This window comes from Pituophis catenifer, unplaced genomic scaffold (genome assembly GCF_029215685.1).
Source record: "Pituophis catenifer annectens isolate HBS135680 unplaced genomic scaffold, rPitCat1.0.hap2 SCAF_3, whole genome shotgun sequence".
NCBI lineage: Eukaryota > Metazoa > Chordata > Lepidosauria > Squamata > Colubridae > Pituophis > Pituophis catenifer.
This window is the reverse complement of record NW_027256883.1, coordinates 153,764,391-154,052,748: the sequence shown is the minus strand read 5'-3', so window position 1 is coordinate 154,052,748 and position 288,358 is coordinate 153,764,391. Positions and strand designations below refer to the sequence as shown.

Here is a 288,358-nt window from a genome sequence, read left to right as displayed (position 1 = left end):
CAGGTAAGGTTTGAGAAGTTTCTCTGCTTCTTCAACATTTCCTTTACCTGTCCCTAGATTAATTGGAAGAAAAAGTAAAATAAACTGAAGATAGATTGATAGCCCAAGTCCGGCTGAATTATTAAAATGAAACAGTAAATGATGTACTTCTAATAAAGTAAAACTCCTTTTATTGGATTTGTATAAACAAATGAAAAGGCTTGTTGTTTTCACAGACAAATACTTTGTTTAACAATTTATAGAGATACCTAACTTGTTTCTCACAGCTCTGGATGGCTAACAATACATTTTAAAAAACCCATAAAGAAATCCAGAACAAAAGTGGAAAAACTGTTACAACAAATAATTAAAACAATACTCAATGTGCCATGACCCACAAAAATATTTATTTCAAACCACATGCAGATAGTCCTTGATTTATGACCATTTGTTTAATAACCGAAGTTATGATGGCATTGAAAAAGGTGACTTAAGACTGGTCTTCACATTTACAACTGTTGCAGCATCCCTGTGATCATGTAATTAAAATTTGGATACTTAGCAACCAGTTATGTATTTTTAGGATTGTTGCAGTCCCAGGATTATTTCTGACTTTGCCAGTGCTTTCAACAAATAAAGTCAATGGGGGAAGCTAGATTCACTTAATGATTGCGTGATTTCTTAAAGACTATGTGATTCACTTTTATGACCTCACAAAAATGTCATAAAATCCTGCACAATTCAATGACTGTTTCACTTAGCAACAGTCATAGCAGTTTCAATTACGGTTGTGAATTGAGGACTACCTGTAGGTTAGACTTACTTAATGTCCTCATCCCAGCCAGAGGGAAGAACCAGATTTTAAAGGCTTTCCAAAAGGCCAACAAAGTTCTAGAATGCATATGCCACAACAGAGAAGGCACATCTCCTGGCTCCCATTAAATTACATCGCTTCACAGAAGAGACCTTGAACATGTACACTTAGTCAGAACTGGGAGGTAAGGGATCCGACTAGTAACCTGATCCTGTACCATACAGGACTTTTTAGGTGATAACCAGCAAAAAATGTGAGCTTCATTTTGATGGGAATTCAACAAAACAGAAACTATGAGCAAAAAAATCCCCAACCCCATTCCAACCGATGCCTCGAATCTGCAAGGCCTACTCCCTAAATACTCAGAGGAATGTCTGAGCAGCGAGTCAGGAAATTATGAATCAGTTGCCAAGCATCTGAATTTTGATCAGCTGACCATGGGGATGCTGCAATGGTGGTAAGTGCAAAAAATGATCATAAATCACTTTTTTCCAATGCCATTGTAACTTCAAATGGTCATTAAATGTACTGTTATAAGGACTATTTGTATTTACTGTTCTTTAATTCTAACAGTATTTCACGCTTAAAATAATTTCAATGCAGCTATATAAATGTGATGAATTTGATGAATAAACCATATCCATTTAAAAGTGGCTTTCTGAAGATAAGGACATTGTGAAGGACCAACTAACCACACCTGAAGAATTCAGAATTATTTTCAAATGGTTAATTCATTAAAATAGTTAAAGTTTGCCATGAATCTGAATCTTTCCTATTTTGGATTATTTTAAAAAGTCAGTTTTAGAAAAAAAAGGAAATCCTACCTAGCACAAAGGTCAGGAAGGTATGATAGCACAACAGTAGCAGAGTACACAGCACAGATCTAAAGCCACACATTGATGCTCCTTCTTGAAGTTGCTGCAAGCCATATTTCTGTAATACAGACAGATAGATAAAGGGTTACAAATTAATCACATCTTAGCTTGTCTTGTCTCTTCTACTGCAAGGAAACCAAAAGATTAGTATCTCTCAGTATATCAACCCTGCATCAGGTAATTAGATGACTTACACAGCTAGCCTGAGAGGAAATACCAACCATTGTAAGTTGCCCTAAATGATGATGATGTAATATAGTCCTCTCTTTCGTGAAATACGTACCATATAAACAAAGTACTGTTTGCACACAATCTAAATCATGCTATCTTTCTACTGTAGGCGTGTAGCTGCAAAAAATTGCTAAATCGTGATCCATTACATTTATGCAATTGATGTCCCATAATGTATACACATAAACTGTTGTAGCAAATGCTTATTTTATTGGCTTATTTTTTCTGACAGGAGATTAATAATGAAAAGCTCTAGAATCAAGCTTGATTTCTTTAGAAGGGGGCTTAACGACAAATGTTTTTTTGTTATCAATGTTATTTTAGCATTTTTAAAAAATGATAATTTAAGCAAACTAGAACCAAAAACATAACAACAACAAAACCCTTAAAAATTGTTCTTCAAAGCAGCAAAACTCAACATTAGAACAATCCAGAAGAAATGAAGAGACAATTCATATCAATTTCCCAGGCAAAGTCAATAATAGATTCAGCAGAATAATATGAGCTATATTTAATTATAACTTTAAATAGTGTTTTGTCAATTTTGTCAATGCATATTGATTAGGTTAACATTTTTAAATCTCCCCTACATCCCTCCATGTAAAAATCCACCATGAATAAAATCCGAAGATAGATGGGAAGAAAGCACAGGAAATACTGGAATGCCACAGAATAATTACAGAATTAGGAACTTAGTGTGTCAGAAGAACTGATACTGAGTGGTTTTCTTAAGTAAAAAGCAAAATTAAGCTATTTAAATAATAGATTAGCAAATATTAAAATTGATGAACCTTGAGAATTCACTTGCTCAATATTTATAGAGTTTTTTTTCACTATCATTCCAAAAATTCACCTCCTCCTTTCATCATAAATAGAATTTTCCTCTTCTAAAACAAGGATTTGCAATTCTTATGTTAATTAATTATGTTTTGGGGTAAGTATCCCAGACAGCTAATGCAAACTTGGATTAAGGAGTATAAAATTCAATTTCCTGTTAGGGTTTATTGAATTATTTGGATATATCTCTCTTTTCCTTTCTACAACAGTTTCTCATCTGTAAAATAAGTATAATCTATATCAGGGGTCCCCAATCCCCAGTCCTTGGCCTGGACCGATCCACGGCCTGTTGGGAATCGGACTGCACAAATGGTGGGCAAATATGCTAGTATGTGAAACTTAATTTGCACAAGCAGCAGGTAGGCTCACGAAACCATTTTCTCTCCCCGCCACTACTGCTGCCACTGCCAGTTTGCAGAACTGGAAAGGCTGGGGACTGTTGGTCAATAGCTATTTAGCAAAGCTAAATATTATTACATGTATTCAATTTATGACAGGCTTTTGGAGGGAATAGAACTGGAATTATAACAGCTTTGCGTACAGTACATTATGTATTTATCCCTGAGCTTAAAAAAACCATGGCACTCCCAATGCCTCAAGCATCTTGTGGCCCCATCCTTTGATATCCACATCCACATCCACAGAGCAAGCATTAAAATCCATGGGAAGCTGCATACAAGAGAGACCTACCATTTGCATATGTAAAATGTAAGTGATAACAAGTACAGTTGTGTACCTCTTATAAACAATAATATATGAAGTACAGGTAGTCCTCAACTTACAACCACAATTGAGCCTAACATTTCTGTAGCTAAGAGAGACAGTTGTTAAGTGAGGTTTATCCCATTTTATGACCTTTCATGCCACAGTTGTTAAGTGAATCCTTGTAACTGTTCAGTTAGCAACACAGTTGTTAAGTGAATCTGACTTCCCCATTGACTTTGCTTGTCAGAAGGTTGCAAAAGGTGATCACGTGACATTGGACAGTGCAACCATCATAAATATGAGTCAGTTGTGAAACATTTGAATTTTGATGACATGACCATGGGGATGCTGCAACAGTTGTAAATATAAAAAACGGTCATAAGTCAGGTTTCTTTAGTGCTGTTGTAACTTCAAATGGTCACTGAATGAACCGTTGTAAGTGTAGGACGACCTGTACTCTTTGTCACTGAATTGTTGCAGATTAAACACTTGCCTCATTTCCAGAAAACCCAACAAATTCCAGTAATCGTGCAATCCTTGTTGGTAACATAGATAGAGTCTGGAGCAAGGGCGAGAAAGAAAGAAAAAGAAACAGTTTGCCATCACTAAAGTTCTCCATTAGTAAAAAATACTTACAGTCTTTCCATTACATTGCAGTCCATATCCATTGAAACAGCCTTTCTGAGGGTGTTTCATCTTCTTATTCTTTTCTTATTCTTAAATACAGCACAAGTAGAGCTTGACTTATGATCATAACTGAGGCCCAAATTACAGTTGTACATTGTACATCTGTAAAGCAGGTCGCCCTGTGATTTTATACCTTTTTGTGGTTGTCGTGAAATGAACACTGCAGTTGTTAAGCAATGTTAGTCATTAAGTGAACCAATTTTAACTATGAAGTGGGTTTTGCCAGAAACTGGAGGTAAATGCCAGTTTACGGCAAAAAACGTAAATCGCAGTCATGTGACTACAGGACACTACAAACAGCTATAAATATGGGCTGGTTGCTGAGCCCCAAAGTTTGACATATGACTGTTGGGGGAGGGGAGCTAACATCAAAACTTCAAATTGGGACAGCTTTTGGGGGATCCATTATAACTTCAAAGGTTCCTAAGTGACCAGTGATTAAGTCAACAGCTATTTGTATTAAAATTTCCTGTTACCACTCAGAGCCACCTCAGAGAGACTATTTGGTGGAGAGAAGATTGTACAAAGATGTCAAAGAAATAAGTTATAATATGCTTATTTGGCTTAAAAGCAGTGGTGGATTGCTCCTGGTTCGCAACTGTTCAGGAGAACTGGTAGTAGCGGCAGCGGGAGGCTCCGCCCACCGCCCAGAAGTCATGAAATATGCTCTGCGCATGCGCAGAAGCGCGAGCAAACCGGTAGCAAAGGTAAGTGAAACTCACCACTGCTTCAAAGCAGTTAGAACTGAACAAATCACAAGTAACCTTGAAATAAAAAGATGGGTTATAAATTCAACAGTAAATGAGATAAACTCTTTTAATACAGCATGATTTGTAAGGAAGCCTAGTGTACTCTGCCATACAGGACTGCTCAGTAGAGGAACCCAAAGATTTTAATCACTGCTTTGCTTCAGCATTGCTCGTGAAGCACTGTAGTGAAAGAAATTCACAGATGAAGCATATAGAGAAAATAACAGGATGTGTTACAGAGGCAGCATGAAAAGAACTGTTGCATCTCTGTAACAAACTAAACATTTGACAATTTTGCAGCTGTTAACTGATGAGCTCCAAGATCTTATATGGCCAATATCAATAGGATCATAAGTACTGGTTAATAAAACAGTTCCCTTACTAGGTATATAACAATATAACAAAGTTATCCTGGAAATACCTGTACTGTAAAATACTTCATAAAGAGCTTTAAAATAAAATACCAGGGAAATAATTTCCTCACAGAAGTATTATTTTTCTTCAGGCCTTTTAATAAAAAATATTTATCTAGATCTAAGCTAACTAAGGAGTTCTAGAAGAGAACTTGTTCGGTTGTGTATATTCTTTAATGCACGGAGTATTTACTGTATATCCATCTGATATACATGTGTTACATATCTGTGATGAGACAATTCCAATATAAGGCCTTCATATGAAAGAGCCATTGCCCTAAATTACATCATGAAAGACTATTTGCTCGTGTTCTGCATAATATTAATATCAGAATAATTGGTGCAAAGTTAAAATAATTCAGTTTAAAAAATTATTAGAAATTCAATACGTACCAGATTAAATGCTCCAACTCCCAATTTTACACCGACTTCAAAATGGGGATGATTTTCTCCTTTAACATAACTGCGAGACTGTATTAGATTCTCCAGTACCCTAGCAAAACAAAATATCTCATTATAAACAAAAAAGTATAAAAATAAAAGCAAGCATACAACTTTTTTACATAGAGCAATTATTAAGGGTCACTAGTAAAAATTAATTTTGGGTCTCAAACATGGTGCATGTTCCATCAATAAGCAGACATCCTCCTTGGCACTTTCCTGGTTTCCTGGATCATCTGATTTTTAGAAAGTGAATGGAATATTTCAATTTTAACATGAATTGCAAGCTAGGATGCTGCAAAAATCAAGTGTCAGCCTCTATTATGTTTTTCATTTCCACAGGATCTCCATTCTATGGAAATAACAGTGAGAACAACTATAGGCCAATGCATTACTTAGAAGTGCAGTACTGCAGGCTACTTCAACTGACTGTTAGCTGCAGTTCGGCAGTTCAAGCCTGACTCAGCCTTCCATCCTTCTGAGGTCGGTAAAATGAGGACCTGGATTGTTGGGGGCAATATGCTGACTCTGTAAACCGCTTAGAGAGGGATGTAAAAGCACTATGAAGTGGAATATAAGTCTAAGTGCTATTGCTATAGTGAATAGATGTCATGCTACCATTTTGTGAATGAGAAAACTTCCTGTAGCAATTTGGTGAACTACTAGCCCAGACACAGGAGAAAAACCTGATGTCATTTGTAAACAAGCAAGATACACATTTGAACCTTTTTGGTAGAAGCTCCACAATATGAATAGACCAGACTAGACTAGACTAGACTAGACTAGACTAGACTAGACTAGACTAGACTAGGACAGAACAGAACAGAACAGAACAGAACAGAACAGAACAGAATTCTTTAGAATAGATTAGAAGAAGCAATGGCTTTGTAATAATTTGATTGTGATTTTGACTGCATCAACTTTTTCTACTTTAAAATCGGTTGTTTTATTGCTATATTTTTCAAATTATTTTATGGTATTTATTAAGTGCTGTAAGTCTAGTGAGAATTCTAGTATAACATATTGTACTTAAACACATTAAATAAAAAGAAATTCAAATAAATTAACAGCACAGATAGTCCTCAATGTATGATCATTCATTTAATATCAGCTCAAAGTTAAAACAGTCCCTGTAACCCATCCATAAAGTTATGACTGTCACATGACCCCTGCAGTCACATAATCTCAATTTAGGTGCTTGGCAACCAGCTTGCATTTGTACCAGTTGAAATATCTTAGAGTCATGTGATCATAATTTGCAACCTTTGCAGACACATCCGAAAAACAAAGTAAATTGGGGAAGCCAGGTTCACTTAAACACAGTATGATTCTCTTAACAACCATAGTAAACATGGTTGCAAAATCAGATCCAGTCATGTGATGCTTCACTTAACACCCAAATCAATTAACAACTGAAATTCTGGTTCCAAATGTGGTCATAACTCAAGGACTACCTCTAGTATTAAGAAGAAACTCAGGAGGACCCCTCCCTGACCGACTGGGGAATAAGAGGGAAGGGAGGAGTAACACAATCAAACTTGCAAGAAATATAGTTCTGGTCTTCCTGTGAAGTATGTTTCCTGATCTTCTCTACCTTAAAGGACTAGGTGATGAGTAAAAACATTTGCTTTTTGGAAATATTTAGAGTAATACAGCTTGTCACTGCAAAAATATCAATTATCAAATAATTTCAAAAACTACATACCTGTATATTTGATAACTATTTCTTATTTTGATGCTACCTTTCACAAAGCTAATTATGCTTTCATCCTAAGAAAAATAGAATAGATTGTCTATTTCAGTTTATTAGTCAATTAAATACTCTTGCTTTAGAATTAGACAGTGACTAATTCTGAGACAATTAATTGGCAAATTGCTAAAACTCACTCTAATTGTAATAAAGAAATTCTCCCACTATTTAGCTATTTTGAAAGCACACTATGAGAGTTACCAATCTCATTTTGATAAATCTGATATTAACAGGAAGTTGAATTGTTCCTTGCTAAAACATACTAAGAAAATACTCAATTTATTCAAAAAAGTTATCATCAAAACTACACACATAAACAGACCCTCTAATATGGCTTCAGCAAATTCCCCTACTAAATTTAAACCATAGAGTAAGAACATAACTATCTTATACTCACGTGGGAGGACACACTCTGGACTTGGTTTTTATCTCTGGTCAGTGGCGGAGTGGTCTGGATATAGGGGATATAGTTATTGAACCCCTGTCATGGTCGGACCATTCTCTCCTGAGACTGGACCTTTTGACCGCTGCACCCCACTGCAGGGAGGCGGAACCGACCAGGTGGTTCCGCCCCAGGCGCCTGATGGATCCTGATAGGTTCCAGAGGGAGCTTGGGCCAGTTCCTGAAACTCTGGCTCACGACTCGGCTGAAGATCTGGTGGCTGCCTGGGATAGGACAGCCGCCGGTGCTCTGGACCGAGTCGTGCCTTTGCGGCCTCTGACCCGACGCCGAACCTGCCCGGCCCCTTGGTTCTCCGAGGAGCTGAGGGAGATGAAGCGCCGGAAAAGACGCCTAGAGAGTGGTTGGAGGGCTAGTCGCTCCGAATCCGACCGAACACTAGTTAGGTCTCATATTAAGACCTATCTAGTGGCGATAAAAGCGGCAAAGCGTAACCACTTTTCCGCTCTTATTGCATCGGCAGATAACTGCCCAGCCGCCTTGTTTAGGGTGACCCGCTCCCTCCTATATCAGGGAGCGCGGGAAGACCCCTTGCAAGGGCAGGCTGAGGATTTTGCACAGTATCTGCACGATAAAATCGCTCAGATTCGGGAAGGCTTGGACTCTGACTGGGTAGATCCCGGCGGGGTGACTGAGGCTGGTCTTGAGTATGTTACCTGGGATGAGTTCGACCCTGTGACTCCTGAGGACGTGGACAGGATCCTGGGGAGGTTAAACGCAACCACATGTTTATTGGACCCGTGCCCCTCCTGGCTGGTACTGGCCACCCGGGAGGTAACACGAGGCTGGCTCCAGAGGATTATAAATGCTTCTCTGAGAGAGGGTTTCTTGCCTCCCGCCTTGAAAGAGGCGGTGGTGAGGCCCCTCCTCAAGAAGCCTTCTCTGGACCCGGCCGTTTTGGCAAACTATCGTCCGGTCTCCAACCTTCGCTTTGTTGCGAAGGTTGTGGAGAGTGTGGTTGCGCGACAGCTCCCACAGTTCCTGGATGAAACCGTCTATCTAGATCCGTGCCAGTCCGGCTTCAGGCCTGGGTACAGCACGGAGACGGCATTGGTCGCATTGGTGGATGATCTCTGGAGGGCTCGGGACAGGGGTTGTTCCTCTGTTCTGGTCCTGTTAGACCTCTCAGCGGCTTTTGATACCATCGACCATGGTATCATGCTGCGCCGGCTGGAGGGACTGGGGGTGGGAGGCACCGTGTTGCGGTGGTTCTCCTCCTATCTCTCTGACCGGTCGCAGTCTGTGTTGGCAGGGGGGCAGAGGTCGACCTCGAGGCGCCTTGCTTGCGGGGTGCCGCAAGGGTCTGTCCTCTCGCCGCTCCTGTTCAACATTTATGTGAAGCCGCTGGGTGAGATCATCCGTGGTTTTGGGGTGCGATGCCATCTGTACGCTGATGACACTCAGCTGTACATTTCCACCCCAGACCACCCCAATGATGCCCTCGAAGTGATGTCCCAGTGTCTGGAGGCCGTGCGGGTCTGGATGGGGAGGAACAGGCTTCGGCTTAACCCTTCCAAGACCGAGTGGCTGTGGATGCCGGCGTCCCGGTATAGCCAGCTGGTGCCATCTCTGGCTATTGGGGGCGAGTCACTGACCCCCACAGAGGGGGCTCGCAACTTGGGCGTCCTCCTGGACACACGGCTGTCTTTAGAAGAGCATATGACGGCCGTGGCCAGGGGGGCTTTTTATCAGGTTCGCCTGATACGCCAGTTGCGCCCCTTTCTGGATCGGGACTCCTTGTGCACAGTCACTCATGCCTTGGTTACGTCACGCCTGGACTACTGTAACGCTCTCTACATGGGGCTCCCCCTGAGGAGCACCCGGAGGCTCCAGCTGGTGCAGAATGCGGCCGCGCGGGTGATTATGGGAGCGACGTGGCGCTCCCACATAACACCTCTCCTGCGCGAGCTGCATTGGCTCCCGGTGGTCTTCCGGGTGCGCTTTAAGGTGTTGGTTCTCATCTTTAAAGCGCTCCATGGCTTAGGGCCAGGGTATTTGCGAGACCGCCTGCTGCTACCGATAACCTCCCACCGGCCAATACGCTCTCACAGAGAGGGCCTCCTCGGGGTGCCGTCGGTCAGGCAATGTCGGCTGGCGGCCCCCAGGGGGCGAGCTTTCTCTGTGGGGGCACCCGCCCTGTGGAATGAGCTGCCTCCTGGAATACGATTGATCCCGGACCTCCGGACCTTCCGTAAAGCCCTGAAGACGTTTTTATTTCATCAAGCCGGCCTAGCCTAAATGGTTTTTAATTGGGATTTTAAATTTTATGGATTTGGGGTTTTAAATTTGGGTAGCCAATGATTTAATTCTTTTAATTATCTTAACTTTTGCATTTGTATGTTTTTTTAATTTTGGCTGTTCACCGCCCTGAGTCCCTTCTGGGAGAAGGGCGGTATACAAATTAAATAAATAAATAAATAAATAAATAATACATGTTTACTATAAAATGATACCATTCAATAGGCTTTACTCTTATAATGTGAGATTGACGCTGGTAAATTGAAAAAAAAACCAAGAAATACTTAACTTTGAAAACCAAATATCCTTGGAGCTACAGTTACTATTGTAGACTTTATGGGAGAAATTATGCTGACCTTGTTCATGGGCTTTATATTAAGCTCAGAAATACCATTTATTAATATGAGTTGCTAGTTCACCTGCAAAAATCTAGAACTTTAACTTATTCTTGGGTTTTAAACCTGCAAGATTCTCTCTCTCTCTCTCGCTCCCTCTCTCTCTTTCTCTTTCTCTCTCTCTCTCTCTCTCTCTCTCTCTCTCTCTCTCCCCCCCACACACACACACATATCTTTCTGCATCCCACTTTTTGTGGTCTATTTTTTTTTCAGCTAAAGTTATTATTTAGTTTCCCCCCAAACCTACAAAAAACAATAATGGTCTTCCCTCTTATATAAGAGCCACGGTGGCACAGTGGTTAGAGTGCAATATTGCAAGCTACTTCTGCTGATCACTGGCTGCCAGCAGTTTGGCTGATCAAATCTCACCAGGCTCAAGGTTCACTCAGCCTTCCATCCTTCTGAGGTGGATAAAATGAGGACCCAGATTGCTGGGGGCAATATGCTGACTCTGTAAATCACTTAGAGAGGGCTGTAAAGCACTGTGAAGCGGTATATAAGTCTAAGTGTTATTGCTATTGATATATCTCAAATACACTTCTTTCCTATATACTGCCTCAGCATCATTTCCTTATCTCCTGCAAACAAAAGACAGATGCCAAGAAAGAAGATGTTTGAATAGAGAGGCAAGCCATGCAGCAGCAGAATGGGTAATTGTGCTGTATACCTTGGCAGGGAGGGAGGCATAACAATGAAAAAAAAAACCCACTAGCCCGGACAGTTTTCCTTGAAATGAACAAACGCCAATTTTATTAAACTAATCCACTTATGAAGCTTATAAATTAAAACATGAAATTCACTTAATAATTATGCATTAGTTGCATATAAAATGTCATAAAGAACATAAGCGACGTTTTTAAAATATGTAAAACAAAAACTCATAGATCATTGCATCTCTTGCCATTCTCACATTCCCCTGACTGCCTTCACAATACTGGGTCCTGAAACAACATCCTTACCTGGAGAAATGTAAGAGCTGCTCTATGAAGCAAGCATTCAGCATAACAAATTTCTGCATGGATTTCTTCTAGAAAAATTTAAAAAAAGAGAAATGTTTCAAAGTTTCTCGATATAATGTGATTAGTATCAATGTTGTAAAAAAACATTTTTTTCAAGCAAGAAACTGAAGGATCACCTATTGCCACTTAAAATGCTAAGAGGCCATCTTCAGAATCAAGCAAGTGATAAGAAGATAAAATTGAGCAGTCAGACGCAAACTCATTGGTAGCTTGTTCATGCAATGAATTGTTCATGCATTTAATTTCACAGTTACTAAGATTGTTGGCCAAGCAAATACAAAGGTAGCCAAGGAAATAATTGAAGCCTGGATAATGGAATCCTTTATCAGTCAACAGGAGTGGTAATTTACCACCAGCTTATTAGGTATTTAGGAGCTGAGGATTTGGCAGCACAAGGAAACAACAGCCAATGTATATAACCAGCCATCAACACCCCAATCAACAAATAAAGAGCCACACACAACCAGGCACCACATAAATACTACGCATAGAATAGGTCAAAGCATGTATTCAGTTAGAGAGAAGTTCCCTGAGAATGGGCTCCATCATGAAACTGAAAGCTCGGAAGATTAAACCTTTGGTCCCAGTGACCCACCCAGATTGGATCCTGCAGTCTTAACAGAATAAGAGAGTTGGAAGGGACCTTGGAGGTCTTTTAGTCCAATCCCTTGCTCAGTCTGGAAACCATATACCATTTCAGAGAAATGGTTGTCCAATGTCTTCTTAAAAACCTCCAGTGCTGAAGCACCCACAACTCCAACACTGGAGGTTTTTAAGAAGAATGTATGTATGTAACTGTATTCTCTGACATCCAAATATCTGTCGGGGCTTAATTGACTACAGTATTTTGTTTTCATCAAGGACCATGTGGATTATAATTTAAGCAAATTTTCCCCACAGCAAAGTCTTTATCACCCACATATACAATCATAAGAAATGCAACTGTTTCCCAAACTTAGACATATAATGCAACATCTGAAGCTTACAGTAATTCATCAGTTATATCAACAGAATAGAGATAGTCGACGTACAACCAAAATTGAGCCTAAAATTTAGTGACAAATTTGTTAAGTGAGTATTGCCCCATTTTATGACTTTTCTTGCCACATTTGTTAAGTGAATCGCTGCAGTTGTTAATTAAACGGTTAAGTGAATCTGCTTTCCCCATTGACTTTGCTCATCAGAAGGTCACAAAAGGGAATCACATTATCACATGGGACACTGCAACCGTCATAAATATGATGCAGTTGCCAAGCATTCAAATTTGAATCACATGACTTTGGGGATGCTGTAACGGTCATAAGTGTTGAAAATGGTCATAGGTCACTTTTTTCAGTACCATTGTAACTTTGAACAGTCACTAAATGAACTGTTGTAAGTGGAGGACTACCTGTAATATAACAGAGTGCTGCTTGTTTACCTTCAGTTAATTGTTCAAGATTCTGTTTGTTCACTAAATTGTTGAAAGAGTTTGCTACAGAAGACTTTTTCCGAAACCTAAAGAAAAATTATAAAGGCTGAAGATTTAAAGTATACTTACAATACTGTAGTTAAGCAAATAATTCAGAAATATAATTGACACACATTCTGGAATGCATAATATTGGATGCATGAATTTCTGACTTTTCTCAAAACTGAAATATATTTTCCAAATGGATTGAATTGATAATTCCCGACAACTATAGGACATGATGACTGGTGGTAACAGGAATCCTAGTTTAAAATACTGAGCGTAGCAGTTCTGTAATCTTCTCTCCTGTAGAGAAAATGAATCTCATAGGTTAATACTATATATATGTTTACTTAGAAGGTAAATCCCACTTAATTCGCTGGAATTTAGTATTTAATAAAAGCACATAGAAGTTTATTCTCAAGTCAAAATATCACTTGTCTTTTTCTTCAATACTCTTGCTACTTTTCTTCACTTTGTAAATTTCATACTTGTTATAGGTAGTCCTCAACTTATGACCATAATGAAAGCTGACTATTATGGTCACACATCATGACAGTTGTCAAGCCAGTCTAACTCTTCTTTTTTATTTAAAAAAAGTATAATGTGAAAATATTACAAAGCTATGATGGAGTAGAGCTCAACCTTTATGGATCCACCATATATTTCCTTCTTGTCTTCCTTGCCTGATGTCTTTGATTTTACTTGCTAATCATTTCCTAACTCTTTCCTGTAATTTGCATAATAAGATTTATGTGAAAGAGAATAATATGTATATATACACGCTACTTGCAGGCTCCTTAAAAAAGACTGCTGGGCTTTTTAAATATGTTTCCAATTCACACTATTGTAAAGGACATGGTGGCTAAGTGGCTAAGATGCTGAGCTTGTCCATCAGAAGGTCGGCAGTGCCTAGGGAAGAGTCCCTAGTGCCTTGTAATGGAGTGAGCTCCAGTTACTTGTCCCAGCTTCTGCCAACCTAGCAGTTCAAAAGCACGTAAAAAATGCAAGTAGAAAAATAGGGACCACCTTTGATGGGAAGGTAACAGTGCTCTATGTGCCTTTGATGTTTAGTCATGCTGGCCACATGACCATGGAAACATTTTTGGACAGCGCTGGCTCTTCGGCTTTGAAATGGAGATGAGCACTGCCCCTAGAGCCGGAGATGACTAGCACGCATGTACGGGGGGAACCTTTACCTTTAATAGCATCTTAGAGAGCCAGCTTAATCTCTATAGTGATTAAGGCACTAAGCTAGAAAATGGGAAACCGTGAATCCTATTCCCACCTTGGGCAGAAACTCAGCTGGGTTACTTTGGCCAGTCACTTACTCTTGGCCCTAGGAAGAAGGCAATGGCAACCACTTCTGAAAAACTTTGCCAAGAAAACTTCAGGGACTTGTCCAGGCAGCCTTCAAGCACTGGACATGCCTGAACGGAAGGGGGAAAAATAGCATCTCATGTACTAGTATAATAATTGCATTGTATGTGCTTACTTCTGACATATAACTTGAGCTTCTTCCATTGTATTTCCAGCATTCAATATGTCCCTGGAGTCAAAGGTCATCATGGCCTGAATTTCCAAAATGGTAGCATAAGTCAGAGCATGATACATGCTATCCTTTTTTCTATAGGAAAGAAGTTAGAGAAATATGTACACAAAGCCTAAAGGTAGCACAAGAAGAGAAATAAACTTGTCTTTAAGAATGTACAGGAGCATTAAAGGCAGTGCTATCTCAAACTGTAAAATCTATCCTATTTTATAAATTAAATTTCATACTGAGAAATCATATCTATTTATTTTAGGATACAGTGTTGAGATATCATAGAGGAAAAGAGACTAACAAAATATTACAGATACAGTTTTCCACATGAGCCTGATGCCTAAAGAATGGTTTGTGTCTTTCTTTCATTGTATTCCTAATAATATGCTTGAAAACAAACAGACATTTCTTTTCATTCTACAAAAACATACTGAAAGGCAGACACTTTCACTAAAATCTTAACACAAAATGCCATTTTTATGCTCCCCTTAGAAGCATGAAGGGGATGAGGTTTACATGTTGCTAAAGGTTAGTCTTCCCTCCAGGATTTCCTGTTTATATATTTTTTTTTCAATTTAGCATGCAATGTTTACAAAACATTTTTTAAAATGCTCTTTTTAAAATTTCTGTAGATTTGCGTAATAGATTTGCTTAATTTCTGTCTGTCTGTCTGCCTGTACTGAGTCACAATGGCTGATCTAAAGCATTCTCAAAGAACAGCTGCAGTATTTTTTTGTTTATCATTCTCTTTGATTAGTTTTCTAATATGTTCATTTGCTGATAAATTACTGACAAGAATTACATAATTTACTGCACTGACATATGGACATCTAGATAGTTACATGATAAAATTGGAAACGGCAGGACCAGAAACTGGATTTTACTAGCCACAAAGAATATAACTACAGAGACTAATCTCCAGATTCAATAAAACAGAGGCCTGTCTAAATTTTCTTCTCTGTATTTTAAGTGTTCTCTCTTCTTCTCTATTAATCCTATTTTCCCCTCTATGAATCCTTTAAAGAGTCCAAAAGATGCCGTTCATATAATTTATTCAGTAATTTAATATCCCCAAAGGGTTGCTCCAGTTTCTTTCATGTATCACTCCTTAATTTGAAGTAGCAGTGAGATTAGTGTCCTTACATTCTGCAATGTTCTATTTAACACAGATACCAATAGGGTAAAATGTTAATTAAATGAGCCTCTTTAAGTAAAGGAAAGGAACATCCATTATCTGAAACACTTAATTACGTTAGTTACAGCGCAGTCAGCTATACTTTGGGGAACATCATACACTGGGAAACAAAAGATGGGCTTGTGTGATTCTTAAAGAGGTCTTGAACTGAAGCTAATTACAACAATCCCTAAAGTATATTCCCTATAACACAAGCATTTCCGTATCACACTGATGGCACTATAAATTTAAAGTTGTTATTAGCCCATCAGTTCCTTATAGTACAAAATATTCTTAACACAATATTTATATTTTAAAATAGTGGATGGATAAACAAAAATATATAAATTAGAATAATGCACATTTTAATTTATAATTATAGAATATGCATAATATAGAAAGCCTATTATGTCCCTTGGACTGCAAGGTGATCAAACTGGTCAGTCCTAGAGGAGATCAACCCTCACTGCTCTTTAGAAGGCCAGATCCTGAAGATGAAATTCAAATACCTACTTTGGCCACTTAATGAGAAGGAAGCACTCATTGGAGAAGAGCCTAATTCTGGGAACGATTGAGGGCAAAAGAAGACGGGGATGACAGAGAATGAGGTGGCTGGATGGAGTCACTGAAGCAGTCGGCGTGAGCTTACATGGACTCTGGGGGATGGTAGAAGACAGGAAGGCCTGGAGGAACGTTGTCCATGGGGTCGTGATGGGTGGGACACAACTTCACGACTAACAACATTATGTATCAAATCATGTATCTTGTTTTGTTTTTGAAAGTTTACATTTTACTATTTTATAAATTGTTATGTCTGTGTTGTATGCCTATTACTAGCCTGGTCTTGTATATTTTATTTGAATGAATCAGGCATTTTAATGGGGAGAGCTTGTAAATAATAGACTAAAAGAAACTCTGTTGAAGGTGAAAATAGAGCTTGCAAAAGGCAGTCTGCTACTCAAAACTTTTTTTTTTAAACAAAGATTATGTCAACAATGTCAACACACAATGACAACCCAATGCAAACTGGTGGAGAAGAAATTGAAGAAACAACAAATGTTTTCTTTTTAGGATTAAAAATTCACTAGGATGATAGTGTGATCATGAAATAAAATTATATCTGCTATTTGGGAGAAGGCATGTTAGAAATCTAGACAAAAAATGAAAGTGAGACATCATAGACAATAAAGGAATGTTTTATGAAGGCCAGGATTTTCTCAGTTGCAAGACTGGCAGATTACATATTAAAATTCATGAGCAAATCTTATCAGGATTGATCTTAAGCCTGCTTTCTCCCCATCCAAACCCAAATAGCCTCTAAACACTGGTTACAGGTAATCCTCGACTTACGGCCAAAATTGGGACCAGAATGTTTGTCCCTAAGCAATGAAGATGATTTAAACCCAGTTTGATTTTTTTGCTGCAGTTATTAAGCAAATCATTGTGATCATTAAGCAAATCTGGCTTACCCACAGACTTTGCTTGTTAGAAACCAGCTGGGAAGGTCACAAATGGTGATCATGTGATCCTAGGACAGTGCAACCAATATATACCATTTGCTAAATTTTGATCACATGATGGCAGGGACCCTGTAACTGTCATAAATGAAAGGACTGATTGTAAGTCACTTTTTTTAGCATAATCATAACCTTCAAATGTCATTAAACAAATGGTTGTAAGTCAAGGACTACATGTATTGACAGCATTATGTGGATGACCCAGGTTGGGATGTATAACTGGGTATCATCTGCATACTTACGGTGCCAGACTCTAAACCAATGGATGAACTTATCCAGTGGTTTCATGTAGTTATTAAACAGGAAGAGAGAAAGCATCAAGCTCTGAAGCTCCCTATAGATGAGGCACAACCTCCCTCTTTCAGTTAGCACCTACTGAAACAAACCACATGGGAAGGGAATCAAAGAACATAGTGCCTCTTATCCTGATATTCCCAGTCAGTCCACAAGGGTATCCTAGATTGACAATATTAAATGCTGCTTAGAGATCAAGGAACACAAGGATGGATACACACCTCTATCCAGATTCTGCCAAATATTATCAACGAGTAAAACCAATGCTGTACCTTATTTAGACTGAAATGGGTCTAAATAATCTGCTTCCTTCCAGATCCTCTGCAATTTTTGTCTCACCACCTCCTCAACTAAAGAATGGACAGTAGTTATCCAGAACTGTTGTGTTAATGATTCTAGGGGTGGGGGAATACCAACCCATCCTTCAAGAAATGCTGGAGCATAAAAAAGGCTGAATTAAGATATCCTTGAATGGTGGTGCTGGTTATGGTTCAGAATTATGGCCCTTCAAGATAGATTTGGGAAGTCATAAACTTGGCTTCAATTTGTTTTTAGCAATTATAAATTACTTTGTTCTGAAGGAAAAGATAAGAACCGCCATTGCTTCTATACCTCATATATTTCAGTAGATGTGATTAGATTTTTCCTGCACTAAAGTACACCACTGATATAATGAAGCTAATGTCTATTTAAATTTATCTAGAAAAGAAGACTTCAAAAATACATAATAATACAATATATATCTTGTTCTTGATAAATTTGATGTCCATATTTTCATGCAGACATTCCAATCAATATTTTTACTATCATCAAAAGCTGCATTTTTTTTCTCTCTTTTATATCTCCACAGGCAATCAGCCAAAATCCCCAGTGGCAACAATATCCAACAATCTAATAAATGGGTTTAATGTTTAAGTAATCACAATCTAATAAGCAAGTTTAATGTTTACTGCTGGCTGTTTACTAAAATGAAAGTCTCAATCTACATTTTACATTTGTCTCTCTTTCATGGCATCTAAAGGACATTTCTATGTTTTTATTTGATAACCACCTGCCATATCACAAGATGTTTTAGTTATCAATCAGAATTCCATAAATTCACAAGCATTTGAGCTGTGGTGGAGCAGTGGTTAGAATGTAGTACTGCAGGCTACTTCTGTTGACTGCCAGCTGCCTGCAATTTGGCAGATCGAATCTCATCAGGCTCAAGGTTGACTCAGCCTTCCATCCTTCTGAGGTCAGTAAAATGAGGAGCCAGATTGTTGGGGGCAATATGCTGACTCTGTAAACCGCTTAGAGTGGGCTGTAAAAGCACTGTGAAACATTAGATACATCTAAGTGCTATTGCTATCGCTATTTGACAAAGTGAAAAAGCCCTGCCTCAAGGAAACTATTTTGAAAGGCTGCAAAAAACCTTTCCATTCCATTCTTTCCTATCTTACCTAGTAGATCGAACCTAACAAAATGATAACATCTTCAGGTTAGATGTGCTAGGTAAGATAGGATCACCCTATTTCCTCAATCCATGCTGATGAAGTCAAAGATCCATCAATTTAGAATTTACAGTATTCCGGCACAGAGAAATTCTTGTATCAAATTCTTCTAAATCTGTATGTGCAAGGGAAAATAAGAAGATGGGCAAGTTTGTAGCTATAGAAATAATCTTATTTCTACTCCCTATGACTTGTTTCTATATCAACTGATAAAATATTATGGTACCATATTTAAATTAGCATATATTAATTAGTGTAATTAGTTGGAAATAGTGCAATGACCAGAAAGGTTTTTTGCAGCCTTTCAAAATAGTTTCCTTGAGGCAATTTTCAATCAAAATTAAACCAGTACTTGCTACACAGCTACAAAATAAATATTATTATCCATTTAATTATTATCCATTTAACAATCCTCAATTTCTTCATACCTCTGTGCTGTGTAAAACAAGAGTCTTTGGCTAAAACCCCCCAAATCCAGGATGATGCTATGATCTGATGAATAGTAATTAAAAACACACTGAAAATATACTGAGCACTCCATTGTATCTATTGCAATTGCTGACCCCACTTTACTAATTATTTTTGGAATTAAATAATTAGAAAATATAAACAGAATAATAATTGACTTTCACAGAGGCATCTGTCTACATAATATCTGACCAAGAATTTCTGAAATACTTGTCAGATGTTATTCAGGTTCCTTATAAACATGAGTTTTGCATTGTTTTAAAAGAATGTTAGACTGTTTTTAAACATGGATTTGGTGCTCTGAAAGACTAGTAATCGTGTAATACTATTTTGGACGAACTACACAGAAGTTTGATTTAAAAAAAGAAAGTCAGGTTCTCCTACTTATGTATTGCTGGTTCTATTAATATTGGAGACATTACTGGTTTACTACTTCTTCTCACAGAGAACAGTTTCATGCGGCCTTAAATGCTGTTATTACTATGATGGGGGGAGGGGGGAGGCACTGCTATTTTACCTACTTCATTCTGGCTATTTGGCCACCCATGAGCTGTTTCCACTTGCCGCCAGCACTGTTGTTCTGCTGAAGCATTAAGTCAAGGACATTGCTTTTAGTCACTATCAATAGTTGATTTGCTTCAATTTGTGTTCTTTCTTTGCGCTTGTAAATTGCACTATTTTAGTCATATATTTCTTTCATAATAAGACCCGTGTTAGGAAACAGCCTAATCAGTCATATACATGAAATACTTCCTTGCCTGCAGACTATTGGGCAACTTGACATGCAATTTTAAAAAAGATTTTTTTAAAAAAAGACTAAAGATGCCATTTCAATGATCCACTTGCATTAGCCCTAATGTGCTCCATCCTATGCCAAGGACCGATTGATAATTGTTTTCCTGCTAGTAGGTGAAGCTTGATAGGATGGGAAAGATTGGGGGATCCATTTACTGGTTTCCTTAATTTGTCTCACATTCAAACAGTAAGGACAGTATTAGACAGCAGAAGAAGTCAACATCAATCAGGGAAGTAAATTTTATGCCAACAGACTTTTCTGTCAGTTCAAGGACTTTTGGAAAGCACTTTAATGTGGCCATCTGGTTGGAACTCTTACACAAGGATAGTCCATTCCAGCTGCTCACATCCCTCTCTCTTGTATCTCCACAGGCAATCAGCCAAAATCCCCAGTGGCAACAATATTAGCCATCTGCAGTGTCATACAGAAACAAGTCAGGCTGCAGTAACATCCAACAACAAATTACTTTTCACAGCTTTGTTCTTTCAGGGATCTTGTGTCTCTCTGTAGCACAGCAGGTTGAGCTATGAGCCACGATAATGGTAGAACAAAAACATTCTCCTACTGTTCTGTTCTACATTTTTTTTTAAAAAAAAGATGCATTTCAAACAGTATACATTTTACAACATTCCTCAATATATAGAAACATTATGAGCAAGCATCAACATAAATTTCGTAAATATATTCAACAGACACAGAACAGAGAGTTAGATAACAACAGAACAGAACAGAACAGAATGCAATGCAATGCAATATTTGACCAAGTGTGATTAGACACACAAGGAATTTGTCTCTGGTGCAGAAGCTCTCAGTGTACATACAAAGTGACAGAGTAATAATAATCATAATAATAATGATACCAATAAGAGAGGTAGTAGATAAGATGAGAAGGATAATAATACTACAGCCACACAACATGGGTCAATATATTTAGACATTTTATGTATCATGAGGTACAATAAAACATCTGTTCTTCCTATTTAGTCTTCCTTACCAATCCAATAAATTAATGAAAGCATTTAAAGCTATCTTCTCAATACTTCAGTATAGTTATTGTTATCATTTGCTTTTAACATTCTCCACAATATAACATGATTCATGTTTTTCCCCAGAACACACAATGTCAATATGCGCCTTCGCTCTACACCAATCAGTGACTTTCCACAGGTTCTGTATCAATAGAAACTGATACAGTACCATCCCAGTACGGTAAAGTATACCAAAATTTATATCCAGTTCTCCAGATTTATATATATATATCACTGTTTAAATTCTGGATAAATACTTTTTTAAATTTATTTGTATTTGTTTGCAACCAAATAGGAAATATAAACAGCTTCAAATAAGACACAGAAAATTCTCCCAGACAAAATCATAATCTATATCATAATCTAACTTTACATGTTATCATAATCGTCACCTTTATTGTCTGTTTTTATATCATTCAGTGTGTTTTTAGTGCATTTAACTGTACACTAATTATGTGTTTCAAAATATGTATTTGAACCTGAGGAATATTGAAATATCCCAAAGTTTCCATTATTCAGATTTTTACAACACATCTATAGAAATGATATATCAGAAGAAATACATATAAAATGTACATATCTGAGAAAAAATATATCAAAAATGTTTTTTGCTTATAGAAAAATCAGTTTACAAATAAAGTACAGAAAGTAGGGAGTTGTTTCAGTACATTTGGGATGTACACAAGTTAACAGAGAATTTAACTCTGATGCCAATTTTTTTTTTTTTTAATTTGATTTATATGCCTTCTCCGGAGACTCAGGGCGGCTTACAATGCGTTAAGCAATAGCCTTCATTCTTTTGTATATTTTATACAAAGTCAGCTTATTGCCCCCACAAACTGGGTCCTCATTTCACCTACCTTAGAAAGGATGGAAGGCTGAGTCAACCTTGAGCCTTGGAGAGATTCGAACCAGCAGAAATTGCAGGCAGCTGTGTTAATAACAGGGTGCACTAAACCCCTGTACTATCAAGGCTCTTGTTAAAATTGATTTTAATAGATGTATTGTAAACCCTATGGTTCATATGCAGATTTGCAAACATGATATTCGTAAATTGCAACACAACAATTCTATCTTAGAATATTACTGATATTGGGATACAAACATCTGAACAGTTTTATCACTGTTGAATAATTAAACAATAGGCTACCAAAAATCTTCACCTAGCAGTTCTAATTTCTGGGAGCTCTAGTTTTCTAATTTCAAGAAAGTAAGGTTTAAAATTGTTAATTTTATAAGGGAAAATCAGATTCTCATTTTTCTATAAAAAGAAGATTTAAGATTTAAAAGAGGGGATGGTAAAATATTGAGATTTTCTATTTTTACTAGGATTCGGGAATTTTTTCCTTATTTTTTCTTAACAATACTGTATGTATAACATTATACTACAATGTTCATGTTTCTTAATTTAAAATAGCAGGAGAAACATGTCATCAGTTCAATCAAGTTTTGGAGGAATGGAAATGAAGGGCCACCTATGTGTCCCTGTTGGCTATAGACCAGGGTGTCTTTAGGGTCAGATCAACAACAACAACAGATTATCAGAAGGATAAGCACAATTAGGCAATTTAAATCCATTCTCTTTAAATGTGCATCGCACACATGTAAAATGTTACCGGGCTTTGATCATCTGGTCAAGACCAGCATTCTGAAGTCACTGTCATTCTGCAGATTCCATAGCTCAGATTCCTCAATTCTGACCAAAATCATTAATAAAAGCATGCTAGACCTTGAAGACAGCAATGCAATTTCATATTCAAATATTCTTTCTAGTTTGTCGAGACACTTGGAAGTGCATAGGGAGTATAATATTTGAGAAAACTTCTGCAATTAGGTGTAAATCTACTTAATACTATTATTATATGTTTGTCATATACTAAGTAGTAAAGGACACCTATTCAAATGTTTTGTTATAATCAATATAAACTTCATTTAATATATCCGTGCAATCCAGTAAATTACATTAAACCCAGGAGAGTAATTTACCAGAATTTATTGTTGACAAATCCATGTTAGCTGTTACTAACTGCTGTTACTATCAAAATGTTTGAAATTCTTAAGACATTCCCTGTCTCTAAATCCTATAATTATATATGCTGATCCTAACCAGAAGATAGAAGCAGTGGCTCACTTAGTTTGTAGAGAAGCAAGGGCATCTTGGAACTTGTTATTCAGAAAGAAATTCACAGCTACCATACATTCATTGAGAGCAACATTCAGATCTGTTGTAGAAGATCTGGGGAGGAAAAAAAAGAATGAATACTAAGTTTTCTGGCAGAATCAAGAAACACTTTGTGCATAGGAAAGCAACACGATAACGATCAGAATGTAATCTGCACAGATTAAAAAAACTTAATTCCTTTTGCTTACTTTAATGTCACATTTTATATACTGTATTTGTTTTACTTGTTGTTAATGGCCTGAAATGCTTATATAAGAACACAGGCTATAAACTTAATAATACAATGAAATGAAATATGGTCATTTAAAGCTGATTTACTAACCTAATACAGCAAGAGAGCCTAAAACTGCTGGAATCAATCTACATACCAGCTCTACTCTCACACTTCAAAGCAGACAACTTCCAGCTGCTGAATGGACAGATGTTACTCACCCATTCTCAATAAATTGGCTGTTTAGGAAAAAAAGTGAAAGAATCTCTCAATTTGAATAAATTCTAAATGAATAGTTGGTTCCACAAATGTATCTCACAAGAAGATAAATATTTCTGCTTACTTTAAGAAGACAACAATTATACCCAATTTTCTGCTTCTTGCCTAGCATAACTACCTGTGCATCCTCTTTGTGAGTTTTTGGAATGCAACTTTTAGTATATTTTCCAACTCCTTGAGCATTTCGTAAGACCACATTATTAAAATCTGGCAACAAATAAGATAGCACCAATTTCTATTTTTCATTGAAAAAGATGAAAAAAAAAATCAAGATGATTTAAACTTTTAGCAAGCATCCTCTAAACTCAATAATGTCCCTTTGATGCTAATCCATCTTGTAGTTACCAGGTGCCAAATATAGGCCAAAAATGTAACTTCCAGATGCCTAGGGATTAACAGATTTATTTTCACATAAACTTCCATGGCTCCCAATCCACTTCATCAGATCGATGTCATCAGATCTCCAAATGGAACTTTAAACATGAAAACTAGCATTATGAATTGGTCCCAGAAGGCTATTGCCAATTAGTACGGCTACAACACTGTGATTTAAGATGTAACAGATGTCCTCCCTTAGTATGCTCTGTATCAGTTTTAGTTTCTGATTCATTTTATAAGGCATAGAGTATTTTAAACGTGTGGTGATAAGGATGTAACTGACTACTGCCAGGCTTTCCTGGACCAGGATAAGATACAATGGGAGCTCCAGTCTATACTGCTCTATTAAGGGCTGTAATCCAGGACAACTACCAGTCCTCAATGTGACCTTATATAAGTAGAGCAGTCACTGGAACTGAATCAGAGCCGGACAATTTGAAACTGTTTCTTTGTCTTACTAAGATTCAACTGAGCATGAAGAAAAACAAATCAACAAATAAAAAAAAAAACTGTTTACTTATGACAGTGATGGCTAACCTTTTCTGGACCGCGTGCCCAAAGCACGTGTGTGCATGAGTGAATATGTGCATGCATGCCGAACACCCCAAATGCAATGTGCCTGTGGGGCCCCGCAAGTGCTCCCTGCGCATGCGGGTGCGGCCCCTTCCACATGTACCCCATCCCGCACATGCACGGCAGAGACCCAAAGACCAGCTGGAGGTGTCCGCGCATGCACGGCAGAGCTGAACTGGGGCAACGGCTCATTCCCGAACTGGATGACTATTTTATAATACAATGTGTTGTGAAGATCACTGCTATATAATGAGAAAACAGGATTAAATTCTCTAACAGTTTTAGCTTTAGTTTTAGATGCAAAAGTGTCTTTATAATTTCATTTTTCCAGGATTGCTCTTGGAACAGAGCCCAAAGAAATTGAAATACTGGTTTGGGGCCAGTTAAGTACCGCATGCCCATGGGATGTTTAGATCCATTTATGCTTTTGTGCACCATAAGGGCACTTTAAAAGGAAAAGGTCTACCTTGACGTGAAAGAAATTCCTCACAGCTCCTCCCTTCCCTGTTGCTTTATACGTTCTCCACCCGCTTACACCAATGTTACTGTGGAGAGAAAAGCAGAAATTTCCAGCCTAGGTTTGCATGTGTGTGTGTATGTGAATAAAACAAAAGAACATGAGAGAGAGGAGAGGAATGCAGATTTGGTTTCCAGATTTGGGCTGCTTGGAGACACAATATGAAATAAATATTTTAAGGAGATGAAGAGTATGTTTCCCTTTAAGCTAAATAGCTTAAGCAGTTGAAATCTAATAGAAATAGCAGCTGGCTAGATGTGCCTGAAATTAGAGCAGGTGATATAGGCGCAAAGAAGGCCTTGACAAGGCTAGGAGAGTCAGCAGCACCTGAGGAGTCAAAACCAGGGATTATCCAGCAACAGTCAGGCTTTTGAAGAGGCTTGTCAACAGATTTGGCCTGGGAGGCCAGAAACAGGCCAACAGGAAGGGCCAGGCAGTACAGAGAGTCCTCGGCTTATAACCACAATTGAGCCCCAAATTTCCATTGCTAAGACAGTTAAGTGAGTTTTGCCCCATTTTACGACCTTTCTTGCCAACATTGTCAAGTGAATCACTGCAGTTGTTAAATTAGTAACATGGTTGTTAAGTGAATCTGGCTTCCCCCTTTGACTTTGTCAGAAGGTCGCAAAAGGTGATCACATGACACTGGGACACTGCAACCGTCATAAATATGAATCGGTTACCAAGCATCTGAATTTTTATTACGGGGAGACTATGGGGATGCTACAATGGTTGTAAGACTGAAAAACACTCATAAGTCACATTTTTCTGTGCCATTGTAACTTCAAACAGTCACTAAGCGAATGGTTGTAAACAACACAGCACAGCACAGCAAAAGGCCCTCCTCCTTAGGAGGAGCCTGTGGCCTAATAAGAGGCCCCTTTTGGCAAGGCCGGCTAAAGAGACCTTGTGGGAGCCATTTCCTGAAGAGACTCCCATGGCAGAAAATGGCTGCCAGCTGCTCAAAAAGTGGAGATTGCTTAGACGGAGTTCCTAGGAAAAGATGGTGTGTGGCAGTGGGCTGTGGTGTAGGGAAGGCTAAGGTTAGAGCCAACACTAGGCTCATATGCTTATAGCCTCCATGGGCATTAGCTAGGAAGCTGTAGTTGGTTATAGAATTTGGGGCTTTCTCCACTTTACTCTAAGGTTGCTGAGATAGAGAAAAACTGCCTTAGAAGCTAGTTTGGGGAGAATTATGCATTTTGTATGAAAGGTTTCCTAGGGTAAAACCTTTCATAAGTCATTCAAAAGATGTTTTTGGTGATTGGGAGGTTAATTATTGTCAGCTGAGTTGACCGTCAATGGGCAACTACTGTGTCTTTCCCAGTAGAGTTGCTATGGAAAGATGAGGAGGTCACCTAGTTGCAATATCCTGAGGAAGGAGTGAATTACAGTGGCATATGATCTTGATTTAAAGGAACAGTGGATTATTTGTTCAGCACTCGTTAAAAAAAAGAAATCTTGGAAATACACAAAATGACGTAGAGCAAACTGAAGCATTTTGGCTGAAGTCAACAAGCACAGTATTAGGTTATGAGGGAAAATTTATGGAATCCAGTCTCACACCCCACAGCCCCCCATTTCATTTTGTTCATGCAACGCAATTCCCTGCAGTTCCATTTGCTCCCTCAAAATCTGTAATGAGACCAGAGGCACAAATTCTGTGGGTGAAAACAAACCATTAGATTCAGCTCATCTTTGTGTACAGACCAGCTACTATATAAACAGGTTGACCTTATTAGCTAGTCCCACGAAAAAAAGGGCCTATCAGTTTTGTGATACTGAAATGACTTGATGAGCGTCACTCAGCAAAATATAGTCCACCAGTTAAAAGCTTTAAATCTGGAACCAGCGATGCAGCACCTGTGGGTTATTTCTTAACCATCCTTTTAGCGTCGGCAAAGGATTTCTGCTCCTCCAGATTAGATTTAATATTAAAACTTTGGTTAAGTGGATCTTTTGCCAGCATCTCCCCACTTTTCTAATATAGCAAGTTTTTAAATACAAGGGCCTTATAGGGGAGATGGGAAAATTTAATAAATAGATAAGTCAATGTAAGGCATACCAATTTGAATACAGTTTTTTCACTGAATTTAACAGTAATAATTTCACCTAAAATGGAATAAATATTTAGGACAAAATTTTATGTGCTACTGCTTTACTTTGAAGTAAAAAATGTTAAAAACAGAAGACACAGCTTTTTATAAATTAAATCAAAATGGCTCCATTCTTTAAATGAGAAAAATCTTTGATTACAGTTGAAGCATATTCCCTCCAAGAGCCAAAACAATTTTAGCTTACAGAACAATTCCTCTCACCTGTCTGCTGGCTCAATAAAAGCAGACTATATTTAATAATAACCTTATATCTATATCTGTTTCATGACTAACAAAATTAGAAAGAAAACAAGAACCACGTCTCCCTTTTATGACCTTTTAAAAACTTATGAATAATGCAATATATGAACATGTGAAAATGGGTTCTGGCATATCCTGCCTTTTACCAAGGCCTGTTTAACATTTAATAGCCCCACATCTCCTCTTGTGTGTTGCTGGCAACAAATTCAACCTAGACACACTCACCTCAATTAAGCAATAAATTAGACATGTGTCTTCTGTATCTCTCTCTGTATAGATGAAAGAATATAAGTTTTAATTAGTCAACCACCTCCAGCATGAAGTTTCCCCATTGGGTCCCCAAGACATCTGGCAGAGCCAGGTCTTAAGGCTCTTACGAAACCTCAGGAGGGTGGGACCCAATCTCACCTCAGGGGTAAGATATTCCAGAGGTCAGAAGTCACAGCAAAGGAGGCTCTTCTCCTGGAACCCACCAGCCAGATTTTTTTTTTGACTGATGGGATCTGCAATATGCCACCTCTGCCAGCACTGGTGGGGTGGGCCAGTCCCATTGGGAAAGACAGGAATTACTGTGGGAATTGAATTTGAAAGTAGAATTGGAAGGCTTTGACCAAACCATTGGCATAAGCACTATTGTTTAATTATACATTGTTTATCCCCAAATATCCTGAGGCTTGGCCTAGGGAGCTTTTACTGCCTAGTCTTGTAGCAGTAGTAATGAGGGACATCCCAGGGGTAAGTAAAAAAATAATAATTGGTATCTGTGACTAAGCAACTCATGTAAAAAATGAGTGGAACTTTATGATCATGAATGCTATGTTGACTTATTGATCCCACCTGCAATACCCCCAATAATGTTGTCATGGATTACCAGAATAAGAGGAAGTGAATTTTAAAATATTGGAAGTCAATCACCTTGGTGGTGTTTAAATGATTAAAAGTAAAGGTTTCCCCTGTCCAGTTGTGTCTGGCTCTAGGTGGAGGTGCTTGTTTTGGTTCCTTAGACGAAGGAGCCAACATTAGCCAAAGACATTTCCGTGGTCATGTGGCCAGCATGATTATACACCGAGGTGCATGGAACTTTCCCACTGAAGTGGTACCTATTTATTCACATTTGCATGCTTTTGAACTGCTCAATTGGCAGGAGCTGGGGCAAGTATTGGGAGCTCACTCGATTGCACAGCATTCAGGCCTTTGAACCTGTGCTTTCCAGCTGACAAGCTCATGTCTTTAACTGCTGAGGCATTATGCCCCCCTTATTAATAATTATCAAAACAATTTTCTCTTGAATCATTCCTTCCCTTCTCAACATGCACAGTAGAACTAGAACCCTCTTTGTCTATAGTACTTGCAAACTACTGTAGTAGAGCTTCCCTGTCTCGACTTCACATTAACAGAATTTATATACAGTAGCTGTTTGCACCTAGCAATCTGCCATGTGGAATGAAAAGCAAAGCCCTGTACCTGCAGTTCACTTCACATCTCATAAAAAGCTGGGTTCCATATCTGAGCAGCAAAAAACTGGATAATCACCTGATGGCAGCAAAGAGCTGTTTTCTGTTCCACTTTGCTACCATCTGATGATTATCCAGATTTTTGCAGGCCATATTTGGTGGCTCTAATAAAGGAAATGGGCAGCAAACTTTTGTTCTTCTTGATTCTGGCTAGCACCAAACTGAGGTTATCAAATTATGCAGCCTGCCTTCCCTTAATCTTTCAGATATATACGGTACATATTATATTTTATTATATTATATTAGGCATCTGTATATAGGCTTTTATGCGTCTTTCAGCCCCTTCTCCAGGATAGGGAGCGTGATTTTATAAAAGGCCACAACTAGCAGAGAGGCTTTATGCTATTATTTACTGATATGACTATGCAGTTTAATTTTAATAGTCTGAATCAACTACCAAGTGCTCCTTGAATCCAAATTCCCAGAAAGTTGCTGTGTTCATATGTTACAGTAGAAACAATGACCAATTTAATTACATCTCAATGCCTAGTACATTTATTATGACAACAACATTTATTAACTATAGTCCACATTATAATTGTCATGCCAGGCACATCCCAACAGCCAAGACTGCAAAGAACCCTCCCCAAATTTTATAGTTCAAGGTAATATATTTTTTTCCCAGTAGTCCTACTTGCACAGCTTTGATTCTCTTTCTCTGTCAAATGACTCATCAAGAAGGCAATTCAAGATACCCTGGTCGTATCTATAATCAAGGTATCTCTCTACTTAGCTATGATAATAAAATATAGGATTGTATTTATTTACCATCTAATAGGTAGTAAATGAAAATTTATCCTCTGATAGATTTTGAATCTACTTCTGTATTTTAGGTTTATTTTTTAACACACTTGCTTTTTATTCTATACAATTTGCTTAGCTTCTTTCATCCCTATTTCCATAACTCTAGTTATGGAATAGGACTTAAAAGTGGTCATTAACTGTAAGAAAACCATACTATTACATTCTCCCCAGCCTATCTGACCAAGAAAAATGCTTCAAAACCACAGGCCCATCTACATTCTCTATTAATACTAGCTCTTTAGATCTGCTGATGATTTCAGTTCATTTGTACAGTTGTCACCTTTCTTATGTGCATATGCTCCATACTTACATTATTTATAAGCAATGTACATTTGCCAATCATTAGACAGATCAAACTTTAGTCAATTAACAATTAATAATTTCTTCTCAATTTGCAATAACAGACTGAACAAACTAACCGCACTCTCTCTGGGTTTGAAATAGGTCAAATAGAACTATATGCTATCTGCAAAAATTCAGCAATAGCTAGATAATAACAGAGGTTCTAGAAAACTCATTAAAATATGGTTCATTTTTGTATCAGTATAAGCAAAGCGAACATAGCTACAGTCAGCTTTCTGTAAGACATTTCCCTAAAACATTCCAAGTAGCTTGCAATCAGAAAGAAGGCCAAAGGAAAGAGGAGAAACACCACTCAATAATTCAAAATACAGCAATCTGTCTTCAACCTCAGTAAAGACCAATAATATGAAAGTTCAACTGGTGCTTATTCACAAAACCCATTGCTAACCGAAAACTTCACCGGTTGATTTTTCTGCCTGCCATCGTGCTTATGCTCTTGAAAGCAAAAGGCATGAAAACTCAGGGAAACAAGCCATCCCCGCAAATAAAGGACCAACACCCCACCTTGGTATCTACCTAGGGTCTTTGGCTTCGCTCCTCCTTCTCCGCATGTGCTGCGCATCCATCGCACCCGGCAGGGAAGCGCTTGTCAGATCTGAACTGGCTACGAGAGATTTTCCTCTGAAAAATCCAGAGGGCGCTTGAAGCCGGCCTTCTTCTTTTCTCCCCAGCTTGAAAGCCAGTGGCTTGCAGTCTTTATAATAGAAACGTAGTTCTATTATGCTTCGGAGCAACCCCTCCTGCCGGGTTGGACTCCACCTCTTCTAGCTTCTTCAAAGGGGCCGCTTCTAGAGGGATCAGCTACAAGAGAGTGCCGCTGTGAAGCGGCGTCTTGGCTCTTTTCTGCCCACCAACTTTGGCCAGGAGCCCCTTTGCGTCTGATCAGGGTGTGGCGCGAGTCCAGAGGGAGCTTTTAGGTTTAAACGCAAGCGGAAAAGACCCAAGCCAGGGTCTTAAATCAATTTACTGCGTGTCTGAAACGCCCAAGACTAATACATTCTTTCTTTTCTCTCTGTTTCCTTCTTGCTGGAAGGAAGACTGAACAGTTCCTGACTGGATCCATCAACCAAGAGGAAGAAGAAAGCGTGAGAGGTTTTTTTTTTTTTTTTTAAAGGAAAAATGGGTTCATTTAATTATTAGTGTTCTCCGCATTACATTTACAAGTTCTGCCATTGGGAGGGGAGGATAAATCCATAAGGTTTCAACGGGGCTGGTTGGCAGGTAGCATAAAAATTAAATTCTCAGGAAGAACTTAAAAGTGGTTCAGGGAAAAGAAAACATGCAGCCATCTCTTATGCTGAATAGCAAATACCTAATGTATGAATTAAGCCATAGTTATTGGTTTTTTTTTTTTAAATCATAATTTATCTTGTACGTGAATACATACATTGACATCAAAGACAATTTTAATTGTTCAGTCTAGAAATTATTTTAGTTCTTCCATTTTCAGCAAAAAGTCTAGGTTTAGTATTCCACAAAATATCTGTCATTTTATCGTCCGTCGTGGTAACTTCAATATATAAGCATTTTATACACATCTAATAACCTTGCTGGACAACAAAATAGTATCCTTTTGTATGAATTTATCTATCATAGATATATTATTTTGAAGTGGTTTAACAGTTCCTTTTTTTCCTTTTATAACTGTAAATCACCCCAAGTTGTAAGGTTTTAATGATGAGGGTAGGAAAATTGTACTTTCAGGCTTTCAAAATTCTGTTAATATATCTTTTTCTATTGGGCACAGTGACTCAGCGGTTAAGACACTGGGTTTGTCAGCTGGAAACCCAGCAGCCAGGTTTGAGACCCAAGTGCCATGTGACAGGGTTAGCACCTGGCCTCGCCCCAGTTCCTGCCAACCTAGCAGTTTGAAAGCATACAAATACAAGTAAATAGTACCATTTTGGTGGGAAGATAACAGCGCTCTGTATCCTCATGCTGGCCATGACTGCAGACTTGTCTTTGGACAGGGCTGGCTGAATGGTCTTGAAATGGAGATCAGCACTGCCCCCTAGAGTTGGCAACAATTAGCCGAGGGGCCACAGGGACTCCTTACCTTTTATCTTTTTAATAAGATAGAATTATCTCATCTGATTCTGTTTCCTGTCTGGTCTGCCTATTAAGGCTAACAATCATTTTCGCACTCTTTAGTAATAAACATTGTTATATATATCAAATTTACAATCTGTAAAAGGGGAGTAAAACATAAAAGAGGCTTTCCCACCCCCCCATGTTCTTAACACTGGTGCCATCCAGCACTCTGTACTTCTGTGATCACATCTTTTCAGAACTTCGTTTCTTTTCTATTTATCTCTTTAACAGTCTGTCAATCAGACTGTTAAAGCTTCCTTAATTAATATATTCTTTCTTTCCCACAGAAATATACTGTACATTATCTGTAATTTAAAAAAGCATTTTAAAGAGGCAATATTCCAAATTTAATTGTCCCTTTAGGCTGTTTTTTAAATTTTCTTATTCTAAGCTCCCAGTAAGACTTTTGCATTTAATTCTTTTAAAAAAATGTGTAACTGGCATTTTCATTTTTTAACTTTATTCTTTTGTGGATTGAAGATAAACTCATGCAAACAGCTTTAAGTATTCTCAAGGCTTCTTTACATGCTAAATGTGCTTTAGAAAGTGGATCAGGCCGGCATCCTTTAAACAGAATTTGCACAAAGCTTTAAGCATGATATACAATATTGAAATTGGTGTGATGCCATCTAATAGAAGATGGTAGTTTACATCTGGGTGTATGGGTGATCTTGGGGATTGAGGGGAAATGATGCTGCCTAGGAAATAAACACACAAGAGAAAGGGAGGAGCTTCCAGGGGCTTGATGTTAAAAAACTGAGAGAATCCACACTAACTTCAGTAAAGAGATGGTAGTAGATTTGTACTTTTAAGGCTTGCAAGATTCTACTAATGTATCCTTACACTAAATGTAGTCATCTTCTACAGCCTTTGGAAGGCTGATCCGTAGTTTCTTTTCCTATGGGCTTCCTCGTGTGGACCTCATCCCCACCTCTGGAGCTCATGTAGATGATTTAATGGCTGCTCTTTTGTCTGGAAAAGCTCTGTTACCTCAGGCATATTGTCTGACCATTGGTCTTTGCCTCTGCATTATCCTCAGAGACATACTGTACTAGTCTGCCATGTTTCTATCCAGAAGTCAGACAAGATCAAACCAACTTGATGGTACATAATCAATCAATCTACATGTGTTGATCATGTGTATATTCTATTCACACAGTACCTCAATATTTAAGGTAGATTTTTTAAAAAAGCAAAGTTAACCAGTGTAATACTAGGTATCAACCAGAATTAATAACTAATGTAAAACATCCAAAGTTACAAAAAAGTTTCAGATGGGTAGATAAGTCATTTTAATCTTTATAGTAGTACAAATCTATCACATCTGTTATGATACACACACATTTTGAGGACATTTCACTTAATGAACGGCATAGTTTATGTATTAAAACTGTGCATACTATGAATGTTATCTAGCATGTTCTTCAGACTCCACACAAGTACATTATTTTTCTGTTTAAGATTTATACAGTCAGAAATGCTTCTACATTATTCTCAGCATGGACAGTACTATTAGGCATACTGTTGGAAGCTGGGAACAGTATAAAAGAAGAGGTAAGTGGGAAATAAAAGCTGTAGATTAAGATGTTTTCTTAGTAAAGTGGGTCATTTAAAACTATTACAAATGTAACAGAGACCAACCAGCACTCATATATTGGTCTGCTCAGTAAGGGTAATCCACCATTTGTATCCACTTGAGTGTTCACATGTGCAAATCCTCAAATAGAGACATCAGGCCTCTTGAAATAGATCAAAATACATACAAAGTTCTCCTTTTCCCAAAGTCATAATTTCAAATCTGTTGAGCGCGACTTGTAGCTCATGGCAACATTTTGGGAACTGCAGAATTGATCCATCTGGAGAGTTGCAGGGTAGGTAAGGCTTGGATTAGACCGATATTGACAAAGATAGTTCTTAACTAGATCTTGAAAGAAGGAAATTTTGATAAACTGAAATCCTAATAGATTTCAATAGAAATTATTGATAGATAATAGACTATAAACTATTAATAGATTGGCAATAGAATGATTTCAGTGACTGGATTAGCACATTTGTGCTAACCAATAATTTTGTTTATTTGGGCTCATCTTAGTGCAAGTTATAAATCCAGCCATCAAATTACTGATGTAGAGGTTTTATTGCAGACCTTATTGGAACTGTACAATAATCATGCAACAATCTAAAAGGTGACTTTTCAAAAGAAGATCAATTATAAAGTTACCATGCTTTATAATATTGAAACATAAAGATATTGAAAAGACCAGTATTTATCTTTTTCTTGCTTTCCATTTCAGAATGAGTTTTAAAGATGGTAATCTCATGTACCATACTGGAATTGGTTGGTCTGCAAATCTAATGTCATGCTAATAGGAGATGGCAGTTTAATCTGGAGGTTGGAACATATTTCTGATATTCAGAAGTATTAGTTGAACCATTTTTTTCCACTTATATATTTGTATCAGGTGAAATAATTTTTGAACAGTGATCCAAACAGGTGATGCGTTATGCCTTACACAAAACATTAAAAAAACTCTCTAGGCTCATCATGTATACTTAAACAGTTTAATTCATAATTACAGGCTGTATTTAGAATTTTTAAACAAAGTCTATAAATAGAGGTTAACCCCGCCTGAAAAAGTTCTTACAAGCCTTTTAGAACTTTAGTAGTAATGCCATCAAAGCTGACATAGCAGTGGTTTATCGAGATACTCCGAGTAAAAGTTCTATGATCTATCAGTAACATAAAATGTCACATCAGGTGACTCAGAACTTTTAATCCTATGCCTGAATGAATTAATGTTTGTGTACATATATACACGTACATGTATACATGACTATGGGTGACACAGATAATGTATTGGTCCACCAAGTATACATTTAAAAGTAAGAAATGCAGTTAACCACACAAATTGTATGATTAATACCATGAAAGTCCATGAGAAAATTAAGGTTATTAATACTTGGCAAGAGGTTTTATTTTGTTTATTAGGTGTTTAAATTCTCATTTCTCAGTGCAAAAGAGAAAGTTTATCCAAACTAATATTTAAAAAATGAGGAAACACTACTTTCTTCAAAAGATTCTTGACAGCAGCATCCACAGGTAAATGGAAATACCTTATCCTGACAGTGGCAATTATGGAATCCTTTGCAGCAGAAGAAAAAAAAAAACAATTTAGTTATAAATACCATATCATGCATTGGGGTGGGGTGGCAATGACACAGGACCACCTATTTTGTAAGCCTGCAGCCTAACTAAGCATTTCAGAGTAAAAAGGAAGGTATCTGGAATGAATTCAACACTCTGCACTATGTAACACATTATATAGAATAGGAAATAACTTATTTTTCTTTAACATTCAATCTTATTTTGACTCCGTGTCCACATAAGGGTATTTAATTTAAGGTGCACCATCAGTTGGCATTCAATAAATTATACACAACAGTAACTGACTGTTGTTAGTTATCTTTTGTGCAGTCTACTTCCTACCTTATTTCAAACTCAGCTGTCAAATCACCATTTTTTTTTTGCATATTTCACAAAAGAAACTGGCTCAATTAGCATCAGAATTCTTGACACTGAATTTGGCCAGTCTAATTTTATTATCTCCCTGGAAAACGTCTAAGTTTCTTTAGACTCTTAATGGGCAGGCAAAAAGGCAGTTAATGCAGGGGGAAAAAGAAATTTTCTATTTGATATCCAGTCCAGTATTGGAGCTTCCAGTAAAAAGAAAACAAGAAGCATAAAGCATTTCATGTATTTAAGATCAAATGCTATCTCTGTAAAACATAAAATATAAATTTTAATACTGTAATGCCAGACATGAATATTTCAATACAAAGCAGGATTATCAGAATTTTTAATTACCTGAATATTTGCAAGCTAGAGTTTTCTTTTTAAATAACTATAATTTGATTAACTATATTGACAGTTTTACTTACAGGCCAAATGCAGGCCACCTGGAAGAACTAAAATAATTCAGTATTATAGGAATTGCAAATAGGACCCTTCTGAAAAGTCATAAAACATGCCATCTATTAATATTTTAGAACATAGATCTCTTATATGTGACCTAGCCATTTTTAAAGGACAAATGTGTTCACTTCACAGTTACTCACACTTGCATTTTTAAAGATTTTCACACTGCAAAGAATATATTACACATAGAAAAAAAGTACTTTGCATGAAACATATTTGTCTTTTGAAATCGTCCACAATATATTGTTGTGCATCTGTGTTCAAATTTAAAAATGTAGAGTTGTCAGGGTTTTCCTTTTTTTGCCTGTTAAAATAAGCTACTTTGGTGTAATAGTGTACAGTACAGAAGAATTCCAAGGTAAGTACAAATGGAAAATTGCTATATTAAACAATTGCCAAATGAAAATAATGGCTATGAAAAAGTTAAAAATAAGATAATTGCTCAAAAAATCACATTTGCAGGATTTAAAGCCTTTTTGACTTTCCCATTCATATGTAACTTCTGATTTACTTTACGTATAGCTTAGATATCCAGGGAAAAGGAGAAATATTTGAGGCAACCCTTCATGCTTCTGATATTTCAGATTTACTGAGTGCAATTGCTAGTTCTAAATCTTCTTGCTCTTGTTGCTTCAATCTTGCTAGTCGCTCTTTCTCCTCTCTCTCACTTTCTCTTTTTGCCCATTCAATCATATCTTCTTCAGTGGGATACTAAAACAGAAAAAACATAAGACTTGTTAGTAGAACAGCAAGTAAGAATTTGTGAACACTGTAATATGAAGGAATAAGTCTTTTTTGCTTTTCAGTTTATCTCCCATCATAGTATTAACTAGATCAGACCCCACTTAGCTTCCAACCCAGGCAAACAAAGGCCCAGGTACTATCATTTGCAAAGTATACAGATGAATTATTTTAAAATACATCATACAGTATACTAGTCCTATAATTAATCACAGAAAGTAAATTAAATTTTGTGAATAGTTCTGTATCATGTGGTCAATAGATTCAGAATGTTATTTACTTTTTCTCCACCTCTTTCAAGAAAACGTATCAAATGACTGTCATGCAATATAACAACTAAGGATCATGCAGACATTGCAACCAGCTGCCTTTTCGAATGCCTGGGCAGGAAAGAAGAGGCTTGCTGGATGACTGCTTGCTAAGGAAAGTGTTTGGAGCTAAGACTGTCTTGTTGCAATATCAATTTGTAAGTCCTGCTACAGGTTGATATATGGACATTATATAATACTACATGCAATTATGGCTAGATTAAAACCTCAGAGAACTTTCAGAATTACTGTTATTATTGCATCGTGGTCAATGTGTTACTGGAAGGCTAACAACAAGCTATTTCTCTCCAAATAGATCATGATGATGTATTCTTTAAATAAGAGATTACTAATACAGAGGAACTGATTCCCATCTTCAAGGTTTATAGGAACATTCACTATTCTTGCAAAACAATCATTTAACTGACTATCTCCGTACTTACAGCATTGAAATTAGCAAAATTGCTGGAATCCATCTCTTTGCCTACTCCACTGGGAGCAAATGGATCAGCTTCCTGTCCTTTGCAACTATCAGAACTTGGGAAAGGCTGAAAAGGATCATTCAATTTAAAAGATTCTGAAGATTCCAATTTGTGGATAGGTCTTTTTCCTACACCAAAACAACCAGTTAGCATAATTATGAACATGACAATAATATATTCAGTATATAGTATTAAGTAATGCTACATATCCTAAACTCATGTGATTTTCTAAAATATTCTAAAGTTACAGGATGAGGGTATTGAGTTGGAGAGTAGATAATGTTTGCCACGATTTTCATTACATGAATGCTTTTGGACATATAAAATGGGAGCTAGCCATCTAATTCAAATCACAGTTCATATTAAAAATGATTCAAATCAGCCATCCATATCAAATTAAATTTAGAGTTTTATAGTACTATTAGAACAATACAAAATAACAGCTTCTTTTATAATTTGTTGCACTGGACATTTAAAAAATATACAACTCAAAGTTTTAAAAAATGAAAATTAGTTTGTAATTAAATTGGACATTCTTGTGTTACAGAACGTGGGGAAAAATATAGGATGCTCCTTTTACAGTTTCATTACATCTGAAAAAAGCTCCATATAAACCTTAGCATTTATAGATTTAATACTGTCTCTTACCAGGTGGGGGAGGACAAGGTCTGGTAGGTGTTCCAGTTTTAGGAGGCAAAGCAGGAGGAGTATCTTCATTTTTGACTGGAGCTTCCTCGAACAAATTTTTTGTTATAACTATATTGTTAACGGAACTTGTTGCAGATGAATTAAAAGGATCCTCATTGTTCGTCTTAAAAAAAGACAGGAAATAAACTCCATTATGCACAAGTTGGGGTCTTTTTGTTTTATTTACAGATCATTATAGGCCTCATGCTACTGTTGCTCCCAACTGCTGCTAACTAAGCTCCTATGAATGTCATTACTTGATTCCCACCGGCCACAGTTTTCCACCATAAAGCAATGCTTTAATCACATTTTTCACAGGTAGTGCTCGACTTATAACAGTTTGCTTAGTGACCGTTTGAAGTTACAACCACACTGAAAAAAGTGACTTATGACCATTTTTCACACTTGTGACCATTGCAGTATCCCCATGGTCATGTGATTTACATTTGGATGCTTGACAACTGACACACATTTATGATGGTTTCAGTGTCCTGGGATCATGTGATCACCTTTTGCAACCTTCTGACAAAGCAAAGTCAACGGGGAAGCCAGATTTGCTTAACAATCGTGTTACTAATTTAACAACTGCAGTGATTCACTTAACAAATGGGGCAAGAAAAATCATAAAATGGGGCAAAACTCATTTTATTTCTCACTTAGCAACATCAATTTTGGGGTCAATTGTGGTCGTACGTTGAGGACTACCTGATTGTATATGCCTGCTTTAATATAAAGAACTCCCTAATCAAACATGCATGCTTTAATATTTTCCCTAGAGGTGCTATTTGAAGTTTCCAACTACATAGTATATTTATAGGCCACAGAACAAAGGCCACTCCTCATTTAGTACTATCTTTTTTAGCAACTATTCACAAATATGATGGTAATAATTATTTAAAAATTATTTTCCAACCAATGCAGGTACTTGCAATCAAATTTCTGCACTTGACAATCACATGCACTGGAATGAGAATAATGCTGCACGAAAGAATTTTATCCAAATAGGATGGCGGCAACCAGTGATCTTTGCAGCATATCTCTTTTTCCCCGAATCATTTTGCTTCCAATTTAAGGAATGGATGCAGTCACTAAACATGGAGGTGGTGTACTATTTGATAGGGATTTGGAGTCCTCCAAAAAGTAATGATTTCTATAGCTACTCAGAGCTTTCATCTTTGTTTATTATGAGTTTATTAAATATTAATGATAGATGTTTGCCAATGTTTAAAGTCCTTTTGATTTAAATGAAGGGTACAGGTTTTGATGGCTTTTTGGAAAAACTATTTTTTGTGTAAAATTACTATATGGCATGTGTGTCCATGACTGTGTCACTCTCAAAGTTGTGTTTCTGCTATATCATTTCCTGTAATGATGATACTGAATTGAATGATTGGGACTGTACATTCAGTTTCACTTTTTCAATGTCAATCCTGCTGCAACAAATTGCAGGTCTGGCTTGGCTTAATGAATTATCAAATATTATGGCTTCAGAAATAAGGTGAATCTTGACCAGATTATATTTTGAGAATTGAAGAAGAAAATCAGCTAATCAAAATCAGCTAATGTAGGGGTTCCCAACCCCCAGGCAATGGCCCACTATCGGGCTATGGCCTATTTGGAACCGGGCCGTGCGAGAGGTGGGCCGGCGCATACATAGCTTGACTTGCGTGAGCAACAGGCCAGCACATATGCACATGTGCACACAGCTTAACTTACAGTTGAGCTGTGTGTGCATACATGCCAGCATGCTGCTCAGTTCCCCTCTACCCCCCCGGGCCACCAAGCCGCAAAGGTTGGATTGCTGAGCTAATGAACAAGTGCCTATGATGTAATTTCCCATTACTTTTATAAATGCTTCCCAATGCTTTTATAAAGAAAACAAATAATCCCATAATTAATGAGATATAGTTCAAAATGAGAATCAAGTTACTTAAATTACAATGTTTGCAGAAGTTTTATTTTGTTCCTGAGCAATTTTATACTTTGTCCACAAGCATTAATCATTTCAAATTACCTTTGACAAAGTGCTGAAATCAGCAAAATCACAGCCAAATGATTCATTTCCAAACAAAGATGCGAAGGGATCTGTAGCTGAAGTAAGCAAAGGAAAACATAAAGAAAAGAAGATAAATCCAATGCAAGGATCTAATAAGAGCTAAACTGGTGCAGTGGCAAAGGCATCAGGCTAGAAACTGGGAGACTCGAGTTCTAAATATGCCTTAAGCACAAAGCCAGTAGGGTGGCTTTTGGCTGGTCATTTTTCTCTCAGACTAGGAAGGAAGCAATGACAAACCACTTCTGAAATTTTGCCAAAATAGTACGGACATGTCCAGGCAGGAGTTGACACTAATTTGGAGGCACAAAAACCAAAAACCATGCAGGATGAAAAACAGGAAACAAATTATTTATTAAACTATCTGTATTTTCATCAGATATGAAGAAGGCTTATGTAAAGCTCACTAACACTCAGCTCTCATTCAGTTAATTATATGGAATTAAACTAAAAAAAAAAAAAAACCAACCTCAGGAATGTCATCAAAATAATTAGAAGTTATTCCAAGAGGTGATGGAAATCATTTTGCTTATTGTGGCCCTCAAAATGTACAAAGGAATTCAAACTCAAAATCAAATATGACGAGTCTTAAAATATTTTAGTTTTCTATTTCACTTGTATGCATATTGTTACAATGAAATACAGGATATTTGATACCATTTGGAAGGCACACTACACAAAAAAGACTGTGGACCATTCAGCTCACTTCTAGAAACTGATAGCTAAGTTACACTTTCTTTTGGCACAATTTTGCCATGACTACTACATTTTTCATATAAATAGTAACATTAACTTTTCCCATCACAGTCTGATAAATGATCCAAATAAGTGTGTTAAGAAGGAATACAGTTGCAAAGAGTACATGAAAAAGTCTAGTTGGCAGGCAAACTTGTCACTGGTGGTGTTTAAACTAATTGTGTTGATACAATGTCAAAGCTGACACTCTTGCTGATTATAATCAGTTGGCTTCTCTGGAGCTATATACAATAGATTTTCTAATGGTTTTAAATAAAGGAAGGACAGGATAGCTGATAGATTTGCCTTCAATACACCTGCAAGAGTAACTTAAATATCAAATATTACTATTTTTTTAAAATAAAAGACTGTCTAAACAAGTCAGGCTTGTGTTTGTATAGTAATAAGTATTGCATCGAAAAGTAAAAGATAAATTTTTTTGCAGGAATCTCACATGAACTTGCAAATTTCTTCTTGTTGATTTAGGATGTGCGAAAATATATTACAAATGAATAATTATCTATTTAATAGCTAGTGCTAAACTCAGAAGTTCAGAATGCACAGGAACCATATGGAGCCTATCTTCCCAAGGTATACCCATCAAATTGTAAGCTCATTGATCTGAATAGGGAGATGATGGCTCACTTTGTTAGAACACTGGATTGATAATCAGCAAGCCCACATTTGAGACCCAACATGAGCTCCCATCATTCGCTCCAGCTGCTGCCCACCTAGCAGTTCAAAAGTGTGCAAACAGAACTAGATAAATGGGTACCACTTTGGTGGGCACATTAACAAGGACATGAAAGATGTCCCCATCCAAGTGTCCTCTGGGCAACAATGATGTCACCAGCTAATTCTTTCAACCCGGAAGTGCCTCAGTGCTTCTGACACAAAAGCAGTAGCATCTTGATACAAGCTCCAGGTAGCATGAAAGGACAGTTTTGGATGTTTACATAATAAGACATAGTGACAGGTGCGAAAGACCATGTCCACACATGAAGATCCAATTAAATTGATTTATTGCTAAACAGCCTATGCACAGGAATCTTATTCTCAACTAAGGTTACTACCTGTTTGGAGTTAGATAAAGGTTCAAGGGATTGGACAGCCCGTTGTAGCTAAAGTAGGGATTTGAGACTGATCCCTTTTTTAACTCTGCCCCCAGTACTGCCATTCTTCTCCTACAGATTATTCATCATCAACATATTTGTACTATTGAAGTCCAGCCCTCTAGATTGTCTTTTGTGGTTGAAGCTTCAACAAAAACACTAAATCTAAACTCTGTATTGCACTTAGTCTAATTCTTAAGGAATAGATTCTCTTCAGAATACATTGCACATCTTGACTCAATTTCCTAAACATTTGAGTTTAAATATGGGAACTGCATTAGTAAAATGTTTTGTAATATTATGAATCGCTTGGTCATTTAAAAAAAAAAAAAGATGACATGGCTCAGGTGATATTACTTTACTATCTGAGAAAAGTTGATAAGAAACACTAGCTCAGCCCAGACAGCATCTGAGCTGGAAGAGCAATTTAGAACTTGTCCAAATGTTTATTTAACCCTGAAAACACCAGCATGTAGAAATTCAGCTGTCAAAATTTCAGCTCTCAACTTAGAGCTACTGTATATATGAACAGATTTTCTGATGACACTAAAATGTTATTTCTGATTGGGAAAGAATAGGAACAGGGGAGTATCCAGAAAAGTTTTGACTATAAAAGCTTCTAAATGTGAAAGTGTCAGATACTGGAAACAGTGTCAGAATCTGCTTTTACTTCTGGTGTGTTAAATAATTCCTTAGATATTAAAATGTTTAAATCCTTGTCTGACTTTGCTGTTAGGCATGACAATTACGTCAAATTTGATGCCTTCAAAATATAATAATTAAACATCATAGAATCAAATATTTCTGAAAGCGGGTCCCCCAAATCCATTACATAATCACATTGGATTATGATACTAATCACATTTAACACTAAGGATTTGAAATGAACTATAATTCTTGGGTTGAAACTAATCAAATTTAGCATGTTTACAGAAGTTAGTCTAGTTAAGAGAACACAAAAATGTATTCTGGCAGACAGTCATGCCTAAAATTATGAAACACATCACACAATGGATTAACTGTTTAGTTTTGATTGAAAAATAAAGTAATTAAGCTATTTAAATTACTAATTTGGCTGAGCTTGATGCTTTTTGGAAATCTAAAAAGATGCACATACATGTAACACAATTAAATTGGGGGAGTAACAAAGCTTAGTCTGTATATATATAACTTGACTTGCTCATAACTAGAGGGTTCTAAAATATAGCCCAGGGCTCTTCAAACATGGCAATTTTAAAACTTGTGGACTTCAACTCCCAGAATTCCTCAGCACTATGGCTGGCTGAGAAATTCTGGTATTGAAGTCTACAAGTTTTAATGTTGCCAAAATTTGCAGATCCCTGATATGGCATATGGACAACAAACTCCTATGGACACATTACTTGGTATCTTTCAGATTCCCCTCTAACATTACTTTCTTTTAAGCTAACAGGAATTTAAAAGAAAAATTATTGAATTGCATAATTTCAGTAGCATGCTTAACAGTCAATGGTAGCCATAATTTAGTATTCTGTAAATGAGCAAATTTACCTTGGAAAGAAAACAAAAAGTAAAGTAAGTTGGGCCTGATTATAATGGTTGAGGAGGTATTGTAGGAACTGTCTTCCTTCTGCTATACAGAAAAGGGTCCTTGGTAATCCATGGCCACTGTGGGAGCCACTTTGAGTAAGCAGCTATGATGTACTCTCAAAAATCCAAATATGTCTCACACCTCAAATAGGTTAAGATTGTGATTATAATTTCTTACCTGGATCACTTGATGCAGTCACAGCAGTTCCACCAGGAGCAAAAGGATCATTATGTTTCAGTGTTTCTGTCTAAAATTTAAAATTCATTAAATGCAAATTCTTAAATTCAAACAGGCTATTTTTTGCAAGTATTAAGAGAGAAATCTAAATGAACATTAAACTGTACTTGAGTCATTTAAAATACATTCCTTCCAGTCATTCCACTATTTAGCTTTTCAGAATGTTATTTTCAAAACTTCAATATTAAAATAAATTCTGTTCTGTTTGAAGCATCTATAACCCTTCATAAATGGGTGCTGGTATCCAACTGCTATCCATTGAGAAGTTATTAAAACACCAACACTATAAAGAATGCCAATACTCTACCTCTGGTTGTCTATAAATACCAGTACTCTTAATTCTAGGATTCTGCAAATATAACACATTAAATTACATGGGCCATGAATTAAACAATCTATTGATCCCAAAATAAAAGGAAAATGGAGAAGAGTTGTTTTGAGAACTTCCTAAAACACAACAGTCCTATTTAACTATTGTGAAATATCATATTATCTAATAATTCTAGATTTCATTAAATGCCAAGAGGTTGTCTAAACCAAGCTTTCAGGTGATCTCAAAGATTCATGATGCAGTTGCACAAATAAAAGGTAAAATGTCTGATGTCTGTGAAATATATCTGTCCAGAGGACAAGGAACAAGTAAAGTTTATTTATATCAAACCTAATGGAGACATTTCATACCAAAATCTGCTGTACACACAATACTAATCTTGTCTAAGACTTACTGTGGAATTGTTGTTTGTTGCACTGAAGGGATCAATATTCCCAAAGGGATCTGAGGATGACTGCTTAAAAAAGTTGTCAGCAGCAAAAGGATCTGAGCCTTTAAATGGATCACTACCAAAAGGATCTTAAAGACAGCGAATTGAAGACAATGTTAGTAGAAGGTGTGCTTAGTTGTTTGCTATTGTAAGTATTTATCACAAAAACTATAAAACTATAAAATAAAATATTATACTGCTAGTTCATGTATTTATTAATTAGAACATTAATATTCCATGTTGCATATTGTTCCCCAAAGTATTGTACTTCAACATGCTCAATGTTTAAATGTACATGAGTCTTTTCCAAAATGGTCTCCCACCCCCCAAATGTTTGATCTACAAGTCCCATCATTCTAGCTTGCTGATATATTAACTGAACCCAAAATATCTGGAGGATTTTTACAAAGAAAGAATTCCACCCTGTTATGCATTCTTTAATTATGGATTTACATCTTGAAAATTATGCTTTTAAAAGGTTAAAAGGAAAGAAAACAAATACTCACCGATCTTGCCAAATGGATCATCCTTGAAAGGATCATCTATTTAGAAAGTAAAACACTGTCCATAAAAATATTTTTCAGCTTTATTCAGAATATCAGGCTATAGATAGAGGTTTATATTTATCTTATTCTGTGCCCGAACTTCTTGAGGAATAGGGTCATGGAGCTTTCCAAAGAGCAGAAAAGGCTTCCCTAGATACAGCAACAGCTTTAAAAAAAATCTTCACTAATATCCATTGATAACTATTTGGGCTTTTGCCCACTGGAAGTTTTACCGTCTACAAACAGAAAGAGACAAATGTAGCTCAACTATAGAGGTGAGGAACTAGGTCAACTAAGGAAGATGATCTTGTCAGAGATATGAAACCCTTTTGCCAATGGAACAAGGGGTAAAATGTACCATATTTTTCGGACTATAAGATGCTCCGGACTATAAGACACACCTAGTTTTTGGGGAGGGGAGGAAAACAAGAAAAAAAAATCTGCCTCTGCCTCCCAGCAATTTGCCTCCTTACAGCAAACAGTAAACAGCCTGGTCAGCTTCAGCACAGCCTGATTTAGCACGAGCAGCTGATTGGGGGTTGGATCGGCCTCCTGGAATACCATCAATCAGCTATTCCAGACTGTGGGGATTGTCGCTGCCACCCATCGCTGCCTCCACTTGCCCCATTTTTGGCCTCCGCACATCCCATTTTTGGTTTCCACATGTCCCATTTTCAGCCTCCGCACGTCCCATTTTTAGCCAGTTTCAAGTGGAGGGGATTGCTGCCGCCGCCTATCCCCACTGCCTGGAATTGGCCAAAAACGGGATGTGCAGAGACCGAAAACGGGACAAGCAGAGGCTGAAAATGGGAGTGCGGAGGTGGCGATAGGCAGTGGCGATCCCCTCAGCCTGGAACAGCTGATTGGCGGTATTCCAGGAGGCAGATCCAACCGGCAATCAGCTGCTTGTGCTAAATCAGGCTGTGCTGAAGCTGACCAGACTGTTTGCTGCAAGGAGGCAAATTGCTGGGAGGCAGGGGTTGGTGGGTGGGCGAGGCTTCAGCAACATTTGCTCTATAAGATGCACAGACATTTCCACCCACTTTGTGTGTGTGGTGTGTGGGGGAAACAAGTGCATCTTATAGACCGAAAAATACAGTATTTTAATTCTAAAACAGCCAGATAACATTCAGGATTGGGATCAGAAAGATAAGTTCACAACTATAAGGAGGAGGAGGAGGTATAGCATAATCAGACTTGCAAGTTATCTTATAGCTGATTTCAAAATCTGTTTTAGCTTTCCTGTGGAGTTTTATATGATGTTTATTTCATTATACAAAGTGACTCTGAATAATGATTTCCTATTGGTCTAGGTTATCTAGTAGAGCTGACATCAATTGATCAACAATAGATACATCTTCAGTTATTTAGCCTTTATTTAGTACAGTTCTTTTTAAAGGCAAAGCTTTCAAACAATGAAAATTTAACTGGGGACAATAATATACAGTTAGTTCTTGATTTATGACCACAATTGAGCCCAAAATTTATGTTGTTAAGTGAAAATTTGTTAAGTGAGTTTTGCCCCATTTTACGATATTTCTTGCCACATTTGTTTAGTGAATCACTGCAGTTGATAAATTAGTAACCTGGTTGTTAAGTGAATCTGGCTTCCCCATTGACTTTGCTAGTAGAAGGTTGCAAAAAGTGATCACATGACCCTGGGATGCTGCAATGGTCATAAATATGAATCAGTTGCCAAGCATCTGAATTTTGATCAAATGATCATGGGGATGCTGCAAAGGTTGTAACTGTGAATAAAGGTAATAAGTTGAGGACTACTATACTTAATATCTAACAAAATCTTGCATAAATTGATTTAGTTCAATCGTCTTGAAGAAATCCACTCTCATCAAGTTTGTCTAAAAGCATCTAGTGAAATTAAGCTGACTCACTGGGTATTTGGTTCAAAGGTCAATTGAAGAATCATTATGACTCCTTAGTAAGTTGCTAGGGAAAGAAAACTGAACATACTTACTACCAACGAAGGGATCAGACTCAAAAAAGTCCAAGTTGGCTTCTGTTGTCTGATCAGAGGGTTGATGGGAGTCTTCATTTACTAGAACCTCCTAGAAGAAGAAAAAAGTTCTGTTATTTAAAAGAATATATTGCCATTCATCCTATTATACAAGTTACCTCTTTCTCTTAAGTCTAACTAAAGATAAGAAATTCTTTCCCCTAACTATTTAAATCAGTAAAAAAAGGCTCTTGAGACATTTGTAATTAACCTTAGGGAAATTACATCAAAATGTAATGTTGTAACAAGAGCCTTGGTAGTACAGTGGACTAAAGCACTGTTATTAACATCTGCTGCTTGCGATTACAGCAAGTTCAAATCCCACCAGGCTCAAGGTTGACTCAGCCTTCCATCCTTTCAAAGGTAGGTAAAATGAGCACTCAGATTGTGGAGGCAATAAGCTGACTTTGTATAAATATACAAAAGTATGAAGGCTATTGCTTAACGCATTGTAAGCCGCCCTGAGTCTCCGGAAAAGGGCGGCATATAAATTAAAGCAAAAAAACAAAAACAAAAAAACAAAAACGAACTGTGTAGGGAGTGGGTTTCTGCTTATGAAGTCTCCCAGTTTTAGCACTAGTACACAAATTATTTTAGTCTGACTTATTCATATGGTCTCACATGGAGGATACTTATGGGATAATGTGGAAAAAACCCTACCCCTTGTACAGGTAGTCCGTGTCTTACAATAGTTCGTTTAGTTCCACTTCAAAGTTACAAGGACACTGAAAAAAGTGACCTATGACCGTTTTTCACACTTACGACCGTTGCAGCATCCCCATGGTCACTGGATCATAATTTCGATGTTTTGCAACTGACTCATATTTATGATGCTTACAGTACACCGGGATCATGTGATCACTTTTTGTGACATTTTGACAAGCAAAGACAATGGGAGGAACCCAGATTAATTTAACAATTGTGTTATAACTTGACAGCTAGTGATTCACTTAACAACTATGACAAGAAAGGTTGTAAAATGGGGCAAAATTCACTTAACAACTTAGCATGAGAAATTTTGGCCTCAGTTGTGGTCATAAGTTGAGGACTAGCTGTAAAGGTTCTTGCATATATTTAAGGAGCTTCTCTTACTTGACTTCACAATGATATCACATCAACCTACAAAATGCAGATGCCTCCTAGAAGTTGTATATTAAAACGCTGTTTAAACGCACTTTTTTGGTAACATCCGATGGCAGTTCCTCTTTTTCCTCTTCTGTATCTACATGTGTTGTTTCAGGACTGTTTCTAGCCTTTCAGGGCAAAAAAATAAAATAAAATCAGACATATAAGTTCTCCTAACAACAACTACAGTTTGGGTATACTTTTTTTTTCTAGTGACTATTATTTAAGAAAAAATTGGCTCAACAAATCTCTATCATGTCATTCCCAGATGGAAATAATTGAGATCATTCACATTTTTCTTTTGGAAGAAGAAAATCTATGACCCTTACACTGTTTTTCTCTAATATTATGCTGGACTCTATGTTAAGACAACTCCCCCTCTCCCAAATGTATAACAACACATTCAACCTTCTCTGAAATCTCCAAACTAGGTAGTTAGTAATAAGTTATCTAAAAATACTTTGATTAATTCATCAATTTACATATATACTTTGGACTTGTTCTAGAACAAAACTTGGTACATTTTATTTATTACATTGAAACTCAAGCTTCACCACACAATTTGATCAGATTTTTTTAAAAAATAATCCAGGCACCACTCACAGGAGTTTCATAATTTACTTGTTCAGAATCTGCTGGATTCTCTCTTTCAGCATTCTCATTTAGGTTAACAGTTTCACTGCTGCTGTTGCTGAGGCTAGAGTGATCTGCATTCCCATTAATCAATATGCTATGTGGTTGGACTTCCCAGTTAAACTGGCTGTTTTCCAACTGTTTGAGCTCCAGCAATTTTTCTTGCACCTAATAATAAACAAACAAACAAACAAACATAAATACATACATACATACATACATACATACATACATACATACATATATATTCTACCAAAGAATAAATGGTAATAGAAATTTTGAAAATTGAAGACCAAGCAAAAAAGGAAACAATCCAGTTTTGAAAAGATTATGGGAAACTCAAAAATATTAGAATAAAAATGCTAGATGGATAAAAATATTTGAATATGAATTCAGTAAAAATCAAATGGGAGAACTGACAATAAAAGCAGAAATGGTTAACAATTGAATAAAAAGGATTCAAAACTAGACCTGAAAATGATCAATTGCATGACTTTTGGTTCAAATATCTGACTAGTTTACATCCAATTAGAGCTAAATAGGTTAATGAAATATTGCATAAAGAAGACAACATCTTTGATTGGTTAATAACTGGCAACATTTATCTGATTAAAAAAAAATCCAGCAAAAGGAACAATACTATGAACTTACAGGCCATTAACAAGCTTGCCTACAATGTTTAAATTACTGACATTTAAGATTACTTATCCTTCCAGTAGAACAGAAAGGAAATAAAAGGAAAGCAGAGGTACAAAACATCAACTTCTGATTGATAAAATGGTTTTGGAGAATTGAAAAAAGCAATTGCTCAATACTGATATCATATATACTGTATAGTGCAAAACACAAACCTCTAAAATAATGATGGATGACATATAAAACTTTAAATATGTAAAACAGAAACATAAATACACACATATTTCCCTGTGTCAGGATAATACCTTTCACTCATCTGAATTATAGTACATGAAATTGAGTATTTACACTATAAAAAAATGTTCTATTATGAATGACACACAAAGCCAGAACAGGAGAAATTCAGCTTTAACAACTGAATTCAGGTTTATTTTTAGTTAAACGTTGAATGATAGAATAACATTTGTAACTAAGGAAATCCAACAATGGAAGCATAATGGAAAAGAACAATTTCAGAGGGACTTACTGAAGTTATATCTTGTTGGGAGTCTTGAAGATCCTGCTGGAGAGGTGCTAATTGCAATTTTCCTTCCTCCACATTTTTCTCTAACTCTGAAGCTTCTTGCTGTAGCCTGCTGAGTTCTTCTTGGGCTTTACTCAAATCATCCTTATATCCAGAGATTTTTGATTCTTGCTCTGCTATTTCTTTTTTTAGAGATGTAATCTATAAAATGAAGGGTGAATTTAAAACTAGCTAGCAGTTCTCTCCATCAACATTTTTAACAAGAAAGAGCTAACCAAACCAGAAGCATATTAGAGCCAGTTTGGTCTAGTGGTTAAGGACCAGACTAGAAAGCAAGAGACTATGAATTCTTGGGTCAGTCATTCTCTCTCAGCCCAACTCACTTCACGGAGTGGTTGTTGTGGGGAAAATAGGAGGAGGAAGGTGTGTTGGATATGTTCGCCGCCTTGAGTTATTTGTAAAAATAATAAAGGCGAGATAGAAATAAATTCATAAAAAAATAAAATATCCCACTCTAGTTTAGTTTAGTTTATTTGAATTATGAGATGTGCTTTCATGGCATATTCACAAAAGTCTGTACTGCATAAAGATTATTCTTGCTGTGTCATTTTACCAGATGGCCCAGATAAAATATTCCTGAAATGCAAAATCATGATTTGGGGAACTTAAAGCGTGCCAGAGGCTTCGTCCTTCCTCTTGCATACTTCATGTTTGTTTATTCTCAAATTTAAAATATAAATTAGTGTGGACTTGAGTTTCCTGTTCTTTACATAACCTGGGAAAAATCCCCAGATTTTCCTGTCTCAGCTGTTTCTCTCTGTTTATTTAATAACAATTATGATTTATTTATTTATAAATTGATGCTTAGAAAGAGAAATTATGTATGAAAGTTTTCAATGAAATATAGTAGTCTTTTACTGAAAACGTCACATAAAGGTGATGTAATGCTTAAATTAAGAGAATGCCCTCTGGAATAACTCCATTTTTAGTAGTTTCCTGAAAGCCAGAAGGAAGGAGGCAAAGACCTCTGTAGAAAGCTGTTCCAGAGCATCGGCATTGCCACAGAAGAGCAGTGCTTTCTAGCCTCAGCCCCCTCGTGTCCCAGAAATGTAGAGCTACAATTACTCTTTCCTTACTGAATCTGGTGGTTAAGTTGTTGCTCTTTTCTTCTTTTTCCCTGATTCATTTTTTTCTTCGGTTAATTAATAAAGATCAGAGACATAACAACACAAATACAATTAATTATAGCTTCCACAATGAATAAATTAATTAAAACGCTTAAAACTTTAAACTGTGTAACACAAGAGTATTAACAATAGTCCAACAACTCCCACAGCAATCAAATCAACAATGATGTGGTGAGGTTATTCATTTTTAATACATTTATTTCCATGCCAATCTCTTTAAACAAGGAATATAAGTATATACATCACGTATACAACAGTCCCAGTGAAACAATGAGGAAAATGCAGCTTTCTACAGCTAAGGTAAAAATACTCACTAAATCAACTTCTTCTATACATTTCTGCCGTATCATACTAAGCTGCTCTTCTAACTTGGCTTTCTCCTCATCTAGACCATTCAGGATTTCTTCTGCCTCCTGCTTCTGAGTCAAAAGGTTCTGCAAGTTATTACTCTCCCTCCTTACTTCATCTTGAAGATCCTGAAAAGTGAAAAATACAGGCCTGCATTTCTTCTTAAAACATCCACCATATGATGTTGTAATGATTTTAACTTTCTGATGTAAGATGGAGGGGAGAGGATGTGAACAGGTAGGTGCATATTTGAAAAATTGAAAAAAAGAAGATAGTTTCAGCACGCATGTTTCACAAGAATTATCATGAACAAAGCCATATGAAATTTATAGGATACACACAGAAAAAGACAAAAATAAATCAAAATAGAGTTTGGAAGGGTATGAGAAAGGAAATGAGATGGATGAACTGAAGAAAAGCAATACTTAATCAAAATTACTGAGAAAATTTTTCTCTTGGTAACAAATGTAGTGCGATTCAGTGGGTGGAAATGGCAGATGGGCAACTTAAGGTAGAGAATAAAATGTCCTCCTAACTGATGTCTGTCGGCTATTGCTGGGCATCACTTATAAGGGTGGCCCAGAAACAGGATGACTGCAATTCACCCAGTGCTACCTGCAACCTGTATCCAATGACACATTGCTAAGACACTGCAGGATACAAGCATCTATTGAAGTACAATACATTTCAAGATTTATCAATGACAAAAAGCTTCACACAATTTAGATTGCTTTTTGAGCAAAGCTTTCAATATCACTAATAGAAGTACATTTGATTAAACCTGTGGTTTCAATTTGAATGTGAAATGTTTTTAATTGGAAGCAAGACTTGTTATGAGAATTTGTTTTATTATATTATTATTATTATTAAAATGGTTGGTTTTAATTTCATAGCAGATCAAGGCTTTCTAGTCACAGAAAAAAAATCGGCCATTTCAACTTCAGAGTGGGCTGTTCTGAAATCAGAATAAGAACTTCAGCCATTTTTATTTTAATTCTCTTAAATCACAACTAACTTGATTATTCTGGTAGAATAATTGGGTTCTACTATGTTCCCGTTTTGTAAACATTCCTGCTTTATAGTGATGATACTGAACATCACACTCTTAGCAAAAGCCCTTGGGTACAAAGACATGACATAAAATGTATCTATACTAAATTTTTAAAAATCGTATCTTGTAAAGTGTCAATGTCTTCCTAGAAAAGCATAGCAAGCAAGCTGCTTATGTTGCCTGGATTACAATATATTTCTTGGAAAGACTGCAAGAAATGTAATATTCTTGCAGTCTTAATGTAATATTAATGTAATTACAGAAATAATTGTACAGAAACAAGCTGTTCATCAATCTATATTAGAGACGAACATTCAAAAGAAACTATTCATTTGTTTCATTAGTAACACTCTCCTCTTTTAAAGCCTTTCTCCTAAATTTTAAAATTCATTTTCCATTACAATGGAACACTACTGATAGTGTTGGAGAGAGATGGAGATATAGACAGAGATAAGAGATGATAGATAGATAGATAGATAGATAGATAGATAGATAGATAGATAGATATAGAGATAGATAGAGATAGATATTTCTAGAGTCAAATAAATTCTGGGCTCTGTGGTTTCTTCATTGGTGTCATAGGACAAATATTAATAAAAGTCATACATGGGAATTATTTTGCTAGTATTATATGAAATCTTAAGATATATCAACACCTGTAGCAAAACTGTTAACTAACTAAATAGCTTTATGTAAGTTGCTGCTTCATTTTGCATGACCAGCAAACGGTCATGCAAAAGCAACAAAATACTGGTTAAGAATAAATTAAAAAGGCCCCATCCAAAAGAACTATTATGCAGCCTTTAATAACAGGCTGCATTTTGCTTTTCTTTTATTTATGTTACAATAGGGATTAAATGATTCTGTAAAAGCTTAGGATGCATGATTCATTTTGATTCTCTCACCTGGATTTACATTTAAGCACTGAGAGAGATTTTCAGCTTTAAGGAATCCATCTAGATGCAAATCCTTGCTCATATCAAGTAAAAACTCAATCTGTTATTCATAGCCACAGTGCTTGCATTATAACATCACTGCCAAAACTGGCATCTAACAAAAAATGCTGCATTTCCCCCTCAGCCTATTTCCCAAATAATACAGACATTCATATAATTAACCACGTCAATTTTAATCCCTAAAATAACAAATATATTGATCACAATGAGAACAAATCCTAATAACATATATGCTAAAAGATGAAACCATTCATTAAAAGACATTTTTTAAAATAAGCTCTATTTATATCAACCAAATTTGAAAATTCAAATGACAATTACCTGGACTTCACTTGTCCTCTGCTTGATTGTCTCTCCTTTTTCCTTCAGGTCTTGCTCCACATTGTTCTTTTCCCTAGAAGACCAACAAATAAGGCAGGAATATTTAAGAACATCCGTTACGCCAGGCACAGTAATCCAACCTCCTAAACCAGTCTCTCTTTTTAAATGCATAGCTAAACATGTAATTTTTATAAGACTGATTGTGTTGCTTTAGAAAGAAAAGCCAAAAGGAATGTCCTACGTAGGCCAAATATTAAAATATAAAAGATGTCTACTCTCCCAGTCATGGATAGGTGGAAATGACAGCTTAAAGAGAAAGCAAAGGGGAAAGGGGAAAAAAAAATCAATGAAATACTGTCTTCAGTGATCTCACTGTTGCTATGGAACAACTGTCTGGCAAAAAGAGGGAGGGACTGCATCAGCTCTCATACACTTAACCCTTCTGGAACTAGAATTGCATATATAGTATGCAAGATAGAAACCTGTGTGCTAGCTTTTCTTTTCGCTATAAAAATACTAAGGTTTGTGTTACTTGAAGCATACAATCTTAAAGATAAGCTATATGTCTATATATTTTTTTCCATGCCTTACGACGCTGCAGCTTTCAGTAGGTTTTCAGTCATGGAATGAATGGAAAAAAACCCACAAATGTAACAGTTCAATTTCACAATCCTCTTTGTACATTCATTTATAGAAGCCTTCGTAAAGCTATACTACATTAATTCTAGAGTGGCTTCTTTTTTCATTCATTAACAGTAAATCAAACAGGAGAACATGTCCTTGCTTTAGCTGAATGTATCCTTTTCCAAGAGCTAAAGATGTCTCCCAACTAAAGAGCACCTTTAGATTTAGCTGGATTATTCATGCATCCATTTAGGCATTATATTTTTCATACACACACACGATTTCTAGTATTACCTTATTAATCCCCTGATCACACACTCCAAATGTCTTATCCTACACCTGCTACCATTATTTTCCATGTTGCTGAAAAATTATATTAAAAGCTATACTGTTAAAGCCAAACTCTTCTCTATCAGGAGTTGCAGTTACCTATAACACTAAGCCACAATATGTGTTTGGTGACGTATACATCACTATAAGCTAAAACTAACAAGCCATATTGTGGCTTTGAAAAATATGTGAACTTAGCCTATATCTAGGAAAAAGATAGAAATATCAGAAAATAACATATAAATCCTTATTATTATTAAATTCCACTATAATATGTTTTCATTATGTCTCATTCAATCTGCAAAATCAACAGAAACATTTTTTTTGCTTTGCTTAAAGAAAGGTTAATAAATGAATACTGAACACATTCACAAAATTTAAGTAACACATAGACAAGCATGCTTCAATGTAAAAAATGCCAACTTACTATTAACAACGAAAAAAGGAAAATACTACTTCAAAAATATTTTAATTTTAAATTGGCTTTTGAAGGCAATAAGCATAATTATGCCTGCTTTTTTATTGACATACCACAGTGAATACAGCAACTTGAAAGGCTGGTTTTAACTTACCTTTTAATTATTTACGTTTTAATCATATTAATAAACTGCTAATCAAATTTATTTGCTGGGACTGATATATCACTTTAAAATCAGAGTTAACGTACAACAATAATGCCAGTTTGGCCTAGCAGTTGAGGCAATGGACTAGGAGTAAGAAAACCAGAGTTCTAATCCTGCCTTAGGCACAGAAGCCAAACAGATGACATTGAGCCAATCATTCCCTTTCCCCTAGTCAACTAAGTAATGCAGTCCAAGTAATATGCCCTTGTCACCTCACGGTTAGATTATTGCAACACGTTCTACGTTGGGCTACCCTTGAAAAGTGTTCGGAGACTACAGTTGGTCCAGAACGCAGCCGCGCGAGCTGTCGTGGGTGCACCTAGGTACACCTACATTACACCAATTCTCTGCGAGCTGCACTGGCTCCCTATTGGTCTCCGGTCACAATTCAAGGTGTTGGTTATTGCCTTTAAAGCCCTACATGGCTCAGGGCCAGGGTATCTTCGAGACCGCTTTCTACCGCATAACTCCCAACGACCGGTAAGATCCCAGAGAGTTGGTCTCCTCCGGGTCCCGTCAGCTAAACAATGGCGGGTCTGCGGGGGAGGGCCTTCTCTGTGGCTGCCCCAGCTCTCTGGAACCAGTTACCTCCTGAGGTCCAGACCGTCCCCACCCTATTGGCCTTCCGAAAAGCGGTGAAGACCTGGCTTTTCCGGCAGGCCTGGGGCCGTTGATCTCGCTCTTGCGATCCGGCGAGATCCGGCCATGAATGGTGTGAATGAGTTTTAATGTTTTTAATGTTTTTAATTTTTAAATGTTTTTTATAATGATTTTAAATGCATTGTGAGCCGCCCTGAGTCTTCGGAGAGGGGCGGCATACAAATTGAATTAATAAATAAATAATAAATAAATAAATCCCAGTGTCTGAAGAAGGGAAATGTGTGCTAAGATGTTGCCTAAAAAGCTACATGAATTTGTTTACAAATTTCACAAGTATATATGCCCAAAACAAAAAGTCAATTAAATGAGTGAAATAATAAGCTTCCAACAAGCTTTCTCTTCCCCACTGACTTTCCCAATAGAAAATAATGCACGCAGAATCAAACACTTCATTAAAAAATCCATACTTTAAAAAAAACAACAAGTTACTGTCCCCAAAGTATTTAAGAAAACATCTATGTATCAGAATAAGAAGTGGTGATAAAACACTGCAAAACCAATGAATCATGGTAAAAATACATTTTGATTTAGTACTACAGGGAATCCTCTCCAAAGTCTGTCTTGCTGTCTCATTGTGGTGGTGGTATATTCACTGAAGGGATGAGCAAATAATGCTGGGAGTACACACTAAGAGTATATACTCTAAGGTCACCCAAGGCATGAAGGTCATCTCAGCTGCTTAGCTAAATAGAAGCAACAAAGCATCTATATAGGACACCAACAATACAGACGTATATATGAGGCAAATGATCACTTAAGTGACAAAATAAATCTATTTCTAACAAAATGTTAAATCATATCAGGGAACCTTCCATAGTAGTTTTGCCCCTAAGGGCTGCTGAAAAAAAACATCCGTTTAAATGGATCTTTAAAATCCAGCAGAGTAAACTCTTTTTTCAATTGTTCAAATCCTTATCCTTACCATTTTCTGAAAATTGAGAAAGATTCAAATACACCCACCCACACCCACACACACACCAGTCAATTGTCCAGTGTTGCAAATCAGATAGACTTTTTATGATGCTCTATAATAATTCATTTAGCCAAACCTCATGCCAGAACAATTAACATTACTGGATAGATTCCAAATATGGAGAACATAACTAAGAAGAACATGCATTGTTTTAATATATAAATGATCCAGAGTTATATAAGCAAATGCTGCCAGCCCAAAATGCAACAGTAGGCCCAGATCAGCCTGTATGGATTAATCCTCTAATTCCTAAAATACAGTGCATTCACAGAAAGTATTAAGACCCCCTTCGCTTTTGTCAATTTTGTTTGTTTTGTTTTAGAAAATTCTGTAAATTTATTAAAAAGTAAAAAAAAACTGAAATATCACATTGGCATAAGTTTTCAGACCCTTTGCAACAACACTTGAAATTTAGCTCAAGTGCCTCCCATTTCTCATGATCATTGCTGACATGTTCCTACACCTTGATTGGAGTCCACGTGTGGTAAATTAAATTGATTGGACATGATTTAGAAAGGCATGCAGCTTTTTATAGAAGGCCTCACAATTGACAATGCATACCTTAGCAGAGCAAAAACCATGAGGTCAAAGGAATTGCCTGGATAGCTCAGAGATAGGATTATTGCAAGGAACAGATCTGGGAAAGGCTACAATAAAATTTCTGCTGTACTGAAGGTTCGTTCCTAAGAGCACAGTAGCCTCCATAATTCTCAAATGGAAGAGGTTTGGCAGAACCATGACTCTTCCCAGAGCTGGTTGCCTGGTCAAACTCAGCAATCAGGGAAGAAGGGCCTTAGTAGGAGAGATGCCCAAGAACCACATGGTCACTCTGACTGAGCTTGAGATCCTGTGTGGAGATGGGACAGAGTTCCAGAAGGACAACCTTCACTGCAGCCCTCTACCAATCTGGGCTTTATGACAGCATGGCTAGATGGAAGCCTCTCCTCAGTGCAAAACACATGAAAAGCCAATTGGAGTTTGCAAAAAAAGCACCTGAAGGACTCTCACGACTGTGAGGAGCAAAATTCTTTGGTCTGATGAAATCAAAATTGAACTGTTTGGCCTCAATTCTAAATGTTATGTCTGGAGGAAACCAGGCACTGCTCATCACCTGCCCAATATCATCTCAACAGTGAAGCATGTTGGTGGCAGCATTATGCTGTGGGGGTGGTTTTCAAGAACAGGAACTGGCAGACTGGTCAGGATTGAGGGAAAGCTGAATGAGCAAAGTACGGGGCTATCCTCAATGAAAACCTGTTCCATAGCACTCGGGACCTCAGACTGGGCTGAAGGTTCACATTCCAACATGACAACGATCCTAAGCATACAGCCAAGACAACATAGGATTGGCTTAGGGACAACTCTGTGAATATCCTAGAGTGGCCCAGCCAGAGCCCTGACTTGAACTCTATTGACCATCTTTGGAGGGATCCGAAAATGGCTGTCTACCAACAGCCACCATCCAACCTGACTGAGCTTGAGAGGATTTGCAAAGAAGAATGGCAGAAAATCCCCCAAACCAGGTGTGCAAAGATTGTCTCGTCATACCCAAAAAGACTTGAGGCTGTAATTGCTGCCAAAGGTGCTTCATTAAAGCACTAAGTGAAGGGTCTGGATATGTATGCCAATGTAATATTTCAATTTTTGCTTTTTAATAAATTTACAGACATTTCTAAAAGTCTGTTTTCACTTTATCATTATCATGTACTGAGTATAGATTAATGAAAAAAATTGAATTTCAACAACTCTAGAATCAGGCTGCAGCATAACAAAATTGACAAAAGTGAATGGGGTCTGAATACTTTCTGAATGCACTGTATATCTTCAAGAGCAGGGTAATTTTAACTCTCTCTTTTTTTTTTTTTTAACAATCTGAGGCTTCAAATACACACAAAGCATTTCGTTGTTGTTGTTACCTAAACCTCATTCTAAAGTTGCAGAAACTAATTTCATTTTGTATACTGCAATGTTCCATTTGTTTATCAGGACAAGATATTCCCATTCATTATTTCAAAGGACACATAAATAAGTAGTATCAATTTCATCAGCATTCTTCAAAGCAGGATTACTGGTTTAGGAGCCAAAAGCTGCAGTTAATCCCTCCAGAATGTGTAATGGCATTGGAAGTTCAAGCAGCAATAGCATCTGGATCAAATAATCCACAGAAGAAATGCTTAATTTGAATATGGTGCCAAGAAGTACAAATTGTTCCAGATAATCCAAATACTTTTGGAAAAGAAAGAGCTCAGGAATTTAAACAAAGCTTATGAAACAACACAGTTGCTGTACAAAAGCTTTTGTTGTACATTTCAGAATCAGATACCATAGGAAGACAAACATTTAATGTCTGCATGAAATGTCTAGTCAGTCATCTGCTGACACTGGGTCAGGTACCAACAGTATAGTAATACTCAGCTGTATATTTTGAGCCTTAGTCAATCAAGTAATGCAGTGCCCGAAGACTGTTTGAGTCAGGATAGGGAAGAACAGGCTGAAACTCACCCTTAAAAGAATAAGTGGCTATAGGTACATTGTTTTTCTTGATGATGGTGATTTTCAATTGATGATCTGAATGGTTCTCCCCCATACAAAGCTTGTGTGCAATCTGGGCTTTTTTTTTTTCCTAGGCTCACAACTCCTATCCATAAGCAAGTATCAAGAGGGCCTTTGCAGATTCATCTGGTGTGCCAACTGAGCCATTTCAGGGACTGGTGTCCTCTCACAGTCACACATATCTTGGTTACTTCAGGTGTGACTATTGCAATGTGCTCTACAGGAGGGTCCCCTTGAAGATCACTTGGAAGGTGAAGATGGTCCAAAATACAACCATGTGAACAGTTATGGGCAAAATTCAATACATACATGTAACACCTCTTTGCATGAGCTGCACTGATTACCAATATGCTTCTGGTTGCAATTAAATATGCTAGTTATAACCTGTAAAGGCATTTATGGCATAGAGCCTGGCTATCTGAAGGACCATATCTCTCTCCTTATTTCTGTATATTCTGGAAGATCTGACAGAGCAGGCATATTTCATGTCCCCTCTTTGAAATAACCTACTTTGCCCAGAGTTTAGGACTGCATCAAAATTACACATTTTTAAACAGTCTTTAAAAAAATGGGCTTTTTCCCCAACCTATGCTCCCTGAAGCAGCTCTTATAAAGCTAAATAATAAAACAAATAAACATTAAAGATCACTATAATTGTAGTGTAAATTTCTTTGACTTACCTTTGAAGGTCAATTATTTCATTGCTTAAGGAATCTAACTCTTTGATTGCAGAAAAATCTGCTGCAGAATTTGGCCGTAGTAAATTCTGAAAAATAAACAAGAAAATATGGCTTGATTGTACTTGCTTCCAGAATAGATACTCTAATTGTCTTGGAGGGAAAAATTTAACTGGCTTCCAATTTAAGATTAGAAAAAAAAAGTACAGCCTAATTTTTTAAAAGCTCTAAACAAAGAGCTTACTTTTTGATAAGCTCCAAACAGAAGGTGAGCTTCAAAGGGTAAGTTGAGTTTATTTTATTATTATTATTATTTTTATTATTCATATTTCTATGCCGCCCACTCTCTGAGGACTCTGGGCGGCTTACACCAAAGACAATATACTAAATAGCATATTGCCCCCAACAATCTGGGTCCTCATTTTACCCACCTCGGAAGGATGGAAGGTTGAGTCAACCTTGAGCCGGTGAGATTTGATCCGCTGATCTGCTGAACTAGCAGTCAGCTGAAGTAGCTGCAGTACTGCACCCTAACCACTGCGCCACCTAACCACTGCGCCACTTCCTTTCATTTCATCAGTTTTTGAGATGGTAAAATTATATAACATAGCAATCAAACAGACTAGTGCAGGGGTGGGCAATTAATTTTTCCAAGGAGCCACATGAAAAACTGGGACTGTTCTGGAAGACAGAACCAATAGTTCCCAGCTGTGCCTGCAAGGACGCGCTTTAACCAAGGTGGCAATGGGTGGCCAAGCGTAGGTCCCTTCACACACTGATTACCACTGCCCCCTAAGGCTTCTCCAGAGGAGTGAGTGCTGAATAGTGCAGAAAAGTACTTTCTCTTCTCGCCCTCCTGCAACTGGCCAGCTGACTGAAAGACCACACAGTGATGTGCAGAGCTGGATCTGATTTGACTTCTTCTCCCACCCAGTGGCGTACTTATGAAGCATTTGATTTCTAATTTCCATCTGACTTCATGCAGGCCGGACAGAAACAGCCAAAGGACTGGACGTGGGCTGGGGGTCATAAAAAGCCCAGGTCTGGACTAGTCTATTCTGCTACATAGGTATAAATGTATGTTTCAACAGAGTGTTCCATAATACTTATATTGATTCATTTATTGGCAATGAGTTCTCCTTGATAATTGTTTTTTCTCAGTTGAGAATTTTTGTGAGGCTCATATTTCAAAACTTGCAATAGTAAACCACATAGTTGCACTAGTTAATACATACAGTTCATTATACCAATGACACAAGGATATGTGATATTTATCTCCCTATAAGAATAGTGAAGCAAAGGGACAAAGCCTAATTCTCAATAAGGAAAGACTTCTGTTTGTAGAATCACCTTTTTAAAGATGCAGTCATTCATTTTTATTTTTCGTATTTCAGGTTTAAACCTTTCTGCAATTATCAACAGTACAATTACAGCCTTATTATAAGCTTAAGGTTTAGTGCGTTCATATATACATGCTATTACTCATCTGCGTTAACACTTCACAATACATTTGTTGTTTGATAATAAAAAGTAAATATTCAACTGAGGTATGCATCTTAAATTCAGGGCATATATTTAAGCCCAAACAACTGTGAAAGAAATATAAATATTTATAAAATATGTTGTTATTGTCAGCAGGCATCAAGATCAAGTGCACAGCACGTTATTCTGTCAATTTTGGAAACACATGCAGCATCCTGAAGTGAGAACAGTGATGTGAGAATAGCACAGCTCTTTCGGAAATTTAAGTGACATTCTGCTGTTTGAAAAGAAAATGTGTGATATGAAAAAGATGCTCATTACTACACAATCAATATTGGAAAAGTGAAGAATCTCTAACCTTGCGATGGCAGATTTAAGAAACTGACAGTATAATAAAGATGCAAAGCAGAATGGTGCAGAATGGAAAATATAGTCCAAACTAGGAAAGACATAGGAGGAAAGCAAACATATAAAAAGATTAGTAAAGCAAGAAATAAAAGCAATTTTTTTCAAAATAAAGCAAAAATAAATCTGGTATTGTAGAAGTCAAACAAAATGAAGAATTTTTGAGTGTAATTTCTCACAAGGAGTTCAATTATTTGGGTAATATGACTTAGCACAACCAAGAAGAAGCTCAATTATCAAACCAGAAGAATGTTAACATTTTGTTTTTTTATTGGGTATTTATTATTTGAAATGGAACAATGCCACAAAAGTACACAACATATAAATTTATCCTGCTTATACTGAAATTATTTCAGTATGTCCTTGTTAAAATAAACATCTTAGGAATCATAGAATTTCTTCAATAAGAATATTTCATAAAGGAGACCAGAAATTTATGATTCGATGTGTCTCGCATAATATGTAGCAGAAATAATATCTTATTTGTCTTTTCTATTGATTGCAATGTTGAGAACAAGTCTGCATGCATGCTTTGATGCACATGGAATTGACTCTAGTAATTTATTAGCATTTAATCCACCTGGTCTTTGAACTGAATTGTTATCAGCTCTAAAATATGAACAGGAAGATATAAACAGCACTCAATGAAGCAATTTTAAGCTTGCAAAAGTCAAAAAATATCCATTTTCTAATAATGTGTCTAAGTTTTCATTTTATTTTAAACAAACAACTTGTATCTGCTTGGTTGGCTAGTGAGATGAAAGAAGGTTTATCAATAATATGAGCAGAATTTGTGTGTTCCTGTTAATCAGTTTCTATATCTACTATTATCTGAGATACCAAGTTCAAGCACATAGTACAACTCCCAATCAGACTCCAATCTTTACCACATTTTATGAAATGTCACAAATCTCACATTTTGTGAAGCAGTTCTCTCTGATGGAGGAATCATGTCTGCCGTTAGCACCTGAGGAGGATCGATGCCCTTTGTCAGCTTCTGATTGATTAAATGGAAGGCCAAAGCAAATTGTTCCTTGGAAAGCTTCCCACAATCCTTTGTGTCACAAAGAGCCCTGTAAAATCCATTAGAGAAAGAAAATGACTAATAAAATTTCTCATGCCATGGACATGCTGTCTAGATTAAAAATTACTATTTTAAAGCTATTTAATTTTGAAATCTAGCCATACATGTTGCATTCCATTTGTTCATAATAGCTGAGTTCACACATCATAATAGGTTTCTAATAAATACCATTATATTTTAGAATGACTGTGACTGGGGAATTTTGAGATTCAAAAGAAAAAGAAAAGATAGACCAACCCAATACAACTAAGCTAAGTATTTATAGTGTACATTTTGAAGCAGGTAACATATTTATTATTGCATTTTATGCCACTTGACTAAGTTTATTCTGTACAAGGTCTTTTATCTTTACAATTAAAAAAAAAATGTTCTTTATTTAGAATCTAAAGTGCCAAAATTTTCATATTGGCACCAAGAGTGACATTAAACACGTACCTTATATCATAATTTAGGATGCACTTTAGAAAAAGCATCAAAATTGGTTATTTAAATTCTTTAAAATATAATAACTCGGGTTAGAGTGTACAATTTAATACAAACATGTAGAAAAACAATGATAAATTCCAAATTTAGAATAGCTAGTTATTTTTCATCCATTTTAAAGAAATTAGATTATTTTATTCTTTTCAAGAAATACTGGGAAAACTCTTACCAGATGTGTGCAAGTAGAGCTGAAGGCAAACCAGTTTTCAAGAATAATTCTCTAGCTTCCACACCAGAGACAAAGCCATCCATGTCCTTGTCTGTTTTCAGGAAGATTTCATGATATGTTATCCTGTCTGCAGGTGATACAACCCACTACAAAGTAAAGCAATAGCTACATTTTACATTTCAATTACACTTCATGACCCCAACAGATCAAGACACTACTCTTTGTCAAAGGTACCTGTGTTACTGATGATGTGGATGGTAATAGGCTGACAGGTAACATGGACTGATTACACTCTTTGTTGGGTGTTGAAGGTGGCACTGACTGCCCGACAACTGGAATGCTGATACCTTTTCTTTTAGATGGTGGCACTAACGCTGAAGGTAAGGACATTGGCACAGGTTCCTTCTCAAGAGCACAGTATACCAAGAACATGGCCTGAATAGACATTTTTGGTCAAAGACATGGACCAAACATTAGTTTGTTATTATGCAACCTCATAGTAATTGAGCTAGATAAAGCTGTTAACGTTTTCTACTTCCTTTTGTTTCAGCTACTCTTCTGCTCGTTTACTGTATTTAAAATGATAGTAAAGCTAAAAAGCAAAGACAATAGACTATTTAATTTTATTAAATTTATAAGGCTGTTCAATTATATAACAACTGTGGACTGCATATAAAAACCAACCCTAAAATACATGGGTACTTGCCATTCATTCCAACCCAAAGCTGGGGGAAGAGTCAAATTTTAATTTTAACCAGCACCTTGAATTGCACCCAGAAGCCTAATGATACCAGTGCAGACCATGAAGCAAAAGTATTGTGTGAGCAAGATGAGGCATGCCCATAACTATCCACGCTGCCACATTCTGGACCAGTTGTAGCTTCTGAGTGGTTTTCAAGGGCAGCATCATATAGAATGCATTACACTTGTCTAAGTTTGAGGTGAATAAAGACTGAGTGACTGACTGACATGCCTTACAGTCCAGATAAGGGTGTAAATGGTTGACTGAATAGATTCGTTCAAAGGTCTTCTTAACCATAGCTGCCACCCATTCTCTGAGCAGGAGCTATGAATCCAGGACAACTCCTGGAACAACCAGTTCCAAAGGGTGAAACGTGCAACTCATTCAAGACTGAATATGAAATATCCTTAGCAGGGGAAAAGGAGATGTCAAAAAACCACAACCATAGACTTGTTAGGACTGACTTGAGTTTGGCAGCATTACCTGGTCGGCCTGGGGTTGAGAATGTTTATTTGAGTACATTCCCATATTGAAGATCCCAAACCAATAGACCATCTGCAGCCTCATGGTAAACAGAACGTGTGAGAGCAGAAAACCCTGAAATATGCCCCTCCCCCCCACAAGGAGCCTTGGAAACAATTACATAGAACACAATTTAAAAGCCTTATCTGGTATGGCAAAATATGTAGCATTGTATATAGGCTAAATATGCAATATATCTGTGTAATTTTACATTTATATCCTTCTGTAGCTTAGAACATTATATATGTTGTTAAGAAGGAAATCAGCTTTATAGATAAAATGAATACTGAAAAACATGCCTTAAACAGTAAACAGTAAATCTGACCCTTCTGGGAAAGGAATAATTGACACATTATTGACTAATGTGTCAATAAGCCTTCAATAACTCTTCGGAAATAAAGTAGAAACCAGTTGAATAAAATGTTTAAACCACTTTATGGAGGCATCATGTGATGGGAAAACAATATCACATTAGATAAAAGATAAAATTTGCATTTTTTAAAAGAACCATCACTGTTGGAACTTACATTTTTAAAATCCCTTAATAGCTCTTCCTCAAAATAATTATTATATGCATCAAGAAATACTACATTATGCCTTCTTTAAATATTTTAAACACTGTTTTGAAATTCTGTAATATATAAATTCATACTTACAACAGCAAATTCATCCCGATCCAACATTCCATCGTGATCAATATCGCTTAACTCCCAAACCTAACAAACAAAAAGCCCATCTCAAGAAATATTTTACATTTTCAAATTACTGTCAATTACCAAATGATATTTGCTTTCTTTACATTTTTAAAAGATCATACATATGTGAATGTGACATACTCTCATCACCAGTAATCAAATAGTTTTTAAGAGGTTAAAGGTTAAAATTAAGCTTTAAAGGAAAATGCCTTAACTTTATCATATGCTTATTATTTTATTTAATGACATTAACAAAAATTCAAACTGATGACCTAGTGGCCTTTCAACCATTTATTATTAGAGATAAATTACTCATTTCAAGACAAAATCATACATTTCATATTGTTCCATGAAATTTTTCCCACATCACAACATCCAATTAAAGCTGAAATCAGGAGCAGGTGAAAATTAGCAAGGGAAGAAATGTTTCCATCCATCAAAACACCCTCTCTTTTTTCTCCCTATAAAATATTTTAGAAGAAAATACAAGGTAGAAAATTTATTTTCCTATGTGCTATTCTCCTATTCCTGAACTCATTTTCATTTTAATATAGATGAGCAATTTTCATGCCATTTATGTAACAATGAAGTACTAAAAAAGGTCATCCTTATTGAGAAAGGAATGTTTTATTTTTTTAAAATCACATTTGAATCTCCATATGTTGCTGAAACGTAATTCACGTGACTGGCAGGAGAAATATTTAGCAGCACGGTGGTTCACATTATAATTCTATATTTGGAGAGACAACACCCCGCTACTTGCAACATATGTACAACATATACATGAAAGTGAAACCTTTGGGATTAAGACTATATAGTATGTGAACAAAATCTTTTATTAGATACATCAATAGAAAATTTCATTTTATGGTTGGGGGAGAAACATATAACTTTAAGAAACAAAAATAGTATTTCCTAAAGAATGCATTTGGAGGAGGAATCCTTTGACTCCATCTTGACACCAGGCATCTACCTGGACAAGTCCCTGCAGTTTTCTTGGCAAGAGTTTTTTTAGATGCAGTTTGCCAATTTCTCCTTCCTAGGGCTGTGTGAGTCCAAATGGCCCAAAGACACCCAACAGGTTTTATGGCTAAGGTGAGATTAGAACTCATGGTCTCCTGGTTTCTAGTCTCACGCCTTAACCACTGCACCAAACTAACTCTCCTGTTAATGCACGCCCTTAAAAATTCTTAATGATTTAGAGATCAGCTACCGAAGGGGAAAGCAAGGAATCAACAACTGTCAACAACTTTTTCTTTCTACCAAGTTACACTCAGTTAACAGCTGCCCAGCAATCATTTGATGTTACAATGGCACTGAAAAAGTAATTTTATGAATGGTCTTCACACTTACAACTGTTGCAGTGTTCCAATAGTCATGTGATCAAGATTTCAGCACTTTGCAATTTGCAGGCATTCATAACTGTCACAGCAGCTGACCGCCATGTGATCACCATTTACATGCTTCACAGCCGGCTTTGGACAGTCAATGGAGAAACCAGCAATAAAATCACAAGTCTTGGTCATGTGATGTCTTGCTTAACAACCATGGGTGATTCACTTAATTATTGCGGAGGAAGTGAGGCAGTGGTGAAATTCAAAATTTTTCCTTACTGGTTCTGTGGGCATGGCTTGGTGGGGGTCCTATGACTGGGTGGGCATGACCAACTCGACATCACTCATATTGAGGGACGCCTCACCTGGCCCCTCCCCTCCCAGCCACTCCTTGTCGCGAATGGCAGGAAAATGGGGAGGGGGATTGCCCTGCCTATCATCCTTCCCTCAGTTTGTGCTGAGCCTCAGGAATGGATGACAGGCAGGAAAATCCCCTTTCCCATTTTCCTGCCTTTCACGAAAACGGCTCTATTCCAAGCTTTCGGCGTTGCAATCCTGGGATACACTGAAAGCTCAGAATGCCTCTGCTTCAGCGCAGAATGACTTTTGCCCATCTCTTTCTGGGCGCAGCGCTTCTGCCTGTTGGGCCACTTCCCGAAACTGGCAGCTCTGCAGTAAGCCGCTTTGCTTTTTCTCTCTTTTTCCTCATGGGAGGCTTGTGTGGTGGCACCAGCAGAAGGGGGAGGCAGAGGCGATCCTAATGCACTAGCCCCTTCGTCCCATTGTCTCTTGGTTTGCCTGCAGCTGCACCAAACAAGCACCAGCGTCTGGATTGCCTGCCTCCCCCATGCCGGTGCCACTGTGCAAGCCTCCCGCGAGCCTCCCAAAAAGAGGGAAAAAGCAAAGCAGCTGGCCAGGGAGCTCCCGGCTTCAGGGAAGCGTCCCAACAAGCAGAAGTGCTGTGCCCAGAAAGAGAAGGGCAAAAGCAGTATTTGCGTTATTCTAAGGGGCCAGCGGGCTGCAGAGGCAAAGGCGAGCTCCGGAGTAGCAGCAATGCTTCGGGAGAGAGGGCAGATGTCCTGGGACTGCACATGGCGGGCAGGGGTGAGCGGTAACGGGGCCAACCAGGGCTGGTTTTTACCGGTTTGGCGAACCATTTAAAACAGCCGCTACTGGTACGTGCGAACTGGTCCGAACCGGTCAAATTCCACCCCTGAAGTGAGGTCATAAGTTCATCAACATCATGTGACGTCTTCCTTAAGGATCAAGCTGGTGGTCCCAACTATGGTTGTTAAGCAAGGGTTATCAGTACTCTGTCCAAGATCACTAGAAACCTGCAATCTTGAGCCCAACTTCTAGTATGGTACTAATCTTTCTAACCCAAGCCGTGGTGGCGCAGTGGTTACAATGCAGTACCGCAGGTTACTTCTGCTGACTTCTGGCTGCCAGCAGTTCGATTCTCATTGGCTCAAGGTGACTCGGCCTTCCATCCTTCTGAGGTCTGTAAAATGAGGATCCAGATTTTGGGGGGCAAAATGCTAATTCTGGAAACTGCTTAGCGAGGGCTGTAAAGCACTGTGAAGCGGTATTGCTATTGCTATCCCCCTTTTAATGACTCTCCTTAGGTGGCTGTGAATAATGAAAGTGTGATAGGTGTAAGGAGGGATGATTGTACATTTATTCAACTCTTAAATATAGAATTCAACAGGAGAAATATTACGGTTTGCGAAATTATTTGTTGTTCTTACCCTTCCCAAGACATCAACTGGTAGCTTGGAGTTTAAGAGAACAGGTTTCACTTTATCACCGGACAATAATCCATTCATTGGATTCAGGCTGTCAAAGATGGCATCATACTTGGCCTTATCTTCTATCTGGTTATAAGGGCATTAAGAAGCTATCCTTAATTTATAATGCTGGTATATGCAAAAATTCAGAAAGAACATTTTATTAAAAAATAGTACAGTCACCCTTCTTAGGAAATCTAATTAAGCCTGACAAACAAAAGCAGTTTCAAGAGAATTAGAGGAAATGAAAATAGGACAGCAAGAGAAGAAATCAGAGGAACTGTTCTTAGAAATTTTGCTTGAAATTTGGTATGAATACTTTGAAACAACGTACAAATATGAACATCAAATATTCCAAATACTTTAAGCCCTATTTGTTTATGAGATTTCAGTGTTTCTAAAGCAAACTACAGGTAAAACATAAATATTTTCCCCTAAAATATTCACTTATTGGGTTTACAAGCTAAAAAAAATTGATTAAACAGTGATAATGCAAATGTGCAGATATGTATTTTTCTTCTTTTTTCTTGAAACCGCAGCATAAATTGTATCTATCCAATTATAATGTCTCAACCTGGGATTATGAGTCAGTCATTCTTCTCTCTTTTCCTCAGTGGCCAACATTCTACATCTGAAAGGCAGAGGATGGTCTCAATAAACTATTTTGGATTTTTTAAAATTATAAATGAATACATTACTGCATATCTGAAGAATGTGTAAAATACACAGAAATCACTTGCTCACTCCTAATTATTTCCAGCGTAGTAGGATTGCGCAGATTAAATGCCAGGTTTGGGAAGAAGTAGAATCCATAATGTGGTGCTATAACATACTTCCATCTCCTAAAAGCAGGGTGCCAATTCCAATAGATTATTCCATTTCCTACCTCTTAGCTTTCAATTTTCTCTTTTCCATCCATCAATCAACACACCATCACTACTAGGCTAAATACAAAGAGCTAAATACTTCAGTCTTCTGGAATATAGCAGAGATTTCCTTGTTTTTCTGAATCCCTGCTTTGGTTCCCTCTTTTGTGGCTTTTAACACCAAAGTTTAGTGTCAGCATTTTTAATAAGCGTTATGCATTAGAAATACACTGAAATGAATACTGCTTTTGGGAGATTCAGTTCCATTTGACAGAAGGCAACAGAAGGGAAAAAGAAAAAGAAAAAAGAAAGAAGAAAGGATATTGTATGCAAGAAATCTACTGCAATTCTGCTATCAGGAAGAGATTGTGTCACAGAAAAGACAGAGGCCTGAAGTTGTATTTAAAAAGAAATGACATATTTTGGGGCCTAGAGGTGATTTGGAATGAGTTTGTATCAAAAGGAAAAAAAGGCAGAGTTACTAAAGATATCAATGAATCTTTCAAAAGGTAAGATCTATAGGTAGTCCTCAACATACAACCACAATTGAGCCCAAAATTTCTGTTGGTATGTGAGACATTTATTAAGTGAGTTTTGCTCCATTTTATGATTTTTTTTGCCACAGTTGTTAAGTGAATCATTGCAGGTGTTGAGTTAATAATACAGTTGTTAAGTGAATCTAGCTTCCCCATTGATTTTGCTTGTGAGATGGTAGCAGAGGAGTACATGACTCCAAGACACTGCAACCGTCATAAATATGACTCAGTTGCCAAGTGACTGAATTTTGATCACATGACCATGGGGGATACTGTAATGGTCATGAGTGTGAAAATCAATTATAAGTCACAGTTTTCAGTGCTGTTGTAACTTCAAACGGTCACTAAATGAACTGTTGTAACTTGAGGACTACCTGTACAAAGTTGGGAGAAGAAAATGTCAATGTATTAAGATACTGAGATATGAATGCAGACATCCATAATGACAGGGCCATTAAAGTATTTGGACAATAATTATAAGGACTCTATGATGGAAATAAGCAGGAATTTACGGAGGATGTCTATGAATATAAGGACAAGAAAACGAATTATTTTGGCAATGGAATAGTGGCCAGAAAGTCATAATCAAGGCCAGAAACTAAGAGGTTACACAACTTTGTTTTTATTCAAGAAAGCTATATTTTTAAGATTGAGTTACAAAGCAGTTCATATCTGTTATATGGTTTCATACATGATCAAGAACTAAGCAACACCCTCACATTTCCAGGTATCCAATATATGTGAAATGGTTATGGTTTTATGCTTAGTTGCCAAATCACAACACAGCAAGGCACCATCATAAAAAAAAGAAACCTGTTTGCCGAGTTAGATTGATTTTATTTGGTTTTTATCCCACCTTTATTACTTTATAAGCAACTCAAGGCAGTGAACATATCTAGTTTTCTTTCCTCCTCCTACTTTTGCCACAACAAAAGCAATCCTGTGGGGAAGATGAGCTGAGAGAGAATGACTGGACCGGCTGGCTTTCATGCCTAATGCAGGACTAAAACTCAGTCTTCTGATTTCTAGACCAGCACCTTAGACACTATACCAAACTGGCTTTTGTTCTGAAAAAATGCATAAAACAAGGAAAGTGGAAAACCTTTTCTAGAAAGAATCTGATACCATGAAGCATATTTACTGAGAGCATTTGCTGTAGCACAATTAATTTATTTACCTTAACAGCCCAAGGGATATCAGGTGGAGCTCCGCCACATAATAATGGACTTGTGGAATCATTCTAATAGGAAAGAAAATAAAAAAGATTGTTTTAAATATCTATTTTGTATTATCTAAATTGCTTGTTATAAACCTGTTTTTTCACATTCAGGGCCACCATTTATTTCTACTCACATTCAAATACCTCATTCTATCACAAGAAAATAATTCAAATATTTAACTGAATTATCTTTCTCTCCTAAACTGTATATATACATCTGTATATATACATTGTAAGCCAATCATTCCAGGTTATTACAGGCATGTGTTTGGATCTTTCTTAATAGGCTACTAGGATTATTTATGCCACTTGTCGTTAACCAGGCTATAGCATAAAAAAAACCCATCCTACCAAATGTCTTCTTATTTATTTAATAGGCATGAGAAAGATGGGCCACTATCCTGCAGTTATGAACTTTGAATGGTAAATTGACATAATGAAGGTTTCTCTCAATTGCTACAAACATGCAGCAAAGAGGGGGCTGAGGGGTTTTTTAGCTAAATTTTTAAGGAAAATTTTAAGGGGACCCGGGAGGACGGGTGGGAGTTGTAAAAGTGGACCTGGGGGGGTCCAGATAGCGACTGTGCAGGATGATGGGTTGGTTAGCTGCAGCAGAGGGGTCGTGACAGGAAATTTAACTGGGGGGCAGGGGGACGATAGAAAGGGCTGTGTAATTGAAATCATGAGTGGGAGGGGCAGGTACGACGGGCGCAGGGGGTCATATCAAGTGTTGGGGGTGCGCACGCGCTGTCTCCGAGCGATTGCGCACTCCGGCCCCCAATGCGTGACTCGTGTCCTGGGTTGTGTAGAGCCTCAGGCCCAGGGTCCGCGGCTGATGTTATGTAATGCCAGGTCGGTGGTTAATAAGGCCCCCCTCATCTGTGATCTTATTTCGGAGGGGGGTGCAGACCTGGCAGGTATTACGGAGACCTGGTTGGGCCAAGAGGGGGGGGTCCCCCTCATAGAGATGTGCCCGCCAGGTTTCCGTGCATTTCATCAGCCAAGGGCCCAGGGGAGGGGTGGGGGAGTGGCGGTGATCATTAGGGAGAGTCTTTGTCCGAGGGAGACCACTGTTCCTCAGATAGCCGGATGTGAGTCCCTTTGTGTGAAGTGGGGCCGTGCGGTGCAGATGGGTTTGCTGACTACGTACCTGGCTCCCTGCCACATGGCAGCGACCCTGCCCGAGCTACTCGACGTCATTGCCGGGGTGGCGGTTGATACCCCCAGACTTATTGTCATGGGGGATTTCAACCTCCCATCCGCAGGTGAGGCGTCAGAGGTGGCTCGGGAGTTCATGGCTTCCATGACGGCCTTGGACCTGACCCAGTTAGTTCAAGGCCCCACTCACATAGGGGGACACACTCTGGACCTGATTTTTATCTCTGGTCAGTGGTTGAATGATCTTGGTAGAAGGGACCTAGATATTAAACCCTTGTCATGGACAGATCATTCACTCCTTCAACTAGACTTTCCTACCGCCTGCCCCCACCGCAGGGAGACGGAACCGACCAGATGGTTCCGTCCCAGGCGCCTGATGGATCCCGAAAGGTTCCTGACGGAGCTTGGGCCGTTTCCTGAGACTCTAACACATGACTCGACTGAAGAGCTGGTGGCCGCCTGGGAAAGGGCGGCCGCCGGAGCTTTGGACCGCGTCGTGCCTTTGCGGCCTCTGACCCAATGCCGATCTCAATTAGCTCCTTGGTTCTCTGAGGAGCTGAGAGAGATGAAGCGTCGGAAAAGACGCCTAGAGAGCATTTGGAGGACTAGTAAATCCGATTCCGACCGGACACAGGTGAGGTCTTATATCAAGACCTACCTAGTGGCGATAAAAGCGGCAAAATCTGCTTTTCTGCTTTTTAACAGAAGAACACCCAGAAAAGCAGTTGGCCATAGTTTTTTGGATGCCCAAAAGGCATTTGACAATTTAAATTGGAATTTTATGACCAAGCAAATTAAAACAATGGGATTTGGGCAAAACTTCGAAAAGATGATAAAGAATATTTATGACAATCAGAGGGCTAGCATTTTGGTAAATGGAGATAGGACAAGAACATTCCAAATCAAGAAGGGAGTAAGGCAGGGCTGCCCCCTGTCACCATTATTATTCATCCTGGCCCTAGAAGTGTTGCTACGAAAGATTAGAAATAACGAGGAAATCAAAGGCCTAAAGATTAGAAAAGAGACTTACAAAACGCAAGCCTTTGCGGATGATGTGGCGCTAATACTTGAAGACCCATTAATATCCGGACAAAAAGTATTAGAGGAATTGGGTAAATATGGAGAGGTGGCTGGCTTTAAATTGAATAAATCTAAAACCAAAATACTAATTAAGAATGTAACTGAAACGCAGAAGAAAGAGATAGAAGGAGTTTTGGGCCTACAGGTTGTCCCAAAAATAAAATATTTAGGAATCTGGCTAACCAAAAGGTGTTCATCTCTAAAAGAAGATAATTATACCCCATTAATTAATAAACTAAAACAAGATTTGGATAGATGGAAAAAGATTAAATTGTCACTTATAGGCAAAATTGCGGCAATTAAGATGAACATCCTCCCCAAGATGCTATTCCTATATCAAAACTTACCAGTGACCTTAGAGAAAAATTTTTTTTTAGAATTAAATAAGAACATCAGGGAATTCGTTTGGGAGGGAAAAAAATAAAGGATCTCACTCAAAATCTTACAGGAAAAAAGGAATGTGGGAGGATTTGGACTCCCGAATTGGGAAACGTATTACAGAGCAGCAAAACTGATATGGATAAGGGAATGGATCACTTTGGAGAATAAGAGAATCCTAACGTTAGAAGGCCATGACTTACAGAGAGGGTGGCATGCGTACCTATGGGACAAAGACAAGAAAAAGAAAACCTACTTCCACAGGCATAAAATTAGGGATTCCTTAATACAAACATGGGCGGGGATTAGGCAGAGATACTACTCAAAAGTCCCAAATTGGCTCTCAATGGCAGAGGCATTGATTTACCCCAACAGGTGGGGAATGGAGAAACTGTGCAGATATAAAGACATTGTCGACGGAGGGGGAAACCTCAAATCAAATGATACCCTGAGAGACCAAGGTATAACCCTAGACTGGTGGACTTACCTACAAATAAAATCAAGATACCAGAAAGATAAGGATGAATATGGCTTAGAACTAGGAAACAACGGATTAGACAAAATTTTGATGGGACCAGAAAAAAAAGCATTGGCCAAGTTATATAACTACTTATTAGATGAAGACAGAGATGAGGATACAATCAGAAACCAATTGAGAGCATGGGAGAGCAACATTGGGCACAGTTTGAACTTTAACGAATGGGAAGAAGCCTGGAATAAAAACTATAAATTAACTAGAGCAGCCACATACAAGGAAAACCATTATAAAATGCTCCATAGGTGGCATTTAGCACCTGCGAGATTAGCAAAGATGTTCCCCAATGTACACCCAAATTGTTGGAAATGTGGCCATGGTCAGGGCACCTTCTTTCATATGTGGTGGACATGCCCCGAAGCAAAAAGATACTGGAGCAAAATTCGGAGATGGTTGAAAGACATAATTAAAGAAGAAATCGATTTGAATCCAGAAATATTTCTCCTGGGAATGGCAAAGAAAGGGTATGGAAAGGAAAAGGTCCACCTCCTAATACACATAGCTACAGCTGCCAGACTGGCGTATGCTCAATACTGGAAAAAGAAAGACCCACCACCAGATGATCTTATAATTAGCAAAATATTAGAGTGTGCAGAGATAAGTAAATTAACACATGAGATAAATGATGATGAAAATTCAGACTATGATACTGTGTGGGGAAGATGGTACGAATGGATAAATGATAGAATCAAAGAAGGAGAAAAAGGTGTAGAAATCAATCAGATTAAGGAAGGAGTAAAAGGCACAGAAATTAATTAGAAATTAATTAGAAATGTATAGTATAAATGACACCAGATAATTTTTCATGTATATATGTATAAACACTGCGAATCCGATGTCAAACAGAATTGTTATTATATTTTATTTGTGTAAAAAAAAAAAAATCCAATAAAGTATTATAAAAAAAAAAAAGCGGCAAAATCTAACCATTTTTCCGCTCTTATCGCATCTGCAGAGAACCGCCCAGCCGCCCTGTTTAGGGTGACCCACTCCCTTCTTCGGGGGGGAGTGCGGGAAGATCCCTTGCAGGGTCGTGCTGAGGATTTTGTGCAATTCCTGCACGATAAAGTCGCTCGGATTCGGGATGGCTTGGACTCCGATTGGATGAGTCCACGGGAGGAGACCGGGGCAGGTCTTGAGAATGTTATCTGGGAGGAGTTTGATCCTGTGACTCCCGAGGATGTGGACAGGGTTCTGGGTAAGATTAGTGCCGCCACGTGTTTATTGGACCCGTGTCCCTCCTGGTTGGTACTGGCCTCCTGGGAGGTTACACGAGGCTGGCTCCAGGGGATTATAGGTGCTTCTTTGGGTGAGGGTGCCTTTCCTGCTGCCTTGAAAGAGGCGGTAGTGAGGCCCCTCCTCAAGAAGCCTTCCCTGGACCCGGCTGAATTAGCCAACTATCGTCCAGTCTCCAACCTTCGTTTTGTGGCTAAGGTTGTTGAGAGCGTGGTGGCACGACAACTTCCCCGGCACCTGGATGAAGCTATCTATCTAGACCCGTACCAGTTGGGCTTCAGGCAGGGGTACAGCACAGAAACGGCATTGGTCGCGTTGGTGGATGATCTCTGGAGGGCTCGGGACAGGGGTTGTTCCTCTGTCCTAGTCCTATTAGATCTCTCAGCGGCTTTTGATACCATCAACCATGGTATCATGCTGCAGCGGTTGAGGGGGTTAGGAATAGGGGGCACCGTTTTGCGGTGGTTCTCCTCCTTCCTCTCCGACCGCTCGCAGTTCGTGTTGGCAGGGGGGCAGAGGTCGACCTCGAGGCGTCTCGCATGGAGAGTGCCGCAAGGGTCGGTCCTCTCGCCCCTCCTGTTCAACATTTATGTGAAGCCGCTGGGTGAGATCATCCGTGGTTTTGGGGTGAAGTGTCATCTGTACGCTGATGATACCCAGCTGTACATCTCCACCCCAGACCACCCCAACGATGCCCTTGATGTGATGTCCCGCTGCCTGGAGGCCGTGCGGGCCTGGATGGGGAGGAACAGGCTCAGACTCAACCCCTCCAAGACCGAGTGGCTGTGGCTTCCGGCGCCCCGATATAGTCAGCAGGTGCCATCGCTGACTATTGGGGGTGAATCTTTGCCCCCCACGGAGAGGGCTCGCAATCTGGGTGTCCTCCTGGACGCGCGGCTGTCTTTAGAAGAGCATATGACGGCCGTGGCCAGGGGGGCCTTTTATCAGGTTCGCCTGATTCGCCAGTTGCAGCCCTTTCTGGATCGGGACGCCCTGCGCACGGTCACTCATGCCCTTGTTACTTCCCGGTTGGACTATTGTAATGCTCTCTACATGGGGCTCCCCTTGAAGAGCACCCGGAGGCTCCAACTGGTCCAGAATGCGGCCGTACGGGTGGTTATGGGTGCAACCCGTTATGCCCATGTGACACCCCTCCTGCGCGAGCTGCACTGGCTCCCGATGGTCTTCCGGGTGCGATTCAAGGTGTTGGTTACCACCTTTAAAGCGCTCCATGGCATAGGACCCGGGTACCTCCGAGACCGTCTTCTGCCACCAATAGCCTCCCACCGACCAGTTCGTTCCCACAGAGAAGGTCTCCTCAGGGTGCCATCAGCCAAGTTATGTCGGCTGGCGACGCCCAGGGGGAGGGCCTTCTCTGTGGGAGCCCCAGCCCTGTGGAATGAACTGCCCCCGGAAATTCGTAAGATATCTGACCTCCGGGTGTTTCGCTGCGCATTGAAGACCCTGTTGTTCTGCCAGGCCGGACTATCAATACAATAGTTTTAAATTGGGGTATTTAAATTTATTGGGGTTTTAAATTTGAGCCATTTATTTAATTATTTTAAATTTTATATCATTGTTTTGTCTGTGTTTTTAAATAGGCTGTACACCGCCCTGAGTCCTTCGGGAGAAGGGCGGTATAGAAATAAAATTATTATTATTATTATTATTATTACAAAAACTGGAAAATGCAGAATTATGATAATATTCTGCAGAAGACAGGATCCAAGAATTGCTCTGGTACAGAGAGTAGAGAAAATTGGTGGATAGGTGGTAACTGCCAGAAATTATTTTTACAACTCAGCCATGATTAGCTTAGGGCCGGGGTATTTGCGAGACCGCCTTCTGACGCCAATAGCAACCCACCGACCGGTTCGCTCACACAGAGAGGGCCTCTTCAGGGTGCCGTCGGCCAGACAGTGCCGGCTGGTGACCCCCAGGGGGAGAGCCTTCTCTGTGGCAGCACCTGCCCTCTGGAGTGTCCTGCCCCCTGAGATACGCACGATATCAGACCTCCGGCCTTTTCGTCGGGCCCTGAAAACACACTTATTCCATCTAGCCGAGCTGGCTTGATCCCATCCTCTCAGTTTTTTAATTGAATTCGGTTTTAATTGGGTTGTTTTAAATTTTGGGCCAAAATTATTTAATTGTTTTTTAAATTGTTTTTTAAAATTTTATATGCTATGTTTTATCTTGGCTGTACACCGCCCTGAGTCCCGCAGGAGAAGGGTGGTATAGAAATAAAATAAAATAAAATAAATAAATAAATGATATACAGAGCATTCTAAAGATAAACTGCTGTGAACAAAATCTTCTAATAAGAAAACTAGACATTTTTTTCTGGCATTAGAAAAAATAAAGTTCCTAGAAATGCAAGAGTTCACAGAAAAGAGAAATTGCATAAACTCACTGAATAATGCCAGTTTGCAACTAGAAAAGAATTCTGTGAAAAAACAGTCATGCACATAAGCAATTTTCAAAGTGTAGATTTGGGGACAAGCATAATCACAAATCTTTATACTTCTTGAAATAAAACCTTAGATTTAGGAACTAGATAATTGCTGAAATTTCAAAATTATGTGGAACTTAAGAATCAAACCCTATCTGATGCAGGGTTTAAATCACTCTTTCAGATCAAACAACTTTGGTCATCCTTTTTCCAATCTTGAGTCTGCTTATGTTCTGCATGTATGTATGTATGTATTTATTCATTAATTATTACCGGTTTATGACTGGTCATCTCATGACTCTGGACAGCACAGAGTAAAAAACTATACAATAGTGATATAAAAACAATTAGTAAATCCAGAAAAAAAAAATTGTGATTAAAGGGCAGAGAGGGTAGCAGATATTTATACTAAGGGAATAATGTATGTAGTGATTTGCCTGGACTGAACAGCATTAGTTTCAGCCACAGTAGTTTGATAGGAGATGGAATTAAAAAAACAAATATGGATATTTGATCTAGGATGAATTACCGTTAATTTTTGGGATGATTTGGGATGATAAGATGACAAAATTTTCTACAAGCTGGTTACAATAATAGTTGTTAACAAAAGTTTCTGAAACTTTTACCTTGCCTTTTTTTAATCATTATTGTTCTCCCTGTTAACTGTTTTGTCATTATTATAGTATATAGATGACATGCTATTAATTTGCAAATTGATTTAGTAATTTAAAAATCTTTTGAGCCTATTTTGCAAGGGGTGGTAAATTAATATTGTGGTTATGTATCAATCAATATTCAACTAGGAGGGATATTATGTTTATAGGTGTTAGTTTTTCTTTTTTTCCAATGCATTTTTTAAATGTCTTATTGCTGTGTGTTTGTGTTCGTTTGTTTTTAATCTTTTGGAGTTTTGTAGGTTTACCTTTTTTTTTTTTTTGAATAAACATTTGAAAAAAAAATCTTCCATCATTAAACAATTAAGGCACAATCCAGACATACACAATTACATAACATTTTTAAAGTTGTTGTGAGTGCATGCTATGCAAGTCAGTGAACAGTTTTCTGTTGTAGTGTAATGGATTAACTAATTTTTTAAAAGTGTCTTACAAATCTAGGTGGAGGGACAGGCAGGTTAAGACTACTCAGCGAAACATCCAATCCATTTTGTGCACAGGCTACAAGTCGTAAAGCCACAAAAAATTCCTATAAAGGAAAAAGAAAGTAACATAAAACAGTTTTATAGACATTGCATGATTCATTCAAATCAGAAACATTAAAATTATTTTTATGCACTGCATTGTGCATTGATATGAATTGAAGTTTGTTTTTGTTTTTCAAAATACTTTGTTTGCAAAATAATGGGATTTGTTCCCTAAATAGTTTTTAAAGTATAAATTGGAAGAGGGAGGCATGCAGAGGGCTCATGTAATTAACAGAATTTCTTGTCTGTTTATAAACTTTTCTATGCTATACTATGAGAAACTGCACATTTTCCAAAAGGCTTAATTGTATAATTTATTATTATTTAGCTTGTAGTCTTTCTCTTTTGTTTTAGAGACTTTTAATAATACACAATGCTCAATGTATTTTGTTCCCATCTATTAGGCCAGTGATGGCGAACCTTTTTTTCCTCGGGTGCCAAAAGTACGCGTGCGTACCAACACTTATAATGCAATGCCGCCCCGCAGGCTCTACCCCCGTGCATGCGTGACCTCCCCATGCTCCCCCCGCCCCCATGCATGTGACTCCCATTTTGGTGCTAGCAGGCCTCCTGGAAGCCGCCTTTAACCAAAATCCAAAACCCTCCGTTTTTGTGCTAGCAGGCCTCCCTGAAGCCTCCTGGAACAAAGAACGGGGTGTGGAAAGGCGCCGCACCCTCCCATCCCCACGCATGCGCGCACGTCTCCCGGCAGAAACTCGAAAATCAGCTGGCCAGAGGGAGGCGCGTGGGCATGCGTGGTGGAGCTGACCTGGGCATCGGGTGCATGCCCACAGAGATGGCTCCGTGTGCCACCTGTGCCATAGGTTCGCTATCACGGTATTAGGCTCAACGTAACAAGGAGTGCAGACTTAATGAAACTTAATGAGAAGTTTTATTTGCATCTTTGTCCATCTTCTTTTCTGTAAGAGTTATGCTGAATCAGGTCAAAGGTCTATTAAGGTGAGTGCTCATATAATACAGTGGCCAAGCAGAGGTCAAAATATTCCAGACTCTCTACCCCCAGTGCATTCCTACTGGAGAGGCAGTTAAGTAATTTCTCAGAAGTTTGCTGACTGCTCCAATCTATGCCTGCTCCCTCCTGATTATGTGACTCACTGCAGAGCATAGACAATTCATCTGTGCTTCCAAGCATGCATGCACACATACACACAGAAACAAGATGAGGGGAAAGTGGAAGTGCTACTTTATTACCCAGAAGCAACTACATATACAGCTGGAGGACTCAAATCCAGGAAGTCCCCACTGGCACTTACACAACATCTGCCCAACAACTTTAACACTGAACGCCCAGACATAGACAGACATATAAATGACCCCACAAAAAAAGGTGCCAGGCTTTGAACTACCACGTCAGTAATGGACAATCCTGAATAGGATTTATACCTCAGACAGCATCAGCCGGCACTCTCTGTATAAATGGGGCATAGTATCCTCCCCACATTTTGACTGGGGAGGGGGAAGAGTCCCACCTCAAACTGTACATAACATTGTGACTGGCTCTAAGCTGAAGGCAATATCTGATTTTTTAAATATAAACGATGCTGTGCTTCAATGGTTAGATGGCCTAGAGATATTGGTATTTGAACAGATTTATATTTTATAGCATTTTACTAATCTAAATGATTTGTTACTATATATTGCTAGTCCATGTACAATATGCCATATGCTAAATAAATAAATAAATACATATATTTCCTAAAGTCACTGCTTGTAAAATGATTAGAAAAAAATTCAAGGGTATTTTCTACACATGCTCCCCTACCTTGTTAATAAAACAAAGACAGATGTTCCCACTATAATCAGATATAGGAACCTCTTTAAAATATTGGAGAGATGTTTTTTCTGTTGCTATTTCATAACTGTATTTATATTCAGAAGAAAATATATCTTACCTGTTTGTTTAAGATACCTTTGCCATCTGTATCAGCAAGATCCCAAACCTAAAATATAGTTAGATAAAGGAAGCATGTGAAGTGATGGCAGAAAGTTCTTTTATTCATGTAATCAATCTATTTATTATTGGCAATAGTTTCAATACAATACAATTTAATTGTCTAATCTTAGCTAACAGAGATTACAATATTACAATTATTAGAGCTCAATCAGAATCAGGTTTTATAGTTTTTGAATATCTTTAAACGTTAAATATCTTCTATGCATTTAAAAAGATATTTAGATTACTCTAAATCTTAAGAGAAACTTTCATACCATGTAGTCAAGTAATTTCATTTTCAATATGCAGCTACTGAATACTCCTGGACACCCAATATTGGAAACACTAGTTAAAATTAAAATGATTACTTTTAAGAATAACAGAACTGGAAGGGACCTTGAAGGTCTTCTAGTCCAACCACCTGCTTAAGCAGGAAACTCTATACCATATCAGACAAATGGTTGTCTAATCTCTTCTTTAAAAGATTGGACAAGCATTTGGAGCACCCACAACGTCTGGAAGCCAGTTATTCCACTGATTAATTCCATTTTATAATAATATTATATATATACATTTTCATATATATTTCATATATATTTTCCCCTATCTATCTATCTATCTATCTATCTATCTATCTATCTATCTATCTATCATCTATCCAAAATTAAATTCCACTGATTAAAGAAATGAAGCTATAACTTCTATGTAACATTAAAAAAAAATGTTAACAGAATAGCACTATATGCGGGATCAATCTTTATTTTAGTTGTAGACCAGCATAGGATAATACCAGTAAGAATTATATTAACAACTAAATCTGTAAAATGTAAAAGATTCCGCAAGTCACAATTTTTATTTTTGTAAAGCCAAGATAGATGATTATCCCCTTATCTGAACATATCAATACCTTCCCAAGTATCAAATCTGTTAGTCCTGATTTTTTCAAAAAGACAGCTGCATCAGAAGCCAACACTCTTCCAGAATTACTAGGATCAACCTGCCAAAAGAGCCATACAACTGATTAAACCAAGCAATTCTTTAAAATATATGGTTTAAACAAAACTTTATTAGCTCAGATAATAAAGAATTATGGAATATTTAATCATATTGCATACACAATTCTGTAGGGCCATATACACTATATGCTGAAATCATAGCATTATATATATACAGCTACAAAAAGTTACGTCTACGATAACTTTTAGCAAATAATGTTCAAATACATATATCCACCTCCCAGATGTTATAATTGCTTCTAAAGTTTTACATGCCCTAGAGCAATGATGGTGAACGTTTTCGGCACCAAAAAGGTTGTGCAGAAATGGGACACGCATGTGTGCGCGCACGTCGGGCCGTGCTCTGGAAAAGCCGAACTTCCGGGTTCTAGCGTGCATGCGAGCCCAACGATCAGCTAGCTGGCGCGCATGTGCAAGCCGGTTTTCGGCACTGCCGCACGTGCAATGCTGATCGTCATGTGCGCATGCGCACCAGAAACCCCGAAGACAAACAGGGAAGGCCATGCATGCTGAGCAACATGGCTTCGCATGCCACTTTGGGCATGCGTGCCATAGGGTCGCCATCACAGCCCTAGAGTCAATATACTAAATATATACTGGTTGTTTTCTTGTAGATGTTTCATTCCCAAACCCTGTAACATCATCTGTACTAGAAACAATCAAGCTCAGAGAGCAGCAAGGACCCCTCACTTCCAAGACAGTTTTCTATTTCAAGATGCCTCACATTCTAGTATCTATATAATCTCCATAGATGAAAGTGATATAATTCTTAAGGCTGAGGTCTCAATTTGAACTCATAGGTCTTAAAATAATAAAAAAAATTGAAAGCTGGTATCTTGGAAGCCACTACCTTCTATCAATTTGGTTTTCACTACTGCTTCCAGACTCCAAATGAGCCACACAGAAATTTGCAGAATATCAATTCTGTTGAACTTTGTATTATTCTGAAGCATTATTTGTAACTGTTTTAATTATAATTGTATGTACAGTACCTAGAATCCCTTGGACTAGGGTGGTAAAGAAATCAAATAAAAAAGTCAACGGAAGGGAAGGGAAGGGAAGGGAAGGGAAGGGAAGGGAAGGGAAGGGAAGGGAAGGGAAGGGAAGGGAAGGGAAAAGAGTAACTTTGTGCTTTGCTCTAAAGTCCAGAGAAAGGGCCAATATAATTGAAGCATACAGCAGAGTCTGCAAGCAGAAGGATATGAATAGACTCACTGCACAAACTAGTTTTCAAATTATTATCGACACTCTCTGCGATTTTATAGACCTAAAAATTTCTACACATTATACTCACTGTAATCAAATGTTTACACTGTGTCATTTAAACAGCATAATTCTCAAAGCAATAGATCTTTCTTTTTAAATTCTTGCATATTTAACCTAAAAAATCTCTTTAGGCACAGGGGCATAAAGTACCATTAGTACTGATAAACTTTGTATACAAACAAATCTCTTCAGCAATAATAAAGTTTTAATTGGTGCTAAGATATAAAATTAACTTTTAGCATACTTAAAACACTTACTCTATAAACTACAAAAGTTTATTCTACAGTATTTAAGACATTTAACCATAACAAACAAATGAGAAATTATTTTGTTTTAAAATAAAAGCAAAGAAGACAAATTCACGCTTACCTGACGATAATATTTTTCATATACCGAATTTGCACTTGACAGCTAAGAAGATATAATAATATCATATTATTGATCAATTTTCCAAACTGCTTAATTTTAAAATTATAATAGATTAGTACATTTAGCTAAACATTCATAAACTAAAGATATGAGTATTTGCATAGAATTAACTTAACTACAAAGTCAAAATGGTAATAGATTCCCTTTTAAATGAAACAAGTACTGTAAGATACAACAAAATATTATGAGTAGCCTGAGCCTATGACATAAAACTGCTTATGCTGAAAGAGATTTCTGCTAAATTTTGTCTTTAAGATTTGACAAGTTGTTCTGAAACACAAATCCAGTATTTATTTATTTATTTTATTTATTTATCCAGTAGGGCTTTAATGTAAAATATATGAAGCATTACTTAAGATATTAATTATTTATTCTTTTTGTCCTATTTCATTTCAGTCAGTCTTTTGCAGAATAGTAAGTTTCAGCCCACACATTTTCAAAACCACACTATTAATAGTATTAATTTACATCATGTACTAATCCCAATCGCTTTAAGTGTTCAGTTGATAGAGTTTACAGTAGGAAAACCTTACGAGGCAATATGTCATGTAAAATCATGGTAGTTACATATCATGAGACAAGATTACTTAATTGGCTATGGCACAACAAAATGTTACAACAACTCAACTCTTCTATTTATTAGTGAATTACTGTGATCTCTTGGTTTTCTTTCTCTTACAGGCACTTTTTGTACACGCTTCATTTCATAGTCAGTTTGAACACAAGAAAATCCATTCACAAAAAAGCAGCACTCATGCAAAGGTATGTTCACTGGTACACATGGAGTCATTATTGGCTCCATTATTGTTTGTGCAAGTGCAACAACACTTATTGATGACAATTATAGATATGAAACAATCGTTGTAATGTATTATTTGTTACAATATATTAAATCTGAGCAAAGATCAATTATTAAAGATACCATAATTCCACTGACACAATTGAATACATTTAGGATTATCACTTGTGTGGCAACCTGTGTGTCAAAATCTACATATAGTCCATTAGAAAGGTTTTTGTTATAGAAATGGCTTACATATATTATGTAAAAGTAAAAAGTTGAGGTTGCATGTTATTATTTTATTCTACTGAGCCAAATAAAGTCGGAGGTTCATGCTTTTCTTTCTTTTCCCCTTTCCCCTACACTTTTTTTTCCCTTCCCCTTCCCTATTTTCCCAGAAATGGCATGTACATATATGACAAATCAAGAGAATAACCTGGTTAATTTTTCCTACTGAATTTACAAAAGAGGCTTGTTTTAAAGCCTTGAAGATGTCTGTGTGATGGGACAAAGAATTGATGGAGAGAAATCAAATCCTATGACATCTGAATGAACTAAAGATCAGGACTGTTAGAAGTAAAGGAAAGGAATATAAAGTTGGCTTATTTGATCAAGGTTAAAATAAAACATGTTCTTACTTCTGGCAACTCTTTATGAATTTCCTGCTGACACCAGGACTGAAAAGATGGTGTTTATGAATGTGTTTATACATAAGAGATGGGATATGGATTGAAGAAATAAATATTTGTAATTTCAGAGGGGGTAAAGAGTCACTAAATTTGTTTATACTTGTCATAAAAGTTGGAAGTCGCTTCTTTATACAGGTAATCCTTAATTTACTATCACAATTGGGACTGGAATTTTGGTTGTAAGTCGTTGCTTTCATAAATCAAGGCACCATTTGACTAAACTTGATTTTATGACCGTTTTTTTGATGGATAAGTGAACCACATGGTTGTAACTGCAAACTCATTTTGTTCAACAGGAGTTTTTGCTGGGTTTTGCCAGAAAATGCCAAAATGTCATAAAATGTGACTGCGGGAAGATGCAACCAGTTCTAAATCCAAGCCAATTGCCAAGTGCCCAAAATGTGATCACATTAACTGCAGAGATGGTACAGCAGTCTTAACTTCAAAGATAGGCCCTAAGTAACTTTGAGTCCATCGTAACTTCAGTCAGGCATTAAGTGACAAATCGTAAATCAAGGACTACCTGTATATTTCTTTTCCTTTTCTTTATTGCATTACTTATCTTTTCCTTTTTTCTTGCAGTTTTTACTTTTTTCTATTCTCTTAAATTTAGTTTGTATTAGATTTTGCTATTATAACCAACATTCTTAAAAAATATGCACACAAACACATACACAATTAATAATAATAATTAATGGTCTAATTCCACACAATATTTTAAGGTTTTCCTATATGGCCAATCATAGCACATTACAAAGTTTAATTATACAGTATAATGTGTGAAAAATTGAAGGTTATTATCTCTCTGCATTTAGTCCAGTGGATGACCTTGAATTCTAACACTGTTTGTTGGAGGCAAATTTTCCTCTCTCAAGCTGGTTGTATAAACCCCAATCACTGTCTCCCTGATCCATCTTCATTCCAGTCCAAAACCCACAATTACTGTAGTCTAACCCCATAGAGGAGTTGCTCCAGATATCTAATCATTCTGGTTGCTTCTTCTTTCCATTGTTTTCTAGTGCTATAATAGCCTTTTTAAGATGCAATGGTCAGAGCTATACACAAAAAATATAATCTCATCATAAATTTGTGTAAGGACATTTTTGTATCAGCAGTTCTACTTTCAATTCTTTTCCTAGTGATTTCAAGCATGACATTTGCCTTTTGTTTCTCCTTCTCTACCCTAATACAGCAATTAATATTGTCACATCTTAAAGCCAATTACAGCAATGTCATCATTTTCAAACAAAACATTTATTTAAAGCTGTTGTTACTTTTGCATAGGAAACATATGCTCTTTCACATCCTGTACTTTAACATTCATTTTAACATCCCAAAGTCTCCTTAGTCAGCAGATATACAAAGAATAAGACTTCAGAAAAACTGTAACAAATTCCTGTCTATTTGAATTATATGCCTTAGGCTACACTTCTCTTTTGAAACTTTAGATTAAAAAATGGTTTTTTTTAAATGAAAAATGTTTGCTTAAAGTTTCTCCTAATCGGGACCTAAAGGCTAAAAAATGCTGTAGGTAGCTGTCACTTATAACTGCCTTGTTTAACGTCCAACGTTATGACAGTGCTGAAAAATAACTTTACAACTGGTCCTTGCAGTTACAATTTTCACAGCATCTCTGTGGTCATGTGATCAAGATTCAGGCACCAGCAGGCATTTATAACCATACAAGCATCCCATAGTCACATTATCATAATTTGCTCCCTTCACAGTTGGCTTCTGACAAGCAGAGTCAAGGAGAAGCTGGCAGTAAAATCACAAGTTGTGATCATGTGAGGTCTTGCTTAACAACCATGTCACTTATGCATGGAGTTTCCAGTTCCAAATGGGGTTGTTAAACAAGGACTATTTTCAAACACTAAACAGCTGTTGTTACAGTTACATGTTGATGGACATTTCAGATATTTTGTACCAGATATTTTCAAAACATATTTGAGTTCCAACAATTCAACAGCTACCATTCTTGAACCTTTAGATCAGGGATCTCAAATTCAAATAATCATAAACGCCACATTACAACTAGTTCATTTGTCTAAAGGCTGCAATATCAAAGCTTTTTTATACTTTGATACAAAAGTTGGTTATCTTTAATAATTAAATTTTAATCGGTGATTTGTGGGCCTACAGAAATTACTGAACTGCAATTTACGACAGTCCCGGCCAATCTGACCAAGAATGAGAGATGCTGGGCACTGTGGTTCTGCGCCCTTAAAAGGACTGCAATACACAGCAACTTTTGAAGAGGATCTCTGTAGAGCTTTCCAAGGAAGAAACTTTCCATATACTATATATTCACACATCATCACTCAGCATCTCAGTCAACTCCTAAACCTTTTGCCCTAAAGGCAAAAATAGAACCAATGCTAGACTTCTTTTCCAATGGTCTTCTGACAGGGACTTCAATTGCAGTGCTGCAGCTCACTCCTTCTGTTTTAGTTCCATAAAAACGTGACAACCATGACCTGGATGACTGAGAATCATTACAGACTTCCATAAAAACACTCTGAAAACTGGAGAATACAACCTGGTAGATTTCGAGTTTGCTTCTGGAGGCCCCTATTGTTTCTTCTTAGGAATTACAAGTCTTATGACTTGCAAGTATACTCCTGCTTGATTTACAACCTCCAGCCAGAGTACTGTTTACATTATTGTGTGGAATTAAACCAGGGGTCTGAAACTTAAACACTCAAAGAGTTATTTGGATCCGTTTCCCACAGAAAAACCCAGGAGCCACAAAACCTGGATTGGTGTGGTCAACTCAACATCACTCCCCAGTCCCACTCACCCAGTCACATGATCCCCACAGTCACACTTACCCAGGCTTTGTGGCTCCTGGTGTTTTCTGTGGGGAAACGGGTATCTCTCTCTGTGTCTCTCTTTCTCCCTCTCCTCTCCTCTCTTTCTGTCTCTCTCTCATTTTTCTCATCTCTTTTTCCCTCTCCCTCTCTTCTTTCTCCATCTCTCTCTCATCTTTCTTTCATCTCTCCCTCTCCTTCATTTCTCCGTCTCCCTGATCTGTCTTTCTCATCTTTCTCCCTTTCTCCTTTTCTTTCTCCTCTTTCTCCGTCTCTCTCCTCTCTCTCTTATCTTTCTCTTTCTCTTTCTCTCTCTCTCTCTCTCATGTGCATATGTGTGTGTTCCCTCTTGAACCATTTCCAAAAACAGGTGAGGGTTGGGGTTGTTGTTGTTGTTGTTTTGCTAATATTGTTCTTTCTTTTTTGGGTGCTTTTTACCATATGATTTAAATCAAGAGTCATTTCAGGTTCCCAGATAAATGAAGCTTTTTCATCCCACTGCTGTAGCTCCGTCGGCTGAACCCACCACTGGCTGGACCTGCCCCTCGCCCTCCCCTCCCAGTCACTCCTCTCCTGGCCTGAGAAGCTCTCTGCCACGAGACACTGGCCCGGCCCAGCTGCGGCTGATACTCCACATCGTAACGGGCTCCAGGAGGAATAGGGGATGCTGTCTCCCCCATTGTGAAGCATGCTAAATTTAACTGTGTTGTGAGAGCAGCGGGCAGGCTATGGAGGTGGCGAGAGCAGTGGCGTTGGCTGCAGCCGGGCCAAGCCAGTGTCTCCAGGTAGAGAGCAAGTCGCACGTCTCCCCCAGCAACCGAGGTGCGTGCAGCACCAACAAGGGCCGGAAGAAGCACCCACAAGATGGGGCAAGTACAGGGGCACTTCACACCCATTCTGGAATATGGAGTAAGTCTCCATCCCCCGCCGTCGCCCTTATCTTCTCAGGGCAGGTGAGGAGTGACTGGGAGGGGAGGGCGAGGCCAATGGTGGGTTCAGTCGACAGGGAGCCACAGCAGGAGGACAAAAGAGCAGCATGCAGCTCTGAAGTTGCGGGTTGCCAACACCCGAACTAAACTAACAAAAGCTCTGTGAACCAGCATGCTATTCATTCTTACCTGTTTGTAGCTGTAGCCTTGAATGAACAAGTGTCATTGGCAACCTTGCTCTGGGACAAAGTTTCACCCTAGCAGCTTTGTCACAGCTTCACCTTCTTCTTTTGTCTATGGTGAGTGGAAAACTGCCAACCTTGCTTTGGTCTTTTGCATCAGTTAGGCTACTGGCAGCAGCTGCAGGTCCCCCACACACAGTGAATAGAATTTAATGGCAGGAAGATAGACCTGGATAAAAGGAAGAGGTGCCTATCCGGGTTTGGTTTCTCTGTCTGTCAGCTTTTCTCCAGAAAATTTCCAAGCCTTCTTAGAAGTAATGATTGTGAATGAGGTGCTGGTAGATTGGGTGTTGCTCCAGAACCTTATCAGACCACCAGAAAAATCTTCAGTTCCTTTCATATTGGCTCAAGAACCCCAGCTACACAGAATTGTCCAATTACAATTATCTCTTATTTTGTTTTTCATTGCTATTACTAAGTATTATGCCCCATAGACTTGATGGGCAATCTGGGGACTGAAGAGCAGGAAGCTGTTGTGGCTAGGAGGATTTTTGCACAGATTTCTATTGTGTGCCAGTTGCATCTTTTCCTTAATTCATGAGGCACTATTCAATTATTCACACCCTAGTCACCTCCAAATAGAGTACTGTAATGTGCTAAACATGGGGCAATCCTTGAACAAAATCCAGAAGTTCCTCTTGGTACAAAATGTGGTGGTGTGAGTAGTTATAGGTATCCCTAGAAAAGCACATTATGCCTCTGCTCCACGAGCTAAATAGATTACCAGTTCACTTCTAGGTTCAACTCAAGGTGCTGTTTTTTACCTTTAAAGCCTTACATGGCATAGGACCAAGTTATATGAGGGACTGCCTCTTTCTGCTTCCAGTAAATCATTTGAAGCTAGAATTATATTTTAATTGTATAATGTGTTCTAGCAGTACAAACTGAATATCTTATCAAATTTTATGGAACAACTTGCAATAAAGATTTGCATTATTTTTAGCTTTCCTTCAGACAAGAAGGAATTTTCTTTGCCCACTTTGCATCCACTGATAGCTGTCCAGCAGTCCTGTTTAGGGTGACCCAATCTTTTTTGGGATTATCTAGGCCCATGATGAATCTTTTCTGGACCGAGTACCCAAAGCACGCACAGATGTCCAAACCCCCAAAATGCAATGTGCCCCTCCCCCATCATGCACAGCAGAGACCTGACAACCAGCTGGTTGGCGGGAGGCGTGCATGCGCAAGCGTGACAGAGCTGAACTGGGGCAATAGCTCACGTGCCCAGAGAGAGGGTGCTGTGTGCCATATGCCATAGATTCGCTATCATGAACCTAGGCTATTTGCTGGATAAATTGCTCAGCTCTGTTTTGACATGGACTCAAGTCGGGCTGAGGTTCTTAAGGCACCGTCTGGTAATCTGGGATGAATCAGTCAGAAAAACCTGAGGAAGTTGAGTTCTCTGTGCTGTCAGCTGTGCTTAGCTTATTAACTGGATCTGGACCCTCCTGAATTGTAAAAGCAGCCAGGGAAGTGATCTATGTGTGGATTCATGTTGTGACAACAGTCTCCTTAATGGAAAAAGTGGTACCTCCTGTCCTGAAAGAGGCTGTGGTGTACCCCTCTTCAACACGCCGTTCTTGAACCCATTGGTTTTTAATAGCGATTATCCAATAGCCAACTTTCCCTTTCTAGGAAAGGTGGTTGGTCTACACTTAATGAGTACGCAGACAAAAATGGATTATTTACACCCATTTCAGTTAGTTATTAGACTGGGATGATTTAGTAGTGAGACAGCTTTGGTCATGCTTATAGGTGACCTGTGGCAGAGACAGGATGGAGCTAATGCATTTGTCCTTGTGCTCCTTGATCTCTCAGTGACTTTCAATACCATTAACCACAGTATTCTTCTCAGCTGGCTCCATGGGGATGGGGAACACCATTTTATGGTTGTTCTTTTCCTATTCCCAATGGAACCCCATTGAGAGTTAGCTACTCTAATGTAATAAAATGTTTAGTTTGGATTTGGCATTTTTATCCACCTATCAAGGTCCTTGGGACAGCAACAGAAAACAGAAAGACAGCAACAGAAAACAACATGCAAAAAACCTGAAGAAAAAGTGTCCCACCTAGTTAGCTGCCGCAAGAAAATTGCACAGATTGGCTGCAAACAATGGCATGACAAAGTAGAAGCAATGGTGCATTGGAATATCTGCAAGAAGTACCATTTGCCTTGAAAGCAGTAACTGATGGGACCACAAAGTGGACAAAGTAATAGAAAATGAAGAAGCTGAAGTGCCATGGGACTTTAGAATTCAAACATACAAGCATTTGCCACACACAGTACTCCAGACTTAACAATTGTTGATAAAAAAAAGACAAAAAAGTTTTGCAGTACTTTGAGAAAGCCGAATAGTAGAGGAAGAATTGGAAAAAATCACAAAATACAAAGACCTGTAAACAGAGATACAATAACCGTTACCAAAAAAACCAAAGATATACCATTAGTAATAGGTGCTTTGGGGGCAATTCCAAAACATGCTGAGCACCATTTGAACACCATTGGCATTGACAAAATTATCATCAGTCAATTATAAAAGGCAGTTTTACTTGGAATAGCCTACATCCTACAACAGTACTTTTAATATTATTAAAAAACAGTTGCCTATCTCAGGTCCTTGGGTAGGACTCAATAATTTGGGTAAAAATGCCAAATAGTCTAAAGCACGTGTGTCAACCTCGTTGCATCATGTTGCCATTACATGACGTTTCACATTTTTCATTCACGGAGCTAGGGTGGGCGTGGCCTGCACATGACGCATCTGGCCACAGGCCGCCAGTTTGACACCCCTGGTCTAAAATATCTGGCTGACTGTGCAACCAATAATAATTGTTAATGTTTTCCAAGCCATCTAAGTTTTTCAAAATAAACTATGATGTACCGTATTTTTCGCACTATAAGATGCTCCAGACCATAAGACACACCTAGGTTTTGGGAAGGAAAACAAGAAAAAAAAAATCTGCATCTGCCTCTCATCAATTTGCCTCCTTGCAGCAAACAACAAACAGCCTGGTCAGCTTCAGCACAGCCCGATTTAGCACGAACAGCTGATTGGCGGTTGGATCTGCCTCCTGGAATACTGCTGCTCAGCTGTTTATTTATTTATTTATTTTATTCAATTTGTATACCGCCCTTCTCCTAGTGGACTCAGGGCGGTGCACAGCCAAAACTAAAACACATAACAATACAAAATTTAAAATTATTAAAAGAATTATATACTTTGGCCCAATTTTTAAAAACAATTCGAATTAAAACCCATTGACAGATTAAAAGCTAAACAACTAAAAAACTAAAAAAAAAGGGGGGGGAGTTCACGCCAGCCCTGCTTGATGGCACAGGGCACAGCGAAAGACCCAGAGATCCAATATCCTTCTTATCTCCGGGGGCAAATCGTTCCAGAGGGTGGGAGCTGCCACAGAGAAGGCCCTCCCCCTGGGGGTCGCCAGCCGACATTGCCTGGCTGACGGCACCCTGAGGAGTCCCTCTCTGTGGGAGCGTATTGGTCGATGGGAGGCTATCAGCAGCGTGATAGTGGCGAGCAAGTGGCGAGCGTGAAGGTGTCCCGCAAATACCCAGGTCCTATGCCATGGAGCGCTTTAAAGGTGGTAACCAACACCTTGAAGCGCACCCGGAAGACCACTGGAAGCCAATGCAGCTCACGCAGGAGAGGTGTCACATGGGAGCAACCCCTCGCTCCCATAATCCCCCACGCGGCCGCATTCTGCACCAGTTGGAGCCTCCGGGTACTCCTCAAGGGGAGCCCCATGTAGAGAGCATTACAGTAGTCCAGGCGGGAAGTGATGAACGCCTGAGTGACTGTGCGTAAGGAATCCCGATCCAGAAAGGGACGCAACTGGCAAATCAGGCGGACCTGATAAAAAGCCCCCCTGGCCACGGCCGTCATATGCTCTTCTAAAGACATCCAGGAGGACGCCCAAGTTGCGAGCCCTATCCGTGGGGGCCAATAACTCGCCCCCAATAGCCAGCGATGGCACCAGCTGGCTATATCGGGACGCCGGAAGCCACAGCCACTCGGTCTTGGAAGGGTTGAGTTGAAGCCTGTTACTCCCCATCCAGATACGCACGGCCTCCAGGCACTGGGACATCACTTCCTGTTTTTGGCCTCCACACGGTGAGGATCGCCACCTATCACTGCTGAACAATGGCAGTGGCGGCGTTAGGCAGCGGTTTTTGCAACAGGCCAAAAACGGGACATGCAGAGGCTGAAAATGGGGTGCGCAGAGGTGACGATAGGTGGCGGCGATTCCCCACAGCCTGGAACAGCTGATCGGCGGTATTCTGGGACGCCGATCCAACCACCAATCTGCTGCTCATGCTAAATCAGGCTGTGCTGAAGCTGACCAGGCTGTTTGCTGCAAGGAGGCAAATTGCTGGGAGGCAGAGGCCGAAGGGGTGGGGGCCGGCGGGTAGGCGGAGCTTCGGCAACATTCGCTCTATAACATACACAAATATTTCCACCCACTTTTTGGGGGGGGAGGGAAGTGCGCCTTATAGACTGAAAAATACGGTAGTTTGAATCTAGATCATGCTTCTACCACAGCTTTCCTAATGCCTTTGTGTTGGTTCCTAGGAAGAATATTACCAGCATTTCCCGACTATTACCAGCACTTCTATAAAATTTCTTGAACCGGCTAGTTTTTCATAATTCCGTTGGTTCTACAGATTTACTATACCTTCTCTATGATTGTAGTACATCTATTTCTGATTTAATTATGACTTGCTCTTTTTACAAATTATATTTCCATATTCTTGCTGTCAGCCACTATTATAATCACTTATAACTGGAATTAAATACTGAATATAGCAAAAACAGATATGCAAACTTATAACTGATTATCCTGATTATGACTTAAAATGAAACAATTTTAGAATAGACTGTATTTTTATATATGGTATAGCCACTTTAACTAGGGCTTTTTGCAGATAAGACATTAGGTTAGCCAAAATAGTAACGGTTTTGGCAGTATGTTTTTACATTGAGAGCACTTTCAGGAATTATGAATTAAAGTTGGAACTTGATAAAGATCTGGGTATTAAAATGACTTACAAACCACTGAGGAAGTCTGCTATGAAATTTATTAGAAAAAAATCATCGCCAAAAGGAAGAGAAAATAAGGAGGGAAATTTTAGGCTAGCTAATGCAACTTAAAAAAAGCTGGTTCAGCAAATTAGGATCTCTGTTACCACAAAGCTATCTCAATACTTCTTTCTTTTTAAAACACCAGTGTACAAGATCTAGGTCATTCAGTCCTTATTTTGTTACAATTATTCTAAAATTATATAAAAGAATGTTAGTAGAGTTGATCTTCTTTGCAAGAATTTTCTGCATAAAGTTTTGATATATGATGTACTTCAGAAAACATGCTTGTATCCTTTTGTAAGCCACCAGCTTCAACCAATTCTTAGCGGTTTACCTCATAAATCATACAATCAATAAAATGAAATAAACACTATAATATAATAAAAAACAGGCAACGTAACAGAGACTCAGAGTGCTACACAACCAAGCTATTTAGGCTCCAAATACCTTGCAAAAGAGCAGTTTTCAAGGTTTCTTAAATAAAAGGAATATTAACTATAACTTGAACCTGTTCCATAAGATGGGGGCCAATTAAAGAAAAACATTGCCTTTGAGATCCTATACTTCTCACCTCAGAACCCTGGAGTAGTCTAACCTGACCACCAGAGGACAGGTGAGAAGCCAGTGCAAAGCTTTACAAGTTGAAATTAGCATCTTGGAAGCCTATTGGCAAGTAATTAATGCTTGCAATGGTGGTGTAACTAGGCTCTCCCTTGCAGAATGATTAGGTGCATGTTATTTGTCTGAACAACTGGTTTTGCTACACTAACCCAATTTATGTTTGCGCCAAAATGTCACTGATTCTAAACACAGTTCTTTGCCTCAAACAGATGCTAATTTCTTGTAGGTCAAGGAGCCACACCAGATTTTGAACAGCATATCAAAGGCCAACGTCTCAAAATGGATGCAAGCACCTTCTCTTCTTTTTCCCTAATGTTTCAATTTTTATTTACTCTTCTCAAGCTTTACTTTTTCACATTTTATTTTAGTGGCAGCTTTTTCCTACTAACAATATCCCATCTCTTAAAATGTATCCTTATAAAATTATTGGATGTTACATATTTAACTTGTATTGTTATTAATATTCAATACAACAAACTTATGAAACACTCGATTGCTAATTAAGCTAGGATGTGATCAAATGAAACGAAGTTTTTATCTTTAGAAAGACTGTAGCTGATGGTCATTTCAGTTTCTTCAGAAACCGAAATGATTGCAGAAAATACCGTACATATTAAAATGTTAGAGCCCTTCTTTACCTGCAGTAATAATTCTGCTCTTACATAGTTTATTTATGTAAACCAATTTTTAATAAGACATTACTGAAGAGTGATGACTTATCATGCTCCCAGCAGAACTAAAGGCAAGAATTAAATTAATGACATTTGCAATTTGGGTAACTAAGAGTTTCAGGCGACAGCCCTCTGCAACATTCCTTTCTTGAGACTTCAAGGAAGCCTAAGAGTAGACTGTATTCACTGTAAATCTGAATCATCACTGAATATATTGCTCTGAAAATACAACCACCAGTAATATTGGACTCATAATCAATTTTCTAAAGTTTCTAATTTTGAAACTGATCTCCAAGTCCTTAGGCAATGTATAATGTTGTCATACCTGATTTTTCTCTTGTTCTAATATACATTGCTTCACTTGCTTGATGGGCAATTACAAAATTGCAGTACAAAATTGAGAAGAGTTTTATACGATTAAAAATATTTGCCCGTTTTCTATTATTTTTAGTTTTGTATCATTGCAATATAGTCAATGAACAAATGAAACATATTGTGAAATGCTAAAACATATATCAAGTTTCAGCATTTCACATTAAATATGTCATCAAAATTGGAAAACAAAGTAATCTAATAATTCTTGACATCCTGCAATTTTTACAACTACAATTTTCCCTTCAAGGAAATTTTCCAGTTCAATTAAGAACATTTATATTTTTGCATCTGCCAGGGCTTATTAATGAGAGTAATATAGATCACACATCACAATAATATTGTAAAAAGGATAATGTGGAAAGAAATAATAGACAGAAATCCCATGAGATGTAAAAAAGCTGCTTGAACTTTACATTCTTTGACCTGAAGGATGAACCTCTGACCAATGGATGCAGTGAACTTAAATGACATTAGGCCACAGTAGAAGCAAACTTGTTTTCAGGGTAAAGAGTATACTTCCAAAGAGTTTTATTGCAGTTAGATGTTTATTTTCACCTTAGTGAGTTTCAAAAGTAAATAAAGTTCCTAAATTGTGACATTCATATTCACACGCAATATTCACACATAATAAAATTTTAAGCACATAGCTATTTCAGTTGTATTAAACTATTGGTATACCCTAGCTCAGTTGCACAGCTTTATCAGTCTTTTTTACTGAATACTGTTTCAATTCACATTCTATTTCCTTAAGACTTTCTGCTTTGAAGAGAATAATAGTTTACAGAGTTCTGAGATTTTCCAGTTATAATTAGTGCAAAACATTTTTTCACTTTCAAAGCAGAATTATGTCAAATATATATAATATCTTATGTAAATAGGTACTTGACTAGTTGTGACTCAGTATGCTTAAGTTTCTGGTTCCGCATTTTGTATGAACCTGGGGAGTTAGGTTATTTCTGTAAACCAAAATTCACTTGACCATGAATTTGTGAGTTGCAGTTGCTTTAAATTCAAATTCCTGGGAACTGAAAACTGCGGCTGCTTTAGGTCTTCATATCACATTTAAACTTATATAAGGGGAGGGGGAGAGAGGGAAGGAGAGGGGGGAGAGAAGATGGTAGCCCATATGACAGCACTAGTTTTTTGCAGCTTTATCTTTACACTAGCCTCTTTTCTGTTCATATATCCATTCCCTAATTTCATTCCCACTTTATCAACATGGTAAAAGCTCCTTTGAGTTAAAATCAACTCCTGGTGACAGTATCTGTGCAGTTTTCTTATAAACAAATGTAGAAGTTTTTTTCCTCCTTCCATTCAATTGGACCTGATTCTCCAATACTGCCTGGGCAAATCCCTGCACTTTTCTTGGCAAAATTTTTTCAGAAGTGATTTGCTATTGTTTCCTTCCTAGGGCTAAGAGAAAGTGACAAGCCTCAAATCATCCAACTGGCTTTGTGCCTAAGGCCAGACTAGAATCAGTTTCCCAGTTTTTAGCCTGATGCATCAACCACTATGCCAGGGTTTCGGCAACTTTCACTTATGGACTTCAACTCCCAGAATTCCTCAGCCAGCCATGGGAATTCTGGGAGTTGAAGTACACAAGTCTTAAAATTGCCAAGCTTGGAAACCCCTGTATTACACCTAACTGGCTCTCAAGTTAGAGTAGCAGTTTCAAATTTCATTTGATTGCTCCATGTGCTAGCACCTAATGATAAACACCATGGAGCAGGGTTTCAGATAAACAATTCACCCTAACATCTAACTTATGTGATCTTATATAAACTGCCTTGATTGCTTAAAACCACAGCAAGAGGATGGAGTATAAATCCGATATACACTGAAGACTCCAAGAACTACAGATTCATGTAGTAACTAAGAACTTGCTTTCTAAAAGTTAAATGTTCATATATCAGCCGCTCTGAAATGCATGATTCATTTCTAATGCATATAAAGTAAGAATTCATATACTTGAATTTCAATTAGGAACACAATTTGAAATTTTCCCTCAGAAGTTCTATATTACCCAGTAGCATCTCGAATGATTATAATCAAAAGTAATAATTTTTTTAAAAAGTGTTCTTGCTTGCCATTAAATACAGAATCCTTGAAAAATAAGTTACAGTCCTCAAATTACAATGAGGAAGCCAAGTTTCCTCTTCCATTAATTTATTAAACATACCTCTGTTTATGAGATGCCTTCTGAGCAATATATCTCTTTACTTTTTTTATTTGATTTATATGCCACCCTTCTCCGGAGACTCAGGGCAGCTTTAAGCAAAAGCCTTCATACTTTTGTATATTTATACACAGTCAGCTTATTGCCCCCACAATCTGGGTCCTCATTTTACCTACCTTAGAAAGGATGGAAGGCTGAGTCAACCTTGAGCCTGGTGAGATTTGAACTTGCAGTAACTGCAGGCAGCAGATGTAAGTGGATGTTAATCACAGTGCTTTAGTCTGCTGAGCCACCAGAGCTCCTTAACATTTTCTTATCTTAACATTTCTTATCTTAACATTTTCAACCCCAGAAATCCTACCAAAAGCCCAAGTGGAAAAGAAATGCATGGGCCTAAACACGAATGTGTCTCTCCAAAGAAACTGAAGGACTTGATAAGAACAGATCACAGACTGAAAAGCAACTATGGAGTATGAAGGAAATAACAGCAATATCCAGTTGCCAGAAATGCCAATCCCTGGACTGGGAAAACCCACGAAGACTCCGAAACTGCACACCATTGAAATACCCATTTAAAAAATAATAATAATAATAACCGAGACAGTTATTATACGGTTAACACCCATACAGTATCGACGCCGGAAAAGAAAAAGAAAAGAAAAAGAAATGAACGCCCACTTAGGAATTGCAGAGAGGAATCCCTCTCAGGCCCTTTAAGGAGCCGATGTTTTGAGGCGGCATGAAGCGCTTCCTTGGAAGGTCGGCTTCACTCCTCAAGCAGCCGTGGGGGGGGGGGGGAGGACGGGCCTAAAAGTGGTTGGGGGGGGGGGGGAAAGGCGAGGTGCGTCCACACGGCACCGTCGAAGAGGGCGGCTCGCTCGGCTCTCCGACTATAAGCCGAGTTAGGTGGGGGAAGAGATGAGGAAGGCGAAGGAGGGAAGAAACCACGAGAGCGAGCTACCGGGGGGCGGGGGGGGGGAGAGGAGAACCCAGAGCGGGAAAGGGAAAAAGATGCCGCACGTCTCGCCCAACGATGCAAACAATTAACGCTCCAAGGGGGGGGGGGAGGAGGAGGAGTGGGGGGGGGCAAGAGAGAAACGTGCGAACGGGGAAAAGAGCCGGGCGGAAGCCCTTCTACGAGCAGCCCGGATAGGGAGTGGGAGACGCGAAGGTGGGAAAGAGCTCGGGGAGAAGCAGCGGACGACGACGTTGCGAGGCGGCGATTCTGCGCCAGCGCTTGGGAAGCGAGACCCCCGCTGCTCCTCGCGAGAGGAGGCCAGCTCAGCGCCTGCCTTGCCTTGCCTTGCCTTGCCGCCGCCTTCTTCTGCTTCCCCCACCACCACCCCACCCCACCCCTCGCGCATCACAGCGCCTTTCCCTCACCAGGAAGCCCCTACCTGGGTCAGGGAGAAATGAGTGGCCATGCTGCTTCCATCATGCACCGCCCGAGCCGAAAGGAGAAGCCCACCCGAAGACACCCACGGCGAGGCCCCGGCCGCCCGAGCAAAGCGCTTGCCAGGTTCAGCCCTCGCTCGCTCCAACTTCAGCAACTTCCCCGAGCTAAGCCCGGCCTGGCCCCGCCCTCTCGCTACGCGACAAATCCCGGAGTCGGATTTCCCCGAAAGTCCGTCTGGATCGGAGCCACCTCTCCGTCCCTGAATTCGGCCTTAAGAACGTTATTAACGCGACATGTTTCTCCGGCCCGGATTATTCGGAACGGCTCCAGTTAGAGCGGCAACCGTAAATACATGGCCTGGGTTTCAGAGGACGGGGTGGACTGAAAAAAAAAATTGGTTTTCGTTGGGCGCGTTAGGATGAACTCGAGATGACCCGAGAGAATCTGAATCTAGAAGTATTTATTCAGGGTAAATCCCACAGCATTCGATGGCATTCTCAAACCGAGTAAACATGGAAAGGATAGTCTCTTTAGTGTCCAAACCATTTCCTGACAACTAAAAGAATATTAAACTGGCCTGTGATCCTTAGATCGATTCTTTTCAAACTATTTTAGGGCATTTGTGAATTATGCTTCTGTTGTGGCTGACAGAAAGTCCTTTGTCCATCTTCACTATAATAAGGACAGTGCGGATCTATGCATGTATATTCAAAAGTAAATTCAGTTTCAGGGGGCTGATCTTCACCCTTCTTGAATAGTAAAATCAGTGCATTGTTGTTGTTTTTTAAGTGAAGGCCTGCAGAAGCAATTTAAAATAATGGACTTGAGAAAAAGAGTGCTCAGAGATGTTCAGAAATGGTGTTAGATAGATATGAATTTCCATTGCTAAGCAATATGGTTGTGAAGAGCAATGTCATGTGTCCACTATGGTTAGCAACATCAGTTATGGCAATCCCCAGTTAGTGTCATTAAGCAAATCACTGCAAATTGTTAAGTGAGGACCTCATATGATCATAGATTTTGACTTCTTGCTGGTTTCCTCATTGACTTTGCTTAGGGGAAGCTGGTAGGGAAGGATGGAAATCATGATTATATGACTATAGCATAATGTGATGGTCAGAAATCTGGGTTACTTGTCAATTACCTGAATCATGATCACATGGCCTAAGGACTGATGGAACTTTGAAGACTAGCTGTAAGTACAACTCATTCAGTGCTGTAAGAAATTTGAACAGTTGTTGAACAAGTCATTAAACAAGGACTGCCTATATTATAAAGAAGAACTATATTAAACTATCCATGACTGTGTAAATAAGTTATAGTGTTGCCTTGAATCAGTGGTGAGTTGCTCCCGGTTCGCACCGGTTTGCAAGAACCGGTAGTAAAAAAATTTAATAGTTCGGAGAACCAGTAATAAGATTGGCTGGCCACGCCCCCAAACCGGTTCCCGGCCCAGTCGCCGTTCACTTACCCTGCCCACTCCCAATCTGAGTCCCAGCTGATGGCTAGAGGGAAAAAACTGTTTAAACTCTTGCCGAGGGCTTCAAAGGGCTGCCCTACAGCTGATCAGTGTTAAAACAAATGAGTAGACCACTGCCTGCAAAAATAGAAAAAACAGCCCCTTTCAGCTTCAGCATAGGTTAATTAGTGCAAGTTGATTAGATCGGCCTCCAGGCTCTCTGCTGATTTGCTCTCCGCTGTTTTGCGCAGGGCTCTGTTGCTAGCTGCAAAGAGTGCTGGAGCAGATTTTTTTCCCCCTAGCTATGCTGAAAAAACAAAACTGAAAGTAAAGCAGGTTCTTTGCTGCAATGTGACAAAATGAGGCAGAGAGATTTCTTTTTCTTTTTCCTCACCAAAAAAGGTAGGTGCAAACAATGGGAAATTTAGGGAAAAAGAGGAGAGTTCAAGATTTTAAAACACAAAAGAAAAAAAGCTCTATTTAACTAGGGAATTGTAATAATTGAGATACTATTAATTGTATATTGTGTTGAAAGCAGAAAGGGTTAAGTTGTAGTTTGGAGGAATATATGGGGAAAATTATTTGGTTTATTATTTTTGGTAAATATAATTGATTTGTAAGAAATTGGATTGCATGGAAATAATTGGAATATTCATGTTCATATTGATTAATATACAAAAAGATAGTTATATAACTAATTGATTTATATTAAAATATTGAATTTGTATTAAACAACTGTAATATTACATAATTAACCAATGTGAAGATGGATATAAAAATTGATGACAATGGGAAGAGGTATAATATAGAATAGAAGGGAAAAATTGAATTTGATTAAGATTAGAGATGAGGATGAAGGATAATATTGGTTTTTTTAAAAAAAAATGAGGAATAAATATGGCAAAAAGGAAATATAGAAATTGTAAATTTAATTGAAATGACTAAACACTGTTTAAATTTGTGAACCGGCCAAATACTCTGTTCAAAGAAAATACATTGTATGTTTGTATGTGTGTTTCTAATTATTGCTATTTATTCATATTTGTTTTCTTTTATTCTTTAAAGTTTAACAATTCATTCTTTATCTTAATATCTTTATATTTGTTTGGTGTTGCCTTTCTTCCCTTTCATCTTTTTTATTGTACAGCAATCTTTCTCCTCAAACCTACCACCTCTCTCTTTTCTTTCCTTCTTATTTTCTCTTCCCACCCCTCTTCTTCTCCTCCCTACTTCCTCTTCCTTTCTCCTTCTCCTCCTCTTTTCCTCCATCTCTTACCCTCACTCCTACTCTAATTTCCCTTCCCTTCCTTCCTCCTTCTCTTCCTTCCCTCTCTCTCCTTCCTTCTTCCATCTCTCTTCTCCTTCCTTCATCCCTCTCTATTGCTGTATCCTTTTGTGCATATGGACTCCTCAGAGGGCTGAAAAAATTATTTTTGACTGGTCCTCGCACTTTTGACCAGTCCTCGAATTTACGACTGTCTTCACATTTTACATTTTTTGCCCTATCTTATCACCATGGTGAAGAGAAGCAGTTGTGAAATGAGTGACATGGTTGTTAAGAATGCTGCACGGGCATAAATGTGAGGATGGTCATAAGTGTGAGGACCAGTCAAAAGTGCGAGGACCTGTCAGAAATGACTTTTTTCAGTAGTAGTCCCTATAGACATAGCCATGGCCACCCGGTCACATGACCAGCTAGCCACGTCCACCCAGTCACATGACCTCCAAGCCACGCCCACAAAATAAGCCACGCCCACAGAACCGGTAGTAAAAAATTTTAGAACCCACCCTTGCCTTGAATGCTATAAGTCTCTGATTGGTGTGTATGCAGAAGCTGTGTGTTGAGCAGACTGAGAAGTTAAAAAACATTCTAGAAGACAATGGCATACTACCCTGTAATTTTACTAAGAAAACTGGATAGATGAAAGTTGAACTTCAATTAGAAGTTGAACTCAACTTGAGGGCATCTTTATAATTGTATGATGAAGTTGATTAGAAATGGAACTTCTTGTTGAACTAATGGTCTTTCAGTATGACCCAAAAAAGAGATCCTTTCATCATTGCTCACTGAGAAGCATCAAGGTTGGTTATTTTAATGAAGAACTATAAATAGTATATGCTCTGTTTAGGGATAATGAGAAAGAAGGGATAGAGTACAAGCAATCTGACCAACCATTGAAATTGGATGATTTTTCTAGAAAAAGTAAATGATCACCAAGCTTGCAACAAGTCAAAATCATTCATTCATGCAGTTGTGGGAAATAGCTAGGGTTGAAGAAACTATTATAGCCTGGAAAAATTGTGCTACTAGTTGTGTTTGCTGCCCCCCCCCCCACACACACTATTAACTGTTCATTCACGGCTTATGTGTTTTCTATCAAATTTAAGCGATGCAGCTACAGAGTAGAGCCATCTGAGCTCCAAATGTCTCAACAACTTGATCTTTAGGGAACTAACTGAAGCATATTGAGATCCCAAGGCTTATGCTGCTCAGGGATTTCAATTTGTCACCTGGCAATGTTAAGTCTGGGGTGACTCGGGAGTTCATCTCCTCCTTGGCAACCATGGGTTTGTCTCAAGTCATCACGCGCCTGATGCATATTGGAGGTCTCACATTTCTTCAGGGCAGCTGAGATGTGATCTGATTTTGGAGGACATAGCAATCACTTTCTTGCTTTTCAGCTTATTGGTGTCTTGGTTTTCTGAAGAACTCCAGGAAATGAAGTGTGTGAAGAGATGCCTAGAGTTTGTAGGAGGAAGATGAAGAGTGAATCAGACTGAGGAAGAGTAAGAACCCATATTAGAGAATACATTATCCTGATAATAGGGGCAGCAAAATTTCTGCTTTTATTATGTTTTTCTGTACCATTTTGGGCAACCCTCTACTCCCTGTTGGGGATGTTGTGAGGAATATTTGTGCTATTTGGCAGATAGTTGCTCAGATCGGCTCAAAGTTAGCGTCTTAACTGTTCAGTTCCTGTGGGGTTGCCTCGAAGAAGGCCTTGTAGAGGTAGTCCTTGACTTACAGCCATTCATTTAGCGATTGAATTTATAAAGGGGGTAACAAAAGTGATTTATGACTGGTCCACACAAAGTTGTAAAGTCAGGTGCAACTCATTGCTTAGCAATGAAAATTCTGGTTCCAATTGCAATTCCAAAAGTCAAGGATTAGTTACATACTTATCCGTAAGTTTGATTTTGTGATTTCTGAGGATTCTACAATATGTTATCTTCATCACCTGTTTGTTAGATTTATGTCCTTCCTGGTAATGAAAACTGCATATGATTTTGTCAGTGCCTTTCAGTAAGAAAGTGATTCCATTAGCTTCAAAGGAGGCTGTGGTGCATTTTCTCTTCAAGAACCTATTGCTGGCCTCATCGGTCATGAGTAACTACAGTCTCTAATCTTCTCTTTTTAGGGAAGTTGGTAGGGAGAATAGTTGGACCCATTTAAGTTAGGTTTCAAGCCAGTATGGAGATAGCATTAATCAGATTTCTTAATGATCTGCAGTGGAGCCAAGATGTGGATGATGAATCTATCCCTGTGCTCCTTGGTCTCTCAACAGCTTTTGATATCATCAACCATGGTACACTTTTGGACAGCTTCAAGAATCTTGTGGGTACAAACAAATTTAATAAGTAAGTTAAGTAATTTGGGGTGAAAGGCACTATTTTATGGTAGTTTTCCATTTTTTCTGTACGTGATTTTATATTAGCAACCAGATAGATCTGTCAAAGGCCTTGGATTACAACTGTAATCCACTGTGGTTACAGCTGTGTCCTGCTCTTTGAACAGAAGCTGTGAATCTAGGACTTCCAAACTGTGCACTTCCTTCTGGATAGTGCAGTCCCATCCAGAATCAACAATAGAATATGCAGATCAAAATACCGTACCTCCAAAATCCACTTGGCTTACTAGAGTTCAGCCTATTGAGTATTCTTTTGCATCCAGACTGATAATGTCCAGACATGAAGACAGAACTTTGATGGCATTGCTTGGTTGATCTAAAGTTAAGCTATGCCAACTGATGACTTCACTAAAGGCTTCATTTAGACGTTTTTAAATAGGAGTGAGAAGGCATCTTACAAATCCCTAAGGTTAGGTTTCCCCTCCCCCCCCAAACAACTGGAACTGGCCATAAAGAGAAGAAAACTACTACAATGCTGTGATTCCACTCCAAATGTTTATGGAGATTGTCAATCATCCAGGTCATGGTTGTCCCAAAGATGCTTTTCCAACGGCAACTGGACTTTCTTGTTTTTTTAATGTTTCATTTCTCATCCAAGCAGCTTCTTCATTTCTGACTGGTTAGGTCAAATCCAGCCATTTAACTTGACGTCAGACATTTATTGGTAGGCAGTGCAGCAAATGGAGAATCCTATTCAGCAATGCTGGCATTCTGACTGTCACATTTTGTACAAACTATAGATTCTACCTAGATTATCGTCAGAGACAGCTCAATACAGAGCATACTACAATAGCCTTAAGCATGTGTGATGAATACATGAATCAGTGTAGCAACAGAATTTCAGAGTTCATGGAGGTTACAATTAGTGGATCCACATAAACTGGGGAAAGCTCCTCCAACCAGTTTGCTGTTCTAGTAGGACCCATGAATCCAGAAGGGTCTGTAAATTGCAGATCTGCTTCTTCAGTAGGAATGTAGTCCTGTCAATAAATCAATATGTTCATGGACAAACAATAACTTTTTCTTGTTGGGATTTAACCTGTTTGTACCATACTTGGTAGTGCAAAGCTGCTGAGAAGTCTAATAGCAGTTCTAATAGAAGTGGGGCAAATTCCCATCTTCTAGGCCCTAGTGATCTACCCTAGTGATCAATGAGTATTTCCATGCCTAGGCCAGAATCCATACTGAAAAGGTTTCAGATAACCAATTTAAATTATGAGCTTCTGTACAATACCTGATTCCCAAATAGCTTCTCAATTTTGTTAGAACAGGAACATTGGCTACTGGGTTAAAGTTGCAAGAATGGCTAGATAAAGAGGTGGCTTCCTTAAAAGAAGTTGTACCACTCCCTCTTTCAAAGCCTATGGTTCTTTACTCTCTCAGAGAAACATTACCAACCCTCACTCTGGGATTATGATCTTTACAATAATATTCAGTGTAATGTGAAAAGAGATGGTTATTTCTTCTGTCTCATCTGCTGCTAGACATTTTGTAAATGGAGATAAACGAGCCTTGTCTATAAAAGGCCCCAACCCGTGTTTGGGGCCTTTACTTTATAAGGGATGGAAGGGATTATATGGATAGACTAGTAATTATTAAAAAATCATTGCAAGAAGAAACCAAAAAGCAAATTATAGTCATCCAATATTGGAGAAAGTGTTGGTTAATGACATTAGAAAGCTATTCTTATGTATAAATATAGGAAGAGCTCTTTTATTGTTTAGTCATATGGTTATACATGGTGGCAGCTACCAGTTTTTCCCATAGTTTTTCAGGAAGACTTAAGCATGAAAGAAGTGGTGATGTAAAATATTCTACAGTAAGCTATACATCTGTATCAAAATGTATTCTGTACCTACTATGCTAAACAAAAAAGTAACAAGAATCATACTGTGAAATATTAGCTTCCCATATCACAAAAGATTCATTAATGAGAGACTAGCCTCGGCATCTGAATGGAGGCTATTTTGGGGATTTGAAATCAAATTTAAGAGTTCCAGTTTCTGTAAACCCAAATGGCATGGCCTATCAAGCCTAGATTTTTAGGAAGAATTTTTCATGTGATGAATGGGAGGAAAGCAAAGATTTAAGCCAGAGACTTGGATTCTTCATCTCTGGAGGTTTTTAAGAATAGGCTGGACATTTTTAAACAGGTTTTCTTGCACATTGCATAGGATTGGAATAGATGACCCTTGTGATACTTTCCAATTTGACAATTTATGACTTTACAATTAATCAATTTTTGCTAATAATTATATGTCTTTTTTCTGATTTAATGGGATGGTTGATTCATATGTCTCTCATGACCTATTTCAGTTCCTTTTTAAGCCAAATATAATCACAAGAAAATTCAAAAAAATCCATCAAGCATGAGGATTTTTTTTATACAGCATTTCACCATGCAACCTGGACACAATTAACAAATAACACATAAGGTCTCTTTGTATTTCTGATTATAGTAGTTTCGTTCAGATTTCAGACTATCCACGGGTATTTGAAAATAATTACTTTCCCTTTCAATTCAGGAGTGGTTTAGTGATCAATAAGTGTGAATTATGTGTCTCACATCTCTGCAGTGTGTAAGTTCTTCCATCTATATCATTTCAGGAAATTAATCCTCCTCCTGAACACCAAGAGTGTAATATTACAGAGACAGATATGTATAAAATAAACTATAGAAACTATACATGTTTTCTGGGGTATTCAACTGCCATCTACTCTGTTTCCCCCAAAATAAGATATCCCCTGATAATAAACCCAATTGGGCTTTTGAGCGCATGGCAATAAGGCCAAGCGCTTATTTCAGGGTTCAAAAAAATATAAGACAGGTCTTATTTTCGGGGAAACATGGTAGTAGTACAAAAATTGTCAGAATTTTCATATCACCACTGCATTTTGGGTAACATTTAGAAAATAAGTACAATACTACCCAGCAGTGATGACCAGATTGAATGACAGTAATTATATAATGATTTAATTGATCAGAGTTCATCTTTGACTTTGGTTGCTTTTTTCTTCTTTTCTTTCTTGGTCTCTTTTCCCTTTGGTTCCTGTTCATTAATATTTTTAAATGCTGCATCTTGTCCTTCCCGTCTCCTCCATTCCCTCTCCTGTTTAGAAGAAGAAATATATGATTAATAAACTCAAACTTAAAACATTTTGATGATCAATTTTTATTGTTATAAAATTTTTTATTGTTATTTTTATTGTCTGTCTTTAATTGAATATATTGTAATTTAATTAAAATTAATAAATGAGATCTCATCATTTTAATATTACAGCAACAAAAGTACAAAATAATTATAATAATACATCCTCTTACAGCTATAGTGAGCAAACTTTAAAATTAATAGTCTGCAACTACTCTCTAAATTGTTAATGTCTTGTAAAACATGGTATGTGAAATGAACACCTAACATCAGAACTACCGGTATCATTAAAAAGGCTCAACAAAGGTTATTACTGCATTAAGTCAGAAAGTTCAGACTGCCCTGGACCTGTTGATACAGTTCTACAGAGAAATTATTGAGTCTGTCTTTTGTAATTCTATAACTCTCTGGTTTGATACAGCAACCAAACGGGATAGGTACAGACTTCAATGGATAATTAGGACTGCAGAAAAACAACTGCAATCAGGCTGCCTTCCAGTGAGGACCTGTGTATTGCATGGGTCAGAAAAAGGGTTGAGAAAATATCAACAGACCCCCTCACATCCTGGACATATACTGTTTCAACATTGCTTAGCCTTCCCCTCAGGACACCACACAGGGCATTGCATGCCAAAACAACCAGACACAGAGAGTTTTTTCCCCTCCTGCCATCGCTGCTGAATTCCCACAGCACTGTCTTATGTCTATTTACCCATATAGTATGACTATGACTATTATCCTTCTCATCTTTTCAACTATCTTCTCTTATTGATATCATTATTATGATTGTTATTAATTATTACTCTGTTGTTTTGCATGTAGACTGATAGCTTCTGCACTGGAGACAAATTCCTTGTGTGTTTAATCGCACTTGGCCAAATAAAGTTTTTGTTTTGTTTTGTATTGTCTATTACAGTAATGGCTAACCTTTTCTGGACTGAGTGCCCAAAGTGCGCACGTGTCTGAACCCCCAAAATGCAATGCGTGCGTGGTCCCGTGAATGCACCTCACTCCTGCCGATGCACATGCCCCCCCACGCATGCGCGCACCCCTTGCATCTTTCTATTCTATTCTATTCTATTCTATTCTATTCTATTCTATTCTATTCTATTCTACTGATAGCATGCAAACATAAGCTGTACAAACCCAAATAATGCTACTCAAGTTCAGAATATTTTTCCTAGCTTATTCAATATCAATAAATGTAAGTAAATATCAATAGCTAATTTTAAAAACTGATTCTAAGCATTCATAACATAGTTTGATCATCCTCGCTTTATCATATTTGCCTGCTATTTGATCAGTTTTTCACAAAACATTCTGCTTATGTTGTGATGTTATAAAACAACACTGAGCAGGAATGGTTTTTTTGAAGTACAGCTATATAATTTATAAGAAAAGCATAATAAAAATAGTTTCTTTTCTCTTTTTCTGTTACAACCATATTGCTATCCAAGTAATTTATTTTTTCAAAGTCCTATCTATAATGAATGAGCCTATTTCATAGTAAATTATGATCAGTATAGTGGGAGATGGATAATGCTATTAAAAGGATTTGTGTACATATTGTTTATTCCTTAACAGAATCAAGCTAGTGATTTTATAACATTCAGATTTTTTAATCCTCAACAGTTCCATTCATGAATTTGCCCACATATACAAGCAACTGGAATTATGTTTCAATTATATATTTATTATATATTTATTTTCAATTATATATTTATTAATTATAAATATATAGAAAAATGTAAAGACTGGATTAAATTACTAGTATGTAATTTAATGTAAGGTATGTAATGATATAGCCATGCAGCCTACCTCTTCAAATCCCACTTTCCTTAGTTTTTTTGAACATCTGCAGGAGAGTACTCATGATCTCCTGAGTAGTTTTCTACACAATTTAAATGGGTTCCAGACTATTGGTATGATTATATACAGGTACAAGCTTTACATTAACATTTTTTCCAAGGTTGGAAGAATAAGGGACAAAACAGAATAGGAGAAGGACAATATGGTGGAACTAATCTGTACAAATCTTCCCTCTTCAGGATTTAATGGTAGCACACATTCAGAGAAATATCTAAACGGGCATCTTACCCTATTGTCTGTCACATAGACAATAATAGATTAATTAGCAAAAGAATTCAGCAACAATATGTTGTGATGTGGAGCCCATTCACTATTCCAATTATTTGGAAAACAGGAGTTTCCCTTCAATTTATTGTCTGTTTCTACCTGCAATACTTAGTAGTCACTGAGCTTTTTGGTTATGTAATCAATTGCACCAGGGTATCAACATGGGAAATGTTGGAAATGTTAAATATTGTTTAAAGCTGTTTTTATTCAAAAATCCATACTTTCAAACATAGAGCATAAGGAAATTAAGAATGATTATGCACTATGATTAGACTTAAAACACAAATCAGTGAATACTGCTTCTATTGCATATGTAGCCTTCTATTTTTTTATGACACTATGGTTTTGGCAGTTTATTACATTATGCTTTATTTTAATAATATTTGTATAGTGCCTGATACTCATAAAGGCAGAGTAGAAATTTAAATGTTGCAATAAATATACATTATGAAATTACTTACGAAAGTGACGCCCCACATTTCATTCCCAGCATCTTCAGCATATTGTTCATCATTTGTAATAAGAAAATTATCAAATATTGTACCAGATTTTCCCTGTTGAAATAAAACATGGCAGATCTATTTAGTCATGTAATTACATACAATCTTGTATTGAAGGAACTAGAAATAGCTATGAAAAGACCAAGAAGGGAATTGAAAGCACTCTTCATCTATCTACAAGAATGTGATAATTCAAGAACTGTTCTCTGTCACACCAGAGTACGAAATAAAGGATTTAATTTATAAGAAGATAATACTTCGAAAAGTATTTCCTAACAGTAAGAACAATTAAAGAGTGCAGCCAATGAAGAATGGAAAAATTCGCTTACGTTCATTTGCTTATGTTCAAACAGAAGCAAGATAATCTTCTGTCTAGGATACTTTAATCTGGATTCCTACACTAACTAGTGGACGGATTTGAGGATGAAAATTTCACAACTATGAAATAAAGTATACATATTTCAAAATAAATAAATAAATAAATAAATAAATAAATAAATAAATAAATAAATAAATAAATAAATAAATAAATAGGATTCTTAATATTTTTGTTTTCCTAGGCAAGCAAGCAAAGTATGGCTAGTCCTTGACTTATAATAGTAATTGGGACCAGAATTTACATCACTAAGGGTTGTGGTTGTAAAGCAAAATCGCATTGCTTAGCAACGGCAATCCCTGCAATTCTGGTAACTGATGTTGACTGAATCCATAGTCATTTGATCATCCTGCTGGCTTCTCACAACCAACTCAGTGGCAAAGGCAGTAGGAAGGAGGTCAATAAAAAAGGGGCTACTGCATGGATGGGGGAAGAGTATGTGTGTGTGGGGGGGGGTTGCAAGGATGCGAGGATGTGCTTCAAGGGACAGGAAGGGTGTGATGGTGTGAGTATGGCAGTGTCATGGTGGGCTCATATTTGGAGTCAGAGGAGGGGCAGGATGATGAGCAGCCAGTTCTGAAGCCAGCTCCAGGCATGCCGGGAGTAATATGAGCAGCCAACTTCAGCACCACTGGACAGACTTCTATCTGAGCAGGCAGAGAGATAGTCTGGCCAGCAACCAGTAGACACAGCTGCTGTTGCTCTCCAAAAATGAGGATGTGAAATTACCACCTCCTCCCATCACAAGAGCTCTGCAGGCTGCAAAGAGAGTAGAGCAAAGGTGCTCTGCAAGACTGCTCACACAGAAGCTACACTGGGGCTACTTCTGTTAGAATGGAGCAGCAAACATAAGCTGTCTGTTGATCACAACAGCCTGTTGATTCATAGTCTGTGTGCCTTGTGAACCTTGAATCTTCGCTTTGAACCTGGATCAGCTGACAAATCTTCTACAAGCTCTCACCCTAAGACTCTGCCTGACAACTCTGGTTTGCTGCTTTGAATTGGAACTCTTATAAGGCCAGCTGTCGGAACTTTGGAGGAAACTTGTCTCTATCCTGCAACTAAGTGTGTTTGCAAGTCTCATTTAGTAAAGTGAACAAAATAATCTGTGTACTTGTGTGCGCTTGGTCTGGAACAGGATGAAGATCAGGGAGAAAGTGCAGAGAGATGAAGGAGGCACAGGGAGAGTCAGGAATGTGTGCAGGGATTTGTGAAGCAGGTGTGGCAAGGAGGGTTGGGGAGGGTGAGGCTTAGGAAGGGTGCACAAGGAAGTGAGGGAGTTGCATTAAGGCTCGGAGAGGATGCACAGTAATGTGTGAGATGCAGTAAGGAGGAGGGTGCATGGAATGCATGAGTGACAGGGGAGGCATGGTGAGGCACAGGGAAGATGCACAGTGGGATGGAAGTGGCACATATGGCACAGAAAATGGGTAAGGCAGACTTGTGACTTTTTCTGCTGGCTTCCCAATTTGCTCTCATGGGAAGCTAGCAGGGAGGATTGCAAATGGCAATCAAGTGATTGGGGGTGGGTGGGGGGTGGTGCAACTGGTCATAAATATCAGTCCATTGCCAAGCACCTTGATCACAATCATGTGATCAAGGGAGGTGCTGAACAGCCAGAACTCTAAGGACTAGTCGTAACCACCATTTGCTCAGTGCTGTTGTAACTTTGAACATTCACTAAATTAATGGTCGTAAGTCAAGAACTATCTGAAGAGGGGTTTTTTTCTTACTACGATGGTACAGAATATGTCCAGAATTGCCAATTATCTTCATAATTTGAACAATAAATATATTTTACAAACTTTTTAATATACATACCTGTAAAATTTCTAAGCCAATGACACTAATATTATAATATTTGTAAATATTAGGATCTGGTTTGTATTCAGGGTTGTCAACTTCTGGCTGGACCCAAATGCCATTATAATTGGGGTTTTTAATTATACGAGGTTTCCAAATGCCCTAAAAAATGGAAATAAATTTGAATATCACTTTCCAAAGCCACTTAAACCAAGATATGTAAAACAAGTGGAAATCTATTGAAATAAAAGGAACACACCACTGACTTTTTAGTGAAATATTTTAAAATATGGTTAAACCTTTTAAAAAGTGTATATTATGTTGAATACTATGTACAACTATTAACATGATGGAAATAATAAAAATGACAACAGGAACAAAAGTCATAATAGAAAATCTTGAAAGGTAACGTAGTTACCAAAAACAGAAAGAAAAATGCAACTAGATTTGTTGTCCGTTCTGAGAAGTGAATATTTTAAAATGAAACTTTGAAATATAGTAGGGATCCAATGTAGGTAATTGAGGGTGCAGGTAATACATCGGGATGAGAGAAAATCCCACAGAAGTTTAAATAGTATTTAAATGGTCAACAGCTAATAGTATGCTAGTGATAATATGGTTTATAGTTCGATAGCTATTGTGATTTGCAAAGCATGATTTATAGTTCAACATATAAGCAGATTATGGCTTAGTCATCAAATTATGCTTTAAGAAACATTAATTCGACATGTGAAGCTACACACTGAAAGTCCTTTCCATAAAAAATGAAACACAAATGAGAAATGAGAAAGAAGAATAAGAATACAAAAGCAGTGAAGGTAAAAAAAAATTAAAAATTATCATCATTGAGCTGAGATTATTCTACTGATGAGAAGTTAATATTTGGAAGGGGATGCAAGGTCATGAGGTGCCTCAAGGATTGGACAATTGTTCTTTAAAAAATTAAGAAAGCATGAGTGAATTATCAGTAGAGGTAAGGAGTCAAGAATTATGAAGCCAAGTGTAAATTTATAAATGAAATGGGCAAATGAAAACTAGTGAAATAAAGACTTATATGATTTATATAATAATAACAAACTAGATTCAATATCTTAATTAATTAATGTTTAAATTACATAACCAATTAAATAACCACCAGGTTAGTCTCTATTTTATTACTTTCACTTATAAAACTCTTACTTTATATTCAGGATTTGGAATCAATGGTGGTTCCCATGTCCCATCCATTTCTTCATCCCAGTCATCTGGCTTTATCACAGTAGGATCAGGAATTCTTTGTGGTTGGTCCCAGTCCTAAAATAGTTTCATCAAGATTACTAATTGTAAGTTAGCTTCTATGAGTATTTTCAAAGGAAAAGAAAATTAGTTAGTACTATTTCTCCAAAATATGGTTTATGACTGCTTCCATAATTTTAATATTTTGATTCACTCAAGAATCAAGATACAGTGTTTTGTCATCAAATATCTATTGGAAAGGATTAGTTGCAATATTTTATTATCTCAACATACTCAAAACAAGGAAGCTGATAATGCAATATATTGTAATAGATATTTGCTTCAACCCAACCATTTAATTCTTCACATGATGGAAGATTTATGACTACAGAGTGGCAGCTACTAGAAACCTTTTCTGAATTTGGAATGCAATTAATATAACTCCAAAAACAGTTTTGAATGAATCTGTAATATAACAATGGACAAACTGCTTTTCTTAAAATGTTCTGCGATTCACTGGATAATGTTATTTGAGGCTTATCAGACAACATTTTAAGCAATTTTATAGCTGCACCAAATATAATTTAGCTTTATACTTCTCATATAAACTCTGCAGTTTAGACAGAAAGGGTAATCATTTCACCACTGCCAGTCTAAAGTTAAATACAGCTAATTTAAATAATTAGTATTATAATTGAGATGAGAGACCAGGAAAAAGAAGGCATGAAGGCTTTTAAGTAAGTCTCTTCTACCATTCCATTTTCAATTTTTGTGAGTATTAGAATGTTAAATACTAGTCATATTCTGTTGCCAAGATCTTATACTGATTTAAAGTTTATAGTCTAGTCCCAATTCCTCCACTATGAAGTTAGATCAAAAAAGCACCACTTAAACTATAAATCTTTACCAAAAAAACTATGGATCACATATTGTTATTATAATTAATTAAGAATCAGTAACAGTCCCAACTTTACTGATTTCAATGTACGCAATAAGAGACTATCAGTGAAACACAGCAGGTAAATAGATATAGACTGTGAAACCATGCAGTTCAAAGTGAAACCGTACCTCTGGTTTTTTATCCATGGGATCTGGAATAGTTTCCCTTTCATCCCAATAATCAGGTTTTGGCAGATCATGATCTATTATCTTTTTTGGAGGCAGGAAGTCCCAATCTTCTTCTAGATGGCCAGCCTCAACTACATAATTATCTATCTTCACTTCATAAGTTAAATCAGGACGTAGAATTAGTGTGTAGAGGTGGGTAAAGTCATCCGTCTTGAAAAAAAACCAAAAACAAACATTGTTACAGAAACATGGGAATGTCTTTCCAGTGCTGTATAACTGACAGTTTTGCTAATTAAATTTCATAAGGTCTAAAAAAATAAGTCTGCTACTAGTGGGATCTATCAGTGCAGTGCCAAGAAAACAATAATCCTAGGAAAAAATCAACATTTTTTTTGCTGCATTAGACTACATGCAAATAGTCTACTTATACATTAAAATGAGGGGTATTAACAGTAAATACTATATTTGCTAACTTTTCAAATGACTTGCTGTTAACTTCTGATATTTGAAGTAGTTTACAAAGTTTTATTTAGAATTAGTCAACAACCTCCCAAACAATTCTGCTTCAAATTGCAGCAAGATAGATTAAATATTAGTAATTCACTGAAAGGCGTTGATCGTACCTCACATGTAATGTTCTTTTTAGTAAAATAGTAGTCATCTTTATAGTTCAAAATAACTTGCACTATCTTTTTATATTTTCCACATATATCAGGTCCTAGAAGAAAAGAATACCAAATTAGTCTGGCAGAATTATACACACCCACACCCACCTAAATGGCACAAGAATGATAGTCAAAGAGAACAAAAGTGGGCACAGCATTCCGATCTTGTTTCCGCCAGTCATCCATAATCAATGTTGTTTGAGTCCAAATTCAGGTTTGAAATGCATCTTGAATGAGTTCAGATAATCTACTGTCTCCAAGGATCTCAGAAACTATATTGTCCCCACAATCTACATTTTATTATAATATTTATTTTAGAAACCTATAGCTTCCCTTTTCCCACTAGTTAGTTTGAACTGAGTCATATCATTTTAGAAACATATGCTATTAAATAAAAATAAAAATTCATATGAAGAAAATCTGAATTCCAAAATCTATACATTTTGGTCTTCAAGCAGTAGACAAGTACTCAATGATATTAGCCTGTAAGTTTAAAATATGCCTATAAGAACATTTTTTTTCACATAAGCAATAATAAATTTGTGGCATGGACATGCCAATATACTGATAATTGTGCACAGTATCTGCATATTGCTAAATAATAACTATGATTTTAATTAGAATTTCCAGTATGGAATACTCTTTGACATACAACTAGGGTAAACTGTTGTATGTATCCCTGTATCCCACCCAGTGGGTTCCTGAAATTATTTAGCTGCCATGGTCAAAAACAAGATAGTACACTAAACCATTGCCCTAACATTACCCAGCAAATCTCTTCATATTTTTATATAGATCTTACTATAAAACTGATTTAACTCATTTACAAATATAAGGGAACAGATAAAAATATTGAAAAGCAATGTCTCAGAGGAGCTCATTTCCTGTGAGATTTACACTAACGTATTTCTGCTTCAAATTAATATTATTAGGCATTTAAGAGAACGTACCGAACATAATATAATAAGGTGTTTCTTCATTCAGGGTGTCTTGATTCACATCGACAGAAAAAAGTTTGATATAGGCCCCACCACAATCAACCTGTTGATCGTATTTTACTGTATATTGAACCACTAAGGTCTGATTTTCATTGTTAAAAGGCCGAAACCTTGCTGATACTGCATAGTACCTAATGTCTTGAGTTGTCTGCAGACCTATAAAAAGAAATGATATTCAAATATCCAAATAAAGCTATCAATCAAGTGCTTTGCTACAGGCATGAACTCTATATATGCTTTATTATTCTTCCATATGGGATTACAGTGACTTTTCTGGAAATTATGAGATAATATATACCTCCTTGTTTCTGCTTTAGAGACACGTGAAATAAATTAATAAACATAGCTTAGAAATATATTATAATTTCACTTTCTACTTTTTTCCAAAAGTATTTGTATTAATATATATAGCATGTAATGTTATTACAGCATAATATAGAATATTTCTGATAAAGAAAATTCTAGAAATTAAATTCATTTCTAATGCATTACTGTAGATATCTACTCAGAAGTAAGTTTTATTGAATTTAATTATATATCTTCTTAGGTACCTGAGTTTACCTGCTTCCCAGGTTGTATGTAAGGATTGCAGTTTCATTGTGATTTATATATTATCTATGTATATACTACTAAAACTTTTGTCACTACATTAACTGGGCAAAATTTGCATCATAGAGCACCAATTTTTGAACCAAGGTACCCTGACATACTGAATGCATCCAAAAACCTATCCTATATTTCTTCACAACAATTCTGTGGGGCAGGATGGGATGAAAGTCAACAATGAGCTGCTGTGGCTGCAGATGGAGTAGAAACTGGATCTCTCTGGTGTCAGTCAAATATATTAGCCATTACATCTTAGCCCTTGCCCATCTTGTTTCAGTTTATACTGGTCCCTCTATCGGTTGCCAGTGTCGAGCGTCAAGCAGCACTCGACACCATGACCATGAACGCCATGAATATAGCAGCCGCCTGGGGGTTGGTGCGGGTGTGGGAGGCACGGGGTGCTGGTGATGGGGTTAGGGTTCGCGGCTAGGTGTCTATGGAGCACGGGAATTTATTGGGGTTCGCAAAGGAAACCTGGTAAGGAACGACGAGCGATCAGCGGCGATGCCAATGGGGCCGGCGTTGAGGACGTCACTACTGTGCGCCCGGAAGAGAGCAGCGGGAAGTTCAAACGCACCCAGCTGACCGGAGTTGAGCCTGCTCTATAAAGGGACGCTGCAGGTAGCATACGATAGCCGCGTCTTTGCATTGCCTTGCAATCCGGCTTCATGAATGAGCTGTTGTCACTAATAAACCAGGATACACTGCTGAGCAAACTACGTGTGGTTCCTGTGTCTTAGTGATCGCGGGCTACCGGAGGCCGAGAGACAGGAGATCAGGTAGATTGGTCCTGCCCTAGCCTTCAGGAGATCACATGATCCTATTTTTAATCAGTCTCTAACAGCTTCCTGCAACTCAATGAAGAAGTTGACAGGGATTCAAAACTATTCTGAGTTGAGAACGCCAATGTACAACATTGTGGTAAAAATTAATTAAAGTAAAATTTTAGTTAAAATAAATGTCAGCATAATTATGTCACATGAAAAGAAAAGGGGACATTATGGTCAAGAGATAACACCTAATGTTGTTAGGATATGGCAAGAAAGAGAGATGAAGAAATGGAGAATGAAAGAGCTCCACATTTCCAGTATCACAAAGAAACATACAGAATGAGGAGACATGAAAAGATAGAGAAAAGAAAAGATCAAATCAAGAATATGGTAAACATTAATTACTCAGAGTTCCTCAACAAGACCTCAATAAAGAAAGAGTGAGGCAAAATGCATGACTTTCATAATATTTTTGTTGGTGTTGATGCCACAGCCAAAGTCTGCCTTCATTGTCATTCATTCCTATTCCCTAGAGAAACTTGAATTTCTGCTGTATGAAGGGAAAGGCCAGGATAGGCAATTTGCAACCTCTACCTAATGAATCCTCAATTGATACAGAATGATGATCCTAGTGTAAATAATTCAGGAAGAACATCAGACAATACAACTGCCTTTTCCAAAATGATATCCTTTGATGCCACAGAAATTCTTCTCAAAAGGAATAGATGGAATTCTTTAGTGATTATTCAAGGGCAAATCCATCATTACATCAGATATTTTATGCAAGAGCCAAATATATTCAAATTTACTTAATGGATCCTCAAGACAGCATAAAACTGAGAATAGATACATTCCACATGATGAAATTAATGTGAGATTCTTGAATTACTGGAAGGAACAGTGAGGGAGGGAGGGAGGGAGGGAGGGAGGGAGGAAGGAAGGAAGGAAGGAAGGAAGGAAGGAAGGAAGGAAGGAAGGAAGGAAGGAAGGCCGGCCTGCCTCTCTTTCCTGGCTAATATCACCTCACTGTGTGCTCCCCCTACTTATGCCACCCCATGTGCCTTTCCGACCCTTGCACACTCTCACATACCCTTCCTAACCCGTCAACCCCTGCATGCCTTCCCTACCTCATGTACCCATCCTTAACCATGGTGCTCCCACCACTCCTCTGACCCACTCAATATCTCTTGCATAAACTGTACCTAATCTATGCCCTTCCTGCATTCCTCTCTTGACCCTTGCATTGCCTCTTGAGCAGCCCACACACTCTTTCTGATCCATGCTGTCCCTCCATATGCTTTTTCTCTGACCTGAATTGAAGTATCCCCAGGTGCCCTTTCCAACACGTGTGCTATTCCTGACCAGCACAGCAATTCTCGCCACCCTGCAATCTCCATGCATTGTTTTGAAACCACACTGTTCCCCTCACCCTCTATCCTACTCGCATAGCACCTCTCATAAACACCAGGGCATTTTTCCCAATCTAGGATACCCACTCATGTGCCATACTCAAACCATGTGGCATTTCTGAGGCACTTACCCATCTCCCAACTGATGCAGCACCTCTCATATATCTTTGTGTATCATTACTTACTTGCACCCCCATTCACATCCTCAATCCCTCCCCCACTAGCAGATTAAGGATAAACTGTCAGGAATTAGAGGGAGGAAGGAAGATTTCTGATGATGTCTGCCAGTTTTCCACAAGAAAACTCAATGGAGAAGCCAGCAGGAATCCTGAAGTTGCTCTCATTCTCTGTATTGTCCAGCCATGGTTATTTTGTTATTCTGTTTAGATAATGAAATATTTCTGAAATGATGACCCAACAAAGCAGAGATTGTTCAGTATACAAATAAATTCAGAGCTGGACAGCAATTTTGATTATTTGGCTCCATTTAAATCAGGCTTCCAACTTGATTTTGCAATGGATGCCATACCGATGGATTATATGAAATAGAGTGCAATTCATTTTTAGTTTTCCTGAATCATTTAGTACACCTTGCAATACCAGTGGTATTGGTTTCTGGTCATTTCCTTAGGGACTTGGAGGCATAATTTATAATTGCTCCAATACATCTGAATCTAGAAGGTGATATTAGAGGATTTTCTGGGATATTTCAGAATTCATTCTTCTCTCTTACACAGACCCAACACTGGGAAAAGTCAGGATTAGGCTTGGATTGGATTATCCTTAGTAAACTAGTAACAGATAACTATAATTATTTTTGTATGAATCAATCTTAAGTATATATTAGTAACACTAAAAATATTCTATATAGAATAGGATAAACTAACTAAAGCCCAAGCCACCACTAATGCATGGCAGCATTTTCTGAAGACTTATTTTCAAACTTAGAAACATTTGATATAGTGCATGGTAGAATTAAACGGACACAATTTTTAACTAAAGGAAGGAAATAATCCACCTAGATATGAGACAATCTGTACTGTTAAAGCATATGTATTAACTGAAACATGTAATGGTAGAACAGCAATTGGACAACTAACATGGATCAATTTAAAATATAAAAGCATTTATTTGGAAAATGTACATTGAAATCAACATGTTTAGCACAGACAGTAGAATTAAGATTTATACAAATACAATAGATTTAAACTGAAGATGATTGGAATTAATATTAAATTTTAGAGTAAAAGATTCAGCTAGTTTGAACAGGCCCAATAAGTCTTGAGTCCGAGCAGTAAGATTTTGAATTCTTCTAACTCCAGTATCTGTTGTCAAATTACAGGTAACTTTTTAATTTTCTTAATTTTAAAAATGATGATATGATGTAGCATGCAAATTTCCGTAAAAATCCACAATCTTTTTTGGAACATATTATGCAAAAATTGGTAGAAGATACTTTATGCAGATATTTTAGCATTAGCCAAATGTATGGGAATAACTGCATAAAACTGAATAATAAAATCCAGAAATTCATTAGGAAACATTGCAAAAAAACCTAAAGTTTAATAATTGCCTGAAAAAAATGTATTACTTTACCTATATCTTTTTCTCTGTCACCATAAAATTTTCCTGATCCTATCCGAAATTTACCATAATCACTTCTATGTTTAGATAGAACCCATCGATCCTGCCATCCATCTGAAAAAGAAAAATTCAATTTTACAAAAGATATCAGAGCAGTATTACTTCACTTTCTGTGAAATTTGATTCATGTTATTGGATATAGTATGTAATAAACCTTTGATTACAATGCATATGAACTTATAACAACAAGAAGATTTTTAAGAAATATAGCTCATTTATTATTGTGTAGCCTATTTTGTAGCTTGATATACAAAAATTATTAAAATTGCAGTTGTTTTCTTCCTTATGCATATTATATAACTTCTTTACTGCAATGTAAGAAAAAGACAATAAACTTTTAAAAATAATTCAAGTTTTATCAATAATACGTATAATTAAAAACAACTCCATAAAATGCATTTTACTCTGGAATGTTCAAAAGCCATCTGGAGCTTGTGATAACTGCTCCTAGACCCAAGGGACTATAATGCATGTTGAATCATGTTAGTGAATTGCCTGAGTTGTTCCATGTTTAAATCACTAAATCTACAATTAAATATGCAGAGATAATAAAAAAACTAATGTATTTATATTTTACCTATTGTATAAGAAAATCTCACTAAGGGCAAAGCACAGTTCAAGCTGGAAATAATTTAAGTAACAAAAACTTTTGGGTAGAGCAAATGTCCTAAACAAAGGGATTTACAGTTGTAACAACCTGTATTGATCTTCCTAGATAAAAATAAACTGGAAGGACTGATGAAATGGGGTGTGAGATGACTGAAGGACATACAATATATTTAACCCTATATTTTTATATTTCTTTCCTTAGTAAGCAGATATTCAAGAATTAATCAAGCTAAATCAAGCCAAAAGCCAAAACATGCATTACATAAATTTGAATTTATCATTATTTAAATCGTTGCTATAAATAAAATTTCAATGCATATAGAAGTGGTTAAGAATTGACATAAGGGAAAGAAACTGAAATCGGGACAGTTAATACAAAATGATTTATTTTTGCATAGAGAGAACATATAGTACAGATGACGTACCAATTTTAATATTTTTATTTTAGAAGTTACAGAAAATGCACTGATATCTTTTTAAAAGTTTACTGAAAAAAGTCTATTATTTTTTAAATAGCTGAGAATCATTATTTAAGACACTGCATAAGGGATCCTGGACACATTTCTCCATATCCCTTATCTGTTCTTCTCCCTTCCTAGCATCGTTCAGTAGATTTATAATATCCATCTAAAAATTCTATTCTATCCTCAGAAAAGTGTGGCTCAAGCTAGACTTCTGTCTTTCTTATACATTTCTACAGTACTAATAAATATGCATACAGATCATTGCATGATATGATGCTATACAAAAATTCATTATAGTTTATTAATGTAAAAAGAAAGCAATAATATAAATCTGAGATTGGATGACACTATGAAGAAGATTTAGAAGTTAATAGTTATATTCTAGGACCGAGAAAGGAAAATATCACTTACCCTCATCATCAAACTCTTCCCTAAAATATTCTTTTGTTATAACAGGTTGCTCTTTTTCTAAAACAGCGGAAGAGCTGTCATCGTTATTATTTAGATTTCCCCAAGCCAGACCTATCAGAAAGTAACCTAGGAAAATCAGGTTCATCCCTGATATCATAGTAAATATTTTAATACAAGTGGTAAGACGCTTCTTTAAATTCTACAGAAATACTTGAGTATTTCTGAAATCTCTTCCTATTTCTCTCAGGCACATCACTATAATTGCTACTTACTGGTGAGGAGACAGATCTTTTCCATTGGCTAAAATCCATGAATAATGATGCTATAGGGACCAACCAGAAGGAACCACGCAATTAAACCAACAGAAACTATTTAAAATGTCTCAGAGGAAATTAATTTTTTATGCACAGATGCCTAAACTAATTCAAATCAATTCACGCCCAGGAAATACATTGGCTTCCTCCTATATACAAGTTTGGATGATTCCTCTATATACAAGTCTTAAATACTATGGAGGAGAAGGCTATATTTTCAAAAGCTGTTTAAAAAATTTTAAATAGCAAATGTCAATAAAATACAGTGATTATATTCTTTCAGAATATAGTTTATTCTCTGATTTTGTTCCCAGTAACTTTGCAATTTCATTTATCGTCATATGAATGTTAAGTGCCTTGTATTTTTATTTTCTAAATAAAACAAAACAATTACAGTATAGATGAGAAAATTTTTAAGAATCATTTCTGAGGTTAATCAGTTGCTAAATTAAAACACTGCTGAGATGTTTGGGGAGTTAGAATATGATCACAAGTAAGTGGTTGAGAAATATGGACATGCAAAATGGAAATACAGATTAAGTTAAATATAAGTGAAATTTTGGAATGACTTTTTTCTATCACAGAAATTGAATTATAGGAAAAGAAAACAGATTTTACTGAAAACTAAATTTATCTCAAAATACTTACCCTGTTTCCCCCAAAATAAGACATTCCCTGATAATAAGCCCCATCGGGCTTTTGAGCGCATGGCAATAAGGCTTATTTCAGGGATAGATAGATAGATAGATAGATAGATAGATAGATAGATAGATATAGATATAGATATATTTGTTTTCTGAGGTTTTCGCGGGTGTTTGTATGTATGTCTTTGGTTATTCGGGTTTTTTCCCGCGTAAAATTAGAAGTGTCTTGGTGACGTTTCGACGAAGTCTCATTCGTCATCTTCAGGCAGGTGTTTTCGGCTTCATGCTTCTAGGAGCAATGTGTGATTGCAGCTGTTTCTTCCTTTTAACTGCCAGTGGGGGTGTGAACTGATTGGGTGGGAGCTTGGCTGTGTTCTGATTGGATGGGGGGGTTGGCTGTGCTCTGATTGGATGGGGGGTGTTCTGTTTGGGTGGGGGCTTGGTTGTGCTCGGGTTAGGCTGAGTTGCAGGGGGATTTGAGCTGGTGAGCTGCGTTGCTGTTGTTTGGCTTCGCGTTCGTGGTCGTGCCACATCTTCATGGTGGGTGTCAGTTTGCTTCATGTATGGTTTGGAGGGGTTTAAAGTGGCTAATGATGCAGCTGTGGTCTGGCTTCTGGTTTGTGGTCATGCCTCATCATCGGTGTGGGTTTGAGTTTGCTTTTTGTGTGGATGTGTGGTGGTTACATCCTGTGTGGTTTTTGTGAGTGTGAGTCTGGTGTCTAACACATTCTTTGTGTTAGGGACTCGTTTGTCAATAAGGGCGGGTTTCCAAATGGCTGGTAGGCGAGAGATACCATCTCATTTATTCATGCTGTGTAGGCGTTTTTCTATCTCAATGGCTTCTCTGATTATTCTGTTAAAGTGTTCAGTTTTGGAGATAGTTCTGGTCTTTTTAAAGTCAATTTCATGTCCTGTGGCTTTAAGGTGTTGGACCAGGGAAGACGTTGCATCATTAGCCACTTTAAACCCCTCCAATCCATACATGAAGCAAACTGACACCCACCATGAAGATGTGGCACGACCACGAATGCAAAGCCAAACAACAGCAACGCAGCTCACCAGTTCAAATCCTCCTGCAACTCAGACTAACCCGAGCACAGCCAAGCCCCCAACCAATCAGAACACACCTCCACCCAATGAGAACACAGCCAAGCTCCCACCCAATCAGTTCACACCCCCACTGGCAGTTAAAAGAAAGAAACAGCTACGATCACACATTGCTCCTAGAAGCATGAAGCCGAAAACACCAAAGATGACGAATGAGACTTCATCGAAACGTCACCAAGACACTTCCAATTTTACACGGGAGAAAACCTGAATAACCAAAGACCTACACATATGTGTGTGTGTGTGTGTGTGTGTGTGTGTGTGTGTGTGTGTATGACAGGGTCTTATTTTCGGGGAAACATGGTAGGACAATTTTGACTTTTTAAAAGAGGCAGAAAATCTAATGATATATATATATATAAATCTCTCTTATTTAAATCCTTGCAGATGTTGCAGAGGAAAAAAAGAACCAGTGTTCAAGATAGAAAGGCCTCAAGCATCTATATCAGTTCCCCAACTTTTCCGGCTTTGCGGCCCGGTGGTGGTGGGAGGAGAGGGGATAGTTCCATGTGAGTGGCAGGTGAGCGCACATGTGTGCAGCTCCATTTGCATGAGCGGCAGGCACGCACATCTATTGTTTGTGCAAATGGACCGCATGTGCACATGCTCATACACTGCTTGCACAAATGGGGATGCGTATGTGCTTGCCCACCACTTCTGTGGCCCGGTTCTGAACAATTCAAGGTCCAGTAGTGGCCCAGGGGTTGGAGACCCCAATCTACATTATCCAGTGGAATCTTTTCTCTTTTTGCCGAATTACAGCTGTTGTCCGAGACACAGGGTGTTTTGTTATAACTGTTATTTACTGCTTTCTGAGCTTTCTTTTGACAATTTGTCTTAAGATATTAAGTTTGAACTACATGTCTTGAAACTTGTTAAGATTACATAAATTTTGTATGTTATGTTTTATCTATAATTGTTGAACAAACCATAATGGCTATATTTAGCCATTATCTATATTTTAAGCTAGAGGATGGAATACATTCAGTTTGATTAGTTTATAATTCAATATATCATGCACATTCAGAAAATTGAATTAATTGGACAAGCTAGTTAATAAATGGCTTCAAAATCTAAGGGACTGGAAAACTCAGCAGCACTTTCTTGTGCGGCTGTTGATGAAAATAGGATCACCAACATGATCACCAACGTCCTATGACAGATATGGCACAAGAAGAAAAAGTTAAGTACAGCAATAAAAGTAGCTTCATGGAAATAAAAATTGCCAGACTAAAACTTTGGTTAATAGAAGCAGATATTATGCTTGATCAATTCTAATTTGAAATAATCAGGCATACACATAAGAGAGCTGAATAAAAGCAGCTCTCTGACAATCTTGGCTGATCTTGATAAAGTTAAGCAAGGTTAGATCTATTGAATACATGGATAGGACACTAAGTATAACTGGGCATCATTGGAATATTGATGACATCTCTTCCCTGTACTGTAGATATTAGATATATAAACTTCCTTTAAAAATAAATGTAGGATTGCTCATAGCTTTTGTTTAATTTTAAGTCATATCTCTGTGGAGCTCTAGATGCAAGCCAGTCATTATAATTCAATATATTCAAATAGCTTACCTTATCATTACTGCTGAAAAATTCACTTCCAAACCAAATCCTATTTTGAATTCAGACTCAATTTTTGGCAACATCCTGGAACAAAAGGCAAAAGTGGAAGACCATATAATATGTTCACAATTTTACATTTTTATTAGTATCTTCTTGGGGAACACGAATCAAAAAAAATCTACCAGCTGTCTTTTATCAAGATCATACACAATATTGGGAAAAGGAGTGTTTGTTTTAAAGTATTCTTGGCAAATGCTGTGTGTTCTGAATCTGTTCTGCTGTGTGTTCTGAATACATAGCCTTAGTATGTAGAGTCTTTGAAATGATTTGTGTACATATGCGATGCACATGAATAAACTTGCAAGGCTTTTACTTACTTTTCTGTTCAGTGAAACTTGCAAAACTTCTCATTGCAGAAACTTTATTCCATCTTGGCACATTTCCACCAGATCTGCAATTTCTCCTCAAAGCTCATTTTCAGTTTGCCTGACCACTCCGCTTTCTTTATCAACATCTAAAACAAAACAGCAGCCCAGGTTTATGGGTGGAAAGGACAACTTTGCTACTTTTTGCCTCAAGTGCCATCTCTTCAGGGTAAGAGCTGAACTTCTGCTTTGATTCATCACTCTCACTCCCCCTTCCGTTTTTTTTTTTTTCCTTTCTTTCAGGGGAAGAAAGGAAACCAGATAATATTGCCTAGACCCTAGGAGAAGAGCTACACTTTGTTCTCAAGCAGAATGCTTTATGGCAAACTATTCAGCTTACTGACCCCAAGCATTGGTGGCTCAGCAGACTAAAAGCATTGTGATTAACACCAGCTGTCTGCAATTACTGTAAGTTCGAATCTCACCAGGCCCAAGGTTGACTCAGCCTTCCATCCTTTCTAAGGTAGGTAAAATGAGGACCCAGTTTGTGGGGGCAATAAGCTGACTTTGTATAAATATACAAAAGTATGAAGGCTATTGCTTAACGCATTGTAAGCTGCCCTGAGTCTTCGGAGAAGGGCGGCATATAAATCAAATTTTTAAAAAAAAATTGTAATATATAATATAGTACTACAAATAACAACACTGAACCCTTGGAAAGACCCACCCATCGACTCCTGGGTGTCGATATTAACAACTTTGAGAAAGAGGAATTTCAACTACCTTACTCTTAACTAAAAAAAAAGCTTAGTTCAGGAACAAGCTGAAATAAAGACGATTTCCCACCCCACTTTTTGTCCTCTCTCCCCACATCTGATTTTATCCTGATGAATTTAACATCCAAATTCAATCGGCCTGGATCTCAATCGGAGGAGTGCCATCAAGGTTAATAAACGTTTGTTCCAAGCAGGCACCTTGAAATCCCCAATCCATTTCCGCATCCTCGGTCTCACTGGGACGAAAGGGACCCACACGTGCACCCCCTTACGGGTTTTTTTGGGGGGGGGCTTTCTCACTGCCTCACAGCCACACGACAAAGCCACGCCCCTCTCTTATATTCCCGCCCACTTATTAGTCTACCAGCTTGTTCCTTCCGCGGCGGCCGTTTTGCTCCTCCTCGTCTCGCGCTGCTTCCCTCAGACGTCGCTCATTGACGGTGCTCGCGCTCTTTCCGCTCGCTGTCCCACCCCCTCCCTTTCGCTTTAACCCCCGCTCGCGAGACCGGCGTTTCCCCTTTAGTGGGCTGTTTGGCATCTTACCGGCTCCCAAGATGGCGTCCATCATGGAGGGTCCGCTGAGCAAATGGACCAACCTCATGAAAGGTTGGCAGTACCGCTGGTTCGTACTCGACTACAACGCTGGACTGCTTTCCTATTACACGGTGAATATGGAAGGAGGGGCCCCGCTGGAACATAAACCAAGTGCGCAGCATATATGTGTGTGTGTGTGTATGTGGGGGGGCGCGGGGGGGGGGCGGAAGGAGCCCGTCAAGCTGCGCGCTTGGTAGGGTAAGATAGGTAGGAGATTTGGGGGGTGGGTGGGTGGGTTTTCTGAGAGAGGGCGTGTCGTACCGGAAAGCCAATCGGGATAGGCTGAAATCCTGCTGGTGTCCAATGGGAAGTTAAGTTTGGAAGATTTATATGAAAGGAGCGTGCGGGAGAGTTAACATTTCACTTACCGCGACTGAAGGGAGGAGGAAGTTAAAGTGCCCGGCCTGGTCCTTGGAATGCACTGCTTAGTTTATGAAATGAAGGGAACGACGCTAGTGGGTGTCAGTGGGTGTGGAAAGGGGACTCTCCTTTCTTTTGGCATAGGTAGATTTCCGTATTACAGAATGACAGAATTGGAAGGGACTTTGGTGGTCGTCTAGTCCAACCAAGCAGGAGTCTCTATTCCGTTCCAGACAAATGGCTGTCGAATCTCTTAAAAACCTCCAGCGATGGAGCAACCACAATTTCTGGAGTCAAGCCGTTCCACTGATTTAATTATTTTCACTGTCAGGAAATTTCTCCTCAATTCTACATTGCTTCTCTCTTTGATAAATTTCCATCCTTTGTTGTCCTGCCCCTTCAGGTGCTTTGGAAAACAGGTCAACCACTTCTTAGTAAAGACTTAATAAAGACTCAACTTAGTAATAACTTCCCTTAGTAAAGACTGGAGCTGTTGTTGTGATGATATTTGAGGGTAGAAATACTGCATTTCTAGATAACAAGGTTATTGTATATGTACATAATTTATTTCTACTTTATTTAAGTGTCTAATCTGTGTAAACTTGAAATTAATTCCCAGTGAACTCCCTGAAGCTCTCATCTATTAAGCCTTAAACTGAGGTAGGGTTTGTGTGCTAATATGATACAGTGTTTCCCCGAAAATAAGACCCTGTATTTTTTTGAACCCTGAAATAAGCGTTTGGTCTTATTGCTATGCGCTCAAAAGCCCGATTGGGCTTATTATCAGGGGATGTCTGATAATGAAACAGGGTATCTTTGACAATAATTTTGTATATCACAGGTGAAACTAAGTTTTCTCTGCAGAATGAAAAAACCATTAAATAGTAAGAAAAAAATAGGAAAAATGGTAACAGGCAGGATAAATGTTCTTGAAGTACCACCATTCTTTTCCTGCAGCAATCTGTCTGAAAAAAAAATTCAGCTAGCATAATCCCATTTATACAGACTACATTAAGACAGGCATTTTCTTTGTGTGCTAGTGAAAAATAATCTATAGTAATTCACTTACTAGCCTATATATTTTACGCCTCCTACTTAGCTGCATTTAATGTTAAATTATATCTTAATATAGTTATTTTTTTTCTTTTCAATTATGTTTGATTCTCAGAGACTGCCTAAACATGTCCCTGGGGTTTCTTGGCAAGATTTTTTAGAAGTGATTTGCCGTTGCCTCTTTCTTAGGGCGGAAAGCAAGTGACCCACCCAAGGTCACCCAGCTGATTTTGTGCCTAAGGCAAGACTAGAACTCAGTCTCCCAATTTCTAGACTGATGTTTTAAACTGTACACCAAACTTTTAAAATTAAGTTTTAAACTTTTTAAAAGTATTTTTTAAAAAAATTGAGTAAAATTGACTCTTAGTGTCAGACTTTTTGTGTACCATACTTCATCAGATAATTCCTCTCTTCCCTCCAGTTTATTAGATTTTAATTTGTTCAAACTAACTTAATGTATAGTCTGTCATTTAAATATTATGGAAGTTGTAGAAACTGCTCTTTTTTATGGGACTAGTTTCAGTTGCTACTCTGTATACATTTCCTTTAGAGAGACTTACTTTAAAATTAATTGCTAATTTTTTGCTATCTGTTTTATATCCTGGCCAATTCTATCGGTTATTTCTACAACTCCTCTGGTTTTGTTGTGATATACTATAGAATTGTACACAATGTGCATCAAATTCACCATGGTATAAAGAAACTGTAATCTTTTCTGACTGTTAATCCAATATCCAGTTTCTTTTTTTATGCATATAATTGCTAAACTGCTATCTTCAGGGAACAATTTATGAGTTACTGCAATGTAAAAATATAAAAATAATAAAGAAACCTAGACAAAAATCTCAATAGCCCAAACAACAGGATAAGTAAAACAAGCAAAACTATCAGTCAGAATGTTCCAACTACAGGGAGACATTAATTTTTTAATTTACTATTGTGTAATATTTTCCCTACAAAAGTAGTTGTTTAGTAATCTTAAGTGTTTGATTTATAATAATAAAAATTGTGTAGAATGTAAGTGATTATATTATTACTGGAATAGAAGTTAAAATAGCAAAAGAAGTAAAAGTTGCATAAAATAATACTTGGTGAGTTAGAAGTATACCATCTGATACTTTCGGCAGAATATGATAGGTGCTAGTTCTGATGTTTGGTTTTGAGATTGTCCTATTTAAATCTACACAACTTTTTATCTCGGTATGTAAACTATACATTGTTATTCTTGATTATCAGCCATGCTAGATGAACTATATGGGATTAATAGTCCAAAATACCTGGAAACATTACTTTGTTTACTAGACTTTTTCTAGTTCTTGGGTGCCTTTTTAATCTGTAAAGAACGTAAATCATGTTATTTTAAGAAATAACTTGCTCATCAATATATGTTTACTACATAAAGTAACAACCAGTTTAATAAAGCTTTAATTGAGCGGTCTTAGAATGAGAAAAACTACTATTTCAGTCTCTTCACATACCAACCACCAACCCCCCCCCCCCCAAATAATGCCCCTATACATTGCATTTGCAGTGATATGGATAAGATAAGTCAGTTTACATTTCTATGTCATATATTTGCATGAATTTATGTATTTACATAAATGTTAATGAACTCAGATACATAAAATGCTAGGGAACACTCTGGCAGACTGGTATAGGTACCTCTTCTACCTCCTTTCTTGTTATATAAACTGAGATTCAACAAGCAGTTTACAGGATTAAAAGCAATCAGAAAGCCCAAAAAACTTCCAAGAGCAGAAATGTGAAATAACTGGTTTCTTATTTGGCACATGTTTTCTGCTTTAAGCTAAAGCACTTGATCTGAAGGGACATGTAATATCAGATTATTTCAAATAAAGGGGTCTGCAGTGATCTCATTCAGGAAAATTATGTTAAAATGCTTTAATATGAATACAAAGTATACTACAGCATTTGGAAGTGTTAGATTCCTAAGTACTTTATTACAGTCATAGACTGTATTTTATTAAAAAGAAAAAGTGAGATAACAAGTAAAAACCACAGTAAAATATACTAGAAAAGTGGTGAGGTCATGGTATGATGTGTTTTACAGTAGTAAAACAAAGCTTAACTGCATTAAGAGAAATAAAATTGCACTGATTGGATAGTAGCAGCTTCAATTAAAATGGATCTGGGAGGCTTGGAAATCTGACTTGAGGGTTTTTTTTTTCCTGCAATGAAGCATTTTTGTAATATGAGCAAAGAACTGCTTTGAAAGTTAGAACTAAAAGATTATCTAAGAGTTTATGTAATTGTGTCTAATACAAGGCAAATAAATAGCCTGCCAGATCAGAACCTTTTTCCTGTGTCAGTTTTTTTTTACAGTTGATATTTTGAGAGGACACTGCATTGTTTTAATAAATAGCTTTTTAACTTCTAGTAATTTAACAAGATTGCTTTGTAGACAGAAGAAATTGTTCAATGAATCACTTTTAAATTCTTAAATTATTTGTAACTGCAAATTTTTACTTTTTACTTTTAATTTATTACTTTGTGAAATTTTATCTTTCTGCAGAAAGAAAAGGATAAATTCTATATGGAAATAAAACTAAATTATAGATATATAATGATGGGTATTGATGGATCAATTCTATGTTTGCTGTGAGCTGTATCAAATTCTCTGTTCAGAAAAAAATACTGTAGATATTTATTTGCTGACATTTCTGTGCTGCTTTACTCAAAATGGCCTGAATGGAATAAACAATTGAACAAATATACTAGCATAATCCAGTGAGATAAATTCCAGACTTAACATCTCCCAAAGTTTAATTGAAAGAACAAGGCAAGAGTTGAACTTTCATTGTCTTGTTCATTTAAATAACACAGTTCTGAGAATCAAGCTTCCTATAGGTTCTTCATTCTCGTTTTATGAAAAAATGGAGGAAAAATGGATTGATTTTTTTTCAAACTTTTATTGTTCATCTCCCATATTTTCACCTTACCTGTAGTTTCTCTCCCTAATTCTATTAAAGCCTATTTCTCCACAATAGTAAATGAGCTAGCAAAGTGTTAAGTGAGAGAATGTGGAGAAAAACTAAGCATGCTTGGAAAGAGGTGATTATTTTCATGGAATTGAAAGCATTATACAAAAAAAGCATTCAGTTACATGAATCTTCTTACACTGAAACATAAGATTATCTGATCCGATAAATTGTTCATGTGATCAAATTCCTTTTGACATGAATATGACACTTGTATATAGAATCTAGCATACTTAACTGCCAATAAAATTTGGAATGTGATTCTTAATTATATTTGTAATTAACCTGAACAAGGTAAATATCTAGTATTGAAGAAATAGTATTTTTAAAAACTTTTGCTTTAGTATAAAATGTCAGTGTTATGCCTTTCTTTGGATCTCTTGAAATTTATTTTCATATCTTTTGTTTAGGTAGGAGTAGCTGCATTAGAAAATGATATATACTAGTAGCTGCATTAAAGTGTTGTCAGTAGGCATTATCTGTGCATCTTCATGAGTGTCAAATCCCTTTTTATGGTTTGATTTTGGATTACTGCCCAACTCTATTAGCTTTTTCTATTAATGAACCATGCAAAAAGGACTGGGAAAAGTCGATATTCTGTTCTGTCATAGTGAGATAAATGGGCTTTGAAATATCTTCACCCTTTTTATTTTACAGGTAGTACTTGGGTTGCATTCATTTGTTCAGAGTTATGATGGCACTGAAAAAAATTACTTATGACTGTTCCTTGAAGTTCCAGCCATCACAATACCCCTACAGTTGCATGATAAAATTTCGGGGGTATGGTGAATAGTTCACATTTATGATCCCCATGCTGCGCACCCCTCAGCTAACTTTTGTCATCTTTTTCACCTGTTTCTCTTCTGCCTGGCTCGCCAATCCTGGCTAGCCTCAAGCCACACATTATGGGGGTTTTGTTGGCCATGCTGTGCAGGGTACTCTCACCACTGCCTCTACTTGCAGCTACCTTCTTGTGTGAGAAGCCCTTGGCTAAGCAGTTATGAGGAATTGCCTGGCAGGTTCTGCGAAAACATCGCTGTCATGTGATCCAATGGGAGGTTTGCTTTGTAGCTGGCAGTAGGTACAGTGGGGAAGATTTTTAGCCCCTTCCTGGCAGGGCAGCCGTGCCCACCTCTGTTCCCTAGCACCTGCCCATAGCACCTATCTCTTCCCCTTGCTGCTTAGCCTCACATTTGTTGCTCTCACCCATTGGCCTGATGCTGAGGTTCCTGTCTCTTCCCACATGATGCTCCATGAGGTCCTCAATGACATGTACCGTCCTGGGTTATGAAGCAACTTGGATTGCTGGAATTGCCACCACTACATGATTATACTTTATGATCCCATTGCTTACTGATAGAAATTCCAGTCCCAACTGCCATCATAACACAAGGACTATCTGTGTCACAATATGGTCAGAATGCATATATCGTGTTAATTTTAAATTTAAATTTGATTTATATGCCGCCCTTCTCCGGAGACTCAGGGCGGCTTACAATGCGTTAAGCAATAGCCTTCATACTTTTGTATATTTATACAAAGTCAGCTTATTGCCCCCACAAACTGGGTCCTCATTTAATTGGTATATCTTCTTTTCATTATCTGTACACCATGTTAAGAGCTACATCATTGATGTAACAGTTGAACTATTTTTTATTAAGTTTCATTATAAAATAAAAATAGAACCCCCACCCCAAGTGTTAGAAAACTAAGAGAAAGAAGGAAGGAAGGAAGGAAGGAAGGAAGGAAGGAAGGAAGAAAATGTGAGGAAAAAAAAACTGGTGACTTCTGATATTTTTTTAGTGCAGTAAAAACAAAAAATAGATACATCAACCTCTTGCTTTGCATTTTACAACCATTGATGAACTTTTCTTGAAATGAATATTATTTTTCCATTTCAGTCAAAAGATAAAATGATGCGGGGATCACGCAGAGGCTGTGTTAGACTAAGGGTAAGTATTTCTTAGATTTTTAAATTTTTTTGTGGACTGGAAACTTGAGATGGCTTATGTGCTTATTCCTATGTTTTTTAAAGACATAAATCAATTCTACATTTCCTTTATATACTATTAAAACTCACATTGTGTTTGTCTATTTGTACCCTCAAGTTAGTCCAAACAGTGCATTATACTGCAACAATTTTTGAATCAAGGTATCTAAAATCTGCTAACTTAAAAAATGTATGAAAAATCTGGAACCCATTACTTCTGTGGAATTGAATTGTCCACAATATTTAGTCTAGTTTTATTTCCAAAGTTGTTGGCTGTTACAGAATCCCTTGAGTCATGTGATTTCTTACATTGCCTTCAAACCTCCCACAAAGGAAGTCAGTGGGGAAGTCAACAGGAAGTTAGACATTGCTCTCATTTCCACTGTTTTTTGCTGTGGTTATTCCATTTATCTATTTCAGTAGGAAAATATTGCCTTATTATTAAAGTTCATTTGCTGCTACAATTATTTTTGTATTTATGATGCTTTTCTTAGATGATCATGGAACCACTAGCATTGAGGTGAGAAAAGTATGGTCATCCTAAATTTACTGTTCATTTTGGTCACATCAAACTTAATTACTTTTACCTCAAAAAATAACCCAATGTGTCACTGGGTTGTCACGTTTAATATAAATACATTTAATATAAATACATTTAATGGGTGCTATCTAACAAAATGAAATTCAATAGTGAAAAAAGTAAAGGTCTACATTTCGGCAAGAAAAACAAAATGCACAGGTACAGTATATGTGGTATACTGTGGCTCAATAGTAATTGAAAGAGTGCAGAGAAAAGCAACAAAGATGATTAGGGGACTGGAGGCTAAAACATATGAAGAACAGTTGCAGGAACTAGGTATGTCTAATTTAATGAAAAGAAGGACTAGGGGAGACAAGATAGCAGTGTTCCAATATCTCAGGGGCTGCCACAAAGAAGAGGGAGTCAAGCTAGCCTCCAAAGGTAGGACAAGAAGCAATGGGTGGAAACTAATCAAGGAGAGAAGCAACTTAAAACTAAGCAGAAATATCCTGACAGAACAATTAATCAGTGGATCAACTTGCCTCCAGAAGTTGTGAATGCTCCAACACTGGAAGTTTTTAAGAAGATGTTGGAAAACCATTTGTCTGAAGTGATGTAGGGTTACCTGCCTAAGCAGGGGGTTGGACTAGAAGACCTCCAAGGTCCTTTCCAACTCTGTTATTCTATTTTAATAATTACTAAGTCACAAAGTATTTGGAGTCTGTACAATTATATGGAGCAAGTTTCAAGAGTACCCATGGCCAATCTTAGTTTTCAAATAAAGAACATGTCCAGTTCACCCTTGTCTGCACTTTTTGAATTACTGCTTGATTACTGCTTGTAAATTGTTTTTGTTTCTATGTTCTGAGAAATAGAATATCCATTGTATCTATGATGATACTGTTAATATGATTGCATTACATCCTACAACATCTTGAATCTCCAAAGGGTCCTCTTTATAGACTTCAGCTCAGCATTCAATACCATCATTCCAGATATTCTTCTAACTAAACTAAATCAGCTAGCTGTACCTGACCACAGTTGTAAATGGATCATAAGCTTCCTAACAGACAGGAAGCAACTGGTGAAGCTAGGAAAATCACATCAGATACTGTACAATTAGCACATGAGCTCCCCAGGACTGTGTGCTCTCTCCACTTCTCTCTATACACCAATGACTGCATCTCAAAAGATCCCTCTGTTAAAGAACTGAAGTTTGCAGATGACACAACAGTGATCGACCTCATTCGAGACAACTACGAATCTGCATACAGACGGGAGATTAAACAACTAGCCTTGGGGTGCAATCGGAACAATCTTGAACTAAACACACTCAAAACTGTAGAAATGGTGGTAGATTTTAGGAGAAAACCTCTTATACTACCACCTCTTACAATACTAGACAACACAGTATCAACAGTGAGATCTTCAAGTTTCTAGGTTCTATCATATCTCAAGACTTAAAATGGACATCTAACATCAAAAACATCATCAAAACACAACAAAGAATGTTCTTTCTGCGCCAACTCAGAAAGCTCAAACTGCCCAAAGAGCTGTTGATTCAGTTCTACGGAGGAATTATTGAGTCTGTCATCTGTACCTCTATTACTGTCTGGTTTGGCTCTGCAACCAAACAAGACAGACACAGACTTCAAGGGATAATTAAAACAATTGCTATCAACTTGCCTTCCATTGAAGACCTATATACGGCACAAGTCAAAAAGAGGGCTGTGAACTTCCGGTTTGGTATCGCGGCGAGACAGTCCGGGAAATAGCGGGCTCTGATGAGCGCTGCGAAAACCCTAGCTGCTGAACTGCCGCCGATGAGTCTTGGGACCAGAACTGTCCTGCAGGGACAGGGGAAAAGGAGTGGTATCTCGGAAGACCAAGAGGGACAGGCAAGTTCTTCGGAGATCAGATGGAACCTTCTGTGAGTTGGCGGCAGGGGGCGGCAGCCATGGCAGCTGCCACGAAGCTGGGACAACCGGACTAAGAGATGTGCAGGAGGAAAGTGGATTGAAACAGAGTTCTTTGAAGCTGGGTGAGTGACAGCCGATCCAGGCTTGTAACAACGCTTAGAGCAAGATTTTTAACTATAAGACCCCTAGCCTTAAAACAGCGGCTGAACAACAAAGGGACTGTGGAAAGTTTAAAATGTAACTTTTAAGAGACAAAGACCTGATAAACAACCAACTCTTGAATAGAACTGATGGATTAAATATAGAGACATGGTGAAAAGACTGAATTTTTTAAAATTTGAACTGGATCTTAAAAAAGAAGATTTGATTTGATATTCTTAAAATTGAAGAAGCGTAATTAAATTGGACTGTTATATAATTGCAACAAAATGGATACTTTCATGACTAATGGAAAATGTGGATTATAGAGGGACACCTTCTGGTTCAAAAAGGAACATTGTAACTCGTCTTTGTCTGCAGGCATTTGACTTTGGTAAAAAGAAAAGGAAACTACAATGGAACTCCTATAATTGGAATAATAATAATTTAAAAACTGGCGCAGGAATAAAAGAAGGATTTAGTGCAGGCTCAAGAGAAGGGAACTTGATGCATTTTATCTGGAATAAAAATAAGAAAAAGACTCAATATGACATATGGAGGACAACATTTGAAGATTTTGAAAATGGAAAGAAATATATGCTAGCAGGCGAGAAAGTGAAGAAATGAGGTAGACACGGCTGGAAAAAGAAAAAAGAAGACTAAAACAATGTGATTAAAAATGAAATAATGTATAGGTGGATAGTAATAAAAAGGTTTTTATAAGATAATTATGGAGGAATAAGAATATGAGAAGAATATGACATAGATATATAAAATTGAAATGCTGATGGAAATTAGAATATAAGAGAAATTAAGCATGTTAAAAGAGATTTTTAAATATATACAAAGGTATGTTTCAAGCAAGAACCATGTCTCAATATTAAATTGTCATAAAAAAGGATAATGATAAATATGATTAACTGAAATAAGCAATGTATAGATGGATGGAAACAATAAAAAAGAGGAATATGCTGGGATTACTAGTAAAGCTAACTATGATTATGCTGCGATTAACAGCCAAAAACCAAAAACGATTATGCTGTATTTAACAGCCCCCCAAAAAATGACTATGCTGTGTTTAACAGCCAATAAAGTTAACTATGATTATGCTGTGATTAACAGCCAAAAAACAAAAATGATTATGCTGTATTTAACAGCCAAAAAACTCAAATGTTATGCTGGGTTTAACAGCCAAAAAACAAAAACGATTATGCTGTGTTTAACAGCCAAAAAATAAAAATTATTGTGCTGGGTAGGACAGCAAAAGAAAGGAGGAGTATGTTGAGATTAACAGTAAAAATGAAATGTTTAAGTTGGGCTTAACAACAGAAATAAAGATGATAATGCTGAGTTCAACAGTAATAAAAATGAAATGATTGTATTAGGATTAATATTAAAGTAATGAAGATGATTATATTGGGAGCAATAGTTAAAATATCTTTTAAATGTTTACAATAACTGTATTGTTAAAATATATCCATCTAAGCAAAAAGAAAGAGAAAAATGGAATGATATTTGGTTAGGATTTAAGATTTAAGTAACGGGTTTTTGGGATAATGGCATAGTTAAATTGATAGAATTTAGGGAAATAACTGAGTAAAATATTAAGTTGTGTTAATTGGAAATTAAGGTTTGTTAGCGATTTGTACTAATTTGTGACCGGATCAATGCTTCGTTTTGGAAAAGATGTGTTTTATGTTTATGTTTTTTTTTAAAAAAAAACTTAAAAAAAAAAAGAGGGCTGTGAAAATATTTACAGACCCCTCACATCCTGGACATAAATTGTTTCAACTTCTACCCTCAAAACACTGGGGCACTGCACCCCAGAACAACTAGACACAAGGACAGTTTTTCCTGAATGCCATCACTCTGCTAAACAATTCCTACAACACTGTCAAACTATTTACTAAGACTGTATTACTATTCTTCTCATCCTTCCTCTCTCCTCCCACTTAAGACTATAACCAGGTTGCTTGTATTTTTACGATTTATATTGTTCTGTTCGTTTCCTAGTATGATTTTATTGCTTATTAGTAACCTGTGACTATCACTAAGTGTTGTATCTCATGATTCTTGAATGTATTTTCTTTCTTTTTCTTTTTTTACTTTTATTTACACTGAGCATGTGCGCTAAAGACAAATTTCTTGTGTGTCCAATCACACTTGGCCAATAAAGAATTCTGTTCTGTTCTGTTCTGTTCTGTTCTGTTCTGTTCTGTTCTGTTCTATTAATAGAAAACAGTAATGATGACATTACTGGGAGAAAGTTATTGTAGTGTATGATACTCTTCTAAGGGACGCAGTGGCTCAGTGGCTAAGATGCTGAGCTTGTCCATCAGAAGGTCGGCAGTTCAGCGGTTCGAATCCCTAGTGCCACGTAACGGGGTGAGCTCCTGTTACTTATCCCAGCTTCTGCCAACCTAGCAGTTCGAAATCATGTAAAAAATGCAAGTAGAAAAATAGGGACCACTTTGGTGGGAAATGTTCCGTGCGCCTTTGGTGTTTAGTCATGCCTGCCACATGACCACAAAGACGTCTTCGGAGTGCGCTGGCTCTTTGGCTTTGAAACGGAGATGACCACCACCCCCTAGAGTCGGGAACAACTAGCACATATGTGCGAGGGGAACCTTTACCTTTATCTTTTTATGATACTCCTGTAGTATAATAATCCTGTTGTTCTTGTTTTAGGTAGACTGTGAAGTTAAGGTCTATACAGCAATCAGAAGACAGGTTATGAGGGAGAAAATTGCTACAGTTATTTTCATACTTTGCCTAAATGATATTGAATAGAATTCAATTTTTAAATAAATATGTCAATCAATTGTAAATTGGCAATTATATATTTTCTTACTAGTAGTAAGTTTCCCTTCCCAACACCCATCAGAATTTTAGTCAAGACTTGGAACTAAGATTTATTATGCCTGTTACAAAAGTTTTACTTGTTTCTGTTTCTGTTAAAGATCAGTTGGAAAGTCTGTCTTTAAAATACTGGCATAAATTTTCAGTTCTGCCAATTCTTCTTACTTATCACTAATATCATTGAGAATTGACCATTCTTTCTTATTGGTGTCATCTGTTCATTTGGATTTAATAAGGCATGGGGTAGAAAAAATGGTCAATTTGCAGAAGTGCAAAAGGACACTACTTTAGGAAATAAACCTATGACATGGGAGTTAAACAGTGTATTCGCCAAGAGGCCTGTTTATTGACAATTAATACTGCTGTACTGCACATAAGTGTATTTGCCTCAGAACTAAGTAATTGGTGTTTCTATATGTAGTCCCTTTGCAGGTGTATTTACTAGACACTGCATCTATAGTCATTTATTGAAGGATCCTTGTAAATTCATAAAAACATAAAAATAAAAATGAACAATTTCCTGAGAAGCATTAGTAGGGCAAGAAAACTAAGAGAATTTTACTTATTTTAATGTAACAAAAATATAGTGGTCTGTCAAAAAGCATAGCTTTTCTTGCACTTTTTCTTGTTCTAATATTGATTTGTCGGTTCTTTAAAAGATGCTTGTATCTTTAAGAATCTAAGAATTTAAGAATCTAACTAAGAGCTGTTTAAAATAATTATTATACTATATTTAATAACTGAATAGAATGAGGAGCTTCCAGCCTGCTAAGACAAGCCATGTGACCCATTGTGCAAAAATTTGTAATCATTTACAAATAAATAATCCAAAATTTAATTCACATCATGAAATGCTAACTTCATTTATGAAGATTCCCAAATAATGGCGCTGAATGAGTTATACTTGCAACCAGTCCTCAAAGTTATGGTCATCGTTGTGTCACCACTATGATCATATGATTGCAGTTTGGGCTGCAACCAGCTCATATTTATGATAATTGCAATGTCCTTTAGTCATATGATTGTGATTTGTAACCTTCCCAGCTGACTTCCCACCAGAAAAAAATCAATGGGGAAGCTAGCAGGGAAAGGTCACAAGTCACTGTGGTTAATCTGCCCCAGTCTTCCTGTGCACTGTGTCATACCCTCTTTCCAGTAGTCTCCCTATGCTTGCACACATTGTTGCTATCTTTCCCTTGGACTTCTTGCACTTGCACAGACCTACATGCTCCTTCCCTCAGCCTCCCTGCACTGTGTTATGCTCTCTTTCCTTTTGCCTCCCTAGTCTCACACCATGCTGTGTCACCCCTCTGGTTCTTTAAATTTATACTTATCAAGAATTTAATATAGATAGTCCTCGACTTACAACAATTCACTTAGTGACCGTTCAAAGTTACAATGGCACTGAAAAAAGCGACTTATGACCATTTTTCAATTATGACCTTTGCAGCATCCCCATAATCATGTGATCAAAATTCAGACGCTTGGCAATTGGTTCATATTTATGACCGTTGCTGTATCTCAAGGTCACATGATCCACTTTTATGACCTGACAAGTAAAGTCAATGGGGAAACCAGACTCACTTAACATCCAGGTTACTAATTTATCAACTGCAGTAATTCAGTTAACAACTGTAGCAAGAAAGGTCGCAAAATGGGAACAAAATCACTTAACAAATGTCTCACTTAACAACATAAATTTTGGGCTCCATTGTGGTCGTAAGTCGAAAACTACCTGTAATAACATTTATTACTTACAGAAAGTAAAAGATAAATCTAAAGAAAAAAAGATAGAAGAGAAAAAAAGATGCAAGAAAAGAAAAAAAGCTAGTTGTGAATTTACAATGACTTCTCACTGTCTCTTCAACTGATACTGATAAACCTATTTTCCTTCCTTCCTTTTATCTTTTTCAGAAATCTTTTTAACCCCACATTAAATTCTCATCTTTTTCAATCATTAAATCCAGAAATCATTACTTCACTTTTTTCTCCTTTTATCAAAAAGTCGATAAAAGGTTTTCAGCCCTTTATAAAAGCTTGTCTTTTTTCTCCCTGATCAAACAGGGCAGTTTTGCTACTTCCACTAATTCTAACAGTTTAAAGATCTATTCCTCCTTTGTATGTTATATATTTTGTGCAGAGAATGACCTTGCTATTATTACAATATGTAAAATTAATCTTCCATGAATCTTTCCTAATTCAGTACCCATAAGTCCCAATAAAAATATTAACATTTATACATTTTTGCAATTACACATTCATCATTTGTACATTACTCATTTTTAAATTCCATTTTATTTCTCAGTTCTAATTACCCTTTTTATATTAAATATTTCTTTTAATTTTGTGTATGAAAAGCATTGAAAACTATGACCTTCTGCAGACAATTGTTTGCTTGACTTCATTTTAAGTTCTTCATCTTCCTATATTAATAAATCCGCTGTCCTCTGTTCCTCTTCTATAAAATGTTTCCTGTGCTAAGACCAATAAAGTTATTTTTGGACACAGCTGGGGTTTGTATTTGTTCCATATATTTAATATGGCATCTCACATAGTGATTTTTTAAATCCACATTAACTTTAACTTTATCGTACCATAAAAATCTATGCCAACCACACCTCAAGTTAGTCCTTCCAATTCTAATACATCCCTCAAGTTTCTCTTTTGTTAGCTAAACAGAATCCAGTTTAACCAGTTCTTGACAGGTCACTTTGTCAATGTTTTGTTTTTATTTTTTGAACTGAGTGCCTGAAACATACAGTATAATTTTCAGAGGGACTTTACCCTAAGTAGAATGTGACAGTTTTCTCCTTTGATCTCCACTTTATGATCCTTTTAATGTAACCTAAAGTGTTTGCCTTTTTACCGGCTTGGGTATCATTGGCTTGGATTCAATCTATGATCTAGTAAACACCTAGAATCTTTTCACATACTACTGCCAAGCCAACTCTCCTTCATCCTGTACAGGTAGACCTCAACTTATGGTCACAATCGAGGCCAAAATTTCTGTTGCTAAGTGAGACATTTGTTAAGTGAATTGTATCCCACTTTATGATCTTTCTTGCCACAGTTGTTAAGTGAATCATTGCACTTGTTAAATTAATAACATGGTTGTTAAGTGAATCTGGCTTCTCTATTGACTTTGCTTACCAGAAGGGTGTAAAAGGTGATCACATGACCCCGGGACACTGCAACTGTCATAAATATGAGTTGCCAAGTGTTTGAATTTTAATCACATGACCATGGAGATGCTGTAATGGTCGTGTCATAAGTCACTTTGTTTAGTGCTATTGTCACTTTGAATGGTCACTAAACAAACTGTTGTAAATCAGGACTACCTGTATTTGTGCTATTAATTTTTTCCTATCTAGATCACTGCTATTAAATTTCATTCTGTTCATTTTGATCCACTGGTTATGCCTCTGTAAGCCATTTCTCATGGATTTTTTTATCATCTGCATATTTTATCATCATTTCAGTCCATGTAACGAAGTGCATAACCAAAAAATAGGGTGTTATTTATTGTAGTTTCTGGACTACTATTCTCTAGCCCCGTGATTGCGAACCTATGGCATGTGTGCCACAGGTGGCACGTGGAGCCATATCTGTGGGCATGGGAGGGTTGTCCTAACTCAGGCCTTCCAGTTCCACCGAAAGTCAGGAAATGGACTGTTTCCAGTCTCCGGGGGGAGGAGGAGGAGGAGGAGGCTGTTTATGCCCTCCCCAGGCTCCTAGAAAGCCTCTGGAGCCTGGGGAGGGCGAAAAATGGGCCTACTGGGCCCACCATGTCATCGCTTGCCAAAAGCAGGGGAAGCGCGGGGGAGTTGTGTGCACATGCGTGGGGGGCAGGGCGCATTGAAATATGGATGGGCGCGTGCGTGCGCGACCCCTCCATGCTCCCCCTGCTTTTGGCATGCAACGGCAAAAACTGCTTTAGCATGATGTGAAAAATACCTCATAACCGGAATACAGCAAGTACAATATTTGGTCAACATGCAGTCCATTCGGGATTTAGGTAGCCTACCATAGACCCTCCCCACCCTACATGTCCCAACATTATTTTTCTTGCTGTGTCCACTACATTTTGTTTTCACCTGCTTTAGTAATCCTTTAGTCTCCTTCTGTTTGCCTCTATTCTCCTCTTCCCTTCTTTCTTGACTTCATATACTCCCTCTTATGTATCTCCCTACATATCCATCCTTCTCTTTAGTTCACCTTAATCTTTCCACGCTGTTCATTCTTTTCCATGACCTTCCTTCATTGTTTTTCCCCAACACCTCTCTGATCTTAATCTTTCTGTCCGGTCTACGGGTGCTGCAGTCCCCTTGCCTGAACTTTCCAGCCTAATTGTGTTGCCATTTAGAAAATAAAACAGCATTTCTAACTCAAATTTCTAAAACAGAATTATAATTCAAAGTTATGTAGAATCCAAATAACTATGCAATTAAAGATTCAAACTAATTGCAATAGTAGGCTGAAAACAATAGAACAAGACATATTTTAAGCATACCATTTAACTGATAGTATTGTATAAAATTATAAAGGATCCTATTTCTTTCTTGTTAAAGGATCCTATTTCTCATATATGTATATTATATATACTCACCACATGACTTTATAAGAATACTCAAACCCATGTTTGGATTTGAGGATGCCTAAATTACTTTAGCCTAAGCTTAATGCTGGAAAAGTAATTTATTTTTTTAGTTTTTGATTTCTTACCAAAACATCCCTATCCTTTAGGTTTTGAAATAAAATGCTGCGGTGTCATATTTGAAAAGCTACAATATATAATCTGCATAAAATATAATTAGTCTAACAAACATTGTTTAATTTTTAGAAACTGAATCAGCCTTAGAAAATTTGCCTGAATTTTGCATTCTAGTCTTGTAGAAAGAGACTGCATGCTGCTGTGATGTCACTGCTTTGCTTATCAGGATTTTTGCTCTTTGTTTCACAGGGAGCTGTGATTGGTATAGATGATGAAGACGACAGCACCTTCACAATAACTGTTGATCAGAAAACCTTCCATTTCCAGGGTGAGCTGAAAGAAAAGCTCTTTATTACATTAATTCCAATCACAGAAAACGTTCGGATGTTTAATTAATAGAATAATTTAAAAAACTGTAGAAATTGAAGTGCTTGAAAATGTACAGAGAACATTCTGGAGTCAGGAGCACTATGGGTTAGGCAGGGATTTATATCTGCAGTGTATACATATGTGCTGGAAAAGACCGTAGCATTGGCAGCATGTGCAGATTAAAAATTTAAAGGCTGTATCAGTGAAGGGGGAGAGAATAATGGGTTTTTGTTGATGGATATTCTTGCCAAAAAAAAAAAAAGAAAGAAAGAAAGAAAGAAAGCACCACGGGTCTTTAATATCCAGAATTGCTGTTGTGCTTTCTGCACGGAGAGAGTCACAAAGACCATGTAAGGTTGCAGCTTTTGTTGATATAGAATCTAAATGGGAGATGAGAGGGAACGGTTGATTTAAAGGTGGACTTCTGATTCAGGATTTACATGCTGTCATTTATTTCATCCATATTTCATTGCTGTTGTCAACCAATCACCATTCTGCTGCCATTTACCTTTTTATTCATATTTACTAACTCCAATGCCATCTGTTACTGCTATGTTTCGTCATTGCATGCTATGGTTGACAAGTAGAAAGGGTAAGGTACTGTGTTTTTTATTTGTACTTTATATAATGCAAAATATATGTTTTTAACTATATTGGTTAAAGATATAAATTTTAAATAATGTTATCATTTCCAAGCTTGCTGTTTTACTTTAAATCATAATTGTTTTCTCTGATTGCTAAATTTTTGTTTTTCATTCTCGGTAGCCTGTAAATTATTTCCTTATGAGTAAGCATTTATTTTTTTAAAAAAATAAATTGATTTATTCTGCATTAAAAATCTGTGGAATTTATAATAGAGTATCTTTGTTTTATCTTTGGATAGAAAATTCTAATATTTATCAACATTCATGAAATACCTATAAAGATAAATTCTATGTTCCATATTGTGTACATATGTAATTTGTATTCTCAATGACTTGGCTATCCTATAGATTTTGGAGGGAAGGGGATTACATTAAACATTGCATAATAGAAAAATTTTGCATTACAAGTTTGCAGTATTACTGTATAATGTATATTTATCTCACAGTCTTAGAATTTCTGCATAAAATTACAAAATACAGCAGAATACAAGTTTGTAACCTCATTTTGGGGAGCATAAAAATGGTTAATGCTAATAATCTATACCCTTGGGAAGGTATTAGCTCTGTTGCATAGCTTGATGAATGTCGTTTTCTACTGCAGCTGTTAAAGGAACTGCAGTTCTACAGTTTTTGTTACCTGCAGAAAGGAAATTATCTTGAGAGATAAGGCCATCATAAACAAAATAAAGTAATTTTATCTTTGAAATATTCACTAATATTAATTATATCTGGATTATTTAATTATTTGAAATTTAACATTACTGTGATTTTACTGTTACATTGATATATAGCATGGGATGATGATGCATTTTTAAAACAAGGACTAAATATCTAGGAGTTTCCTCTTATGTGCACTGATTACTTATGTAGTAGCAGTGACACAGATGCTATTATCAGTGGCCTATTATCAACTTAAGAATAATAAAATACAATTGTACTTTTAAAAAGTTCTAGCTATGTTTTAACACACAAACACATGTGGTACATTTGTATTATGAAATGCAAAGTTTTTCCTTACATTTGGTTCACTTTATCATATTCTAGAGAAATGAAATTAAGCGAAGTTTAGAGAAATGAAATCTGCACATTCTAAGAGCTGATCATCTTGTTAATTTTAGAATTTATCTAATTATATCTTAAGAAACATATTGATACACATACTGTATACAAATCAATATGAGCTGATCATCTTTACCTACAGATCAATATGAAGAAATGTTGAATGGCTAACTGGGTATGGGCAATGGGATACGTCTCTGTGGATGAAGAGATTGGACTTCATTCCAGAGAGAATGCTGGGTAGGCCATTGCAGGAAATGGGGAACTTATACTTGTACACTAGTGCAGGTGCCCTCTTCTATCCCAGTAAATGGTTGTCAGATTATTCAGTAATTAAACTCAGGCCAGTGCTAGTAAAATGCCAGGTGTGTACATAATAAAACTGTATCCATCAATGCTTCAATGGTGATGAGTATGTAGATTCTAGTAATATAATTTGGTTAGGCACTAATGAGGAAGTTTTGCTCTTGCAAGTTTCAGGTTCTTCATGAACCATTATACCAAGGGCGGGGAGGATATGTGGCCACAACAATTTAAGAAATCTAGGGAATGATCAGTACTGCCCTGGTGCTAATTAGATGCAAGTCACATTATGTAAGATTGAGGCTGAGGCTCTATACAGGGAATAGGTACAGTATTCTTTATTAAAGGAATGGGTTTGTGGTTTGTGGTTCCTTTTTGACTCACAGCATCTGGTGGAGGAAGCTATGCCCAAGCAGACCTTTGGTTGGTTTTGGTTGGTGCACAAATTATAGCCCTGCTTGGAGCAAGAGGCATTGGCAACAGTGACCTTCATCACACACTTAAATCAATACAGCATACTACATGGAGCTGCTAGATTGTTGGTGGGTAGAATATCTTATTTTTTGATTCCTGCATTTAGTTCCAATTTAAAATAAAGAGTATAACCTATAAAGCTTTATAAAGTATAGTGCCAGGTTACAACAAGGACTGCCTATTAGACTGTCAAGAGGGACCCTGTTGAGGATATACCAACCATATGAAGAGAGGTTTGAACTAGAAGACAAGATGCTTTAGTTGTTATAGTTTAGTTGTGAAACATGTTGACTCTGCAAACTCTCCTGGCCACTTTTCTTCTGGTTTTTAGAAAACCTTTGAAAACCTTCTTTTAAGAGGACCTTTCATGAAATACAACATTTTTTTTATTTTCATTGATGTCATTATATGGTAGGATTGCTCTTGAGATCCTTCTAACTCATCCAAAGTTAGGGGATTGGACAGTATAAAAATTACATAAATTTCACACTTCAGGTGTTATACAAAGTTCTTTCCACATTAGATAAAGCAATCAAATCTACAGAATAAAAAAATTCTGGGATAGCTATGAATTATTTGTAAATAGACATTTTTTAAAACATTTGTTCCATTTGGTTAGAAAGTGAGACAGAAATGTTTACTGAAATCATACGACAAATTACACATTTTGAAATATTTTAATTTAATATATAATATATAAACACTAGGCAGAATTCAACCTCCAGTACTCTGTGTTTTTTTTAATTCTTTGGGAATCAGAGAAAGGGCTACTTCCATTCATATTCTAATAAATCAATCCTGAGAGTAAACTAAGAATACTAGATGCTGCACAGTGTAAAAAAATGCAAGCCATATAATTGAATTGTTTTCAACATTTTATTTAAGAGAAAATGCTTAAGGAATAAAATATAAAAGGAATATGTAGATATTTTAAAAATGTACTATCCAACTGCCAAGACTATTTGGATAGGGAAAAAGCCCTTCCCTCTTTATACACTAATACAAGAGATGATAAAATAACTAAAAGTAGGAAAGGTTCTAAATAAAGATTATTTTCTTTTAAACACTATAAAGCTTTGAAAAAGTAGTCCCAATAATAAACAGATTACAATACTTATAAAATTTATGAGGACAGTATCTACTTAATTTTGAAATCAAGAAAAGATGCCCTTAGGTGCAACAATTATAGCCCTATTTCATTAAATATGACTGTACACTTGAGGCACCTTTGGCTGCTGATTTACTTAACACAGGTGGGTTTTGTTCTCAAGAGACAGAACAGTTCCTTTATACATTCTGGTAAACACTGCAAAAGCATAGGAGTGCCTTCCCTGTGCATGATCCTTTATCTGAGCCTAAAGAGTCTTTGATAAAACTGCACTGAGTATATGTGCACCAGGTTTATATGTGCACCAGGTTCTGGAGAATGTGGGAAAGAGATAGTTCAAGTTCATTCTCAGTGATGAAAATTTACTGTGAGTAAATTATTTTCTCTCAGCGCAACCTATCTCAGAGGGCTGCTGTTATGGTGATAAAAGGGAGCATCCCAGGTAAGCTACCTTCAATTATTGGAAGTGAGCCAGGCTCTTAAATAAATAAATAGCCCTGCCCTCTCATTCTATAAATTGCTTCAAAGTTTTGCATTGAGACTCTGAGACAGAAGAAATAACCAATTGATTCCAGTGTCAGCCATGGTAATCAAGAACTCAAAGTGGCTAATAAGAGTAATGAACAGAGGATCTGTTGGACTTTGTCTTAAAAGAGATAATAAAAAAAATTTCAAACCTTGACCTATGAGTGCATATAAAATGTGTTACTCAGAAAACACTGGCTTTGTGTCTTCCCTTCCCTTGTGCTTTCTCTTTTCATCCCTTTCCATTATCTTTTGTCTCTTGTGTATTTGTGCTGTTTGTTCTTGTACGTGTACCTGTAATATATATTGTAAAATCAGTGCTAGTTGCTGATAACAAGTGCAGTTACTGTTGATGGTGCAGGCGAAATAATTGTAGCTGGATATGGATTGGTAATCTTTTTCCCGTATTCAAAATAAAATGTTTAAACCAATGATTTTAAAGTGACTTTAGCTGCTCAGTTATAAATTCCTATCATTCTATTTAATGGGAGCCTATAACTAAGGGTTTTCAACTTGTTTGTACTTGAAGATGAGTGACTTAGTATTCACTTCTAGAGTATAGGTTGCATTATTAGTGTTTTACCATACTAGTCAGCTGAAAGATGTAATCATTTTTTGTTTTGTTCAGATCTTTTAGTCATTATTCATGTCTGTATATTACCAAATATGTTACAATAGTATTACATAGTGTTTATATTCATATCTATTTGAGTGCTGCTGGGAAAGTGTTATGAAATTTACTAATATATGTAGTTTGCCGTGGAGATTGCTTGGTTTCTAGAAACAAATACTATTGCTGTAGTATCTACACCAGATTTTTTCTGTATATGAGGCATGCTTCAATGTTTATCTTAAATTATATAGTAACTAAAATCTAATATGACACCAAACTGTTCCTGTCTTTTAAACCAGTTCTAGTGATAACTCTTGATAACAGTGGCATAAATACATATGTTGATAACTGTCAGCGAGTTTTGTCTGGTAATATTTGAAAGTGTTAAATGGTTTCATGTAGGGTTTAGTTATTATGAAAAAATGCAAAGGGAAAATGAGGGGCTTCTTTGTTTAATTTTATATAAATTATCATTAAACCTTAAGATAAAATAGTTATGTTTCTAAGAGTATAAATTGATTTAAATAATATATACATTCAGAATGTTTTATTTTTAAACTGGTAAGCAATAGATAAAGCATGTGATAAACTAATTATGTTCAGTAAAAACAAATATGAGGCTATACAGTTATGAACTGTACTGTTTATTAAAATTTGGAAATCCAAACAATAAAATTGATTAAAATACCCTCTGGAAAGAATCATCAATGTTACAATCAGGAATTTTGATACTATTATAAGTAAATACAGTTGTCTTCCACTTTCATTATTAAATTGATGAATTTAATAAGACTTTTTAAAATCAAGATGGATTGTGTAAACTCCACTGGATATAATAATATATAGGGACAAAGTTTTGGTCATGATTTTAAAAATACAGACATAAAGGGATCTAAGCCTGAATAATTCATACCTTCTCCAGAGTTTGTATGCATTGAGGCTTCTGAGTAAACTTTTTAGATTGCATCATTAGAAAGATCAAATATTTTATATAAGTCTTGTTGCTGATAATATAAAGAATGAAGATGAATTTAGAAACTGCAGATAGTCCAGAATGTAGCTGCAGTTTTGGGTACCCCACAGTTCACCCAAGTAACACCATTGCTGCATGAGCAACTCTGGCTTCCAGTTGCTTTTTGGATACAATTGAAGATGCTAGTTACTTCGTTTAAAGCTTTTCTTAACATAGGGCTGGGTTACTTGTGGGATTGCCTATCCCTGAGGGTATCTGTCCATCCTACTAGGTTAGACGGGAGGGATGTTAAATGTTATGATAGGGCCTCAGAGGTGTGCCTTCTCAGTAGCTGCCCCAGCCTTTTAGAACAGCTCCCACCTGAGATCAAACAGATCCATAACCTTTTAGCCTTCCAGAGGATTGTTTAAATTGTTGAAAGATCTGACTCTTTCCCCAAGTGGAAGTGGGGACTAGGATGAGGACTGTGAAGACGATTGATTTGGCATCTGAAGGAGGATACTTTTGTTTTTAACTATGTTATTTATGGATTGTTGTGAGCCGTTTGGATCCATATATGAGCCAGGTGCCCATGTAAGTCCTGTAAATAAATAAATATCGGAACAGGTATTTCTGTACATCTCTTGAATAAGTGCAATGTAAATCTAACATTTGAAATTCGTTTATAGCAGATCTTTTCTATTTAGATGTTATTGAAATCTGATACAATGGTTTAATTTTCCATATAGAGACTTCCTAACAGTCTCTTTTGTCTGCCTTATAAAATGTAATATTTTATTAACACAATCCATACTCTCAATTTGAGAAATAATGGATACATTCAACAAAATACTAATCCAGTATAAGAACATCAACATCTGAAAAACATTGTTCTGCTTCCTTCCTTGGAGTTAGCATAAACAACAGATGAGGGAATATGGGAGGGGTGTTACAAGGAGGCAAGTGTGTTATTGGCAGCACTTCAGTGAAACTGGGCTACTGTAGAGGAGTATGGACATAGCCTTGAAGGAAATGTGCAGCAACTATTAGAAAAATTATTAGTTTAGCCCTGAAAGGAATAACAAAGCAACTTAGGGTAGGCTTACCTTGATTCTCTTAGTATAAGAGGGAGGGAAAGAAAGGCTTTTAAGATTCTGTTATTATATAATAGAATTTTTGATGATTAGAAAATATAAGCTATAAAAAGAAGGGAATTACGATATAATTTTAAAAGTGGTTTGATTAGAATTATATGTATAACTGCCAAAAGGAAGATCAGAAGCCATACATACAGTATATATTTTTTTCTTTTTTTTCTGTCTCATTTTTCTTTTTTTTCTTTTTCACATTAATTTTACTGTATTTTTCTTTGAATGGTTTTTATTATATATGTAAAATCTTTTGATTAAAGACTATTATTTTTTAAAGTAGAATTACATAATTCTTGTGGCTGTTTCTTAATGTAGCCTATTTCAAATGATTAACAGTTATAATCAATCATAACATGCTAAATTCTTATGTGTGGGGATAGCCATGATACAGGAACCTAAAGATAAGCACAAGTTTGTTAGTGTTGCCTTAATAAAGTAGAATTGGCTTATTTTGTCATGTTTCCTGTATGGCCTACCTGGTAAGGTTGACAATATCTTTCAGCTAGGGTAGCTGAGTTGGAATGTAAGCCAAGTACTACATAGCAAACCTTACATTTTTGTTTATTTTGCCGTTATCTTGATTTTAGGAATTAATATTTGTAGAGGACTATTGTAATTATATTACCTATTTGGTTAATTAGAGTGTAAAGAAACTTTGCTGTATGATTTAGAAGGTTACTGTTAATAAGGTTTGTTATATTGTTCTTGACATTTTAAAAACAAACCTATTAAATCAGAAGCACATTTTATTTTGTGTCTCTTTTATGTTATTGTTTCCAGGCCCACAATATTTCTGAAATTCAAAGATTCATGTTCAAACAGAATGAGGCTGGTTCCTACCAATTAGACTTATTGTAAGATATGTATCATCTGTTCTCAGAATTAGAAAACATTCAGTAAAGAAAGAAATAATTCATGATAGACTGACATGTTAGCCTTCTTGCTTTATTTATTAATCAAATATTATTTATTAATAAAATTTGTATAGTAGCCCATCCCATAAACAGCTACTCTGGGTGGTGTTTATTTACTGTTAAATTAAGGCCACAAGTACATTTTTAATATTCTTTCAGCTCGAGATGCTGATGAAAGAGAGAAATGGATTCATGCTTTAGAGGAAACCATCCTTCGTCATACTCTTCAGCTCCAGGTAAGCTCATTTGCACTCTGCTTTAAAATTATAACATTGTTAAGAGTATTTGCTCAAAAAAAAATTCATAAAAATTGATGAATACATTCCATCTTACAATACAGCTTTCTGTTGCAAATACAGTATATACAGTATTAATTATAAAATCAAAGTATTTAAAATGTTTCAAACAGCAAGCATTTCAGCTGAATTAATAAGTTTTGAAATAGCACGGTATTGCCAATATACAGATAGAAGAAACTGTTCTATTAAGATCTGAAAAATTAGGAACATTGATTGAACGTATTTTCAAATACGTCTTATTTAGTATCTTTTCAGCAACAGGCTTGTGGTTATAATTTGTATTTTTGTTGAACTGTTTTATATATTCATCCATAGCTGCATGTCAGGTTTGGAGACGTGATGCAAATTCTCTACACCAGTGGTTCTCAACCTTCTTAATGCCATGACCCATTAATACAGTTCCTCATGTTGTGGTGACCCCCAACCAGGGGTGGGTTCTAAATTTTTTTTACTATTGGTTCTGTGGGCGTGGCTTATTATGTGGGCGTGGCTTGGAGGTCATGTGACTGGGTGGGCATGGCTAGCTGGTCATGTGACCGGGTGGCCATGGCTATGTGTATAAGGACTACTCAGAGGGCTGAAAAAAGTCATTTCTGACAGGTCCTCGCACTTTTGACTGGTCCTCACACTTATGACCATCCTCACATTTATGCCCATGCAGCATTCTTAATAACCATGTCACTCATTTCACAACTGCTTCTCTTCACCATGGTGATAAGATAGGGCAAAAAACGTAAAATGTGAGGACAGTCGTAAATTTGAGGACTGGTCAGAAGTGCGAGGACCAGTCAAAAATAACTTTTTCAGCCTTCTGAGTAGTCCATATGCACAAAAGGATACAGCAATAGAGAGGGATGAAGGAAGGGAAGGGAAATTAGAGTAGGAGTGAGGGTAAGAGAGGGAGGAAGAGAGGAGGAGAAGGAGAAAGGAAGAGGAAGTAGGGAGGAGAAGAAGAGGGGTGGGGAAGAGAAAGTAAGAAGGAAAGAAAAGAGAGAGGTGGTAGGTTTGAGGAGAAAGATTGCTGTACAATAAAAAAGATGAAAGGGAAGAAAACCAACCCCAAACAAATATAAAGATATTAAGATAAAGAATGAATTGTTAAACTTTAAAGAATAAAAGAGAACAAATATGAATAAATAGCAATAATTAGAAACACACATACAAACATACAATGTATTTTTTTTGAACAGAGTATTTGGCCGGTTCACAAATTTAACCAGTGTTTAGTCATTTCAATTAAATTTACAATTTCTATATTTTCTTTTTGCCATATTTATTCCTCATCTATTTTTTTAAAAAAACCAATATTACCCTTCATCCTCATCTCTAATCTTAATCAAATTCAATTTTTCCCTTCTATATTATACCCCTTTCCATTGTCATCTATTTTTATATCCATCCTCACATTGGTTAATTATGTAATTATGTAATACAGTTGTTTAATACAAATTCAACATTTTAATATAAATCAATTAGTTATATAACTATCTTTTTTGTATATCAATCAATATGAACATGAATATTCCAATTATTTCCATGCAATCCAATTTCTTACAAATCAATTAATTATATTTACCAATAATAATAAACCAAATAATTTCCCCCATATATTCCTCCAAACCACAACTTAACCATTTCTGCTTTCAACACAATATACAATTAATAGTATCTCAATTATTACAATTCCCTAGTTAAATAGAGCTTTTTTTCTTTTGTGTTTTAAAATCTTGAACCTCCTCTTTTGCCCTAAATTTCCCATTGTTTGCAGTTTTGCACCTACCTTTTTTGGTGAGGAAAAAGAAAAAGAAATCTCTCTGCCTCATTTTGTCATGTTGCAGCAAAGACCCTGTTTTACTTTCAGTTTCATTTTTCAGCATAGCTAGGGGGAAAAAAATCTGCTCCTCTTTGCAGCTTATGGTAATTAACCTATGCTGAAGCTGAAAGGGGCTGTTTTTTTCTATTTTTGCAAGCACTGGTCTTCTCATTTGTTTTCTTTTAACACTGATCAGCTGTAGGGCGGTCCTTTGAAGCCCCACGGCAAGAATTTAAACGGTTTGTTTCCCTCTAGCCATCAGCTAGGACTCAGGAGGCAGCAATAGATTGGGAGTGGGCGGGGTAAGCGACCGGCGACCGGCGATCCAACAGAGGCAGAGGGTGAGGGTGAGTGAAGGCATGGGGGGGGGCGAGAGATGGCGTTGGTGACCCCTGTGAAATGGCCGTTAGACCCCCAAAGGGGTTGCGACCTCCAGGTTGAGAACCGCTGCTCTACACCAAAATAGAGAACAGCTATATAAATCCATTGACTAAATAATAGTAATACTGTATTGTATTGTAATTTAACTGGGTTTTTTAGGTTTAAAAAAAATTCAAAACAAAACTAAAAAGCCAAATATTTCTTCTTTGTTGTTTGGATACTTGCAAATAGCACTAACTGGAACTTAAATTCTAAACAAGATGTTAAGGAAAAAGCAAGTGTGTGTCTGTTTTTAGTAAAAAGAAGACTATCATGATAACTACACTATGTCTTACACAACTAGGTTTCTTCCTCATATAAATATCTGCAGGCAAAGCTTTTTGCCAAAATTCAGCCTTAGATGTTAAATTGTGTTTATATCAGTCCAGCAAAAAGAAAACAAAAAAGCAAAAATAAAATCAAGCACTGAAATACATTAAAACACAACTAAGATTAAGAAGTTTCTTCTACACTTTATAATTTGAAACAATATATTTTAACTCTGAAATACTCTTTCATATTACAAAGTGGGGAATTCTTTTTAAGATGTTAGTTTTAAATCGTAACATTTTCACTTTGGGTAGTGTGACTGAGTAAAAGAAGTTGGAGTATTTAAATGGCATTTACAATAATTTTGAAACAATAAATCTTCGTAAAAGCAATCCTAGATTTAGATGGACAATTGCAGCCTATTATGCAGTTTTACTTGAAAGTCTAGCCAATTTAAGACTATTCTATTTTTTCCTATCTTTTGCCAACCTTATTGTCTTTCAGTCGCAGAGATTCTATTAATTAATTCTCACCACTGTAAGTCTTCAGACCAATTTTATTGGCTCTAAGATTGCAGCTAGGAGTCTAAGAATGGGAAAAAACTCCGGGGCAGAATAAGGCAGTATCTGTTGATTCCTGTCAATATATATCGGGCAGTTACAACATTGTAAAAAGGTTTAAATCTGCTTCGTAGTAAGGGATTTTGTATCGCTAAACTGAAACTTGCAGAGAAGGGTGGGGAAATCGAACTCGGCGGACGATCACTGCGACCCAAAAATGAAAAAGCGACTTAACGCTGTAGCCAATTGCAAGCGTGTTGACGTATTGGAATAACTAAAATGGGGGCGGGGGAGATCTGAATGGATTTGTGGCATCGTCAGCGCTGCGCGAGAAGTTCTAGGCAGATAAATGGGTTATGAATGGCAGAGCCAGCAGTGCGTTTTGCGCGATAATTTTTCTTCATTGTTCCTTGCCAACGGAGTCTCCTACGCACAGCGATCGCAGTAGCTCCAAAGGAAAGCAAAGGAATGCTTCGATGCGTTTTGACTGTCTCCCCTCCGATTCCTCCGCGGGAAGGAGGACGGGTCAGGCTAAAGGACACCTGACCTGACCCATAGCCAATCGGGTCCCACTTGGCTTTAAGACTGTAACTGCGAACGGCGGGGTTTGCGACGCGGCCACTCTACCGGGAGAGGCGGGGAGGGGAAAGGAGAGGAGGGAGATCTTGTAAGACCCTTGTCGAGAGGCGTGACCGGCCGTGAAAAGAATGGCTAGTGTGAGTAGGAAACAGATATTGGGTAGCAACGTGATGGACAGTAAAGGAATGGAAACCCTCTATTTGCTGGCCTTCTCGAGGAGCCCCCCCACCCCACTTAAGTTCGCAGTTGGCCCTGATCTCCAGCGTATTGACTTAGTAGCACAGTTTTGCGAATGCCCCACTTTGCCTTTTGCGTCAGAGTTGATGCGATCTTGTAAAAATAGGCGAGTGGGCAACCGACCCGGCGGATCATTTCCATGCAGTTCCGCGTTTCAACTAGTTCCGCTCAGTGTCGCTAAAATCGGATGTTGGAAATGAGGGCATCGTATCTTGGAGGTTCAGAGTCAGTTTGGCTTTCAGACTGCACTCTGGATGACTGATTGATTACTCCCGTTGCTGCTTCTGCTATTTAAATGGGTCTTTTGCTGGGTTTTAACATTTGATCCGTGAGACTGAAAGAGAATTAATGATTTCAGGAGAATTTGACTTCCTTATCTATATATTTGTTGTATAGTTGACAGCAACATATTGATTGCTTTCAAATTGCAAATCAACCTGTAAAGTAGGCTTTCCTTAATGAACACATGGTAAAACCTACTAAGGATGAATTCAGCTATCTGAATTCTTTACATAGCCAAATCTATACAGAATGTGGAATTGCAAGAGTTTTTCTGTAAGCAGTGAGCGTGTCTGAAATGTCAAATTGTGATCTCAAACAGTAGAAGCCACAATTGTGTAAGAATGTAATGATAGTGTATTTCTGGGGGAATTGGAAGCATGCTTATGGGTGGGGGGGGAGCAGTAAAGCATCCATAGTGAAATGTAATTTCTTATAAAGACTGCAGGTATTTACTACATAGAAGTACCTTTATTTTTATACAGAATTTTGGGTACTGTTCACATCAAAGGATTCCTTTTTATAGGAGGAAAAACCTTTTAATTACGTATGGATAGTGCCCAACCTTTAACAATTCCATTCACTCTTAATATTTAACTGGTCCAGCTGGTTGGTGATCTTAATTGAAGATTTGGTCAGCTTACAAAGCTAACTGGGTGACCTTGAAAAGCCCTAGGAAGCAGGCAACTTCTGAAAAACCTTGCTAAAAAACCCTACAAGGTTTAATCTAAGCAATCGCCAGGAGCCAACACGGATTTGAAGGCACATAAAAAAAAACCCAATATGAAAATTATGGTGGTAAACTTTTTAAACATAAATTTTAGAATTATCTGAGAACTAGGTGAGTTGAAAGGACTAGGTGAGTCCTTGTTAGTAACAAAAGAGGCCTGCAGAAGATATCCAGTTGCAGACTTATCAACGCTTGCCAGACTGTACAGGATTATAAAAATAAAGTTCTAAAATCATAGAATTATTTAAAATCTCTAGTTTATTGCTAATAATTTGTTCCCTTTTTAAAAGCCTTGGTCATAATTTTACATAAAATTTTTGAATCCTATTAATTTTTAGATGACAAAAGCAGTAAAACAATAGACAGCCAAAAATGTCTAACTTTACATCAGTTTTGAGAAGGATTTTTAAAACAGAGTAGGTTCTAAATGAGATAATACCTTCTAATATTCATTTTTTAAAAATTATGAATTCCAAAGAACTTTATAGCTAGTATTGTGTTGGAAAATTAAAGAATTTGCTTTCCTGCATGTTGGTAAACAAAAACAAATTATTATGCTTAATTTTGATTTTTTTATTATTTATAGGGTGTGGAGCCTGGATTTGTTCCAAGTGTCCAAGATTTTGATAAAAAACTTACAGAAGCTGATGCTTACTTACAAATTTTGATTGACCAATTGAAGGTATGTTAGCTCTGTAATTGACTATAGATATACGGTAGGTAATTTTCTAGCAATTATATACTTTATTTTGTTCCTAAAATTCAGGAGTGCAATTCTCTTGCAGATAATGCCAGAAATGGGAACACTAAACATTTTTAGTTTGAATTTTGAATGTATTTTCTTGAAAAGCAAATAACCTCTGTTTCAAAATACAAAGATAGTATGTTGACAGTTTGTGCTTCAAGAGATTAGATCTAAGGAGCTTAGGTGCAAATTAGAATCTGCAGACTTTCACAATATAGTCAAGTTCTAAGAACAGCAATATAAGCTTTGCTTAAGTAAGGATGTGCAAAGCTTAATTTTATAATGCTTAATCAAAACTGAAAATCAAACAAAAATCTAAAATAATTCTCTACTTAAAGGCTTCAATTTCAGTGAATCTGGATGTTTAAGTGCAAGTAAAAAACTCTGATGTTGGATAATTTATGTAAACAATTTTGTCTATATGCCTTTTTTGCATTGCATTGTGTGCATCACAGTTAATTTGTGATGCTATAGATTTTTTAAAAGACTGTTTATCCTGCCTAATACTCCTTCCTCCTCCTATTTTCCCCACAACAACAATAACATCGACAACAACTCTGTGAGGTGAGTTGGGCTGAGAGTGATCGGTCATAAGTCATCCAGCCACCTTTCATGCCTAGGATAGGATTAGAACTCATGGTCTCCTGGTTTCTAGCTGGATGCCTTAACCCCTCAACCAAAATGGCTCTTTATGTCAAGTCTACGTAGTATTGACTTAGTTTGTTATCAAGTGGCTCAAATATTTGATCTTGGAAATGAAGAAAATATTTGATAATAAAAATAGAAGCAGTAGTATATTTTATTTCTAAAGCAATGATTTTGAAATGTTTTTAGCTTAACTTGAATATATGATTGTGCATCAATTGTAGGCTGGCGATCCATTAAAAAAATGTCAAGATAATGGTCACAGTCAAAGCCCCACTCCTTTATCATAGATGTGACGTTGAAGGGGCAGAATTGTGGGCCCCATCTTGATGTTTTTAACCATTCTGTGGATCCTCCTGTTTGTAATACTATGCTGATTACAACATATGGTTGTACTGTTGTGATCAGAGTATATTCCTATTCCCCACCCCACCTCCTATGATTGCTCTTTACACTTTGCAATGAAAGCAAATGAGTTTATGAACTAATGGGAAGCAACAGTTTGTTTTATATAGAACTATTATTAAAGCCACAAGTAATATGAATATTATTTTTGGTACGACAGATAAAAAATTATACTTACTCTACAGAAACTAATGTACTTTTAAAAGTGATTTGCTATCTTGTTGGAATTATTAAAGTTTTTCTCATGTTTTTAACAATTTTCTTTTTTAGCTTTTTGATGAAAAACTTCAGAACTGCAGAGATGATGATCAGAGAAAAGCAAGTATACTTTTTGTACAGATGACCTTAGAGTATATATTTCTTTCTAAGATACAACTTTATTGGTCTTTTTATTTATTTTATTTTATTTTATTTTATTTTTCAATTTATATATGTGTGGTAATGAATACTATATATGTTTGTTTATATCTATATATCTGTATCTATATCTATAATAGGTGCAGAGAAAATAGTGACAGAATAGTAAGAAAGGATATATTTAATTCAAATAAATAATCACTTCTATGGATTTACATCTGATCTTCAAAGCTCACTGTGGCTACAGCATGGTCCTTCCTCTAGTTTTCTACCACAGTTCTTCAGCAAGGTCATTAAAGAAGGTGATATGTATTACTTTCTGTCCACCCCAGAAGGAACCATGACTATTTGGATAGAGAATTCTCTCTACTTTTCTTACCCAGAACATAGAGATTGCAACAGGAGACGACATTTGCTGTTAACTCAAGCACTGAGTTCAGTGGGGTAGGAAGCATCACATGTAGCATGCTAATAGAGAGCTTGCAACAGGAATGGAAGCTGTCTTTTGTTTTTGCTTTTCCCAGCTTAGAAATTTTGTTTTTTTTCTGTGCTGGAAAACAATCATGTAGAATATTTTTTTTTCCTGCTGCAGGAATGTATGCAGAACCTGGTTGATTCCTCTGAACCTTTCTCTCTGCCTTTTCTTTGCCATCACTGCCTTGGGCTTGTCTGCTTGCTTTTCCATTCTTTTCAGGAGCCTAAAGCTCCAAACTATTTTTTGCACATTGCTACCTGCAGATTCTTGTGCATGCACCTGCACAACTAAATTATGAACATAACCAGCAATTCTCTGCTGCCCAAATGTAGTAGGATGTCATACATAAGGGGATATTGACTCTCTGGAACAGGGGTCCCCAACTTTCTGGACCTCAGGGACCACCAAATTCATAATTTTAAATCCCACTAATACGGACCCAGCGCGCTGCTTGCCAAAGCGCCTGGACCCCGAGTGATGGGATGGGGTCCTTCAGACACTCTCTCTCCTCTCTCTCTCTCTCTCTCTCTCTCTCTCTCTCTCTCTCTCTCCTTCTCTGTCTCTCTCCCCTCTCTCTCCCACTTTCTCATTCTCTCCCTCTCTCATTCTCTCTCTCTCATTCTCTTTCATTCTGTCTCTCTCTGATTCTCTTTCTCTCTGTCCCATCTCTCTTCCCCCTCTTTCTCTCTCATCTCTCTCTCCCTTTCTTTCTCTCTTTCTCTCTCTCCTAATCTCTCTCTCTCTCTCTCTCTCTCTCTCTCTCTCTCTCTCTTTCATTTTCTGTCTCTGTCTCCCTCTCTCTCTCCGTCTCTGTCTCTGTCTGTCTGTCTCTCTGTCTCTGTCATCTCATGGGCCAGCCAGTGTCTTGGGGCTGAGAGGAAGTCAAGCATCTCCCTGAGAGACCGAGGTGTGCGGAGCACCAACAAAGGCTGGAAGAAGCGCAGGATCGAAGCACTACTTGAACTTGTACGGCATCAGCATTCTGCCTCGGTATATTTGCACCAGCTACTGGCGCAAAGCAGCCCTCGTCTCCTGCTGCTTGGGACTCGGAGCGGTAAATGGGGACTGGTCTGGGGAGCAGCCGGATTTTGCTCTCTATTGCAGACACCAGATCGGCCCCCTGCAAGCTCTTGTCTCTCGAGGAGCCTGGCCAAAGTTTCCCGTGCCGCTTCAGTGAGCGCTTCTTGAGAGACAAGAGCTTGCAGGGGGCCATTCCGGTGTCTGCAATGGAGAGCAAAATCTGGCTGCTTCTTGGACCAGTCGCCATTTACCGCTCCGGGTCCCAAGCAGCAGGAGACGAGGGCTGCTTTGCACCACCAGCTGGCGCAAATATACCGAGGCGGAATGCTAATGCCGTGCGAGTGCAAGTAGTGCTTCGCTCCCATAGCTTCCAGCCTTCGCAATCACTGTTTCGGCCCGCTTGCCCCGTCCCCTCCCCGCCGCGGCAACAGCACCATTATTTCATTCCGGAGGGAGAGGGCTGCGCTCCTTTTTGCGTATTGCACCACCTGCAAAGCTGCGCATTGCACATGCCACCCCAGGGCAGAGATTTCCAGCCCGGCCACGGCCGGTCCCATATTTCAGAGCAGTCACACTCACAGGACTGGACCATTGGTCATCCCGGAGCAGCTCTTCCACCAGGGTGCACTGGCAAAAATACGAAGATTTCTCCACAGACCACCAAAATTTTCTCACGGACCACTGGTTGGTGACCACTGCTCTGGAAGATTTGCGTCTATATGGTTGACATTCCTTTTACTGAGGCAAAACAAAACTGAATGAGAGGTAGTTTGCAGTAACCAAATGGAGCCCTGCAGCTACTCAGCCTTATTCAGGATCTTCCTTCAGGCAAAAAAATATTACAGTATTTGCATTGGAGATTTTAGAGTGTTTTCTTTTGGAAAACACAATTTTCTTGCAAGACCACTTTTCTCCCTCAATGAGATGCTGTGAGGATATGTCTCTTATAAAAGGTTAAATGCCATTTTAGAGCTGTTATTATGTGAAATCTGCTAAAATAAGGACCTTTTTGTATTTAGAACAGAGTAATATGCTGATTATAAAATACATTTAAGGCAGTTTTTTTCAATCTTGATTCCCTGTAGATACATTTGAGTGCACTTCAGAATTATTATCCTATATGGACAGAGAGCAGTTGGCTGAGAATTATTTGAATTATGGATCAAATCATTGCCAGAGTGCAGACGGGGAAAGACTGTCTTATATAAGTTGAAAAAAACTCTCTTAACTATTAAATAGGTGTTTCTTCTCATTACATAATTTTGCCAGAGAAATGTAACTTTATAATTACTTAAAATCTAATCTGTGACTGTCTGATGTTACAAAAGATGATAGTTGATTTCTTCTCTGTATGGCAATTTAAAAAACTGTCCGTCTCAGAAGAAAACTGTCAGATTGTTTTTATCCCATAATTTAACACCATGAATTCTGATTCATAGCATGAATTCTGTTTTTTTTTCTTTTGAACAAATCCATTGATCCAATACAAATAACAAAATCTCCATCTATTTCTAGTAGAAATATGTTTCAAATAAAATGTTCTTGAGGTATCATTTAAGCATTTTCTGCCCATAAGGAATTTTCAGAATGACTTACTGATATAGTTGTGCCTGTAGAAAAAATAAGTAGAGGCAAAAATGTGGACATCTGTTGAGCCTAAATCTTGATTCAATATTATAACTTGGAAATGCAAAATAATTATTTTAAAATTTTCAAATATGCTAAACAAAACTTTTCAGCAAAATTGCTTATAATTAAAAGATTCTTAATGTGGCTAAAACTACTATTTTAAAGAGTCATTTTGTTTATAGGTGGAATTGGCTGTATAATTAAAAATAACTTTCAAGCATAAGCACAGAATAAGTTTCTAGAGGAAAGCTATTTGTACAAGATTTTCTGAATGTGGTAACAAGTTGTAGTGTTTGCATTCTAGCTGCTTGTTATCAAAGAAAAATAATATTAGGGACATTGTATAGTGATGAAAGATGTCTGCTGCTCTTCGTAAAGCAATATTTTGTCTGGAATGTGCTTGAGATCCCAGACACTTGTTAAAACTTGCTTGTCTGAGTTTGAACTGTTTAGTTTCGTAGATAATATTCATGTTTGGTTAGAAATAAACAACAAATAGTATTAATCAATTTAAAGTCTACTATTTCTACCTTTAAATATTTTTTTTGGTATGTGTTTGCAGAAGATTGAAAACCTCAGAGAAACAACCAATGTAAGTTTTTGTTTTATATCACTATGCACTTGAAATCATATTTCATCTGATTCCTTTAGAATGCATTGTAATGAAGAGGACCAGATTGAAGGAGGATAATCTAAAATATTTTTAAAGTCTTGTTCATATTTCTGTACATATTCATCTTTAATAATGTGCTTACTAGTAGAATATTTTATTTTATTTATTTTTAGACAAGTTTTATTAAATTTTTCTTTTACATACATAATTTATGAACAGAATATTGACCGGGTCACATCTTTTTCAACTTATGACATAATTATATCTTGATGTTTATGATCTATTCCAATCTTTTTCTTTTTTTCCAAATACATATTTCATTTTCTGCCATGATATTCTTTTTCTCTACTTTTTTATCTTATCTTAATCTCTTCTTAATACATAATACATAAACAGTATCACCATCCGCCCTTCAAATCCTAATTTCTTAGCATTGTGTCAATTAATTATCTTATTTCTCCATTTATAAAGTATATTTCTTATAATCCCCATCACATTTTTTTGTTATAAACAAAAAACTTCATCTTATTCAATTCTTACATTGAAACCCTTTAACTTGATTGATCTTCCACATCTTATCTCTTCTTAATACATAATAAGCAATATCACTATCCGCCTTTAATTCCTGACTTCTATTATAGCATCAGTTAATTATTTTCTTTCATCATTTACAACATACTATTTCAAAATCCCCATCACACTTTTTTTGTATCTTAATTTCAATTATTTTCATAATTAAACCTAATTACCACTTCATATTTCATCTGCTGTTCCATTTTACAATACACAATATACATAATTGTATTTACTTTTTGCATTCACAATTGTTAATATTAATACAGTTCTCTTAGATCTAGTAATATATACCTTATTTCCCTTCCTCCTTTCCACTATTCTTCCCATTTTAACCATTTTCTCCGGGTCTCTCCAAAATTCCACTTAATGATTTTCTCTTTTCATCCCATTTTCTTATCTTCTTCTTTTTATTTTTATACTTATTGTATCTTTTCTCCTAAATCCTTTCTCTAACTTTTGAGTATCACTCGCATAATTCGCCCGTTGCTGTTACCTAATCTTTTCTCATTTCCTTCTCTTCCCTTAGATTGCTTTTTTTAAAGAAAATATTCCCCCATCCATTCATTTTTGGTCACTGTAATTCCCAGTATAATCATCTAACCTTTTGCCTTCAATTCTTTTTCCTTTAATATTATTCTCTTGTTTCTCATTTATATTCTCTTTTTCCTATTTTATGTGCTCTAACAAAGTTTCTGACTTTTTATTGTCCTTTATTGATTCATGCACGTTTTTAAGCATCCAAGACTCCATATTATTAATTTTAAAAATTATTAGTATTTCCATTTATATTTAATTAAGATTTTAATCCATATAGTCTCTTTTTTATTTCCTGATAATATCCAGTACAGATGTTTGTCCAATCCACTCCAATTTAAAGCTTTATTATTGTCCACCTCCTTTAGAAGTCAAGACCAAGCAGCTTAAGACAAAACAAATACTCGTTAAGTTTTCCCACAGCTCTTATGGTGATCAAGGTCACTGTTGTAATTTCCTTGAATTCTCAGGCCAGTCATTGTAGTGCTCTCTTTCCACCAGCAGATATCTCTCTCCAATCCACAATTCTCAGAACAACAAAGTATCCAGTTTACAAAAGTATTTTAAACCCACATAGAAGATACTTTCTCTCAAATTGCTTTTATCCTTTTATTGTTTTTAATTTCTTCAAAGTCAATTTTAAATCCAATTGTAAAATTTCCTTTCTTGGGCTTTAATATTTTAACCTCCTCTTTGTTCTTCCTTCATACTTCAAAACTATAAAAATTCTTTCAAATCTTCATTAAAAAGTACTTTCCTTCGGGTTTCCTTTTCTTATATTAGTTTTAGTTTCTCCAAATCCAATTTTAAATCCAAATATAAAGTTTTCTTTTCTTGGCTTTAGTACTTTCACTTCCTTTCAACAAAATAGTCTTAAATTGGGGTATTTAAATTTTTTGGGGTTTTAAATCTGAGCCAATTTATTTAATTATTTTAAATTTTAAATTGTCGTTTGTCTGTGTTTTTAAATAGGCTGTATACCGCCCTGAGTCCTTTGGGAGAAGGGCGGTATAGAAATAAAATTATTATTATTATTATTATTATTATTATTATTATTATTATTATTATTATTATTATTATTATTATTATTATTATTATTATTATTGTTCTTCTCCTTCTATTAAAATTCCCAAGTGCCAATTAGCCGCTTGTTTCCTCACTGGGATCTTTTAGAGGTTTTTTTTTTTATTTCCTTTTTTACCTGTGAGTTGGCCAATCACTGACCCGGTATCAGTACTCTGTCCAAACACCACTCCTGCACAAAATCTTATTCTGGTTGCCCCAGCTTCAAAGCAGTCATTTTTAATGGCTGCTGCCCTGCCACCAGATTGAAAAGCGGCCTCTGACCTTATGAGGAACTTGCCTGTTCCTCTTGGTTGTCCGAGGCGCCTCTCCTCCTTCACCGTCCCTACAAGACTGTTCTGGTCCGAAGACTTCCCGACAGTGGTTTGTCTGGCTGGATTTTCACCAGGCTCATCAGAGCCCGCTAATTTCCAGCCAGTCTCGCCACGACGCTTCCGGTTTTCACTAGTAGAATATTTTAAATGAAGTGGTATGACTACCCTCCTTGCACAAGTGACTTCTACCATAGTGCTTCTTATGATACATTAATAGAGAAATGTGAAATAAATTATTTATATCAGCAGGAATAATTCTCATATAGTAGCAGATTAATTTTATTCATTTCCTACTATCTTCTAAAGTAGGCAGATTTCATTGTAGGTTTAAAATATATACATATATCTATAAGACAAGGACTATTTTTATTAGGTAGTTATCAGAATAATGTATTTTAAAGTGAAATTACGTATAAATAACCATAACAATAATTATTAATACTTGTTTATCAAAAAGTCTTTTATATACTCGAAATACTTAATGTGATTATTTTGCAAGTGCAAGCAGTACAGAGCTGGTCTATGGGGATTGCATGCCAAGGGAACAAAGCAGGACAGGAATTATTCTTAAGAAATCTGAAGTATATCAGTTGTTCATAATTGTTAAGTTTGTTAAATATAACAATAGCTTTGAAAAATAAATCCAAAAAATAAATGGCAAAGACCTTATTGCAAGTGCTTTGGATTGCTTTAATTGTTTAAAAACTTTTAGAAAAACTTACATATTTATTTTTCCTTCCTTAGAGCATGGTCGAATCAATAAAACACTGTATTGTGTTGCTGCAGATTGCTAAAGTAAGTATTTCTATTAATCTCAAATAGTAGAAAATAGTGTTTTTTGGAGAAAATGTTTATGTGCTGTTTGTTATGTTGTAGTAATGTGCAATTTAAGAATTTGAAAGGGAGGTGTTTATATGCACGCACCACTTAGGTTCCATCATCTTGTTTTTTTAATATGAATTATTTAATAAACATAAATTCCTTGGTTTTCTAACCAATATTTCATGATTTGAGCTCCTGAGAACATTCATGATATATAATCCTATGACAGAATTGCCACACTTTGATGGTATACTGTTGATGGTGAACATACTTAATATTCTATTATGACAAACTGCTATTGTTTTGTGGAGCATGAAACTGCATGGAGGAGAAAGAGTATTACAAGACACCTTGTGTATGTTTCCACTCACACAAGTTTGACTTCTGCCTATCTCCTTAAATGTCCAGAGGCAACAAACTCTGGTTATTATTGCACAAAACTCCAAGCTGAAATAGGAAGAAGCAAATGTCTTATCATTTTTTCCTGAACTGGGTTACAAATAAATTGTATGAATTTGAAAGAGTGATCTTAAAATTTGATGCTTTTGAGGGCCCATCTTGACTATTGGTTTCTCAGTGTATTGATAATAGATTTGAAATATTTCACCATTTCTTCTTGGAACTTGGAACATAGAACTGATAAAATGGGATTGTGGGGCGGGGGGGGGGGCAAAAATGATTAAAGTCCTCACTCATTTTGCATGTACTAGTAAAATAAAATTTTAAATATTTTTCTATCCTTAATGAGCCTAATAATTAGTTCTGGCATAGAAGTTACTACAATGTCAAATATGAAAAATCTTTATTTAGTTTTGTGGGGCAACTTAAAAATATCTAACATAAACCGGGGATCGTAGTTTTGCTAATGTATGCATTTATGTATACAGTATATGTATTATTTTGGGTCAAAGTCCAAAAGAATAACCATATACAATATAATCAAATAATATGTAATACAACAATTTAAAAAATGATTTGAGAATGAACATTTTGACAAACCTTCAAGTAACAAATAGCTGATACCATGTATTGGAGTTGAGTGCAAGCCTAATGCCTTCTACCCGCAGTTGCAAAAGAAGAGAATTTTCATAGAAATGGCTAGATAGCAGTGCACTTGGGCCAAAATACATTTGAACAATTCTTCTAAGAAAATTGTTTTAGGTACAATTCTGACATCAAAAATTGATATGAGGAAGAAGAGATGCTTGCTCTGGTCTGCTGGTAGGATAAAATATATGCTGGTAAGGGAAGGGCATTGTTTGCAAAGTTAAAATAAGCATGAATAACATTTTTGAAATAATAAAATACTGCAAAAAAAAAGAATGATAAAGTATTACTGATATTTTAAAATTTGGGAAATATTCTTTATGAGAACAGTTAAAATATGATAGAGTAATGGTAGTTATGCTTAGTTCATTATATTGGAAAATAAGGGTAATCAAGAGCATCTTATTAGTTCAAAGTAGAAAAATATTAATTTGTCTATATGTATATTTTGAAGACTTATTTTGTTTCATATGTACAATGCTGATAAAACACATGAAAGGATATTTGTTTTATTGAAATGTGAAGTTTTATGTACTGAAGTAATACAAATAACTAAATTATTCTATTTATTTTATTAAGAATGTTTGTAATGAAGTATTCTAGTTATTAACATTATTTTAAAATTAGGTTTATTAATATTTTTTAAAGAATTCTTAGGAAAGAACTTTGAATAAAGCTTGTCATATGCTCCTAAATCATAAACTGTTAATATCCTTTATGACAAGCTTTCGGACCTCAGGGATCACTAAATTCATAAATCCACTAATATGATCTGCCTAATGACCGGCTTGGTAGGTGTGGCTAGGTGGTCATGTTACTGGGTGGGCATGGCCAACTCAATGTCACATCGAGGGGCGCCTCACCGGCCTCTACTCACCCCTCTCCTGGCCCGGGCTCCTTAGGGCCCCAACAGGAAGCAGTTGCCGGAGCTAAGCAGTCACTACAAGAAAAAGTTGGCAAAACAGCTGGCTCAGTTCAAATTGATCTGACTGAGAAGGAGGCTCAGCAGAAGCATCGCACTCAGGACTACAAGCATAGGCTTTACAAGCAGAGGGAAGACCTGCAGGAGTGCAAGACCAAGTACCAGCACCTGAAGGCTCAGCAGGCTGAGATGGTCAGCCAGTTCCAAGCCATGATGCAGTCCCACTGGAACAAGGCCCTCCAGTTCCTTGCCACCAGCGGCACTTTCTTCCAGCCTTCACCCAAAGCCCCATACCAGGGGGCTGAAGCAGATCCCAAGTTGGAATTTCTGCCCCTCCTCCAACCCTCACAAAAAGACCCCAAAGGGAGAGACTCTGCAGCAACACAAATGTTCATTGCATGTATCCGGCCTAGGGACCATAGTTTGAGGATCTCTGATTTAGTGCAATATAAAAAAATGCAAATAATTTTTCTGCGGACCACCAACATTTTCTCGTAGACCACCGGTGGTCCATGGACCAGCAGTTGGTGACCACTGCTTTATGACACAAATACAATATTTGTGATAAAGTTCATTTGTACCAATAATTGCAATTTAGCTCAAAACATCATGAACTTACGTAGGCTGTTAGTTTTTTTTTTCCAATATAGAAAATTTATATTTTAGCCAGACATGGTACTTTTAGTATGGTAATTAAACTTGACAGTTTTCAAAGTCAGAAAAAATTCTAACGCAGAGTTTATTTTCAGATTCTGAATTGTATTCTTACTTTGTGACTATGACAGTTTATGATGAGTAGGAACCCCTCAAGAAAGGCAATTAATAAAAATTGGGGTTGAAAACGAAAATAATCTGGAAACCATGCTGTTTGAGCCTATGACTTTGTCTTTAATTAAGGCCTTTAAATGGGAGGTCTGTAGCAAATTAGCATTATTTATATGAGTGCAACAGTATTCTCTCATCACGTACTGGGATTAAGAAATAAAAGTAAAGATTGATCCTCAATTTCTGGGATTATGAAATCCTGTTGTGCTCTTTTACTCCCGTCAAATTTTAGGAGTAATAAGAATTTAACATATACCTTTACATAAATACCAGAGAAATGACACAGGATGTTCCATATATCAATATATTGCATTTTGAAAAGGAATGAATGTATTCAGAACCTCTAATATTACAAGTTTTTATTATGTAATAAATTAAAGATTATGTGTGAAACAATTCTATTGGGGGCTGTGTGCAGTCAAAATGGTATATACAGACTACTTTCCCTTAAATTCTTAGTGCAGAGAGCTGCAGATGTTATATTCTGTGAAGCTCCATATGCAAATTTTTACATGACGGGGTTTATACTGACCATCAGAACATGGTGCCCCCTGGTAGTCACTGTAAGTGAAAACATCACATTAAAGCTACTAATTATATCAGTTATGAGCAGTTTCCAACATTCTATTCTTGTAATTGCATATGTTGGAACTATTATTAAATGAAATACTGCCATTAGTTACATTATTTAGAGCAGGGATAGCAATCTGCAATTATACCCAAACATCCCCAAACTGTATACTGAAATTTGGGAGCAAAATTATCAACATTGAATAAGGCAACTTCAATCTCCTTAGGTATTATTTGACATGAGAAAGAAGCAATTTGCCTCTCAGAAACCTTTTCTTGTCATTTCCACCCTAACCCCATCACTGAAGAAAAAGACCTGGAAAAAAATCAACCCTGCCCCGTTTAGCAACGGATGGTATAATCAAAGTGCCAGTTGTAACCCTCTAAAACATTAGAAGGCTGACAGGTTGTCTCCTACTATTAAATATTTCCATTTGTGCTTTAGAAGTTATTTCTGAAGATTCTATTGATTTCCCTCAATGGAGAATTCTTAAAACACATGGAAATATAATTTTATGTTGTAATTTTAGTCTCAACAGTATTTTAACTTGGCTCTTCATGAAGTGCTGACGGACTTGAATTGCCATTGGTATTCTTGTTAGGTATTTCTTTATTGTAAACTGGGAAACAAATCTGGAAGTGTTCCAGAAGAGATTTAGTTAAATCTTCTATTACCATTTGGTGAGCAAGAGACATCATATACTATAGGATGATTTTATGGGATAATGCAAAGCAAGCCAAAGCAAACGCACCAAAATTCATTTTAAGACAATATCTTCATTTTCTGAAAAGATTTACTAAGTAAAGTTTCTAATAAAGAAGAGAAGAGGAGAATTCATGCCCTACAATACAAGGGGATTAGGTAAAATTTCAGTAATCCATTTTCTTTGGTAAATTTAGCTAATTTAGCTAATTTTAGTTCATAACAGGGAAATAGACTGCCTATCATAAAGTACTGATTAACTTGGAACTATAGATTAATTATAATTTGCTATATATTTGTAACTACAGTGGTTCCCCATATCCTTCAAATTTGGATGTATTCCACTTACTCAAAAGAAAACATTGATCACATGTGTAAAAGAACATGACAGTCTCACCAATTTCCTGTTAATGTTTCTGACAGGCCACAATCATTTTATTAATAGCCAAGGTCTCCTGTCAGCCATTTTGTGAAAATGTCCATATGTACTCAACATTCAAACTGTATTTCATCATCCAAATGCCAACTTACATTTTGTTTCACATAGTCTGTATTTTCATATTCTGATCCACTGGTCTACGGGTAATTTAACAGATGAGAATATACAGTATATAGCTCAGGGTTGAACTGTGAAGTCGTTGATATTAATCTTAAATCCAGGAAGAATTAAAAAATTTGGTGAAGAATGATCCTTTGCTCTTGAACTTGATTAAAATTGAATTAGTGTATATCAGTTATAATTACTACTTGCAGGGAGGGGGACTTGTGGCAAAATGCATCTTGTATATAGTGGCACTGCTAAGCCAGTGAACATCATTATGTAGTCATAGATAACAAACTCAGAGCAAACTCTTTGTTTTCTTTTAAATATCTTATGATGGAACAAAGCTCCAGTCATAATTGGTCTATATTCTTTCTTTCTGCTGGTTTTCTCTTTTTCACATGATGAGAGAAGACAGAAATGAGGGTGTTATTTTTCAGATAAAACTTTAGTTAATTCCATAACCCAACTGAATCCAATTAGTACTTGTGTGGAGATCATGAGGAAAATCTTAGGGTTGTAGGTTAGTTGAGGCAATAAAAAATCATCCATACAGAAAAAATATCAAATGGCTTTAATGAAATCAGCAGGAATCAAGTTCAGCTCAAAGTAGTTTTCATTTAAAAGGAAAGACCAGAAGGCATGAATGAATAAAGAATAGTAGAGGCATTTTACTCAGAACTCCCTCAAATGCCATTATTTTTTCTTATATATAGTATTTATTGTGTGGAGATTTTCAGGAATATTGTTTCTGAATCCAAAAAGACACGATATAAGAACCTTTTGTAGGAGTTCTAAGTATTTATATGAATGTATATCTTCATTATTTTTAGCAATTCATGTATTACAGATGCAACTTAGTATGGCTTTTAAATGGCAGATCCATTTGCTAGAAATAATTTTTTATCTACTTCTAAAATAACTGAATTTCTTATAATGAAACAAACTTATAATGAACAAAGTTTCTAATAATGAAGTTTTCCTTTCAAAAAGTGTAATGGTAATTTCTTAAAAACATGAATCTTATAAAAACAGCATTAATTACATTGATGACAAATTATTATGTTAATATTTCTAACGTTTTTCCTTAAGGATCAGACTAATGAGGAGAAGCACGCAGATGGACTTATAGTAAGTTTAAATGTAAACTATTACTTTCTTTTATCTCTGCAGAGCATTAAAGCTACAGTCATGTGAACACAGAGACTTGAACCTCCACTTTTCTTCCTTCCTTTCTCTATTTTTTCTCTCTCTCCCTGAAATAAATGTTTTATTTTCAGTATCTTGTCAGTGTTCTAAAACCTCTAAATTCCACTGTTTCTTCTCATGTTAAGATTATCTCTGTTTCCTATTAATAAGGCAAAATTAAAATTGCCAGTATGAATGGGAAGAAATTGGGAAGAAAACTTAATTTTATGGTGTGCCAGAAATTGTGATTGTTGTCAGAATGGAAGCCTTTTGCTTAAAAACATAATTTGTGTGTCATGTACAGTACATGTTCTATGTCTACAATGAAGCTCCACCAGAAACTTTTGAGAGCTGAGAATCTTGGTAGGAATAAACCTGTATCATGTTAGGAAAATCTTCATCTTCTTGAACCCATGTCTGGAACAATGCATCCCAATGCCAGGCAGGTTAGATCAACTGTTTATGGACAGAAGAAAAATGTATTATCCAAATTTTCAACATCTATATTTAGCTATATGTTTATTGTGACTGACAACTGTAAAGAGTCTACTGAAGTTCTCCCAGAAGGCTGCGGAGTGGGTCAGGAGTGGGAGATGATCCAGTTGGTCTGGCCAGTCACTGAGTCAAATTTGTTTGGCCATGCCTCCTCGTGCCTCCGTCGCCTCCAGTTTTTTTCGACTCAGTGATCTGACCAGACGGTTTCTTACTGAGTTTCTCACCCTGACTCTAGCTCAGGGTTATTCTCCTCGCTTCTACCTACTCTTCAATCTTCTACTATCAAGCTTCTGCGCTGTGCGAGCTGGCCACTTCAGTCTAAGGCTGAAAACGCCGCCGCGCCCGCCCTACAGCTGATTGGCGCTAGCGCTCCCAGCGCTTCGCCGCCTACGAATTAAGCGCCGGCCGCTATTTTAGTCTCCAGCCCAGGATCACTGGATCTGCCTCTCGCTGGGGTGGCTAACCGTGAAGTTGCCTCATCAGCGGCTGCCATTGCAGAGCTTCAACAACGGCGGTGGCCATTTTAAACTGGCAATTTTGAACAGCGCTCTGCTGAGATGTTGGCGTGAAGGCTGTGGCAAGTCTATCCCCAATTGATCACCGCAGGTATTGTCTCAGGGTTATCCCTTGAGTGGCGGGCGGCCCCTTACGGCAGAAGTAATTGGGTGGCTAATTGTGGCAGTTAAGGAGGACACTTTGGATCGGCCGTTAGATGCCATTACTAGTGCGATCCTCGAAGGCAGCCATTTTGTTGCATCTCGGCGGCCATCTTAATTGCACTCCACCACGTCGGGCGGCCATTTTAGGAAAAAAAACAAAAAAATCTGTACTCAACTTGTGTGGGTTAATTTTCCAATATGCATGATGTAGGATTAATTTAAACATGAGTTTGAATATTTTCCCAAAAAATAGTAGCATGTAGAAGTTGCATGTTTGGATCAGTTCGATAACATAAATAGAATATACTTTCAGAAACTAGTAGTTTATGGTTGTCATAATTCTTCTGTAATGTGTGCTAATCTCTATCATATAGATGTTTTGCTGTACAAATGTAAACATAATACATAAAGTGGGTAAGATTAATGAAATTTGGGTGCTTGAAAAAAAGAATTTTGGTGTGACTTAAGCTAATCAAAATTTACTTTAAAAATATAATACTATTTTTGTTGAATTCTAGATTTTTTTCTGTCCGGTGGGTGAAAAAATTAACTCTTTTACAACTTTAGTTTTATGACTGGCATTACAATGATTCATTGGGGAAAGGGTTACAGAATGGATTGGAAAATTCCCAGAACAGTTTTCCAGTTCTTGGTCCTTACTGCTGATCTTCTACAAACAAGCAATTTTCACTTCTCTTGTGATGTTAAGGAGACTACAATTTTACTTCCATGATAGAAAAATTGCAGGAAAATATTAGTCTTAAAATAAGAGAACAGCATTAATTTTATAGATAAGGCCCTTCTTATAATTCACATAATTTAACTGCAATTAGTACTTGCTAGTACGAATGGTATCCCTATTTTTCTGATGTAATTTGATTTTAGATACTGAGATAACTGACTGCTTGCTGCTTAATATTAGATACTTTGATACTATGCTTTATAGTTTAAATTATTTGGTTTTGTATTAATCTAAGTACAGGGAGGAAGTGAACAGAGAAAATACCATATGAGCATCCTGGAAGTAATAAAATAATTGTATGCAAAATTCTACTATATATCTAGTTCATAAGTGTCCTTGAAATATTTCAGATTAGATTCAGATACAGCCTTTTTTTTAAGAACAAAAGCAAACTATTCACTGAAAATAATGGACCATCACTGATTTCTTCTTTTCCAGTTTGTAATTGTTACCTGACTCTGTCATTTTGTGAAGATTAAAGCTGTTCTATTTTAAATTCCTTTTCTGGGAAGAAACAGTTACTATAATTGTTCCCACTCTGTTATTTTTTAAAGTAATTAGGACCTGGAATTTCTTTAGCTTGTTTATTTTAAGAATTGTGTCCAATTTACCAAGTTGATTATATCTAATTGACTATTCACTCTGAAAAATTCATTTTTATTATGGACAGCTAGCATTCTTGCTAATAATTTGGGCAACGAAAATACATTCTGCTTTTGCTTCTCTTGAACGGCTGCACTTTCCCTTCATGAGTTCTCCTTTATTTTTTATTGTTGATGCTGACTGCTGGAAACCAATGCTCTATATCCCCATTTCTATATGAACTGAGTTATTTTTCTGGTTTATTCTTTTGCTTTGATACTCAGATTTCTTCCCTTCTAAGCAAATGCTACTGGATATGGTTATTTTCCTAAATGTTTAAATTGTTATTCTTCTATTTGCTCTGAATATAACTTAATACTTTCCTGATAGTACGTTCTGCAAATTGCAAATATAGATTATGTTGTTTCTGAAACACTAGAGGTAATTATATTGCTTATAAACTTGGGAACAGCACATTCAGAATTGTGCTAATGAAGGAGAACTGATTCCTGCATGAGTAACGGAAAGTCAACTGCATAATGATGATATGGCAGTTGTGTGCTATTTCATATAATGCTGATGTGGGGAATCTGTGGCCTTTCAAATGCTCTGAAGTACAAATCGTCCTTGATTTACGACCATAATTGAGCCCAATTTTTTTGTTGCTATGCAAGACATTTGTGAAGTGAATTTTGCCTGACATTATGACCTTTCTTACTACAGTAGTTAAGTGAATGACTGCAGTTAACTTAATAACACAATTGTTAAGGGAATCTGGCTTACCCATTGACTTTGCTTGTCAGAAGGTCTCAAACAGAGATCACATGACTTTGGGACACTGCAACCATCATAAATATGAGTCAGTTGCCCAGTGTCTGAATTTTGAACATGTGACCATGGGGATGCTGCAGCTGTCGTAAGAGTGAAAAATAGTCATAAGTCACTTGTTTCAGTGCCATTGTATCTTTGAACAATCACTAAACAAACTATTGTAGGTCGAGGACGTCTTGTACAACTTTTGGCAGTCCACAATTGTGATAAATGGTGGGAATTGTACTTAATTGCTGGAGAGTAATAAGTTCCCTTTCCCCAATATTAGCAATGTGATATAAGATAATTTCTACACAAAATAACCTTGGTCTCATAGTTTTCTTTCCCTTTCAGTCTAGTCACCCAATTGAATGTTAGATATATGATAGAAGACACATATAGAATATCCTGTGTACTAGTGTAGTCATATAGTAGTTACTTAACTAGGTGGAAACTTTGCTGACTTTTTTTTCTTTAGAACATCAGAACTTGACATCATATGTTCATTACCTGATTTTAATAAAAAGGTTTCGTTCCTGCATCAAGATTTGGCCATGAGGAAGCTTTAAAAAATCATTTCATCTGATAATTTCAATAAAAAAGTTAAAAAAAGGAGAGTGGTGAAGAGTTATGTTTCACCACAGATTCAAGATCAACCACCTTTTTTTTCATTTCATCTACATGAGCTTTCATAATCAGACTGATTAGGAAATCTGAGCAACAACAAAGCTAATGGAGGTGACAGTATTCCAGCTGAGCTATTCAAAATCGTAAAAGACGATGCAGTAAAAGTGCTACACTCAATTTTCCAACAAGTTTGGAAAACAACAGTGGCCACAGGATTGGAAAAAGTCAGTTTACATTCCAATTCCAAAGAAAGGCAATGCCAAAGAATGTTCAAACTATCGCACCATTGCACTCATTTCACATGCTAGTAAGGTTATGCTTAAAATCCTACAAGCTAGGCTCCAGCTTGTATGTGGATCGAGAACTACCAGAAGTACAGGTAGGATTTCGAAGAGGCAGAGGAACTAGAGATCAAATTGCCAACATGTGCTGGATCATGGAGAAAACTAGGGAGTTCCAGAAAAACATCTGCTTCATTGACTATGCTAAAGCCTTTGATTGTGTGGATCACAACAAATTGTAGCAAGTTCTTAAAGAGATGGGAGTACCAGACCATCTTATTTGTCTCTTGAGAAACCTAAATGCGGGTCAAGAAGCAACAGTGAGAACTGGACACAGAACCACTAATTGGTTCAAAATTGGGAAAGGAGTCCGGCAAGGCTGTATATTGTCCCCCTGCCTATTTAGCTTATATGGAGAGCACATCATGAGAAAGGAAGGGCTAGATGAATCAAAAGTTGGAATTAAGATTGCCGGGAGAAATATCAACAACCTCAGATATGCAGATGATACCATTTTAATGGCAGAAAGTGAAGAGGAACTAAAGAGCCTCTTGATGCTGTTGAAGAAGGAGAGTGCAAAAGTTGGCTTGAAACTCAACATTAAGAAAACTAAGATCATGGCATCCGGCCCTCTCAGTTCCTGGCAAATAGATGGGGAAGAAATGGAGGTAGTGACAGATTTTATTTTCCTGGGCTCCAAGATCATCGCAGATGGGGACTGCAGCCAAGAAATTAAAAGACGCTCCTGAGGAGGAAAGCTATGGCAAATCTAGACAGCATACTAAAAAGCAGAAACATCACCCTGCCAACAAAAGTGCGTATAGTCAAGGCTATGGTTTTCCCAGTTGCAATGTATGACTGTGAAAGTTGGATCATAAAGGCTGAGCGCCAAAGAATTGAGGCCTTTGAACTATGGTGCTGGAGAACGCTCCTGCGAGTCCCTTGAACTGCAAGGCGATCAAACTGGTCAGTCCTAGAGGAGATCAACCCTTCTGCTCTTTAGAAGGCTAGGTCCTGAAGATGAAATTCAAATATTTTGGCCACCTAATGAGAAGGAAGGACTCACTGGAGAAGAGCCTAATGCTGGGAAAGGTTGAGGGCAAAAGAAGAATGGGACAGCAGAGAATGAGGTGGCTGGATGGAGACACTGAAGCAGTAGGCGTGAGCTTAAATGGACTCCAGAGGATGGTAGAGGACAGAAAAGCCTGGAGGAATGTTGTCCATGGGGTCAGACACGACTTTGCAACTAACAACAACAATTGGACTGAAATACTCAGTCTGATGGTATATGTTCATAGTTTTCTTAAAGATGCTTGACAAATTCAGCATCTTGATTGATAATATTGTTGGGTTGCATAAACAAAATAATAAAACTCACTCTCTGAATGACTTGTAATTTTTTAGTGTTGCCATCACATCAGCAAATTAAACTTTAAAGTGGGAATCCTTGGCTTTATGATGCTAAAGCGACTAAATTAACTTTAATGGACTGTAATCGTTATTTTTATAGACTACTAATGTCATAAAAGCATTTAGTTTTGTTTCTCTCTCAGGACTGACTTCCTGCACAAATCATATTTTATTGTGGTTCTCAAAAATAGTTGACCTTGTTTTTTATATCACAGAGCACTATTAATCCTGTTGATGCAATATATCCACCTAGTCTCTTGGAATCTTCAGTGAATAGCACAATGCCTACGCAAACTGTCTTACCTCCAGGTATGGTATTTTTTAAAGAAATCCTGTCTTGTATATAAGCTAATACCTATTAAATGCTTTAAAAATATTTTCATCTCTTTCCATTTATTTTCACGGAATGCAGAAAGGAAATGATTTGTGACGTATAGAATTGCTAATCCATTTAAATTAAAATTGGAATGTCCTACCATTGTTCACATTTTCAAGTGGTTCATAAAAGTTCTATCCATATAGAGGAGGCAGTATAGTAGAGTAGACAATATTTTTCCAATTTCCCCAGTTGCTCCTGCCATTTTGAAGGAAATATGTTGTAGTAAGACTTTAGTTCCTTGATTGGGGTATTGTTTACCTGATTGATGGTTCCCAATCAGAGAACTACCAAACAGGCCAACACTAAACAGCCCAACCAAAGAACCTGAAAGACCACCTTCACCAACACAGAGAGGGCAAGCCACTAGAATATAAACTGAGAGCAAACCTCATTCCTTACTATCCCTGATGATGTTACCTAGTTTGAGTAATGAAACATCTTCAAGAAAACAATCAAGCTCAGACAGCACCAAAGACCCATCTTTTCAACCCTGAATTACAAATATTCTCCTTTGTTGGCTAAAATGCAGAGTTATTTTGAGAAAAATAAAAAGGGAATGGAGGTGAATTAAAGGAACTAAAATCTCAAGGAGAGTGAGTAGAAGTAAAAATAAAAAAGTGAAGTGATTTATTTAATGTTTTCAGAACCAGCTCAACTTTGCAAATCAGAACAGCGACCATCATCCCTGCCTGTTGGACCTGTGGTAGCATTACTTGGAAATCCTCAGACTCCAACACCAAATAGTACAGGTACACCCCAAGAATCTTCTCTGCCTTATTAAATACGGAACTTTATCTTCAAAGGAGCTTTGTTTATGAAGAGTGCAAGAATAGCTTTGCTAACAAAGCATGTTTTTTACCAATTCCTTTAGATACAGTTATCCATAGCAAAGAATGATGATCCTGCCTTGCTTAAAATATCCTCTGTTCTCTTTGGAGTATGGAATACCATACTTACAATGCTACTGCTTGAAGTGAAAGTTGTTTGATTGTGGCAGGATATAAAATAAATAAATAGCTATCTATCTAATAACTACCCACCTCATCTAATTTAGTGTAAGGGTTTAGAGGAAGAACATTGAGGATCCTTTTATGGTGTGGACAATTATAATGGAAATATATGAAGTTTGCATCTGAGTTATGTACAATTTAAATAATTAATAGCAGTACTTTGAATTTATCTCAGTAATGACTGGATACAATTCTGAACTACATGCTAACATAATATGATTCTATCAGCTAATCCAAATTGTTACAGATGAGAGCAGCTTAATTTTTAAAGTGAACCGCATACTTCTTATAGCATAGTAAAAATTGCTTAGCAAGGCAAATGTTTAGAACTCTTATCTGCTATCACTTTTAGCATTTTGGAATATTCCTTTCCACTCCGTTTATTTTGTGTTCTTTTATACTGTTTATTGGATCCAGAAGCATTTATAGGAATAAATACGTTAGCTTTCTATCCATTATTTTTAAATAAGTGGGTCTGTAAAGGAGAGATATTAATTGCTGTACCTCTGTATTGTTTGTCTTGCTTTACTTGTTTAAATATTTGCATCAACTGTATACTAGTATATTTGATTTGTACTGTTAACATGCTCAAAATATATTCTTAATAGGTGAAAAATTACATTTGTTTATCTATTAAGCAGTCTTTGCAGCTCCCTGATTTTTATTTATTTTCATTATTCTATTTTGATGATCAAACTTAAATTCAGTACATTAGCTTAATTTGAGTCACAGTAAAAAATAATGTATTAAATATCACAAACACTTGGGAATTTATTTGCATGCATAATCTTTACAGGAAGTGGACAGTCGGCACCCAGCAGCAGTTTAACTTCTCCAAGCCACGTCAATCTTTCTCCAAATACAGTTCCAGACTTTTCTTATTCTAGCAGTGAAGATGAATTTTATGATGCTGATGAATTCTATCAGACTAGTTCATCCCCAAAGAGATGTTTGGAGTAAGTGATAAAAAAGTATGCAGACAATTATTTCCTCCTAAGAATTTGCAAAATTACACATACTGTATATCAGTCCCTGAATCTTTTCCATAATGTATTGTGGATAGCTAACTTATGTACAGTCTCTATATGTACACGTAAACAATTTTGGCTCTGAAATTGTCCCTTGCTTATGCAACATTCATACTGTGAAGTAATATTATTGTAGCAATTAACACCTGGGAAGCATCTTTGTTTGCATTTTCAAGATTGGCTTTTTAGCCATGAGCTGATGTATCTTAGGGTATTCTCAGTTCTAAACAATCTAGTATGTCTACAGATGTAGTGGGATAGTCTTTTATAAGAAGGCTTCTTAATTTTTTGGATACAAATTGTGTCATTGTTCAAATTTGCTATACAAATGTAAACTGTTTTTCTTTTCTCTCTGTTCTGTTCCCTACATAGTATATTTACATATTTAAGTTGGCATATATTTAACTTTTTTTCAAGGTATATACATACAGTAGTATGAAAGTTCTTTCAAATTTGATTATATTTCAAATTATCTCAAATATGTTCTATATTCAGCTATAAGAATTTTGTATTTTTTTATAGCCCCTCAGGATCTGGAACAATTCTAACACGTAGCAACACTGGGAGTAGCATGAAACGCCCAGATACAGCAGAGTCCCTCAACTCTTCAGTGTCTAATGGGACAAATGATGCTGGTAAGAGAAATACACAAACTATTTAGGTTCTTAATAACTTCAGTACCAGTTCCAGCATGCTTATATTCTGTATATTTTTAAAATAATTTAAAGATATTTTATTTTCTTCTTGTGTTTTTAAAATGTGGCAAAGAAATTACAGGGATGCATTTATTTTTTTCAGATCTTTTTGATCCTCTTGATGACAGAGATGATGATGTTGAAGGGGAGTCAGTGGAAGAACACAAAAGTGTTATCATGCACCTTTTATCACAAGTTAGGTTAGGAATGGACCTAACAAAGGTGAGAATTCTTTGAATTCTTGGAAACTAATACTCAGAAAAATGTTAAAATATGAGGCATATGAATATAAACTTTTATATGAAATAAAAGTTTACGAACACCTAGGTAGAACTGACAATTATGAAATCAGTTCATAATTGGTTTTTCTGTATTTTAAATTGCGTTTTATTGGTTTGATACCATAAATGAAGTATTTTATTTGGTTTGAGTAAATGCTAATTAAACACAGGATATCTATAAGGCAGTCATACCTAGTAATGTGCCTTGAAACTTAAAGCATAACCTTCATTGAAATTAATCTGATTTTGAAATTTAAATTTGCTAAGTTTTCTCTTTCCTCAGGTGGTTCTTCCAACTTTTATTCTGGAAAGAAGGTCACTCTTAGAAATGTATGCAGATTTCTTTGCGCATCCTGATTTATTTGTGAGGTATTGAATTTCTGATCGTATATTAGTTTTCTACCTTATTACCACATGCAGGTTTAATAATATTTTGTGCTGTATACAAACTTAGTCATATCTATTTCATTGGCTACATTTTTATATAAATACATATATATATATTGTTTAAATATATATTATAAAGCAGTTTGCCTTTCTGGCAACCATAGAAACATTTTTCCATTGGGAATTAAAAATCTTGAGGAAATATTTATATTTAGTTTCAAAGTAAGATCATTTTTTTCTGTTTTCTTTAGCATTAGTGACTACAAAGATCCAAAAGATCGTATGATTCAAGTGGTAAAATGGTACCTCTCAGCTTTCCATGCAGGAAGGAAAGGATCTGTTGCAAAAAAACCTTACAATCCCATCTTGGGAGAAACCTTCCGTTGCCATTGGGTACTGCCAAGTGCTGAACAAGAAGAAAATACGGTTAGTAAAATAGCTATATGTCTGCATGACACTTGTAGCCAGAAGCCATGGAAAGTAAAAGTCTTTGTATCGTATTTGAACAACATAACTGCCAGAAAATAAATCGCAAAAGGTAGCTCATAGCCATGGTGAGAGAAACCCCTTGGCAATGAAATGATACATTGTTATAGAATGTATCCTGTGAATTGTATTTTGTAAACACAGTTCCTACACTAAATGCACCTTTTTTTCCAGTCACCTCTGAATAATTCCCTAATTTGGATTATATTTGAAGTAAGAAAAATTCTGGGTAAATAAGCCATTCAACTTTAAATGTGAATTTGTAGGTATAACATCAAACCATTATGTGTTTTATGCCATTTGTCTTCTGCTCATATTTTTTTCAGAGCCATTATCTGTATTACTGATTATTGAGTTTACATTCAACTTTTTCTTCAAGGAGTTCATAGTAATGTTTGGAGTTGCCCAACCCTCAAACTTTATCATGCTAATGAAATCATTTAGGCTGAAGCGTAGTGATCAGTTTATGGTTAGTGGTTTGAGTAGAGATACATGTTGAATAAAATAAAATAGCATAATTCTAAAACTGACTCTTGGAATTCTTTTCATTTCCCTTACCCTGAGTATTTTCTATATCTGGCTTTTCCTCATAAAGGGTAATGGAGACTGTCAGTAACTTTCCAAGTAGTACTTGATGTAGTATATTTGTAGTCCATTGTAGTCTTATTGAAGATTACATTTTCCATATAATGTTTGTATGTACTCACAGTGAAGAATGCCCATTCTTCACTGTCAGGATAATGTAGAATATAGTCTGGATATGAATTTGCAAATATTTTTCTACTGGGGTCAGTATTTTATTAGAACTTCACAAACTTCTGTACATCTTATGCTGATCATCGGACCTCAAATATATATATATCTTTTCATCATATTTTACTAACAGCAAACTCAACTTTGAAATGTGGTGTCAAGGGAAGAATAATAGAAAACTAGATGGATGAAGAATTAGAAAGAAAACTAACCCCCAACAGGAGCTTTTCCTACTATTAAATTTTATTACTAATTTATTTTATTTTGCACTGTCTACATAAAATGAAAGTGGTAGACTTTCTCATTTTTGAACTACAGGTAGTCCTCAACTTACAACTATTTGTTTAGTGACAATTCAAAGTTACAACAGCACTGAAAAAAGTGACTTATGACCATTTTCCACACTTACAAGTATTGCAGCATCCCCATGGTCATATGATCAAAATTTGGATTGACAGCTGGTTCAAATTTATGATGGTTGCAGTGTCCCAGGGTCACGTGATCACCTTTTGCAACTTTCTGACAAGCAAAGTCAATGGTGAAGCCAGATTCACTTAACAATCATGTTACTAATTTAACAACTGCAGTTATTCATTTAACAACTGTGGCAAGAAAGGTCATAAAATGGGGCAAAATCCACTAAATAACTGTCTCACTTAACAACAGAAATTTTGGGCTCAATTGTGGACGTAAATTGAGGATAACCTGTTTACTTTTTAAAAAACAGTAAATCTATTTTATTAATTTCGTGAAGAGATTATAAGAATACTGCACAAATTCAGTATTTTCGAATAAAGAAGATTCCTTATACATTTAGAGGTTCGAACTCTAAAGATAGCATAATTTACGAATTAGGTTTTTTAAATATTATACATATTAAAATGTATGTTACATACATGTATTATATATATTTGAGGCCTTTGAACTATGGTGCTGGAGAAGACTCCTGCGAGTCCCTTGGACTGCAAGGTGATCAAACCAGTCAGTCGTAGAGATCAACCCGGACTGCTCTTTAGAAGACCAGATCCTGAAGATGAAACTCAAATACTTTGGCCACCTAATGAGAAGGAAGGACTCACTGGAGAAGAGCCCAATGCTGGGAACAATTGAAGGCAAAAGACGAAGGGGATGGCAGAGAATGAGGTGGCTGGATGGAGTCACTGAAGCAGTCGGCATGAGCTTAAGTGGTCTCCGGGGGATGGTAGAGGACAGGAAGGCCTGGAGGAACGTTGTCCATGGGTTCGCGATGGGTCGGACATGACTCTGCAACTAACAACAACAACAATATTATACAATATGCCAATATTGCTCTATTCCAGTTATTTAATTACTATTTTCCTAATAAATATTCTGTGATCTCACTGTTCTCACATTAGGACAGAGGGGTAGGAGACAATAATTTTAAAATCTTAAGTGCTTAAAATCTTCATTTTACATGTAATTCTAAACATGCAAAATACATATTGCCTATATTAAAGCACACTGAAGTGTTGTTTTTTATATTTTCAAAAATCATACTAATGTAGCATTTCTACTTTGAAGGACAACTATTACATTAACCCAAGCCTCCTTTCAGTTCTTCTTAAGGGTTTTTAGGAACTTGGTTACTGACATAAATTTATTTTTTCTATTGTTTAATGTAACTTCAGATCTAGAATATTTGTAAATATCTTATGTGTACAAAAAGAAATCTGTTATCATGCATAGTTTGGAATCTGTTTTGCAGGAGACAATTGCAGATGGACCTGTTCCATGGGTTTCACCAAATAATGTGACATTTGTAGCAGAACAAGTTTCTCACCACCCTCCAAGTAAGTTATTTTGCTTGTAAATTATTTTAAAAACTATTGTTGTTGTTTGCATTTTGAAACTTCAGCCATTTTTTCTCCAGATTTCTTACTGGGAAAGCAAATATGTGTTTTGTGCTTATTTCCAGCACTATAGTTTACCATATTTATTTGTCCTTTTAAGTTTCAGCATTTTATGCAGAATGTTCCAGGCAGAAAATTCAGTTCAATGCTCACATCTGGACCAAATCAAAGTTCTTGGGAATGTCTATTGGTGTTCATAATATAGGCCAGGGTATGTCTATCGTATCTGAATTTTACTTAATCCTGAGTTTTAATTCTATAATTATAAAGTATTTTTGACAAAACATGTGTATTTCTTTTTTCCTAATAGAGATAACCTCTGACTGCTGGTAACAATACTTTTAAGCTACTAATTCTGAGCTTTTTGGTGTTTGTTAGAGGAAATTTTGTGACTTGCGTAGGTTGTAACTTGTTGCTATTTTCTGTCTTTCTGTGCTAATGCAAGAAAATGTGGGTTGTGTAATCCAACCCAGGAACAGGCTATATCTGGTTTTTCCATTACAGATAAACTTAATCAACTATAGCCAATCTTGACACAGTGATGAGAGTTGCAGTCCAGTAGCATCTGGAGACCTATAAATTGCTGTCACATATTAGATTGTCATGGTTGATTCTTATCTTACTGAGCAATGAGAACTACTGACACTGCTTATCTGACATTAACCAAGAGCAAATAGTTAAGTATTCTCTTGCAGTGGTTCCTATAAAAGGATAAACCAGAATTCACATTGCTTTGCTCATTATCATTGACTGCTAACAGATGCAGTTAGTTGTCTGTGGTCAGTTCTGTCCATTTTAATGTTTTCTCTCAGAATAAAAAGTTTGACTTGCTTATTATAATCAAGTATAAGCCACTGGGAGCCATCAAAGTAGTATGTACCAGCATATTGCTCAATCCCTGCTTGCTTAAAATTCAGCTAAAGACTTTTAATCAGACATAATAATTATTTATAGAACATCCAGGTATTACCAGAATTAAAGCTTTGATGATAGTACTGAAAAAAATAATTGATAGTTATCGCAAACTTGATTTTTATTAACCTGATTTTGTTGGCCTTTATTGAAATGCTCTGCAGATTTAATTTTAGCAGGATATTTAAGTTAAAGGATTTCATTTTGAAGAAAAATACTATGGTTCCACTTAAATATGAAAAGCAATAAAATCAAAAGTTAACTTTTTTCTAATACTTACGCTATTGTTTTGCTGTTAAAAATCACTTTCAACTAGGATTTCCAAAGTAGCAATTTGTTTGGTCATTTCTCTAGTCCAGGGATGGCAACCATGTCTGCTCTTTTTTTTAAATGACCTTTGGGGCGGGTAGGGGGCATAAGATCGTCATTATTGGAAAAGGCAAGGCTAAAATTTTTCGCTTGGGGGTGTGAGGCTTAGATTGTATACAAGTAAAATAAAAACATCTCTTTTCAGAGCTAAATATAGCCATTCTGCTTTTGGTAAAAGAGTTGGGGATGACTGGTCTGCAGAAACATAACCTGACAGGTTATTTTTGTTCACCTTATTTTAATCTTTGTTGTTTTTCTTTCTCTCTATAAAAAAAAAGTATGATCCCATGCTGTTGTTTTTTACAGGGTGTGTATCATGCTTAGATTATGATGAACATTACATTTTAACCTTCCCCAATGGCTATGCAAGGCAAGTAATTCTAGTTTTCAGTGATTTTATAAGTGATAAATTGTTTGTCTTCCTAGCTATTGAAAAATCTGAATTGGTTTTTTGACAGATCTATTCTCACAGTGCCATGGATAGAGCTGGGAGGAGAGTGCAACATTAGCTGTTCTAAAACAGGCTATAATGCTAACATAATATTCCACACAAAACCTTTCTATGGGGGGAAGAAGCACAAAGTAACAGCAGAAATATTGTAAGTATATATATATATATATACATATATACATATACATATAAATGGATGGATTTTAAAAATCACACTCATTTCAAAGTTCTGATATAAAAAATATAATAGAACTGCTGGAGACTACTTTTAATATTCCATAATCTGGTGCCCTCAAAATGTGTTAGTACAGCCGTAATGATGATGATGTTATCCATTCAATCAATTCTGACCCTTGATGATTCTGTGGGCAGTCTCTCTTCAGCTTTCGATCTTGCACTATTTCTTCAGTTTTTGTATTCTCTGGCTTGTATCAGCTTTGACAGTGTCCAGCCACTGTGTTCTTTTAGGACCTCATTTCCTTTTACTGCTTACTCTTCCAAACATAATTACTTTCTCCAGTGAATTCCCCCACATGACATGGCCAAAGTAAGTGAGACACAGTTTCATGATTTTACTTTATTGTACCGTACAGTACAGCCATATTAGTTGGAAATAATAATTATATTCAGTCAACTGCAGGGGACCAGTTTAGGAAAAGCAGTTTTAAGGATTTTGACAGATCCCCTCAGGAGGTAGCAGCACCTAACCAAACCTTTTCTGAACATTTCTAGGGTTGGACCCTTAGTAGGGCTGGGGTGGTTAATATTGGAATGGGACTATTGGGCAGTCCTACTACTGTAGGATAGACAGGGATGTTGGAAAAACATCCAACATCCAGAAAATTGTAGGGTTATTGTCAGCGATATCAATAGGAGTCAAGCTTGACTTGAAGTTCTGAAGTGCCATGCTGAGCTAAGCATTGAACTAAATTGACAAGGGAGTGGCCCCTGATTTTAATCCTTCTGTTTTTTTAGTTCACCTAATGATAAAAAATCCATCTGCTCAATTGAAGGAGAATGGAACGGTATCATGTATGCAAAATATGCAACAGGGGTAAAGTATCTTGATTTTTGAATCTTTGGTGAATTCATAGATTAAAATGTTTTGTTGCATTTTCTCTTTTGTATTCCATATGAAAAAGTTTGATTTATTCCAGGAATGTCATTAATTTAATATACCAATTAATCATTCTTCTCCAAAAACTATACAGGTAGTCATTGCTTTATGAGAGTAATTAGGACCAGAATTTCCATCATTAGGCAGTAAGGTCATAAAGTGTAATGTCATGTGACTACATTGCTTAGCGATGGTAATCCCTGATGCTGTCATTAAATGAGCATCAAAGATCTCCTGGGTTCCAACAAGCAGAGTCAATGGGGAAGCCAGCTGGAAGCCGCATGTGGCTTGCAAGCAAGCCTGGGGAGGGGGGAGGGGGAATAGCTGCAGCAATGCTGGGAGTGGTTGGTGTGAATGAGGATGTGTCATGTCACAGGTAGCTGCTGCAGATATGCACAAGCATTATGGAATATGAAATGCTTTCATAGCCAAGCTCCTTGGGGGAAAAGCTGCAAGAGTGTGAGTTGTCCCCATTGCTTTTGCTTGTGGGAAGCTGGCAGGGAAGATTGCAAATGGCAATCGTGACTGTGGAATGCTGCAACTGTTGTTAAGCTCAAGTGCCTGGATTGCCAAGTGCCTGGATCACAATTGTGACCACAGGGGTGGTGGGACAGCCAGAACTTCAAGGACCGCTTGTACCACTTGTTCAGTGCAATGCAACTTTAAACAGTCACTGAACGAAGACTGTTATCCAAGGACTAGCAATATAAGGGAATGCAAAATTAAGCCATTTTCAAGATACAGATAACTGATAGATATGCTTTATGGTTAACATAATTTTAATGAAATCAGTTGCATTATTGGAGAGCAGATATTGGATTACATTCTGTTTTGTCTATATATAAATAAATATAGATATGAGAAATACTGATAAATGTCCTAATGAAAAAACGGATTTAAATTGAATAATGTAAAAACCTAATAGAGATTTTCTTTCTTTAGGAGAATGTAGTCTTTATAGATACCAAGAAAATGCCTATCATTAAGAAGAAAGTAAGAAAACTAGAAGATCAAGAAGAGTATGAATCCCGCTGGTCAGTGTTAATATACTTTTCTTGGTTTGCTACAATAACAGCTTCAAAAAATATTCTCAAAGTACTACTACTCAAGTAGTAGTTTACTTGAACTAAATATAAGTAATGCTAATGAACGTGGGATAAGATAATTTGTTATAGTATTTTGTATGCTGCCTATTTCAAATGGATTATCAGCAGTTCAAATGCATATGTGAAAACTTAAAGAAAATTGAAATGTTTTGTTCAATTATAACAGTACAGTTTGGGCAAAAATTATGTAACTTATGTAAATTTACCTTTCTACCTCTTTTAACGTGACCCACATTCTGAATAATGTATTACAAGTATTCCACAACTTACAACCATTTATTTAACCATTGTTGAAAATTATAATGGCATCAAAAAAAGTGACTTTACTGGTCCTTGTGATTACGACTGTTGCAGCATCCCCATGGTCACTTGACAAAATTTGGGTGCTTGGTAACTGGCATGTATTTACAACAGTTACAGTATCCTGAGGTCATGTGATCACCATTTGTGACCTTCCCAGCCGGCTTCCAACTAAGCAGCTGGATTTGACCACTTAACCAACATGGCAAAGAAGTGAAATCATGCGCAACTCACTTAACAACTGCCTTGCTTAGCAACATAAATTTTGGCCCCAATTGTGGTTGTAAGTCAAAGACTACCTATACACCCTTACCCTCCATCTTATAAAACTAATACACAGGTAGAAGAGCTCATACTGTACAGATCACCCAATTCCACTTTCGCAGAACTGATAAACCAAGAAAAATCACAGGTTACTTTACAAGGTACCTCTCAGACTATACAGAATCAGGACCTGGGTGAATTTGAACGATTTTATCAGCAAAGTGTTTCATAAACATCTCACAGTGGTCTCAGGAAGCTCTTTTTGAATCTCAAATCCCCCAAACGTGTAAATCACCCTAAATATGACCACCAAGGCACACACCACTATTGCAATAAGGGTGGAAGATTGGGAATTCTTTGCCACCCCTATTGTATATATAAGGCTCAAACATGAACCCTATGTCAAGTTCATTTCTAGGCTTCCTCTATTGACATTCCAGGTTTTTTTCTGCCACCTCATCTTCTGGGTCTCCTCAGTGAAATAGAGAGCAATTCAGATTGGTGAGCAGAGTGGTCACCCAGGGTGACCATCTCATCACACTTTCTGGTCACCTATTTTAGAGTTCAAGCAGATATTTGATGAAACTGCCTGACAAATTATTAGGACATCCATGTTTTTAGAAATCCATCAGGTTCCATAATCCAACTTCACACCATTCTCATTGGACCCAGGGATGTCTATGGTAGTGACAAACCTCATTCAGATCAAGAATGATCTAACCACAGTAGTGGACCAAGTGTAACATTTTATAGTTTCAAATCAATTTGATTAGGCTTAATCCCAGCAGTGAAATCTAGTTCTACCCGGCTCGCCGAACCTGTAGCGCTGGCAGTGGGAGACTCCGCCCACCCACCGGGACGTCATTACGTCCCATTTTTTAACCATCTGAGCATGCACAGAAGGTTCTGTGAATGTGCAGAAGAGGCACATGCACGCATAGCGTGCACGCCCTCCCACCCGGGAGCAGACCCGAACCAGTAGCAAAGGTAAGTGGATTTCACCACTGCTTAATCTCATGTAGAATTTGGGAACAAACGTGATGGTTTCATTCTTTCCAAACATGTCTTTCTAGATTATTAAATTATGGGATTTTTTTTGCAACTTGAATATTTTTCTCTCTTTTTTTAAGCCTATGGAAAGATGTAACCTATAATTTAAAGATCAGAGACATTGATGCAGCCACTGACGCTAAGCATAGGCTCGAGGAAAGACAAAGAGCTGAGGCCAAAGCCAGGAAAGAGAAAGAGATTCCATGGGAAACAAGGGTAAGTTTACATTCAGAAAACTTTTCCTGTGTTAAATCCTTTTGCTCCTATGAAATTGTTAATAAGTACTTTTCTTTTACAGCTGTTCCATGAAGATGGAGAATACTGGGTTTATGATGAGCCACTACTCAAGAGACTTGCTGCCAGTAAATATTAAGCAGGCCAGGCCTGTGAAGTTCAAGCCTTGACTTAGTGGCATTAATTGTAATGTTCAAAGGACTCTTCTTTTGGAGAGCCTGTCTCCTTCAATTACAGTTCCTATCTCAGGGATACTGGACTTTCTCATGCAGTGAAATTAAAACAGGAAGAGCCCTGACTGTGTAGCAGTAATTTATATTAGCCTTTCCTGTTTGATCTCCTATGCTTCTAGGAGAATAAAACCAAGGCTCAAACTAGGCATACATATTAAGCATTGCTGTAAAAGGTGCAAAGAGGCATGTGCCTCATACATAGGATTCTTGCATTTACACCATACATTCACATGGCTTCACTTATTTAGAACTTGTTAATTTCTATGTAAATACGAGGACTTCTTTTGCCGGTTTAGAAAACTCAAGATCGCATTTAACAAATAATAATGGTAGTAAAAAAATTGGCATTTGTTTCCCCAAAAAACTCTTTGAAATTTTTAAAAACAGAAATGTAATTATAGATTAACATTTGATTCTTGCAGATGCATCTATAATGCTTCATAAAATGGATTTTCAAAAATATGCATTGTTTTATTTTAGAGGAAATCATTTGCAGTCTAAAACACGTTGCTATAAAGATGTTCAGGACAAGTCAATCCTATTCAGCAGATATTAATTTGGAAAATTCAGTTGCCCATATCATATACTGATTTATATCCTGAATAACACAGAATGAAGACTTAAGGGACCTGTTGCTACTATTTACTGCACATCTGTTTTATCTTAAGGACTTGTGTCCAGACACCAACAAGTGATCACACTGAGGTCTCCGCTATTTTATTCAGATGCTGGTCTGACTTTATTGGTTTGTTCTTTTCCTCAGCCCCAGGATAACACAGTTTAGCTAAAAGTTTAAAAATAAAAAAAATTATCCTTCAATTAAAATGCCCATTCTATTTTAGGAGCCTTCTGATTAAATAGTGAAAAGCTCTTTCCTGTTATGTGTGTTTTCTAGAGAATTCAGATAAAAACAATTGATGGACAATTTTCACACTCTGTATTAAGGCTGCCTTCATCCTTGCGTTATTTTGATTAGAACCAGGCATAGGTGATCAGTTTTACTTACTTAAAAAAACACAGAAAAATTCCAGTTTGTAATTTGGCCTTCTAGATGTTACTGAACTCCAGCTTCCAAATTTCATGCGTACCCAAGCCTAGTGCCAGTGATAGTTGGAGTTGCATTATTTAAACAGTTGGAGAACCACATTGCTTCGCTTCTCCTGTAGATTAAGAGCATGGGCCACAAGCCTGTCAAGAGGGAAATTGTCTAACATTTGAGTTTAACTGGGAAAGTTATATACTAGTACATAATTTATATGTAACATCCCAGAATATTTAATATTATTCTATTACCACTGTATAATTGGATCTGTAGAATCGATAAATATGTCCCAATTTACCATTTTTTCTCCCTCTTCCCCCCTTGTTCCAAAAGCAAAGGACTAAGACTGCAGTACAGGAGGAACAGCTCGTGTTCGTCCCATTTCCACTTTTTAAGTTCTTGAAACTTAAAATCATATGAGTACTAGTAGTACCACTTATATGCCATATTCCATGCAACCAATGTAGATAAGTGATTTCTGCCTTAAAATATGCATTTAATGAATGAATTTGAGGTTCAATGGTACATCCAACTATTTTCCCGGTTTTGGTTTTGTAGGATTACAAAAACCCTAATCCCAATCTCTCTTTTCTTTTTCTTTTTTAAGGAGTAAACTCACCTTCAAAAGAACTAATTTAACATAGTCCTCAAATGTTTTTACCTTAACAATCTCACAAAAAAACAAGAAATTAAGATTTCAATAATTTATTGCACACGTTATTTTAAGAGCACTCATCTTGAACTATCTGATGAAGATGATTCCTAGGTATATTCTTAATATTTTTTTCGTTTGAAGCCAGAAATATTTTTTCTCTAAATTGTTGCAATATAGGCACATTCAGTTTTAAGTAATCTAATAGCATTTTCTGGATAGCAGGTAATATTTTACTTCTGAGAGAGTCTTTAGTCTTTTTTTACCCACAGCTGTTATGGAAGAAGCAGCAGCATTCCAGGCAAAAAGAACCCAGAATAATAATTGCCAATGGGGGACCCATTTACTTTTATGAACAAGTCTATCTTTCTATACATCCATTGTAATATATATTTTCACCAAAAAAAAAAATGCTCTTTCTTATGTATGCTTTGCTGGTTAAAAGACACGCTTGAAATATGTACATTAGTTTGTGAGTAGTCAACTATTTTCCATAAAGCCTGGTAAATTAGAGTCTTAGAAGGAAAGCATACCTCCAGAGTATTTAACTTGTACTACACATTATGGCAGCCCAAGATGAGTTATTTTAATATCTTATGGTATGGGAGAACATTGAGAGCTGATGTATACACTTTGATGTTCTTAATGCAAGTGATGTCAGTCAAAGAAGAAGGGTCCAAGAAGGTTAGTTGAGGTATTTCATTGCTTGAAGGGCTGTGCATATTTGAAAGTGATGGAACTTCTGCATCCCCTTCATGTACACCAAATCCAACCACCTGTAATTTCAAAACACAAAATAGGAGATAAATTCTACAATAGGTGCAATAGTTTCTATTACTGCAGAAAGGGCTAAAACATATTACTTTACGCATGAGTAAGCAACAGATTAATGCTTAAGTTTAAAAATTATAGTTTTACTTTGAATTTGATTAACTAGAGCTACATTAAAATCATGTTTCAGAAGACCCAATTTTCTAGCCCCATGTTCAAAGCCAGGATATGCTGCGCACACAAATAATTTTATATTCATTCTAAATACAATAGCATATTTTATATTATTTCTATTACTATTATTATTTTATATTTTACCTATATATATATGGGCAAGATATAAGAGTAGTAATAATTAGATATGTTGGCTGCCTTTTACACCTATCTATCTCAAAGCAGCCATTATATCTTAAGGCTTGATATTAACCCTATTTAATATAAACTACTTACACATTTGTCATAAATACTCACATGTACGCTGAGCACTTTCCTTTCTTTGTGTCTGTGCATTTGAAACCAGTCAACTAATTCTGACTGCGAGAGAGATTTTAACGCGTCAATCTAAAACAGAATAGTTTTTTAAATTAGCATAAGTTTAAATAATGTAGAAATTGACCTATACTTAAACCATCAATATAGGTAGTCTTTGACTTACAACCGTTCATTTAATTACTGTCCAAAGTTACAACGGTGCTGAAAAAAGTGACTTAAAACTGGTGCTCACAGTGTTGCTGCATCCTTATGGTCATATGATCAAAATCTGGGTGCTTGGCAACTGAAATGCATTTGCAATGGTTACAGCATCCCAGGGCCACGTGATCATTATCTGCAACCTTCCCAACCAGCTTTCAATAAGCAAAAGTCAATGGGAAAGCTGGATTTGCTTAACTGCATGATTTGCTTAAAGGCCATGGCAAAAAAGGTAGTGACATTAGACGCAACTCATTTAACTGCGTCACTTAGCAATGTAAGTTCTGTTCCCAATTGTGATTGTAAATTGAGTTCAATCCTGACTTAATTGAACTTATTTATTTGTATTCTGCCTTTATTATTTTTATAAATAACTCAAGGCAGAGAACGTATCCAACACATTTTCCTTCTCCTATTTTCCTCACAACAACTCTGTGAGGTAAAGAAAAAGAGTGACTGGCCCAGAGTCGCCCAGCCAGCTTTCATGGTTAAGGCAAGATTTGAACTCATGGTCTCCCAGTTTCTAGCCTGGTGCCCTAGCCCTTAGACCAAATGGCTCCTTAACTGCCTCCTTATGCTACTGTTAGAACATGGAAAGAGCATACAAATATTTTTAAACCTAATCCACATGGGAATATTTTTAAAAATTACCTCCCGAACCAGTCTGTCAAATAGATATTGCTGAGTCACTACTTCTGTCCAGTTCCTATCCACTTCTTCACCAAGATGAGAATCTTCACATTCTTTTAATTTAATGAGAGCTGTGACCTAGTGTAGAGAAGACATCATTTTTTTCAAAATAGTAGTAAAGCATCCCTATTACAGATTCGTCTAGTATTTTGAAAGTTAGTGTGTTAATGCTATGAGCTTTTATCAATTAAGCATATGTGATCCAATGAGACCAATTTATACTATCTAGATCTTCCATTTCTACTACATCTCATGTTAGTCCTCATTAAAAATAGGTATCAAAGTTGGGAAACTGATTTCTGATAGTTTTGGTTCTCTAATCCTTTTGTAATTACAGTTTAAGTATAACTTGAGTTCAGATTCTATTTTTAAATCTATAAATAGATGGTAATAGTCCTATTGAATTAATCAGATAAAATTCTTCTGCATAATTAAGTGATAGTATAACTTCAGTACTGCCCTTATGCTATTCTGGACTTCATAAACTTTGAACAAGCACCAGAAAAAAACTATTTTACTGTTTTGGTGGACAACCAAACCTGTTGATCAAGCATTTATTGAAAAAGATTTCTAGAAAAGTAATAAAGAGGAGATAATAGCCATTACCTGCGTCTTGAAGGATTCTTCAGTCATATTTTTGAGTTTTTCTTCAAAGCACAAAAAAAATTCTTCTATCTTCTTATCCACTACTTCTGAACTGAGAAATAAATCACAAGTATGTATTCTGTCTAATATTATGCATTTAGTTCAGTTCCATGTTATGTTCTTGAATTTTCTACTATTAAGTATTGAGAAACAGCAAGGTGAAACTGACTGCAACTGCATGAAGTGCAAATCAAGTGAAAGCCAAATGGGAACAACAGGAGTGTATTTTGTACCCCGCTGATGTCTTCTGCTAACATCTTATTGCAATATTTCAAAGCATTTTTTAAAATTTAAGCTTAGCTCATTGGTTCTGTTCTTATGACACTTTACAGTAATTTATACCACCTAAACACCCAAAAATTACATTAGGTTAAATTGTGCTGTTTTGTGGTGCCCAGTCATTAACTTTGCTTTTTCAAGGGTTAAATCTGTTTAATACCTTCATATATAGCAAGTGATAGTGGTGAAAAGAGCCTTGATAGTACAGTGGTTTAGTGCACCCTGTTATTAACACAGCTGCCTGCAATTTCTGCTGGTTCGAATCTCTCCAAGGCTCAAGGTTGACTCAGCCTTCCATCCTTTCTAAGGTAGGTGAAATGAGGACCCAGTTTGTGGGGGCAATAAGCTGACTTTGTATAAATATACAAAAGGATGAAGGCTATTGCTTAGCGCATTGTAAGCCGCCCTGAGTCTCCGGAGAAGGGTGGCATATAAATCAAATTTAAAAAAAAAAAAAATGTGTGTGTGTGTAGTCGCCTGGACCGTGATGTATATGCACAATCAAATTTATCTGCTGCCCATCTCACAATTCAGGCGAGATTGCACACATCCAAGAAAAAAAGTTAAAGAAAGCCTCTTACTCTGAGGATATTTTTCATAAAACATCTAATCTGAAAAACCTTTTGAGTTTACAGGGCTAAAAGAAAAAGTGAAATTCAAATATCCTACTCACTTGTATTTGGTTGCCTGTGTGGCTACAGTAACGGAGAATCCAAGGATCCCAGATGTATTCCTACAAGTTGCATAGACATGATATCTAAAAATGAAAGGAGAGAGAAATTGCACAAATTTGCTCTTAAACTGCAAGCAAGCTGACAACTCAGCTACTTTCATTTAAATACTGGTATGATATATGCTAAGAATAGCTCTTGGAACTAGCTGAACATCTGTCAACAACATTATTTTGTGTAGGAACTGCAAGCTGTTATTAACAATGGAGAAGGGTGTGTTTTTTTGATGGAGCAATTTTTGCTAACGAACAAAACTCCAAATATTTTTTATAATTTTGCTAGATTAATGCTCAAGTATTGGTCAAAGATGTTTTCAGTTAAAAGATTACAGGGAACAGACTCATGATTAAAAATGATATATACTTTCAGGGGATGGGGGTTGCATCTCTTGAGGGCTTAGTGGAACCTTCTGGAATAGAAGAAAACTAGTATTTACATTAATTCAGTATACAGATTTTCTCTCTTCCAATACGGCAGTAAATAGAACCTTACCCTAAGGTTTGCTTGGTTCGAAGAAAGTCAAAACAAGGCTCTTCCATATACATCTGAAATTCAATAGTATTTCAATTCAATATACCTGGTGTATCTCTAAGACATTTTTTAATAAGGAAGCAATTTAAAACATGCTTTAATTAAATAAATGCCACTTTTAACAGGCTTATTGAGATATAAATAAAAGCTAAATCTACATAGAATATTGTGGGCAGAGAAGTCTGTGCATGTCCCAGATACAAGAAAGAAAGGTACTCCAAAACTTTTAAGAATTAGTTATTCCCCCTGTAAAAAGCTGACTTAACTTCATCCTACAAATTGCACTGTTGCAAAAAAAAAAAAAAAACCCAATACCTGATGATTGCTTTTTTGGTTTCTAAATTGTCTTTCCACTGTTGAGTATCTCAACTATGCATTAATATTACTATGATAGTTTCAGAATCTCAGTTAATAGTTGGACTATGCATATAGTGGGTCAGTTACAAAATTTTGCTTTGCTATAGGGAACAATTATACACATGCGCTTTACTGTGTGTGTAGTCAAAACACAGGATATTATACTGTGCATTAAACAGATTATGTGGGAGATGGAGGATTCAAAAACACAGACAGGGTTATTTCTGAGCCTCATGTACTATTTGTTTTAATCATCCTTTCGCTATATGTCTTCCCAGATTTTTTTTTATCATTAGCCTTATTACAGTTTCACCATAAACTCCTAACTATGATCTTCTACGGTGTACATTGTACACCAGATACTAATATGAGCTGACCATCAAGATTTATGTAATTCTGTTTTTACAAAGTAATCCAAGCTTACCACAAGCAATTCCATGAGGGAATATTCTCTTAAATTCCTGGCTCCTGACTGAAAAAGAAACAAAAAGGCAATAATGAAGAAAGTCAAATTTTGTTCTGCAACTACAATAACCTTTCAAAAGGCACTGAATGATGCAGTATTCAACAAATCATTAATAAAATACTACTATGGCGTTCCAGCAGTCATTTGAACCTAATTAAAGAGCATGTAGTGTGGAAGTAGTAGAGTTGGGATGGGCACAATTGTCCAACACAGCTGAAAGGAAGTATTAAGGAAAAAATTGAAAGCTTTTAGTTGCATTGTAAATTGAAGACTGCTTGAAACATTCCAAAACTAGCAATACTGAAAATGTGTGTTAAAGGTTTAGTATGATTGAAACCACAACTTCCCTAAATATTCTAGCAATTATGAAATAATATATGTACCATACCAAACTTCAGATATCTCAGTGTGATTATTTCTTCCAACTGTTAAGTTTTTGAAATGGCTATTGAATTACTGATGTCTTTCTTTGTAAGAAATACATAACTTTTATATGAAAAAAGATGTGTTTATGTGTGTGCATGTGGGATCATCAAGCCACAGAACAAAAGACCATAGTACTTTCTGCTCTGTATATCACATCAGATGATGGTGAGAAAATCTCATTTATGAACATATCAGGAAAAAAGAGCTTTGCAGGGAAAAGCTTTGCCCTGAGTCTCTGGAGAAGGGCGGCATATAAATCAATTAAAAAAAAAAAAATCAGCCTAGTTTTCTCTATGGCTACTTTTCTCTACTTTTCTCTTCAGTTATGATTGGAAATGACTGGTTGAAAATAAATTTAAAGATGTCCAGGATAGGTTATTTCAGTTACAAGCAAGACAGGAAAATTTATTGCTGTAAGCCAACATTGTCTGAATAAACAAACACACCAGAGGAACTCGGCTAAAATGTAGGGAAAATTGGAAGGAGGAGAAGGATCTCAATGCAGAAAGAGAGAAAAACAACACAAACCCAACTCCTCCTATAAAAATTACATTCATCTGAAAAGAAAATATCCATCTATTTATAGACAGCCATATAGGTAATAGTCTTTATACTATGAAATTCAAGTTATGCATGAAACACACTAAACAACAAATTAATCACAAAACAGTTAATGCGCCCATTTTTTACATCATAGTACCTGATAGTAGACTGTCACTTCTGAATTGGCATCCCCTTTATTAAGTGTCTTCACTTTGCACAATAGATGGGCACATGGTAAATCCATCACACGGAACTGAACTGGACACGGATGCACTAGAGGCAGGAAGTTCAATTTCCTAGAAAGAGTTTGAACATTAAAATGTTGCCACTTGTTCTTTGTCTTATTTATTAACTCAGCTTAACAAGAGTAAAAAAACATTCTAGCAATGAAAACTGCAAAGGAGGGAAATATATACGGTAATTAGTTAAATAATTGAATTGGTCACCTTTTTCAAAATGTTGCAAGATAAGCTTGCTTTACAACACGCGTTTCACTTCTTTTAAAGAAAAGCAAATCTATGTTAGAGAAAAGTGTTGAACTAAAATTGTTAAAGATTTGTACAGTCTAGGAACCCCCGAAGTTGGATAAGGCCATTTTGAGAATAATGCTTCTTAAACACAGTGCTTCATTTAAAGTATAATTACGGCTTCTGAAATTACTCTTTTATATGTATGTGCAAATTAGAATGCATAGGTAATCAATTGACTATAATTCAAATGTTCCTTAATTCAATTAATTTAAATTGAATAATAGCCCCAGTTTATAACACTTATACTGAAATGTTGGCAGCTGTTATAAACTTATAATTCTCAATATAAAGATAAATATACTTACTCGATAACGTAATTCAAAAATTCTTTTGATTCCTGGAAGAAAAGAGAGATGTTAACATTGTGACTAGAAATAAAACAAGAGTAACAGTGGGCATTATTATATTATCTACATAGGAGCCGTGTGGTGGCACAGTGGTTAGAATGCAGTATTGCAATTCTATCCGTGGTTAGGAAAAAAACCTTACATAAATGCCTTTGGAATATGACACAGTTGTAAAACAGTCCAAAAACACCTAATATTCGTGCGTAGGACTAGATGTGTTATGCTCCACTATTTTTCATTACTTGCACAGAAAAGTGCTTTTTTCATCATATTATGAATTAATATTTACTTATTTGATTTATATTGAAAATAGTTTGTTAATGGGTTCTGTTTGACAAGGTGTGTACTAAAGCATCAAACGAGAGAAAACTGGCACGAAAGTCAGAACTGCCAGATAGTTTTCTCATATAGTGTCAGTCAAAGGTTAAGCAAAGAAAATCACAGATGACAAGATAGTTTATACATGCAAGTTAAGCTGTTGAAATACTCACGGAGCTTGTGAAGTTTCCCTGGACAAGGCCCTCTGCAAAGAGCTGAGATTTGAAAGCCTTCACAAACAACAGCAGAGAATCTACTGAGAGCCCCTTCATAAGAGCCTCATATTTGTCTGTCATAGACCACCGACAATGTTCCAGGATTAAGAGACGTATATCTCTGTGCCACAGGAGAAATACTCATCATTACATATTTACTGAAAGTATGTTGGCTTTAACAGCATTGCCTATAAGCTACATTTGGATCCAAAAATAAATGCATTTGAATGTACCCAAACTTGGTTCACCCCCACCCCTTTCCTTTTTATTATTTGGAGACAACATCATTCCAAGTACAAAACCATAATTGGGACATGTGTACTTTTGTATAATTTACATACTTTTTACATAAATATTCTGTACATTACATATATTTGAATTTAATATGCATTTGATTTTTACAGACACCTCCCTCCCCACACAACTGACTATACTGTAACTAAATATGTGGATTTTTAAACAATTTGGGGATAGGAATGATTAAGGGAAGGAAATCATTCTCCAACATGTAGGCATAAAGGGGTGGGAGATCAAATCTGTTTCTATAAATGAAGGGCAAGAAGAAATATAGGAAAACTTCAAAGAAAACTGCTCATAAAAGACAATCTGCTCATAAAATACCAAACAAGACCCAGTCATGGTTCTTGTTTCTTGAACGGCAATTCGGTCCTTTAGTTCTAGGTGCAATTTTTATATAGTGAAAAATTTAATAAATATGGCACAAGACAGTGTATTTTCTTATCTGGTATTTTCTAAACCAATGCAGCTGTCACTCAAAGTAAATTGAACACTCAAGTGGCTTATTGCAGTAATCGATATGGAGATCACCTCCCAATTATTCTCATAAGTATTACAAGTATCAATCCTCTAGTCTTATGAACATGCAATATTTCATCCCTACCTTGTTCTTATTATCAATGTATATATACCAGGGGTGAAATGCTCCCGGTTCAGACCAGATCGCCCGATCCGGTAGCGATGGAGGTGGGTGGTTCGGAGAACCGGTAGCAAAAATCCCTGCCCGCCCCATGCCCAGCTGAGCCGCGCTATCATCAGAGGCTTTTTTCTTTTTTAAAAAAACCCTCTGCCAATCAAGGCAACTCAGCTGGGATCGTCAGAGCCTTTTGAAAGCATTTTTTTACAACCTCTTCGCCGAAGAGGTTGTAGAAAAAATGATTTTAAAAGTTAAAAAAAAAAATTGCCACGCCCACTGTCACATTACCCCCCCACCAAGCCACACCCACAGAACCAGTAGTAACAAATTTTAGATTTCACCACTGATAAGATACCCAATGTGTATATACCCAATGTATCAAAATATTTCACTGGAATGGATATGGCCAACATTTCTGGGCCTTTTTGAGTTTCTAGCGGGGTGAAATCAGGGATGTGTTTTCAATGATAAATGTTATTTTTGCTGCCCAATTTCAGCAGTTTCTGCTAAGCCAGAAGCCATGAATTAGAAATTCCAGTGACTAGACTCCTTTAAAAATGGATTAGACAATGAACCAAAATCAAAGAAACCACCTTCTTGCATAGCGCAATGACTGAAATCATCCTGGGTCATATACTCCAGACACTTACTTGGCCAGCGTTTCTGGCTTGATAAGGATGTTGAAGTAAGTCTTCTTCAGTTGCTCAGTTATCATCTCAAAAACTTCTGGTGTAAAACTGAAATCAGCTAAATGGTCAATGATGAGCTGAAACAGCAACTACAAGAACAACAATAATAAACTAATTCATTATGACCCTTCTTAAAAAGGACTTTTTCAGAAAGAATTCAAGGCTCAAATAGATCAATACTTACAGGTAGCTTATGATTGAAGCCTTTCACACGAATGATCAATCCATGTTCTCCGGCTACCAGTTTATATTCCAACTGAGCAACATCAGCTTCATATGCAGGTTCAGCAAGGTTGTGTGCAAGGATGTTCACGAAAGTATCAAAGAGCACCACGCTGAGCACATAAATTGAGACAACGGGAGACAAAGGAGAGAATTTGAGAATGTTTTGTTGTGAAACCTTTTGGAATTACACATCCCTTCAAAAACAGCAAAAGTTTTATGACAAAAATCAACAAATTTACAGAAGCAGAATTATAGAATACATCAACCAGTACGGTCAACATTTGTTTTATGCATCATTTGAAATGTTACATTGTGGATAGGACACTCCTGTCATACTTGGATTTGGATCATTTGAAGTATAAAAATCACTAAAATGTTTGCTTTCAATATAATAAATTCTGTTATTTTGAATGCAAAGAGGTTAATATTTTATGTCATGGGCCTTTTAATTAAGAGTCTCCTAATTTAATAAGTTATAACTAACAGCAATGTTGCATCAATTGCTGTTTTACTACATATTGCATTTAGCTATAAAAATGCGTAACGGCATGAGAGCTCCTACTATCAACTATCAGTAGTTGCTATCCCCCAGGAAGTTACTAGTAATAGAAAGATAAGCACACACTCCAAATCTATTTCTTAAACCAGGGTTTCCAAGATTTTTAAGGAACTAGGAGCTGCACTTAATATATTGGGATTGAGGAGGAGGATCAAAGTAGGATGAGTTGTTTAGAGTTAGAGTTCTTTAGTTTGTAAAACTAAGTTAAACCTATCTTACAGCTTGCAATACTGTATCACCTATTTTCAAAGAGCACTTTGAGTTACAAACAGCAGCAAGAGGCTCTGTAATTCCCTAACTTAAAGCTCGTTTAAAATATTTTTACAGCAAAACAATAAAACAAATCAAGAATTAGACCAAAAGCTATAAATCTTACTTCTCAGCAGATTGCTGGATCAGTGATGAGATCAGATGGAAACGGATATAAGCTGTGAAAAAAAGTTATAATGAGCAGTAGCAAACAATGCAGAATTTTAATCAAGACTATGTATCTCTTCTAGACCTTATATTATGATTCCTTTATAAAAAGAGCAGCTTGACATCTACCATATTTTTCGGAGTATAAGACGCACATGTGTATAAGACGCACCTACCTTTTTTGGTGAGGAAAAGAAGAAAAAGAAATCTCCTACTGCCTCTGAGCAATTTTGCCTCGTTGCAGCAAGCAGCGAACAGCCTGCTTTATTTTCATTTTCGTTTTCAGCATTGTTTGATTAGCACAAGGGAAAAAAAAATCTGCTCCAGCAATTTGCCTCCTTGCAGCAAGCAGCAGAGCCCTGCCCAAAACAGCTGAGAGCAAATCAGCTGAGAGTCGGGAGATGGATCAAAATCAACTTGTGCTAATTAGTTTGTGCTGAAGCTGAAAGGAGCCGTTTTTTCTTGCTGTTTGCTTGCAAGGAGGTAACTGCTGCGAGGCAGAGGCCAAAGGGTGGGGGCCAGTGGGTGGGGGTGGGGCTACATTTGATGTATAAGATGCACCTAAATTTTCACCCCCTTTTAGGGGGAAAAAAGGTGCGTCTTATACTCAAAAAAATACGGTATGTTGATTAGATTCACTATCCTTTCTAAAGAAGCAGTCTTTCCAGTCCTACAGGCTATATGTTCATGCTCACAGCCATATCATTCACCATGGAAAATTGTTGCACATAAATCAGACCATTTAACACCCTGGCCTCCCTAATGTGAGGGCTTTCTGGCCACTGGTTCTTACAGAATGAAAGCCTTTCCAGGAGAGAATAAAGAGGTAGGGAACTCTAACAAAGCTGTATTAAAAATCTTAAGTGGACATTTAGAAAGATCCTAGAGCAGTGATGGCTAACCTTTTTGCCGTCGCCTGCCAAAAGCAGGGGGAGCAGGGGGGGTCGTGGGTGCATGTGCCCACATCCATAATTCAATGCGCCCTGCCCTCCCGCGCATGCGCACATGACCCCCACACACACTTCCCCCTGCTTTTGGCACGAGATGGTACGGTGGGCCCGGTAGGCCCGTTTTTTCCCCCTCCCCAGGCTCCAGAGGCTTTCTAGGAGCCTGGGGAGGGCAAAAACAGCCTTCCCCATCCCTCCGGAGGCCTTCCAGAGGCCGGAAACAGCCAGTTTCCCGACTTCCGCTGGGACCGGAAGGCCTGAAAATCAGTTGGCCAGCGCGCACATGCGTGCTGGAGCTGAGCTAGGGCAACACCAATACGGCTACTGGTGCCATCTGTGGCCCCCGTGCCATAGGTTCGCCATCACGGTCCTAGAGTGTTTTGTTTTTTGTTTTAATGCTGAGGAGGGAAACAGTTCTAGCACGTCTAGCAAATAGAAGGACATGTACAGGTAGTCCTCCACTTACAACCATTTTTTTTAGTGACCGTTCAAAGTTACAATGGCACTAAAACAAGCGACTTGTGACTGGTTTTCACAACCATTGGAGCATCCTTATGGTCACAAATTTGGATGCTTGGCAACTGGCATCTATTTGTGACAACTGTACTGTCCCAGGGTCCTGTAACCTTCCCAGCTGGCTTCTGACAAGCAAAGTCAATAGGGGGAAGCCAAATTACTCCCTCAACCACACGATTCACTTAATAATTGCATGATTCGCTTAGCAACTGTAGCAAAAAAAGGCTGCAAAATGGAGCAAAACTCATTTAACAACTGCCTTGCTTAGCAATGGAAATTTGGGGCTCAGTTGTGGTTCTAAATCGAAGACTATCTGTACAGTGGTCCACAAATCAGTGATCAAATACTGAGCTTGACATTCTACTACCAACATAAAGGGTAAAGTTATTAGAGTCAAGAAATTATCTCAAACCAGAAGACAATGTTGAAATGACAGCTCAGGTTGTGTTATCTTCATTTTAGAAACTGAAAACAGCTAAGCTGTAACACAGAAATGGAATAGAAACCACTGGTTTTGTCTTAAGCAATATATTATATATCAATGTATTGCTTGAGGTAAAATTTCCATCAGATGATCCTCAATTATAAGTGGTTCCATGGATGAAACTTAAAGGCTAAAAAGTGAGGATTTTTTTAAAAATAGAAAACCCATTTTATGTTAGGAAATATATTTGTAGTATTATTTTTAAATGCCCTTTGATACATTTAAATTCTAAAACCCACTCAATGCCAAGTTGATAGTGCAACTCAACAGAAATGACACATATGCACAGTGAAACATTGATATGGGTTTAATGCTAGACAACATTGCCCAGAGATTTATCTGGAATAAAATTGCCACATGAGAAATTAAAAGGAATAAGTGCTGTCTTAGTCGTAGGTGGAGGTTCATTAGGAGTTTTATTCAAAGACACCACAAAATAGTTACCTTTAGGGATTTTGAATTTGTCATCCTTCTTGTACCACAAACAACCTTGCTGGGAACTCATTATATTGATTGGATATTCTGTCTGAGGGCAATCAGGATCCTTCAAAGCAAAATCAGTTGCTAAAATGATGAAAGATGGGGTCATTATTTCACATCAACAAACAAGTATTATCTATCATAAAATGCTTAAACCTGTTTATAATTAAGCAAACAAATGGCACGAGCGTTTCTGTAACAACAAACGTTGGATTCCCTTAATTTCCCCTAATTCTTATGGGTCCAACATGGCAGAAATCTAACAGGATAAATCTGTTCTGTTACTTACAGACATCTTTCTTTTAAAATGGCAAAACAATAATAGCATACATAGAACAATTATATTTTAGACTATTTAGGAGGAATTCATAAGTCACTCACCAATGTATCTATTTTCTTCTGGCAGGTGTAAATCAGGATTTAATTCGAAGTCACTGGCCCATGTATCACTCCAGTGTTGATCAACATCTGTAAATATTAATATTACAAATAGTTTGGTAAAACCACCCCTGAGAAAAATGATAAACCTAGTTGTAGTGATATGCATAGGTAAGATACACTGTTCTGATTCTTCTCTCATTTAATGTTAAAATCACTTATGGATGAAGAAAGTAATTAGTGTAAGGCTTGTTGGGCTAGTTTCCAGTAATTTTTCTTTTTGAGCTGCCTCTAGTTTGTATTGCTACGATCAAAAACAAGAGGAAGACAACAAATAAACTAGAGGAAAAAGCCAGAAATCCATAAATAAAAAAAACTTTCAACTACATCACAGTTTATATGAAATCAAACCGAATCCAAGTTTTTTATACTCTGAATTTTAATTCCTGAAATTTAGACAGACACACTATTCTTGTACCTTCAACACTGTATTGTGTCCCAAACCATTTCTCCTTTAGATGACACTGGCCTTCATGGGAGGCAGATAATAAAATAAGATTGGCTTGACTGGGAATCAGTTGGTTAAGTGCTTTAGCAATTATCTGTGAAAAAAAAAAAAGATTCAAATAAAACTTCCAGATCTTTATTTGACTTCATTTTGAAACGAATGGTAAATCCTGAAGTAATAATGTTTACCTTCTAAAACAGAACTCATGGTAAAAGTATTTTCCTATCGTCCAAGGTCAGAGTTATCTTATATATTAACCAAGAGCTTTAAATTTTTCGCCTACCTCTGGATTATATTCAAAGAGAAGTTGGTCTCCTGTCAAAATATCCTCCTTTGGAAAGAGCTGCATATTTTCACAAAGACTTTCTACATATTCAACCGGATCAGTCTGAAAAACAAATCATTTTGCTTCATGATATGATCCTTTGAATATTTTTTTCCATGTAAGCTAACTTGCAGATTAATGTAGACCATCATTTTCCCTACAGTTTGGACACTGACTTTCACAGTTGCTTTGAATGAAGAAGGGAGATAAACTCCAAATTCTTAAGACATATCAGCAGAATATAATTTAAATCACTAACATTCTGATCAGTTATGTTATTTCTATGTTTACCTGGTATACGTCATCAATAGAAGGAGAACCCAGCATCAATAGAAGGAGAACCCAAAATTTGTGGAAGCATAGAAATATTTTTTTAAAAACCCCAACAATTCTTAGAGATGATAACAAACATCTGAATGAAAGATCGTATGTTTAGGGGTAATGGAAGGTTAAGTATTAATTTGAGTTGAAAACCAAAAAGGGAAATTTAAAGAATTAAAAATATGTAATGAGACAGGAGTCGATACCACAACCAAATAATCAGAAGAAGAGTGTTAATATTTTGCATGACATAAATCTGATCATCGCAATACCTGTTCTTGGTAATGGAATTCATTAGCCTCAATCTTCTGGATCTCTTCCCATATTCTGTGGATGAAAGCAGTGTATCTTCAATATATTTTTGTTAAGAATATATATTTCCAGAAATAAAGGTTTCAGAGTAAAAGCATGAACACTCAAATACTCAGCTGCCATGCCAAAAAGGGCAGCTTTTGTCATTTATCAATAAGGGTAGAACATGTCTGACTCTGTTCTGACAAATTCAAGGACCCAAATATGCCTCATCCCCTTAGAGCAAGGCTGTCAAACTCCCGGGCCATGGGACCGGATATGTCACACGCTGCCCATGCACATGCCCATGCCCAGTTTAGCAAAGGGAGAAAAAGTCCTGATACGTCACATGACACCGCCGTGACGACATGAGTTTGACATTCCTGCCTTAGAGCCTCCTAGGTCAAAATGTGAATGCCTTCCCCCTTCCAAATTTAGAAAATACACTTTTACTATGCATCTGTTATGAGACTACTTTCAATTGATTTTAGACAGGTAACAGATACCTTATCTGTGTAAAGTAATTGTTTGTTAATATTTTTATTCTCAAGAATGGTGTATTTAAGAAAAAGTTATTTACAAAGAGTGTTTGTAAGTACCATAATTACTGTATTCAGTCATTTTTTTCTAATCTTCTGCTGTTCAGGTTTTTGAATTATATTCATCTTTAACCAACACAGCCAGTGAGTGAACTGAACAGTGGGTTGGAGAAAAGAATAGTACCTTTGGAAAGAAGTATTTTCACCCCTCTGAACTTCCAGTTTCTCCATATAGTTTTAACAGCTATGTATTATGTCAGCTCAAATATGCAAAATACAGAAAAAAGAAGGAAAAACACCAATAACACTAACTTTTCTTGACTAAAATCAAACAGAGATTTCATTACCTTTGCTCAGGTCCTGCTTGCTGCAACATTTTCAAGTACTGGAATACAACGTGAGCAACCTGAAAAAGGAAAGGTTCAAAATTTTCAAGTCGTGGACATCTGTAATAAGCTAAAAGAATAAGCATTCTAAACTGCAATTCAAATTTACCTCATAGAAATGCTTGTAACCTTCATCAGTCAGGGTCACACAAATACTGAAGACAGAGTAGGTTGAATTTTGCTCAAACCCGGTCTCACCATTTCCTCCATACAATGCAAGTGCCCAGAATCTGGAAAAAACATTTACCATACTCTTACAAAAATTAAGAAGCACAAAGTATTACAAATTTTAATATATGTTTCCAACGTAGCACCAATGATTTGTAACTCTAATTATGTGCACTGCTGGAGGAAAATCTAAAAATATTTAACAAATGAACTTCCCTCAGAGGCTCAGCCTTGAAAAAGATAATATATGTAAGGAAGTGATATTGCCTGTGGTTATTTCTGTTTTAGTCCGCTGTGTTTAGCTATTTTGATCCTATTTGCCTATCTGGCTTGGTTTAAGCCGGGGCAGGCAACTATGGCATTTTTATGACTGGTGGACTTCAACTCACAGAATTCCTGAGCCAGTATGGCTAGCTCAGGAATTCTGGGAGTTAAAGTCCATCGGTCATAAAGTTGCCAGTTTCCCACCCCAGGTTTAAGCAACGGTAGTATAATTTGGGCTAGTGTATTGTGCTTAGTTCGGAGGTTTTTTTGTGCCATGTGCTTTTCAATTTTTTTCCCCTGATTTAAGGGGCAACTATATTATCTACAATTGGGGACTCAACTGTGTTTATTTTGATTTCATTTTCTCAGGCACAATATTTTTTTAATATCACTAGTTTGTCTTTTGAAAAAGGGTTGGTTGGTTACTGCTATTTTGTGAATGAAAAGTTCTCCCAATCCTACTGTAGAGCTTTTTCACATGATCATTCCCAACACTCAATATTCTAGATCTTCCCAAATGCCTTTAGATCCCTTATCTGGGTGTTGCCATTTAGGCTAATACCAGTTTTACTGTCTGCAATTCTTTGCTTGCTTGACAAGTAAAGACAAGCCTAAGGGAAGCCTTGAAGATGGGATGGAGAAGCCTTCCTTTATTTAATTCTACAGAACAGCATCTGATCTCTTGGCACTGCATCAGAAGCCAAATTGGTTTGTTTTGTTGCTTTCTAGTGATGTTTTGTTAAAGCTTGGTGGAGCTACTTCAACACCTTCTTGTTGGAGGAGTTAAAGTGGAATGCCTCATGTTTTTTTTCCTGTGCTGAGAAAGCATCATGCCAGGGAACAGAATCCAGGTGATTCCTGAAATGAAGTGGCACTACTTCACATGACCCTTCTAAAGTGTTCTGCTTAAGGCTTTCAAGCAAGGGTCTTCTTCAATCTCAGCATAGTTTATGACTGTCTTTAGCTTGGTCACTGAGTAAAGGGGCAGGATGCTCAACAATGAATATACTACAGAAATAAGTAACAATATACGGTATATACTTTTTCAACTTAGTAAATGTGGATTCCTTGTTTTCATTATTTATCATGGGAAATACCAGCAATTTTCATTTGTATACATACTTTTTCCTAAGATATGAAAGAATGCTTCCTTTTCCTTCATGTCCAACAAGCCAAGAAATGTAGTGAAGTGGCTTCACTCTACAAAGTAAAAAAACATTAACTGTAATTTGAAAATTCCAATTTCTAATCATTATAAAAAAATGTCTGTAAAACAGGCAACGCCAAAATGATGGGAATTGGGGGAATAATACTTTACAAAGATCACCTTCCTGGGTTGCCATAAGTAGAACAACATACAGGTAGTTCTCAACTTACAACAGTTCATTTAGTGACCGTTTGAAGTAACAATGGCACTGAAAAAAGTGACTTAAGACCATTTTTCACACTTATGATCATTGCAGTATTCCCATAGTCAAGTAATTTATTATTCAGATGCTTGATGACTGATCCACATTTATGACAGTTGCAGTATCTCGGGGTCATGTGATCCCCTTTTACAACCTTCTGACCAATAAAGTCAATGGGGAAACCAGATTCACTTAACAACGGCATGACTAATTTAACAACTGCAGTCATTCAGTTAACAAATGTGACAAGTGAAATGGGGCAAAACTCACTTAACAAATTTCCCACTTAATAACATAGGTTAATTGTGGTCGTATGTCAAGGATTACCTGTACTTGCTATCATTTAAATTTATTTAATGCAATTATCAAAATTAAATGATCAGCGTGAATACTGCTTATTAGACTTTTAATAAATTTACCTAATCCAATTTCACTGTATATCCATGGAAGTGGGGAGGGAAGGGGTGGGGCAGGAGGGAACAAGAATTTAAAGTTACCTGTAATACTGTTCTTGTGGAGGAAGAGCCCAAGTGATGTTTAAAGAGTGAGTTTTTCGGATTGGAACCACTAAAAATAAAGAAACTTTCCTTATAAATAAATAAAGTCAGGATAATTCCAGATTTCCTCAACATTTCCATATGCGAAACAAAAAACCAGCCTGCATTTTAAAGCTAGAAATTTTAAAACCAATGTGAATACATGGTAGATAGCATTGGTAGATAGATGGCACCCACCCTCTGGAATCAGCTGCCCCCAGAGATAAGGAGAATCCAAGACCTCCATGCCTTCCGCCGTGCCCTTAAAACTTTCCTTTTCCAACAAGCCAGGCTGGCCTAACAAATCCTTTTAAATGATTTTAAATTCGTATGTCTTTTAAATTTTGGGCCAAATTGAGATATTTCTTTTTAATCTGTTCTTAATGTTTGTATTATGTGTTTTTATCTGGCTGTACACCGCCCTGAGTCCCCAGGGAGAAGGGCGGTATATAAATTTGAAGTAAAATAAAAAATAAAAATAAATTGCAGGAGTTATCCAGCTACATCACTCACCTCTGTAAAGTTTAGGAAAATCTGGAGTGTCAAAAGGGTCTGTCAGATGGCCAAATGTTGGTCTGGATACATCACTTGAAAAGAAAGAACACATATATTTATATTTACACACAACTTCCTAATCCAGCAAGGACCATTACAAATCAAATCACTCTATGAGATCAGGCCCTACATATTTTTCAACACCAGTTGTTAAGGGATTATTCAATGCCAGGGATCAAATCCTTAGTCGTAAAAAATTATCAATGTTGTCACTTGTTCAGCAGAAAATATTTCTAACTATGGCAATACAGACACACACAGCCTATAGCTATGAGTAAGGGCTTCTGGATTCAGAATCCTTTTCCTATTTATAAAAATAGCATGCAATTTCTTTATTCCCATTGTTTTGCACTTGGAATTTAGCTTGTACATGTGGAAAAGACAAGAGGGTCTAGATAGCATACAAACAGGTAAAAACCAAATTCTCTATGCAGAGCAACACTTATCTACATCTATCTATCTATCTATCTATCTATCTATCTATCTATCTATCTATCTATCTATCTATCTATCTATCTTATATTTCTTATTTGCTAACCGCCCATCTCCCTCAGATATTTATTGCAACAAGAAATGTATGCATGCTTGGCCAAGATGCCCATCCAATCTTTATCCTTGAGTAAAAAACAGGATCTAATTTTTTTACAATATATTGTGGGAGTGGCATTGATAGCCGGTCTGCTTCTGGATCAAATTCAAAGTGTTGGTCTCACTTTTAAAGCCCTGCATACATACTTGGGGGCAGGTTATTCGAAGGACCTTTTTCTTCCAGCTACATTTGCCTGATCCTCCAGAGCAGGCAGGCAGAGTAATGGGTTCCCTCTCTTAAGGAGATCCACCTTCTCCGTTGTGGCTCCCTCCCTATGGAACATCATCCTTGGGGAAATAAGACTGGCCCCCACCTTGGCACTCTTTCAAAAGAATTTAAAGATATGTTTTTGGGGACCCCGGGATGATATGGAGCCCTTAAACTGGTTGGTTTGGTTGCTGACACTTGGAGGGAGGGGTTACTGGGGTTTCTATTTGGGATTTTATTTCTGAGCTACCCAGAACCACTATGAAACAGGCAATAATATATTTTTTTCTAAATAAATTGATAAATATGTGAACAGAATTTGCCTATATATTGTACAAAGTGTCCTCTCCAACTCATTTGAGTTATATGTGGAAATCTGAAAACTCTCATTAAATCGAATTCTTTTTTTTCTCCTTACTATTAACTTTAGGCAGTTAGCAAAAGAAAATGAATATAACCAGCAGCTGGCAGCAACTGCAGAGGAAAGGATGAGAAACTAAAGACCAGAACTGAGTAAGTCAAATCTCTAATATCAGATAAATTGGAGAATTTTGCACCCAATTTAATATCCTGCTTATTACACACAATAGGAAAATGTATCTTACTTATTTGGAATCTCTGAGAAGATTTCAGTCACCCATTTTTCCAGAGTATCCAAGATTTCTATTGAGGAAGGGAAAAAAAAAGTGGTGGCACATAACTTAGGGAAAACAAGCAGCACATCATTAGGAAAAGACGAGAAAGGTGAGAACCTGTTGTTCAAGCAGCCAATGCCAATATTATAAAGCCCACAGGCTGAATTTCCTTGGAATTTCCTGTGGAACTGCTTCAGATAACTGAAGCAAAAAACATATATAGGATTTTTAAAACTACCTCCTCCTGTGGGGATACCAGATCTAATCTGTAATTATCCAGTGAGTCACACTTAGTAGCAAAGGGAATGTTCTGTAATTTTGAATGAAGAGCTCTTACCTTTTGACTGCACAACTAAAGTCATATAGTTTGCTGAATAATATCGCTGCCAGAATTCCCTCAGCCTGGTATAGGTATCAATCCCATTTTCTTTTGGCTCATGTTTCAGGGTATCTGCATTACCTGTAAATGAAGTTCAAAATGAAGAACTGTTTACAGTTATGAAATCTCTGCTTGAAATTTTTATACTGATCAAAAGGACGAACACTCTTTTCTTCTGCAGGCACAAAATAATACATAACAACTTGGATTTAAACTCATGGGAGTGTAAATCCTGCTGGATCAAGCCAAAGATTATATTAATTTAATGTTTTGTTTTTTTACTGTGACCAGCCAGATCACAGCTTCTTTGGGGCTCACAAATATGAGACAGACATATGTCACTGTAACAGTTATCCAGACGCATGGTCTTCTCCAACAGTATTGAACTGTTAAAGGCAAATAGCCCTCAATGGACTTGTCCATTATGAATTTATTTAATCAAAGTTTCATGCCACTCAACATAGTGGCTGTCGCCAGGTCTTGTAATGATTCTACAGATTAATTTTCAAGTGAAAGTGGCACTGCATTCACATGTTGTCACCCAAAAAGCAAAGCTGCCATAGCAAAAAGTTCTGAATAATGACTCTGCTATCACAATATTACTTTTATTTTGTCTAGCCTGAGGTATTATCTGAGCCTCATTTAGCCAGATCACACCATTCTGCACCATCTGCCAGAAAGAAATGGCAAATAACAAGAAGAGTCCTATCTTTTTTTTCTTCCAATATATTTTATTTTCCTTTCTTCTGCATCTGTAGCCCTTCTTGATGCCTTTCTAAAACCTTATCTTAAGTAGACGAAACAAATTATGGAGAATGCATATATATAAGCACTTCTAAGAGAGCATTCTAAGAGTATTAATATGAGAGAAGAAAAGAAAGTCTCACTAGTATCCACATATAAAGTTTAAAGTAATTGTGCATTATTACCTCACAGTATCACATTGTTGATGTTGTTGTGCGTGCCATGTCACCTATATATTAAATATTCAGTATTTTGTATTTCATTTTTGTACTCCTTACATTGATTTCTTTGCTAATGTAAAGGTAAAGGTAAGGATTCCCCTCGCACATATGTGCTAGTTGTTCACAACTATAGGGGGCGGTGCTCATCTCCGTTTCAAAGCCGAAGAGCCTGCGCTGTCCGAAGACAACTCCGTGGCCGGCATGACTAAATGCCAAAGGCGCACGGAACGCTGTTACCTTCCCACCAAAGGTGGTCCCTATTTTTCTACTTGCATTTTTACGTGCTTTCGAACTGCTAGGTTGGCAGAAGCTGGGACAAGTAATGGGAGCTCACCCCGTTACGCGGCACTAGGGATTCGAACCGCTGAACTGCCGACCTTTCGATCGACAAGCTCAGCGTCTTAGCCACTGAGCTGTTACCTTCCCACCGAAGGTGGTCCCTATTTTTCTACTTGCATTTTTACGTGCTTTCGAACTGCTAGGTTGGCAGAAGCTGGGACAAGTAATGGGAGCTCATCCCGTTACGCGGCACTAGGGATTCGAACCGCTGAACTGCCGACCTTTCGATCGACAAGCTCAGCGTCTTAGCCACTGAGCTGCTGCGTCCCTACTTTGCTAATGAATGTAATGCTAATAAACCTCCAGATCAATCAACTCAACCTCCAATTGAGTTGATTAATCCTTTGCATACTAAAAATTTCCCTTGTCAACACACCTTGTTGCTTTTCTCTAGTAATGTAATTGCTCTGGAGAAGGTTATAAAGTGAACCTTTATAAAGTGAATCTTAACCTCACTCCCAGCTGAATGGGCTCTAGCAACCAACATACACCTGTTATATTATATGTATTTTTTCATCAGCTTCTTTTTCCCTTTTCCAGATATCCCTATTTAATTCTGTAAAATAATTTACTAACTACAACATCCTTAAAGCTTCCCAGAGTCAGTTTGGAGTTGGGTATAATGCCAAAATCATATCATATTGAAATGAATGAATCAATCAAATCAGTAAAAATGACAGATTCCACTAAAGTAAACTATATTTGCTATAAATATATATTTGCTTTTGTTCTCCAACATGCAACAGCAAAAATTTAATTCATTTGTTTTATAAACTCAGCATTGTAACATTAGCTATGGTAAACCGTTCCTGGCTACACTATTCAAGGCATAATTAAGAACAGAACTCAAAATATTACTTGATTACCATACAGATTAACTTCTGTGCTATCCATAAATGTACTGTATTCTTGTTCACGGTTGCCCATGCACCCCAAATCTGCTCTGAATTGCCCACTGACCTCTGCAGATTCCAAATTTAATTAAAAACAAATGAAGAAGGATGGGTCTATTTCACTGGTGGATGCTACTGGATTCAATAGCAAAGGCTCTTAGATCTGAAATCAACTCAATACTGACAGTCACAACAGGTACACTTACCCCAGAAAAACTTCTTCATAGGATGATCAGATTTGGCGAGACTGCCGAATAACATCTCTCTTCTGTTTGCATCAGAGGGCCTTGCAAGTTGATATTCTGTTTTTTTAAAAAAACAAGGTTTTCAGATTCAAAAGAATCCTAGCCTACAACAGCAGCATATAAGAATATGACTGATGTTCCCTGACAGTTTCCCACAAGCAAAGTGAATGGGGAAGCCAGTAGGAAGCTGAAAATCGCTCCGGCCACTTTTTTGCCTATCTGCACTTTGAAGTGTCTATCAACAGCCCCCCACCTCACCCCTCTTCAGCACTTACACAGGCTCCAGAGCACCTGCTCTCAATACTCTTTGCCCACACCCACGCTCCATACCTGCCAATGGCACCTACCCTTCTGCTTGCCTGAGACATCTGCCACTTCCGATTTAATGACCCTGATGATCCCCAGATTACAAGAGTAAAAACTGGGACTAGCAGGACTGCCGTCGCTAAGTTATGCAGTCATGTAATATTGCACTTTAACAACCTCACTATTTAGCAATGGAATTTCTGCTTCTCATTGCCATTATAACCTGAAACTACCTGCTGTTCAGTTAGTAAAAGCATCCCTGTGTCGATGGAGGGATGCTACTACTATTTGCAGGCCAAGCAAGGTAGGTTTTAAAGTATAATATATGAAATTGAAAGATAACTGAGAATTCTTACCGCTATCCACAGCTTCAACTTCCCGATCAATTGCATCCCGGATCATTAAAGGGTGGATGAAAAACTGTGCCCACCTGAAGAAGAAAATCATTGTAAATAGAAATTTTGAGTCCGATATAAAATTAAGATCAATAATAAGGAAGTATTTTTAAATGGTCATATGACCTGTTTTGACATGGTTAATTTTCCCCCTCTGAATTCTATGCAAACCTTAAGAAATCTCAATTTTTTTTATCCTTCAGTATGAATTGCCCTAACTGTGTAACCATCCCGGCTTTTCTCTAACAAAAGCCCCAGGCATTGGAAGCCCTATTTAAAATTCTCATTTTAACGTTTACAATTAATTATCTTCCCTATAGAATTTGACATTGAATGACCCACAAAATTCCATTCTTCAGAACAACCATCTTCCTATCTTATAGGCAGTCAAGTCATGGCCTCAAAAACCTTTTTTCTCTCAAGATGCCTCTCAACTTCACTGCTAAAGATCAGTGGCACAGATCTTATCATTTTGAAATTAAATGTGCACGAAAGATGTAGTGTAACCCTTAAATTTGCTTGATTTAATAAAAAAACTCCCCCTCCCGAAGCACTCTTTTTAGTTAATGAACATAAATATTTTTGTGTCACTGCCCTGACATTTATAGCTCCTTTCTCTTTTAAGTTGCCCATCCCTGCTACACAGAACTGCTTACTCATTTTAAAAATCTATCTATTAAGATAATTTTTGTAAGCTTCTGAAGCAATAACTTCTATATTTATTTCCAGATCCGTGTATTCTCAAAACATCTCATCATTAAAATACTTTTTTAATTTACTTTTTTTCCACAGTTTGCTTAAAAACTTTAAGTAAAAGTAAATTAGCGTAGTGGACTAAGTTTAAATAGTTAATATTAAATACTTTAACTGAAATGTAGTGTCGTTTCACTACATTCGCAGCTGAGTTACCTATCAAGAGCTTCCTTGAAATACTTTCTCTGTACATCAAACTGGAAGATAGTTCGTTCGCAGTCTGTTGATGCATTGTCACTCCCACCGTGTTTTTTCAGAAAGGCATCAAATCCATTCTCATCTGGATACTTTGAACTACCCATAAAAACCACTAGGAGAGAATCCAAAATAGGAAAGTAGTTATTAATTCTAATAGAGAAACATATAAATACCATAGACAGTAGTCTTCTTTTCTCTCGTTGCCATCACTAAGCAATATAGTTGTAAAGTTTGATGCCTCACGACTGCATTGCCCAGCAGTGGCAATTCCAGAAGTCCCTGTTGCTATCATAATCTTAGGACTGCATAGGTTGTTAAATAGGAAGAGGCAGCAGTCCCAGGGGGTTGCCTCAGGAGGGCGCTATGGAGCACCACAGGCCGCAACCAAGCTCTGTGGATGGGATGCACTACACCAGGGGTCTCCAACCTTGGCAACTTTAAGCTTGGTGACTTCAACTCCCAGAATTCCCCAGCCAGCTTTTCTGGGAGTTGAAGTCCTCCAAGCTTAAAGTTGCCAAGGTTGGAGACCCCTGCACTACACTACAGAGTGTGGGCTGGCAGTGGAGTGTTACAGAATACAAGATCCCTGGGATCTCCAATTCCATAGCCGGATTCCTCTGGATAAAAAGTTGTGACCTTTCTTGCTAGCTTCCACATTGGCTTTGCTTATGGGAAGCTGGCAGGGAAGGCCCCAAACGGCGATCAAGTGACTGCGGCTCATTGTGAAGTCATAACTGCAAGCTGGAAACCTAAGGACCCAGTTCACATGACCATGCAACTTCATGGACCAGTTGTATTGTCGTAATTTTGAACAGTCACTGAAGAAATGGCTGTAAGTCAAGGACTGCTTATAAGTAATCAGTCATGCAGTAGATCCTTTCTTGTTCTGTGCATTCATATGCACAATAACACAACTCTTCTATAGGCTTTCCGTGTATTACTTAAGAATAATCTATAGAAAAACAATATCCGTCTCCCATGACTATTAAACACACAATTAAATTAAAGTTAGTCATTAATTGTAACTAATAACTAATTAGTTAATAGTCATTAGATGATACAGCAGAATTCTGAGAGCAGCCATTACGTAACTCTTTGTTTAACACAAATTTACCCAAAATGATTTTAATGGCTATTTTGTTGATAATTGAGATTTCACTAAGATTCTATATCTAGTTTTGAAAATATGGAAACAAATACGTAATGCACTGATTTGACAAAAAAGTCACCAAAATGGGAAATTATATAATTAAAATTGACTTGGCTAAAAACATTTAGAGGTGACATTTAAAGCAAAACATACTATGTTCCAGAAAATGTGCCAGCCCAGGCAGCTCATCAGGGTCAGAGAAACTGCCGACACCAATACAAAGTGCAGCTGCAGACTGAGGAAAGAAAAATACAGAGAAATATTTAGAAAAACATCTTGGCTGCCATATAAAACTATGAAATTCCTCCAGTAAAATAAAATCTTGAATATATTAGACTCTCCAGTAAAGCAGAAGAAGTACTGTTGCATCTACCTAACATTTCTTAATCAGAAAGACAAAGCTTGCATGACTATGCATGTTCCTTACCTTAGCTCATTTTTATGCATGAGTAGGTAAATCGGGGGGGGGGAACTAAAGTGCCTAAAATGTTGTAGATCAGGGACTACCTGTATTACAGTAAAGGATAAAAAGAATATACTTAAAACTTAAATATAGTTTTAAAAGTCAAGAGTAGTTTCACAAAGCAAAATAAAAGCAAAAAAATTCTTCCACATATTCAAGCATTCCAACACATTCCAATATAACTTTGCTATGATTATTTTCATATTATAAAATTGTATAAAATTGTGCTGTTTTCATAACAATTTTTCTTCTCTTAATTTTGCAAACATGAAGATTAGCAGCATCTAAAACCACAACCACACTTGCAGATGCACCAGCCTCAACTGTGCACACACTAGCCTTACTAAATTTTGGGTTGCGTTAAATGCAACCTAGCATCAATTTAAAATTCACACTAAATCACAGACCACATTATTAAAACTCATACTAATTGCAATCTATCTGTGAATCACACCAATGCCTAAAGCAGTTTATGGCTATAATCATTACTCAATCCAAATTAATTATACATACCTGCTTTTCTGTACAATTTCTTTTCCGAGTTTCATCTTTATCTGTTAGCTCTTCTAATTCACTATCAGGATCTAGTTCTTCATCATAATCACCACATTCATCATCATAGCCTTCTTGGTCATCTTCTATTTCTGCTCCAGAATCATCATCATCATCAGTTTCTTCTTCAGAGTCACCCTCATCTTCCCCTTCTGAAGATACTGCACAAGGGCTACCATCTGGGTTATGCAAGTCCGAAATCAGCAAGGCACATAATCCATTTTTTAGTCTGATGTATCTAGAAAGTTAAACAGACATCCAACTAAATATTCTTTTCAGTGTCTTTGAATTAAAACTAATTGTGTTATTCCTGGTATGCCATGTCTTTGCAGGGTCTCTTTAATGAACTATTGAATCAAACAAGACCTAAAACATTCATTTGTTTTTAAAATACATTTTATGTTATAATGAATTGATTCCAGAATGGACAATGTGGCTCACCCCACCAACTATTAGCATACACTACTCCTCAGAACAGTTCAGATTATTGGTACTCTATTATGAGCTTCACGCAAGAAGGAAAAATACATACTTACCTAAAGCTCCAATTCTGACAGTGAGTCCCAGTTTCATGTCAAATGCATGTCATATTCAGGAATCATTTATATTTCCAAACTTCGTTGAAAACATCATAGCAAAGTGTACTTTTGAGTTATATGTCATTTTCATCTCAGATGCAGAATTTTTCTATAACTTAACAACTAAGTACTAAGCGGAATGTTTTATGCCCAAACATGGCTGGGGACAAATGATTGGTAAATTATCTTGAGTGGTAATAATTCAAGAATCCACATATTGGATCGGAACAACATATTAGTCCTATCTAGCATCTTGTTACACAAGGCTGATCAGATAGTTCGTTTAGTGACTGTTCGAAGTTACAACAGCACTGAAAAAAAGTGACTTACGACTATCTTTCAGATTTATGATCATTGCAGCATCTCCAGGATCAGGTGTTCAAAATTCAGACGCTTGGTATGACATTTGAAGGGTCCCGGGGTCATGTGATCCGCTTTTGCGACATTCTGGCAAAGCAAAGTCAATGGGGAAGCCAGATTCACTTAACAACCGTGTTACTAACTTTAACAGCCGCAGCGATTCACTTAACAACTGTGGCAAGAAAGGTCGTAAAATGGGGCAAACTCACTTAGCAAATGCCTCAAGACAGAACAGAAATTTTGGGCTCAATTCTGGTCCTAAGTCGAGGACTACCTGTCCCCAAGAGATTGCTCACAAGCAAAACATGAGCATCATCTGCAACCTGCCTCTGAACAAAGGATCTAAATACTTCAACCTGCAAGTAACTGAAAGACCAACCCTGAATGATTTGTTGTCCCTCTCCCTTCCTTGTCTGGTGTTGAAACTACTGTGCTGACCACACACACAGAGAGATATACACACACACACACACACACACACACACACACACACTTCTTTTAGGCCAATGAAATGGTGAGGGTGGCCTTCAGCAGAGGAGCATCAGCCTCTCACCTTCTAGCTCTCTCCAAATAAAACCAGACTATCATGGCTATCTCAAGCCATGTTGGCTGTGGGTGAGAGAAGGTATGGTTCAATTCTTCTGGGTTAAAAAAAAAAACTTGCCAATCCGACCCACTCCACTCCATCCCACCCGCCCGTGTTTGGCAGCCAGATGCAGCATCTCGGGAGTACCTGTACTGTTTGGGATCACTGGGGGACTTAACGATCTCGGGGTCGCCCAAGTTGGGGCTAGGCTCGCAGGCGGCGGCGGCGGCGGCGCCTCCGCTCTCCGCATCGGCTTCTTCCTGGACAGCGCCGGCCTTGGCCCCACGGCTGCCCTCCGAGTCCTCGGGTTGCTCGGGGCGGCAGGCAGACGAGGCCTTGGTTCTACCGGGCATGGCTGTCAAGATAACTGCGGAGGAGCGACGCACGATGAGCCTGAAGGCGAAGATCTTCCGGGGCCCGGCTAGATGGTCTCTCAAGCCGGCACGATCCCGACCGTGGAAGCCTCGATCTATTCGCAGCGGATTTACTCCCGAGCAACCCCGCGATACAAAGGCTAACACTTTCCGCATCCGCCGCGGGCCCAAAACCCGGCCGGGCCGTTCCAGCCTGCAAGATCACAGGCCGGTGCTAAGGGCTGAACGCACCGGCTATTCTCCAATCAGAGCCCCGGTTTCTTGCCCACGTGATCCCCGCCAACAAATCCCGAGGTTCCTCGGAAAATGGCTTCTCTGATTAGTTACACAGAGGCGGAGGAGGCCGGAGCGCAGCCAAGCATTGCAAGCTTTCTGCAGGCTGCGGCCGAGCCGCTCAGAATCGAATGTTGCTTTTCTGTGCAAGTGTGTGACGTCCGTCCTGACGTTCGATCAAGACACGGGGATTCTTGTTCGTGTCAGTAGAATTGGGTGTAAGGAAAAACGGTTTGGGTTACTCTGCGAAGTGGATCAGCAACTTGGATGTATTTTGAGTTTGTCGGACAGCGACTCCCGGCGTTCCGCACTCATTGGTTGGGGCTGGGAATTAAAGGTTGGGGTTGGGAATTAAGGGTCCATCCACATTTGCAAGACCATCTAACTCTCTAGGAAAGGAATTTTTTCCTAGGTTTCTTATACTGGGTATAGTACAGGTAGTCTTCGACTTACAACAATTCATTTAGTGACGTTCAAGGTTACAGTGGCACTGAAAAAAGTGACTTATGACCATTGTTCACATTTATGACCATTGCAGCAGCCCCATGGTCACATGATCAAAATTCAGACACTTGGCAACTGATGCGTACTTATGATGATTGCAGTGTCCGAGGTCAGGGGTGAAATCCACCAGGCTCTAACAGGTTCTGGAGAACCAGTAGCGGAACTTTTGAGTAGTTCGGAGAACCGGCAAATACCACCTCTGGCTGTCCCCAGAGTGGGGTGGGAATGGAGATTTTGCAATATCCTTCCCCCAGGAGGGGTGGGAATGGAGATTTTGCAATATCCTTCCCCTGCCACGCCCACCAGGCCACACCCACAGAAATGGTAGGGGAAAAAAATTGGATTTCATGCCTGCCCAGGGTCATGTGATCCCCTTTTGCGACCATCTGGACAAGCAAAGTCGATAGGGAAACCAGAGTCCCTTAACAGTGTTGCGAATTTAAAAACATGCGGTGATTTACTCAACAGTGGCAAGAATTCCACCGTAAAAGGGGGCAAAATTCACTTCACCAATGTTTCACTTATCAACAGAAATGCTGGGCTCAATTGTCATCAGTCAAGGACTACCTGTAGAAGTTAACGTATTTGTAGACAAAAGTGGCGTGTTGGCAGATGTAATGGATGGGGCAGAGATGGAAGGGGGCCCAGCATGAGATAGCCAAGAAGTACCTTTCTGATCTCACCCGCAATTGAGCACCCGATGTTGCCTCTCAAATAGTGTAAAGTTGTAAAGAAAGAGAAGTGCGACAGTGGAGAATGGATAAAAGCCTTCTATTTACATACAAGATTGATGTACATAAATTTCATTAACTGTACACAGTTAATTGTACAGATAGTCCTTGACTTACAACAGTTTGTTTAGTAGCTGAAATTAAAACAGCACTGAAAAAGGTGACAATATGACCGTTTTTCATAGGACTGTTGCAGCATCCCCATGATCATGTGATTAAAACTCAGATGCTTGGCAATTGACTCATATTTATATGGCTGCAGTGTCCTGGGGTCATGGGATCACCTTTTGCGACCTCCTGACAACGTCAATGGGGAACCCAGATTCATTTAATGATTGTGTTACTAATTTAACACCTGCATAGATTCACTTAACAACTATGACAAGAAAAGTCATAAAATGGGGCAAAATATCTTGCTTAAGCAACAGAAATTTTGGTCCCAAGTCAAGGACTACCTGTATTCAGATGCAGATCTCTGAAGATCCTGCCTCCCTCCCGCCTTGCAGATCATCTGACTCATATTGAAAAGAGTTAAGCAGTTAACATTTAGGAATCTGAACCTAATGCTCAATTGTCTTAATAACATAATTACTTTAAAAGAGATGTGACATTCTCCACCTTTATTAAAACTTGTTGCAACCTATACCTATGAAAAAATATATTTAAGTAAACCTAAGTCACCTGCAATGTTACAGCCATCCTATTGTAAAACTGTAGCAGGACTTTAAACACTATTTAACTTTCTCCATCATTTAAATGAGTTGTTTTGCGAAGAAGAATATTCTTGATACTTGGTGTGTTCAGACTTGACTGTAATCTAATCTAGAATCTTTCAATATATAAAGAAAGTGATAAATAATTTTTCCCCCAGCTTGGCCTATGATCAGTTTTATATCTACTATACTAAGAACTGAATGTAATGAGATTTACTCCTGAGTAGTCTAAGAGGCAGTACTTTTGTAACCTTGGCGGATTTCTGGTTATGACTTACCAGAAACCACCCAATCGGCAGGTCAGGAAATAAAAAAGTATCCCAGAAGAAGTGAATAAGGAGCCTTTTCCTACTTTTGTGAAGGAAACTTTATGAAAATGCCCATGAACTTATCAGAAGTTGGGTCTGGCTCAAGAGTTCACTTCTGGGATACTGTTAATAGAGTTGTTGCTTTGATTTCATGGAAATTTATTTTCAACTGACCCGGTTGTATTATAACACCTTCATGCTGATATTTATTGTATTTCATTTTCTCTTTATTGTGTTTTGAACTGTTGGAAGAAATGACCATCTGGGTTCAGTTCCAAGTGGGGAGAAAGACACTGGAAAGATGGAGGCTGTTTGGAAAGATGGTTTAATGGTGGGCAGGACCACATGGTTTGAGGTCCTGGGCAATTGAGCACATGGGTGAGTGAGAGAGAGAGAGAGAGAGAGAGAGAGAGAGAGAGAGAGAGAGAGAGAGAGAGAGGGAGATATTTATACCCTCTCTTGGGCTTTGAACTTGCTTCCTGTTCCTGTGGCAAGGGCATGTATTCTGATTGGTTGTCAGACTCCCATGGGGCCATGCAGGGGTAACTTTGTAGGCTGTCTTGAATCCCAGGCTTGGTTGAACCTTGCTGGGTGATGCAATCTTCCCAGGAGCCATGCGGTGAGATGGATAGAGAGCTAATCCTATTATGTCCTGAGGGTGAAGGTCTTCTGTTTTGTAGATTAGGTTGCCCAGCCTTTTGTCTTGTAGATAGGTTGGCACCAGTCTTTCTGGGGCTATTAACAAAAATGGGGGCTGGTTTCCAAGAGCATGTTTCTCCTTTTCTCATCCAGAGAGGTATAATATTCTGCCTTTTTAATATTTCCTAGAATATTTCATTCTTCTAGGAGAAGGGTGGCTGCTAACTTTTTACAGAACCTGCCTGGAATGCTTTGTGGGGAAGCAAAAGGTTAAAATGTATTAAATATAATATTTCATATTTATATTTATTATATTAGGCTTCATAGTAAGGTTTTTCTTGACTATAATATAGTTAAGTCACTTCAAGCAGTGTATTTATTTTCTGTAACTGAAAATCCCAGATTTTTGTTAATACCGAATTAAGAAATACATGTCTTTGGGGAAAACTTCACAAAGGGGCTTGAGGTTGTATCTGTCTGCATCACCAGCATAACTCAAAAGATAATGGGACCTGATTTGATGAATAGAAAGAACCTCGAAAAAACTGCAAAACAGTGCAAAGAGACATAAGCAACTTGATGTTTTTTACACAAAAAATTATTGCTACTGGTGAAGGGGCTGCAACAAATGCTAGAAATTATGCTAGGCATACTTTTCCTGCCTAGTTCTAATCTACAGCAAGAAATCTTTACATATCAAAAACTCAAACCTTGTCACTTTCCCCAATTTTCAGCATCATTTTTGGATCAATAGAGGGCAGTATTTATAACAAATCAAATTCTTTACTTCAGGGATTGAGATTGATCTAGCAAATTTATCTTTCATAGGTGATACTTGAAAAATAAGTACCAAATCCTTTGGTGTTAGCATGGTAGCCATCTGTAGAATTCAACATGATTCATACATACAAATTGTAATATACTTAACATTGCCTGAATGTCCTTTTTTATTCTACCTAGCAGCTTTAGAAAAGAATTTTACTCTGGAACATAGCCGTACATTTGAAAGAATCTCCTATTTGGATAGATTTTTTTATGCTATCAGCAACTTAAATTAATAAAATAACCTGTAGTTACCAAATAATGTTTTATTTTGTCAAAAACCTATCAAGAAGAACAAATACACTACAAGCACTTTAAGTCAGTATCTTGTAATATATCATAAATATACAAGAAAATAAAACTTTTTGTAATAATACCAAATTGAGAAAAAAAGAATCACAGTTACTGAATTTTTTATACTTAACTCTCCATACAATGGCTGAAATGAAATGAATACTGTATATGTTTATGCAAATGTTATGTATAATTTTATTTAGGTTACCAGAGTAAGCTTCATTAAACACAGTTTTCTTCTGATAATGGTGAAGAGAACATTGAACCTTATTTATAGCAAGACTCCTTACATCTCTTAATAATTACCACTGAGTTCAGTGAGACTTATTATCAAATAATCAGAAGTATTTGGGGACTGAGTGGTGGAATAGGGTTGGAAAGACTGCCAAAAAAATAAAATGAAATGAAAGAAATGGAGCAATTCAGCATCTTAAAATTATTACTGCACGTGCTCATAATTCTGTTACTTGCTTCTGTCTTTTATCAACATGCAGTCAAAGTATATCTTCATTACAGCTAAATGCTACTGTTTATTTAACCATACTTCAATCTTAGCAGTGACTTCTAATGAACAGATCCAGAAGTGTTTTGAATTCATGTTATCTGGCTCAATTTTTAATAAAATTATTAGAAACACCAAACATAATTCAGAATGGTTAACACTATAAAATATTAAATCTTAAGATAAGTTCTCAATGAAATGCTAGCACTGACAGCCACTTTTTATTTTATTCATGGCGCAGAATATATTACAGGATTTTTGTGGACACTGAACAAATGTACTTACAGTAGCTCCACCAGCACAGACACATCCCTTTCTAAAGACAGTAAGTGATGAGAAAACATTCCTGCATCAGAGAAAAAAATCCTACTGATTTTTGAGGCACTAACAGGAGCACTTCTGCTGTAGTGGGGGTGGCTGATAGGTGAGCCGCACATTCTTCCCAGCAGTAGCCTTTGAAGCTTCTGATTCCATGCTCTCTGACATCTTTTCACAAATGATGTCCACAAGACGCTCAAAGACCTGTCTCACGTTGATATTCTCCTTCGCACTGGCTTCAAAGTAATCAAAACCTAGTTTTTATTTTGGAACAAAGTAGACAGATCAGCTATCAGTTTATCCCAGGATTGCACTTCATACTACTATAGAGTTAAATTTTCTGCTCAGTTCATAAGCAACTGGTTTCTTCCGAGAATAACACCACAAGTTCAGAGAAGGTAAAATGGTTTGTCATTATCCCACAGCATATAAAAGAAAGTTTCTGAAAGCATTTAATCTGTTAATGGTCCAACAGGGAGTATGTATTCCAGATTCTGCCTACTTGGGCTCTGCAAAGATTTCCACAAGAAGCTCAGTAGTCCATAAAGGTACCTTTGTGCAACACAAAGATGTATTCTGAAAATCCTCACAGTACCAAAATGAGTTTGAAGTTTTGCTAATAACATAAGAAACACCTTTCCAAATCTATGGAGACTCTTAATCATCCAGGTCATGGTTATCCCAAAGATACTTTTTTAAAAGGTAATTGAACTTTGTTTTTCCTTGAAGACATTTTGCTTCTCATCCAAGAAGCTTTTTCACTTTTCATCTTCAAAACTGAAGAAGCTTCTGGGAGGAAAAGCAAAATTTTTAAAAATGGATTAAATACATCTTCACGTGATTTTGAAAGGCCTACAGGTGCTTTTTCAAAAGCAACTAGACTTTCTTTGTTTTTTCTTGAAGACATTTTGCTTGTCATCCAAGAAGCTTATTCACTTCTTATCTAAGAAGTGAATCTTTGCTTCTTGTATCAGAAACAAAATGTCTTCAAGGAAAAACAGCCTAGTTGCCTTTTGAAACAGCACCTTTGAGCCTTTCTAATCACATCAATATATTTAATCCATACATTTTTTAGGAAGCCGAATAATTAACAATCTTTTACTTCCTCGTACTTCTGGGAAATGCATATATTCTCACTAAAATATTACACAATGGCAATTGCTTTTGTTGAAAATTTACTGATCTGTACTTTGTGATGTTTGAAATGTGACCTGAGAGCTATCTTTGAATTTACACGTTTTGTTAAACTAGAACATTTAATCACATATTGTAGGATTTCACAGCCACCTTTATTTATTTATTATTTATTTATTTTGTCGCATTTCTATGCCGCCCAACTCCCAAGGGACTCTGGGCGGCTTACAACAAAGAGTAAATCAGTGAAATGATTTCTAGGAAATGTCTGGGGAGACAATGAATATGTGACTAACTTTTTTCTTACTGTGCTTCTACATTCTTCAAAGATCTGAAACAGTTTGACAACATCTTAGGCCTATAGATAATTGCCAGGATGCTGACATTCCTTAGGCCTGCTTTGTGATTTGAATCTTGCCAGAGGTGTTCAGCCAAAGCTGATCTGTATGTTTTTAAGCCTGATCTTCCTTTAATCTTCTTTGGTTTTGCATTCTACGGCGCATTCAGTTTCTCCGATATAACTGTCTTCATATTTCATGTATTCCTTCAGTTCTTAGTTATAGAAATTATCCTTGTTAAATCAATGGTAGGATATTGTGCAAATTCAGCTGTGTTTTTTGAATAAAATTACCTTATTGGGGAGATGGGCGCCCTATAAATTTAATGAAAAAAGAAATAAAGTGTATTTAAGCAACCTCATTTTTAGTGCGGTGTGTAAACCCAGAATTTATTTTTATGTGAGTCAATGTACTTCCATTCCAAGTCTGCTTTCACTGATTACCTATTTGAGTGACACTGTAATCTATCTGCTGTAATGTAGCAGAAAGACAGTGATAAGTATCAGGCTAAGATCCTGGAGCCATGACTAAAATAAACAAGAACAACAAAACCTTGTAGATACTAAAAACTAATTTCATACAATTTAAACATCAGAGTGCACAGTGGGATTGAATGAGAGGTTATATAATGAGAGAGAAAGGAGAAGTGTTTTTAGAGTAACGGTTAAGACTTGAATCTTGATACAAACTGAGATGTCAGAATAGAAGCATAAGCAGAAAGGGTGGTATAGTCATAATGGCACATGAAATGCATCAGTTCATTAATAAGTATACTGGACAAGGAGAGGAATAGGGTAGGCCTAAAGCTTAATCTGAAAGGAAAAACAAAGCAGGAAGAAGGCATGTTGTGAAATAAAGTAATGGCGAAAGGATTCCTACAGGCCTTGAGTTAAATATTGGAACTGGAAAACATTGCTAACTCAAATTTCATGTTCAGAGGAATGAAAACCTTAGACACAATGAATACGGCTTTGAGATTCTTTCAATGCTGATTTGTCTTCTGATAATAAAAAATAAATAATATATCTGGAAAAGCTGGTAAAGATGAGATGTGGCTAATAGGTCAGGGGAAAGAAAGGGAGAAGAGGAGGAAAAAAAAAGAGATAAGGTTGATCATGTACCCAACTGATCAGCCAAATGTTTTCCTTTTTCAATAGGAATAATTCTTTCATCCTCCATATCACACTTATTCCCAACCAGAATAACTTGTGCATTATCCCAGGAATACGTCTTTATTTGAGTGGCCCTGTAAAAAAAAAAAAAAAGACAACAATATGATTTGCTGTGAACGGTAGTTACAGAAATCCATCAACTCAAAACAACAGCAACAGCTTAAAAACAGCCAGTTTTGTTACCAAGATATTGTTGTTAGTATTATTACAAAGTATTTCGTTCTACAAATTCCCATTACTTTTCATGTGAGCCAATACCTTAGTATTTGCCTATAAAAGCTAACGAAACAATGCTTAGTTTAGAAGACATCACAAAAGCAAAAACACAAAAACACCCCCTTTTAAATCCAGCAGGGGGAGCCAGAAGATTAAAAACATGGATTAATTCAAGTAAACCACATTGCCCTGTAATTCTAATATAATTCAGCTAGCCAGCACTCTTACCATGGTCCATGGACAATTTTTACTTCATTAAACAGACCCAAGTTAATGGAATATTTCCTTATATCTCCTATTTATATTGTCAAAATCTGAGTCTTTGAGATTGCTGATGGAGTTTGATTTCTGATTTAAAATTATAACGTATGATAATTCATTTATTCATTACCACATGCATGATAAAATGATAGAATTCATTTCTACAATTTTTTGGTTATTGGTGGTCAATCCACACTGAGCCTGTCATATAAAAGCACTCTCAGCCAGTCAATGTATGCATTTTTTTCAGCACACTTGCTGAATATTCATCACTAGCCTTGCTGATAGGGCCTAGTTTAAATAAATGCTGGAATAGTGATAACCAATCTAGGAAGAGCCAATGGAATTTTTTTGAAATTTCAGCACCCATTGGTAATGAAATTATAACTCTTAAGCTTCACACTTCAACAGCTCTAAATGTAATAAGTACCGTAGCTAATGTTGATGGTGAATTCTCCCACCTGCAATCCTATACAAACTTATCTAAGAATAAATACAGAACTCGGTGATGCTTCTGAAAAAGTCATTGAAAATTGCAGACAATTTCATAACACATTTAGGTTTGGATTTTTTCACAGCTGTTTGCAGTTGCATGTTATATTCATACTACAGCAGAGAGATAGTTAAAGTAATGTGAAGGCTAAATATTAACTAAGGTTCCTTCCACACTAAGAGAGAAATATTATGCATTATAATATATACTAAGACGTACTGTGGCAGCCATTTCATGATTCAACATTCCTAGTTATGGTCTCATATTAGCTTTTATTTCAGTGCAAAAATTATTGGGAAATTAAAAAGTTTAGAATATGATGCTGCAAATGCCTAAATTTTATATGTTTGCAGAATATAATAATTTTTTTCTTGTTGGCTCTAGCAATACAAAAGTCTAATCTATATAGGTTTCTGGAAAAAAAAAACAGAAGCTTTCTCCAATTTGATCAGCTCACCGGCATATTATATCCCATTCCTGTGCACTGGTAACACTTAGCTATATCATACTGCCCCACATTCCACAGGGCCAACCATATCATGGGAAAACATTTCTGGGCTTTGACTTTACTAATCTCTCCAAAATGGGGGACAACGAGTTGCATCTCTTATCACAATTAAAATAGTCAGGGCCTTTTCTAAAGAGGAAATGAAGTCTTTCAGGTAACTGGGTGTATCTCCAGATTTATTTATTTATTTATTTATTTATTTATTTATTATCAGATTTATATACCGCCCTTCTCCCGGAGGACTCAGGGCGGTGCACAGCCAAAGTAAAAACATAAATACAAACATTAAAATACAGTTAAAAAGATATATATGCGTTTGGCCCCCATAATTAAAAAACAATAACAAACCTATTAAAAACATTTAAAAATGTGTTAAGCCAGCCCGGCTTGCTGAAAAAGAAAGGTCTTCAGGGCATGGCGGAAGGCATTAGATTAATTTGTAACAACCCATTTTATATAGTTGGGGAGGCAAAAATGGCAGTGACATGGAAACACTGCTAGTGTACATTTTCAAAATTTAAACTGCTAGTGTACATTTTTGTCACAAGACACTTTCCTTTTTCAATGGCTATGCTCAATACAATAGTCACTCTAAAAGCAATAGTTTCTCCTCCTTAACTACTTCACCGTACTTCATTATACTTCATTGAATTAGGGAGGAATCTACCTGAGTTGGCTTTGGATATTATCTTATTGTTGTGATTTTAAAAAATGCTTCAACTTAGGTAATGGTTCCTGCATATCTCTACCAATGTCATCTTCCTTACTCTGCACAGTTACCTTCTTTTCAGTATCTTAGTGGCATTCTGCCTGTTTGCCATATGATATTTGTATTAGTCTATTATGTGTACACGGGTTTATGGCATTGATCAATCAAACAAAGGAAATTAGAACAAAATAACCTGTAAGCCATAGTTACCTCCTTTGCATCTCCAGGTTTTTCTCCCCTGAGTAATGAGATGATTAAACTGAGCAACAAACGTGGCCTTTTCTCTCATTCCTTCCCATTTTTCTAGTTTTGGTATGAAATGAGGTGTTCAGCACTTCTTTGGAGCTGACTGTACACCTTGAACTTTTCACAGAGTGATGCAACTTGTGAAGTGCCTGTTCTATTAACATTGAATATGTTTTAGCTCTTGACACTTTCTCGCTTTACAGTTTTTTTAATTAGGTTATTTTTTTCATCTTGCGTTCGGCTCCTGAATATTACATTCCCACTGATGTTAGTGTAAATAGGCCAATGAGTTCGATGAAGATTTAATAATGCTTAGGGAAGATGTAATGAAATCAGTGGGATTTAAGTTAGTCATGATTTATTGAAATGCCACCAATTCCATTGGGTCTAATTCTGCTTAACACTCAGGACAGGGCCACCTACTACTTAATATACAGGACAGGCAAGAGCTATAATTTTGGCAAAAAATATACAAGGAGCTGGAGCATAACCTAGAACAGGAGTCCCCAACCCCTGGGCTACAGATCGGTACCAGTCCGTGGCCAGTTAGGAACCGGCCTCACAAACGAGCAAAGCTTCATCTGCACATACGCGGGATCTAGGGAGAACACAAAACTATACCCTCTGCCCCCACTTCCGTGGAAAAATTGTTTTCCCTGAACCGATCCTTGGTGCCCAAAAGGTTGGGGACCACCAACCTAGAATGTTATATTTCATTCCTGTTTTGAGTAAGCGAGGTTTGTTTCTGTCTGTATGTGTTTAACCATGTTTAGCCCATTTTGAGACTTTCATTACAGTTTCAGTGTTTCTTCCATTTATGTGAGATGAAACTGACCCATCAATTGTATTGGCAACCAAAACTATAAAAAGATAGCGTTGGTGGGACTTTGGGACTCAGATTACCTCACCCACAGCCCTGAGGCAGCCTTGAAACATTTTTTAATAATTCTAGTTTGGAAGGGGTGCTTCTTTTCCGCTCTCTATCCAAGAGTTCTCTTGCAGACAATCTAGGTTGCCTCTGAAATGAGCCTGGGGATGACCTAGCGATAACCCACTCCTGTTGGCCTGAACAGCCTGCAGTGGAAATTCCACTGTCATTTAGTCATTCAGTGCCTTCATGGCCATTTTGACTTTGGTCAACAAAAGACTACTGTAATGCTCTCTACATGGGGCTCCCCTTGAAAAGCACCCGGAGGCTCCAACTGGTCCAGAACGTAGCCGCACGGGTGATTATGGGCGCAGCTCGTTACGCCCATGTAACACCTCTCCTACGCGAGCTGCACTGGCTCCCGGTGGTCTTCCGGGTGCGATTCAAGGTATTAGTTATCACCTTTAAAGCGCTCCATGGCTTAGGACCTGGGTACCTACAAGACCGTCTTTTGCCACCAATAGCCTCCCACCGACCAGTTCGTTCTCACAGGGAGGGACTACTCAGGGTACCGTCAGTCAAATTATGTCGACTGGCGACTCCCAGGGGGAGGGCCTTCTCTGTGGGGGCTCCAACCCTTTGGAATGAACTGCCCCCGGAGATACGGAATATCCCTGATCTCCGTGCTTTCCGCCGTGCCCTCAAGACCCTGATGTTCCAACAGGCGGGGCTAAACATATGAACATGTGAATGATTTTTTAAATGTTATCTAATTCTGGGTTTTATTTGATTGACCAAACTAAGTAATAATTTTAATTAGCAATTTTATGATGTTTGTGTGTCTATATTTTTCTTGACTGTACACCGCCTTGAGTCCTACGGGAGAAAGGCGGTATAGAAATATAATAAATAAATAAATAAATAAATAAATAAATAAATAAATAAATAAATAAATAAATAAATAAATAAATAATAAATAAAGACGGTAAACACTTGGCTTGTTTTTCTTTGCACTGGAATAACAAACTCAGAGGATTGATAGAGCTGTCTACTAGCAATACTGCTATTTGACATGTGTATGTGATATGTGTATGTGCTGTGCATATTATAGAGTGTGAAAAATATGTAACAGATGGAGACACAAATGTAGAATGGAGGGGTGAGATAGAGAAGGTTTCTTTGCATGGTCATAAACAATTCATAGAGGAGAAGAAAGGAATGAAAAATCCAGATGCACAAAAGCACCAAGACCCCTCTGGTTTCATTTCTTCTGCCATTTAATTCAAATCAGTTCTTCCAATCATTAAGCCAGACTTTTCGTAGGGGGTGATGGAGTGGTATCATTCTCAGAACAGGAAGGTTGGAATTCAGACAACCTCAAGATGGCACCATCTATGAAATCATTTCATAGGATTATCACTCTCTTGCAAGGATCAAAAATGCCTCTCAGAAGAACAAGGCTAAGAAAATAAACAATAAAATTAAAGGTTGAGCTCCCAACCATATTCAACACACATTCAGGCCAACAACTCGTGGTTGGTTTTCCCTTTGGGATATGAGGTGGAGATGGGAGGAAAGAAGCTAAGGAATCCAACAGTTGCTCCCTTGAAATTATCCCCCATTAAATTGTGTAAGAAATGTAGTCTGGCAGCTACAGTACAGTAAAGACAATGTACCTTATACTGATATACATTTCTTCTGTCTCAAGAGTGGGAAAAGCACAGTAACATGGCCATAAGAAAGAGCTCTTAGAGAATTACTTTCTTAATAGACAGTGATTTCCCCAGTTCGTGCATAATGAAAATGCAGTCACCCATGTTGCCCTAAAACGTGTGAATTTAATTATGCAGTTTAAGCTGACAGATCCTTCCAATAATATTGCATGCTGTTTTGCTGACCTAGAACCATGCTGTTAAACTCACTGATGGGAAATGTTTGACTCAATCTGACCGCGTTTCAGAGGGCAGTAGGCACATGATCCGAACTGGCACAATACAAGTTTGCTACAAGAAGCATTTATTTCTCGTTTTATGAAAAGACATAAATTAAAACCACTCCTTGATGCGTGAACTAATTATCGCAGGGAGGTGTGATTTAAAGAGCAAAAAGGCTGTCAGCTGCCTAGGAAGTGTTGTAGCATCACAGAGTTAGGGTTGCCATTGTCTCCCTACACCACTGATAGCTGTCTGAAGACCAGAAAGACAATGAATGAACATTCCACAGAATGCCATGGATTTGAGAGTATTCTGTATAATTTTATGCAGGACTACTCATAATTATATTATGATAATTCTATGGAAAGGAACCGCTAAGACCGTGATGGCGAACCTATGGCACGCGTGCCACAGGTGGCACGCGGAGCCATATCTGTGGGCACGTGAGCGTTGCCCTACCTCAGCTCCAGCACGCGTGCATGCATTGGCCAACTGATTTTCGGGCCTTCCAGGCTCACTGGAAGTCAGGAAATGCGCTGTTTCCTGCCTCCGGAGGGCTTCCTGGAGGTTGGGGAAGGCCCGTATTTGCCCTCCCCAGGCTCCTAGAAAGCCTCTGGGGCCTGGGGAGGGTGAAAAATGGACCTACCTGGCCCACCGTGCCATTGTGTGCCAAAAGCGATGGGAACGTGGGGGGGTCGCGCACACATGCGTGGGGGTGTGGGCATGCGCACACACACACACCCTATGCTTCCCCCGCTTTTGGCATGCGGCAGCAAAAAGGTTAGCCATTTAGGCCATCAAATCCAACAACTTACTCATGAAGAAATGCAAACTAAAACCCCCTTAAGAAAATGACTATCTCCTGCCTGGAGGACATCATTAGGTAATTGTTTCACTGAACATTAGTCAGACCCATTGATTTTAAGAGGATTTTGTCTCTAATGAATGATGCAATATTGTATTCAACTTCCACCCAAGCCTTTCTGGTCCATGAAATGAAGGTGTGTGTGTGTGTGTGTGTGTGTGTGTGTGTGTGTGTGTGTGTAAACATAATTTTTGCATTTCAAATAGCTGTAAGTTTTTCACTCACTTCTGAGAGATGTGCAGCCATATAAATGTGATTAATATGTAAATAAGTTGAGATCAAAGTGAATAAAACCTAGATATATGTAAATCTGAAACATCTGTATGCTGTTATCTAAGATAAACAATATTTCACAATATTCATGATACATTTCAAAATATGGATGTGGTTGAGAAGAACAATACTTTATTCCATTCATTTTATTGTGGTTGGTATCTTCACCCTGCTGACACCAATAGGACCAAAGATATCCTTCATAGCCCCTGCATGATTCTAATTTTTAAAACATTTGTTTTCAATTCTAAAATGGGAAAGTGGTAAACTTCTGTCTCTAGTATTATCTTTATTTCCAGAAATGCTTTGGATCCTACATGGTACCATCAATATTCTCCACAAGTGAAAATGGCCAGTGCTTTTTCTGCAAAGAAAAACAGCAGATATAAGCTTAGAGCTACTGAGATCATCCTGAGAAGACCGGCTAGAGGGGAAGGATCACTTCCTGGAAGCAGATATTTTGATGCTATCCCTGTCTATTCTGACAGCCATTTAATTAAGGTCAATCTGTGCAGAATAACTGTCTGCTTGGAACTGAGTGCTGATTTTACTTATTTAGAGACTTTAAGGTGGCCCTTCCTGGTAGCTTAAGATATCTAGACCGAAAAGCATGCTTTGCCACCAAGACTTGACATCTAGATACATCTTAGAGGTTCATTTGTGGGGTTCATTCGTTCCAGGATTTTTGACTAATGGAAGACACACTTTTCCATCTAAATCCAAAATGTATTCAAGTATATTGGACCCCTGCCAAATGTTTTGAATCAGAATTATATTCAAAGAAATGTTGTGGCAGTGTTTGAAGGTTGGACAACACGCTGTCACACAGATGGTAAAATGATGTATAGCTTCTGGTAATACAGACACTCTCTGTATAATTAGAATGGCTCTGAAATCTCATAAATAAACATTAGGCAGGACTGATGTTATTCACTGACATTGTGAAATGAACTTGAGTTGACAGTGAATGCCATTAGTAGAATATTTGGACTGCAAAATAGTTTCAGGAGAAGAAAAAAAACTGATGTGCATTAATGGAACATCTTTGAGGACATTCAACTGTCCTACGCATATTTATCTGTTGCAATCAAGTCCCATTGTATGCTGTGGCAGCTCTTTCTGAGGACGGAATTGGACTAGAAATCTGAAATTATTAATGTACACATTTGACAGAATCAAAGAAAATAATTAATTGAAAGGGCATAAAATTAGATTGAAAAGTTTGTTAAACAGATGGATTTCCTTTCCTGTCTTACAAAATCTGGTGTAAACTGATCTCAGACACAATTACCTTTACCAAAACTGTGTTTTTTTAAAGACATAACATTGAACTGTCCCTACCAGTCTTGTATAGCATTGAAGGATTCTTCACAAGTAACATCATACATCAGGATAAAACCCATTGCTCCTCTGTAATAAGCGGTCGTGATGGTCCTGTACCTTTCTTGTCCAGCTGTATCCTAAGTAAAATAATAAGTAAAAATAGTATGAGCTTTATGAGTTTTCCCCAGGCCTAATTCTATTGATAATACAATAAACATTTTGTGTGTTTGGTTTTTCTTCTGCCAGAACACTAGATTCATGTTATCCAGTAAGGAAACTATTTTTCGTGAAAACATGGAGTAAAATGTTATTCCCACTGTGGAAATTCATGAATTAGGCAGATAATAAAGATTGCATTGCATATTACCTTTGTAACATTCCATTAATTTCTATTTAGAAAAATATAATTCTGGTCTGACTTTGAAGTACAGTCAGCTTTATCACACCATTTTTTTTCTGACATGCAAGTATCATAACCATAGAATACAATGAAAAGCTTATAAATAATTCCAGCCATTAAATGGGCCTTCTGTGGATACCTTCCTATGATACATAGCCCTGGGGAAGATACCAATTTTCCCCAGTTTATTGCTCTTGCAGGACCATAATTTCATTAATTCTCAAATTGTGCTTTCTTGAAATTGTAGTTCAGCACCATTGGTGCCCTCCAGGTATTTAGGACTATAATTCTCATGAATCCATGATCTCTGAGTATAAGAGGGATTATTAGAAAGTTGTAGTCCAGGTTGCTTCACACTCTAGTCCACTGCTCTGTTTTTAGGCTTTCCATGCATCTTACAATCACAAGGAGTCTAGTCACCCTTTTCCCTCTAACAAATGTTATTTAAAAATCAAAACTTTTGCCATATGCCGCTTACTTCATCAGATGCATAGAGTGACTTGTCTGAAACAAATTATAACAAGTTAAAACCCCATTGTATTTGCTAAAATGTTTTGAAATAATCTGAAACCTTTTGACATGCAGGTACTCCTTGACTTTCAACCACAATTAAACCCAAAATTGATGTTGCTAAGCGAGACATTTAAGTGAGTCTTGCCCCATTTCATGACCTTTCGTGCCACAGTTGTTAAGTGAATCACTGAAGTTGTTAAATTAGCAACCTGGTTGTTAAGTGAATCTGGCTTCCCCATTGACTTTACTTGTCAGAAGGTCACAAAAGCTGATCACATGATCCTGGGACATTGCAACCATCATAAATATAAGTCAGTTGCCATGTGCCTAAATTTTGATCATGTGGCCATAGGGATGCTGCAACAGTCGTAAGGGTGAAAGAGTCATAAGTCACTTTTTTCAGTGCCGTTTTAACTTCAAATACTCACTGAACGAACTGTTGTAAGTTGAGGACTACCTGTATTTGAGTTTAGCAATCTCTTGCTTATTGGTCAGTGGTGGGTTGCTCCCGGTTCTGTCCGGTTCTTGCAAACCGGTAGTAAAAACGGTGGGAGGCTCCGCCCACCCGCCTGGATGTCATAATGGACAATCTGTGCAGGCGCAGAAGCTTCTGTGCATATGCAGAAGCACGTGCGTGCACTCCCGTTGCGAGCTGGTAATAAAGGTACCATATTTTTCAGAGTATAAGACGCACCAGAGTATAAGACGCACCTACCTTTTTTGGTGAGAAAAAAAAGAAAAAGAAATCTCCCTCTGTCTCTGCCTCTGAGCAATTTTGCCTCGTTGCACCAAACAGCAAACAGTCTGCTTTATTTTCATTTTCGTTTTCAGCATAGCTTGATTAGCTCAAGGAAAAAAAAAATCTGCTCCAGGAATTTACCTCTTTGCAGCAAGCAGCAGAGCCCTGAGCATATCAACTGAGAGCAAATCAGTTGAGAGTCGGGAGGCGGATCCAATCAACTTGTGCTAATTAGGCTGTGCTGAAGCTGAAAGCAGCTGTTTTTTCTTGCTGTTTGCTTGCAAGGAGGTAACTGCTGCGAGGCAGAGGCCAAAGGGTGGGGGCCAGTGGGTGGGCGGGGCTACATTCAGTGTATAAAACACACCTAAATTTTCACCCCCTTTTAGGGAGGAAAAAGGTGCATCTTATATTCTGAAAAATATGGTAAGTAAAACCCACCCCTGTTATTGGTGCTGTTAAAGTTTACTTTTTTTCCCCAGAATGACCACTTTGAGATTTGCCACAGTGTGTCCTGGGTTTTAAAATAGTCCAATAAATACCTTGTCCTTGTTTTAAATCCTGCTATCCCATTAATCCTTATGGGCAAAGTTTGTCCCATTTGTCCACTGTGCCTTGCTGGGCATCTGTTGAAATGAACTGTAGCTCATGAAGTGAATTCCTTTTAATAAAATGTGTTGGGCATAAAAGGTGCTTCCATACTAAAATTTTATGCTCTCATAACATAGGCTAACATGGGCCTCCCCCAACAGCAGCTTACAGCTACTCTGCTTTGGTCCCACTGCAGATATTCGAAGTGTTTATAAAAACACAATTGCTTTTTTTAAAACATTCTATTTGCAAAGCTTTCAGCAGCCAGTGAAAGTATTAAACAGCAGCAGGGAAAGCAACAGCCTTATCTTTAAGGCACACACTTGGTATTACAGCAGCTTTTTTTCCCCTGATGTGACCTATCTTCAGTCTGCTGCTTCTCAATCTCAAATTTTAAAAAATGTTTCTGCCTCAGACGTGATTAATGGGAAAGTCTCCTCTTTCGCCTATCTTCTCCAGGAAGATGTAACATTCTGAAAGGTTCTTATTGCTCAAACCCCTTTAGCATGAAATTCACTAACTTGCAAAAGGGCTTCAAAGGAAGAAAATCTACTGGTACAAGCTATAATTCAACTATGCAGGAAATGACTTTCCCTCTTACTTTAATTATAGTGAAACCCTTGCATATGCATTTGGCTGTCAGTCCCATTAGCTGGATTCACACATTGTGCTAAGTCTTTTTTTTTATCCTGATTTGATGAAATACATTTTTTCATATGGAACCAACTTCCTCTGGGGCTCCGGTGGCCCCTGACCTCCGCACTTTCCGCCGCGACTTAAAGACATGGTTGTTCAGCCTGGACTGGGGGGGTTAGCATGTATTTTAACACGCTTTTATTCGGATATTTTATTGTTGTGAGCCGCCCTGAGTCCTACGGAGATAGGGCGGCATATAAATCAAATCAAATAAGTAAATAAATTATTGGCTACGTTCACACAAGTTTGGTACAACTGATGGTTTACAAATCACAAGGACTGAATTCAGTCCTTGCAAAGAAATCAGATTATAATTTACCAAATTCAAGATACTAGCTTTTTTTTAAACACTTAAATTGGAGTCAGAAGACAAATGAAGCTATTTCAACGTGAGAGTAATGAAAGAGACTTCAGGGAATATCTACCTATTGCATGGATGATGTTACCTAATTTGGTAATAAAATGTCTACAAGAAAACAACCAATCTCACAAAGCATCAAGGACCCACATTTCAACCCTGAGCTACAAATCTTCTCTTCTATCACTAACATCTACCCACTTGTGCAACTATATTTTCGGTCAATTGCAAGTTCTGACAATGTACTGCAATAGTCTAATCTTAAAGTTATCAATGTAGACCACGGGTATCAACCCCAATTTCATTGAGGGCCGCATCAGGGTTGTGTTTGACCTTAGAGGGCTGGGATGGGCGTAGCCAGGGTGGGCGTGGCCAACTTGACATCACTCCTGTCAGGGGCACCTATGGTGGCCCGAGTGCTCTGCCAGCGAAAACAGGCTCCCGAGCTTTGTTTTCGACTGCCGTGGCAGTCAAAAACGGGGCTTGGGAGCCTGTTTTCGCTGACAGAAACACCATGGGTCGGTCCTTCGCTGTTTCCAGAGCAGCTCTGCAGGCCAGATCTAAGTACCCCTTGGGCCATATCCGGCCCCCGGGCCTTGAGGTTGACACCCCTGATGTACACTCTCATTCCTTTTTTTCCAGGTAGGATCTACTACTCGCTTTATCAGACAAAGCTAATAGGGACAAAGTGCAATAGAAACTAGAAGGGACATTTAAAAATATTCCTCATTCCTTTGCTGTGGCAAGCAAAAAGCTAGATGCAGAAGGCCTTGAGGAATTGATGAAGAGAGCATTCTTTTATCTCTGGGGAAATGTGTGCAATGTTTATCCTATTAAGCAGCCTGAAACCTTCGCTAAATTTATACAGGTTCAAATAGAAACTGTGTTCCATTTGATTCTTGCAAGACCCCTGGACAATCTAGGTGTGGAACAAAGTCTCTAGATATGTGGTGTTTCTGATGCTCGACAAACAACACTCTGTAACAACAAATGCAGTCTGAACACCATGCATAACAAGTAGCATGGTAAGCAAAGCATCCTTTTACATCATGTTTCAGACTGATATCCATCTTAGTGTTTTGCAGTAAGAAATTTTTTGTCGCACTTAAAAGACTATACTTTATACGTTATTACATGTATACTGATTATACATGTAATAACAACTGCAAGAATTGTTTATGCTCAAAATTGGAAAGCAGAGAAAATACCTTTGGAAGAAGTAGTAATAAAAAAAAAAATTAAATTGTGCAGAAATGAATAGATTAACTTTGATGATTAAAGATAGGGAAGAGTCAGAATATTTTAAGGTATGGAATTATTTTTATTGTTGGTTGGAAAAGAGATACAAATGTTATAATTATGTATAAAAATTTGATGACTAGAATATGCTTATAGGAATGAATTGTCATAGTGGTTTGGATGAAGTTCAAGATAGAAGAAACTTTTGGAAGAAGAAGAATAAAAAGAAGTGAAGAAGATAACATCAAGATGTCACAGGGGAGGGATGATTGATGTACTAAATGTTTGTCTGTCTTAAAAAAAAAAAGACAAGCCCACTTTTTATACAGAATATAGTAATCTGTCTGTTTTGGAATGAAGGTATTTTTTCTTTTATTTCCCTAAGTTAAAAGCCCAACACTTCATCTAAATTTACCTGCAGCTTTTGCCTTGTGCTATTGTATCCTATGGCAAGAAGATTACCAAGCAGCCATGTGGTGCATTGTGTAGAAATAAAAGCTGTTCTTTCATTCAATTCCTGTAAACTGTTTTTTTTTTTAAGCGTTTTATATGGGAATGTTAAACAGTTGTTTGTTTAAAGCCTCTCACACTCAGTGTCAGATATTGCCTTCATATGATGCACCAGAAACTAGAAGGGGTTAAGTCTTTACAGACATCACATGTGACTATATCAGCCAATGAACTCTCTTATTGGACTCTTACCTAGAAACCACTTGGATATCTTGTCTCATCTATCTCTCAGCGAGACAACACGTGAACTTCTCTCTCCTCTCAACATCTGAGTCATACAGTTAGGGTAAAAAAATGTAACAGGACACCCTGTTCATTATCGTATGCATGTATATATTTGTAAATAATAAAAACAACCTTTTGAACCTGAAGCTGTATTGACCAAATAACTTCCTCATAGAACCAAATGAGCACGACCATCAATATATATCTGACACTCAGAACCTTTTTCTATGATATCAATTTTTATCCCTCTCTTCTGAGAAGAAGAAAAACTCAAGATAAAGTTGGCATTTACAGGAGCAACCATGGTGATTGCTGTCAGAAAAAGAAAGGTTGCCCTTTGAGTAAACGTTCTTTTCAGGGTAGCTTTATGTTAACCTTGATCATCACATTCTGATTACATGGAAAGTATTTCCAATGCACGCAGTATATGCAATTATATCTAATACTACTTTTATTATTTTTAATATAGAGAGTTTTGGTATGCAACGTTTTAAAGCATACTCATTTTTACATAGCTCCCAAACTACGTCACAAATACTTGGTGATGGATCTTTAGAATTATATGAATGACATATCCATTTATGCTGAATCTGTTCTATCATATCACAGAAATTAATTATTCAACTTTCTTAACCTACAGAGGTACAGAAGAATCCATTGTTTGCTAGATGTGTTATCTACACAATGGTTTTTCATTTTAATTTGGTATTACGTTAACACCCTGGTACAAAATAACTTCACCAATTCAAATTTGCCCATGTTGGTTAAAATTAGCCTATACCCCTTGTGTTTGCACAGCAAAAATTATGATGTGCGGACTGAATCTGTTATAAAACTGTACAGTAATTCAGTTAGTAAGCATTGTTATGCAGAACCAGGGCTAAAATCCAGCAGGTTCTGACAGGTTCTGGAGAACTGGTAGTGGAAATTTTGAGCAGTTTGGAGAACCGGTAGCGGAAATTTTGAGTAGTTCGGAGAACTGGCAAATACCACTTCTGGCTGGCCCCAGAGTGGGGTGGGAATGGAGATTTTGCAATATCCTTCCCCCAGGAATGGGGAGGGAATGGAGATTTTGCAATATCCTTCCCTCAGGAGTGGGGAGGGAATGGAGATTTTGCAATATCCTTCCCCCAGGAGTGGGGAGGGAATGGAGATTTTGCAGTATCCTTCTCCTGCCACGCCCACCAAGCCACACTCACAGAACTGGTAGTAAAAAAATTTAGATTTCACCACTGTGCAGAAGTGATACCTCTGTAATTAGAAAAAGAAGAAAAAATAGAAATCTGACTTTTCCCCATATAGGCAGTCCTTGATTAGTAGCCGCAACTGGGGCTGGAACATGATTGCTAAGTGCCACAGCCACTAAGCGGAAAATCATTTGAATGCAATGGATTTATGATGTCATTTCCCACTCAGTTGTTAAGGGAAGCGTCACAAGACAGCAGCTTAAAATTTTACTTCCAGTTCTCCATTAACTCTGCTTCTCACAAACTGGTTGAAAAGCACACAGATGTGACCACCTGACTGTGGGAGGGTGCAATGGTTGTAAATGGAAGGATTGGCCACAAAGCTGTTTTTTTTTCTTTTTTACATAGTCATAACTTCTAACAGTTGCTAAACAAGGCAGTCAGTAAGTGAGGATTGTCTTATTTTCTGAAAAGAGGATTTATTTTATTTATGAATTAGATGCTTATCTTGCCTTTATTTGTTCTTATAAACAACTTAAAACAGTGAACATGCATAATAGTCTTTCCTCCTCCTGTTTTATGCACAACAATAACTCTGTGAGGTGGGTTGGGCTGAGACAGAAAGACTGGCCCAAGGCCACCGAGCCAGTTTTTATGCCTAAAGCAGAACTAGAACTCACAGTTTCTCGGTTTCTATGCCAACACCTTAACCATAACACCAAACTGTAATGCGTGGTGAATTAAAATGAATCAATCCCATTTTAATAATAAATATAAGGGAATCCTAAAATCCAGTCATTTCTCAAATATCAATTTGATGTGATAGCCAGACACATAAACCAAAGAAGATAACAAAGCAAAAGGAAGCGGAGATATAGGCTTCTTTTCACACACCTTGACAATCCTTCAATTGTTACAAGACACATATTCATAATAGTTTCATGCAAGTCAACCAATTTTATGTATGTATTTATTTTTATTTATTTATAAGACTTATAATTCATGGCAAACATAAACAGACTCTTGCTGGCTCAAATAACAAAGCACAAAAATACCAAAAAAATATTTTTAAAAATACATTAAAAACTCAACAATATAATACCGGTGTTAAATCCCCAAACCCCTTTGGAAAAATTCTGTTTTCAACTTTTCCCCAAAGGGCAGACAATTTCAGGGATAACTGAACAGGAGGCCATTCTAGAGAGTTGGTCTCATAATGGAAAAATTATGGATTCTGGATTCAGCTCCCCGACCTTCTGAAAATGAAGAACAATCAAATGCTTCCTCCAGCATAACTGAAATGATTAGGTTCCAAGCCATACAGGGCTTTATAGGTTAAGACCAGCACTTGAAATTTTACCCAGAATCTAACAGGAAGCCAGTGCAGGCCCTACAAGACAGGTGTAATAGGTCCCCCCCAAGGCAAGCATCAATAAGCATTGAGGTTACTACATTTTGAAGCACCAGAGGTTTCTAGGTAACCGTTAAAGCAGCCCCTTGTAAAGAACATTGTGACAAGGGCATGAGTCACTGGGATGTTGTCCTCATGCAACCGGTATATAAGTAAGCAAATATTTATATTTTAAAAGTGCTTTGAAAGTTTCATCATATCTCATGAGTCTATTTCTTTCATAATGCTTTGTTTCTGTCCTGGCAAGTAAATACAGTTTCTTGTGATTGACTTCTTTTCTGTTGAGAAAAGAGAAAATCCACATCACTATTCTTCCATTAGATGAAAGAATATAACACTATGATGCCCTAAGCATCTTACAGACCTGGTATTTAAAAAAGGCAGTTTCTCCCAATACCAAACAAGTTGTGTATTTAAGATTAGTTGAAAAAAAGGTCCTAATATTAGTGGCATTGGTGTGTTCAGATCATGTGATGGCCAAAAATCAGCCTTCTGAGTGGCATGGCTCCAATTACAGTTAGTCCTAGACTTACAACCATTCATTTAGTGACCATTTGAAGTTTTAAAACAGAAAAAAGTGACTTATCACCATTTTTCATACTTATGACTGTTGCAGCATCCCTGTTGTCAAATTTTGGACGCTTGGCAACTGGCACATATTTACGATGGTTGCAAGTTCCGACAGTCATGTGATCACCTTTTGTGACCTTCTGATAAGCAAAGTCAATGGGAAGCCAGATTGACCTAATGACTGCAGTGATTCCATTACCAACTGTGGTAAGAAAGGGGCAAAACTCACTGAACAACTGTCTTACTTAGCAACAGAAATTTCGGCCTCATTTGTGGTTGTAAGTCAAAGGCTAACTATACACATTTTTTTTATTTATTTATTTAAAACAATACATCAAAAATAAGAAATAGTCAAACAAGTGATCGCGACAGGAACTTTACATGATATTTACACTTTCTACGGTATATAGGTTTCAGTCAGATTTAACATATATTAAACATAATCCTGGTTATACACATTTTTCTTGAGGGATGTTCATTCGGTCTTTAAGCTATCTTTTTTCTGAAAACAATTGAAAGTCTCATTATTCATCCACCTATTTGTTCACCTGGAATTTTGCTTTGCTTTGAACTTTTTAAAAAATCATGCAGGTATTATTGTCTCTATTGTGATGATTTTATTGAACCCTTATTTATTTATTCCCTTGCAAACTGTTCTAGTTTCCCTGAAAGGAAGATGGCTACAGAAACAAAAAAGAACACCACTGAAGTCTTTTGAATTATTAAAATTAAAGGAGGTCTTTGATTATGCTCAGATAAAATGTACAAAAGCAAGCAACAAAAAAATTATGATGATGGTCACTAGTCAACTGACTGGTGTTTTTTATGCTGTAAAAAAGGAACAAGATGAATCAGTGACATGATTGGAAGTAAAAGAGTATGACTCACTTCCAAAGCCACATTTTTATTCAATCTGCTGGAAGCAGTAAATTAACCCTCACCTCAACCAATTCTTTGGCAGAAGTGCTGAAGCTCTGCAGAGCTCAGCTTTCCAGATAACACCTCATTTTAAGATAAATTTCTACATATTTAATTCCTGTTCCCCAATAACATAGGAGGAAAAAAAAAGGCTATATCACATTTTATGGTGTAATTGTGCTCAATAACTGTGGCTTGTTCTATAACCCATGACTCAGTGCAGTGGGGGAACCCAACCATAATGGAAAGACCACTTGAAAGCGATGATCTAGTGCTGGATGATGGACGTCTCGTGTTGAATGCCACTTAACATGCTACTCAGGAAGAGCTGAGGACCTTTAAGTATAATGATCTAGTTGCTAATATTCCATACAGGAAAAGAAAATTCAAAATTGCAAAGAGATAATTGCAAAAGATAAGACTACTGTTACCAGGCCCAGCAACCAGTCTTAGAATTGACAGTGACGGCAATGACATGGTGCATAGGGTCAAATCTACATTTTAAGGTTGACTGTCAAAAGTAAAATAATCAGCAGTCAAGAAATATGCCACAAACTAGCACTTAGTAAACTAGGAATGAAGTGAGTAGAGAAGTTGGGATATGTCAGTAATATTAGCAATAGCAATAGCACTTAGACTTATATACTGTTTTACAGTGCTTTACAGCCATCTCTAAGCAGCTTACGGAGTCAGCATATTGCCCCCAACAATTTGGCTCCTCATTTTACCAACCTCGTAAGGATGGAAGGCTGAATCAACCTTGAGCCTAGTGAGATTTGAACTGCCAAATTACAGGCAGCCGGCAGTCAGCAGAAGTAGCCACTGCGCCATCGAGGCTCATAATATTGCTTACAAAGTTTACTATCAAGTGGTCAAGCTTTCCCTGTAACAATCTATGGAAGTGAAAGTTGGAGTTTGAAGAAGCTGGATAGAAAGAGTATTGATGCTTTTGAACTTTGGTGTTGGAAGACTTCCGAGAATACATGGATAGCCAAGAAAATATACAAATGGATCGTTGAACAAATCAACCCAATTCTCAGTCAAGGTAGAAATGACCAGGCTCAAATTATCATACTGCATCCAAAGTATGACCAAGCTCTTTGGAGAAGTGTATAATCCTAGGAAAAGTAGAAGGAAAGAGAGGATGCTAGCTGCAAGGTGGATGGATTCAATTACAGCAGTGATGGATGTACTGTTGTATAACCTAAAGGAATAGTTGGAGAAGTTCATCCCGGAAAAAATGGTTGCTGACACCAACTTGGTGGCACACAATAAAGAATGGTTGTTGGAATTGGGTATGTCTAGTTTAATGAAAAGAAGGACTAGGGGTGACATGATAGCAGTGTCCCAATATCTCAGGGTTTGCCACAAAGAAGTGAGAGTCAAGCTAGTTTCCAAAGGACCTGAAGGCAGGACAAGAAGCAATGTATGGAGACATACATACAATCAAGGAGAGAAGCAACCTCAAGGAGAGAAGCAACCTAGAACTAAGGAAAAATTTCCTCACAATTAGAACAATTAACCAGTGGAACAACTTGCTCCAGAAGTTGTGAATGCTCCAACACTGGAAGTTTTTAAGAAGAGATTGTACCACCATTTGTCTGAAATAATATAGGATTTCTTGCCTGAGCAAGGGTTGGACTAGAAATCCCTTCCAATTCGATTGTTCTGTTCTGTTCTAATCAATGAAGAGAGTAAAAAGGATGATCTTGAGAAGAGACGATTACCAAAGAGACCAGAAGGAAAACATAGATTGTCTCTAACACGTGGAAAATATGCTCAAACATCTCAGGAAAATACCACATGGTTATAAAAGAGGGAAGAGGAGGACAATCAAGCCTGAAAGATTATGATACAATAGCTAATCTAAATCAAAGTAGTCTTTAGCCTTCTATGGAATTTATTTCTTGGTCTGATCTGCCTCATACAGTTCTCAATCAATCAATCAATCATTTATCATGATAATTTCATAGGGCTAGGGACAAATGTAGCTTGTACTAAGTATAGTTAAATCTTATGCTCTTTGCACATGGTCTCATTACATGAATAATGGTATGGAAAACAGGAAGTAGCAGAATACGTGCAAAAGATATGTTATTTCACACATGGTATCTTTCCATTAGTTAACAGCAGGTGCAGGATATTGATATGAATACAGGTTTATTTTATCTTCAAGCTCTAAAAATCGATTCATGTGCAAGTGTAGAAACAGAAGAGTATAGAAAACTGTGGGATTTAAGAATATTTTATTAATACAAAGAAGGCATGGAAAACGCATTGGAACTTTTCACTTTTGCCTTTAAACAACTATTTGGTATTTTGTATGGTTAAAACTGAAAGGAGAATCTTTCAAATCATTTTTAAGTATTGAAAGGAAGAATAAAAGGAAAGAAAATGTGAATAGAAGCCTAGTGTTACATCATGCTTGTAACACTGATTATCTAGAACTGCCTGAATCTGGCCTGTGATAGTTTAAGCAACAATAATTGTTTTCACACAATAACAAGCCACTTTTGTAAAGTCAGATTTACTGAATAAATCACAATTGGTGGGCTCACATAATGCATCAACTATAAATTATTTTTGTTTGCAAGCGCAATAGCTGAGTTTATATAATACACTAAGCCACAAATAAGCATGCTCCATTATGGTTTAGAGAGTTCCCTGAAGTAAACATATTATCAAGAATGTGGAATGATTCAAGTGTATTGCAATTATTTTTCCCCAATGTGATACATTTCCAATTTAGGTTCAGGCAATGTGTTTCTTTGAAGACTAAAGTGGTTTTATTATACACTCAGGTCTCTCCCTGAGATGGGTCATGAATCATTCCTGTATTGCAGAATGCAGGTTGGTCTGAAAGATAGCAATATATTCTGTTCAGTGAGCCAGAAGTCCATAGAAAGACTGCAGAGAGAAACTAGATCTAATTCTAATGTTCCATCTACCAGGCTGTGGTTTACTGCTCATCGTTTGAAACTAATTATGGATATAAGTTGTGTTAACACATACAGTGCATTTATTGCCTTTCTGAAATCTGAAATACTAAGGAGAAATGAGTCATAAGCAATTTGCAAGCTTTCAGGTTTTTCTTATACATTCACCTAATTCATAAATAAGGCAGGTAACTACATAGAATCCTCCCACATCATGAGATGGTTAGATATAGTACACTATTAAACCTTTTAAAAGATGTATGCAGGAATAGTGTTCATTTTTTACATTTATATCCTATCTTTCATTCAAAATCACCAGGTGGCACATATAGATTCCATATTCTTAATTTTATTGCCACACCAACCCCATTAAATCCAAAAGGCTGAAGGATGGTAGCACGCCACAAATTAGCATCAGAACCAAGTGGCAGTTTTAACATGGTTTAGCTAATCCTACTTTGATTCACTAACCACCTCATCTTGTTGTTAATCAATATTTCCAGTTATGACTGGTTTAACCCTAATTATAGTATATTTTTATTTAGCATATTACATAACCTTACCAATCATGATTTCTTCGACAAACTAGAGTTAAACAAAGGACAAACGTGTATCTGGATGGCTTTCATTATCCCATATAGCTTTTGGTGTAGCTCCAAATATGTGTAGTCATGGAGACATTCTGCCATTGTCAGTAAAGAAAAATCTTTTAGAAGTATAGCAACTAAGCAGAATGAGATATTGAGGCAACTTTTAATAAAAATAGTCTCTTTTGGTTGAATAGGTGCCATCAAAAACACATTAAAGTCTCAAGACCCTCATTGGCCAGGTTCACACAATGCACTTAATTGGTTTGGGGCATCAGCATATCACAAAATACCCTACCTCAGTGTTTCTCGACCTCAACAACTTTAAGATGTGTGAACCTCAATTCCAAATAAGTTGAAATCCACACATATTGAAGTTGCTGAGGTTGACCTAGCTGAAGTTGCCCTAATCCAGTCAGTGGAAATATGGGTGGTTTTAGTCCCAAACAGACTTATTTCAGATTAAACTAATTTGCCTTAGTTAGCTGTCTCTTCCAAACAGAAACATTAAGATGATTAATGCTTTTCACTCTTCTGCCATTGAGGTTCCTTGCAAGAATAAATAGCTTCTGTATGAATTCTATCTCTGTGTTCCTTTTATATTACACATTCCCTTTCTCTAGCTGCACAGGCTAGTAGAAGATGAGATGGAACAGGTAGGTAAACGGACTTCAATTTACAATGATGATAAGGTCAGTTGGCCCAATTTTTCATTTTTCTGGAAATTCAAGCCCCCTTTGTGGTGTTTGGAAAGACTTTGAAAATTGTTCTTTTCCTTCTGATCAAGACATTGTAATTATGTACTGCTGACATATGGGCATAATTTTTTTACTCCAAATTAATAAACCTAACTAGGTTGTAGGAACACAGTTTTTGAGTAAACTGTGCCTGATAGGAGCTGACAAATAGTGTTTTGATTTAAAAAAAATTTTTTTTTAGTTTTTCTTCTAAGATCCTGATTATGGGTCTCAGAAGAAAGGTTTGGTCCAAGGAGATTATGTATGGAAATGGTTAATGTTGATGGACAAAAGAAATTACATTTGAACAACTGGTAAGAAATTAACATATTATCCAATTGGAGAATTTCATGCACATTCTTTTGACCGATTGTTAAATTATTTGCCACCAAGTTGGTGTCAGCTCTTATTGACCACATAAAAATTCTCCAGGGGAAACTGCCCCCAATCTGATCTTTCAAGTTTTCCAACCATTGCTGTTGCAACTCAGTCCATCCATCTCTTCCTTCTCTTTTTTTCCATCTTCCCCAGTATGATGAATTGTAGAGAGAACTAATTTGGACCTGGTCATTTATGCCTCAAGTGAAAACTCTGGTTAATTTGTTCAATGGTCTACGTCATTGTTGTCTTGTCTATCAGTAGTCAGCTCCAATACAGGTAGTCCTTGACTTCCAACTGCAACAGAGCTTGGAATTTTGATCATAAGACATTGCAGTAAAAGACAAAGCCCCATGTGACCATTGTTATGACAGTAATAAAGCAAGCCACTGCAGTTAATAAGTGAATCATGTGGTCATTAAATGAATCCAACATATGCAATTGGTTGCTGTTATCTACTGGAAAATGGCACAAACATTGTTTTTCAGCAACATGCGGTCACATAACTGTTTTTTTTTTATTTTATTTCTATACCGCCCTTTTCCCAAAGGACTCAGGGTGGTGTACAGCCTATTAAAAGCACAAGACAAACATCAATTAAAATAATTTAAAATTATTAAATAATTTGGCTCAATTTAAAACCCCAGAAATTTAAAACACCCAATTTAAAATTATTATGTTGATAGCCCAGCCTGGCGGAACAACAGGGTCTTGAGTGCTCAGAGAAATACCCGGAGGTCGGAGATCTTACGCATTTCGGGGGGCAGTTCATTCCACAGGGCTGGGGCTCCTACAGAGAAGGCCCTCCCCCTGGGTGTTGCCAGCTGACATAACTTGGCCGATGGCACCCTGAGGAGACCCTCTCTGTGGGAGCGAACTGGGCGGTGGGAGGCTATTGGTGGCAGAAGTCGGTCTCGAAGGTACCCGGGTCCTATGCCATGGAGCGCTTTAAATGTGGTGACCAACACCTTGAATTGCACCCGGAAGACCACTGGGAGCCAGTGCAACTCGTGCAGGAGGGGTGTCATGTGGGATGCTGCAACCAGTAATAAATGTGAGCTGGTTGCCAAGGCCCCTAAATGCAATCAGAAGACTGCAGGTGAAGTGGTTCGGGAATAACGAGAGGCACAACCAAGCAAGTGACAACAGCTCTTTAATATACAGTGAGACTTCAGCAAAAACTCAGAGGCTGCAGCCCTCCTTATATACAATCCTGGAGGGACTGTCAGCCAATCAGAAACATAGGCAGGTTTGAAACTCCCGCTCAAAAGTATCAATACATAACACCCCTCCCTTCCCAGAAGGCACTAACATTTAAATATTTACATAAGTACACACAAAATCTCGCAGGTGCCCAGGCCGAGTTCTCGTCCTAGTTGACCTGCGCAGTTCAGTGTTTGGTGGGGCGTCGAGCTGGTCGGAGGGACTTTTTGTCTCTCCCGGCTCCGCCAATGGAACCTCCTGGATTTTGTCTGGGGCGTGGTTATCCCCGGTTGGGAGTGGCGACTCGCTGGGGCAGCGCTGGAACCAGGGCTTGTCAGCTAAGTATTCTCGCGAACCCGGGCTTGAGTTAGCTGTTTGGGGAAAGTTGTTATAGTTAGGCTCGGAGATATCTAAATTGATATTTGCTTCGCCGACTACCCTTCTTCTCAGTTGGTCTATGTGGCGCTTCCAGAGTCTGTCTACTCCTACATCTACCGTATACGATTTCGGTCCTGTTATGCCCACTATGGTTCCTGCAACCCATAGAGGTCCGCTGGCATAGTTGCGAGCGAACACCGGGGACCCAACCTGGAACTGTCTTAGTCCAGATGTCTCTCCCCTGAAATTCTCGTGCGAGTAGTTGGGGTGAAGCCTATCTAACACGCACCGGAGCTTCCTGCCCATGAGGAGCTCGGCTGGGCTTCTCCCTGTGGCTGTGCATGGTGTGGCATGCTGAACAGCTAAGAATTGGTCTATCCTGGCCTGCCAGTCCCCGTTATCAAGTCTGGATAGGGCCTCTTTGGCCTTTCTTACAAAACGTTCGGCCAATCCGTTAGAAGCCGGGTGGAACGGGGCCGATAGGGCATGGCGAATGCCCAGTCTGGCCAAGTAACTCTCGAACAGGGTTGCCGTGAACTGAGGCCCATTGTCAGATACTAGAGTATCCAGTAGGCCATGTGTGGCGAATAGTTTGCGAAGGGCCTTAATAACTGCCTCGGCTGTGGTAGAGGGCATTAGAATTATTTCGAGCCATTTTGAGAAGGCATCTACTACAATTAAAAACGTTTGCCCATGGAAGGGGCCAGCGAAATCGATATGGATTCTCCCCCATGGCCCTTTTGGTTTCTCCCACTCTCGGATGGGCGCTACCGGGGGATCGGGGCGAGACTCCTGGCAGGGTCTGCACTTCCCCACCCACTCGGAGATAACTTGGTCCATGTTGGGCCACCACACATAGCTGCGGGCTAAACTCTTCATTCTGACAATGCCCGGATGCCCTTCGTGCAGCAATTCTAAAACCCTGGTTCGTAGCTTTGTTGGCACCACCACCCTGTCGCCCCACAACAAACAACCACCTTGCGTAAACAGTTCGTTTCGTTTGTTTACAAAACCTTGGTATTCTCCCCCGTCCACCTTGACCGGCCACCCTTTCAGCACCCACCCCATCACAGTGCGAATGATCGGGTCCCTGGCTGAGGCTTTTGCCACTTCGGCAGAGGAAATAGGTCCCAAAGTTACTGAGTCCAGTAGAAGGACGGAGGCCTCTGGTGTTGGATTGGTCAGTAAGTCAGGCAGGGGGCAGCGACTGAGGGCATCCGCGTGACCCAGGGTCCGTCCAGGTCGATGCACAAGTTGATATGAATAGGCCGAAAGAAAAATGGCCCATCTAGTCAAACGTGGGGAAAGGGCAGCGGGGGTGGCCCTGTCGCCTGCCAAAAGTCCAAGCAAAGGCCGGTGATCAGTCACAAGTTCGAATTGCCGGCCATAGAGGTATTCGTGGAACTTTTTAACCCCCGCAATTGCAGCCAGAGCCTCTCTGTCCAACTGACTATAGTTCCGCTCTGCGCTTGACAGGGTGCGAGAGTAAAACGCAATGGGCGCCTCTAGGCCGTTCGGCAGTCTATGGCCTAGGACGGCACCAACTCCTACGGGGGAGGCGTCACAAACTAATACAAGCGGTAGCGCTGCATTGTATTGTATTAGGAAACTGTCTTCTGATAGAAGTTTCTTTACTGCCTCAAAAGCGGCAGCTTGTGGTTTTCCCCAGACCCATGGTACATTCTTCCCCAATAGTTTGTGTAGGGGATCTGCGACAGTAGCTTTGTCTTTCAGGAACATTGAATAAAAATTTAGCAGTCCAAGGAAGGCTTGGAGCTCTGCTTTGGTCTTGGGGGCAGGTGCGCTCCTAATAGCTCTCACCTTGCTTTCGGTAGGGTGGATGCCTGTGCCGTCCACCCTGTACCCCAAAAATTCAACGGAGGGGACAGCGATCATACATTTGTTCTTTTTAAGTCTAAGTCCCGCTTCCCTAAATCTAGACAGGACGTTCCTTACTCTGTCCCCTAGCTGACGTTCGTCCTGGGCGCTGACTAGAACGTCATCGAAATAGGGCACCACTCCGGGGAGCCCTTGCAGAAGGCGCTTCATGGTGCTTTGAAATAGGCCGGGTGCGACGCTCACCCCAAACTGGAGCCTGGTGCATTTGAATGCACCCCTATGAGTCACAATCGTTTGCGCTTCTGCCGTGGCATCATCAACTGGTAATTGTTGATAGGCCTGAGCCAAGTCTAATTTAGCAAAAAATTTTCCGGGCCCCAGGGAGTGTAGTAGATGATGCACGATCGGCACCGGATAGGCGCTCGGCTGCAAAGCCTTGTTGATCGTGCACTTGTAGTCAGCGCAGATCCTAATTGAACCATCAGACTTTACTGGGGTCACTATAGGGGTTTCCCACTTTGCATGGTCAACGGGAACCAACACCCCTTGTTTAATTAATTTGTCCAGTTCCACATCGATCTTCGGTTTCAATGCGAAAGGCACCCGTCTGGCCTTGAGTCTTATTTGGGCTACGTTGGGGTCTAAATTAAGGGAGATAGGGGTCCCCACATACTTGCCCAACGTGTCCCCAAAAACGTCCTGGAACTCGGTCAGGAGACTGTCTTTTAACGATGACTTGAGCATCTGGTGGACGCCGGTGAAGCCCATGCCGAGGGCTCGGAACCACCCCATGCCGAGAAGACTGGGAAGCTGCTTTGTGACGATGGTCAGTGGCAGGTCTCTTTCGTAGTCTCCGTAGGTGACTCGGAACGTGCCCACGCCTTCGAGGGGGACTCGGTTCCCCTGGTAGTCTAGGATGCGCAGTCTCTGTTTGGAGAGCTGGTCCTTCCGGAACGATGGCAGGAGGGTCTTTAGGGTCGCCCAGGACATTATGGAGAGAGCCGATCCGGTGTCGATCTCCATCGAGCATGGCTTGCCGTTGATTTCGACCACCGTGCTGACTTTGTCCTCGATTTCCGCGCTGGCCTGGTCGATGTGAATGCTGCGGCCGTCTCGAGGTTCAAATTCGTGCCGTTTTTTCACGCCGCTTTCTCTCGTTGGCTGTTTCTGGCGCGTTGATTCTGCGGCGCTCACGTGGTTGGTGTTTTTTGGGCAGAATGGCTCTACAGACTCGCGCCAAGTGCCCTTTTTTCTCGCAACGCCTGCAAATCGCCTCCCTGTACTTGCAGGACAGTCTGTCATGGTGCCCTCCACAGCTGGGGCAGCTTCGCCGCGGGCTGCCCGTGTCTTTCCTCTGGTGCTCTGTTCGGAAGACGTCCTCATCCGACTCGGACTCCGAGCTGGATCCGGCGTCTTCTCTGTGCACCGGGGCAGACTTGGGGTTATCTTTGCTGGTCAGCGGACGCTGCAGCGTTTCTGCGGCTTTTGTGGAGGCTTCATGAGCCCTGGCCTCGTCAAGGGCTCCAGCAAGCGTCAAATCAGGCTTGGCGAGCAGGCGCCGTTGTAGCCTAATGTCCCGAACGCCACAGATAAGTTGCTCAAGCAATGCATCGTCCAAGTCTCTATAGTCGCAATGAGTTGCGGCTTTTCTCAGGCTGGCCATGTAAGCGCTGACCGGTTCTCCCTCTCGCTGAACGCGCTGTCTGAGTTGGTATCGTTGCACGAACTTAGAGGGCACGGGAGCATAGTGAGCCCGGAGCGTGGCCATCAGGGTGTCCCAGGAGACGGTCTGGACCGGAGTTGGCTCACACAGTGACTCTGCCATCTTGAACACGTCGGGTCCGCAGTGGCTTAGGAAGAGGGCTCTCTTCCAATTAGCGGAGAGCCCTTGCATGTCGCTGGCTTCGAGCGAGCATTCGAACCTCGTGAGGTACGAGACCCATTTTTCGCGGGTCGGATCAAAAGGCTTGGGCGGAACGTAGGCAGACATGTTCGGTATGCCTCCTGTAGTTCGCCTCGTCGCCTAGCTGAAGCTCGTGTCTCACTGGTTCGCTTCTTGTGCTCTCTATCCCATCCTCGTCGCCAATGAAGTGGTTCGGGAATAACGAGAGGCACAACCAAGCAAGTGACAACAGCTCTTTAATATACAGTGAGACTTCAGCAAAAACTCAGAGGCTGCAGCCCTCCTTATATACAATCCTGGAGGGACTGTCAGCCAATCAGAAACATAGGCAGGTTTGAAACTCCCACTCAAAAGTATCAATACATAACAGCAGGGATGGGAGGGGGGTCTTTGTGGCAGTCATAACTTTGAGGATGGATTGTAAGCAGCTTTTTAAATGTTCATTGTAACTTTGAATGGGTGGTAAGCGACCAGTCCTTAAGTCAAGGACTACCTCTACCACACTTCCTTTTAGGTATCCTCAAATGTCTCAGAACAATTTAACAAGTTAGCTGGCTTTGATAATGTCATGTCACACTTCTTTGGTTTCTTAAAACTGGATTCCCCATTGTAGAACCTATTAGCACCAATGTATCTGCACCCTTCTTTAACTTCTAGCAACTTTTAAAATGAAAGAGATAAACAGGGAGTTGTGTCATCCAGCAAAGCAAACTCCCAGCCTCTGCCTTTTTTTTTCCACGTATGCCTGTGAAGTCCTAAAAGAATTCTTACAAAATAAATTGGGGAATGGATCTCATCCAGTGTTTTGTTTTGAAATGTGTTTGCCTGCTCAGAGGCAGAGCTGTAACGGAAAGGGAGGCACAGAGGATTTGGAGTATTTTAGGGAATTAAATGTAGCAGTATTTTGCCCTTGCATAATGTCAACTTTAAGCCAACCTAAACAGGGATCCCGTTGTGTAAAGTGGGTCGGGGAAAAAAAAAACAAGTGCATTCTCTCTCCCTCAAAATCGGTATAAAATAGATCCTATTTCAATTCAGCAATGGCCATGAGTCATGAATATAAAGCAGCTCAGATACCTTGGTGTTGTACAAAATCTCTGAATAACAATAAGATTTACCACACAGTAAAACATTGCATTTTTTGTGTTGCTTTGAGGAATTAGTGATTCCTTGCTTGCTCAGTTTATCAAAGGATAAGTGGGAAACAAACCCAGCTGTTTTTTCCTGAAATATTTCCTGTAGCACTGGGATTTATGAAACAGTGCTGTGAAAACACTGTTTCATCCAAATTCCTAGTGAAATGAAAGATTAGGCATAACTTTAAGATACATTTAATATATCCTCAGAGATGTGAAATTGCTCAAAAACAAATGTGATTGGCTTTTATATAATTCATGTAAAATTAGGCATGAAAAGCACTGATGTTTTATTTCTGCATTTAAGCTGACTGAAAAGGAGCTATCATTTTAGAGATTAAAACCCCAGGATTTGAAAATCTATTTTTTCTCCTCACTCATATAACCTCCAACTTGAATTCAGTGCCTGGAGATACAGGCACTGTAATAATATTTCATCCTATTTAGGATCACACTGATTTAGTTTCCTGAATATTAAATCGCAATGAAAATAGATAGTTATGACAATTACAAGCAGTACACAACATAAATCAATTACCAGGAGTGGTCAAATTGCCTTGAGTTGTCAGGTTTATCTAATTAATAATTTCAACCTCTGAAATCAATGTAATTACACACTCAATACTGTTTATAATGATTTTATTTGAACAATGCACCAACCAATCAACACACAGGTAAGGAATAGAAAACTCTCCACATTAAGTACTAACGATATCTGCAGATGGGGATAGTTTTGGTTCAGTTTGAATTAATATTCTATAATGTTTGAGAAGTGATCATTTAATAGCTGCTCTTAATCAGGGTTGAACAGCTCTCAATCTTGTATGATATGCCATTCATTCATTCATTCTTTTGTTCATTCGTTCGCTCGCTCGCTTGCTTGCTCGTTCATTCATTCATTCATTCACGCTAGAGTTTCCAAACACATCCTATAGAGGCTCAGATAGGTGGATCGATGGTAATAATAAGATACTTCTGATTTATTTAGATGAGGAATTCATAATTAATAAATGAATTTGATGTTTCAAAATCAACAAAATTACCAGAAATTGTTTTCCTAAATTTTCACCAGGATATCATCATTCAGTGTTCAGTGGGATGTCATTATTAAGAACAACTCTGATTCCAATGTAATTGCTTTAATGTATTTATATCCCAACTTTCCAATTTCCCTATCCTATTATTCATATGATAACCTTTGTACAAGTAAAAAAATGGTGTTATAATTGAATAGAGATTTGAATCTTCATCTAATCTTAACGATGCACCACAAAGGCTCTTTAAAAAGATAGCTTTCATGATGTAGAGATGAACATTGCTTTGAGAGGTTTGCTGTACATTTGGAACAAAGATCCTGATCTTAAAATCTGAATTTTTATCTTCCCCAAACCATCATGTATGATATAGATGTAGTGAAAATTATATTGCTGTTGATTAAATATGTTCAGAAAAATTAGAATTGTAAATTTGGAAATGAGATTTTAGTTGAGCTACAACCCCATCTTCTAAATTTAGGAAGCTTAGTTCTTGAAATATTTTAATACAATGCATCATCTTTGCTAACACTTCAGTTATTTTCATATAACATTCTAAGGTGTTAGTTTATTTATCAAAGGCTGTTGAAAAAACTACAATTAACTATGTTAAAGTGTAAGCCATGGTTTGCAAACAATACCAGTTTGGTATACACAATAGTCAAGAAAATTGCTTTCTGATTTACCATGTGCTATGAACCTAATTGCATAGTACAATAATAGTATTTTCCCTGCTAAGAATGTATAATTTCTATTAAAGAAAAAAAAAAAGATATGGAAGTTTATGCATACAAAGAATGGGTAAGGATGTTTTTTCTCATCCTTATATTATACAGTAGGGCTAAGAAGTGGACTGCAAAAACTCAGATCACCAACAGATGGGAGCAAAGAGTGGCCATCCAGCGTTTAAAGCCCAGAACAAGAACAGATGAAATAAGGAATAATGTAAGAAAGTTTGAGGTCCCCCTACAAACACGCTGGAAGTATTCCAGCTATGAAATATGCTGCAATAATAGGCTGTGATTGCTGCCTAGCTGGCTTTGAAAGACAATAGAAAAAACCATGGGATCTAAGAAGGAATCAGACTCTATCAAGGGCTATTCAGAAACTGGGTTCAGCAATTGCTTTTTAATTCCCCCAGAATCCTGTAAGAAGATGGGTTCCAGGCCAAATCCACTTTTCAACCTCTGGGTTTTATCATTTAAAGTTAATTTCTTCAGATCACTAGACAAAAGAGGCCACATTTTTACGCAATTTACCATTGCGGTTCTTCTTATCTCATCAAAACTTTTTCAGTAGGAATTACATAGACAGAGAACAAAATTCAGGATTTTTGCTAGTTATTGCAACTCTTGCTAGTTATTGAATAGGAAATGTATAGCATAAAATATGTCTTGCAAGGCAATGCACTCTTATCGTCTTAGCTGTTTCTTCTCTCTGGCTTGCACCCCACCGCCAAATTTCAGCTAGCTAGGTAGGGAAATGGAACAAAACCTGCCTTTCAATTAGTAAAATTTGTCTTTGTAATTTTATTCCACATAAAAGCTCCTTTTTACATGGAAAGCATTCCTTGCATCTTGCAGTGATTCTCTTTTCAGTTAGCTATATATGCAATAGCATTTACAGATTACAGTTTAACAGAGTTGGAAGGGACCTTGTAGGTCATCTAGTCCAACCCCCCACCGAAGCAGGAGACTCTACACCATTTCTGATAAATGGCAGTCCAGTCTCTTCTTGAAAGCTTCCAGTGATGAAGCTCCCACAACTGCTGAAGGCAAACTTTTGGTTCAATTGGTTGACTGCTCTCACTGTCAGAAAATTTCTCCTTATTTCCAGGTTGAATCTCCCCTTGTTCAGTTTCCATCCATTATTCCTTGTCTGGCCCTCAGGTGCTTTGGAAAATAGCTTGACCCCCACCTCTCTGTGACAGCCCCTCAAATATTGGAACACTGCTATCATGTCTCCCCTGGTTCGTCTCTTCACTAGACTAGCCATGCCCAGTTCCTGCAACCATTCATCGTATGTTTTAACCTCCAGTCACCTAATCATCTTGGTTGCTCTTCTCTGCACTCTTTCTAGAGTCTCAACATCTTTTTTATAGTGTGGTGACCAAAATTGGATGCAATATTTTGTACAAAATAGATGCACAAAAAGTTTAATTAGCTATACCTCATAATGTATTTGACTTTTTCTTGCTAGGGAGCACCTGAAATCTTACCTCAAATTATTATTCTCAATTCCATACTAAAGACACCTGTGTTTGACAAAAGCAATGCTATGTATGTGACCAGATCAGATTCACCAGGCAAAATGTATTTCCTGTACAACAATTATCATTAATAATGTAGGTCATGCAAAGAAAGAATTGGGTTAATATATCTGAGGCAAATTGGGAAGAGCACAGGAATAACATATGAGATGAAATGTGCTATCACACATCATTTGGTTCTCGACTACAAAACTGCTTGCTTTATATCACCTTTCTATCCCTAACATACCTCTTAGCCTTCATTTCTCACAGACTCATCTTTCTTCCTGCTATCTCCAAGATGTATTTGGTTCACATACAATGCTGAACAATTACGCGATTTCTTGGGTCCTTGATCATCTTTGAGCTTGGTTGGTTCCTTGCAGACATTTAATTATCAAGCTAGATAACATTATCAGTGTGAAGGCGAGTGGGGTTTGCTCAATGTTTATAAATACAGATAGTCCTCCAGTTACAACTGTTCATTTAATTTATTTATTATTTTATTTATTTTATTAGATTTTTATACCACCCTTCTCCTACTGGACTCAGGGTGGTGAACAGCCAAAAATAAAAATATCACATACAAAATTTAAGATTAATTTTTGTAAGTTTTGGCCCAATATAAAATTTAAAACACCCCAACTAAAATCAATTAATAATTAAAATTATCTAAGAGGGGGTCAAGCCAGCCCAGCTTGATGAAATAAAAAAGTTTTAAGGGCACGGCAAAAAGCACAGAGATCTGGGATCCTACGTATCTCCGGGGGCAGGTTGTTCCAAAGGACAGGTGCTGCCACAGAGAAGGCCCTCCCCCTGGGGGTCGCCAGCTGACATTGCCTGGCCGACGGCACCCTGAGGAGTCCCTCTCTGTGGGAGCATACTGGCCAGTGGGAGGCTATCGGTGGCAGAAGGCGGTCCTGTAAGTACTCAGGTCCTAAGCCATGGAGCGCTTTAAAGGTGATAACCAACACCTTGAAGCGCACCCGGAAGACCACCAGGAACCAATGCAGCTCGCGCAGGAGAGGTGTTACATGGGAGTGCCCCATCGCTCCCATAATCCCCCGCGCGGCTGCATTCTGCACCAGTTGGAGGCTCTGGGTGCTCCTCAAGGGGAGCCCCATGGGCTCCCCTTGAGAGGAGACCATTACAGTAGTCCAGGCGAGAAGTGACGAGTGCCTGAGTGACCGTGCATAAGGAGTCCCGATCCAGAAAGGGACGCAACTGGCGAATCAGGTGAACCTGATAAAAAGCTCCCCTGGCCATGGCCGTCATATGCTCTTCTAAAGACAGCCGTGTGTCCAGGAGGATGCCCAAGTTGCGAGCTCTCTCCGTGGGGGCCAGTAACTTGCCCCCAATAGCCAGCGATGGCACCAGCTGGCTATATCGGGACGCTGGAAGCCACAGCCACTCAGGCTTGGAAGGGTTGAGTCTGTTAATGACTGTTCAAAGTTACAAACAGCACTGAAAAGAGTGGCTTATGACCATTTTTCACAGTTACAACCTTTGTAGCATCCCTATGATCATGTGATCAAAATGGCAAATGGTTCATATTTATGGCCATTGTTGTGTCATGTGATCACCTTCTGCAACTTTTTGACAAGCAAAATCAATGGGGGAGCCAGATTCATTTAACAATCGTGTTACTAACTTGCCAACTGCCGTGATTCGCTTAACAAGAAAGGTCGTAAAATGGGGCAAAACTCACTTAACAAATGTCTTACTTAACAACAGAAACTTTGGGCTCAATTGTGGTCATAACCTGAGGACTACCTGTAGTAGTTTGCCTAGCCCCAGTCTTGGTGGAGGTGTAACTTCTTCTTCCTTCATCCATGCAGTTTCCTGCTTATATGGATGTGGGCGGCTGGAAGTGATGTTTTTTTAGTCTTTCCTAGGCTTTTCGTTCTACCTTTTAAATAGCATGTAAATAGAATTTGTCTCTGGGTACTATTGATGACTGATTTGTCCGAATGCCAAGCTTCCAGAAATAGCCTAGCATTTTGGGATTTGGTTTGATATAAAATTTAATTTAATGTTTTAAACTTGTACACCACCTGACTCCCAAGAATTCTGAGCATTAACAGTTAACAGTTTCTCAGTTCTGTGTATTGTGAAATTAAGGAGTTTTGCTCTGTCTTCTGATGAATTATGTGGTTTGTTTATGTGACTTATATCTGGATTACAGAGATATATATGAATCATCCCAAGAAAGAAATCTCAATTTATAAACCACAATATATGGGTGTGCAAATCACACTAAGCTCCTCCCTCTTAAGTCTAATTTGTGCTAACTCAGAATGAGGTTTGGCCTAGCAAGTTATGAAAATCAGTCATTGTGAATGATGTGGTTCATATATATTAAACTTTGGTTTATTTTCTTATGATTTAAGCAATGACTGATGAGGTTCAGACATGATAAGCCTTGGACTATGACTGGCAAATCACAGTGACATGGTATTTTAAAGTTGGAGTCGATAAACAGTTTGTAACTGCCTCTAACTTCAGATGGCAAACAGCGGGTAGCATATAGTCAGTGATCGTGATTACCTTCTGCTCTGGGTAACTACTCAAAAAGCCCAAGATTCACTTTATTCATTTCTTTGAGGTACAGAGTTTATTTTTTCTGGCTTGTTGCATTGTATGAATCCAAACAAAATTGTAGTTTATTATGTAAGTTGCGGCTTTAAAAGAGCCCAGTGCAATATGTGAGTTTGGCCAATGAAAAGCAAGCAGTGATAATGTGTAAAATATAGGCTGTCTGAAAAAGTAGCAACAAATTCCACATAGAAGTATAGTTCAGGTTTATGGCTGATAATAAATCTTGATTCACTTCAAGTCCTATTACTTCATCTGTGTTTTGGAAAGTTAGGAAAGAGAAGGCTAATCCCAAATGGTCCATTAATCTTGGGCCCTGATACATTTCAGAATCTAGCCACAAGATAGGCATATGTTATTGGTAGTTTTGTTGAAGCAATACTTTACAGTTGATATGTGAAAGTTAATTGTACAGGTAGTCTTCAATTTATGACCACAATTGAGCCCAAAATTTATGTTGCTAAGTGAGACATTTGTTAAGAGAGTTTCGTCCCATTTTATGACTTTTCTTGTCAGGGTTGTTAAGCGAATCACTGCAGTTGTTAAGTTAGTAACATGCTTGTTAAGTGAATCTGGTTTCCCAATTGACTTTGCTGGTCAGGAGGTCGCAAAAGCTGATCACATGACCCCAGGACACTGAAACCATTATAAGTATGAGTCCATTCCCAAGCATCCAAATTTTGATCACGTGACCACGGGGATACTGCAACAGTCCTAAATGTGAGAAACTGTCACTTTTTTTCAGTTCCATTGTAACTTTGAATGGTCACTAAGCTAACTGTTGTAAGTCAAGGACTACCTGTATGTTTTCTCATATGTAGACCTCCAGGCATCTACAGTATGTACATAGATTAGAGGGTAATCCTCAATTTGTGTAGGATGCTACTTCAGTTATTCTTAGTCTCGCTTGATTGAAAAACAGATTGCCATAGACAATTTGGCACTTGCTTAAAAAGTGAAACCAAACGTTTGCTATAAGTCAATCTCCTCATATTTGTACAAATTGTACAAATACTGTATTGCCTAGGAGTAAAACTAGAGAAGTGTAAATTGTCTTACTTGTCATTTAGTTCCTGCAACCTTTGATCTTTTCTGTGCTAAGAATAGATTCAGTTCAGTCATTTGAATAGAACACAAAACTGGTTTAGCATTATGTAAATAAAACTTGGTTCATTAGCTCTTCTCCCCACCCCATCTGTCTATGTGGTCACTAGGAGTCAAAAACAATGTGATGGCACATAATCAATCAACATTCAGGAATTTCTTTTACAGCTTTTCTAAAAAAAATGTAATCAATGGCACTGAACACAGATCTTCCTTTAAAAAAAAAAGCATCTGATTTTTTTGAGAAGATAGAACATGAAGAATTTACATACATTACAATTCCTATATTGGTATTCTTTGCTTCAGGCAGAAAGCTCTTTATTCACTTTTGGTTTTTTCCTGGGTGTCTTATCTTTTTTGTCTTTGAGCAACTGCTTTCTCTTATAAGCGACTGGGGTTTTTGTGGAGAAGCAGGTAGTTGGACAGTGCTGTTCTTGAGTTCAGGATGTAGCAATAGCAATAGCACTTAGACTTATATACCACTTCATAGTGCTTTTCAGCCCTCTCTAAGCAGTTTACAGAGTCAGCCTATTGCCCCCAACAATCTGGGTCCTCATTTTACCAACCTCGGAAGGATGGAAGGCTGAGTCAATCTTGAGCCTGGTGAGATTCAATCTGCCAAACTGCTGGCAGCCAGTGATCAGCAGAAGTAGCCTGTAGTACTGCACTCTAACCACTGCGCCACCGTGGTTCATATCATATGTAATGTGTAGTTGGTCTATCTCAAGTTGTGAGAGCAATCTGTTGAAAGATAAGTTATCTGTTTCTCAGTTACTATGGATGCAGATTTTCTGTCCATCCAGAGTCCCTCATGGGTTTCATATATCCCATTTCATTAGGTCTATTGTGGTATTCCATCAATTCCAGGTTATCTTGTCTTCTCCTTGCATGCGTATATGTGTTTTGTGCAGGAGTGGTATTCACTTACCTTCGCTACTGGTTTGCAAATGTGAGCATGTGCACGCTCTCGCTTCGCTCACACACACCGCCTCTGAGCATGCGCAGGGCCTTCCGCGAAATGGGACGTGAGTACATCTGGGCGGGTGGGCAGAGCATCCCGTAGTTGCTGCTACCGATTCGCCCGAACCGGATATAACTGGATGAATATCACCACTGGTTTTGTGTGGGTGGGTGGGTGTAGGTGGGTGTATAGATCATTTCAGACAAGTGGCTGTCCAGTCACTTAAACCTTTTAAGTCTTCTTAAAAACATATGTATGTATGTATACACAGACAACACATACATACAGAGACACACACACACACACATGCACATACATACATACTCAAAAATGGTTCTGTCCAGAGTCTAATCACCTGGTGCCTTTCAGCAATCTCTCTCAGTCAGCAACCTACATTTAATTATTTTACAGTCTTCTTCCCGAATATGTATTACAGATTCTTTTAAAACAGATATAGCTGACCAAACTTCCTATATTTTAATTACATCCAATACCACCTGCTATGTTCCACATGTAATATAATTTGTTTTCCTAAAATAATGCTTCTGCATATAGTAATGTCTTTCATTACTGCCTGCTATAGCTATTATAAATCCATTACTATCCACAGACGATTAGAGAAAAACACTGGAAGTATTCCGAATCTTTAGTTCAGAAAGAATGGGAGGGTAGCACAGATAAATTGACATAAAATTGAAAAAAAGATTTAAACATAGATGTTCATAAATAACATTTCCATAGCAGCAAGTTAGCCAATCAATCAAAAAAAGAGTGCTTTTTAAAAAAAAGTTGTAACAGGGCTTCATATATAAAAGGGTTTCTTGCTGAGCATTACTAAGAAACAGAAATATTTTACTTTGAATCTAGACTTAGTAGGAAGACATATTTTCATTTTAGAAAATGAAACTCAGAAGGATTTTTTAGGAACTGGTTGCCACCCATGGTGTTGCATGGCTCTGAATCCTACCACTAGGTTTAATGTGTATCTTAATGTTCCTCTTTTCAAAGCAATCTCTTTGGCAGTTATGTAACAATCAATCCCAAATAAGCATTCTACTTACTCTCAAAATTTAACTCTGCATTTCATATTATACAAAATATAATTGAAAAGCAAATTCTAGTTTCCTTTTTCAATTATACAAAATTTCCCAACTAAGACTCAAATGGCAACACATAAAAATGTTAATAATTGCCATGTTTAGACACTTTACCTAAAATTAGAATACTAAATATTGATTCAAAATGATGTTTCTTGGAATACATCATAAACTGTGTACCATTGTTTACAAACCACAGTGATGATAATTATATAATATACTGTAAAACCCCAAATCAAATCCGTTTTACTACTATGTAATGAAGTGTGTAAAAGTAAAGGTAAAGGTTCCCCGCGCACATATGTGCTAGTCATTCCCGACTCTATGGGGCGGTGCTCATCTCCCTTTCAAACCCGAAGAGCCAGCGCTGTCTGAAGACGTCTCTGTGGTCATGTGACTAGAATGACTAAATGCCAAAGGCGCACGGAATGCTGTTACCTTCCCACCAAAGGTGGTCCCTATTTTTCTACTTGCATTTTTTACGTGCTTTCAAACTGCTAGATTGGCAGAAGCTGGGACAAGTAATGGGAGCTCACCCCGTTACACGGCACTAGGGATTCAAACCGCTGAACTTCCGACCTTTCGATCGACAACCTCAGCATCTTAGCCACTGAGCAACCACGTCCCTGTTAATGAAGTGTATAGACCATATCATTTATTTCTGGGAATGACAATGCTACCCTTGTTCCCCAAGTTTTGACCATTCTCACTCTTTGTTCCCTTTCTTTGGGCTCTGCAGCAGGAAAAAAAAATCAGTCTTTTCTATGTAGGTAGCAATCTGACAGATTATGGGGTTGCACCAGCGCATGAGGATTCAGTGCATTATCTATACTCCTGTAGGACAGCGGCCCACAACCTTTTGGGCACCAGGGATCTGTTTCATGGGGAGAGTTTTTTCCGCGGACTGGAGGGATTTTGGTTTCTCATGCTGCCTGCATCCTGCAGATGGGGTTTCGCTTGTTTGCGCTGCCCAGTTTCTGGCATGGCGTGGCCCGGTGTCGGTCCACAGACTGGGGGTTGTGAACCCCTGCTCTAAGACAATGGTCTCCAATATTTTTGGAGACTGGTTTTGCGGAAGACAATTTTTCCACGGACCAGGGAAGGGATGGTTTTGGTTTTGCTCGCTCACCTGCCGCTCACCTCCAGTTGTGCCAGTACCAATCTGTGGCATGGGGTTTGGGGAACCATTTGGCCTCAGTGATACCACCTTTACACATTATAATCCTTGTTGCTCTTTCATTGTTAACATTTTATTAACATTTTATTCAGTTCCCTATTTTATTGAAAGATAAGAGAGATTTGATTCCTTCATTGTTTTATACTGGAAAACCTAACTGAATGGGATGAAATCACTCATGTTGTATTTTCTGCTACCATTCAATGATAAAATAGAGTGAACTACCATATTTTTCGAAGTATAAGATGCACCTTTTTCCCCCCTAAAAGGGGGTGACAATTTAGGTGTATCTTATACACCAAATGTAGCCCCGCCAACCCACTGGCCCCCACCCTTTGGCCTCTGCCTTGCAGCAGTTACCTCCTTGCAAGCAAACAGCAAGAAAAAACAGCTCCTTTCAGCTTCAGCACAACCTAATTAGCACAAGTTGATTAGATTGGCCTCCTGACTCTCAGCTGATTTGCTCTCAGCTGATTTGCGCAGGGCTCTGCTGCTTGCTCCAAAGAGGTAAATTGCTGGAGCAGATTTTTTTTTTCCTTGAGCTAATCAAGCTATGCTGAAAACGAAAATGAAAGTAAAGCAGGCTGTTTCTCTTTGCTGCAACAAGGCAAAATTGCTCAGAGGCAGAGGGAGATTTCTTTTTCTTCCTTTCCTCACCAAAAAAGGTAGGTGCATCTTATACTCCAGTGAGTCTTATACTCCGAAAAATACGGTAATCTTTTTTTTTTTAACATGCTATCAGATCTTTTCAACTTATGGGAGAAATGTTTGTCTCTGGGTGAGAACAATAAAGAAATATGCTTAGGAGAATCTCCATATGTCTTTTTTTGTTTTGTTTTGTTTTTGGAGCCTGACATCAATCTTGCCAAACTAAAACAGACACTTGCACTATAAAACATGTTTTGGGAACTAGTAGAGAGGAGCCATCTTCCCACTTTTTCTCACACAAGCTGTCTAAACTGTGTTGTCTCTTGCTCCTCTGGAATGCACTCCCTCCCTCTTGGGAATATGGACAGCAGTCCCTCATAATTATTTATGAGAAGTAATGTACCACCCACAGCTCCTGCCCTTTCTAATCTGCTGCCCTTTATATATATTCCACCCAGTGGTGGGTTTCTAGCAGTTCGCCCCGGTTCAGGTGAACCAGTAGTGGCGGCGGAAGTAGGCTCCGCCCACGGATGCTCTGCATGTGCGCAGAAGTGCACGCGTGCGCTCCCAGTACCGAACCAGTAGTACCAGATTTGAAGCCCTACTCTTTGTATATGTAATGTTAATGCCTGTTTTACTCATCTCCAGATGCTGCTACCAAGCATCTGTGCAGTCAGGTGGCTTAGAAATCTGCTTAGTTGAAAGGAAAAATGCAAGTGCCTGCTGTTTCTTAAATTTACTGACTTAAAAAAAGATAAACATAGTCATCAAAAGATGGACTACTTTCATTTAAATGGAACAGTGAGCATTTGGCTATTGTAACACTTTACATGTAATCTTTTCTTTGGCCATTAATTAATCAATTCATCTCTTTGACAGTAATAATCCTGACCTTTATTATTCAATATTTTATTTCTCCTTTGTTAAAACTGCTGACCTTTTCTTGGGCTTAAGGCCCCACTTCTTTTTTTTTTAATGATCCAAGAAAAGATAACATGCTTTTCACTATGCTTTGACTTTGATGTTTATTTATAGTGAAAAAACATATACGTAATAGTTTCCCACAGGCCAAATTTATTTTTGTGATTCTGAATGCCTGTCACCCATAGACCATTCATCTGATAGGAAAGCAACATACCTTAAGAAACTGAGACAAAAACAGGCGAATTTCAGAGCAACTCTCTCTATGGGGAAAAAGAGAGAGAGCTTGACTCGTTCAGCCCTTGGTATCACACTGGGGAATAAGGAGTGATTAGTTGTGACTGCTGCTAACTGTACCTGTAAATAACATAGCGTTTGGCAGGAAAGTCTGGAATAAGAAGTTGTGTATGTTAAACTGTCTTCCTCTTTGAATTCATCAGGTTTGAAACAAGGCACTTGCTCTGTCCTTGGAAAAGAAGCTTTAAGATCTACTCCTTACTTAAAGAAAAAGTGATATCAAAACTCACAATACCTGTCAACCATTTATGGGCAGATGCTGTTCAGATGACTGCTAAAAAAATCCTTGACATCATTGGAAAATACATAGAGGGAACTCCAATCAGCACCCTTAGTTTGTTTAACCAAATGTTGGAGAAATTAATAAAAAGAAGCCAAGATAAATATGTATTCCTTACGATTTTTCTGATTCTACATTAGCTCTTCAGAAAGGTCCTGATTACCTAGCAACCAGGCATCATATGATCAAGATGAGCATCATTGTTTTGTTTTCAATCATGGTAGAACGCTTCACTATGTCTACCTTTGATTTAAAAAGCAGTTGGTAGTGCCATTTCTACAATTATTTGTAGCAAGAAAACTTTAAAGGGCAAACAGATATTGCAGGAGCTAACCTTCAGTAGGATAATTATGCAGAAAAGAAAAAAAATCAATCTGGAGTCAGGTTGTGTATGCAAGTTCTTAAAAGAAACAGCCAGTACGTATTGCTGCATTTTCATATACCAAATTCAATAGTTGTACACCCCTATTGAAAATGAATTGTCAAAAAAAAAATCATTTCCAGAATAGCTTCCCATAAAGAATACTTCACGCTTACAATGTAACTGTCTGAGAAGTGATGAGTATTTTCTGAAAAACACGTAATTATTACTTTCTTTTTTTTGGACAATTATGTATTTCTAACCTCTGTACCACAAATAATATGTGTAAAATTATAGCACTACAACTGTAGACTGTTTTAGTTCATTCAAAGGGGTAAAAGTATAGCACTTAACTGCCGTGCATTGCATAATTTGATGTGCCTCATGCCAGTAATAGAAAATGTATTTTGAAAAATGGTGAACAGATTTTACATCTAGGCAGCTGCAGCCAAAATGATAAAAAAGGGAAAAATGAAAGAGTCATTGAGCATAATTAGTGGTTGTCAAGTTTCAATTTGCTTAAATTATGCTCACAAAAATAGTAGGATGTTATGATTTCTACTTGCAGCTGGGCACCCTTTCTGTGGAAGTATACTCCTGCCATTCATCAAAACTATTAATATCCTTTAGAAGCCTACTGTGGTTTATTGAATATTTTTGTAATGAGTGTAGCTTAACACTACAGATTTTTCAGCATCTCCCCAAAAATCTAGTTAGATTTTATTTTCTAACAAGCAGAATGGGATAAAAAAAGCAGCACTTCCATATTATTATTATATAGGGAAGTGTGCAGTTTCCAGGACAGGATCGAATTTTAAAATAAATACTGTCAATTCCTTCCCTGGGAAAGAAGAAATCCATCAAAACACTACTGTTTAAACAGCTGGTTAATATTATTTAGCATGTGTCCTAGGGGTTGCAACAAAATGTATACCATAATGGACATGGCCAGTTCCCAAACACCACTTCCTAGGAAGGCCAGTTGGTAAGACAGAGAAAGTAATTGCTCCAGAATATGAATAAAAATTGTTTTCTAAACACCCAAATACAGCCTGTAGCTTTCAAATCTTCTTTCCCACCCATGTACACATTCACAGGTATTTTGCAATATAACAGAGTGTGGAATCCTTTCACAGAAGGGGGGTAATGTTGTGTTGCAATGCGTAAATGCTTACAAAACTGGGGGTGGTTTGTAGATTGCCAGTATGATAGGTATTTCAAGGTTATAATACCCTGTTTCCCCAAAAATAAGACATACCCTGATAATAAGCCCAATCGGGCTTTTGAGTGCATGCGCTAAAATAAGCCTCCCCCCAGAAAATAAGCCCTCCCCGAAAATATTTAAACACAGAGCTGGAAATCAGGTAAGATGGCAAGAGGAGCCCCATCTTGCTCCATGAGCCCCAAAATAATAAGACATCCCCGAAAATAAGGCCAAGCGCTTATTTCGGGGTTCAAAAAAATATAAGACAGGGTCTTATTTTTGGGGAAACATGGTACAAGATTCAGTTAAAGAGCTATACAGAGTGATGATAGCAATAGCACTTATACACCGTTTCACAATGATTTACAGCTCTCTCTAAGTGGTTTACTAGTGAGCAAATTGCCCACAACAATCTGGGTTCTCATTTTACCGACCTCGGAAGGCTGGAAGGTGTGTTGTGACTCCGACCCCCGAGCCTGTCTTATTGGAGGGAGAAAACTCCAAAAATGAAGGAGAGGAGTTGGTAAGGCCTCCCTCTCCAGGACCCTCCTCTCTGGCAATGCCTCAGGTGTCTTCCGAAGGAGAAGAAATAGGCCAGGAGCCAGGCACTTCCGAGCAGCCGCAGTTAGACAGCAACGGAGATAAGTCTTGGCTGGATCCCCGACAGCATCGGAAAGACAAGCGCGTGCAGCAGAGAAGGAGGCGTGCCAGAGATTAAGCTGAGTCACTGGACCACACCCCACAGGAGATAAAAGGGGGTGTGGTGGCCATTCAGCAGGGCTGGATTTAGATGAAAAGAGGCCCTAGGCTATTCCACTTATGAGGCCCTTTCACCAGTGGTGGGATTCAATTTTTTTAACAACAGGTTCTGTGGGCGTGGCTTAGTTGGGGTGTGTGGCTTGGCAATCATGTGACTGGGTGGGCGTGGCTAGCTGGTCACGTGACTGTGTAGGCGTGGGTAGCTCATCATGTGACCGGGTGGGCATGGCTATGTGCATAGACTTTTTTCAGAGGGCTGAAAAAAGTCATTTCTGACTGGGCTTCGCACTTTTGACCGGTCCTCACACTTATGACCATCCTCACATTTATGCCCGTGCAGCTTTTTTAACAACCATGTCACTCATTTCACAACTGCTTCTCTTCATCATGATGACAAGATAGGGCAAAAACGTAAAATGTGAGGACAGTCGTAAGTTCGAGGACTGGTCAAAAGTGCGAGGACCAGTCACAAATAACTTTTTCAGCCCTCTGAGTAGTCCATATGCATAAAAGGATACAGCAATAGAGAGGGATGAAGGAAGGGAAGGGAAATTAGAGTAGGAGGGAGGGTAAGAGAGGGAGGAAGAGAGGAGGAGAAGGAGAAAGGAAGAGGAAGTAGGGAGGAGAAGAAGAGGGGGAGGAAGAGAAAGTAAAAAGGAAAGAAAAGAGAGAAGTGGTAGGTTTGAGGAGAAAGATTGCTGTACAATAAAAAAGATGAAAGGGAAGAAAGCCAACCCCAAACAAATATAAAGATATTAAGATAAAGAATGAATTGTTAAACTTTAAAGAATAAAAGAGAACAAACAAAGAGCCTTGGTAGTACAGGGGTTTAAGGCACCCTGTTATTAAGCTGGTTATTAAGACCAGCTGCCTGCAATTACTGCAGGGTTCGAATCTCGCCAAGGCTCAAGGTTGACTCAGCCTTCCATCCTTTCTAAGGTAGGTGAAATGAGGACCCAGTTGTGGGGGCAATAAGCTGACTTTGTATAAATATACAAAAGGATGAAGGCTATTGCTGAGCACATTGTAAGCCGCTCTGAGTCTTCGGAGAAGGGCGGCATATAAATCAAATAAAAAAAAATGAATAAATAACAATAATTAGAAACACACATACAAACATACAATGTATTTTCTTTGAACAGAGTATTTGGCCGGTTCACAAATTTAAACAGTGTTTAGTCATTTCAATTAAATTTACAATTTCTATATTTCCTTTTTGCCATATTTATTCCTCATCTATTTTTGTAAAAAACCAATATTACCCTTCATCCTCATCTCTAATCTTAATCAAATTCAATTTTTCCCTTCTATTCTATATTATACCCCTTCCCATTGTCATCTATTTTTATATCCATCCTCACATTGGTTAATTATGTAATATTAGTTGTTTAATATAAATTCAACATTTTAATATAAATCAATTAGTTATATAACTACCTTTTTTGTATATTAATCAATATGAACATGAATATTCCAATTATTTCCATGCAATCCAATTTCTTACAAATCCATTAATTATATTTACCAATAATAATAAACCAAATAATTTCCCCCATATATTCCTCCAAATCACAACTTAACCATTTCTGCTTTCAGAAATATACAATTAATAGTATCTCAATTATTACAATTCCCTAGTTAAATAGAGCTTTTTTTCTTTTGTGTTTTAAAATCCTGAACTCCCCTCTTTTTCCCCAAATTTCCCATTGTTTGCACCTACCTTTTTTGGTGAGGAAAAAGAAAAGAATTATGCCTGCCTAATTTTCCAACCTTGCAGCAACAGCAAAGCAGTTTCACTTTCGTTTCTCCGCATAGCTAGGGGGAAAAAAACCAGCACTTTTTGCAAGGAAGCAGAAGAGCCCTGAGCAAAACAGCTGAGACAAATCAGCTGAGAGCCGGGAGGCCAATTAGCCTATGCTGAAGCTCCGTGGGCCAATAAAATTACAAAAAAAACACCAAACCCTTTGTTAAATTGCTGGCTCCCCCGCCCCTTGCCCACCACTATTTATTGGCAATAAATAGTGGTGCGGAGGGGCGGGGCAAGCCAGCAATTTAACAAAGGGTTCGGCTGCACCACTGGCTCTAGGGCGGCCCTTTGAAGCCCCGCGGCAAGAATTTGAAGTTTTTTTTTCCTCTAGCCATCAGCTGGGACTCCGGAGGCAGCAATAGATGGGGAGTGGGCGGGGTAAATGAATGGCCAGTGATCCAACAGAGCAGAGAGGGAGGGTGAGTGAAGGCGTGGAAGCTGCTTTCTCCATCCTGCTCTCTTGCCGGTGGGGAACCACGTGGCAGCCGGTGGGGAACCACGTGGCAGCCCACGTGGATCCCAGGCAGCGGAACTCAGGCTAGGGAAGAGGTGGGCAATTGTGGCTCTTTTACAACCTGTGGCCTTCAACTCCCAGAATTCCTGAGACAGCCAAGCTGTCTCAGGAATTCTGGAAGTTGAAGTCTGTTGCAATATTTTCAGGATCAGACTCAATAAAACTAGTAAGAGTTGAAAGTTCAAATATATCTCTCTTTATTTACACTAGGCATTCTATATTCACTGAATATTCACAGATAGAAGCAAGGAATGGGTGTTTGCAGCTCCTTATATATACAATGGGTGGAGCTAGGTATGGGAGTGGTAAAGTATGAATACATTAAGAAGTGAAGAATAAATTAACCCCTGATATCCCGTTCATATACTATTTACATATTAGAGAATAAGGCATTTACATGTGACAAATCCCCCTCTAAATGCCGATTCGATATGCTACACCAATTACATTCAGATTCAGGACAATACAAAACATATAACTTGGAAGTCAAGTATTTATGCTGCTTAAATGGCAAAGGCTTTGTCAATATGTCAGCTAATTGTTCTGATGTCTCACAATGCACCGCTTTAATAAATCCATCCTGAGATAATTGTCTCACATGTTTAAATTTTATGTCTATATGTCTGGACCTTTGTCCAATGGCGTCAGATCTAGATATTTCGATAGCCGCTTTATTATCTTCATGCATGACAAAAGGTAAGGCAGGTTTTTTCCAAACATCAGAAATTAAATCATTAAACCATACAAGGTTATTTGCTGCTTTAGATAAACAAACATATTCTGCTTCTGTCGTTGAAGTGGCCACTAAATCTTGTTTGCCAGTGTACCAGTAAACTGGACAATCATTTAGGAGGAATACATAACCAGATGTACTTTTTCTGCATGAAGTGTCTCCAGCCCAATCCGCATCTGCGTAACATGTGAGGTTTGGCTCCTTAACATTATTAGGCTCTAATATCAAACAAAAATCTAAGGTATTCTTCAAATATCTTAATATCCTTTTAACAGCTTCCCAATGGTACATTGTTGGTTTGCTGACATGTCTGGACAATAAATTGAGGGGTAAAGCGATTGTCAGCGTTCCAAATTAGGCTTTCTTCCAGCGCTGACATAACAAGTTGAAGCAGAAAGAGCGGAAGCTTGATTTATTGCTGAGATGAACTTTTACCTAGTTTTGTATATACAGATAGGGTGTCCTGGGAGACGAGGGTGGGGGGCTGCATTCCTGTGAAAAGAACGTGCCGGGATGTAGAGATGGATTTGTATGATGGCCAATGGGACGTTGGGGCTGGAGAGCGGAAGAGGAGGGGGTTGGAAGGAGGGGCCAGTTTGGCTGCAAATTTGAGTCAGAAATGTCGGATTCTGCTATGCTTAAAAATAAAATGTTTCATTAGACAGCTTGTGCTTGAGAATGAAGTTTATTCAAGATAGCACCGAAACCTGACAGACAGCCAAACTCTCCTCCAAATCCAGGCTGGCTGAGTTTAAATCATCCCGTTCCCTCCCAGACATCTGGTCGGACGGACTATGGCTGAAGCCAAGCTCTCGGAGGAAAGCCTGCTTCAAGAAACGGGAGGAGCAGAAGCGGCCGTGATTCCAGCCAACTTGGAAAATACAAAGGTAAAAGATAAAGAAAAACCCCTAAGTGAATTGGGAAGGGCGAGCTGGGGATGGGAATGGCAGCGAAGCCCAGACAAGGCAGCACCTCCCCACCCCAGGATGAGAGACGAGGCAGAGGACTACCAACACCAAGGCTGGCCCTCCAGAGCTCAGCACAGAGAGGAGAGGGCAGAGAGGGAGGAACCACCCCAGTTCAGAGGGAAATTCGATGGTGACCCAGACAACCTCGCCCAATTCCTCGATTCAGCTGAGATATACATAGAGCGGTTCGGACACCTCTTCCCTTTCCCCAGAGCCCTAGTGAATGCTATCTCGGAAGGGCTGGAGGGAGAAGCAAAGAGGTGGTCAGCATCACTCTACAAATACAGGGCCCCCCAGCTACAAAATGCGGATGGGTTCTTGCAACTATTGAGAGCCCGTTATGAGGAGGAGGAGGAGGACCCCTATGTGGAAGATGAGCTCAGAAACCTAATGCAGAGGGGGAAGCCTATCAGAGAGCATATCCGTGAATTCAGGAGAGTCATTGGGACACTGCCTCCCCTACCAGAGCGATTGCTGGTGTATTTTTTTAGAACAAGCCTAGATAAAAGAATTTCCCAAGTGACTGCCTATCGTGACATCCCAAACCGACTCGCTGAATGGTTCCGGGTAGCGATAAAAGTCGACAGAGGGCTGCGGGCGAGTGACACGTCAAAACCACCAGAGGAAAAGGAGAAAGGCCGACCAGACCAGGGGCCACTCAACAGACGAGAAACCCCAACATCACAGCCCTCCTACAGACCAACTGCCCCACGGAGCCCACTGAAATGCTACAGATGTGGAGGAAGCGGCCACATAGCAGCAAGATGTGGAACGCCTAGACCGGCACCGGCTCCACCGCCCAAAGCACGACCGGAACGAGGGCCCAAGCGCGTCATCCACGTACCACGGGAAGCTACCCAAATCCCTGAGTTTTTCGCTCATCTGACCGAAACCAGAGGAATCCCAGTGGAGGGAGATCAGTCCCCCGAACCCTATGACACGGAAGACGAAGGCGAGGATGACCCGATGGTGAGTGGACCCGTCCATCCTTTTCTTTTCCCCATACGCCTAACAGCCCCCAAAACAGGGGCCCAAGAGACTTTCCAAGCCCTAATAGACTCGGGTAGCACACGGTGCCTAATCAACCTACCCACAGTTCTAAAATTGGGAATCCGGGCTAAACAGCTCAAACAACCAATTCGCTTCGAGCAAGTTGATGGGTCCCTAGTGGGAGGAACGTACGCCACACACTTGACTGAACCCGTGAGACTAGAACTCGCAGATCACTGGGAGACGATCCGCTTCATAATAGCCCCCAAGATGACAGAACCAGTCATATTGGGACTCTCATGGCTCGACAAATGGGGCCCAATCATTTGGTGGCAAGAGGGAACCCGCAGGCTGAGAATAGCAAAGGGGCCCCAACCCCTGCCGCCCCGACCAGAAGAATTCCCTCCCACGCTGAGACCCCAAAGCAGCCCTCCACTACAGAATAAAACACCACCAACACAAGGGTCCCTCCCAGAAGGTGCAGCAAAGCAATTGGCAGCCGCACCCACCACCGCTTGTAACGCAAACCAGATCCCAAGGGAGTTTCTACGGTCCATAGGTTCATCCCAAGGGCTCAGCTCAGCATTTCACCCGAGCACCAATGGGGGGGCAGAAAGACTGAACGCTATGATAGAACAGTATTTAAGATGCTACGTCGACTACCAGCAGTCCAATTGGGCAGACCTCCTATCTTTTGCGGAGGTTGCATATAATAATGCTGTCCACAGCAGCACGGGGCTAACCCCGTTCAAAATAGTGAGTGGCATGGATTTTGTTCCCATGCCAGAATACCCGAGGGAGCCCCCTTCCTCAGTCAGTTTGACCGACTGGATGGCAATGTTGAGACAAACGTGGGAAAATGTTAAGAGGGCGCTGGCAAAGGCGGCTCAATCTTATAAGGAACAAGCAGACAAGCACCGAACTCCCCAAAGACCATTTCAGCTAGGAGAGAAAGTTTACCTCTCCACCAAGTACTTGAGACTTAGACTCCCGAGCAGGAAATTGGGCCCAAAATTTATAGGACCATTTCCTATAATAAAAATAATCAACCCCGTTACAGTGCAATTGCAGTTGCCACGGCTTTTGGGGAAAATTCACCCCGTTTTTCACAGTAGCCTTCTAAAACCTGTAGTGGGGTCTACTTTAAGGCCAACGCCACGTGAACCCCCTGGGCCCCTGGTTGTTGGGGGCCAAACGCACTACGAAGTGCAGCGGATTCTTGATTCAAGATGGCACAGGGGGCGCCTTCAGTACTTAATTAAATGGAAAGGTTACCCATTGTCAGAGGCTTCCTGGGTGAAGAGCGCAAACATCCAAGCTGATCGCCTTATAGCAAAATTCCATGCAGACCACCCGGGAAAGCCGGGAGGGGGGGTTGCACAGCCAGGGAGGGGCTGATGAGACTAATCTTGTTGTGTTTTCCCTATGGGATAGGTGATGTCGCAGAAGTGAAGGGAGAGGGGCCGGATGTCAGCGTTCCAAATTAGGCTTTCTTCCAGCGCTGACATAACAAGTTGAAGCAGAAAGAGCGGAAGCTTGATTTATTGCTGAGATGAACTTTTACCTAGTTTTGTATATACAGATAGGGTGTCCTGGGAGACGAGGGTGGGGGGCTGCATTCCTGTGAAAAGAACGTGCCGGGATGTAGAGATGGATTTGTATGATGGCCAATGGGACGTTGGGGCTGGAGAGCGGAAGAGGAGGGGGTTGGAAGGAGGGGCCAGTTTGGCTGCAAATTTGAGTCAGAAATGTCGGATTCTGCTATGCTTAAAAATAAAATGTTTCATTAGACAGCTTGTGCTTGAGAATGAAGTTTATTCAAGATAGCACCGAAACCTGACAGCGATATCAGGTCTAGTCCAATTGGAAATGTAAAGAAGGGAACCTATGATAGACCTATAGAATGTATTATCTTTGAATTCAGGGGATGATTCATCTGCATTTCTTAGGAAGTCTGTCTGCATAGGAGTGTCACAGGGTTTGGCATCGCTTAGATTGCATTTATTCAAGAGTTCTATGATCTTATCTCTCTGAGTAAGTTTGAATCCTCTTTTAGTTTTATTAATTTGAACACCAAGATACTTATTTACTTTGCCTAAAGATTTCAATGAGAAATGTTCATTTAGCTTAGTTACAAATGTTTCTCTTCTTTCTTTGTGTTTACCTATGTACAAAATGTCATCCACATAGATCAATACAAATTCTATGTAATCATCACCCTTTTTAACAAAGAAACAGTTATCAGCGGTAGTAGCATTGAAATCCATAGTTTTAAGTACTTTTACTAAACAATCATACCATCGTTTACCAGATTGTTTTAACCCGTATAAACTCTTGTTTAATAACCAAGTCTCATTCTTGTTTGTGTATTGACTGTGAGGTGCTCTTACATATATTTCCTTATCTAGTTTTGCGTGTAAATACGCAGTCTGTATGTCATATTGGAATACATCGAGATTGAGTGCTGATGCTACAACTAGAGCTGTTTTGACACTCTCAGTTCTTACTGTGGGGGAGTATGTGTCAGTATAGTCCTCCGGATATTTCTGTGCATAACCCTGTGCAACTAATCTAGCCTTGTATAGAGTATTGCCTCCCTCTAAATTTTTAATTTTATATATCCACCTAGTGCCAATAATGGTTTTGTCCTTTGGTGCAACTGCAGGTGTAAATACATTTAATCCTTGTAAACTTTCCATTTCTTTCTTCATTGCTAATTCCCATTTTTCTTTTTCTTTACGAGGAAGTTTTAACACTTCCTCATACGTATTAGGTGTTGTTGATTCTCCATCCATATGCATTATATAATCTTTGTATTTATTTGGCATTTGGTTTCTGGTGTTTCTAATTGTTTTTTCAGGTTTACTATTATTATCATGCAAATATCTTGCTTCCTTTTTTGTTAGTGTATCTGTCTTTATTTTGTGTTGACTATTTGTCCATGTTTTGGTTTTGTTTCTATGTTTGTTGTCATTTTGCTTTTCTATAGTCCCTTTCTCTTGGGGTTTTGTATCTTTGTTGTTACTTGGGAATATTTCATTAAGATGTATTTTAGACCAGTTGGCCTGTTCATGGAACACAGCTGTTCTGGAAACTATAAATTTGTTATTATTATCAATGAATCTGTATTCTTTCGTGCCTGTCTCATATCCCATAAATCTGAGTCTTCTAGACACATTTTCTCCTTTTCTTCTTAATTGTTTAGGTATGTGTACGTCTGCAGTGACTCCAAATATGTGCATGTGTGCTAATTTTGGTTTCCTATTATACATCACTTCATATGGTGTCTTATTTACAATGCTGGACCAGGTTCTATTCTGTGTGTAATTGGAATAATGTAGGGCTTCTGACCAGAATTGTTTGCTTAAGCCAGCATCTTCCAATGTGCATCTAATCATGGTTTGTAATGTTGAGTTCTTCCTCTCTACAATTCCGTTCTGGAACGCAGAAAATGGGCTAGATGTGTAATGTAACATTCCTTTGTCCTTCAGCCATTGGGAGAATTCCTTAGACATGAATTCACATCCCCTATCTGTCATGATTTGTTTTATTTTGATATTGTGTTGTGTTTCTACGCGTTTATAAAATTCTTTAAATTTCTGAAAAGTTTCATCTTTGTGTTTTAATGTATATACAAATCCATAGCGACTATAATCGTCCACTATGGTTAAGAAGTAACGTTTTCTATAAGTGATTGATGGAGTTAGTGGACCAACCAGGTCCATGTGTACTAAATCAAAAATTTTCTTGGTTGACCTTGTTGATTTTCTAGGCCTGGGACTAGTTTTTAGTTTTGTAGATTTACATACTGAGCATTCCAAATAGTTTTCACAATTTTTTATTTTAACACCTTCTGCGTGTTCAGTCATTTTTTGTACTACAGGAAAACTGGCATGTCCTAACTTCCTATGCAAAACATGAGCACACTCATCATGAATTGGCTTTCCTATTTTTGGTTTTTTTTCATTATGTGCATCCTTGTGATCATGAGCTACTTTACATTCATCATTGTCACTGTTGCTAATGTTTCCATCATCTAGTTCAATACAATCTTCCATATTTGAATCAACGTTGTGTAACCATTTCTCCTTTGTTATTAAATAAGGTAGGCCTCCTTTAATCATTACTGTGCCTATATCTATTTTATTTTTCTCCAAGGTCGCTTTTCCTTTTGAAAAAACAATATTAATATCAGAATCTCTGCTTAGTTTTATGGCACTTAGTATGTTATGAGGTATTTCAGGTATTAGTAATACCCCCTCTATTTTTCCTAGGCCAGGTAAGGTTACATTCCCTCTACCTAATACTTGAACCTTTTCTTGGTTAGCTACCTTTATTACAAATTTATCTTCTACAAATGAAGATAATATACTTTTGTTATTAGTGGTGTGATTAGTTGCTCCAGAATCAATAAGCCAATTATTGTTCTCAGTTTGCTGTATGTTAGTGTTGTCTTGTTTGTTTAGTCCATTCAGTGAACCAGATTTTCTATCCTTTGAATTATCTCTGCCCCCTCTATGCTCTTTGTAATTTGGTGGGCTTCTATATCTATGTCTATCAATGGAAGACTGTCTATAATTGTATTTATTTCTGTGTTCTGACCTATGTCTTTCTTTTGAGATTTTGGGGCAATCTCTTCTATTGTGTTCCCTGGATCCACAGTTGTGGCATCTAAATGTTTCATTATATCTTTCTTGAAAAGCTACTTTTCTATATGGTTTGTGTTCTATGTGGTTGTTAGAGCGACTCCTCCTTGAATTGTCTTCAGCTATTAGCTTATTGGATAGACTTTCTATGGATAAGTATCCTAGATTGATTGTGTCTAAATGTGACATATAATTATCCCATGATGGGTCAAGTGAGTTGATGATAACACTTTTCATCGTTTGATCTGAAATCACCTCCCCCCTTAAATGCAGTTCAGCTCTTATTTTGTTTAAAGATATTAAATGTTCACTTATGGAAACCCCTGGTTTTATCCTAGAGGAAAAGAAATCTTTAGACATTCTTGTGGTAGTAGCTACACTGTCACTGTGAAATAAATTGAACATGCATTGAATAATTTCTGAAACAGTCAGATTTTGCTTAATGCTGTGATACATAGCAGGAGATACACTAGAAATTAATAAGAAAAATGCTCTATGGTGTAAGTAGTCTAATTTTAGAGTCCAAGGTCTTTTTGGGGGATTAGTGATAAAAAACAGTAAGTTTTCTTTCATAAAGACAACCTGGAGCTGCTGATACCATTCTTGTAAATTAATGCCATCTATCCTCAGCTTTGGGAAGTCACTGGGCAAGTTTCCGACATTATTGGGTCCATTACTTACAACCGGAGGTAGTCCGTGGTCTAGTAAATGCTGGAAATTACAAAATGGCGTGGGAATGCTCGCAACGAGCCTGCACGATCCTTTCAGCAACTCATGTCTTCCTGGGCCGTCTGCATGGTCTTGCGCATGCGTGTTGTTTATTTCGTCCCTGGAGTCGTCGTGAGAGGTTCTCGTCGTTGCGGCTCGCTCGTTCTGCTCCTCCTCAGATGAATCGGTCTCTGGCTCGATCTTGGGAGTCCTGACAATGGCGGTTGTTCTTTTTCTTCTCTTGAGAGCATTGGTGCTTGCATCGGTCTGCGGCGTGGGGCGGTATCTGCAGGGCTCTCTGGGTTCAGGCGTCGGTGCTCTTGTCGTCAGGATGGGAGCGGGTAGATTTTGAGGCATTGGCTTGCTCGCTTGCTTTCTAGTTGACTTTTTGGTAATTTTTAGTTTCGGTCCAAATGCAGCAAAAAGCGTTTTCATTGCTGATTTTATCTGAGTATCTGTTGAATCACCTTCACTTTCCGATTCTGATTCTTCTGAGGTGTTTGACTTTTCTTTTTCGTTTTCATTATCTAGTAATGTCTTTCGCGCCAGAAATTTTGAATCGAGTTTTCTGATTGGCTCTGCTTCGCTCATTCTGGAGGTCTGTTGAAACCAAGATGGCTGCCATTCAAAATTTTGCGCGGGATCACCGTTTTTCTTCTTCATAGTGTTTTTTTCTGTAATCGTATCACTCACTATTTTTGAATCTTTTGGCTTTTCAGTAGCGACGTGCTTCTCTCTCGCTGCTCCGCTGTTTTTCAGCATATCTTGGAGGTTCGCGATGAGGCTTTCATCGTTCTTCTGGCTTTTTAATAGTTTTAATATCTCTGACCTGAGTTCGTTGTTTTCTATTTTGATTTCCTCTCGGTCATCGTTTTCATTTATTATTTCTTCGTCTTCAGTGGTGTATTCTTCGGATTCTCTCGAAATCGCGTTTGTGGATTCATCGATTATTTCTTGATCCGTTTCCATTTCTTTGCTGTATGCCCTGGTGTTGGGCCTATCTCTCTTAGACATATTTAAATTTTTTTATTGAGTCAATTAACCATCCTCTGCTACCAGCTTGTTGCAATATTTTCAGGATCAGACTCAATAAAACTAGTAAGAGTTGAAAGTTCAAATATATCTCTCTTTATTTACACTAGGCATTCTATATTCACTGAATATTCACAGATAGAAGCAAGGAATGGGTGTTTGCAGCTCCTTATATATACAATGGTTGGAGCTAGGTATGGGAGTGGTAAAGTATGAATACATTAAGAAGTGAAGAATAAATTAACCCCTGATATCCCGTTCATATACTATTTACATATTAGAGAATAAGGCATTTACATGTGACAAAGTCCACAGGTTATAAAAGAGCCACAATTGCCCACCCCTGGCTACGGTAGGCTGGCGCCGCGCGGGTGGGAGGCGAGGGGCGGGCTAGCCAGCAATTTAACAAAGGGTTCGGCCGAACCCCCTAGACCCCCCAGAATCCCACCACTGTATAGGCCCCTCTTGATCTTGAGGCCCTAGGCTGAAGCCTAATTAGCCTATAGGAAAATCCGGCCCTGCCATTCAGGCTTTGTGACGGACAAAACTGAAAGCTAGCAAGTCATTCTGCATTTCTGGAACTTTGTTATATGCTCTGCTTGGACTGATTTTTTGGACTGGACTTGACTATTCTTTGGCTTTTGTGGACTTTGATGTTTTCGGTCGGAGGAAATAAACCTCCCTTTGTAAGTAAAGACTGTTGGCAAGCAGCCACTGGGTTGCTGCCAATTCTGTTATCAAAGGAAATTCTTGTCTGCTGGTTTATTTTAACTCTTAGTCAACTGCTGGTGTGCGTGTGTGAGACAGGGACAGAACAGGCTGAGTCAACCTTGAGCCAGTCAGGATTGAACTCCTGGCTGTGGGCAGAGTTAGCCTGTAATACTGCAGTCTAACCACTGTGTCAGCCTGGGTCCTTGATGGTGGGATTGTAACATAATTATATGTTATATAACATAATGAGATTTCACTGAGAAGCCTATTTTGCAACAACACAGCCAGTGTGTGGAGGTTGTTCGTTGTTGTGAATATTAAGCCTGCTTTCATAAATCTGAAGTCTGTTTGCCATTTTTTGTTGCCAGATAGGCTTAGACATTCCCAGTCTATATTCTAATTTACTAATATTTTTATGCCCTCTACTCTATATTGGCACCTCATGCATATTGCATATTGGCACCTCAGGGTTATTTGTAAACAGGATCAAATCACCATCACGCTGGAGCTTGCTCAGGACTTCACATTTTCTTGTGCATTTTCTTGTTTAACTTTCTTCTAAGAAGTCTGTGATTCTAGAGCCCCGTGTTATTTTGTCTACACTGATCATTTTGTAGGAAAGGCACTATGGAACATGTTTTTTATCATTTTTTCCCCTTTTATTTTCCAGTAAGACAGGTTGTGTGACTCCTGTGTCTTTCACATGCAAAGTTAAGGTTATGGCAGATAATGGCATCTCCCTAAAAAACAAATGGAAAACTTCCAAAACATCATAACCGGGCAGAAGACAGAGCTCTGGTGAAGAGACCCAGAAGGTTTCAAGGAGAGGAACTTGGAGATCTCCAACCTTTCATTGTGTGGGATCCGACACAATGCTACAGTCAGTAAGTAAACAAGGGAAAGGTAACTAGTTGTCTTTACTGTCTGTGGAGATTCTCAGTCATCCAGGCCATGATTGTCCCAAAGGTGCTTTTATCCAAAGGCAACTGAACTTTGTTTTCCTTGAAGAGGTTTCGCTACTCATCCAAGAAGCTTCTTCAGTTCTTCAGTTCCAGAACTGAAGAAGCTTCTTGGATGAGAAGAGAAAAGTCTTCAAGGAAAAACAAAGTCCAGTTGCTTTTTGAAAACACACCTTTGGAATAGTGCCTTTACTGTTTTACAATGTAATGACATCATTCTCTAAATGCAATGTACAAGCAAGTAAATAAAGCACACTGCTTCCAGGTAAAGAATGAGGAAATATCCAGAAAGAAATACCAAAATGCATCTGCTTCAGTGGTGGGTTGCCCCCGGTTCGCACTGGTTCTATAGAACCGGTAGTAAAACTGGTGGGAGGCTCCGCCCACTGATCCTGACATCATCAAAATGTTTCTGCGCATGCGCAGAAGAGCGCGTGTGCGTGCCACAAAACAAGAGCGTGCACGGCCCCGCTGCAAACCAGTAGTAAAGGTAAGTAGAACCCACCCCTGATCTGCTTACAATAAAGCACTAAAGAATATAGAATTCATGTAACACCTTCCAAAAATCTAAAAGGAAAACTAACCAAGAAAATCCTAGGCACATCTATTGCTCACTGTAGAACCCAGATGCTCAAAAAACGTTAGTGCAATTACTTGATATTTAAAGGTTGCCCATCCTCTGCAATAACAAGCAACGAACATAGCTTCAGCCTTCTGTCGAAATGAAATACAGACAAGCAAATAAGCCTGATTTCCCACAATGAAAGAATAATTTGGAAATTATAATGATCCCTCTAAATCTGTGCCCAGAGTAAATGATTCGAGAATCATGGGTACTCACCCAAATCTGCAGTTTTACCCTCTTGTCATTCCTGTAAACAGTCTTCACTTTGAAGTCAATTCCCACTGTACTGACAAAGGCAGGTGTGAAAGTGTCATCAGCATATCTGAAAAGGAAGGAAGTCTTGCCCACACTACTGTTGCCAATGATCAGGAGCTTGAACATATAATCAAAGTTCTGGTCTGAAACATCCTTGGGTCCATATCTGGCATCTGTTACCGAAGCCATCTAAACAAAACAAAAGCATCATAGACTAAATAAAGGAACAGTTATTTATTTCAGCTTAGACTTATTGATCAAGTACATATGTTATGCAGGTTCTAGTTTCAAAGGAAAAAGGTAAAAGACTCTTTGGAGTCAATCTTGACTATTGCTGTGACCGCATAATTTTTTCTTGGTTGCAATATGAACATGATTTGTCTTTTTTTTCCCCTGGGATACTGTAGAAAGTTAGGGAGATGGCCTGGAAAGAGGTATTCAGAAACTGTTTTGTAAACAAAAAATACAGATGCATACCTTAAACCCTGGGAAAACAGATAGCCATTAAGAAGAGATTCGGAATGGCTCATCCTAACTCACTGTAGTATAAGAGGGAGGGAAACAAAAGCACAATCAGAGTTGCAAAACTGTATTAGTATTGTCTATCTCAATAGAATAGAGCCATAATGGCGAACCTATGGCACATGTCTGTACACGTGGTGGCATGCAGCATCTCTCTGTGGGTACGTGAGCCATTGCCCCAGTTCATCTCTTTGTGGGTACGTGAGCCATTGCCCCAGTTCAGCTCTGCCGCGCATGAGCACGAGCCTCCCACCGGCCAGCTGGTCTTCGGATCTCTGCCGCACATGTGCAGGGGACGGGGCACATGCACGGGGTCCGCATGTGCATTGCATTTTGGGGATTCAGATGTGCACACACATATTCACACGCGCATGCATGTGCTTTGGACACTCAGTCTGGAAAAGGTTACCATCACTGGAATACAGCATGGGTCTCCAACCTCTGGGCCGCAGCCCACTAATGGGCCATGAGCTGTTTGCAACCGGGCCACGGAAATCGCGGGCAATAGGTAAGCATGCAAGTGCATCCCCACTTGCTCAAGCAGCGGACAAGT

The 288,358-nt window shown here is 37.8% G+C and overlaps 6 protein-coding genes across 10 annotated transcripts in view; 1 reads left to right on the top strand and 5 right to left on the bottom strand.

Annotated features, from left to right (window-relative positions):
* The window catches only part of TTC39A (tetratricopeptide repeat domain 39A), a 45,554-nt gene extending 14,454 nt beyond the window's left edge, over positions 1–31,100 (bottom strand). The window contains exons 1-10 of the mRNA XM_070939547.1: positions 31,051–31,100; positions 23,488–23,592; positions 14,539–14,670; positions 13,014–13,090; positions 11,534–11,601; positions 7,437–7,501; positions 5,684–5,783; positions 3,935–4,000; positions 1,618–1,726; positions 1–53 (exon numbers count right to left, since the gene is read on the bottom strand). The exon at positions 1–53 is cut by the window's left edge and continues 15 nt beyond it. Coding sequence (XP_070795648.1) covers positions 1–53; positions 1,618–1,726; positions 3,935–4,000; positions 5,684–5,783; positions 7,437–7,501; positions 11,534–11,601; positions 13,014–13,090; positions 14,539–14,670; positions 23,488–23,592; positions 31,051–31,100 — 825 coding nt within the window. The remainder of the gene's footprint in view (positions 54–1,617; positions 1,727–3,934; positions 4,001–5,683; positions 5,784–7,436; positions 7,502–11,533; positions 11,602–13,013; positions 13,091–14,538; positions 14,671–23,487; positions 23,593–31,050) is intronic.
* A 4,073-nt stretch (positions 31,101–35,173) lies between these two features.
* EPS15 (epidermal growth factor receptor pathway substrate 15) lies at positions 35,174–101,123 on the bottom strand. 2 transcript variants are annotated; one of them, XR_011600249.1, is made up of 26 exons: positions 100,886–101,040; positions 85,033–85,074; positions 83,289–83,378; positions 82,341–82,388; positions 80,334–80,429; positions 72,349–72,411; positions 69,731–69,856; positions 66,610–66,669; positions 64,924–65,124; positions 64,690–64,835; positions 63,870–64,026; positions 61,070–61,155; positions 54,627–54,699; positions 52,265–52,426; positions 50,767–50,964; positions 49,575–49,772; positions 49,022–49,099; positions 47,808–47,898; positions 45,794–45,829; positions 45,252–45,376; positions 44,467–44,536; positions 40,834–40,910; positions 38,781–38,943; positions 38,094–38,260; positions 37,113–37,312; positions 35,174–35,768 (listed from the first exon to the last, which is right to left on the bottom strand). XR_011600249.1 is itself a non-coding variant. In XM_070941350.1 (25 exons), exons 1-25 carry the CDS (start codon positions 100,910–100,912, stop codon positions 37,166–37,168), a joined length of 2,727 nt encoding a protein of 908 aa, XP_070797451.1. In that variant the 5' UTR covers positions 100,913–101,123; the 3' UTR covers positions 35,174–37,165. The 2 variants fall into 2 exon arrangements, 1 of the variants encoding a protein (XP_070797451.1); XM_070941350.1 differs by having other exon boundaries at positions 35,174–37,312; positions 100,886–101,123.
* Positions 101,124–107,769: 6,646 nt separating this feature from the next.
* On the bottom strand, positions 107,770–129,268 carry LOC139315240 (calreticulin-like). Of its 2 annotated transcripts, none has more exons than XM_070941355.1 (10): positions 129,179–129,268; positions 127,872–128,008; positions 122,324–122,425; positions 117,895–118,098; positions 116,903–116,997; positions 116,280–116,489; positions 115,176–115,289; positions 114,015–114,158; positions 111,779–111,871; positions 107,770–109,142 (listed from the first exon to the last, which is right to left on the bottom strand). In XM_070941355.1, exons 2-10 carry the CDS (start codon positions 127,903–127,905, stop codon positions 109,014–109,016), a joined length of 1,125 nt encoding a protein of 374 aa, XP_070797456.1. In that variant the 5' UTR covers positions 127,906–128,008; positions 129,179–129,268; the 3' UTR covers positions 107,770–109,013. The 2 variants fall into 2 exon arrangements, with proteins under 2 accessions (XP_070797456.1, XP_070797457.1); XM_070941356.1 differs by lacking the exon at positions 129,179–129,268 and adding an exon at positions 128,834–128,935.
* On the top strand, positions 129,158–193,083 carry OSBPL9 (oxysterol binding protein like 9). 3 transcript variants are annotated; one of them, XM_070941352.1, is made up of 24 exons: positions 129,158–129,300; positions 135,543–135,593; positions 146,028–146,106; positions 154,050–154,126; positions 159,664–159,759; positions 161,143–161,190; positions 164,916–164,945; positions 168,218–168,268; positions 173,996–174,034; positions 179,913–180,006; positions 180,721–180,825; positions 181,883–182,042; positions 182,637–182,749; positions 182,913–183,031; positions 183,374–183,459; positions 183,729–183,903; positions 186,443–186,527; positions 186,688–186,798; positions 188,175–188,238; positions 188,327–188,467; positions 189,295–189,373; positions 190,379–190,470; positions 192,237–192,372; positions 192,455–193,083. In XM_070941352.1, the coding sequence occupies exons 1-24, from the start codon at positions 129,190–129,192 to the stop codon at positions 192,527–192,529; spliced, it is 2,217 nt and encodes a 738-aa protein (XP_070797453.1). In that variant the 5' UTR covers positions 129,158–129,189; the 3' UTR covers positions 192,530–193,083. The 3 variants fall into 3 exon arrangements, with proteins under 3 accessions (XP_070797453.1, XP_070797454.1, XP_070797455.1); XM_070941353.1 differs by lacking the exon at positions 173,996–174,034; XM_070941354.1 differs by lacking the exons at positions 129,158–129,300; positions 135,543–135,593; positions 146,028–146,106; positions 154,050–154,126; positions 159,664–159,759 and adding an exon at positions 160,358–160,386.
* Positions 193,084–194,354: 1,271 nt separating this feature from the next.
* NRDC (nardilysin convertase) lies at positions 194,355–222,948 on the bottom strand. Its single transcript, XM_070941349.1, has 31 exons — positions 222,528–222,948; positions 220,818–221,094; positions 219,995–220,076; positions 218,650–218,803; positions 217,702–217,775; positions 217,001–217,096; positions 214,556–214,678; positions 214,189–214,246; positions 212,746–212,819; positions 212,194–212,263; positions 211,410–211,487; positions 209,965–210,085; positions 209,817–209,875; positions 208,912–208,966; positions 208,277–208,381; positions 207,964–208,087; positions 207,489–207,575; positions 207,072–207,191; positions 204,640–204,691; positions 203,664–203,814; positions 203,441–203,568; positions 201,815–201,977; positions 201,282–201,313; positions 200,604–200,742; positions 199,436–199,483; positions 198,616–198,668; positions 198,066–198,149; positions 197,075–197,165; positions 196,430–196,546; positions 195,560–195,649; positions 194,355–195,093 (listed from the first exon to the last, which is right to left on the bottom strand). Exons 1-31 carry the CDS (start codon positions 222,908–222,910, stop codon positions 194,899–194,901), a joined length of 3,483 nt encoding a protein of 1,160 aa, XP_070797450.1. The 5' UTR covers positions 222,911–222,948; the 3' UTR covers positions 194,355–194,898.
* Positions 222,949–227,924: 4,976 nt separating this feature from the next.
* Positions 227,925–287,472, bottom strand: RAB3B (RAB3B, member RAS oncogene family). Its single transcript, XM_070941348.1, has 4 exons — positions 287,245–287,472; positions 238,217–238,335; positions 230,452–230,576; positions 227,925–228,112 (listed from the first exon to the last, which is right to left on the bottom strand). Exons 1-4 carry the CDS (start codon positions 287,470–287,472, stop codon positions 227,925–227,927), a joined length of 660 nt encoding a protein of 219 aa, XP_070797449.1.
* Between the last annotated feature and the right edge of the window lie 886 nt (positions 287,473–288,358).

Excerpts from the sequence above, each read along its gene's own strand:
- EPS15 (XM_070941350.1), bottom strand. The coding sequence starts at position 100,912 with ATGGCCACTCATTTCTCCCTGACCCAG. Across the intron at positions 65,125-66,609 it reads ATCGGGATGAATTTGCTGTT|GCCATGTTCTTGGTATACTG; the intron begins GTAAGTATGAAT and ends ATGTCTATTCAG. Across the intron at positions 47,899-49,021 it reads CATCGGATGTTACCAAAAAA|GAGGTTCTAGTAAATGAAGA; the intron begins GTGCGTTTAAAC and ends TTCTTCTTCTAG.
- LOC139315240 (XM_070941355.1), bottom strand. The coding sequence starts at position 127,905 with ATGAGAAGTTTTGCAAGTTTCACTGAACAGAAAA. Across the intron at positions 122,426-127,871 it reads AAGTTTCACTGAACAGAAAA|ATGGATGGCAGGATCGATGG; the intron begins GTAAGTAAAAGC and ends TTTCTTTTTCAG. Across the intron at positions 114,159-115,175 it reads TTCCAAATCCTGAATATAAA|GGCATTTGGAAACCTCGTAT; the intron begins GTAAGAGTTTTA and ends TCCATTTTTTAG.
- OSBPL9 (XM_070941352.1), top strand. The coding sequence starts at position 129,190 with ATGGCGTCCATCATGGAGGGTCCGCTGAGCAAATGGACCAACCTCATG. Across the intron at positions 154,127-159,663 it reads GTCATACTCTTCAGCTCCAG|GGTGTGGAGCCTGGATTTGT; the intron begins GTAAGCTCATTT and ends TATTATTTATAG. Across the intron at positions 164,946-168,217 it reads ACCTCAGAGAAACAACCAAT|AGCATGGTCGAATCAATAAA; the intron begins GTAAGTTTTTGT and ends TTCCTTCCTTAG.
- NRDC (XM_070941349.1), bottom strand. The coding sequence starts at position 222,910 with ATGCGGAAAGTGTTAGCCTTTGTATCGCGGGGTTGCTCGGGAGTAAAT. Across the intron at positions 218,804-219,994 it reads GGCACATTTTCTGGAACATA|TGGTTTTTATGGGTAGTTCA; the intron begins GTATGTTTTGCT and ends ATTCTCTCCTAG. Across the intron at positions 208,382-208,911 it reads AATTCCATTACCAAGAACAG|ACTGATCCGGTTGAATATGT; the intron begins GTATTGCGATGA and ends TTTGTTTTTCAG.
- RAB3B (XM_070941348.1), bottom strand. The coding sequence starts at position 287,472 with ATGGCTTCGGTAACAGATGCCAGATATGGACCCAAGGATGTTTCAGAC. Across the intron at positions 238,336-287,244 it reads GGGTAAAACTGCAGATTTGG|GATACAGCTGGACAAGAAAG; the intron begins GTGAGTACCCAT and ends TATTTTACTTAG. Across the intron at positions 228,113-230,451 it reads ACATTTGGCTGATCAGTTGG|GTTTTGATTACTTTGAAGCC; the intron begins GTACATGATCAA and ends AATAAAAACTAG.